At 40.2% G+C, this 288,358-nt stretch overlaps 5 protein-coding genes across 5 annotated transcripts; 2 read left to right on the top strand and 3 right to left on the bottom strand.

The window, feature by feature from the left end:
* Positions 1 to 18,152: 18,152 nt before the first annotated feature.
* PSPC1 (paraspeckle component 1) lies at positions 18,153 to 55,564 on the top strand (the record flags this gene model as incomplete). Its single annotated transcript, XM_079540217.1, has 9 exons — positions 18,153 to 18,524; positions 20,315 to 20,616; positions 23,018 to 23,113; positions 24,754 to 24,950; positions 28,889 to 28,973; positions 30,467 to 30,575; positions 47,973 to 48,030; positions 52,005 to 52,174; positions 55,379 to 55,564. 9 exons carry the CDS (start codon positions 18,153 to 18,155, stop codon positions 55,562 to 55,564), a joined length of 1,575 nt encoding a protein of 524 aa, XP_079396343.1.
* Positions 55,565 to 80,554: 24,990 nt separating this feature from the next.
* On the bottom strand, positions 80,555 to 97,996 carry MPHOSPH8 (M-phase phosphoprotein 8; the record flags this gene model as incomplete). The annotated part of the gene is made up of 14 exons (XM_079549120.1): positions 80,555 to 80,596; positions 80,884 to 80,967; positions 81,672 to 81,799; positions 82,566 to 82,720; positions 83,990 to 84,144; positions 85,870 to 85,956; positions 86,735 to 86,875; positions 87,619 to 87,707; positions 87,788 to 87,913; positions 88,358 to 88,603; positions 89,621 to 89,717; positions 92,331 to 93,185; positions 94,058 to 94,213; positions 97,718 to 97,996. 14 exons carry the CDS (start codon positions 97,994 to 97,996, stop codon positions 80,555 to 80,557), a joined length of 2,640 nt encoding a protein of 879 aa, XP_079405246.1.
* A 785-nt stretch (positions 97,997 to 98,781) lies between these two features.
* Positions 98,782 to 140,238, bottom strand: PARP4 (poly(ADP-ribose) polymerase family member 4; the record flags this gene model as incomplete). Its single annotated transcript, XM_079536006.1, has 34 exons — positions 98,782 to 98,932; positions 100,201 to 100,333; positions 101,220 to 101,322; positions 103,156 to 103,257; positions 103,769 to 104,374; positions 105,377 to 105,529; positions 106,343 to 106,438; positions 107,403 to 107,483; positions 109,299 to 109,379; positions 109,764 to 109,934; positions 111,188 to 111,287; positions 113,724 to 113,911; positions 115,538 to 115,608; positions 115,836 to 116,031; positions 116,609 to 116,746; positions 117,159 to 117,237; positions 119,929 to 119,975; positions 120,825 to 120,989; positions 121,468 to 121,554; positions 121,773 to 121,904; positions 123,857 to 123,981; positions 124,526 to 124,688; positions 125,089 to 125,272; positions 125,496 to 125,594; positions 127,432 to 127,569; positions 127,934 to 128,094; positions 130,804 to 130,977; positions 132,965 to 133,102; positions 135,013 to 135,162; positions 135,791 to 135,904; positions 136,488 to 136,557; positions 137,260 to 137,383; positions 138,337 to 138,532; positions 140,113 to 140,238. The coding sequence occupies 34 exons, from the start codon at positions 140,236 to 140,238 to the stop codon at positions 98,782 to 98,784; spliced, it is 4,842 nt and encodes a 1,613-aa protein (XP_079392132.1).
* Positions 140,239 to 143,991: 3,753 nt separating this feature from the next.
* On the top strand, positions 143,992 to 159,880 carry CPAP (centrosome assembly and centriole elongation protein; the record flags this gene model as incomplete). Its single annotated transcript, XM_079537581.1, has 15 exons — positions 143,992 to 144,426; positions 145,414 to 145,537; positions 147,859 to 147,991; positions 149,414 to 149,519; positions 149,861 to 151,472; positions 152,795 to 152,927; positions 155,043 to 155,208; positions 156,146 to 156,388; positions 157,116 to 157,215; positions 157,591 to 157,685; positions 158,330 to 158,434; positions 158,536 to 158,676; positions 158,775 to 158,859; positions 158,980 to 159,100; positions 159,688 to 159,880. 15 exons carry the CDS (start codon positions 143,992 to 143,994, stop codon positions 159,878 to 159,880), a joined length of 3,792 nt encoding a protein of 1,263 aa, XP_079393707.1.
* Positions 159,881 to 163,409: 3,529 nt separating this feature from the next.
* On the bottom strand, positions 163,410 to 208,063 carry RNF17 (ring finger protein 17; the record flags this gene model as incomplete). The annotated part of the gene is made up of 37 exons (XM_079537040.1): positions 163,410 to 163,508; positions 163,871 to 164,060; positions 164,952 to 165,087; positions 165,810 to 165,966; positions 167,530 to 167,640; positions 170,468 to 170,488; positions 170,604 to 170,729; positions 171,391 to 171,471; positions 172,486 to 172,605; positions 173,365 to 173,528; positions 174,651 to 174,940; positions 175,231 to 175,346; positions 175,824 to 175,914; positions 176,838 to 176,956; positions 178,738 to 178,888; positions 179,296 to 179,517; positions 181,130 to 181,244; positions 181,998 to 182,118; positions 184,304 to 184,419; positions 185,141 to 185,294; positions 185,723 to 185,861; positions 186,436 to 186,626; positions 187,817 to 187,973; positions 188,442 to 188,631; positions 189,779 to 189,940; positions 192,154 to 192,231; positions 194,890 to 195,158; positions 196,125 to 196,199; positions 196,856 to 196,932; positions 198,168 to 198,339; positions 199,092 to 199,192; positions 200,302 to 200,382; positions 202,305 to 202,404; positions 203,728 to 203,783; positions 205,289 to 205,347; positions 207,309 to 207,397; positions 207,984 to 208,063. 37 exons carry the CDS (start codon positions 208,061 to 208,063, stop codon positions 163,410 to 163,412), a joined length of 4,776 nt encoding a protein of 1,591 aa, XP_079393166.1.
* Between the last annotated feature and the right edge of the window lie 80,295 nt (positions 208,064 to 288,358).

The following is a 288,358-nucleotide window of genomic DNA, read 5'->3' as shown; positions in this document are numbered from 1 at the left end:
GAGACCGCACTGCCTGAGGACAGCCTGTGCCAGTGCTCTGCAGAAAGAAGCTCTGCTGGGGCAGAATCCACTCATTAATCTGCATCCAACCACCACTCTTTGATTCAATTCACTAACTCAGCAGTAGTTGATTATGCAGAAAATTTCTGTCGGTTAGTGAGCTAAATAGATGAATCTGCCAAACATGAGCCAGCATGAGCCAGCAGTATGGCCAAGGATGAGAGGAAGGCAGGGAAGAGAGTAGCAGTACAGGAGGGAAAGGATTGTTTACTCACTCTTTGCTTTGCTTATTCCTATGATGATGAACTATATCAGATCAGATCCTCTGGTTGTGGAAATGTATCTTAAGCATGGTGTGAGCATTATCACTCGATCACCTTCTTCCTTGCTTCACCAAGGGCAGATCATTCCTGACCAATCTGGTGGCCTTCTATGATGGAGTGACAGATAGGGTGGAGGGGGGAAGGGCGGTGGATGTCATCTACCCGGACTCTGCAAGGCCTTTGACATGGTCCCTCACCACATCCTTCTCTCTAAATTAGAGAGGTGTGGATTTGAAGGGTGGACTGTTTGATGGATTAGGAATTGGCTGGCTGGATGCAGCCAAAGGGTTGTGATCAATGGTTCTGTGTCAGGGTGGAGGCCGGTCACAAGTGGTGTCCCTCAGGGGTCGGTCCTGAGACCGGTGCTCTTCAACATCTTCATCAGTGACATAGACGATGGCATCGAGTGCATCCTCAGCAAATTTATGGATGACACCAAGCTGAGCGGTGCAGTCGGTACATTGGGAGGAAGGGAAGCCACCCAGAGGGACCCGGACAGGCTGGAGAAGTGGGCCCATGTGAACTCAATGAGGTTCAACAAGGCCAAGTGCAGGGTGCTGCCCTTGGGTCAGGGCAACCCCAGGTATTTGTACAAACTGGGGCAAGATCTCCTGGAGAGCAGCTCTGTGGACCCCAAGTTCTAGTAGATGAGAAAATGGACATGAGCCAGCAGTGTGCGCTTGCAGCTCGGAAGGTCAACTGTGTTCTGGGCTGCATTAAAAAAGGGGTGGGCAGCAGGGAGAAGGAGGTGATTGTCCCCCTCTACTCAGCTCTTGTGAGGCCCCATCTGCAGCACTGCGTCCAGGGGCACCCTAGCTCAAGTAAGACATGGAGCTCTTGGAGCGTGTCCAGAGGAGGGCACTGAGATGATCAGAGGGCTGGAGCACCTCTCCTATGAAGAAAGGTTGAGGGAACTGGGCTTGTTTAGCTTGGAGAAGAGAGGGCTCTGGGGAGACCTCATTGTGGCCTTCCAATGTTTGAAGGGAGTGTATAAACAGGAGAGAGAACGGTTGTTCATGAGGGTGGATAGTGATAGGACAAGGGGGAATGATTTAAAACTGAGATAGGAGGTTTAGGTTAGATATTAGGAGGAAGTTTTTTACTCAGAGGTTGGTGATGCACTGGAACAGGTTGTTCCAGAGAGGTTGTAGATGCCCCATCCCTGGAGGCATTCAAGGCCAGGCTGGATGTGGCTCTGGGCAGCCTGGTCTGGTGAGTGGTGACCCTGCACATAGCAGGGGCAGTGAAATTAGATGATCTTTGATGTCCTTTTCAACCCAGGCCATTCTATGATTCTATCATCAACATATTGTGCAGACTGGGAATCCATCCTTTTAATTAAAGAAACAGAACATAGACAGCTCTTTCAAAGCCCATCATACTTCTTGCCTGCTAATGCAGTGAAATCTTATTCAAAATCACTGGGGCAAGAGAGAAGGCCCTGAAAAGAATTGCACACTCTCCCCGTAAATCTTCACAGTAACAAACTGCGATAATCTATTTTTGGAACAACATTACTTTAACATCAACAGTGCAATCACCAGCTATGTCTTATGCTTAGCTATCATTTGAGCATTAATTGTCACTAACATCTCCAGCCTTCCTTCTCCATTTCCAGCCACGCTGTTTCACGCATTTGCCATGATACTCCTCATCATGTTTTGGACCAAAGGGTATTTCTCACAGTCTCTCAGTGCAATGCCACAGCCCTCTCCTACTTGTGCTCCAGAGGGAGTGAGTCAACACTTCTCTACGCCCTTCATCTAAATACATCATGGAGCAAAAGAGCCATGTTAGCTCTGCATCAAGGTCTATGCTGCATTTACAAGGCTCATCCTCGGTGGCTGGTAGCAAAATCCTCATCTTCTGCCCACTGCCCTTCCTTTACTTACACGATGCCAGTGACAAATTCTTCCTGCATCATAAATGTTGTCACAAGTACTGAAATACCCAATGGGTGATGGAGTTAGTATTTCTAAGTGTGGTACCAATGGCAATTTTGAGCAATTATTCCACTGCAGAGATCACTGTAGCAGGTTTCCATCACCATAGCTTGTGATTATTCTGATGGCAGCTGTTCTGCAGAGGTCATAACCACAGGCAGACTGGTGCTGGGTGCTTTCCATACTGTGCAAAACACATAATGAAGAACAGAAGGGAGTTTGGGGATTTGGAGCAGCTCATATCAGGGTTAAAGAGTCAGTCTGTTTAAAGTTTGCCCATGTCACGTGATTGAGGAGGACTTAAGAGATGGGCTTTGGGACCAGAGGAATGCAAATTTGCACAGTAGGAAGAAGAAAGGAGAAAGCCTCGGTGGCCTGCAGGTTATTTTGATCAGGTCAAGTGCCCAGATTTGCAGCAAATTGCAACTGCTTGAGTTTGCCTCAAGTTCTTTTGACGAAAACCACCTGAATAAAGCATGGGTGTGGTGTGGTTTTCTTTCAGCATTCACAGCCCTCTTCTTACCTACAAACTGCTCCTACTGACTGATCCCAGAGCCTGTTAGGAATCTCTGATGTGCTGACAATGACTGCTTAGAGAGAAATTTAAGGCTGACTGTATTTGGGGAATGCTTCCTAAGGCTTTAACTTCTCACTTTTATTAGTGAGAAGTTCTAGGGAACAGGTAAAGGCTGTATGCTGAAAAATAATAAAAAATTATTGCATTGTATGCACTGATTATAAATAGTGAATAGTTTTGGAAAATCAGAAAATTTTGTCAGCCTAAATGTCAGTCTGACATAGATTTCACAGACAAAGATATTTACATATCTTTTCAGTCCTTGTTTTCCTGAGACTTTTAAGGAGTAAGACTGATTTTCAGATTCAGATAATTCTGAAATACTGGATTGTCATTCATTAATATAGCTATATATATAAGCTGTATGCCGGCAGGTAGCTACTGACTGTTATGTTGTACAGATTATTTTAGAAATGTGATTCATACATTTTTCTCTTCGTGTCAACACAACAAATCTATCTTGTTGAAATATGCTTGTATTGAGGAGAAGAGAGAAAGGAGGCCTGCCTACCTGGTTTAAAAATAGAAAATCCAAGTCATCCTGTCCATCTGGGACCAGAGAGATAATTCTATGGTAGGCTTTCAATCTTTATTTTCATTTGATGTATTCCATTAAAGTTCTTGTTGATAATTCCGCTGTTTGTCGCCAGATGGCAATGCAATGACGTTATCTTGTAACCACTCTTGAGTCCGAGCAGCAGCCGGGCATTCATCAGGTAACACAGTATTGCTCACTGTCAGATCGCATTAGGCATTATTTCTCAATACAGTCATGCTTATACCTTCAGAGTTGCTGGCACTGCTGTGACAGCTAGTGTTTTTAACATTTGTAATGCAACTTCGTAAGAATAATTAAATAATTTAGACCAAGACCTACACCAGGCTTAATTTGTCCATGTATTGCCATGAGGGATATTGCAGACAATCACTGTCTAATTGCAAGAGATGAACAGTAGCAGCAGCTCCTGCCTGTGCCAGGTCTTGCACACACCTGAAAGAGGTGTGCCTCAATTCCCTTGCCCACCCTTCTGAATGGGTTCCCAGCTTCTGGCCATCAGCCACTGCCTATAGCATTTCCTACTCTTTCAGTGCACAGCTTCATGGCTCTCCTTGTTTCTCTCTCCCTATCAGCTCTCAGCTCTAGAGCTCTACTGCTTCCTGGTATATTCTGTCAGACCTTCTGCTACAGCTTGACTTACAAGTATAAATCCAAACCACAATGTAACGCAGGAAGTAAAAAGAAGAAACCTGGGAAGTAATAAATGTGTTGAACAGTAACCTACTACTTGCCGCCTGATCCAGGGCAATCGCCTCTGATGAGAAGCTGACTACGGCAGTAACACTGCTATCAGTGCTGTTATCTGAGCAATCAATCACTTTGAAGTTGTTTCAAGGGTAAATAGATCTAGTTTGCAATTTTTATTGCAGATCAATGTCTGTGTCTCCTTGATTTCCAGCAGACTCATGCATTTGGTAGGGAACTAATGCTGTGATACAGGAAATGAAAAGACAGAACAGTTGCCTCTGACTGTCTCATATGGCACAAAGCTGGATGGAGTGTGTCTTGGACATGCAACAGAATCTCTGGTTAGTGTTAACACTTCAGCATAGACTGTGCAAACAAAATGATAAATACTGGTGAATTTCACATTTTTACATTTGTTTTCTACTACTAAAATGATCTTGTTCTCATGTGAATAGTGATTGCGTTGTGGACAGCTGTGCATATGTGGAAGATTGTATGTCAAGAAAATAACAAACAGAACTATCTGCTAGATCATAAATCAAAGCTATACATACTGCAGAAAAGGGAGTCCAGTACCTCATGGAAGCGTGGTATATTCCTAATGCAAAAAGTTGCAACCTTTTTCTGGTCTTAAAATAAATTCTGTGCCCAAATCAGTTTTGTTAGTACACAAGTAGAGATTTCTACTCCGGCCTTTTGAATGTCAAGTTGAATAAAATTAGACTTAAAAGGAAAAAAAACAAAAACCAAAAACCAAAAAACAAAAACAACTCTCTTGAGAATTAGAGGAAAAACAAATTGCTGTGTGATCATAACTGTCATTCCTTCATTCTTCTGAAATGACTTCCTTGCAGTTCGTCTGCATACAAAGTATCAAACGCAATACCAAACTTATGGGGTGGGTGGAACAGTTTGGCAGTGCTCCTCACATTATACAAGTTGCAACTAGTAAGCTGTAAAAATTGTTATGGATGCTCATAACAGAAGGAAATCATTGTAATGAGGGATCCATTCTGTCCCCTTTCAAAATGTTTTTTGTTTTTCTAACTGGTGTTACACCTTGCCACAAAGACTCTGGGCAGTTAGGCGCCAGGTGAGCTCTGCAGTTGTTCATATGAATGAGCAAAGCTTTAAATAATACAGCGTAAAGGAAGGTGAAGAAGTGTTTAAATATAGCAAAAATGAGGCTATTTTTGTATATCATCCTAGAATGTTGACTGCAGTGCACTTACAATGGACATGAGACTGCAGAGTGTACTTGCAGCCCAGCAGGGGCATCCATGTCAGCAGCTCTGTCTGTGCCCAGTGGGCTGAGAGCAGAGGGGTGATGAGAGGGAGTGGGTTGGCTCTGCAAAGGGCCCTGAACTGGCTCTGTGCTCGGGGCTGGATCTCCCTGCCAGGAAGCAGCTGCGTGACACAGAATTGTGGCAGGGACAGCTGGGAATGAGGGTGTGGGGAAAACCTGCCTGCCCACAGAGAGCGAGCCCATCTCCTTCTGGACATGGGGCTATGGGGAATGGGAAGGGGAAGGGAAAGAGAAAGACCTCTCTGTAGGAAGGGCAGACCTTCACTCTTTGATGCTGGGCCACTGCCATCCATCTCCAGGACAAACAGGCCGTCCTCGAGGCTGTGACTGCCATGATGGCTGTCCTCCTGCAAGAGGAGCTGCACCGAGAGCACATCTGGGAGCAGCTCCTCTGGCTCGTGCACCCACGTCAGGAGGTCCAAGACACCTGCAGGATGGCCAAGGTGAGATGTTGCACAGGGCTCAGTGTGGAACCTGTGCAAGTGCCATGAGGGATCAGGGGGATGCGGGAGGAGGCAGAGAGCAGTTGGAGAAAGAAGGAACAGGTGTTCAAGAGAGGTCTGAGGCTTTCTGAGTTCTTCAGTAAGGAAGGAAACGCGTGGACAGAAGCCAGGAGGGAGCCAAGAGTCACTGGGCTCATCTCCTGGGGATGGGAGGCTTCACCAACACCACTGTGGGGCTCTGAGTGCCTGAGGAGGAGGAGCTCTGTGCTAACAACTGGGAGGACCACATCCAGTTGCATGTGGTGGGGGAGAAGAGGGCTGCTGGGTGAGAAATGCCTGCAAACAATGCCCAAGCACGGCTCAGTTGAGAGCATAGAGACTCTCTTGGTGCTGCTGGGAGGGGGCACAAACAAGAACACCTGTGCAGGAGCTTCTCCCAGCAGACAAACCACTGGGAAACAGTTTTCCGCTCCCAGGTGGCTAGATGTGGCTCTCCTGGTCTCTTGCAGAGCCTCACTATCTTCCTGGAGGCCTTAGAGGGAGTTGAGTCCGTCATCCCAAAGGACAAGTTTCTGGACATCACCACTGCTGTGTTCTACCAGGTAAGGGGAGCCTATCCTTGCACCTACAGCTGTTTCTCTCTTGGCTAAATCTCAGGAGGACTGTAAAACTCAGAGCCTCTGATGGCTGCTCAGCCTTAGCTCTTGCTTGCCCAAGGCTGCACCAGAGCCATGCGTGTGCCCCTAGGAATGCTGTGGGGCAGACTGGGTTTTGTGTGTGTGTCCTCTTCCCGAGAGTGCCAAGGGAGATGAGAGCTGGCAGCACAGTGTGTTTTCCATCCTTAGTTCTGATGTGATTTTCTTAAATGGACCTTGTTCCCACAGCTCTCTGATGACACCAAGCAGCACAGCGAGGCTGATAGCAGAGAGCTGACCCGCTGCGTGCTGCTGCAGGGTAAGGAGAGGAGCTTTGGCGATGCTTGCCGGAGCCCTGGCCAAAACCTCTCTCTCAAACCTCACAAGTGGACATGAGTTGCTCGCTAACATAGTGTGGGATTTCCTTCCTGCAGCCCGAATCTGCCCAGAGGAAACACTCCGGTTTCTGCAGTCACAGCTGGGCGATGAGTGGGAGGCTGGACGTGTGGCAGCCCTGGGTCTGCTCAGTGCTCTGGTTTGCTCTGATGGTCAGTACCACGGGTTGGTACTTCCAGGGATCCCTTTGCCATCTGGGTTGTGCCTCCACGCATGTTTCTGTGCATCTCTTGCAGAGCCTGTGATGACAGAGATGCTGCCCCAGGTTGCAGAGGCTGTGCAGCGTGTGTGCAATGACTGTAGGACCCAGGTGAGCTTTTGGGAAAGGAAAGTGCTTTTGGGGTGGTGATGCTCCTACTGACATGGGCAGGGCAGGGGTGACCAGGGAGGTTGCTGGGGCATTGACCACATGGTCACTATGGCTCCTGTGGGAAGAGCAGGCAGAGAGGAGAGGACGGGTCCCTGTGCTGTGCATGGACCTCTGCTCTTGCTGTCTCTGCTCATGCCCAAAGGGCTGCCCCGATGAGCAGGTGGCTTCCCTTTGCCTTCTGACCAGGAAAATCACACCCACAATTGACCCCTGCAGGTGAGGAGGGCTGTTCTGTATTTCATCAAGGATCTGCTCAGCTTGGGATCTGGTGGGGCACATCTTCAATGAGTTCAGCCGCGCAACTGGAAGAAGGGTAAGGACAGTAGGCAGCACCTTCTTTTGGAAGACCCCGTGCTGTCAGAGGCTGGCACAGAAGCTCCGGTGGGGCCACACCTGAGCCTCCTGAGAGGCTCCTGAGAACTGAGAGTAACCGGTGTTTCAACACCACTGTTGTGCAGGCAGCCAGAGACCTTTCTGCCCAGGAAGCCAAGGAAGAAGGAGCTCTCCAGGAGCTGTGCATGGGCATCCTGGAGTCACTGGATGTCTCTGTGAGAGGGATGTCCAAAGTAAGTCACATTTGGCCCTCGTGATGCTCCTTGCCTTCGCATCACATGTTCCTCATCCCATTCCAACACCCCAGGTCTCTCCTCTCCTCCGACATGCTCTGAAGCACACAAGACTCAGGGTAACTCACTGGGTCCTCTTCACCTTTGAGCAGAGGCAGGAATGCTGACATGCTCAACTGCCTCATTCCCTACAGCTCCTGTGGCCGCAGCTGTTGCAGTTTGTGGTGCCAGCCCAGTACACAGGCATGCTGATTCCAGTCTCCCGTTGTGTCCAAGCCCTGGCTGAGAGAGAGGACCTGACAGGACAGCAGATAGCAGATCTGGATCCTCATTTTGTCAGCTCCATGTTTCAAGGTAGGAGCAGAAACTCTCCCATTGAACTCTGCTGACCTGTGTTAGCACCCAGAAGGGACAGAGGAGCTGATTGTGGCAGGGCATGGAGTGTCTTGGAGTCTTACTCAGCACTTCTTTCTCCTCGCAGGCCCACTGCTGACTCCCCAGACACTGCTGGCACGCCTGTTGGTGAGTAGATGCTCCAGAGGCCAGTGCCATGAGCCCCCCCCCCCCCCCCCAGGAGGAAGCAGCATGGCCATGGGCAAAGCTGTTGGCTGCTCCTTGCCTGCCAGGGCAGAGCCAAGCTGCTTCCCTCTGCTCTTGCTGCAGAAGTGACCCTGCTTCTCCTTGCTCTCGCTCAGGTGGTGGCAGGGAGCCCTGTTGCAGGCAACGAACTCCAAGTCGCTGCCTTGCTGCTGATGCAAAACCTCCACAAGAGGTTCCACAGAGCTGTGGGGGCCATGTGGGCTGCTGAGATCCCCCTGCTGCTGCAGTGTCTCCAAGGTAAAAAGTGCTGGTGGGGAGGGAGAGGCCAAGGCAGGGAAGGAGGGGGGAGTGAAAATGCAGCTCTATAGCATGGCAGAGGGGAAGCATTTCCTGCAGCCCGGTGCTTGCTCTGCTGCTGTTCCCATTCCAGGGAGACAGCGCTGAGGCCCAGGGACCTTTCCCCCCAGGGATCTGCCCGTTCCAGAACACGGATGGGCCCTTCATGTCCCTTCAGACAGCAGTCTGAGCAGTTAGTTCTGCGTTCCTGTGGGGACAGTGTTTGAGGACAGGGACACTGTGGAGGGAGTGTGGGTCCCAGCTTGGCAGCGTTGAGTGCCCTGGCCAAGCCAAGTTTGCAGCAGCTCTTTCTTTGTGATCTGATCCCAAGTAAAGGTCTTTTGCTTCCTATTGCTGTGCAGGGAAAGATGAGAGCTTCCCGGACCCTGCAGAGTGGGAGTGCCATCTGCTAAAGGTACAGCAGTGCTGGGAGGCGCGGTGCAGAGAAGTGCTTGCCTGCCTCAAGGAGCCCTGCTCCCATATGAGCCACTGCGGGACAGGAACAGCCTCTCAAATGCTGCAGCGGAGCAGCTGCATGCCTTGTGGTGCTGCCTGTTCCTCTCTGTCCCAAGCCCGGGGGGGGGGCTTAGGAGAAGAGAGGCAGGCAGCTTTAATGGAGGGAATGCTGGGGCAGCTGGGAGGGAGACTGTTCTTGCAGACACTCTCCCCAGAAGTCTGCAGCAACTTGGGAGCGAGGGAAGAGGCAGAGGGCAAGGGAACATTGGCTTCTCCTGTTCTCCAACAGTTCCTGAGGGCGTCGCTGGACACCATCAATGATGAGGCCTGGATGGAGGCCCTGAGCTGCGAGCTGAGCTGGTGGCTGAGCAGTTCTCCCAGCAGCTCTGGAAAAAAGGTGGGTTCCCCCTGCCTCTACCCAGCAGTTCAGCTGCAGGTGCCCTACTGGGGCTGGAGCTGCAGCTGGTGCTCTGCCCACGCGGGCTGCTCATGCTGCTTCCCTGGTCCGTGCCCCCCAGAGGGCCTTTCCCTGCAGTCTGCCTGGAGGCTGCTAAAGCTCAGCCCTGCAGCTGCTCTCAGTGACTCCCAGGAAGTGGGTCCTTCCCACCTGGCCCTCTCCCAGCAGGTCAGGCTGCTGCCACATCTCAGCTTCTTCCTTCCCTTCCCATCAGGCTTTCCTGTACAAGGCTCTGGGGACAGCACTGGGAGCTTGTAAGGGAGTCCTCCACGTCCAAGAGAAGCTGCTGCAGCACTTGGAGGAAGCAAATGCGGAGGAGCCATCGGAGGCCCAGGTGAGCTCTTCTCTCCTCCAGCTTCTGTGAGCATCCCTGCTCCATCCCTGGGGCAGAGGGCTTCTCCTGGCCCTGCTCCAGGCCTTTTGATCTCCTCACTGCTGCCATTTCCCTCAGGCAAGGACCGGCCCGGTCACCGTGGTTGGCTGCACCAGTAGGTTCGGGCCTGCGCCAACTGCTCCTTGTTCTTTTGTGCAGGGAATAATCTCTCTTCTCAGCCATGCTGCTGAGGGCAACTTCCACCCAGTCCTGGACACACTCACCGTGTTTGCATCCAGGCTGTGCAAAGGCCAGAATGCGAGGATTTCCAGGCGCAAGAAGGTAAAGTGTTACGGGTTTCTATCTTGGCATTCTTCTGCCTTATTTTCACAGCAGCTCCTGCCTTGGGAGCACAGGTGCACTGCGGGGCACTGGGGGCCGTGGAGCAAGTGTCTCAAGGCATTTCTCCCCACACAGATGGAGCTGGACAGCACGAGAGCTCATGCCACACGCAGCGCTCTCATGCTCGCTCATGGCAGCTTGGCACTGCGTGCCTCCAAGGAACAGCTGCTTGCCCACCTGGAGGGAGACATTGTGGGCAACGTCCTGATGCTCTACAGCTGCAGCTGCCGGGTGAGAACTTGAAGCGTGCCAGGGTGTCTGACCACCCGATGCAGCCCCTCCAAATGGGGGGATGCTGAGATGGGCCTTCTCTTTTCAAAGGTCCCTTGGGGGACCATCTGTGCCCAGATGAAGATCCAAGCTTTCCCTTAGCATTGCCCACATGTGTCCCCCTTGCAGCCTTCGGCCCTTCCCGCAATTCAAAGAATGTTCTTCTCTCTTGGGCCTCAGGACTTGCAGAACAACCTTGCACTGGTGCAGAGCATCACTGACTTCAGCTCAGCCTTGCAAGCTGTGGATGACTCTGCCTGCTTTAACCTTTCCTTGAAGGGCAAGCTTCTGGAGATCCTGATGGTGAGTGCTAGAGACAGGGCTGTCTGCAGTAGAGTTCCAGGCTGTGCCACGGGGCTCGCTTCTCTGGAGGCATAAAGGTCTCCTTCAGCCACGTCTCCAGCTGGTGGGGACCTTGGGTGCTGGCAGGCAGCAGCTGGGCAGCAGGCGAGGTCCACCAGCCGTGGAGATGCTGCATCCTGCAGTGCCACCGTGGGAAATGTGGGAGTGATGGGGCTGGTGTGTGGCAGTTGTGTCTGTCTCTGGGCCAGACAGAACAGCTCTTGTGGGCCTCTTGCCCACTTTGACACTGTCTCTCTAGGACTTGCAGGACTTGCTGAAGAAGTACTACTCAGGCATCCCTGTCTCCCCAGTGCCCCTCAAGTTGGTTCTGGCCCTGGAGCAGTTGAGGTAAGGTCTGGGGTTGCAAGGCAGGATGGTGGTCCCCATTTTGGATAGCTGCCAAAGGCCTGGAGGGGGTGGGGGTGAGGAGCTGCATCTACAGGAGAGATAGCTGGGCTGTTGTGCCCAGAGAAGCTGAGATTCTGGGCAGGGAGAAAGGCCCTGGTGCTTCTGTTCCCTGGCAGGGAAGAGAAGCGAGACCTGGGGTCTCCTTCCCTTCAGAGCAGGAAGTAGTTCACTGCTTTCTCCTTTTTTCCTCCTGTCAGCAAGCTGAAGCCCTCTTTAGAAAGCAAGGATATGCGTGAAATATTGGTTCTGTGCTGCAAGAACATTGTGACACACCCTTCAGCGGAGATGATGCTGAAGATCAGAAAGTCACAGCAAGCAGCTCAGTACCTGCAGATAACCTATCATAACTTCCTCGGCCACGTCTTGGTCAGAGCCCTATCTCAGCACACACAACCTATGCTCTGGCAGCAGCCATGATGCCACACCTCAATCCCCTCTTCTGCTTTCAGCTTCAGCAAACATCATTGAAATCTTTGGGCCAGCTTATGGCAGTTCTGCTCAAGACAGAGCCCACCCGTGGTTTTTCCAGAACATAGTCCATGTGAGTATGTGCGGGGTAAAGGAGAAAGCATGGTAACTGTCAATAGCAGGGACAGAGATCTGGGGACTGAGAGGACAGTCAGAGGGGAAGAAATCTCCTGCTGACATGCAGCCCACTGCAAGCTCAAAAATGGGCAGGGAAATGGGCCCTGCAGGGGGAAAGGCAGAAGCCCATGCCTGGGGCAAGCCACAGCCAAGGAAAAGCTCCTGGGTTAGGAGGCAGGAGTGTCTGCAGAGAGCGGGAGCACTCTCACTCTCACTCCTCACTCAGTGAGGCGGGGGGCCCTGAGGAAAAGCGCCAGGAAAGGAGGAACAGGGAGACAGGTGGCAGGAAGGGAAAGAAAAGACGTCCTCAGTGAGACAGATGCTCTGCCACAGGTCCTGCAGAGATCTATGACATCAGACAACATGTGGGAGCACAAGAGGCCCTGCAGACCTGCTCCCAGCTGCTGCCTGTTTGTGAAGAGTTGCAAGTGAGTAAAGAGCCCCACCACATGCCCTCTGCTCCCTCCCCTGTGCCCCTGAGCTGGAAGGCGAGCTCAGCTCAGCTGTGCATGCTGTGTCACAGTGTGGGGAAGGCACAGGCAGGAGAAGCTGGGGCCACCTACAGCTTTATTCCTGCCTCTCACCCCTGCAGAGAGGAAATGCCTAGGAGCACTTTGCTCCTTGGTGGGATTGCTGGCACCTCTGACATGTGACCCCATGCCCACATCCCACCACTTGGCTGTCACCTGTCTCAGCTCCCTTCTCCAAATCCAAGGTGAGTAGAGCAGGTGTGCGCCAGCCCTCTGCCCTCCTCCGCAGCACTACCAGAGCCACACAAGCTGGGTCCTGTTTACAGGAGGGAGGAGCTGTGCACAGCTCTCTTCTTGTCCCCACCCTGTCCTCTGTCTTTCTTCCCCTTGGAAAGCAGTTCCACTTCCAGAAGCATGACTTCCCTTTTCTCCCTCTGCTCTTTCCAGCCAAAGCAACCAACAGAGACATTGAGACAGGAGACAGCGGCAGCCTGTGTGAGGGGCTGCAAGCCTGCAGCACCATCTGTCAGCTCCAGACCTCGTCCAAAATGGCAAGGGTAAGCAGACCCAAAAAAGGCTGGTGGGATCTCAGTGCATGGGCTTCTGCACAACCCTGCACTGACGACAGCAGAATGAGCTGTCACCCTGAGACTGCTTTTCTCAGCAAGTAGCAGAAGGCTCTGAGCTATGCCTGGCCTTCAGGTGCCCAGTGCAAGGAGCTGACTCCATGTGTGTTTGTGTGTGTGACTGTGGCTGCTGGGAGGTAGGCTTTGCGTGTAAGCAAACACCATGGGTGGAGAAGCTGAGAGAAGGCTCAACCGCCTTCTATATAAATAGCAGGGTACAGACAGCAGGAGCATTGTGATTGCTGCTGAATGACTGGCAAGCTGCTGAATTAAGAATGCCCTCAAGACTGCTTTATGTTTTGAAGAGCTGCCGCAGAGCAGTGATAGGATCTCTCTTGCTTCTCATTTCTCTGCAGATCATTTGCAGAAACTTCCCTCTAGAACGCACTGTTGATTTCATGATGGCCATCAAGGAGACCTTCAGGAGAGCCAAAGGAGTGCGTGTGCGTGCTGCTGGGAAGTGGATGACCACCTTTCTGCAGATGTACAGAAAAGACATCTGTTGGGATGTAAGAGACTTTCTTCCACGTGTCTTGCACTTTTGCTAGCTGTTGTGCTATGCCTTGTGCTGCTTTCCTCTTGTGCTGAAGAAGCACAGCCTGAACGCAGAGCCAGGGCATGGACAGGGTGGCTGGCATGAAATTTAGGCTTAGGCCTTGGCAGCATGTCAAGGGAGCAGGCACCACTCATGCACTGAATGTCCATGGTTACTCCCTGCAGAGTGAAGGATGCAGCAAGTCATTCTTTCTCCCCTTCTTCTTTCAGGTGTCTCCAATCCTCTACATCCTGCACAGCTGCACATCATCTGTGCAGCAGAGCACATCCATGCTCTTCCTGTGCCAGGCAGTGGTCATCCTCACAAGCTGTCACACAGAGGTCATGATCGACAACTTCTCCCAGCTGCTTGGGCCCACAGACAGGTACTGGCACTCCTGCTTTAGCTGTAGCTGCGGTCACAGTTGTAGCTTGACTCTGCCAGAGAGATCCCGGGAGAAAGAAGCACTTCTTTCTGTCTCTCAAAGTCGGCTTGAGAAGAAAATTACTCAAGTTGTGACTCTCCTATTTCTAGTGAGACATGGAGGAGAATAAGAGTTTTCTCTTCAACAGTGGAGCAGGTAGAAGCAAGGCAAGGCGGACAGGCAAAGCAAGGCAAGGCAGAAAATTGGGAGGGAACAAAAAAGGGAACAAAGAGGGAAATTTAAAAGGAGGAAAGGGGAGAGAAGAGAGAATGAGCTAAAAAAAAACTGTATTATTTATTAAAAACTATATAAATGCCAGAATCTTGGCCAAGATATGAAGAGTATTTTTTTTATCAAGTCTTCATTTTAATAGCTGCTTTATCTTCTCCATACCATTTACAGAATCACAGAAAATGTATAATCAATTAATATTACAATGTTATAATTACAAAATAAACAATAGAGTTTGGTAAATCAGATAATGATAACAAAAAGGATAGAAAGCTTACCCACATCCGAGGCTCACTTACAAAACTCTAGCAGAGCAGACCTCCAGAAAAGATCCTTCCCTCCTTGTAGCCAGCTCTTCAATAGGTCTAGGAGAGGTGGAGACTGGCTCCACCCCTTCTGGCAGCACAGGTGAATTGCCTTCACCTGTGCTCCTCTGGCTGACTCATTGCTTGCCTCGGGTGATCAATCAGAGGTTCAGGCTGTAACTCAGCACTTCCCATACAGAAGGAACCTCTAAAACTCATCTAGTGCAATCCCCTCGCCTTAGCAGGAACACCTGGATTAGGTCATAGAGGAATGTGTCCAGGCAAATTTTGAGTGCCATCAGAGAAGGAGACCTCACAACCTCTCTGGGCAGCCTGCTCCAGTGTTCTGTTGCCCTCACCATGAAGAAGTTTTTTCTCATATTCGTGTGGAACTTCCTATGTTACTGCTTGTACCCATTGCCCTTGTCCTGTCACTGGATGTCACTGAGAAGACTCTGGCTCCATCCTACTGACACACACCCTTTACATATTTATAAACGTTAACGAGGTTACCTCTCAATCTCCTCCAAGCTAAGGAGACCCAGGTCCCTCAGCCTTTCCTCATAAGGGAGATGTTCCAGTCCCTTCATCATCTTTGTGGCTCTGCGCTGGACTCTCAAGCTCTCTCAAGCAGTTCCCTGTCCTTCTTCAACAGAGGGGCCCAGAACTGGACTCAATACTCCAGATGCGGTCTCACCAGGGCAGAGTAGAAGAGGAGGAGAACCTCTTCCATCTACTAACCATGCCCCTTCTAGGATGCCCCAGGATGCCATTGGCCTTCTTGGCCACAAGGGCACAGTGCTGGCTCGTGGTCACCCTGCTGTTCACCAGGACTGCCAGGCCCCTTTCCCCTGTGCTGCCCTCCAACAGGTCAGTCTCCAATCTATACTGGTACCTGGGGTTGATACAAGTCTCTACGCTTGCCCTTGTTATAGTTCATTCAGTTTCTCCCCACCCAACTCTCCAGCCTGTCCAGGTCTCGCTGAGTGGCAGCACTCAGGCGTGTCAGCCACTCCTCCCAGTTTTGTGTCATCAGTAAGCTTGCTAACAGCGCTCTCTGCTCCCTCATCCAAGTCACTGATGAATATATTGAATAGCACTGGTCCCAGTATTGACCCTTGATGGACTCTTTTAGATACAGGCCTCCAACTAGACTCACTCCGTCCCATTGACCACAACTCTCTGTCTTCTTTCCTTCAGCCAGTCCACCTCACTACTCAATCAATCATCCAGATCACACTTCCTCAGTTTAGCTGTGAGGATGCTGTGGGAGAAGTGCCAAATGTTCTACTAAAATAAAGACACGCCAAATCCACTGTTTTGCCATCATCTACCCACCTGGTTACGTCTTCATAAAAGGCTATCAGGTTGGTCAAGCATGACTTCCTCTTGGTGAAGCCATGCTGTCTGCTCTTATTGACCTCTTATCCTCTTATCCTTGATATGCTTAGAGGCAGCGCCAAGGTAAGTTTTTCCATCACCTTTCCAGGGATGGAGGTGATGCTGATCAGTCTATAATTACCCAGGTCCCCCTTCTTGCCCTTTTTGAAGACTGGAATGACATTTGTTTTCCTCCAGTCTTCATGCATCTCTCTCGTTCCCCACAATTTACCAAAGACAATAGAGGGTGGCCGTGGCCCAGCAATGACTTCAACCAGCTCCCTCAGCACCCATAGTGCATCCCATCAGGACCCATGGATTTATGGATGTCCAGATTGCTTAACTGATCTTTAGCCCAGTCCTCATTAACTGAGGCAAACTCCTCCTTGATCCTGACTTCCTCTGGGGCCTCAGGGGGTACGTAACTCCTCAGGACAGCCTCCATCTGCATAGGCAGAGACAAGAGAACGCATTCAGTAACACTGCCTTCTCTATATCTTCTATCACCAGGGCAGTCGTGTGTGTGTGTGTGTGTGTGCCTGCGTGCATGCACGTGTGCACACCTGTTTGTGTGTGCTAGTGCACAGTGGCAGCAAGGCTCAGACTAGCTCCTAGCTGCTCAGGGCCACGCAGCCCCTTAATGCCAGCATCTATGCCATCCAGATACAGGCTGTCAGATTTTTGGAAAGAATCATAGAATCACCAAGGTTGGAAAAGACCCACAAGATCATCCAGTCCAACCATCCACCTATCACCAATAGCTCTCACTAAACCACATCCCTCAACACAATGTCCAAATGTTCCTTGAACACCTGCAGGGCCAGTGACTCCACCACCTTCCTGGGCAGCCCATTCCACTGCTTGACCACTCTTTCAGAGAAGTAGCATTTCCTAACGTCCAGCCTAAATCTCCCCCGGTGCAACTTGAGGCCACTCCCTCTAGTACAATCACACAAGAGGCCGACCCCCAGCTCACTGCAGCTTCCCTTCTGGTAGTTACAGAGAGTGATTAGCTGTCTCCTGAGCCTCCAGACTGAACAACACCGTCTCCTTCTGGATAATGCTCTCAGACATACAGTCTGATTCTTGGCTGGTGCTGTGTGGAGCCAGGAGTAGGACTCGATGATCGTTACAGGTCCCTTCCAACACAGGACATTCTGATTCCGCGAAATTGCTCAGGAAAGCGCTCACGCCTGTTGCGGAGCTAACTTCTTCAGGATCACGCTTATTGCTACTTTGAAAAAGAACAGCCCACGTCATGGATTAGCTAAATAAATACTAATCACAGAAGGTTCTCAACAGGTGCTTTTTTTTTTTTTTTTTAATTGTTATAGCTGTATAAATAAAAAAGTTATTTTCTTCCGAGGTCTTGCTCAGGCTACAGTGGGAATCGGAAGCAAGAACAATTTCTTTTATCAGGTCCCTCCGAGGCCGCAGGCAGAGCACAGCGCTTTGTCTGAATGAAAGCCGCCCCCTCACAGGGCGGCAGCGGCCGCGCAGGACAGCGCCGTGCCGGCATCCCGCGCAGTAAGGCCTGCCCCCGCAGCCGTGCCGCCCGCACCCAACAGTGGGCGCGTTCCCGCAGCCCGGGGCCCTCCCTCTGCCTCCACAGCGCTCGGCTCTTCGTCTGCCTGCGCCGTTCCCTGCAGTCTCCTCGGCGTCGAGCGCGGGTACCGCCGCCCTCCGCCCTCCGTTCGGCGCAGAGCCCCGCAGGGCGTTCTCCCGCCTCGGTACGGACCGCAGCGGAGCGCGCGCGATCGGAACGCGCCTCAGAGCACCGATCCGCCGAGCACGGCCGGATTCGCGGCGGGCGGGTAAGGCCCGAGGGAGCCGCGCTGGCTGAAAGCGGCGGGGAAGCTCCCGGCTGGGCTGAGCCCCAGGGCCCCGAAGATGCGAAGGCCGTTCTCCCGCGGTCCGACGCGGGCTCGCCCGGCTCCCAGAGCCGAACGGTGACGACGGCGCCCGAAGGAGACCGGCCCGCCACAGGCGGCCCCGGCGCCTCCGCAGCCCCACCGTGCCGCGCGGCGAGGCGCGTGCGCAGCCCACTCCCCCCTCCCTTCGAGGAGCCGCGGGGAGCGCGGCACGCAGGCGTAGCGGCCGGCGAGAGAGAGCGGCCGCCGGTGGGCGGGGCCGGCCGCGGGGACGTTGCAACTCGTCGGGGGCGGCTGCGGCGCCATTTTGAATCGGCTGCGGATCGGAGGCAGTGGCTGCCGAGCGCGGCTCCGCACCCCCCGAGAAAAGCGGGGAGAAGGGAGCGAGGGCTGAGCATGGCGGCGAATCGGAACTTGAAGCAAGTGCGGATCGAGAACAGCTCCCCAGCGGCGCCGCTGGGGATGGTGGGGGGCGGTGGCGGCGGCCTGAAGGGGCTGCGGGGCCTGGAGACGGAGAACGAGGCGGCGGCCATGGCGCTGGTGCCGGGCAAGGAGGGCGGGGATGAGGAGCAGGAGGGCGGGTTCACAATCGACATCAAAAGCTTTCTCAAACCCGGCGAGAAGAGCTACACGCAGCGCTGCCGTCTGTTCGTGGGCAACCTGCCCACCGACATCACCGAGGAAGATTTCAAGCGCCTCTTCGAGCGCTATGGGGAGCCCAGCGAGGTCTTCATCAACCGGGACCGCGGCTTCGGCTTCATCCGCCTGGTGAGCTTCTCGCGGGGCTCTGCGGCCTGGCCCGCCCTGCCCTGCCCGGCCCTGCCCCACCCCGCCCCGCTCTCCCCGCGGGGCGGCCGTGAAGCGCGGCTGCTGCCCCGCGTTCCCTTTTTGTCCTTCGCTGCTCGCGCTGCTCTCCGCCCCTCCCGCCCCCTCGCCCCGCGCTCCCCAGCCGGAGCCGCGCTGTAAGCCCTTGGCGTTCCCCCCTCGGGGCCGTGCGGGTTTCGGGTTCCTCCCCCGGCCCCGTTGACGTGCTGCTCGCCCTGTTCCTGCAGCTCGGCCAGTGGGAGTTCTTGTGCGATTTGCTCCATTCGTTGAATACACTTACAACGATTTTTCTTTCGTTAACTGGGAGCGTTTTATTGTACTTTAGGACTCTCGGTGCCGAAGCAAATTTCGATCTGCGCGGTTCTTTATGAGTATTTCCTCATGCAGTTAAAGATTGCACGGATCTGTTTTGAAATACCATTGCTCACACGTATTGAAAGCTCAGAGCATGTAATTCACGCTTGTACCGAATTGGAAACTTAGAATTGTCTGAATTTAACGATTCTCGGGCTCATACAATTTAACCAGTATTATTTCAAATCAAGTGTTCAAAAAAGAAATCATCCTCAAAGCGTGTCATGCTGCATTTACATTTTTCAGTTCCATGTGCAGGATTAGTTTTCCAGACTGCCACGTCTAGGATGCTCTGATTTACTGAGTTCAGAGAAAAGCTTTAAAGTGCTTTCTGTGCCAACTGTACTTAAGATTTTTCTGCACGTTTTGCTGGTTAGACTTTTTTTTTTTTTTTTTTTTTTTACATCTTTTGCTTGTCACAGGTAAATGTGGCATCCTGCTATCTGTTTTTTACTGTGACAGAGTTCTCGCAACCTGAATTAACAGTTTCCTGTAGGCAGCGCAATATATTTGCGTACATTACTCAGTTCTGCACGTAGTAGAGATCAGTATCTACCCAAATGTCCCTTTTGCACTATATTAAGAGAGTAATATTTTTAAACCATTTATGTGGTTGGTCAAGGTGTGGAGAAAATGGCTGCCACTTTGAGAATTATTTGTTTAAATGTTTGGGATTGCAGGTATAAAACTAGTTGAGGATTTCTGAGGTGAGAAAAAGACAGTTATTGAGATGGACTTGTCTGATGGATGTGGGTGCAGAAAACCTGTAAGTGTGTGAGGAATTAATACAGCAGTTGCAATGTAATTTTGTCAAGAAATGATGAGAATTAGACACACATGGAGAGTTTATCCAATGGTAGCAACAAGCAAGTTGTTTTCAAAGAATATTTTCATCGATTTAAAAAAAAAATAAATAATCCCAGGAAGCAACCAGAAGCACCGGCCTTTAGGTATTGTAGTGCGGTCTCTGAAGATACTGTTCCTGTAAGGAACAGCTCCTGTGTGAATCTAAGCATTTTAGTAGGTAAATATAAAAAGGCGTCAAATTCTCAACTCTGCAGAAAGCCTGTGCAGTGCAGTGCAGGCGTATTTGTGATGATGGGAATGCTGTGTCCTCTAATGTGTAAGAAAAATGTGCATCTAAGTAACTTTTTTTAGACTAAATCGTATGAGATGAAAAGTGCATATTATGGCAGTCAGTGGATAGGAACTTTCGGAGGGCAAAAATGAGTGCTAAATGACCCTAATGAAAATGAGCTCCTATTAAAGGAAGAAAAAATGCTACTTTTCTGGGGTTTGAGGGGAGGAACAACAGCACAAAAGCTATGTCTGTTGTCTTTGTAAATAAAACATATACAATATTTTGTATCTTGAAAAAGGAATCTAGGACACTGGCCGAAATAGCAAAAGCAGAACTTGATGGTACTATTTTGAAGAGCAGACCACTTCGAATTCGATTTGCTACGCATGGAGCTGCCCTAACAGTCAAGAATCTTTCACCCGTGGTTTCTAATGAGCTGCTGGAACAAGCATTCTCTCAGTTTGGACCCGTGGAGAGAGCTGTAGTTGTAGTAGATGATCGCGGCAGAGCTACAGGAAAAGGTTTCGTAGAGTTTGCGGCAAAACCTCCGGCACGGAAAGCTCTAGAAAGATGCAGTGATGGTGCATTCTTGCTAACAACGTAAGTCCACGGGATTTTGTTTGCGTTTGTGTCAAGTATGCATTTCTCATGTGAAAGAAAAAAGCATTTGTGGGCATTCCATAGTTCTTATTTTCAAATCATGAAAGCCGTGAGGTCAGAAATTAAAGGTGCTTTACGTGACTGCCTGAAATACATCGTTCTCCACACTGGAGAATAAAAAATAAAGCCGCTCGTTTGCTTACAAGTCTTGTAATTTTGGATTCCAACCTGTTTAATAGGGCTCTTCTTAATGAGGCTTTATTTTCACTGATTGAGCTCTTCCTGATCCCAGTATTGATACTGTGTTAAGGATGTGCTTCTTGGCTAAGGGGGGCGCGACTTTGCTGATATTTCTTTAAACTTGGGAAAATGTTATTTGGCTTTTTGTCTTCAAGAAAGCTTTATTTATATCTTTCAAAGCTGTAGGATTTTTCTTTCTAATGTGAACTTGTTTTGCACAAGTTGATGGCAGACATTTCTGGAAAAATTTCAAGGTCAAGCAAGCTTGTGGATTACGGTACTTTGCTCTACCATCTCTTATTTTGGTACCCAATGAAAAGAGTTGTTAACTGCTGTGCTTTTTTGTATGGTAGCTAGGGACAGCTTCCAGTATTTTCATAAAGGCTGAGTGAAATGGTAGATGTTCAGGAATGTATTTGTTTCTTTTTTTTTTTTTTTTTTTCTTTTTTTTTTTCTTTTACCCCGTATAATTTGGGAAAAAAGGGCTGCAGTTTCACAGCGTCAAGTCTTGCTGCCATACTGTTGGGAAGCTGCAGTTCTGATTCAGGCTGCTTTTACCTTCAGAGCTGTTTGATACTTCCAATAGCCACCTGTGCTTAGTGAAACAAAGGAAAGGTATGTGGCTGCTTTTGTTACGTTCATTTTTGGCTGTTTTAGAAAGTGAAGGTGCTTGCTCACCTGGGTATTAAGAGCACCAGGTCCAGCTGAGGATAAGGCAGGAAAATATGTTGCTCTGATGAGATGGCAGGTGGAAAAAGGATTTGGAACTCCTCTTGCTGATAATAATGTCATAAATCGTATGTGTGACTGGACTGAATTCTGGTGGATACATAGTAAATTCAGTCTAAGTCTATGTTATTATCAGTAGGCAATGGAAGTTTGTTCTTATTTGTTGTGGATTTTCTTGGCATTAGTGTTTGAGTGGAGTCACGGTGAGCCAAACCAGGCAACTGATCTAGTTCAGTGAATGCTATAGTGTTACATGAGTACTATTCTTGGCATGAGAGATGTGGCAGGGGGAAAAAGAAGCTGGATACGAGGGAGGATATTCTTGTTTTAGTAGTTGCTGGCTAGCTTTGTTTGATGGAAGTGATCATCTAACCATGACTTAGTGAATAAAAAGCACTTGATCTTTGTCTTTCAGCTGCACATTAGGAAACACATCAGACACCTAAGCTAATGTAATTAATATGAATCTCCTGCTATGATAGTTTTTGTGCTGTGATGGTTTTTGTTTTGCTTCAAAATTAGAAACTTGATATTTTAAAGGAGATCTAAAATTTCTCCTTTCTATTCAGAGAGGAGAAATACTTGAAATGCTGTACGCTACGATTCCAGGCTGTTTCCCCCCCCCCCCCCCCCCCCCCCTTGATGCCTAACGATTTTTTCCAGCTGTCCATGTTCTTCAAATACAAACATTTTGTTTTCTGTGATCTGCAAAGTTTTTTTTTTTGGTTTTTTTTTAAAGTGTGTAACAAAACCAAAGTGCTGGCCTTTTGACAATAGGAGCTTTGTAGCTCATAAAATTTTAAGGTATTATTTAGATGCTCCCAAAACTGGTGTAGTTCTTATATACAATTGAAGATTTTATTTTTATCCATCATTAGCTAATACTTGACTCTGATTACTTCAAATACTGCAAACTCCAAGAATGCACTCCACATTATGTAGAAGTTATTCTAGAAATAGAAAAATCATTGCAAAAATATCAGGCTGTTTTTAGTTGTGGACTAACCATAATTAGAATCTGTTCATATTCTGTGGAAATATGAGCAGAGTGAATATTGCTACCTTTTGGCTTTGTTTGGTGCTGTACTGTTATAGTGATGGTTCCCACACTGTCTGAATAATTTGTAACGTTTTTGAGATTTTTTTTTAGCTTCAAATATTCCTATACTTCACGGCAGTCAAAACTACATGAAGTTGTATTTTCTATGCAGAATTGCACAGCTGGTTTTGGGTGTAGAACCAGTTGTTAACTTTCAAAGATGATTTTTGAAATTAGGATTAATTGGAATTTTGTTATTTCAGAAGAATTTGCGGAACAGGACGGTGAGATAATATGTATGTTAGTTTCCAAAGGTGCTGCTTCAAAATACCGAAGCAGCTTATTTTACTGTTTCTTTCATTATTCAGTTATTCAATTGAAATTCTCTTCCAGAACACCTCGACCAGTTGTTGTAGAGCCAATGGAGCAATTTGATGATGAGGATGGGCTCCCAGAGAAGCTAATGCAAAAAACACAACAGTACCACAAGTAAGTTCAGTTTGACTTTTAACTTTATAAAATGAAGATACTAAGTAAGTATTTAGTAAGGTAATATTTTTATTTCAGGTTGGTGTATGTTTATTTTGTACAGCCAAGAGGAAGCCAGATGTTAGGTCAGTTAACTTTTTCCCACAGAAAAGCAATGTGTCATTTCTGTATTCAGAATTGGCATTAGAATAGTTCAGTTGGAAGTGGCCTTCAAAGATCGTTGAGTCCACTGCCTGAGCACTTGAGGCTGACCAAAAGTTACAGCATTATCCAGCTGCCTCTTGACCACCAACAAGCGCAGGGTGTGAACCACCCTCATGGTAAAGAATTTTTTTCCTTGTCTCCCATTAGTCATTGGTTACTAGAGAGAAGAGCCTGGTACCTCTGTCTGCACTTCCCTTCCTTTTCTCTAAACTAGATAAACCGTGTGTTCTGCCACCCATAGGATGTACCCTGCAGTCCTGCCAGCTTTATTGCCTGCCTCTGAATGCTTTTGGGTACTTTTGCATCTTTTTTATACTTTAGAGCCAAGAGCTATATGCAGTGCTTAAGGCTGGGCTGCACCAGTGCTAAATACAGTGGGAGAATTGCCTCATGGGACTGGCTGGCCATGTTGTGTTTAATGCTCCCCAAAAGGTGGTTTGTCCCTTGGCTGCCGGGGCACTGCTGGCTGGTGCTGAGCTGCTGTCACCAGCACCCCCAGGTCCCAGCTGTTGAACCTTAGGATCTTTTAGGCTCCTTCCAACCTAACTATTGTACTGTTCCACTGATTTCTAAAGATTAACAAGCAACTTTTTTCGTTTTCCTAATCATAGTAAAATGGAGTCTTGTCGGTTTAGCATTCTGTGATTTTACTGAGGTAGAAATTCCTGGTCTTGGCTGAAATCAGCTGGAGCTTACTGCCAGTCACTGATAGTCTTTTGTGAGCTTGGGCTGTGGTCTGATCCTGCAGAGATGTGTACACCCACAGAATTTTATCCTCTTGACTAGCACCACCTTTTCTGTAGAGTCACTGGGGTGTAAATCTTGGCAGCTTCTGTGATTTGGATGTAATTTTGAGCAAAAAAGTCTCTAGCATGAGGTGAAAGAGGGTTTTCCTTCATTAGAGAATATTACTTGTAACATTCAGATCTGATTGCTATTTAGAAATCTTGCAGCTTGAAACTAAAATTCTTACTCTGGTAAGCAGTTAAACCTGTAGAGTAATACTTGGAAAAAAAAATCGTTGTTCTTTAAAACATTAGTGTTAGAATGTGAATAAAGTATTGGCTCATTTAAATATTCTTACTAACAGTCTGAACTGTTTAGTAAGCTTTAATATGCATTTAATTTCTTATATGATGTGACCACTTTAGATTAGCTGGGTTCACCCTTCTAATGTCACAGCTAAATGTTTTGTACCATGGCAATTAAACGTTTTTATGTTGATTATATAAATGGTGTAGATATTGCAAGATTTCTCTGATCAGATTACTTACCACATTAACAGCTGAATTAAACTGACAAACTGGTTTGCAACACTGATCTGACTTTGCATCAGATTACTACATTTGAAGTGATTGTTTGTGAATTCTTTGGCTGTTACGGCTGTTGATCTTAATGTGTCCTTCTGTACATTTTAACTGCAAAATTTTTATTAGGGAAAGAGAGCAGCCTCCACGTTTTGCTCAACCTGGAACATTTGAGTTTGAGTATGCTTCACGTTGGAAGGCTCTTGATGAGATGGAAAAGCAACAGCGTGAACAGGTTGACAGGAACATTAGAGAAGCCAAAGAGAAACTAGAGGCAGAAATGGAAGCAGCTAGACATGAGCATCAGCTAATGTTGATGAGGCAAGGTAAAAAACCAGATAATGTATTAGCATTAATTCTTTCCTTTTCACAAATTTTCTGTCTGTAGCATATTGAGCTGTATGTTAAATGCAGAGATTTCTGGTAGATGCTATTTAATTAAATGTGTTGAACCAAGGCAAAGGAAGTAGTATTTTTCTGTTTGTGTAGTCTTTGAGGGTTTGCAGTAATGGATTAAGAAGTTGAGAAAGGAGAGGTTACCTAGGTGTATTTTTTCACTTAAGTTTTTGTGCTGTGAATAGTTTATATCACAAGAATGAATGGTAGCCTCAAATTCATCTGTAAAATTATGTTTTTGTTGATGTTGTTTATGGTACTAGATGGGACAAAGCACTGTTTGTGTGTCTTGGGCAGGAAAAAAAATGTAAAATGATGGTTCGTAGTTACAGCTGATCGTGCCTCTCCAATACAATCCAAAATAATTTTACTCTTTTTTTTTTTTTTTTTAAACATTTGAAACCCAACTGAGAAATCTGTATGCACAATTATTGTAGGCAACTCAAAGTAAGTGGCAGTTGTCATTAACCTACATTATTCTTGAAAGTATAAAATGGTGCATCACTCTTATTTAACTTTGTGGGTATGTTCCCTTTTGTAGTTTTGGGGGAAAGAAAGTCCTTTAGAAACTGTTTTCAAGCCCTACCCTTGGGAATGGAGCTGAGTTGAGCTTGTATTTCTGTGGCAAAGCAGAAACAGGGCAAGTAGCTGATATTTTCTGCCTGTTAGTCTTTTCCCAAAAAGCTGGTAGCCCATAATTACTGCTGTTTGCATTGCTTTCAGTTGAGAACTGCAGAACACCATTTGATCTTAGTTTTTAAAGTTATTAGTTTTGCTACAACTGGAAGTTGTCATTAGGAAGAAGTTCACCTGTCCTCTTGTTTCTCAGTGAGCGTGCTTGCGCTAAGTGAGAAGCTGTGTTTATATAAGATCTGGTGCTGCAATACAGAGCATAATAAAATAATAAGAAAAAACAACAAATTTCAAATGCCGAATAGTTACTGTAGCTCCTTTTATGGATGCTGAAGGAAAAAGTTCTCATTTTTTGGGGTTTCTTTTAAGATCCACTTTTACACAGAAAGAAAAAGACTATTTCTTCTGCTGAAGAGCCACTGGAATAAGGATGTTTCTGGTGTCAATATTCCATTGAGAAGATTGGCTTTTTGTTGCTGTGGGAAGAGGGTTTGTCATTCCTCTTTGATTATAATGGAGCACTTCTCTTTGGTACCAAACAACCTGGAATTTTGTGCAGGTGCTCAGATTTGAGCTTACTGATATGCAGGAATTTGAATAGCTCAGCTGTCAGCATGTTTCGTGTTTTTTGTTTTTTTTTCCTCTTACCAACTCTTCAGCTTCAGCGTATATGAAAGTAACCTGATGAGATTGAATTGTGTGCTTTTTAAGAAAGATGCAGTGAAACATAAAACATCAGAATCAGGAATGACTGTTTTTGCATACCCGATGCACAAACGAAACGACTGGTTGCAAAAGTTGTTGAAATAGTTATTCTGAAACATGGAATGTAAAACTATTGCATAGTGGTTAGCAGGAGCTAAAAAGATGAGAAGAATGAGTTTCCTACAATCCATATACTTCAGCAGACAAAGGAGAACGAGTTTTAATGAAATTGCTTTATCAGAGGTGTTGGGACTTGCACTGGAACATGCTGGTTGAAGTACCTGAATTTTCATGGCATGGTATTAACACTGAAGATAAAGACTTCATTCTTTCAACATGTGTGATTTCTCACTTTTAAGTGTCACGTTTTGACAGATTGAGTCAGAAGTAATTTGTAAAGCAGAATACATGCTTCCATGTGTAAGTAAATTGGCATGATATTTCTGATCTGCATATTGCTGGTATGCTTTAGAGTTGTGTAAATATTTGTTCATGATGACAGTGAAATAGTTTGACAAAGTACTAGAAGATTTGACTAGATTTAGTCAGAAACTTCATTCTTCTGCATGGAAAGTGGCCATTTGCTTTCTGTTTTTAGAACCTGAAAAATTAGCAGCTGAAACAATGCAGCTTTTTGGTCTTGGTATGGCTGTGTGTAGGATTAACCCCTGAGATGAGGGGTCACTTTCACCTTCAGTCCTTGAATCTGCAAGGATTTGAATATTGAAACATCTGTCTTTTTTCTTTAGGCATGAGAAGATGAGGAAGCCAATAGTCATGCTTTCCATCTGTTTCACAGCTATCAGCTTCAGTGCAGTTTTTTTTTCTCTTCAGAGAAAGGACCCGTGTCCAATAAATGTCAGCCCAGAATCAGCAGTATTGCAAATCCTCTAATACGAGAGGCTCTGTGCACAGCCCAAACATCGAGATCTTTATTTTTGTCTAGCTAATGAAGCTTTGTGTCAAGATTCTGCCACTGTCGGGTGGTACCAAACCTAATTGTTATGCTGAGCTTTTAAGATCTAACAGTTTCAGGAAGGACAGTAATCAGAAACAGGCCTTGAAAATTTTTAGAAATGTGTGAAATTAGGGCTGTAGAGCTTAGATGGGAGAAAATGATAAATTCATAGCAGTTAGCAGTAGAGAGAAGGTAGAAACTGTTGCATTGCATTAATGTAAGGAAAAAGGGGATGATAGGTAAGTGGGAAATAGAATGAAGACAGATACCTTTTCCCACAGTGACCAATGCTGAATGCACAATGGGTTCATTCGTGATCTCATGACTACTCTGAACCAATCTAAATGTTACTTTAAGGAGTCTGGCAGAGTATGAAGATAGCATTGGCTAAGCCTGCTACAGTATGCACTGTTGTAAGGAAATGGTCCTGTGACTTTATGATTTGAATGAATCTTTGCTTTAATCATTAGTCCATGTAAATACATTGACTTTGCAAAGTGGGTAAAGGCAGGCCTGCAAAGCTTGAGAGAAGACTTATGCTGTCTGTAAGGATGTTATCTGGTAAACTTTATTAAATATATGGTAAAATTCTGGTGATCTGTGTTAAAAGAAAACAAATGCATGATATTTTGGTAAATGTAGCAGTGTAAAAGTTTATAATAATATGTGCTGCTGCAAGCTTGAGTTTTTTGCAGAGTAAATAAAATTATTTAATTGATGTGGTGAAAAAAAATGCGTGTAAAAATGTGTGGAGTAGTTGAACTCGAGCATAAAACACATCTAATGGTGTCTGTAAATAACGTGGCCAATGTTAAGAAGATGGAATATGTAAACAGCTGCTTTTATTGTGGCAAGAGGTGGAATTAATATTCACTGAAGAATGTGTGAGTTTCCAGACAGAAATCAGTGGTCTGACTGGGCAGCATTGAATAGTGCTAAAGTAATTATTATTAGTTCTGGCTTGCTTTTTAAGAGCGTTTTAAAGTGTTTTTTAAGGAAGAATGTGGCTTTTCTTTCTGGTAGTGTTAACAGTTATAGTTATTTCTAAGTGACTGTAAGACCAGTCATGATTAATCACTCCAGAGGTTCAGATCACGTGCACCTCAAGTTCATTTCACTTGTTTCTGGTGTGTTGTGCAATTGTCTGCAATAGATGATGGAGAATATGAATTGCACTAGTTTCCTTGCTAAAGGGACTTCAGCAGTATGCAGCACTGCGAGAAAATGGATACCTTGCCAAAGCTGCAAAACCAGGACATGATTAAAGTGATTGCGACTTTTTCTTAAGCTCCCTTTCTCCTTGTTTGAGGGCTTCAAATTTCTGTGTCCGTCACCTTCTTTGGAGGGCATAGCCAGTGTAGTGCCTTAGCGTGTGAGCCTTGGGTCCTTGTGGTTTTTCATATGGCAAGCTTGGCTGAATGGGAGGGAGCTGCTTAGACGTGTTGAGAAATGGCTTTAATTTTAAAATTAATTATTGTTAGAATGGTAATCTGATAGTGATGTTGTTGTTGTTGTTGTTACTGTGTTGTTAATTGAGAGCTTTTATATTCATTATGTTTTGAATCCTGGTAGATCTCATGCGGCGTCAGGAAGAATTGAGACGTTTGGAAGAACTTCGGAATCAAGAACTTCAGAAACGCAAGCAGATACAGTTGAGGTATTTTTGTCTTGTACTGTATGAAGTTGTGGCAGTAATTTAAAGCGTGCATCTGCTGTCAGCCTGCACAAGTTTACATACTTTGGTGTGCAGAGCTTTTAATACAAAATATGAATGTCTACCATTTAAAAACTGTTTTTCAAAATCATAACAGGAAACGTTTCTGTTAACATTCTTGCAGAGAAGAATGGTCACTTATGCTAATACAAAAGACTAGTTGCAAGTATTTCTAGTATTTTTTTCATTTATTTCAGCTCAGTTGTTTTGTAAATATCTGAGTTTTCTAACAAGCTTAGAAATGTTGTAATGTGAATGAAAAATAAGTCATCATATGAAACAATGTGATGGAAGCGTAGTTGTAATGGAGCTGTAGTACAACACACTTGGAAGATTGGGGGGTATTCATCTACTGCGTGTAGAAGTGTAGCATTGCAGATTTATTGTCAAGAGTTTTGGGAGTGTTTTCTCGTCTTACTGTAGTGGTTTGTGGCACTTTGTTTTCTGATGTATTGCTTTTCTCTTTAAGAGATGATTCTTATGAATACATGGGCTGCTCAGAATGTAATTCCTCCTATCTTATGATGTTGGCCCATGATGTCTGAGGCGGATGTTGGTGGTAAAGCAGTAGAGGTTGAACCTTTGCACCAATATTCTGTAACATCTGTGGCCGTGTGAGAGTTCGAGCAGAGGGGTTGTCTGATGAAATGATGTCTGACATGGAAGTATGTATGAAGCTGAGTTGTCATTGAATAACTCTGTACAGAAAAAATGGCACCCAATGACATTCCTTGATGCTTGCTGGACAATTTTGGGGACCAAATAGTGGATGTGAGCATACTGAGGTGCTGGGTGATTCATTTCAGCAGTGGTGACAGTGGGTCACTTCTTCTGATGCAGATTTTTACAAGTGTGTCATGCAGGCTTTTGTTTATCACTGACAGAAATGCAGAGCTGGTGGTGGTGATTGTTGAAAAGTAGTGTTTTGTAGCTGAAGATTTTCTCTATCAAGTGGTATTACTGTGCTTTTTGTATCGGTTGTAGTTTCTGTGGGAGTAAATAGGAGGCATTGCTTTTGAAGCAATATATGTACTACTTATAACTACTTATATTAAATATCTCAAGAAACGGAGAGGACACAAAAGAACAATAAACTGTATAGAGTTAGCAGTTTGGCTGTAGGCAGTGTTGAAATATTGTAATCCATAGTGTTTTTTTTTTTTTTTTTTTTAAAGCTTTTGAACCTGCTTACTTGTTTGTACAGATTAACTGTAGGCAGAAGAACAAGAATATTAGTATTGTGGATACCTGAATACTCGTTAAACAAAAACACTTTGGTAGTGTTCAAGCCCATCAGGTTGAGTAGATTAGTGCCTTACCCTGTATTAAAAGCTAGTAGGTTGTTATCTTACGTGCTGATGTTATCTCCTGAGACTGGTTATGAGCCCGAACAGATCATGAGTCTTAATTTATGTAATTCTTGAAAAATATCCTAGACATGAAGAAGAACATAGACGGCGTGAAGAGGAGATGCTACGCCAGAGGGAACAGGAGGAATTGAGACGGCAGCAGGAGGGAGGATTTAAGCCAAATTTCATGGACAATGTAAGTAGAACTTTGACTAAAGTTGAAATAGTAAATATTTTACTGTAGTTTTCAGGGTTTTTTAATACTTTGTCTTATTGAACTGACATCTCATGTGCTGTTTTTCCTTCAGAACTCCATTATTCTCATGAGTGGAGTGGCACAAATTTAGTAGTGTAATTTTTTTGAACTATGACATCACTATCTTGTAGGAAAATAAGTAATTCAACATTTCGGCTAATTGAAGGTGTTCAAATTATCATTTTCCTTTTTCAGGAAATTAAGTTTTCCAAGAAAATCATTTAGTTTTTTTAAGTGGAAGGTTAGAGACTGGATAGTTATGGGCATGAAGAGGTGCCTTAGTTGAGCTGAAAAATTTAATTTTTAAGTGATTCATACTGCAAAGCTTCTTCGGTTGCTTATTATGTGTTATGCTTAATTTATTATTAATAATATACTTTAGAAACAGCCAGTGGAGCTTCACATGAAGCCTAAAATCCCTTTCTTTGAGACCTTTCTGTTAGACTAGATGAGGAAAATCTCCAGATCTGTACTGAAGATGACCAAAATGTTCAAAGGAAGAAAAAGATCTTTGTCACAGTTGCTACATTAAATAATGTAGCAGTAATGTATTTAGGTCTATTCAGCCTTTGAAGCCTTGTCTGGAGGGAACAGCAAAATGGAGATATCAGAGGAATCAGCTTCCTAAATTTTCAGGATGATCTCTTTTGGTCATGGGTATGGTTTCTGCCAACCAGAACAGTGAAGTGAGCACAAAGCAGTGAAGTGCTTTAATGTTATGTAGTAAAATACTGCTAAAACAGATTTTAGTGGGAAAGCAGTAAGTAATGCACATAGTGATCCTCTGTACAGGTTCAACTTGATGCATAAAATGGAAACAAATTGCTGGTTTCTTAGCTGCTTTCTGATTTGTACTTTGTGGAAGTAATGTTTATTTTACATGCTATACAATACCTCTGCCTGTAGAACACTCTGAAGAGTGTACTGAATATGTTCTGAGACCTCCCAAGAGAAGATAGAACAGGAATCTTTTATTTTTCCTGTTGGATTTAGGATTCTTAGTAAGGATAGAGAGGAAGCAAAATAGTTCCTTTGTGATGTTACCAACTGCTGTCAGTTGATTTTGCTGATTGTGTTTGAGAAACTCGCAGCTGGAAATAGGTGGTAATTTATTTCCCTGCGTGCTCTCACTGTAAGGAAAACTGTGTTCAGGCATACATTTTTGGGGGGATGATGATCTAGAACTGAAAACTTAAAATATCCTTTAGTGCATTCCTGTTATTAAACTGGTAAGTCATATTTTGCAAAACAGGATGTAGCAATCATCTGATGTAATCTAGAAGTGATACTGAAGTGATTCTGACTTCTCTAGAGCCAAGTATGTAATTTCATTTCATGTTAATGTCATAACATCTTTTGGGGGCAGTTTGACTTTGTGATTGTGTAAGTTATGTGTCAAAATAATCCCGTGGCTGAGCTACAAGATCCCTGTTGCTCACTGCTGAGAGCTGCAGGAAAGAGATGGCAGCAGCTTCCTTCAGTTCCTTTTGCTGTTGGGTAGCAGTGTTCCTGCAGCTCAAGGTTGAGGGAGTGCTGGATAATGCTGGTCACAGCAGCCTCTATTTAATTGCTTTTTGCAGCTCTTTGAGGTAAGGTTACTTAGTCTATGAGCTTGAATTGCTTGCCATCCTCATACTGTTCTGCATATTTAAATTTGGAAGCTCTTTAGAAGCTCTTCAGATTGTGTGCTGGACATAGGAAAATGTCATAGCGTAAGGAAGAAAGAGGAATAGTTCAGGTGGAAAGCATTTCAATCACTGTAATTTATGTGATTTTACACACTGAAATTTTGTGGGAAAAAGAGTTGGAAGGAATGTTCTAGAGTGTGTGGAGCTCTCCTACTGAGTTTCGTTTGTGGGGATTTTATTCATTCATCTGGAATAACATACGGTGTGAGATTATATAGATGTAGTTGTGCAGTGAGAAGCCTGCCAAAAGAGATACAGGTCGACTGAAGGAATATGAAGCATAGCCATCTTCTTTTTATATCATGTGAACTCAAAGTGATGTATACAATAATTAATCAGTTTTCCCATGTTTTGAGGAGTGTTACAGTCATGTGATGACTACTTTGCTTCCAGTTTTAATTTTTCCTCTTTAAGGGCATTGAGAGTGATTTATTGTTTACTTACTTTAACACCTTTCTAATAAGGGCAGCTATGAAACGAAGCATGACATATCATTTCACAAGCATTTGTTACAACATGTCTTTAGATCTGTGTTGAGGTTGTGATGTATGAATGGAGGTTTGAAAAAGCCTTTGCATTTTGGAGCCAATAAGAATTAAAACCTTATCTGAAGGTAGCAAAATGATGCATCTTTTACTCTATTTAATAGAACTTCTTATATAGCTGAAGTTTTTTTGATTTATTCTTAATTTGTTTACTGTAAACAGACTCCATGTGGTAGTTTCATCTAGTCCTAGATTACCATTGTGCATATGTTGAAAAAAGCTAATTTCAGTTTTGAGAGTATAAAGTTGCTTCTTTGTTAGCACAACATCTTATGGTACTGGGGTGTAGTTTTTAATCATATCTGGTCTTGATGAACTCTTTTGGCTTAAAGTATGTAACACGTTGAAGTCTTCTGCCTACCGTGTACTTAGAAGGCAACCGATAATTTTCTAATGCTTGTTTTTGTTTCTTAAAAGCCTTGAAAAGTAAGCTTCCTTCACTTATATCCTATTCCTTATTACTGTTCAGTATAAAAGGAGGACATAAATGGTAAGTGCGATGGCAACCGGAGTTGGAACTTGTCATACAAGCTGCTGTATCAATCTTTCCTGTTTAAAGCTTCTTTCTGTGTCTTTATCCTAACTTGTTAAACTTTTATTTTTCAGTGTGACCTCTTTTAAAAATTTACTGTAATGGAACTTCATGCAATTAGCAGTTTGGTTTAGTTGCAGTTGGTAAATGTTTTCTGTATGAGCATTGTCATTGCTGTAGCATCCATGGTGATGTTGTATGTATATAAAAAAAATCTGATTGCGTTGACTGCTAATCCAGTGGGCTTCCTAGTGATGTCCAGACAATTTATCAAACTAGTTGTGCAATCTATAGTAGGTAAGCTGTTATTTACATTTCCACATCATTTAGAGTTTTCTACGGTGCTACATAAAGGATGTTTAGTTGAAATCTGCTATTATACCTGACCATATTTATGCATTCTAATAAATGATACGATATCTTTTTCCTATAATTTTTATTTTGCATATGTCTTTTCTTGTGAAAGGAGAGCTTGGAGATAGTGATTATAAATAAACAGTGTTTTTCAGCAGCACAAATATACTTTAAATTAAAAATATTTATTCTATTTCTAAGTGCTTTTAATATATTATTTGCTGTGCAGTGGTTAGTATCCAATTGTGAATGGCTTATGCAGATACGCATTTATTCTGAATCGGTCTTTTTGCTAAATAATTTCTAAGTAATTGCTAGGGAGTATTTTTTTTTTAACTGCTGTCATTGATGTAGAAGAGTGAGAAGAGAATAATTTACATCTTGTGTATTGAAATAGTTCTCAAGTGTTTACAGAAGAGCCCCAGATTTGTGGAAATACTGTTCTTCTTTTTTGTGGAACACATGTTTATTTCCAAAATAATATTGTGAAATATTAGGTAGATATTGTACTTAATGAAACAGTAGCTACAGTACTGTCCTTCAGCAGCTCTTCTTACTGATGGTTTAAAGATAGAATTGAGATTTTTTAGATGCCTCTCTCCTCTTTTTTTCCCATTCCTGCATGGGGACCTTCCCCTTTTCAAGTGTAGCTTCACAAATAAGGAATTGTTTTTTGACAATCAGTTTCAAGTTCTGAAAGCTTACTGCTCCTTTTGTGGGAGACTTTTTATTCATACTTAATTTTTTACACTTCTTATTTCTGTAAATGAACTCTAAGTTTCCTGTCCTTTTATTTTCTTAGACAAAAGCTCCACTGCTGAGTATGTAGCGTTAATAGCAGAATGAAGAGGCAGGCACTCGAGCAGTGGCGGTTGCTTCAACAGCGCAGATATAATGGACTTGAAAGGTGTAACACAGTGGAGGGTTAAAAAAAAAAAAAAAGCCATCAGGAAAGAAAATGTCGGAACAACAGCAAAGTTTGTAGTTTGAGGAATGCCAGAAAGGTGGTTAATGCAATTTGATGTCTTTGTCCTAAGAACTCTCTCCCTTTAGAGCAGTTTTTAAATGAAGCTTCTTCCTCGCTCCTATCAACTATTTCAAGCCTGCTGTGGTGTATCTGAGGAATGGCTCATTTCTACATTCCCATACAACTTAAGTGGTAGATTACTTTGAGAGAAGAATGTTAATTGGATTTTCTTACACCTCTGTAATTCAGCAGTCTGTTTTTGGACATCTAGACTCTGCAGTGAACAGAACTGAACTGATTTTGTTCCACCTTCTAATCCATTACCAAAGCACCAGTTAGACAAGAAGTTTGCATTCACACTGTATGCACAATTCTTTCTTACCTTGTTCAGGAGAAAACTAAGTTAAGTCAGTTTTCCAGTAATAAATTCATTAACAAAAATTTCCAGAGATACATCTTATTCCATAAATTGCTTTGGTATTTTGGAGGTTTAATTAGCATTAATTCTGTGACCATTTTTAGCATGATTCATAATTGACTTTCTAAATTGATGTGCATCAAGGAGGTGATTTTTCAGTAATGGAGCAAATTATCATTGGAATGTTAGATTTTATTAGCAATTTCATATTTCAGTATGTGCAAACTATGAATATTTTAGATACATTATCTTTTTTCCCTATGTTAAGCTTTATTATGAATATCTAACACTGTAAAATTTGGATCTTCTACCTGGTGCAGTAATGCTTGCACAGAATGTTTAGAACATACTCATATTTACCTCCTGTAAACTTGTAGAAAGAACAAGTGACCATTCAGAAGTCATTTTTGTTCATTAATGTGCTATATCAAATACGCATAGATGTCCAGTATGAATTTACTTGTAGGCATTCCTGAGATTGTTCTCATCTACAGTTACTGATACAGATCTTTGTCCCTGGTTTTTTTTTTTTTTTTTTTTTTTTAGGTTGTTTCTGTTTATGAATTAATTTTCAGTAAGAACTGATGGACCAGGAAACTTAAAAGAACATTTTTCTGAAGATGGTTCTTATACAATGGCAAATGGCCATCAGCCTTTGTCAGTCATAGTTTTTCATGAGGCCTTAGAGGAAACAGATGCTTTTTTTTTTTTTTTTTTGAATTATTAATGGAAAGAGTTCAGCTGCCATCTAGTGCTTGTTTATAAAATACTACACTTGCTTGCTTAGTTTCTCCTTGCTTAATGGATTTTGCAGGTGCAATTTAAAAAGCTCCATTAGAAAGCAAATCTGAGGACTACAGTCCATATATTTAATGTAGTTTATGAAACTTATTACTGCTCACAAGTTTTAATAAATCTACCTAACAGAGTTCCACAAATACTGCTATCTAACAAAGTTCCACAAATACTGAGTTTCCTTGAGTTTTCTGCCTTCTGACATACAAGAACGAAGCATTTGTAGAATAGAAAAAAAATCTCGTATTAATGTAATTGTTTTGTTAAATGCTGTACATATTTAAGAGACTAAAACTAACATTTGCCTTAATCATTTTCATTTTCTTTTCCTCAGCTACTGGACTTAAGTTTAACTTGGAGTTTTTTACATGTGTTTATCCAGACTAAGAAGAGATAACGTTCAGTTTCAGTTGTCTACTCAGTACCTATTTTGGACTTACCCCCTTGTGTGAATCCTGAGATCCTACTTGAATTGAAACTTGCAGCCAAATAAGTTCCTGTACTTAGCTAAGTTTATCTGTATTCAAAGGGTCTGCATTGAAGGAAGAATGAAACACCTGAAGAATGATAAGTGAGTCCATAGAATTCTAGAGGAACTGCTGGATGTGAGGAGAGCTTCTTTACACTCCTAGTTTCTCTCTCTTGGGATGCAGTGCCTTTTGCTTTTTTCTCAGTGCGAGCAGTAAGACCTGACCTTCTGCTTAGCCTCTGCTTTGCTTCAGTAGCTGGCAGAATGGAAGACTTCGACAGTGATAACACAGTGCACTGCAACCTAGAAAGGAGCTTTTTTCAGTGAGGCTACCTCTCCATTCATATCAAGCTGAACACTGCTTAATATTCTAAAATACATTTTTTTTAATGAGCCTTAGACAAGTCTAATTGCTGCAGTGTAGGCATCGAGCAGATTTACCTCATTAATTAATGCTTGTTTTGGATGACTAATTCTTCTGTGAACAATACAAAATACAAGTAATATTTTTATTTTCTGTCATATTTTTCTTAAGGTTCCTCTACATCTTTCTAGAGATCTGCTGGTATTCTTAGGTACATTGATGTTTTTAATTAGTGTTTTTTCTGGAAAACACCAGATATGTGCATCTTCAACTGGCGAGTTTAATTAATTTTTTGATTAATAGAAACTCAGGTAGTTTTAAACGGATCAATTATTTTCTTTACGGTTTCTCATTAAATAAGTTTTTCTCAGACATGACTTCTGCAGCAGCTACTGACTTGTTAACTTAGCTTTACTGTTGAGTAAGATGGAAGAATATTTGTATTAGTTTTGTTGTGTACAAGACAGGAAGTATGCTGCTTTCCTAATGGTGCTGAAGGCAGTTCTCTTGATAGTTAAACTTGTGGCAGGTTAGCTCTTGTCACTTCTAAATATATTCTTGCCCAGGATCTGGCAAGGATAGTCTAAGGTCAAAATTATGTTGCTGGTTCTCTTCTGCATATGTGTTAGAGCTTTTGTGGTCTTTTTTTCACTTGGTTTTGCTTGGTGTGTTTTTTCCCCCCCGCGCCCGTGTTCTGAATTACTAAGCATCTATTTATCCTCATGGAAACTTGTATATTCTATTAAAAAAAGCTGTCTGTTTTCTTCTTTGTTCTTATTACGTTGGGATTCCCATTGTCTCTTTTCAACTTTGTGTTCTGTATTGCATATAAATGTAATAGTTGTTTAAATATCTGTTGATGAAGGCAGACACTATAATTCTCGAGTTACTGTATATATACTTGAGTCAGGAAACTTAACTACAGAGTAGTGCTTTTATAATCCATTCAGATTTGTTCAAATGATCAGTTTCTTAAAGTTCTTAATGAAAGTTCTAGAGCTGTTTAGTTCCATATATATTGAGTTCTTTATTCGGAACTGTTTAATCAAAATATTAGTGTACCTCATCTTCCTCCTATTTCACAGTAAATGGCTTCCAGGTTGTATTAAAATGTTCACTGGGAAGCTTTGCAGAGATATGGGGCCTGATGTTGTGCCAGGATGCTTTTTTTGTTTGTTTTGGATGCATTAAGTGCTGTTTGTGGACTGGTCAGAACTTTCCTGATGAACTCTTAAATAGTGAACGATCCTGCCTGTTAAGAGCATTATAACATGACATAACATATATAACATATATAACATTATTTCTAGAGGTAGTTCATGTGTTTATTGAAAGTTTTTCGTATAATACTGAGGAGAACACGCTTTGGTCCTGGATTAAAACATCCACTTTCAGCGTTTGTTTTGTAAATGCTTGTGTGTAGTAATCACCTGTTGCCTCTGAACAGCTACTGAATGGCATCAGCAATTGGACTTTTAGTTACAGTTCAGTTGATAAATACCATATTTACTAAGGGGAGAAGAAACAGAAATACAGAACTCAAAAAAGAATCTTTCTCAGAAAGATCACTGTGGCTGTAATTAGTGCTGCCGTAAAAGTTACTTTTAGGTGATTTTAAGGTGACTTTAAGGTGATTTTGCAGTGTTTTATTTGACATTCAAATTCAAAAACATGTTTTTACATAAATACGCACTTCATGATACAGCTGTATTCTTGGCTGGTTAATTTGTCTTCTAAGTAGTTATTGACCACTTTCACTTAATCTCATAATTAATCTTGTAATTCTTGAGAATTGTAATTTTGATACATTCAAAAACATTTTGAGACATTCACTGTGATAATTTGCGTAGGGTTTTTAGATGTTCCGTAACAACTGAAATGTAGCATTGTCTTAGAACACAATTTTCAGTTAAATGTTTAGTTTATTTCTACATGATGCTACAGTTAATCTGGACTGGGCTACTGGTTAGACAGCCCTTTAACTCTCCATCTGCCAGGATGAATTGTGGAGTACTTAAGTGGAACTTGCTCTGTGAAAGTAAGGTTTGTTTCCTGTTTCCATGGATGTGTCCTAATCTATGTTGATATTTACCTACTCTCGTGCAATTTCTTTTGTTAAAATAACGATATAAGGCCAACCATACATAAAATTATCTAATATGCCCTGACTATATTGTGAAGTAAAGTGGTCTAGAATTAGATGTGGAGGTTGGCAGCACGGCCTGTGGCTCAGTGGTTGGACCTTGATAATGCTTGAGGTGCCTTCCAACCCATTCTATGATTCTGTGATTACTCATAGCATTTGTGAACTGGGACGTGTGGTAAATATTACTTTATGTTTTACAGGTAAGTGAGCAAGTAAGTGCCTTAAATTATTTATAAATGAAAAAAAAAAAAAAAAGGATAATGTTCAGAAGTTGAAATGTATTTCTTGTATTCATTTCGTTATCATTTAAAAAATGAAGATACTAGAAATAGGAGTGTATTTAGATACCAGTTCAATGGATCCAAAGTGGTTCATAACTCCTCTGGATCCGAGTTAATTGGCAGAATGTTGTACTGAGGAAGTTACAGTCAAGAGTTAATATATGGATATATGCCTTTTGCGTAGAGGATTTCCAAAGCTGTTAGTGGTTACATTCTTTACGCATGTTTGTCTTACGAAAACTATTTCTAAATTTTACACTTAATTATTGGAGAAGCACAAGTTTACCTTCCTTGTGAGTGTTAGTTGTTGGATCAAGGACAAGTTCTGACAGAACACTTCTGTTCCTGTTGCTCTCAAATTGTTCCCAGTGATGGCATCTGAAAAAAATCTGTCTTGCGGTTATGTCTCCTGTGCTTTATCGGTATAACTGCAGACAGTAAAGGGGCTTGGTAATATATACCCTTTTCCTTTAGTGGAATAGCTGGAGGTGATGGTGATTGACTGAAGCACGTAATTAAGCGGATTTTATTCCTAGTCATTCTGGATTATATGTTGTTTGTTTGGTGCCATGTTTTGCCATTTGTTTATATCATTTTGTCTGATGAGTAACATTTTCTACAGGTTTTGAAAACATGAGGAACTACAGTTAACATGCCTTTTTTTTCCTGTGTTGTTGCATATGCAGTGTTTTGTTGTATAACAAATAGTGGTGAATGGGGTGGGAATGTGGGAAAGGACTATACATCATTGCATTGTTTTTAAGCATAACAATAGCATGCAGAGAAGCAGCAAATAACTGTAAGATGAGCAGAAAAGACCTGAGTATGGACCGTTTTTGAATTTTGGGCGTATAATACATCAGTCTGAAGGAATGAACAAAGTTCCAGTAGCTTAGGTGATAAAATATTGTAACAAAAAACCACAGAATTTTCAATGAACATGTGTTTATATTAGTGCTTTTATTCAAATTATTGTTTTTTTGCTAATTATAGCATTCCTCAAGATCAGTATGTAAGGTCACTAGATAAAGATGCTCGAAAATTATCTGCTATAGGAATGCAGACAACTTCTTTAATAGTAATGACCGGTTTTTAATGCTAAAGATGGGTGAATGTCTTTGATCAGAATTGGAATCTGAATTATCAGTTGTCTTCACAGTAATTCAGATTCATCTCTTCATAAATGTCTTGAGTAAAAACAAAGACTTTTTGCTACCTTTTCTGTCTCAGAGGATGCCTTTAAAAAAAAAAAAAAAAAAAGAAGTGGTTTTTTCTACTTTGAAGTTTGCTTCTACTTCATTTGCCTTATTCCATGTAGTTCAGCACAGTGGTTATTTTCTGCTTCTCTTGACAGCAGTGAGAAAATTTCTCCTACCTTTTCACAATTGCAAATATTTTGGTTTGTTTTCCTAATCTATTTTTTAACTTTTTTTTTTTTTAAATCAGATTTTTGACATTATTTGAACTAATAATTCACTGGCAGTTACTCTACTGCACACACATTCCACTCTATGGTATTTGATGTTTTCAGCTGCTTTCTTGAAAGCTGCTTTCTTGAAAGAACCTCAGCTCTTAACGTTGCCTTCTTCCATCAGTATTTTTTCTACAAGTTTTCCTTTCACTAACTGTGAAATATAAGCTGAAAAACACACTCCTAGTTTGGAAAACGTAGTGTGCAAAATGGAAATTGATGAGTAGTGGAGTGTTTGGGAGTTCTTGGTTGTGGTTAAAAAAAAAAAAAAAATTACTGTTTTTTGTCATAATATTTTCATCCATATTTTATAAAATGTGTTTTATTTTTAATTTCGATTAAACGAATGCTCGTGTTTTGCAAGATGTCACAGGTTTACTCTCTTAGAGATGGAATTAACTAGAAAATTTTGGATTTAAAAAGAATCAAATGAGAGAATGAGAGACACACCTGAAATGTAAGTAAAATCTAGAAGATAAAATATTTGCTCCTCTGCATTATAAATAAAAGAACAACAGAAAAAAAATATTGGCTAATGTGTAATAACAGTAAGTATTAATATGATTGGGTGTGCTTTAGGTTAGATTGTGAGGTAAATCTTACAAGTCATTTTGAAACTAGTCTTAGAATTGCTTGCAGCAAATAAATTTGAGATTTGATAGAATGTGATGAAAATACACAAGAAAGCAATATTAATGCTTAACAGATTTCACTAATAAGACTGATGTTGCTGTAGGTGACAATCTTCGAGTGTTAATGTGAAAAATGTGATTGTCAGAATAGTGTTTAGTAGAAATGTTATAGGATTTCTCATTGTTCCTTGGTGCTTACACATTTGAGGGAATCATTAAATGAATCATTAAGGTTGGAGAAGACTACTAAGACCATGTAGTCCAACCATCTACCCATCACCACCATGCCCACTAACCGTCTGCACTCTTATATCAGTATTGAACACATTCAGTAGATAAATTGACAGCATGACTTGCATTGTACAGCTAGTCAAAGACTGTCAGTTTAAAAAAATTACTAAAATCATATAGTTATATAATTACTGAATTATTAAGGTTGGAAGAAACCTCTTAAGATCATCCTGTCCGACTATCAACTCATCGCCACCAGGCCCAATAAACTATGTCCTTCAGTGCCTCATCTACTCATTTCTTCAACTTCTTGGCCAAGATATTGACTCCTCCACCTCCCTAGATAACACATTCTGATACATAACTACTCCTGCAGAGGAGAAATTTTTCTTAATATCCAAACTGAACCTCATGTAGCACAGCTGGAGGTTGTTTCATCCAGTTGCTGTTATCTGGAGGAGAGGCCAACCCACAACCTCGTTTCACGGAGTTGAGGAAAGCAGTAAGGTCTCTCTGAGCTTGTTTTCCAGACTAAACAATCCCAGCTCCCTCAGCTGCTCCCATAAGCCTTGTGCTCCACCAGTTGGATTTAGCTTCATTCACCATTGCTCTCTGGGCCCAGCTGTCCAGCGAGGTCTTTACCTAGTGAAGAATGTGACTATCAAATTCATGGGCTACCAGCTTCTCCAGGAGAATACTGTGGGTGACAGGATCAAAAGCTTTGCTAAAGTCTAGATTGGTTACGTTCACAGCCTTTCCTCATCTAAAAGGTGGAAGGATTAGTTGATGGCTGTGTCCTCTGTATTAAATAGTGGTTTATTTCAGGGAACTCCTAAATATAATTTTTTAAGGAGTGAGTTGTCCCCTAAATGCCTTGATAAAGTGGAGGATAGTGCGATTAAACTGTTTTATTTTCTGAAGCTGGCAGTATAGACCTGACTTAAACATCACTCAGCAATGTATATTGAAATTAGAGTCAGATTCTACATTGAATCTAGCTGTAGGCGAATGACTTAGCAAAACAAAGCACACTGGGAGGGTCAGAGTTATTCAACACTGTGTGCTCTGCCAAAAAAAAAAACAAACATTGCATGCTTTGGTAAGTAGAAACTAAGCAAAGTGAAGACCTTAACTTGCTACTCAGATAAAGGAAGACTTTAAATTGTCTCCCATCTTGGAAAGATCAGAAATAACTGGTATTAAATTAAAATGAATTTACAATAATGTAACTTCTTTAAAACAATTTCTTATGAGTCTGTAGTAGAGGTGTGTGATCTCTCCCTCCTGCCATTTCTGTCTACAGTCTATCAGCCTGCACCAACGTGTGTTAAATGATACTAGCATTAGTTCACTGGTGCCTAGTAAGTTCTGTGATAAAGTGCTGTCCTCTTTGCTTGTTTATTCTGTATGAAATGTTTATGTTAAGACTGATGATGCTGTCTTGCATGTTTAGTAGTAAATCTAGTATTCAGTACATCTGACTAATGTTTAGATGGGAAGTGATTTTAAAATGTTGCTTAAAATGTGTGTTTCTTAGAGAACAGTTTCGTCTTAAGTAGCAGAAAATATTTTTGACTTCAAGTACTTTTTTATTCTGTGGTGTTCAGGTGCTGAGAACTGTCTTCAGTGAACTGAGTGTGCTGGACTAATCATGCGTCTTTTTTTCATAAGGGAAATATGTTTTTTTTTTTTTTTTTTTTTTGTGAACAGCCAAATAATTTTTGCTTTAATTAGGAATATTTTTCCAACATTTGCACATATTTCATGTAATGTTTTTTACTGTTTTTTTTTTTTTTTTGCTGACATGATTCTTTAATCATTTAGCTTAGTGAGTCATTTCTGTCAACTTGTCATTACTTAAATCACTGAGGAAGAAACTGCCTGCTCTAGGCTTGATGCAGTGTTGTGTTTTTTGTTTTTTGTTTTTTTTTGCATTGACCCAGTCCAATTTGTAACTTATGAAACCTGATTTTATTAAACCATTCACATATAATGTATGTTTTAAGGCTACGTTTACTTTATCTAGTTTAATGCATTTGTACGCATAATTTTACATAATGTAAGGGATCTTTTTAAAACTCTCCTGAGCTGTCATTCACAGAATTATTGTTTGGCTGAACAAGATCCTTGGAGGAATGAGTAGCTCTGGATTTAACGTTGGTCAGGAGTATAAGAAGATCTTGCATTTTGAAATAAAACTGGTATTTTCATGTGACAGAATAAAGTGAAATATTTTGTAATATTATAACTTTCAGGATCTTATGTGTAGGTTTTGATGGAGAAAATTAAGAGGGAAAGGCTGTCAGAAGTGGGTAGGCAGAAGGCTTTTCTTCAGCTCTTCACTGGCAGCATAGCTTCTAGTGAGTTGAAAATTGGAAACGCTGGATTGAAATGGTAGAATATTGTGAGGCGAACAATTAGTAGTCAGAAGTATCCCATGTACTCTTATTTTTGAGTGCCTAATCAGTGATGTTAACTGCTTAAGTAGTCTCTATTTAAAATATAGATGGCTTTGTATAAATGATCTTGTGTGAGGATGCAGGAAGATTACACCAAAATTACTTCCTGTACAGGCTTCCTGTAGAGACCAATGGAATTTTTTTTAAAAACTAGGCAGAATTTAATGAAAGAAAAAGAAACTTTTGAAGAAAGTAATGATTTACACTGAGGCTGAGAAATGTCTTACCCAATTTGTCTACTGTAAAGTAAGGGAGTTGAGTTCATTGAAAACAGTATGAATATGTATAAGTATGAACATTGCGTGAGTCATATTTTGTTTTATATGTAGAACTCAGTTAACTGTTAATATTTCTTAATGCTCAAACTTGAGTTGATAGGGTATTTTTTTATAAGGTATTGTTTTGTTGCTGTGTCCTGTTGCTTTGGTGACTGTTCTGTAGCTGAAAGGTGAGTAGTTCTATGTGAATTGTGAAGCTTCTGGCCACTGATACTTGAAGAAAACAGTATGATCTACTTTCGTGATATTTATGTTGGTGTATATCTGGTATGGTCTCCTCTGTCTCTTCTGAACTATCTGTTCAAAACTGTTAATTTCATGGTTTCATAGAGTGCTTAAGAACATACTAATATCTTTTAAAAACCTGAAAATTATCTTGGCAATTTTCTATATGCTTAAGACTACTATCAGTGGAGATGAGGGTGCAAGAACATGGTATGTGATAACGGTACAGTGCTCGAGAAATATTGATTGTAGTATTTGAAGCAGGGGGAACCTGTACTGTACTATAAACACAATATATATGCAATTTGAAAACACTATTCAATTTTTTTTATATATTTGATTTCTACAGCTAACATTAGAAGGAGTTGAAAATGTGAGGAAATAAAATTTTTAATGCTCGCACCTGGAGTGATTAGCAAGCATAGTGCTATTGTTAGTCGTCATCATAGGTTTTTCTGAAAGCAAAATGTTTGGATAAATCAGGCCCTTTAGATTTATTTGTATTAGTGAGTTGTGAAATATCTTATGAAAGTCATTCAACAGGATTGGAAGTCTTTTGACTTGTAGGAAGAATTGTAATTTGAAAATAGGATATTATTCATTGTTTGCATCCTTTCTTTTTTTGAAAAAGGAGCTTCTCAAATTGTTGTTCATTACTACTCAACTGTTGCCTTAGAGATTTTTTTTTTTGTCTCCCCTGTAACTGCACGTCATCATTTTTTCTTGTTCTCTTGCAGTTTAAGTTGTTTTTTCCAGGTACCAACTGACTTCGGAGCTTCTTAGCAGCTTGCCTGTGTATTTCACTAGCAAAAATCCTCTTGCTGCTGAATTTTACCTCCCTCTAATAGGTGGTTAGGGGTGGCTTCAGGGAGGGCCTGAAGCAGGCTGCTGCTCAACAGGACAGTGGGTAGTCACATAGTGAGGAAGAGAAGCCCTTAAAAGGCAACCTCATTACCACTGTGTTCAACAGAATCAGCCAGCAGCGATTCAGCTGCTCTATCAGAACTGTCTGCTGATATTCCTTTCTTAGCAGTGTTTCAAATAAATGATGTGGGATAGTCAGTCAGATTTACCTGTACTCTTTTTTCATACTTGCATAGTAAAAATCTGTTGGTTTACAATTTTTGTGGGGTGGGACTGTATCTGGATTCCTTTGAGTAAAAGCTGTGGTAAATTAAGTAGAAGTTTTTATATTTAATATGTCAAGCATTTAATCACTTTCATGATATACACTGTCAGTTAACGCTGAGTATTTCTTGATAGGGGATTTACTTTAACTGTTTTAAATTTGTGTTAGCTGTATAATTCATGTCCCCGTTATGAAAACACACAAGAATGCCACAAATTGTAAGCATAAAACAATAGGAATAATATTTCTTTGAAGTACATAGATCAGCAGATAGAGATTCTAAGTTCATGGGTCTGAAGTCTACACCAGAAACATTTTTATATAGTAGAAATTCATTGCTAAAGCTGCAAAATGGTAAATAACTTTATTGTAAACATTAGCAACAGACTTAAATACAAAACAAAATTAAATATGGGTATCAGTCCTACCCTTCCTTCCTCTTCTGTTATACTGACTGTTAACTAAAGACTTGTACAATTTAAAGCTGAGAAAAAAAGTAGTTTATTGGGTTGAAGAAGTGTAGTGTGTATTATGTAGTTTGCCCTCTGCCTTTCTCAGGAAAAAAAACCTGCTTATTTCTAGGAAGCAGTAATTTTGTAGCTCTGTACTTGAAAGTTCTCATGTAATTGCTTTTGTATTTGGCTCTGCACTGTATGACACATTTCAAGTTACAAATAAGCAAAAAAACCCTTACAGCTTGCAAAGGCATCGCTCCTGATTTGATACTGCAAGAGTTGGAAGCCTCCCAAATTAGATTACGTGCAGTAATTCAAAATCCTGTGCATTTGTAGCTGTTTATAGTTTTTAAAACTACATAGAAGCAAAGTTTTTATTCATAAGGAGACATCTGGGCATGCATTTATGGCATGCATGGTCTGATTCACAGAAACCTTAGCCGTGATATCTACTATGCTGGGTGAGGGATTGATAGGATGGAATATGCTGCTTTGTTTCTCAGAGCTGAGGTGTAGTAGTATGCTCATATCAACAAGATGGTATGCTCATTTTGCAACTACATACATTGATCCAAATTGAACGGATGGTGATATATTAAAATGTTGGTTAACATTACTCTGAAAGATCTGACAAAATAGTTGCATGTTCTTCTATAACAGAAATGTAATGTGGGTTCTAGAGTCAAAAGAAATCTTGCTCATCAAACAGTCTTTTGTAGCAGGGCCTGGAAACCTGGCTTTATCTTTTAGTTACAAGGCCTTATTTTCTTCATCACCACTCAAAGTCTTATTCCTTTCAAAATTGTCATTTTATATTAAAAATGCTATCATGAATGCATTTTGAAATCGCAAATATTCAGTTAAAAATGGCTTTTAGCAAGCTGGCTCAATCACTTAGGATAATAAAGTTATTTACAGAGTGTCTAAACTTGTAAATCCTAAGAGGAATGATTTTCAGAATCAGGTAAATTTTTTGTATTTATTCTCAAGATGCATGTATATTCACTTGAGGGCGGAATATATTTTAATGTTTCTTCCAGAACATTCATGAGAATGTATTTCTTTGGTGTAAGTTTATTGTTTTTCATGAACTGTGAAATTTCCTTCTTTGTCTTTTTGATATGAACCATGATACCAGCATCTCTTGCAATCTGTGATAGGTGAACTTTTTCTCGAAGTAATGATTTTTGCATGTTGTTTCACAGCAGGACATGGTCCATGATCAGTAGTGTCAGAACTTCTTAGATGTTGGATGGCTGAACATCGATTGAATCAGAATCAATTTCACTTATTTCTCTGTTTAGTTTAAATGCATGTTATACTGTTTACATTAATACTACATTTCTGTGCTAGTTTCTGAGCTGAGGCAAAAAAGTTGTACCATCGCTTAATTAAGTCAAAACTGTTTGAGCAAAGTAGGATTGGCAGGTTGAATTTGCTTACCATAATGTAACACATCAGACCTTGGTTTCCACTACAGCAGTTGGTTTAAGTTGTAAAGACAGATTTAATTGTATTATTGAACAATGGCCTTTAGGCAACAATGTAATGAGACCTTCATTGACAGTTTGTATCGCTAGTTAATGAGGAACATCAACTGAAGTTGGAGTCATTTGCAGTTGATTATTTAACTTTTTGGGAGCTGAAGATTGCATTTAATAAGAGAAACTTGTTTATAAGACTAAAGGTTAAATATCACAATTATTCTGTATTGTGAAGTTGAACTTCTACATTTGATTTTATACAAGTAGAGGAATATATTTAACTTTATCCCATGTACATTTTCATAATTAATGGAAACTGTAAAACCGTGACATTTTTCATTTTTACTGAATAAATGGGAATGTTTTCAATTCTAATAATGATAGGTTGATCATGAAAATTATGTTTACTTACAGAGAGAACAGGAAATGAGAATGGGTGATATGGGTCCTCGTGGAGCAATTAACATGGGAGGTAGGGATCTGAAGGAAAAAGGCTTCTGTAATGTAAAATTTCTTTTTCTTTGGGACTGTACATGTTACTCAAGTGTAATTCATTAGTGGCAACTACTGGTAAAATGGAGTAAACAGTATTGGGAAATAGGAAACAAAAAATTGATTTCCTTACAAACAGCTTTTTTATTTCCAGTTGATGTGTTTTAAATACCCCTGGGAGAAAAAAGCTGTGTGCAAGGTGTGAGAAACCAAGAGGCAAGGAAAGATAATACTCTAGAAATTATGCAATGCAAGACAGGAATTTTCTGTTTCAAAAGTGTCCGGTGCTCTTCTAGAGGGATGAGAACAATTGGAACTGTAACTGCGCAGTGAAATGATGCAGTACTTAAAGTAGGTCAGTTCTTGACAAAAGTTTAATAATTGTGCCCTGTAAATTTATTGCGAATCTGTATTTGCAAGTAATTCTCCCTATGCTTTTGTGACTTAAACTATTGTCACTGCTAAAAGCTTTGAAATTCACAAGAGTACTGGCTTAAGAATGAGTGTTTGCCTTGTACGCTCAGACTTGAAACAGCTTGGAATATTACTCAACTGGAATATCTGCTTTTAAACAAGACTGAAATATAGAATATTAATTTTAAAATATCTTTAGGAAGCTTCTTGACTAACATTAACTTAAAAAACACTTAAGTTATCATTTTTCCTGTATTTCTATATTAAATTTGAATGCGTGTACAAAACTTACGAAATGCTGTGGTTTAACTCAGAGTAATGTGAATTGGTTAATAGACGAATGTACTTGCTCAGTCTCCATTTTAAAATACATTATTCACCACTTGCATTCACTGAAACATTCATTTCAGTGGCTTATTCATTTGCAGAAGATGAACTTTAGAATTAATTCCAAAGGAAGACAATGTCAAGATCAAGTTTCTTTGAAGTAGTAACCTGAAGCATAAACTGATGACTTTCTAATTTCGTAGTTAAAATTTTGCTTATTGGTTTAGCGGATTCTTGAAAATCTCAAAGAGGCATTCTGAGTATTGATATTGTGCATCTTGCCCACCAGCATTAGCAGTTTCCACAAGATACACTTGTAGAAAGGAAAAAAAAATTCTAGAAATAAGTGTGTGGTTTCAAAATAAGCTATTGTAGCAGCTAACCCCAATTTTAGAAAGGGAAAAGTATTCTGAATAGGTAAAAATAGTGCTTCTCTCCACAGTATCTGAATTTTAGGTTAACTCCTGGTAGAGGTTTTTTTTCCCTGGCCGTGAACAACATTACCACCACTCAAAAAAATAACCCAAAAATCCCAGGAACCTCCATAAAATTAACAAGAAAGGGGGAAAAAACAAAACAAAACAGAATTTAAACCTTTAAATAGTAGACCTTTAATTATTGATGCTGGCATACTTTCTCACAACATTTCTACTGGACTTGTAATTTTAAACTGGTTTTTACATGTGCCACTTGTGACTTTTCATGATGTGGGGAGCTGAAGTATCTTCAGTAATGGGAAACCTATATGACAGGAGTATTTGAAAGCTAGACACCTCTGAGATGGATTTAATTAGTGATAGACTGACACTTGCTAACCAGTCATTTTTATATTATCTTTAGCAAGTCTGAGAGACTCCATAATACCATATCATAGCACTTAGCTGTAACTGTGATGCCACAGGTAGCTAATAAATATTCATCTAAGCTGGGAAAAATTGATTTCAGGAACTACCTCTGGATTGATGAGAGTTACTGATTTATTTCCTACTGTGCCAGACCTTGGCATGTACATTTTGGACACATAAAATACATTTTTTCAGCCCTGCTCAGAGATATGCGTTAGTCTCTGCTGTGGCATGAGCTCGATAGACTGCTTTCTATCTGTTTCTATACTTCGTCCAGTGAACAAACTGCCAACATTAATGTGCCTCTGAAAAGAATTAGCAGTTAAGCGATTGGCTCTTAAGATTTGTTAGAGAGCTTTTCTGAGATACAGAGAAGAAGCTTTTGTGGCCTCTTACAGAAGCTGTGCAGGACTCCAGTTTATATTACACTCCCCAGCTGCCTTCCTTCTATCATAGCTGGCTGAAATTGGCTTACTAGTACAGAGAGGCTTCCTAGCATGGGTTACTTTAGAGGAAGCGTGCATGCATTTGTATGGTAAAGAATCATAGCATCATAAGGTTGGAAAAGACCACTAAGATTATCTATTCCAACTTCCAGCCAATCACCCATGCTCACTAAACCATGTCCCTCAGTGCCATGTCTACATGGTTCTTGAAAATCTAGGGGACAGTGGCTATGTAGGGTAAGAACTCATTGCTGTTGAAGAATGACTGAACAATATCTGCATGTGTGGCAGTCTGGCTGAGCTTAATGAGCATACTGGTAAACAGGCTTTAACAGGTCATTGAGCATTGACTGGTTTGAGTTGTGCTGAGCAATGCCATCATTACAGTCATATAGGATATGATTAGCCTTTAAAAATAGAGGTTTGTCCTTATTTTGTCAATTTAAATTCCTCCTTTTCCTTCTACATTTAATTCTTGAATGATTAACATTGAAGAACAACTTCATGAGATTTTCAGCTATAATTTTTTCTTGGATTATAGCACAATCTTTTACTTGCGAAATGATAAGTTTGTGGGTTGATAAGAAGTATCCAAATTATACATGCCTTTATTTTGGCTTCTTGCTGTAGGGAGAAGTCTTGGAGTGTCAGCACTAAGCTTAGGAAAGTACTGCTTTTAAAATTACAAGGTTTTTCTCTCTAGCTTTTGATAACCTTCATATGCACTGCTGCATAGCTTAGATTGTTTTTCCTAAGCAGCTTGCAGTTGACTAAGTCTTAAGTTTTAGCAACAATATCTTGATGTGGTGATTTCTGTGACTGCTGAGATGGGATGGGTGCTCAATACTGATAATAAATATGCAATTTTAATACATGCAGAAAATCAGAGTACTATATTTGCACTGAATGAACTGTGTATAATGATGAACGTGTATATTACTAAAATTATGAGAGGTGAGAGATTGGTATGCTGGAATAAAAATGATGTATTTTAGTCTGGCAACATGTCTTAATTTCTTGACAGTTTTTTTTTTCTCCTTGTGTATTGCCAGGACTTGAAACATATGCTAGACTCCAAAGACGTGTTTTCTTTCTTTGTGAAATGTTGGATGCAGGCTTCTGGTTGAATAGTGTGTGTTATTGTGGGGGGGAAAAAGTTGCATCACCATGAGTCTTAGAGTTGATGACATGTCGTAATAGCAGATATAAATGATTTATATAATCTGATCTTTCTTATAACAAAAGCTGATGCTGGCAGAGTGGTGTCTTGTAACTCAATATTATAGCTAAATAATCTCTTTGAAAGAAGTTCTTAAGCGATGTGAATCACAGTTTTGGAGAAATTTTCATCTATAACTTTTAACACCAAGAAATTTTTTGTATTTTTACTATATTTCTTCATGTTTTGTTGCTGATAACTCATTATAAAGTTGAGTATCATCATTGCTATTGCTTTTATATGATGTTACAGTATATTATTTTAACAGCTACCAGTAACATTAGTGCAACATTAATGCTGACAGAACAGTTTTTGTGAATCTGTATTTAATACAGTAATCCTTGAAGAGCCAAGTTGCCTATTGTTGTCAGTTACTGCAAAATCACTGGATTTTTTTCTAAATGTAGAGTGCACAGTGCATATATACGCTATGTGAGCACTTCATGTTCTGCATGGAAACAGTACAGCTATATTTAGCTGCAAAGTTTAGGCTTCTCAGCCACAGAAGGCAGATGATGTAATACAAAATTAATCTGTTTAAAAGCAGATGATTGAGATAAATGTACAGTCCCAAAGAATACATATTTTTTTATATTTCACTTATTGGAAGTCTGGTACGTTTGGGTTTTAAAATATTATAAATTGTTTGTTTATTTTGTAAAATTCAGATAGGACAGCTCTAAGTGTAGATTGTTTTGCATAGATGCGTTTAGCCCAGCACCTGCTGGTAACCAAGGCCCTCCTCCAATGATGGGTATGAATATGAACAACAGAGGAACTTTGCCTGGCCCTGCAATGGGTCCTGGTCCTTCCATGGGACCAGAAGGAGCTGCAAATATGGGAACACCAATGATGCCAGATAATGGAACAGTGGTAATGTATCACAAATTTAATTACTTTGAATAGCTGTCATGTCTCATGACACGTTTTTATTACCAAAGATATTTTCACACTGAATAAGACCGCGTTAAAAGCTTTGACTTTGTTAAAAGTAATTGATAAGACTTGTTCACTGAAATACATTGCAGAAGGAAAATATTTAGTATTAAAATAGAATTAGGAAAATTCCTCTTTTTTCAGGTGAGGAGGAAATTAATTGATCAGTAAGCAGTAAAATCGAGGTTAGATTGCACAGTATTTGTGGTAAAACTTAGTGTGCATAACCTGCCCTCAAAAAGCATGATAAAGGGAAATTAGATGTGAAGATGCATCCGTATACCTGAGTAATCTGTAAAATTAAGCTTCTGCTGTTTTTTTTTTTTTTCTTTTATAAAACAAGATTGCATTACCAGCTTTTTTTTTTTTTTTTTTTTTTTTAATAAATGCTGGAAGCTGTGTATAGTGTGAAGATATCTTTGTGTAAACTGCTCAATTTTTTAATGTGACCTTAGTATTTTCTACTGTCTTCCTAGTGGTGTTGAAAGCATAAGTTTGACAGTAATCACTTGGAAAATAAGTATGCCAATAGCTGCTAGGCATAACTGTCAGGTCAGTGCAGGAAAGTAGGATTGACCAGTTGCTGAAGATGCTATGAGTGTAGGACAGGCATCTGGATTTCTTTTATCAAGAGCAGATATGCCATTGGGCTGCAATTAGAGCACTAGTTATTTTTGCTCTGGTCTTGTAGCCAGTCACTTTTCCTAGCTGTAATGTCTTATGTAGAGAAACAACCGTGTCATTTTAGATCTCACATTTAAGTATTTTTCTGTAAATGGAGACTTGAGATGTTCTAGTGGTGGTGTGTTATAAAGAAGTATGAAGTACAGCAGTGATTCCATTATAATTTCATTGGAACACTGAAGCATTTGGTGACTGTAGTTTATGTATGCCTTCTAAACGGTATCAGTCTGTGACTGAGGTATCCATATAATGAAGTTGTGACAAAATCCTTTGTTCCTTAAGGGAAAATGATATTTTGCATACAGAATGTATGGTAAGTCTGTTCTTTCCCAGTGAGAGGAGTTGGTTGTGCTTCATATCATATGATGGGCTCGTTTTATCAGTTCCATAACTTCTCACAGGGATGGGGGACAGGTCGCACTCTTCAAAGAATACTATTAGCAGAGATGCTTTTACTGGAAACTCCTGTGTTACTGACCAGTCACCTCTGGAACATTATTTTGTGGTTATATAGATGCTGAAAAGAGGTGTGAGGGGAAAAAAACTGGAGTTACAAATCATGTTATCTATCTGAAATTGTTGTTTTTCTACAAGGTCATTCCAGTTACGAAAATGAAGGGAAGGGCATTTATCGGCTTTACAAAATACAGACTAAATATGAAGCAGTTAGTTTTCATTTTCTTCTACGTGTTACTGAAGGACAAATGAGATGCCCTTTCATTTTGGACTTTAAGGGCTTTTAGTCTGGGTGACAGATGCCTGCAGCAGGGTATGTCCTTCTTCTGTTGGCACTGGAAAGACGCTTCAGAGATTGAGCTCTGTCCCCTGAGGCACTGTGAGTTGTTTTCCATTTCTCTGGAGAGAAACAGAGAATACGATTTATAGACCAGAAGTGTAATTTTCATTTTTAAATTTGACTTTGAATTTTGTTAAGTAGAATTTTTTTCTTGTTGTTCTACTGCCATCCTTTAAAATATCTTTGAACATAATGATTATAAATAGCTTTTTCCCTTATACTTTATTGTAGGTAGGTAATTAGTGTAGTTTTCTCTTTAGCTGGTTTGAGTTCTCCTTGTTAGAAAGAGTTGTTTTTGTCCAACAATGAAATGGTAAATATGACCATGAGTATGTGATAAGCATGTGTTGAATTTCATAACTGTTGCTACCAAGCTGTATTCATTTAAGATACTTTTCTAAACAAATTCCAAATAGTGCTGTAGATTTTAGGCTAATTTGGGACGTTAGCAGATCTTTATGCAGCTATTGAAATAATTTTTGATGAGCTTTTAAGTAATGCATATATATATATATGTGCACAACCATGATCTAAGTTATGTAAGATTTCTTTAATATAGATACCAATCCGTGTTTATCATTTAAGTGCCTTTGAAACTCTTGAGCCCTACTATTACTACTGGAGTTAGACTTTCAGAAGAATTATTCTGTTTCAGGCATATAAATAGAGTGGTAGTTATTAAAGCTCTTTTTGAACTCTCATTCCCGGGCTGTTGTATGGCTCTCTGTTTAGAGGAATTTCTTCTGAAAGTGTAACTGTCCTCTGTGGCTGAAGAGTTATTTCAAAATCTGTTTGTACCACACATCTATGCATTTAATGGTTTGTCTTATGCTGAGGTAATGTTTTATACTTCATTATGTAGAATTCTGTTTTTAAACACTTAAATGGTGAACTATAAGTATTCAGATGCATGTTTTCTGTTTCAGGCCTTTATTGCTATAGCCGAATAAACCTAAGTACGTGTATCTTTATTAATGTTGGATAAGGAGCTAAGGAACACATGGAACATTAACTGGATTTTCATCTTTTATTCATATTTCAGATGATACTTTATTTTTGAATGAAGCATAGTCTATGCATTTTATAACTAGTGTATTTGATTTGGGCTTTAAAAGTCCATTTAAAGATTACTAAGGTTCATTATGAAAGGCTAACTCCAGGTCATGTGGACTGAAACTACAAATGGGTGGATATGTAAGTTCTAAGATTGTTTCACTATTAGAAGAATGAAACTGTAGTCTCTAGAAATTTAAAAAAAAAAAAAAAAAAAAGTTGAACTTTTTCTAGTTTATCGATGTTTATTTGCTTAACTTCTTTGATAGAGAAGTACTGTGATTAGTGTATAAGGCAAAAGAAGACTAGGGTATAAAATTACTGTTCACTCTCTTCTGTTACATAGAATATATTACTGCTTTGTGTTGAGCACCGGAGTTGGTCTTAATTAAAAACTTAAGAATTTACAAAGTCAGAGCATAACATTAGCAGTCTCTGATTTCCACATCCTTTTTGATAATAACTAATTGAATTGCTCCTTTCTTCCCTCTATGTGTGATCCTGATTCTGCTGGACTATCTGCTGAACTTCCTGACAACATCACTTGTGTAACTTACATCACTTTTGTTTAACTTACATTTGGCATGTTCCAAATGGACTTGTTTTAGCATAATGAGAGATTCCCTCAAGGAGGTCCATCACAGATGGGCTCACCTCTGGTTAGTAGAACGGGCTCCGAAACTCCTCAGCCGCCCATGAGTGGTGTAGGTACCGTGAGTGGTGGACCTGGTGGCTTTGGTAGAGGAAACCCAGGGGGCAACTTTGAAGGACCTAACAAGCGTCGCAGATACTAAAACTTACTTCATTCCTTGCTGTTAAGAAATTCCAGTAAACATATACAGTGATATGCCTTTATAATTTTAGCTGTTATCTGGAAACGGTTTTATTGTTACTGTAGTCTTTAAAACAGTTTCTTTTGTAAAACTTTTTTGTATTCAGTCATAGGCTTTGTAGTATAGAGCAGAAATTATGCAGATCATTATGTAAGGCAATGTGTTTGTGACTAGCAAAATACAGTGTGTGACTATGCTGTAAAACATGCGGTTATCTGATGACAATAAAATATAAAATTCACTTGAAAGGATTTTGGGAATGTTATTACAAATACTGAGTGAGAATAATTTTATGCTTGGTTATAAGTGGCATCGTTTTCATTCTTCGTATGCAGTTCCTACTTGTGTGTCGAAAATTCCGTTCGTAGTGAATCTGTTCAGCTTGAAGTGCATGTAGCAGTACATACTATGAACAATTTACATTGCAACTGCTTAAGTTTGCTTCAACTTCTGAAGAGCGTAAAGTTTTATACAAATTGTTCTTATGAGGATACTGTGTCTTTTTATCTCAGCTTCCCTCTGCAAACTTAGATCTGACAGTGTCTGTCCTTTCAATCACTGGAAAAATTTGAGAGAAAAATAACCTCTGGAAAAGAAACATGTATGTTTACTTTGTTCACGATGGAATGAATGAATTTATCTAAGAAACATTGTTGTGATGTGTTCTAATGATTGTTAAAGTATCCTGGCATTGCAAGGGAAGGGAGCATTTGTGCAAGCTTGTTTAAAGCCTTCTGATGTATGATGTATTACTGTAGGTATACATGAGTACTTACTTCTCCCAGTGGTTGACATGAAACAAATCTGTTATAACAACTGTTAATTCAAAGACAAGTGTTCTCTGCTGAAATGATTGTTCACTCATAGGTAGAGCATTCATATGCTTCTAGAAGGACTGCACATTAGTATATGATTCTATGATTCTTGACATGGTTTTACTGAACAATGAATTTGGAAAACACTCATTTTCAACGTTTCAGGCTAGCTTTGCTGGTCAGGTCTTAAGATGGAACTAATGATAAAACTGCTAGGAAGCTTATATTCAAACTTCATCAGTCGTGGAAGGTGATGGAAAAGGCCTGTTGGTTCTATTCCCATAATGGCAAGAAAGCTGGGATGTTTTTTGGTTATACTGCTTTTTTTTTTTTCCTGTGAAAGTATTAGTGTTCTGTTTTTATCTGTTCGCTTCATGTTTTCACAAGTAGAAAAGATGAATATTATTTGCATGAGTAGTGGTATTGATTCAAAACTAATTTGAGGTAATGTTGTTCCCTAATAATATAAAGATGTTATGTATGTAGCTCAAAGCATGAGATGCAAGCAGCAGAGAGCATGCATGTATTATGTTCTAATATAGCAGTGATGGTCTTGGTGAACTGTGAGTAAACAGTAATGGAAAAGATGCATTACTGACATCTTGGAAGCACACTGTTTAAATTGTCAATGTTGTATGGCCAAGGATAGAGGTTGTTTTCATGGAATTTAAATATTACCATATTCTTTAGATACTCACTTGTTTTCCTCTCAATCATCTCCAGTGTTGTCTTTTTTTCTGCTCTCATTTAGATGCATGCCACATCTTTATAGTTTGTATTGCAATAGTAAGATAGATTCAAATTCTGAAATACTGCTCCCTCCTTGATACATGTATCATATTATAGTGCTCATTCTTTACAAACAAACAAAAACCTTATAACCAGTTTTATTAAGTATACTGTTCCTAAAACTGAACGTTTGGGAAAACTGCTACTATTCATTAGGTGTGCACAAGTATTGGTAGCAAATGCTTAAGCTTTCTGCTTTCATGTTCTGCATTCAGTTGAAAATACAGTTTACTAGTGTGTGTAAGTATTAGATTACTTACATCCTATCTCATTAGGCCTTGTTTTGAACATGATGTTTTTAATGGGGGTTGAGAAAGATAGTATTGGTCTGAGTTATTTGGTAATTCTAAACTGCAAAAACCCTAAAAGGGAACTTGGCTTTAATAAGGTAACCTGTACCATGTTTATGAGTTTTGTTCTGATTTTTTTTTTTTTTTTTTTTTTTCCAAAGAAGAAAACAGTCATTCAGAACTTTTAACTGACTCCTGTATATTTCAGGTGTGTAAACCACCATCTCTGTAGTGTCTGAACATGTTTCAGGAGCCCAGAAAGCATACCAAACCTGCAGAAGTGGTTCGTAATTTCCTAGCCAGCCACAGACTATTTTAAGTGCATGTACTTGTGCTGCATTTTTTTTGTTTGCAAGCCAAGATAATTTGAAGATTACTGTAGGTTTCAATTGATACTGGTGGTTTTCATTCTGTAGTTGAGAGCCATTGTCAGTGTAAAACTGTGGTCTGCTAGTGTAAAACTGCTGCATGCTAGTGAGTTTGTCTGCTGCCCTTATTGCAGAAAATCGTCTAATCCATGAACCAAGCCTTTAAGTTCAGAACAATACAGAAATGCTGAATTCGGATGCGTCTAATGATTTAATGAATCACACAGAATGGCCCAGGTTAGAAGGGACCTCAAGAAGCTCCAACCCCCCTGCCACATGCAGGGCCACCAACCTCCCCATTTAATACTAGACCAGGCTGCCCAGGGCCCCATCCAACCTGGCCTTGAACACCTCCAGGGACGGGGCATCCACAACCTCTCTGGGCAGCCTGTTGCAGCACCTCACCATTCTCTCTGGAAAGAATTTCCCCCGACATCCAACCTCAATCTTCCCTCCTTGAACTTCAGACCATTTCCCCCTGTCCTGCTGTTATCAACCCTTTCAAAGAGTTGATTCCCCTCCTGTTTGTAGGCTCCCTTTAGGTTCTGAAAGGCTGCAATGAGGTTACCTCACAGCTTTCTTTTCTCCAGGCTGAACAAGCCCAGCTCCCTCAGCCTGTCTTCATAGGAGAGGTGCTCCAGTCCCCCGATCATCTTTGTGGCTCTCCTCTGGACCCTCTGGATTTAATGAATTCCATCTGTAGCTAATGACAGGCTCCCCTGTCTCTAAGATGAGTTTTCTTAGCATTATCTGGCCATAGAATCAACATGATTGTATACTGCTCAGCAGCAAAGGCAGTGTTTTTCATCTTGCCATATGTGGTAGTGAATGTAGCTGTACAATGAGTATATAATTTCCTCAGAAATTACAGAATTAGAATTTTTTGCTTGAAGATAATGCCCATGCGCTCAAAGCGATTCATTGAGATTAAAAGGAGTTAATCAGTTTTTCTGTGCAAAGTTGTGCTTGGATTTTGAACTCCTTGGTATGTTAGACTGGAAAGAACAGTGAGGTCCTGACTGCTGTGATCTGTGACAGTGTGAATAAGCTTGGAAGATGTGTGAGACTGATGAGAAGATTATTTCTTTTCTTTGTATTTGAGTTCTTAAGTTATTTATGAATTCAGTGTAAAATGTGATATATGATTTCAGTACATGCAGGCAGTAAAGCTTTAATATTCCATATAAATAAAACCAAATAAAACCAAACAAAACTAATAATGCAATTCCTCATAGAACACTACTGTGTATTCTGTTTTTATTGGAACAAAATGGAGCACATTTGGGAATAATGAAAATCGCTCTTTGCTCGTTTATTAGCTTGTCGTCCATGAGCTCTTGGTGTTTACAGTGTGACAGCAGTAGGTGGCTGCCCAGATTGGGGTGAAAAAAATTATTCCTGGTTAAATGTTGACAAACATTCAGAGTTGTCTGACGTGGCTCAGTGCATTTTTCCTCTCTAAATATTATGTGGGCAATTGATTTAAAATATTTGAGGAACACTTCTCTTGAATACTCTTTAGAAAATTGTTAGGAATTTTTTTGGTTTTGGTTTGGTTTTCTTTGCTAGTGGGTATGGGCATTCATTCCTGGGATGAAAGGAAAGCAATGAGAGCTACTGAAAAACTGTGAGAAGCTGTTACTGCAGTTTAGCAGCATTTTCAAATGGTCCAGCTTGTTAATTGCATTTGCGTTTATTGCCATGGTCACTTGAAGAACAGCAAAAAAGTTGATTTGTTTATAGCTCTTCATTCCAGTGTGCTCATTACATAGAGCACGTGGATACCTTGGGAAGCTCAGTGGTGTTTCATATACTTGAACTGCATTTATTTTGTAAGAAGAACATTAAAATTGCTGTGAATTATCTAACTGTTCTTTATTGTGCGCTCCTGTATTCTACGCAGTCGAACCTAAAGGCACAGTAGAGTGAGGACCTTCATGAGGATGGGGGTTGTAACAAATGGCAAGGACTCAGTGGGAAACTAAATACTGCATGGACTTAATTTTAACCATTATCTAATAGAAGTTTATAGCACAGACTCGTTGAGTGGTGTTCTGATCTGAAGTACATTCTCATATTTTCAAATTTATACCTAGCTAATTTTCCCTTTGTTTTTTTTCTTTATTACTTTAAAAACAGAACAGTAATTAGCGGTTCTTTTAATAAAGGAACTACATTAAAGATGTACGAACTTCTAGGAAGTGCTGATTATTAACCTGTAACAATCTGCCTATAGACAATTGCTCAGTAATGCTCAAGTAACTGACCTGAGGGACATTCTCATGTTATTTAAAAAAAAAAAAAAAGTCCACACAGCAACCTCACATGTTTTTGGTTTAGATATTCAGCAAAGAAATAGTGTGCTCTGATGCTGTGAGGCTCAATGTTTTTATTTTTTTTTTAAGTTGTGAGAACTAGTTTATTGGCATATATCTTAATAAACATATTTTAACAAGTTACATGATAATTCCTTCTCATTTAAGATGACAGGTATTAATATACAGCAAGAGAGCTGTTGAAATAGAAGGGTTGGCCAAGTGGTGACTGATGAAGTCACTTTACATTGAGCCGTAGGTGTGAGTGGATTCCGAGTTCCATTCCTGAGGTTTGGAATGGTGCATTGCCATGCATCTTCTGACACAGTCTGCAGCCGTGATGCCTTGTTAGCTCATGCCTCACACCGAGACTGTGGGACTTGAGAGAGCATTTGAAATAAGTGTTATTTCATTGTGTTCTTTGGGATTTGGTGCTTTCTTTGGTGCGTAGGCTTCTGGCACAGTGCGGTATCACTCCAACTTCCAGATGTGTCAGTAGTGAGGAGGGAATGAGTGTGGCCTTTGGAAATCAGGAGCTGGACATTGCTCTGTGAAATTATTGGTTTATATGAGACTGTACCATCCCCAGAGCATTTGTTCTCATTAAAATCAATTTGATGAAGCATGAGAACTTAATAGCAGGAGCGATTAAGAACGTGTAATGCTGAGTCATACATAATTTTTCCCATAGGACTGGCAGTTTGTTGCCTTTTGGAATATGCTGTAAAATAGACATAGGTCGTCTCCCGCTTTGTCCTTCCTCTGCTGTGAAGAAATCTGTTGTGTTGTTTGTTTGTTTCCCGAAGAACATTTTGAAAACTGTAGTTAAAGGCATTTCAGGTTTGTTTTGTTTTCATAGTCATCTGCAAAATACTGAAATTTATTTAAAAAAAAAAAAAAAAAAGGTTATGTCTAAATGTAATTGTAGGATCAACAAAATAAACTGTTAATTTTTTGTGAAAACAATGTTCTTGGTTTTTAAAGCATGTGAAAGCCAGCCTTGTGTGTGCTCATTCTCAGTGGGATAGATTTAATGGGTCTTTTCCATCTTGAACTTCCTTAAACTGTGTTTAATGTAATTGAAGTTTGGTATTTATTTGAATGACCATCCTGATTTCTAAAACTGGTAATAGGTGGGTGTCTTCACCACAGAAAAGTAATTAAGGGCAGGTCATTGAAGGAAACGTTTGGAACAGTTTTAAGTTTAACGATGAATAGAGGTTATGTAAGTGAATAGAGGTAGAATCATTTGTAAAGCTTTTCACAGTTTTTATATACAAACCACAGTATCAGAAAAACAGCTCTGTAAATGTGAGTAAACACTTACTGATTTGTGTGTAATGCCTGAAATAGGAGACAAAATGCTCACAGTAAGGTATGAGATTCGAAAGGAATTTAGCTGTGTTATTGCATACAAGTGTTGGTAAGATTTATTGCTTTGTGTCAGAAATCGGTTTGTCTACAGCTCTGTTTGTAGTTTCACTGGCGTGCTTTTATGTCTCCTCTCTTTAGAGTAAAGAATAGCTGTATAATATGATGGAATTGACATGCTAAATGTACGTGGGGCTTGGAAGAAGCGCAGTCAGAATAAAGATGTCGTTCTTGCCATTGGTTTCTCAGTTTAAAAAAAATCACACAAATTTGAACAGGAGTAAATGTGAAGTCTTGTATGTAAATGGAAAATGGGGTGGGGGAATAAAGAAACATTAAAAACGGGAGAATTGTGGTTTAATTCTATGTCTACATAAGATGTACAAAAGTAACTTGAATCCTTTTTTTCTGTGAAACCCACAAACTCATTTTTAACAGGAAAGACAGAAATTTCTTGGATTTTTTTAAACTAGGAGCTAAGTCTTCTGCCAATGAAAATCGTAACTGGAATGAACAGACAATTGGGTTCTTTTTAATATTCGTGAGTTGTAGGAAGGTCGTAGCAATTGGATACATTTCTTCTTCTTTAGAAGAACTCCAGGAACTTCTGTAGGACGTGAATTTTGTGGCTGGTTACAGCAGCTAGATACAATGTACAAGCCTCGCATTTCTCTCTTCTCCGACCAGTGGAAATCCAAACTTAAGCTTGTGTATCATTGCCAGATAAGCAGCAAGCAGAAAGTATGAAGGAAAGTAAAATAGTATTTACTGTGAAATGTGGAACAGGGCAAGGATATTTTCATTAGATTCTTTTGCTTTTATTTCACTGTAATCATTCATTTATGTGGAAGAGAAAGTAATTTTATTCTCAGTGAATACTTGAAAAGGAGAAAACCAAATGGTTTTCCCTCTTCAGATGACCATATATACTTAAGCAAGTGGAAAGAGGAAATGTGATAAATTTTGAAAGATGGCAGAAAGCACAGACATAATTTTTGCAGCTGGTTGCTCTTGGTGTCACAGACATTCTAATATGCTTTTTTTTTTTTTAAGCTCTATTATTATAGATTCTGCTTTGCCTTCATTATTTACTGTAAAAGGATTTATTCTGCCGTGCTGTTGCTAAGCTTAAAATATTTGATCTGGCATGAAATCACAGAAAGAAGAACATGCACAGTTACTGTGATGTTGGAGAACACAATTACTCTGAACTCAGAGCTGAAGTCTTTTTTTTTTTTTTATTTTTATTTTTATCTTTTAAGCTGCTTACAGATGTTTTAAATGTTTGTATGAGAAATCTTGAACAAATTTGAAGTCTTTATGTACATATAAAAAGAATAAACACAGTGCCTGCAGACAGGAAGAGCCTTTTGCTACTTGCCTGCTTTGTGCCACCCTTACATCTCTGTGCCCATGCTCACTGCTCTGAGCAGGGTAAGGGAGCCTCATAATGTTATTGATTGTGCTCATTACATGGTGGAGGAAGGAAGAGCAATGGGAGGGCAGTGAGACAGCATGATAGGACTGTGCGCTTGGGTTAGTTTGCCCTGTATCTACTTACTGCAAAGAGAATGTGATTTTATGTATGTTCTCATCAAGTGAAACTGCCTATCTGTTCAGTACTTCAGTACTGTGGTACTTTGAGCAATAACTTAGCTTAGAAACAGATGAGAAATGTATTTCAAGGCTCAGATCTCTGAATAATGTGGTTCCATTTTGCATTGTTAAATACTTGATCTAGGAGGGCAGCTATTCAGAATAATGAGGAATTGGTTTATGCTAAAATGTTGGGCCAAAGTCTATACAAGCTTAGCCTGTCCACTTTCTATGGTTTTTATGGTTGTATGCTAGTCAGTAAAACATGGAAAATAGTGTTCTTCATGCTTTCTCCAAGAAAGATAATACATACAGTTGCTTTATGGAAGCAAACCTATTCATATGTATTTTTTTTCTTTGAAGAAAACTTGAATTGCAGTTACAAAGATGGGAAATCTTGTCTTTAGAAAGCTGACGTTCTTCATTCTTTGATACAGTAGCACTGCATTGTTGCAGATATTCTTGTAAGCACTTCTAAGGGGCGGAGCATATGAAAGGTAAGCTGCATCTCCAGTTTTAAGCAACTTGAATCAAAACCTTTTCCAGAAAGCACAGAAGGAAAAGTGCAGCAATGAAATGGTAGCTCCTCTTCTGTTTCGTTCCGGCGTGGAGCGTTGTGCTTCTGGGACTCACAGCATTGTGCTGGTTGTAGGTCCACATCTGAAATGTTGAGAACCAGAGCTGTACCAAATGATACAGATGTTGCTTCTGACTTAGCATGTGACAAATACAGTGATTACATTTCAACAGTGGAAAGTTCAGAATTTTGAAATAAAATCTATGGAGTAATTGTCATATGTTACGTGACTGGTCTGTAAGTGAAAATTGTCAACTTGGCAGTTGAAATTAGAGCTGCTTCGTATATGTGCTGGTTGATTGTTGTCATGTTATGCTTTGTTCATAGTTTTTGCATTAATGCATGTTCAGTTTTGTTAATTCTTGCATCACACTTGTGTACAATCTCACTTTGTATTACAGTGCTGAATGCAAAAATGCAGGAGGTGGGAACTAGAGCGTTTGTTTACTCTTGTGTAACTGTTGTTTAGAAGTGTTTTTCCTTGCTAAGCTTGCTTTATTTTGTGTTCACTTTGCTTGTTCTGTGCAAAATACGCTTTTCCTGTTGCATGTGGGGAAAAAGTATCAAGTCATTTGAAGTGTGTTTATTAGGAGAGCGAGCTGGAATTCTGAGGGTGCTTCTTACTGTTTTTAAAATGAAAGCTTAGAATAAAATCATTTGGAATACTTTTCTGCATGTCTACACGTGATTTTTTTTCCTGCTTAGGGACTATTTCAGTATTAATAATAAGAGGGCTGCATTTGCAAATACCTGTTTTTAATCACAAGCACACGTGCAAGACAGTAATGGAATCACGAATGACTTGATGTTTGCTCCGAACAGTGCTGTAACTCCTTGACTTATACTAAATGTAACAAAAATAATTCTATCATTTTTAAATTGAAACGTCAAAAAATTGTACTTGAGAGTACAACTGTCCGCTGTGGGAAAAACAGTACAAACTTGTGGAGAAATTATCTTATTTGAGTTGTGTTTTGTTACTGGCCTGCATTTTTCCTCTTTGCACAGAACTGTTTGTTATAAAGACTTAAGAAAAATAACGTTTATCTGATTTTATTTTGTCTCAGTCATTAGGATTAACTCGCTGTAGTGGCATCTGGAAAATAGAATTGGTTGGATTAGGCACATGTACCTGAGTGTAGGTGAAGCCATGTGGTATGATAGCATAAATTATCATAAATAGGATAATAGAAATGATGGTAGTTACTGAAGAGTTCTGCTGTGTTTTACTTTTAGGTTGGACAAAAATTGGTCTTAAGCATTAGTGTTACTGTACCTTTGAAATAAAGCCACGTATCTTGTAGTTAACCATAGAAGTGAATTTTTTAGGTGTCTGATATTGCTGGGAAATGAACACTGATTAAACAACCGCTTACAGTGGTGGTGCTCCATCTGCACTTCTCCTTTATTGCTGTAGTCACGGAAGTGCTCACAAGTTTGAAAGTGTTCATCTGTAGGTGTTCTTATGGGAAAGTATGGGATTCTTTCAATGCGTGCTGCTTAATTATTGAGGCCTTAAACTGGGAAAACTTGTAATGCAGAGAATTCTTACTATTACTGTAAAAAGAAAAAAGTGATCTTCAAAACTGCAGTGTCAAGGCAAGCTAATGGTTTGCTTTTCAAGGTGAGAAAACGTTTGTTTTTTTTACTAGAGATTGTAAACGTTTGTGAAGTGTTAGAGCTCTGAGTTTTCCACTGGTCTGACACAAGGCATTAAGGAGCCCAAATCTTTGGTTACTTTTTGGAGAATTTTGTGGTTTTTTTTTTTTTTTTTTTTTTTTTTTTTCTTCCCCTGCTGCAATCCATAGAGCACTGGAAGAAGAGATGTGTGGAGTGATGTAATATACAGACTTCAGCGTCAAGCTGAACCATGCATCTTTGAAGGCTGTCACCAGCTTCCTTCAGGTGTCCTTATCCATTACGTTTAGGACTTTGTTCCCTGTTCAGGTTTTATTTATTGTGAAAGGCTTAACTTTTCCTGATGATGTGAGCTGTGTAAAACTATTTGGGTCCCACAATACTAAACTTGATAGAAATAGGTTAGAGTAAAAAGCATTGGCAAGTTACATGGCAAGTCATTACACCCTATGTGTTTTATTGCTATATCATGACCTGATGTATGGTTGAAAGGAGGTTTAACAACGCTTCCTGAGGGGAAAAACGTAGTTCTTCTAAATTTGTTTTGAAATCTCTCTGTCTAAATCAATACACAGAGTTAAGTGACAAAATGCAGGAGAACTTAAAAAATAGATAGCTACCCTTCCTTGACTCCTTAGTGCGTGCAGATGGTGATATGGAGAAGTCAGAAGAGATGATTCCTCTGTCTGGGATTTACACATGGAGGGAGATGGCAGTGTGGAAAAGCAAGATGATATCTTCTAGTTCCTTACATCTAAAATTCTGAGGCCATCATAAAAGTAGAACCACCAAATATGATTCCTGATAACCTTCATCTGAATTTCTTGAATGTTATTTTAGAGTTCTACAATAGATGGAACTAGTTCCATGTACATATGTAAATGAAATACACACATTAATGGACAGAATAAGTCCTTAAAACTCACGTTTCATGAAGATACAAAGACTGATGTCAGTGGCGAGTTGTTCACGTTTTCTCCTGACTTTTTGTCTATATGTCATGGTTTCATGGGCTGAACCATGACAATATATAATGTAAAGGAGGAGAAATTGAAATTTATGAATGGAATATAAGGAAAGACTGCACATGCAAACCGAAATCATGCTGGAGGGGAAAAAAAAAAATGCAGAAATAGGTAAAACTTAATTTTCCACTTACTGTAGTAGGTAACTTCTGTCATGAGTTTTGATGAGTTCTTCAAAACACAGATGCAAGACCTACGTTCTGCTGATTTGTCTTGGTTGTGACCAAACAACCAGAATGGGACTATCAGGATTTCCAGTTACAATTCACATAATTATCTTGCCACAGTGATACATCTGAGGAATAGATAATTGAGGGCCAGTGCCTGAGGTGGTTTGTCAGCTGATTGGATATGTATGCTACTGCACAGCTGTTACTCTGCCAATCTGGTAGAGCCCTTGCATACTTCAGCAGTTGCTTTACCCACCTCAGGTAATGAAGTTTCTTCATGGCCGTATGGATGCTTTTAAAAGTTTTCTGCCTCTTTGGCTTAATGAATTTAATCTGCACAGTGGCAGCTGCTGCAGTTTGGGTGTTGAGAGTGGTATGATCATGGTGTACTTTGCCCCAGCTGCAATCCATTTGGCTTTCACCTCTTCAGTCACTGCAGTTCACTTCCAAATAGTGCTTTTTATGGATTACAGATGTGAGTTCTCAAGGAGGTGTAATACAAAGCTGTTACATTTGTACTGTCAACAGCATAAATTCCTACAGTAGCTTCAGACGCGCTAGAGTAAACGAACCTGGGTGATTATTGTAGTCCAGTTCTCTATATAATTAAAATATGAACTGGTTCTAATTCTGTGTCCAAGTGCCGTTTCATCTTCAAACTATTTGGATATCTGCATTCATTCTAGATTACACACTCTGATGCAAACTAGAATTACTCAAGTGTATGTACAAGCATACCATGAGGCACAGTCAGGTGCTGATCAGATGAAAGATTTTGTAGATCTTGAAATTGAAGTTAACTGAAATAAATCTTAAATAACAGGGAAACAAAGCTTTGAGAAGGCCAGAATAAAGAGGAGCAAAAGAGAAAAGCTAAATATGAGCTCTTTTGTTGCTGATCCATAAAAAGCAATAGGTGAGTCTGATGTTCTGTTAACACAGTTGACTCGTCAGATGGTGCACTGAGGTTTGGCTTGAAGTACGGACTTTGGAGAAACTTCTGCTTGCTTGTATGGAGATTCTTTTCAAAACAGCAAATGAAATTTGCAGCACTAGATGGATTGTTTTTTATTTTATATATTAAAATTGGAAAACAAGTAATGAAGTAACTTCAGTTTTAGGCTACGTTCATACACTTTTTTATTAATGTGTTGATATGTTTGAATTTCTCACTTCTCATACTTTTGATAACTGATTTTAAACATGTGAAAATTACAGTATAAGCTTACATGCTGAAATCAGAATCAACTCCAGTGAAAAATAAGTCAGTTTGTCTTGGATTCAAAACATTTTCATGTTGAATACGATGCCATCTGACCTACCTTTGTATGTAAGTTGATAACAAAAGGAAATTCCCTTTTTCTTGTGTGTTCTTGGCTTAGCTCTGATCAAACATGGTTTTATTATTAAGGTTTTTAGGCTTCATTGTTTTCAAACGAAGGAAGTTGTAGCTAACTGGATTGTCATTTTAAGGGATGATGGGAGAGGAAGGGTTAATTTAAATACTACTCCTAAAAAGTACCGAAGTGTGTTTGATAGTTAAATCTGTCACTCGGAATTACTATTAATATCGTGCTCTTCTCTTCACTAGGTGTAACAGATGCTTCCTAGCTCTGTACGAGACATGAGACATAATGCTTTTTTTTTTCTTTTTCATTTACCTGTCCTAATTTGAGTAGGCTCAATAGCTTTATCCTACAGGTGGAAACCACCCTATTAAAATAGGGCAAATAAAGAAGCAGTAGAAAGTTGAGAAATTTAGCACAGCGTCCAGTAAAGTACGTCTGATTGTGCGATTAAGGACCAGCTTACCAGATGATAAAGATTGCTTAGCAGTCACAAGTTGAGAATCTCTGCTCATTGGTTTTGTATGGTGGAGTTCACCATAGTACATTTGCTGCATTAAATTTTTTCACAGATTCCTTATTCTGACTATGCACAGCTCTCAGCCCAGGTCTGAACAGTAATCTGTTTGGACTGGAGAAGTACTGGCAAGGACCAGTAGTATTGTATTGAAGCAGATAAGTAATGCCCTCATCTCCACAAAACACAATTTTCATGAAAAACGTTACCTTTATATTCAGCACTGGTTTGTGTTTTCCTAAGTCTTCATCTCTAAGGTAAGTCTTCAGTGGACTAGCAGGACATTTGCAAGATACCTTGAAATTTGTTAATGCTGCTTCATCGTCTTCATCTTGAAGTACAGATTCCATTTTCTGTGTAGTACAAATCTAGTGTTTTTCTAACAAGTATGGCTATATTGCAATGGAAGATAGAAGTAGCTAGTCTTTCTTTGTCATGATGAAGCAAATGGAAATAAAAATGGTCACCTGGCAGATTTAAAAACACAGGGAGGAAATTTCTTAATTGCACAAGGTTTTTTAATAGATCAGCAGCATTGGGCACAAACTGGAGCACAGGAGGTTCCCTCTGAACACCAGGAGCACTGGCACAGGCTGCCCAGAGGCTGTGGGGTCTCCTCCTTGGGGATCTTCCCAAGTCACCTGGACATGGCCCTGGGCACCCTGCTCTGGCTGTCCCTGCTGGAGCAGGGCTTGGGCCAGAGGGACCCAGAGGGTCCCTGCCAGCCTTAAGTCTTTGATGTAAATAAAGCTTTGCTGTTCTTGGTTTGTATGAATCAATGTAACAGGCTTTTAATGTTAAGTACTTACTTACTTTTAATACAAAAGCGTAAATCACTTACTATTGCTATATTACATTCTCAAGTGGAATGCTTCAAAGATGAAAGTTCTTTGAGTTCTTTGAGAAACTTGAATTGCAGCTCTAGAAAGACTGTACAACTGCAGCCTTGCCCCCAACGCAGTCTTATGGCTTCAGAAGTTGTAACCCCACAGAGATCACTAATTCTTCTCTCGTTGTTTTGGAAGAGGAAGTTAGGACTCGAGCCTAACTTGGCACCTGCTGCAAAAATGTCAGGTAAGGAATCTTGAGGGAAGGGGGGACATTGTGTAAAGGTATATTATGCAGCATTGCTAACATTTCAGAAGTGCTCTGTTTATCAGTTTCATAATTCCTTAGTAGTGCTGTCTGTTTGTTTTAATATTGAAGTTGGATTATGCAAAATCCTGGAAGCTTCCCTTTAAAAGAGATTCCCTCCCCCTAGTTTTCTGAAGATCTAAAATATCCTGAAACTATCAGATGATCACGTCCCAGCTACGTGTAAATATGCAAAGCTTATGCTGTTGTTCAGTTGTGTTAAAATGTAAAATCTGAGAACAAGCTTGTAGGCTTTGACTGTACACATCCTTTGTTACTTCAAACATTTTTACATGGTTTGTAAGCCAGGCTTAGTGAGCTTTGATAAAACTATGCATATTTTCTTCTCTAGATTTTTAAATGACTGTTTCATCTCAGTGTTATTGCAATCCTGTTTGGGCAGTGCATAGTACAGTGTTGACCTTTGTTGGAGCAGTAGGGTGATGCTGATTGTACTCAAATACATGCTACATGCTGATCTAACTGTATTACTTTACAGCAGACATAATTTGTTCTAAGCTCTGTACATTATCGTGATTGGCTGAAGTTGCTCAGAGTTTCTAGAACTTAACACGAGTTCATGAAATTTTAACAGTATCTTCAGTGCTGACAGAACTATTTTTGATCAGTCGGATTTCTTGTCTATATCTCTTACTAGGTGAAAGATATGGTAAGAGTTAAAGGTTTTTCCCTTGTTCCTTCCAGCAGCTTTGTACTTCTTAGCTGCTTGTGATAAGGTAAAGTATGGTAAAGTGCTCAGGAACTTTGCATTTGTTTTAAAAGTCATGGGAGTTCTGAATGAAGAGAATTGTGCTATTGCTTGGACTCTGCTCCAAACACCTCCACGTGAGCACTGGCATTGGTAGTAGAAATCTGGACATCTGAAGACATTGTTGCTGAATTAATGATGGTGTGCGTAGAATGGGTAATTGTGAAAAACAGGAACCAGATATTCAGGTACTTCAGGTACCAGAGGTGTTAGTGAGCCACTCAGGGGGTGGGCCAGCAAGACAAAGTGTGGGATGGAGTTGCTGTTTCATATAAGATTATTTTAGTGAATGTATGACTACAGTTCACTAGATTTCATAGAAACAGAATGAAGTAGAATAACTTTGTGCAGTAAAAGTTTGTGATGTTAAGAACTGAAGGACTTAGTAAACATGGAGTTCTTTGCAACTGTAAATCTTTAAATTTTACCAAAACCTGGATTTGCCTTTCTTGTTAATTGCTTAGTCTTGCATTTAGGGATGAAATGACTCTTTAAGAAGATTACAGTGCACTTTTGTTTTCAAATTTGGGCTTTGTTTGAGCAGTGCATATGAAATCTTTGTCCTTTTTAAATACTTTCAGACATTTGTAACTTTCCAAATACAGAAGAAATACCTCTAATTTACATGTGAGTGAAGTTTTGTTACATAGGCCAAACAGGAAAATAAATATCCCTTGATTATCATGCTGTCACTGATACTGCTATATTTTCTGTTACCTAAATAGTAGTGGTAACTATGCTAGTAATTGCCACCACCTTTTCTTTTTGGGAATCTTATTCCAAAGAACTTTCTTTTCTCTGTGTAAGATATAACTGCAGATACACTGTAGTTCATAAATAAGAAATAGTGAAGTAGATATAAAGTGCTTTTAATAGTCAAGGCAAATGAATGGCTTGATGGCTTGGTTCAAGTAGCATTTTCTTTCTAGGAACTAAGTCTTCCTCCTGAGCCTTAGTTTGGTAGTACTCAGTTACTTGTTTCTAGTTGTATGCAAGGATATGTTCTGAAGCAGCATTTTGGGAACATGAGATTAGAAAAGATGACATTGGGTTCATCTCCTGTGATTGCTGGCAGCCATGCAATGAAGCCCAGTTAACAACTGGTTTACTCTCCAGTGTGTTGTTGTAGTAAATGCATGCTTTTGTGCACAGCAGTGGCTGTTTATGAGTAAGGTGAGCAAGGCTTGGTCAGACTTGATTAAAAACTGAGGGAATGAAGAGAAGATGATTTCTTGAGCGTTTGAAAATGTCTAGCACTGTCTTCCATTAGTATATCAGCCAATGTTGTTACCTGTTACCTTTTGGTAGGAAAACCTGAACGCAGCTCTGTGGATCACCTGTCTCAGGTTCCCTTTGGTAGCCCCACATAAATGACCACAAGGGATCGCATGTTATCCTGAGAAGAGCTCGGAGTGGGAGTTGTTGTTTCTGTGCTGTGATGGATGGTGGCTGTGCTGCTCTCAGAAGGATGCCTCTTCCTGCTGGGGCAGAATGTCATGTGCAAGTCAGAGTTTACCTATGCTGCTGCTCTGTTTTGCTAGGTAATTCTTTAAAGTAGACATAAAACAAATGGAGAAACATAGGGGGGGAGCTTTTTGTTATAATAGCCACAAAAGATCCTGTTAATTTAAAGCAAAGAACCAAAAACAACACACACACAAAAGAACTTGTTCTGCTAGGGAAGATAGCGAGGCTGTACAGCTAATATATGCCTTGGAAGGACTGTAACAGTTTTAGTACATAAGAAAAATGTGAAAGTTCCTTCAGCGTTGTAGGTTGTCATGGCTGTTTCTGCCTGGCAGTGTGGAGCTTGTCTCCAGAGCAAATTTGTATGAAGAAAACAGTAGTGGAGAGTGTGTTGTTAAACTGATTATGTATAGCTCATATTAGATTGTACTGAGGAGCTGGTTTTCCATGGCAGTGACAGTATGCACAGTATTGATTTAGTTTATGCTTGTTGCATTGTGCACTTAACCATGTTACATTCATTTTGCTTGGCACCATCCCCACTTACTGAACTTAAAGAAATGCTGCATCATACAGTGGAAGATGATTTGAGTCTGTTAACTTGAAAATAACCATTTGCTGTGTCTCTGTTAGCTCTGACACATCTGACACATCAGCATTAGCTGCCAGGATGTGCTCAGGACTAGGAGTAGTGACTGTAGGCAGTAGGACATTAGGCAGTATAGAGACATGTAGGCAGTAGGACATAGGCAGTAGTGACATTAGGCAGTATAGAGAGCTTGGAGCGGTCTTTTTTTTTCTAGAAAGGATACACTTCTGAAGCAGTAGTGAGGAGCCAGGTGACTTGCATTAAAACAAAAAGCAACCACAGACAGAAAAACCTCCAAGTACTGTGTAATCGCCTTGAAAGTACGCCTTGTGATAAAGGAGTTAATTGGGAGCACTACCCGATGGTCTTGCTTGCTGACTTTAGGGTTGGTCTTCAAAAACACAGCATTTACTTAGGAGTTTGGCTGCAGCTTTGTCACTAACATCTATGTTGTGGCTGCAAGGAATCTGTCTTCACAGATTTCAGTAAATCTTAAGCGATCAAAAGGAAAACGTGTGCCCTGGCAGCTGCAGAATCTGGAGACTGCAAGGCCTTTGGAGTTTTAGGATTTTTGTTTGTACATGGGGGGAAAAAAAGAAAAGAAAGCCTAATTGTTAGTGCTTTTTTTCGTAATATTAAAATATAATCTGAAAGAATGGCAGTCTGCAGTTACAGTTTCCGTTTAAGATGTACTTACTTATTTTTGAGTAGCTGAATTAGCTTCACCATTTGAAGGCACTGGATGCTGTTTGTTACCATTATTTCTCTAGATGGCTGTTCTAGCCTGACAGCCGTAGCTGTGGCAATTACTTATATTTGACCAGTTAAGGATTTTAGTATGAGAACTTGCAGAATGGCAGCTTTAGTTAGCAAGGGTTAGTAGTACAGGCTGTGCACCACCTGCTTTGTTAAGAAGATACTCATCTGTCTGTTATGGAACAGGTAACAGCTTTTAAAGTTGGGCATGTAGGAAACTGCACTGTGTATATGGGGGGAGGTGGGTAGATGAAAAGGAAATGAGAGAATTGATGAAGTTGTCAGCACTTTAAATAGGACTGAAGGATTACATTTTGTCAGCTGTGCTTAATCTGAGATTCCAGCATCTGCCATTCTTGAGCTGTATCTGATAAGGTAATGTTACCTTCACTATAATGTTCATGGTTGTGTTGCAGTTTGCACCTAAGTCAATTCTGAGTTGCTCTTGGAAACTATCCCGTAAGTGAAGCCAGCCTAATAGGTACGCCTTGTGTGTGGCTCTCCAGAGTCCTTCTTTGTCTAACATGTATTTTACATGTGTGCCAGGTTTTCTGGTTGTCAAGCAAGACCTCAAGATGGTGGTAAACTGCTCTAAGGAGCCTTTATCTGAGAGATACAGAGCTCTTCATCCTGTTGTGCTGCTGTAATCAGGACCTTTCCCATTAGTCTTCCTCTGTATGAAGGCTCTGTCGTGCTCCTTAGCCTTGCAGCACGCTTCCAGGTCTGTTTCCCCAGCCTGAGCAATTCACTGTATAACTCATCCAGCACAGCAGCTGGATCTTAAATCTGTGGCATCTGGGGGGTTGTTTTGAAACTTTGAAACCTGAATGTGTGGCACAGGGAAGTACTGTATTTTAAACACTGAGAGCTTTTTCATGTGGACTGCAGAAGAAGCAATGCAGAGTTCAAGGTGAATATCCTCATTAACATTTTGGGTTCTTACCTACACAATTCTGATTTATTTCTAATAGGTTGTAATTATTAATTAATAGGAATAAAGGTACATTCTGGTTTGCTCCTTCTCGTGTCTGTGCACTTAGTGCAAACACAAGCAGATCTATACTAGAAGCTGTGAAATAACAAGTCTTAAACTTTTGCATCTATTTCCAAAATCAGTGTAGAAATACATTTTCATCAGACTTGTGCACAGCTCTGCTCCGAGTTGTTAAAGCAGGACGTTTTACTCCAATTGAATTTTCACGTATAGCTCTGTTCCTGTTACGTATCAGTACTACAGCTGTCTGAGGAACATGGAGGAGGCTGCCTTTCTGCTTATATACCCTCACCACAACCAGGCTGAAAGTAGAGATGTCAGTTATCATTAATAGCAGTGGGCTGTGTGTGTGGATCCTAGTTATCTTAGTGGCAATAATATGATAAAGATGAAGCCTGGATTTGGCAGGCCTAGCAGAAGAATGTGCTTTGTTTGAAGATGTGTCTTTTAAAACCATACAAAGAGGTGACAGGACTGTGGAGCAGAGCTGCATTTACTCAGAGCTGAAGTATGATAATTAGGAACTTATGTTCTTGAACCAACTGGTTTTTAACTGCGAGGCAGTAAAATTCCATTTAAAATCTTAAAGCCGAAGAAGTGTCTAGGAGCAACTAAGGGTAAGAACGAGTACAGAATAAATGGCTTTTTCTGGTGGTGTGAAGTATTACTGATGTTTATATCCTCATTTTATACACGTGGGTATGTGAAAAGAGAAAACTGTTTTTTCTAGTTTGTGTCACTGCTGTCTCTTTATTTTTTAGGTTACTGTTAACATTTTAAAATGCTGATGAAGACAGCCTTCTGTAGAATCCTTCTGCTGCCTTATGAATACAAAAGGGAATTCTAAACCAAGCTTTAGTACAAGGTATGTACTGTAAAATATTGGGATTTAGTGATTATTGAAATTGGGAGCTGGCTTTGTGTTCACACCTGCAATTTGATGTAGTTCTGCTGTACTGTACTTGGCAGTTCCCTGTTGAACGTCATGAGGTTCATGTCAGCCATTTTCCCAGGCTGTCAAGGTCATCTTGGGATGACCCTCTGGTGTACCTGATGCCTGTCCCCTCATCTAGGTCATTAATAAAGATTTTGAGAATGACTGGCCCCAATGCTGACCTGGTGGCATACGCTGCTCATTGCTGGGATCCAAGTAGTCTTTATGCCACTGATCACAACCTTCTGGGCCTGCTCGGCCACTGCTCAGCCCGTGTCGCTGCTTACCCAGCCTGTGCTTCAGCTTGTCAGTGAGGGTGTTACAGCAGATAGCATCAAACCTTCCTCAAGTCACGGTAGGCAATATCCACTGCTTGCCCTGTATCCACTGAGCTGGTCACTCATCACAGAGGGCATCCCAGTCATCTTGTCTGTTCTGAGTGGCGTTTCATCTCTTTCTCAAGGCTTTTCCCAGTTCCCTGTAGCCCCCCCCTACTGAAACCAGGAGCGGTTTGCCCCAGGAGCCTCTCTGGCTGCAGCCTGGCAGTGGCACCAGCCCTCTCCCTTGTTCTGTGGTGTTGCTGTGCCCTTTGCTAAGAGGTTCCCTGTTACTTTCTAGGTGCTGCAAAATCAGTCTCATGTACACCAGGCTAAGGAAAAAAGTGAAAAGCATTTAATTAGAAAATCTAAAAAGTAAAAAAGAAGAGAGTTTTCAGAAAAAGCGAAAACAGGAAAAGGTGAAGAAAACCACTTGATATATTTCTGTGAGGTCTAAGCCATCATTTTTTTTCTCTGTCCAGCTGCCTTCTTGTCATGATGAAGTATCTGTTGGGAACTCAGTTGCCTTCCTTTCCCTCACACATGGGACTACCCTTGAGCAAAAAGGTTGTTTGAGAGCCTCAGTGCTGGGCACGTTTCCCAGGCACTTCAGCATCTTTCTGTGCTCAGCTTACGCTTCCTTCCTGCTAGGGGAAGAGAGGAAGGCCAGGGCTCCCTGGAGACAGATGTTTCTTTGGCTGAATAGTGACTCCTTGTCTCAGGGCAGTGATGAAGCCCTTTCCTTCTCTTTCTCCCACTATTCATTTGTGTGGGTACCCTTCAGATGGCAGTATGAACCTAGCTGGCAAAGCGTAGTGGTACAGTTAAATGGCATTAAGAACTCAGACAAGATTAGATTAAAATGTGAGTGATCACATGATATTTGAGGCATTGTGTGCAACAACAAACTTAAAGCAGTTGCTGAGACCATGAGTCGGCCAGATCTTAAACGCTTAATACAACTTACACCTGGTCAGTGAAAGATTTCATTCGGTTCTGCCATACCAGGAGGGGTGCCTGGCTCCGATTTAATTCCCAGGGAGGTCAGAATGCTGTCAGTGTGCCTTGTAATCCACATAACCTCAGCAGTGCTAGCTGGGATGAGCATTTCCAAGTCCTTTATCCAGCTGTATTTGCCAATGTGTTGCTCTGTAGCTTGCTATTTGAGTCCTGCTGGTTGCTGTACTTTGTTCGCAAAAGTGCTTTTTCAGGATTTTTTTTCTATAATTTCGGTATCTAATGCCTCAGGCTGAGCTACTTATTTACTAACAGTGTTCTTTATTGCATTAGGGTTGAAGGAAATCTTGTGGTGGCCGTACAGCCTTATCCTTGAAGAAGGCTGCATTGAATCCGTACAAGTTCATCTCTTCAAGTTACAACTTAAAAGGTCATCTGAGGTGAGAAAAAAGTGATTTTCAGAATAATTGGAACAAACAACAGCAAGCTTGTGAGCTGTGATGATGACATCTCTTCCCCTTATGCTGGACCATCTGTCTCTTTAGTGTTCTTCCCCCTAGTCCTTGCTCTGTGTGCTCTTGGGCACAAGAACAATGCTGCTATCCAATAAAATAGCAATTAGAGCAGTGGCTCTTTGATCACTTTAGCTATCTCTGCTATTTAGCTTTCTCCTTTGGGCTGCATTCTTTGTGTTTGCAGACAGGACCAGTAGCCCTGCAAAACCAGCAGGCAGCAATGGGAAGTTTACCAGCACAGGACTGGGCAGAAGATACATCAGAAAAACAGCTGCTGGCAGCTCCTTGCACCTCCTTGCACAGGAAAGTCCAAACTGCTGGTACTGGGATGTTCAGTCTCTAGTATTCAGCTTTTAATGCTCTGTATAGCAGAGATGATGGCTGACAACTCAGATGTGTACCTGAGGTCTTGCCTTTCTTTTTACTGAGTGTACTGGGAACACTTTGTTTCTGGCCCTCCAATGCAAGTACTGCAAAAGGGTACTCATAAAGGCTTCACAGCTGTACGTTCTGGAACAGGAACCACAGTAAGTCATATATTAAAGTATCATTTACATGACTGCATTTGAATTTAAAAACACTGATTCTGCTTAACTCCAAGAAGGATGATAACATTATTAAAGACTAAAATGTGCCAAAACAGAAATAACCATACTTTGCCATATGTGAAGGAAAAACAGTGAATTTGTGTTGAAGTTGCAGCATTCACACAGCACTGAAGCATTAGTTACCTGGAAAACTCTGAGCCTGCAGCAACAGCCTGGAGTGAGCAACTGTTACCAGGAAGATCTGAAGTAGTTCTAAGGTTTCACCATCTATGCAGTTGAGTTGGATGATTAAAAAAAAAAACTGTACTAACAGTTCATTAGAAGGAAAAACAATGAATAAAACAAAATGAAAAACGTGTTTTTTTTGATGCCATGAGGTTCCAACACCGCATTGTAATATAGCAGTGCTGTAGCTCTCCTTTTTTCAGAGTTTCTAATGAAACTCTTTCAAATCAACTTCCTGTTACTTGTGTATTAATTTTGTTTCCTGAACTCAAAGACAGTGAATGTGAACTGAGCAGCTGATGGGAACCTCTTAAGAGATAAAGCAAAGTCTTGTGGGCATAGAATAACTTAATGCAGTAGTGCAGCAACATCATGGAAACAAACTGAGGGTCATGATGGCCACAGGGTAAGGATGGAGACCACCAAAGACCCTGCAGAAAGACACCATGTTACCCACTAAGCTCCAGCACCTGTGAGAAGCCAGAGTGCAGCAGTGAGAGCAAATGAGTTCGTACCTTCAGAGCCCTGTATTTGTACTGCAGAGAGTAATCCCTGCTGCTCTGCTTTGCTAATACATAGCAAGAGAAGAAAAAAACAAACAAGTATGTCAAAAGTACTTCTGCCCAGTGCCTAAGGTGATTTTTATGTAGCTGTCTCTTTACCCTTTGTCCACCAAAACTTCTCCCTTAGCAGCTGGATAAAAAGGATGTAGTAAAATCATACAGAAGCCAGCATTGAACATTTTTCATATCTCTTCAGTAGGAACCTAAAACTTGAATCACCATCAGAAGAGGAAGATGGCTGCAAAATCCATCCCTCAGTAACAGTGTTATGAATGCAGGTTTTCTTCCTCTTTTCTGTAAGCCTCCCTTCTGCACCTTGAGCTTGTCAAGACAGGAAGAAGTATTAAACCCAACAACAGCCCTAACAAACCAACACCACCCACCACCCTCAGTACCACCTCTGACAACTTAACTTGCTATGTCAACCCTTGGAGCAACATTTTGGTTAGACTGTACAGCAGTTCTGCACTGCTTTGAGATAATTACCCAGACACCTCTTCAGAACCTTTTTGGGCCCACCTGCACAGTCCTTCAGAGCTCAGCCCCCTCCCAGAGGCACACTGTACACATGTACTCCTAAGCACACAATGCAGGGACAGCCAAGGAAACAGTAACTACAGGAAAGCTGTCACTCCACCCTAAGGAAATGCTGAAGAACATCTCCTATCCACATTCATCTTGAATGACCATTTCCTAATACCTACACTTTGAAATTCAGAAGAAAACCAGCAGCTGCTGGTAGGGACGGTCCTGATTCTCAGCCAGTGCTTTCTGTGCACTGCAGTGTTTATGCATAGGAGAGGGAGGTATCACAGGTTTCAGAGAGACAAAAATCTATTCTAAATTCAGACTTGTTAACACATCCATCAATCTGCTTGATTGACTACCTTGAATGACACCAGAAATGAGCATATCATGGTGCTGGTGTAGTTTTACACAGAAAATGTAACGTTCCACAGAACTGAGATAGATGATAGTGTGCTTCATTACTAAGATTCGGCATCTCTTAGTATCAAAGTTTTAAACTTGCAAGAACCAGAACTTAAAAGTGGTAAGCTGAACGTTTTAATATAAAGTCACAGTTCTTAAAAGGGTACAACTGAGTGCTCACCATCAAAATGGTGCAAATACATTATTTATCCCCAATAGTTTCTTAAGCAATATAGGCACATAGTGTCATGTAAACTACTTGTGGCAACCAGAAGAGCAAAGGCACAATCTTTCTTTCCTTTACTTTTCAAGATGTTGTTTAATTTACAAAGAAAAATACTCTACTTCAGGCAGAAGTATTACATTTGTATGTTACAGCACAGAACCATTGCAGAACTGCTGTCATCTGATAAAATGGTCACTTACTTAGAGAAATAAAAAGATAGATAGGTAGCAGCTCTTTGCACACAGGATCTGACTTCTGAATGAGGGCAGCACCTGTTCTCAGCAGTCAGGATGAGAACATCTGAACTCCTCTGTACCTTTTAGCCACCTAGGAAAGCACTGCCCACAGTTAAGGTAGCAGTTAACACATCTTCTGGTTTGCTAGTTCCAGCTATTTGTTTTCTCACATGCCACTTGACTAACAACTCCAAAGTTAAGATGCCTGTATAACTATCAGTTGCTTCTCTAGCACAAGATTAGTTTTAAAGCACTGATGTAACTAGGAATCCGACCACAGTGCTCTACTCATTGAGCCTATCTGGACGTCCCTGTTCACTCCTGCAGACCTAACTGTCTGTTCAAAGGGAATCACGCAGGGCTTTCACACAGGCAATTGCTCCTGCTCTCCCACCAGGAAGCAACTGCAGGAAGAGCTTCAAACCAGAATGTGATCCCCAGCAGTTCATGCTTAAGTGATGCAGTGGCTTTCAGGTGTAATTCCTGCCCACTGCTCTGAGAATACAACAGTCCTGCATTTTACACTGAAACATTTCAGTTATTTGAGTAAGTAGAAAACTGTAGTTTACAAATGAAAAAGATCCTTCTATTTAAAAAAAAACAAGACATTTCATTTAGTTACCTTAAATAGTTCTTGTGTGCACCATTCCACATTGTGGAAAAGCTGAAATATGCAGTCTGGACTCAACAAGTTAAAGAAAGACAGCATTGTATGTATTGGCACAAATACTTACATCTATGTCTGTACAAATCAAAAAAGAGCTGACAACCCTGTCCCAACCAGCACAGCGTATTCAGCTGCTCTCCAACACGTACTTTCCTGTATGACTGCCAACGAACAACATGAAGATGGGAACTTGGGACTAAGAGTGTGGTGCCAAAAAGTTCCAAACTGCTTTGTCAGTCTCTAAACAGAGGACTCAGAAGTACATCCCAGAGGTGTCAGGCCGCTCAACAGGCTCGCAACTGTGAGGTCACTGCAGCTGTACTCTGTATGCTCCTATTAGCAGCTTCACCTGTAAAAGCAAACACAGGTTTGACATGAAGATGGGAGCATCCAACAAAGCACATGGCATGTTTAACTGCAAGCACACAGATTACAGGAGGTATAGCACAGCAGATCACAGAATCATAGAATGGTCTGCGTGAAAAGGACCCCAATGATCATCGAGTTTCAACCCCCTGCTACGTGCAGGGTCACCAACCACCAGACCAGGCTGCCCAGAGCCACATCCAGCCTGGCCTTGAATGCCTCCAGGGATGGGGCATCAGATCAGCATACACAAGTGAAAGCATTTTGTACCTTGGCTGTAGGAGCTTCTGTTAGCCGGATAAAAAGCTTGTTAAGGCCTGCAGTTGGGCTGAAGGAATAAATAAAGTGACTGTCCTAAAAGAGAATTGATAAAGTTAATGGCAGGATATGGTCCAAAGTGCCGTGTGAGTCAAAGAATATGACAAACTACAGTTGCTTTTGGGCAAATTTAAATAAATATATATATATATTTTATACAAATTTAAATACATATATATATTTAAAAGTTGTGTACATTGCATAGAACTTTTAGTGCAATCTGAATCACAGAGAAAACAAGAGGACTTCAGTGTGTGGACAGTGATACATTTAATAGAAAAAACCAATAAATTTACATGACTCATAAATGAGAAAGGTCATTGAAATTATTACACTAAAGAATTTGTGTTAAAAGGCAGAGAAGCAAGATGAGCTGGGGAAAGGATACTCCTTCAGGTGCTGAATTGTCATCTCTCTGCCCAAAGCCTCAGCTCTGGCATCACACAGTCACAGGATAGCAAGGCCCTCTGCCTCCCCCTCGCCCAACCTGGGCTCCAGCATAGACACACAGAGCAGGGGGCCCACAGCTGCAGCCCTGCCTTTTATTTAACTCTATGGAATCTACTGCCTACAGGCTGTGCACTCCTCTCCATGTAAAATATATATATATTAAGTTTCATTTCAAAATTAAAAGACACCACTGTAGTACTCAGAATCCAACTCTAACATCTGGCTCTAATATCTGCCAGGCTGTTCTGCAGACAGTTTTACAGCCAATTAGTCATATGAAAAATGCTTACCAAAAATACAGGGAGCTGGAATTTGTCATTTAAAACCACAGCTTGTACACTGCATGGTCCACAGAGCCGAGCAACGACTTCTTTACCGAAGAAATTTGCATGGAAAATAAAGAGAAGAATTCCAGATCCTAGAAGGGAAGGCAGTTCAGTCACACAAAGCTGAAACGGGATCCATGATTTAGAACAATTGCAAACACCAAACTTCTGAATGCAAGCAGCGAGGTACCTTTAGTGCCTGCGTAAATATTAAGCTCCAAAGGAGCATCAAAGCAATATGTAGAAAGAAATCCAATCTCCCAAGCCAGTGAGCCCAAGCAGAGAACACAACTGAGCTGCTCACAAGGCTGAGGGGTTTTGGCAGCAAAATAAACCTTATGCAGGGATCAGAAAGGAAAGCAAAACAGATGCATCTGTAGTTTGGGAACATTGTGTACTTTGGCTTATCTTTTCTCTTGGTAGGGAGTGCTAAGCTCAGTCAAGTATGGGTGTTTATGAACTGCGCTGAAATTTAGGAAGCAACAGTATTCAATAGATACAAGTACCCCATTTTAGTATGTAAATTTATATAATGCTTCCTAATTCAGTAAAGTGTATCATAAAAAAATGAGAAGATGTTTACATCTCTGAATAAACTGAATAAACCAAATAAAAACTGGACAAACACCTCAAAATCCCAGTTTAAGCAGTATTTCACCCACACTGCATGAAAATATTACTCCTGCACTCCACAGCCTGAATATAGGGAGCACCATTAATATCACGTACTGTATTACAACATGTCATGCATTTCATACAGCAGATAATTAAAAGGGCAGATTCTTAACGCACTATTTTCTATTTTGCTTTTTTTTTTTTTTAAAGTACAGACAAGCAGAACCAACACAAGATCCCTACCTTCTGGCACGTTCTGTGGGGGTTTATAGTTGAAGTCTGTGGAGAAGTCTGGCCCTTCACAGAGACGGTGACAAGCAATTGGGAAGACTGGCTCCAGCAAAACAAGGCGAGCTTCAAAATAGTCCCTGATGGTATCTTCTGCTACTCTTGAGAGTCTACATGAGGAAACAAGCGAGGCCTGTACTTCACACAGAACCATTACTTCAGCAGACAGTCTTGAAGAGAGATTACACAAAGAACGATTCCGGATCTCCTTTCTGCATTCCCAGTTGTCAGGACTTTATCACCTACATTTATGCACAGATGAGCCCCAGGTCCAGACATTTTGTTAATAAAACATTTTCTCAGAGACCTGTTTGTGAAATTCCATCTGTCAGACCTCAGCGTTTTACTTTTGTGGACAAGGACACTACAGCAGACACCAGAAGTCTCAGTAACCACATACTTCCTTATGTAGAAAGGTGTTGCTGGAACACCAGTAGGCACCGCTGGCTGAATGGGAACAGGCGACTGCTTCCCCCCAGTAAAATGACTGCAAGTACAGGGTAGAACAAATCACTCTTTTTACTGGTTGTACTATTAGTGTAATGCAATTCCCAAATTAAGCTTTATTAAAACCACAGATCAATAAGGTTGGAAAAGACCAAGATCATCTAGTGCAATTGTCAGCCTATCACCACCATGCTCACTAACCACATCCCTAAAAAAAGCAACATTTCCATCATTCAGATAGTTTGGGATGTGGAGGCTATTTGGCAGGGTAGGGGGGCTGCCTGTGTAAGCAGCCGACATTTCACTGGTAAAGTTATACGTTCAAGATCTTACAAAACACATTTGGTGGCAGATTTTAAATAGCAGATGAACTGGAGAAACCATCAGTGAATGAAAGAAAGATTAAGTTCACTGAACAGCACGTGCCAAACTTTATCTGCATACTTCCTGTTGCCTTCAAAAACCTAACTGAACACATGTTACAGCTGATGTTACAGCTACAAAGATTATCGTGGTGAAAATGGGAAAAGAAACAAACAGGGAAGGAACACTCAGCCGTATCCACAGATCTAGGTTTGTAGGAAAGACCCCACAGAGGAGGGATATGCAGAGAGATCTTTCCCCAGTGGCAGTCAGCCCTTAAATGGGGTATAGGAGAGGTGCAGCCAGGCTCCACCGCTTCCTTCACCTGTGCTCCCATGGCTGACCCGCTCCTTTCCTCCGGTCATCAATCAGTGGTTCAGGCCGTGACTCAACAGCTCCCATACAACATACCGTGATTTCCTTCTTAGAAGGTAGGGAAGAACTGGCATACTTCATACTTTCCATACTTTCTCCCCCAAACCTCTGCCCTTCCCCAGCTTAACCCAAGATGATTACACGCAGTTAATTCACATTTCCCCAGGCCAAACTTCCAAGTAGAGTTTACTCACGTTTCCAAATGACTCTTGAGCTGTTCGTACACCAGGACATTGTTAGACTGCTTAGCAAAATGCAGTGCACTGTTCTGATGCTTTGACAAGATGTTACAGTCCGCTCCGCTTTCAATCATAAGTCGCACAATGTCCGAATTTCCTCTTTTACATGCCTGTGCCAAGCAACAAGGGAGAATGGACAACACCACAAATCCCATTGAAGAAGAGCATGACACTGAAGAAAGCAGAACTGCGGAAACACACTTCAATCCAAAGTTAAGTTACAACTCAGAAAACAAGTGTAAGCAATCGCCAGGTGAATGCTAACAAATCACAATGCACCTGATCCCACAGAAGCAACACTGGGGTGACCAAATGGACTTAGTTTAAAAGAAAACTGAGTTCTTTGGAAAGATCTAATCTGCAAGATTACACTACCTATAAGCTGGTCTGAATAAATGGATTTCTGTAGAAGCATTCAGAATGACTGAAGGAACACTTCCAAGTGTCTGTTTCTAGGAATTTCAGTATAAATGTTACTTCAGAAAAGGAATGGAATTTGCCTCACATTGTCACTTTGTTAGACAGTCACTGTATCAACTGCACGCATGCCCAAAGCTGTCAGCATTACCTACAGCAAGAATGCCCAGGTGTTTAGGTGAACACTTGAAAAAGGCACTGGAAAATCTACAGAAAGCTTTGTTTTGAAGAATGCAGGCATGCTCTTTACTGCTTTCCAAGTACCTCAATACAGAATATCCTTATTAAGCCTTTCCGAAGTCATCAACTGCCATTTGTTTGAGACCTGAACTTTCATATGCACTCTTTCAATCCATAATCTGCCATCAACAAACAAAACCAAAACCAACATTCGCCCTTAACAGATAAAACAAGAAGAAAAAAAGAGGAACTGTTGAGACTTTTCCCCCTCTTTTTAGAGGTAAGAACCAACTCCTACAGTTAAGTAAGAGTGTCCCGATAAATGCAATGGTACGTTTATTGAGACACAGCTAAACCTGTTCTAGTAACTTACTGGAAACGAAGACGCTACTCTTCATATCTGCACGGCAAAACAAATAAGTGCAGTAAGGCTCCATGGGCTCCAATTAGAGGGCATCAAACACTAAGAAAATACCCTTGAAAAACTATGAAGGTCAAAACTGAGGTTCATGGAGGTGGTCAAATAATGGAGAGATTTTGGACGTCAGTGACAGAGGAAACCACAAGTGCGTCACTGTTTTCTGACAGAAGACGTGAATTCCCTCAGCCTTGGGCAGGTTAACAGAGAAATAACACCACAATGTCTGGAACAGAAGAGTTCTTGTAATCTCTGCTGTAAACAAACTGCCTTAAACAGCCTTCAAAAAACACAGCAAGTTCACCAGGAACACCAAACTTTGGCGGAATTAATGGATATAAACCAAAAACCTATTAAGAAGGGCACAGACTGCTTTAAGGGTCTTAGAATTTTCCCATTACAATAAAATAAAAAGCAACCATGACAACCAACCAAACGACAATGACAGAACACCATTCTCCTGCGAAGACAGAGGCCAATCACAGTATATTCCAGTGGGTTTTGTCTCTGCAGTTTTTATTTTCCTGCTGACAGGCATTATTTCACTTTCAGGACCATCTCCACATTTCTTTGACCCAAGCAGCAGAAGAAACCAAACCACACTTAACCCTGCATTGCACTGTTGAGATACAACAGTAAGTTAGAAAAAAACAAACTACTAGAACACTGCCTCATGTAAGTGAGAGCAGTACTTGTATTTCAAATGCAGTACATCTCCCAGCTAAATCAATTCTGAAAATAAACTTCTGTCTTCTATACACTATTAATAATCAACATAACTGGCAAACTAAATCACATGAGGATAAATAACTGAGTTTACCTTCATTAACGCAGTTTCACCGCTGCTCTGCTGCATGTTCACAAATGCTCCAGCCTCCAGAAGAATAGCTACTGTTGTTAGAAAATTCTTTAAGAAAAAAAAAACAAAAACAAAACCACAAGATAAGCAGGTATAACATATTTAGTTTTCATTTTAAAATACAAGCACGATGCATGTCAGAATTGATGCTGTTCTCTTTCATTGCTCATAAAGATCAATTCAGACTGGGGCAAATGCCACATGCATTTACAATTCTTACTTTTTACTTAACCTTGTAATAACACCCCAGGGGAAAAGACCCAAACCCAAACAGTATGTTTGCATTAATCGCCAAACAGGAATCAAGTTCCCTTTTGGCCACAAAGCTCCTCTACCTGGGAAAGTAAGTGAACCGACTTGAAACCACCAAACATCCTTTAACGTAGCAGTCAAGTCAAGCCGACCTTAGACTGAGCAGAGAGTGTCACTACCTCTATTCCCCTGCTCTCAATTAGCAAACTCTGCTTAATCAGAGAGTTGGTCTCCAAGTTTCACAAGTCTGGATCCTGCCTATCCAAAGAAAACAAGCAATTCTACTGCAAGAACTTCAGCCCCATGAAAGAGAAATTTAGAGATAGCTCTTGCATCAGCTTTCCTTCCAAGTTGCCCTGTGACATTCCTTACGTAGACAGGCTTTACTATCACCTACAGAATTTATTTAGCCTACAGTAACCACAGCCACCAATACTATGCAGAGATGGTCATCATCCTGCTGTATCCTGCTAATTATTTAAGGATTGCCCACAGGAGGTGGAAAAAACAGGATACCACTTTTAATTTAAACAAAAGAGTCAAGAACTACAAATACGACAGTGACCGAGCCAACCTTTTCAGCTGCGTGTATCAATGCAGTTGTTCCATTTTTCTGCCTGCCATTAACTTTAGCTCCCTTCCTGATTAGGACCCGGAGGAGATCGTCATGCCCACCAGCAGCAGCAAGCATTACTAGAGTCATTCCACTGGAATCCTGCAACAACATCAATCATCACCATAAAAATCAAATATCTGAAGATAGATCACAGCTGCAAAGAATGCAAACACAGCAACAGGTTTCACAAGATTCTCCTCCCCTCTTCACACACGCACAGCTGCCAGACACTGACAAACTGTCATCACCACAGACTCCTCTTACTCACAAACATCACACTGAGCTCCAGAAATACAAAGGAAATCAGAATGAGCCAGAATAAGAGGCAGCAAGGTATGCGGCAGCAGGGAAAAGAGCGAGACAGTGGAGAAAGAAACTGGCAAATGCTGGAGAAAAAGCCCAAGGGCCCGAGCCAGCTGCTAGCACAACACTGCTTTTGGATTATACCTGAGTGAAAATATGAAGAGATTTCTGTGAGCAGCCACTCTCCCCTCACTCGCTTTTACATTTCCACCACACACTACAATTCAAAAAGCACATGCTTGCCTCAACACTTCACTCAGCATCTTCTGTTCTACCATGCAATAGAAGTTCTAGCATGATGAACAGTCCTTAAAGTCTTCAGTTCTCAAAAATGGGCAAATTTGGTGCAAGGTGCTTCTATGAAAATTCACTTCTTTCAAGGAAATAGGGAACAAATACTGATGCCTTTTCTTTTGTGCTCCTCTTTCACCCACTGTGCTTTTTGCATTAAATCTGCTACTGGTCAGCAAGAGAGAACTTCTCAAACAGTCCAAATCTGTACACTCCCCCACTCACTAACTCTATTATGGAAAAGTTACCTCTTGATCCAGATTATATTCCTCGCTTGAAGAAAGTGCCATCTTTACTGTCATATAATCTCCACTTTTGACAGCATCCCTCAGGAGTGCTAGAAAATAAATTTAATGCAGGTGAAGCACATCTCACTTTGAGATGCTGGAAAGTCCAGTCCTCCCAACAACTACTTACTACTGGATACTGGTTCTGCTGAGATGTGATTCTCATCTTCTCCATCGAGATGCTTCTGAAAGTCTTCTAGTGTTAGCCATTCTAACTGCATATCCATACCCAAACTCAAAACTTGTTGCTTGCCATCTATCATATTTATAAAAGAAAACAATAAAATAAGTAACAACTTACAAATTACAAAATCATTCACTGCTTGCCATTACTTCAGCAGTCAGCAGCACAACATACTATTTTTCATTCAAACAGACTTTGGAACCCAACATGAAATGATTCCAAACAATGAAAGCTGTGTTGCAAGCACAAAAAAGGCTTTTACTTGAAAGAAGCCACTTGTTTGTTCCACGACATTAGGCTAAAGCGATCAGAGATGGCAAACACTGCATAACTGTAACAGCAGAAATATACCGGGAACACGCTGATAGGCTCAAAAATCAGCAAGAGTTTCAAAAGAAAATACTGGTTCAGCCTCTTGGTAAGTAAGAACTGGAGCATTAAAAGATGCAAGCAGGAATGGAGTTAGTATTAAATGCAAGCGCTCATCTTTCTCCTAGGTTTGGTTCTGCAGCTCACCAGAGTTCTCCATTTGACACACATCCACTGCTTCTCGACCACCTCCTGCAGCAACGTAATTCCATGTTTCTGCTTCATCTTTTATCCTCCTCTCCTTGTGCACTTTGCTGTCTTTTAATTTTAATTCTTCTATGAATTTACATTCTAGTGAGGGTTCTTCTTTTTTGCAGTTATTCTCAGAGCATTCCTTTTTTTCTTCTGAAGCTACATTACACATGTCAAGTGCACTTTTGATGTCCTTATAGCCTAGAACATTAAGACAGTTACCAAGAATGACTTCTTGAGCCACTAAAGGCTTTTACATAAGAAAGTTTAAATAAGTGACCAGAGTCCATTTAGTAAAGATCTATTCTCTCTTCCTAAGTTAATCACATCACTGCTGAAGCACAGGAGCAAGCTTAAAAAAAAGCCAAAATCGGGGACAGCTAGTTCACCTTCAGTGACCCTGGTAAGTCTGGGCTCTGACTGCTTTCTACTTAGTATTACCTTCTTAAGAAATTTAATTTAGAATTATGCATTACCTCTTTGAAAAAATGTTTCAGTACCGGTGACAACCACGTGCTCTATACAGAGCAGGAATTAATCATCTGCTGGCTACTTTTCTTGAGCTGTTAGCATCTACCGTCCTTTAAGTGAAAGCTGTTTCTCTGCCAATAGCTTTTGAAGCACCATGGCTCTTCCTATGCCCATTCAGAATGCCAAAAGGAGAAAATTCACTCAGAATTCTCCTGAGATCAAGAGTGCTAACATTAATACCCCATCACACAACTAACAACAGAAGTCCAACCCAGACCTTTCATGTTTCAAGTCACCTTGTGTTTTTTTAAGGTTTGTACAGTATCCCATTACAGCAGCTAAAGCAAGAGGCATAAAGTTTGCCTGAAGTGAACCTCTACCAGCTAACTCCAGAAATACAAAGTGTGTATTTATAATGATATCAAAATGCTTCTGGAAATAGACAATAGTTGGATGAATTCACCCCCAAAAGACCATTGTCACTGGTGTGATAAAGCGACGTAGTTAACAATACTAAATGAAAAAGGGCAAAATCTTGACTTGTCTATAAAAACATTACAGGCATTACAAACTTTCATGCCTCAGGCAGCCTTCTCGCAAAGTCATAAAAAAGCTGGCTTTCATTTCTTAAAAGAAACTGCTTTTCTAGCATGTATTAGAAATGCTGCTCTGTATCTGCCCTTATAGGAATAAGAGGAGAATGCCTTGAAAGGTGCTCCCTTTCTCTTTTCAGCAACTAACACTTACTTTTTAGGACCTTCTGTTCTTTTCTGCTCTTTTCTTCTTTTTCAGACTCTTTTTTTACAGATTTTTCTTTCATTTCAGTTTTCTTTATTTCTTTCTCCTGTTATTAAGAAAAAGGATCAAATGAGAGCGGTATGGAGAAAGTGGAAAATAACACTACTGAAATCTTACAGACAACAGACTCACAGACACAATCCTAAGAAAAGAATTAAATGGGTGAGACAGGAGCTGCTCTGGGAAAGCTTCTTCACTAAGAGGAAAAGATCTTCCAAATTAGGGAACTTCAGTTTGAGCTCTGTAGCATGCCAGCCACGTGAGGCACTCACACATATCAAAACCAGCATACATTTACAATTAGGCTGTGTTACCATTTCCTAAAATGACACATAGCAAAGACAAAACACACCAGGAAACCACTGTATTTAATATTCCGAGTCTGAAATGTTAGCTGGTGTGTCATTCACATCCAAAGCAAGCAGAAACCAGAACCCTCCCTTAGAAGTGTTCTCTCTACTAAAACTGAGATACGACAGCTGAAATCCCAAGCTACCGAATAAGGAGACTACAACTCAAAGAGGCACAAATAAACACTCAAGTCCTTAAGTGATCACAGAATCACTAATGGCACCATTTCTTAGAAAGGTAAAAAACTAAATGAATTCAGCACCTCATGAAGCCTTCCTTCTCTCCCCTCAAAACTCTGCCTTTGGGTGACAGACATCATTCCAGGCAGGTGCCCATAGTAGGAGCAAACAACTGACAAGATTACCAGATACTGCTAAGCACAAGGGCTGTTAAAAAACGTGAGTTCTGTTCCAGATTTCCTGATGTTGATGAGATGCACAGTGTACCTGCACGTTTATTTTTAGAAGGTAAATCACAGGGAAGAAAGGGTTCATCATACAAAATGACTCCAAACAGAGAATACTGTTCCACAGATTGACATGACAGTGTTCTGTAATCAGAGAAGAGTCAGGCAGCTGAAACAAAGGCTGTGCCTTATTTTCAAAAGAACGATATGCTGGGCCCGCAACTTCATGACACACAGCAAACCCCAAAGCTGTGCACTGAGCCCACACACGCAGAGTCCCACAGGTGCTGTGGCCAGATGCAGGCACCACCACTTCAGCATGCAGGAGATGGACAGCAAAAAGCAGAATGCCTTCCAAGCTACACCTAGTGAGGGTGTTGGCTGAAGAGCAGTAAGAAAATCAACCTTCCCCCTGCTGCTGATCTCTTCATATTTGTGGTGACGGGGTTTGTACACTGTTGGTAATAAACAGAATTCTGAGGATGTATGTGATTATCTGATGCTGCTCTCTTATGAATGCTATGGCCTCAAACTATGAGAAAATACTTGGAGTAATGAAGAGCCATGCCATTTCAGTTAGTTACAACTGCAAAGAAAATGAGCTAAATAGCTGTGTGAAACCAGCTATGCCCCACAGCTATTGCTTAACCTTGTTTAGAAGAGCTTTCACCACTAAGCTCCCACAAAGAGTACTTTGTGTAGCTCAGCTCTGAGGTTACTCCATGCAGTATTGCTATTCTCTGTCCAAAACAAATCAACGTGCTTATGTTAAGGTGCCTACCCCATACAGACAACAGTCTCAGAGGACTGCAGCTGAACCTAGAAAAAAAGACACTTGTCACCACAGAATTATGGCCTCAGAAGCAGTGGGACATAATCCAATAAGCACCAGGGTACCGTGGCTGCAGCCCAGTTACAAATCAGGAAGGAGTTTCTCCGGGCAGCCAATAATTCTTCTTTACAAACTACAAACTGTATCAGAATAGTCTAAAGAAGCTGAAAAATATATTCTCCAAAAGCAGATTTTCCTCATAAACATTCTAGAGATACTCCTTTATTCTTCACATACACAATTACATTTAAAAAAAATTATTTTATCTTCTTGTTTTCCTTAAAATATTATTGCATTTAATAGCAGAAATTAAATAGTATATGAGTATTTCATCAGCTCATCTGTTAGAAGGGACACAGCATTTGTAATTAATGTGTCACCAAGTTGGGCAACTCAGAATCTCCTGAAAGCAGCACAGGAATTCCAACAAGACAAGACAAGCTGGGCAATTATCTGGGAGATCACAGAAAGGCTTGGGTTGGAAGGACCTCAAGGATCATCAAGCTCCAGCTCCCTGCCGCAGGCAGGGCCACCAATTTGGGCTCAGGAGCAATTTCAGCATTCCAGTTCTTCTGAAGCCACTAACACACCCAGTCTAACCAAGAGGCTGGCTTCTGAGAGAAATCAAGTGCAGAAGTATACTCCACTGTGCAGTTGGATAGCTTCTAGAAGACTGAATGCCTTACTATGCAAGCAGACAAAAGCCAAACTGAGGCAGCTGTCAAGGGTGGGATAAAGAAGAGGCTAAAAAGGACAACATGCATCTGTGGAACAGAAGTTTTCATTTTAAGTACATACACATAGCAAAGGAGAGATTCACACTTTCATACCTAAAAGACACTCCCCTGTCCCAAAGCACTCCCCTCTTTCTAGTGTTCGAAATCCAGTTCTTCCATCCTGCCTGTAGACCCTGCAGTGCACCTTTCATTTGCTTTATCCATCCATTAACCTTCAGACTGTTATGTTTCCATTTGCCATCATAAACAGCAGCCTTTTCAGGCACCTCTGCCTGAGCTGTGTTTGATCTGAACCCCCTCCCCAGCGCTCCCCAATGTCCTCATACTGCTCACCTCCTCTCCTGCCTCCATGGATCTGCGCCCTGTCTCCTCAGCGCTCACCTTTACAGCCTTCTGTGCCAACAGGGGCGCAGCTGACACTTTCTCCAACTCTGCAGCCACCACTTTCACTTTTTCTTGACTTTTCTGCTTTTTGAGAATGCTTTTCTTCTCCAAACCCGTATCTTTGATTTCCACTTTTCTACCCTCCTCTTTGTAATCTTCCATTTTCTGATTTTTTTTCTTCTTTCTTTTAGCCTTAACCTCCACACTATCATCTTCATTACTTGCTGATCCATCAAGCTGTCTGTCAGCAATGCAATCTTTTTCAGCAATTTCTTCTTCCGACCTCTCTTTTTCACACTTTACTTGTTGTTCCTCCTCTTTATTTTCAGAGCGTAAGCGTGGATTTTCATTATCAACCTCCTGAAAAAGTGCATCGTCTGAAGTGCTCGGCTCTGTGTCAAACTGAGCATCTCCTTGCTTCTCCTTCCGTGATTTTTTACTTTCTTTAGAATCTTCTTTAGTTTTTATTTTTACATCTTTAACTTCCCCCTTCTTTTTCTTTACTTCTTTAGTATCTTCTTTCCTTTGCTTCTTTGGATCCTTTGAATCTTCCTTTGTTTCTGAAGTCCTTTTTTTGGGTTTTGAATCCAACCCCAAAGTATCTGAGGAACGTTCACATTCTATCCTGGGTTTCTCTTTGACTTTTGCAGACTTTGACTTTTTCTTCTTCAGGTCATCCGCACTTCTATCTTCTCCTTCTCTTGACTTTTTCTTTTTCTTCTTTGGTGAAACATCCTCTTTTGTTTCGCTTTGCTCATCACTATCAGATTCTGCTTCAAACACATCATCATCTAGAGAAAATTTCTAAAATGTAGGGGGGGGAAAAAAAAGAAAATATTTACTTCCCCATTAAACTGTATCACTTGAATGCCTGAATGCAAGCCGTACAAAAACAGCAGTGCTTGTGTGTGGGAAAAGAGAACTGTTTCTAAACATCCCCTGCAGCCAAAACAAAGTTTGTAAGCACAATTCTAACTCACTTTCTTACATTACATCACATTACTAGCTACCTGAAAGAGAATCAACATCCAAAGAAGCAAAGCAAACCAACTGGATGCCCAGCAGCTCGATTCCGGAACCAAACTAAATTCCAACTCTTTTACACCAAAACCAGTTGCCTTGATTTTGCAAAATTTATGTATGGATTTCTCACAAACAAGGTACCAGCTTTCAAAAATGGTTCTCACATAGGATTTTGAAAATGACTGAGCAGTTAAACAGAAACAAACAAGGGAAAATTGCCTTCCTTCAATAGAGTTGTCTGTTTTTTTCTTATCTGATGAATTACTGCTTTTTAACCATTAAGTTAATCTGCTTCAAGGAGGATGAAAAGAGCAGATCCAGCTTCAGTGCTAATAAGCCTGTGAGCAGGAAAAGGAGCTTGCTTTTGTTGTCAAAAAATAACTAAAATAACCATACATCTAATGAAGCCATATTAAATTTGCCATATTAAATGGATTCAGACTCTATGATTTTGAATTGTCAATTCGAAAAAGCTCCTTAACCACACAACAGCAATAATAGCTGAGGTCTGCTGGAAGAAAAAGCTCTCAGATCAAAGATCATCCAAGTCATCACTTCCATATCCCAAACATCCTGCACTCCCATGCCCGCCATTAGAAAAGCCCAGGCAGGCAGTTTGTCTTCTACCGAGGACGACAGCAGGAGAAACACACCTGAAAGTCCTTTTTCAAAGGCTTTGGCTTGGTGTCCACCAGCTTTCTTCTGAATTCAAACAGCACCTCTTCGCAGTCTTCCAAATGAACCTCTGGTTCCCAGGTATCGTCATCAGAGGTATAGCCCTTCCACCGGACTTTGTACAGAATTACACCCTGTAAGAAAAGAACCAAACGCTGAACGTGTTACAGCACAGCATTACTCCGTCCACTCAATTCCTGTGCCTTCTCTTTGGTGAAGAGGAGGATTTCAAACCTTAAAATTTGTAATACAGCAGCACTGCTCACTCTCACTCAGCTCTAAATTGGAATTTATAATCTATTAGATTCACAATCAATGCCACTTTTGATAAACTGCAGTACCAACAGTGAGAAATGAGAGCCCTTCAATGAGATCAAGTCAAATGTAGATTTAGACAAAACTTGAGTACTTGCATCGCTGAGTTACAAACTTATTGGTACAAGACTGTAATTGCAGCCCCAGATCAATTCTTTCAACAGTATCTGAACTGTCATCGTGGTTTCATCCTAAGTAATTTCACCAGAATAGAAGTCTGTTAGCATTACGGAGGAGAAAAAAGGGAAAAAAAGGAGAAAAAAAAAAAAGGTGGGGGTAATGAGGAAAGCTTTTCACTAAGCTATCTCTTGATTTTCTCCTAAATAAATTGAACGGCCCAAATCTCTCGTTCCTCAGGGTGAACTCCTTCCTCTGCTGAGATGCCAGCCTTTAGGCCTGCTGGGCGCACAGCCTGCCGCAGCCAGGCATCAGCGCTCTGTGCCTTCTGCAGCAGCCTTCACTGAATGGCAGAGATGCACCTTATGGAGTCAGTGTGGTCACCTTCCTGCACTGACCATGAGCCTCGTTAAACAGAGGTATGACAGTGACCAGCAGCAAAGTTCAGAAGATAAATCTGTTTTCCATTAAACACGTAATAGTAAACACAAGGTAGCAAAACCATCCCAGAACTTATTTTCTAAAAAGAAATTATCCTAAGCGTTAACCAGAATGCCTCTGGAGAAGCATAATAACAGTGCCTTTGGCTCACTAAAGAACAGAGTCAACGTTCCCCAAATCCAGGGGGAATGTCACCCTGTGCCTTGCAGCCTGTCACTTCAGTGGGATTTTAATGCAATACAGCAGCTTTTGAAACACTTGGAATTTCTGTTGCCATTTTCCTGGATCAGGACAAGCCCATGTTCACCTGCCAGCAGGCAGCTCCCCAGCACAGACTCATCCCCAGAGCACTGTCTCTCCCACCCACCCATCACTGCCAGGACAGAGTATCAGCAGGGGAACTGACAGGAGCTTCTCTATGCAGCACCCTTCAGTTCCCACAGCTGCAGATGTAGCATGGGAGCCCAGAGCCTGTCTTGACAGCTCTGTGCATCTGTTCCAGCTTTGAAAAGCACCTGAAAAGCATCAGCCTAAAGCTGACTGCACATACTACACCCCATCAAATGCAGCATACAGCTTTTTCCATTCCTTTCAGGCTTGAATGATTACCTGCTATGCCCTGCATGTCTGTAGCACAGGAGCACAGTGAGAGCCCCATTTGAGAGCCACAGAAAGGGTCTGGAGCAACCACAGCCCCCAGGACCAACACACGTTGGGCAAATAAATGTCCTGTGTGGCCACGTGCTCCAACCTCGTGTGCACAGAGCAGCTGCTGCTGGCCTGTACACAGCACAGATTGATCTAGGAGATGTTACTCAGTATATACACAGAATCACAGAATTGTTTGAGTTGGAGGGGACCCTCTAAAGGCCATCTAACCCAATCCCCCTGCAACAAACAGGGACACCTACAGCTCCATCAGGCTGCTCAGAGCCCTGTCCAGCCCAACCCTGAACATCTCCATGGATCCACCACCTCTCTGGGCAACCTGTGCCTGCGCCTCACCACCCTTATTGTAGAAAACTTCTTCCTTTTATCTAATCTACATCTCCTCTCTTTTAGTTTGAAACCATTTCCCCATGTCCTATCACTATAGACCCTGCTAAAGTCTGTCCTGTTTTTTACTGTATCTTCCCTTTAGATACTGAAAGGCTCCTCTCAGGTCACCCGGGAGACTTCTCCAGGCTGAACAGCCCCAGCTCTCTCAGCCCGTTCTCATAGGGAGGTGTTCCATCCCATGGATCATTTTTTGGCCCTCCTCTGGATGTGCCCCAACAGGTCCATGTCTCTCCTGTACTGAGGACTCCACTTCTGGGCGCAGTACTGCAGGTGAGGCCTCATCAGCACAGAGCAGAGGGGCAGGATCAGCTCCCTGAGATATTCTAGTGCTCTTCATAAGTGTGTGCAGAGCATGATCCTCCTCCCCAAGGAGACTGATTTTCAGATCCCAACTGTAAGAAAAGTGCTTGTGCTTTCAGGACAGATTAACTACTTTGGCTAACACCTCATACCTCCACAGCATAATACTCTCAAGCCACAGACATTTCAGCCAAGATACAACTAAGCCACTCCAGCATCATAAATACATAAAGCAATTCTTCATTTGAAGACTCCTCAACATCAGTGCCTTGTATCTCTGATGCTCCACAGGGAGCAGGTGGACTTCCACACCCGTGTGATTCTGACTGAAGCCTAGCACCAAAATATGAGCTACTTAAAATAAACAAGTAGAAAAAACAAAAATTGTTTTTAAAAAGCTGTGTTTGTTATTTTTTTGCTTGTGAAATTTAGAGAATTTCTGAAAGACACTGAGGCCCTGGAGCACATCCAGAGAAGGGCAACAGAGCTGTGAGGGGTCTGGAGCACAAGGCTTATGGGGAGCAGCTGAGGGAACTGGGATTGTTCAGCCTGGAAGAGGCTCAGGGGAGACCTTACTGCCCTCTGCAACTGCCTGAAAGGAGGCTGTGGTGAGATGGGAGGAATCTCAGCCAATCGGCCACTGGATAACAGCGACAGCACCAGAAGGAATGGCATTAAGCTGCACCAGGGGAGGTTCGGGTTGTATGTTAGGAACTTCTCAGGAGGAGCAGTGAGGCAGTGGCACAGGCGGCCCAGGGAGGTGCCGTGCAGTCTCCATTCTGGAGGTGCTCCAGAAACGTGTGGATGCAGCACTGAGGGATGCGGTCGGCGGGCACGGGCTGACGGTTGGACAGGGTGATCTTAGAGATCTTTGCCAACCTCAGTGATTCGGTGAAGGACTCGTATGAAAACATGCAGGCTGCTCTCAGCGGAACGAGAGAAGGCAAGAGAGTTCTGCCTAACAGAGCCTGGAGGCCACCGCAGCCTTATTTCAGCCGGAGAAGGTCCGCCTGCTCGGAGCGGCCCTTCCACAGCCGCACTGCCCAGCCCGGCACCGCCGCAGCTCGGGCACAGCGCAGCGCACAGCTTCGCGCCGCCGACAAAAAGAAGTTTGAGAAGAGACGCGGGGTTCGACCGCTCTTTCGGCCGAGGCGGGAAGACGCGCCGCGGAGCCAGCCGCCCGAGCAGGGCCGAGTAACGCCCGAGCTCTGCACGGCGGCGCCCGGCGATCCCGCACGCGGCACGGGGGCGTAGCCGAGGTCGGAACCCGAACCCGCGCCGGGGCCGCCGCTTTCCGCGGCCCGGTGCCGCCCTCCCGCCGCCGGAGGGCCCAGCAGCCGTTCCCGGTGCCGCCGCGGCCCCCGGAGGGCGGCGAGCGGTGACGGGAGACGGCGCCGCGCGCTCACCCCCTCGGTCTTCATGTCGAGGATCTTCTCCACTTCGAACACGTCCTCGTCCTCGTTTTCGTCGTCGTCGTCGTCGTCGTCCTCGTCGTCGTCGTCGCCGTCGTCCTCCTCCTCTTCCTCCTCGCTCTCACCGCCGGCGGCCGCCGCCCCGCCCGCAGCGCCGCCGCCATCCACCACCTCGTTTTCCCCGGCCGCCGCCGCCGTCTCCGTCTCCTCCTCTTCCCCCGCCCCCTCCAGCCTGGCCGCCGCCGCCTCAGCCCCGCTCCTCGCCGCAGCCATTTTGGGGCGAGTTTCAAACGGCGACGGGGAAAAGCGGCTGCGACACCCACGGCAGCCAATGGGCGCCCGGCCGCCGTGACGTCACGGGAGGGGCGGGGCTACCCGTCCTCGGCGCGCTGCGGGCGGCTGCGCCTTTGGGCAGCGGGCCTCGACGGGTGGATGAGGTCTTCGTGTGGGAAGAAGTGGTGAATCTTTTGTTGCTGCGCTTAGCGCTTCTGCCGGTGCCAGAGTGCTAATAGAGCTGTCCTGGGAACAGCTATCAAGGAACACTGTCACTCGTGCTGTCCAGCCCGCGTGAAAACTGGCGCTGTTGGCACGGTTGGAACAGAAGCGAGAACTGCCGTCAGAAAACCTGCTGACAAGGCGGCCGCAAAGGGACGTTGAGCGACTGGGAAACGGCCGGAGAAAAGCAGTGTTCTGCTCCTCCGGGGCGCGCTGCAGGAAGTACAAAGGCATCCAACTGAGGGCACCGGTAGGTTGCATCGTGAAGGTGTTTATTAGCGCTTTGCTAAGCACAGCGGTAGCCATCAAGACACACTGCGTTGCACCTCACGGTGCTGTTACAGAGAAGGTAGGACTTTGGAAGAAATAAAACAACAGAGATACTGTAACAGTACTTGTCTGTACAGAGATACAGTAACAGTATTTGTCTGTGGCTATGAAAATCACTCAAGAGTAACTCAAGGTGAAAATTACTCAAAATATGTAAAGCAGCAAGAAAAGCTAACGTTGCTATTGTCTTAAACAATCACAATCATGGAATGATTTAAGTAGGAGAGCTGCTGTCAGTTGCACTCGATCCCCAGTATCTTCTTGGTGGCAGAATCCCAGTCTTTCCCAAGTTCAAGTCGATAGCAAATAGATGCAAATTGTCCCTCAACTCTTTTTACCCACTCTGTTGCTTTCTTGATGGACTCAAACGCCCAGTGAACACCGCTGTGTGTAGAAATGGAGATTTATTAGAATAAATTCTATCATTTGAAAGAGAAAGTAAGCAAACACGGCCTACATAAAATACCATTTGTCAGAGAAAACGACATAATTTTCTCTGCCCCATCTTTTCAGAGTGTCCATATGGGAAATATGCCTATACATAATCATAATTTGCATTCATTTACACCATTCCAGTCCCCACATGAAGTTCTATGTATTTCATAATGGCAAACTTGACTCTTTTGTACAACTGCATGTTAGAATTCTTTCACTTTTGTGGTCTGCCCCACTTGCTTTCATCCCGCAGTCAATGTGATTTTATTTGTGTTCAGCCCAAATTTTACAATCATTTTTCCCTCTGTCAGGGAGTTTCAGGAGAGGTAGGAAGACTCTGCAGGGCTTTCCTGGGTTCTTTATCCTCTTGTTAAATTCCCTGGTAAAGCATTAAGGATATTAGCTTCTCATTTTGGCACCACAATCAGCTGGTGTCTGGGGCAATGCAGACTCACTGAAGGCCTATTCCTTCAGGCCTTTTCTTTTCAGACCTTTGCCTTTCCTCTGTAACAAAAAACTTCCCACCTGACAATTATTTGCTTCACTGAGAATGAAAGGAAATTTCCAGATGCAGCAACCCTATGTTCAAAAGCTAATGGAGAACTGGGACATACGGAAGTAAGTGGGAGTTGTTAGAATGAGCTAACATCAGTATTCCCCAGGGGAAGTGGAAAGTGTGGAAGCTGTGCTGTGATGAATCATCTGCCCTAACAACTTCAGAAGTATTGTATTTTGTGGCGTACACCTGGGAAAATCAACAATGCATAAAGAAAATGTTAAAAAGGGATGAAGGCCAAGAGCCAAAAGTGACATGAAGGGAAAGTTTAAAATGATTGATGTCTGGAAAAAGTTGAAATGGTGGAATCTCCATCCTTAAAAATCAGCTGGGCAGGATTTTGAGCAATTTATCTGAGTTAGCTCTGCTTTAAGGAACAGATGACCTGAAGAGGTCATGAATTGTTCAATGATTCTGATAAGAGGTACAAACCTTTTCCTACTTTAAATACTTCTCAATTTTTGTATTATAATTTTCAAAATATTCTTTCTTCCAACTCACCCTCCTAAAAGAAGCTGTGTGCCACCAGTATCAACATTTCCCATTCCCTTTTCTGCAGCTGCATTCTGTAGCATAGTCATTTACTCTCTATAATGAGATTAATTGTTGTTAAGAAGGGTTATATTGCAATATTAAATTACAAGATTTTGTAAAAGCACACCTTGAAGTTGTTAAATTATCCAGTTTCATCAGTGATTTGAAGACTATCCCTTGCAGTTCCTTTGCACAGCGTATGAACTGTAGCACAAGAAGAGTAGCAATCAATTTCAGTAGCTTTTCTTTTCCATTTGTGCCTAAGAAGAAATGGGAAATCATTGGAATGATTTCTTGCCAGCAGAAAAGAGACTTCCTGCAAAGTGTGTCCCCACATAGCTTTAAAAGTTTTTAAGTTCTGATGCTACCCAGTTGTTTCATGATACAGTCAGAACTATCAAGAATATTCACATTAGTGATCCAGAAAATGTAGTGCTCACTTTCAGACTCTAAGCCTGGTAATACTTTTTTTAGGATGTCTGCAATTTGTGTTTGCTTGGCTTCTAATCAACTTTGATTTGAATGCATGCAGGAATGGTAAATGTGAGATTTTTGTGCTCTGATGAAGCACTGCACCCTCTAATAATTTACAGAGAATGAGTTGCCTTTTCATCCCCAAGTTTTCTGGTCCGCTGCCAGCAAAGAGCACCAACTGACAGAACCAAGCAGCAGACAAAGTGTGTATAGGCAGAATGCCTACCGAATGAGCTGCAAACAGCATGTAGGGAAAAAAATTATATATTATTCATCTTATTTGAAATGTGAAAAACAGAAGCGGTCTCAGTCTCTCTCCTAGGAGAATTTCTGACTTTCCTTCCAACTTTTTTTTTTTTTTTTAAAGTAGGTATTAATACAGCAGAAATAATAACTGAAAGAAAAGAATCTGTATTGATATTCCAGCTATTTCACATCCTCCATGTACTTCTCTAGGAGATGTACTTAGCAAGCACGACATTATATTGCAAGAGAAGTTGAGATGAATATGTGTAATTAAAATCAGATGCTTCTGAAAACACAGCTAGGAGATCCACGAAAATGCTGAGCATATCTTATGGAAAGTTCCACCAGGCACACAAAGTAATCATACAGAAGGATAGGAAATGTAATACAATGCACTGCTGTTTTAATAACTGAAAAAGTATTTACCGAGTGACTGAATGCCTTTGCTAATAAGGAAATGATTAACTAAATAATCAACATCAAATTTCAAGATTTTTCCCAACTGTGGACTGAGATTCCAAGAGCCATCCTGTGGAATAAACAAAGATATGGATAAGCAAAGACTGAGAAGACCGAAAATATATTTGTAAGGAACAACCTAAAACAAAGGACAAGTATTTAAAAATGTTTTTTAAAGCTTTCACAAACACAAATCACCTCTCAGTCAGCTCGCTGTGATCAATTAGGTGATTCAAATATTGAACTTCAAAAATCTTTGATGTAACACCCCATGTTTCTACTTGACCTGAAAAATTGTAGTTAAGCTATGAAAAAAATCAAACAGAGCTAATTTTGAACTCACTTGCATACAAACCACGCACAATGACAACACGGCCGCATCAGATTTATTTCAAACAAATTCCTTCAGAAAACTATTTTCAGTGTGCTCAAAAATAAGCATTTGTCTTACCCTAAAGAAGCAATAATGGATCTCTCTCCTCTAGAGGGATTGCAAAGTCTCTGTAAAGTTAGATTACTGTTTATGTTAAATATAGTATTAACAAAACCAATCCTATTTCATCTGCCTTTTCCTGCCAAAAATTAAAGAACTGATTAAAACTAGCTGTCAGTTTGCTACTCTCAGATGAGATGGAAGACAGGCTTTCGAGAGGATATTCAACCACTTATTCTTCAATGTCACTTTCAAAACTTTTATCTGCCCTTGCAGTATGATGTCACAGATTACTATGACTGTAGACAAATTGATAACAATTTATAGATTCATTTAAGATAATTTAGAAAACGATACATGATTTTTAATGAATCTTTAAATATTAAACATCCAATTTATGTAAAAGGTGAGATTCTGTTAGATACTAAACTTACTCAGTGCAAAAACCTGTGAGGAACTGTTTTTCTTTCTAAAATTCAGCACTTGCAATTTTGCTTAAAAACGGAAGAAATCTTGAAGCTCACTTTGTGAGTTAAGTCAATCACAAGTCTGTTCCCCCTTGTATCCCCACGTGTGGCATTTGGTAATCGTTCAACATGCAGAAATAATTTGATAAAAGTAACCCATCAAAAATATAGGAAAATGTGTACCTCCTGTTGATGCTTCACTTAGTTATACTTCCCTACTTTTGCATACAAATTGACATACTGGATCAGAGCAAAAGGGAGTAGAACAAATCACCAATCTGAATGGCCAGTCCCTGTGGACACATGACAGGAGTTTCCACTGAGGGAACACCACAGTGGTTTCTTCACTTGGATCATATAATGCACCTGGAGACCTTGATCATCACATCACCCTCTGGTTTAGTCAGCTCACCAAACTGGTGATGGTTAAGGTGGAACAGGGACTTGTCCCACTGCAGGGGGAATATTCAACGAGGCAAAACGTTACCTGCTTTGACTCCTACTTGCAGGATTCCTGGACAGCATTGGTTCAATTCTGCTTGCTTTAAATCCACCAGCCATTCAGCTGGTTTAACTATCCTGCAGAAGTTCCCACTGCACTCACTCCAATTCTCCAAACCTCAATTCGTTTTTTTTTTTTTTTTGCTTAATGAGCATTATTTGCATCTACTACTTCTGCCTGTCTTCCCCTACGTGTTTTCATACACATTTTAGGAAGTCCCCAATCTGCAAACTGATGGGGGCTCTAAATCAGAGGTATATCACTACTTTTGGCTCTAATTTTACAGTTTCTTAGGCACCCATTAATGAGCTGCCTGTGACAGCAATATAACATAACGTGACCTTGAGGTCATTATATACTTCTTAAGACCAATTTGTAAGGGAAAAAAAGCAGATACATTTACAAAATGCTTATCTCAGGACAGGTATAAAGTAAAAATACTTTTTTCTTCAACATGTATTTTACTTTAAGTAATGCACAAAAAGACTGTTGGTACTGTACCTGATTTTGGAGATCAAAAATTTCTTCCCAGATTACAGGAGTAAACTCAAGTTTCTGTTGGCTTCTTTCTTTCTCTGTTGTTATAAAACACCTTGGTTGTACCTGAAGAAGATAATTTTCACTCAGAATCAGAATCTTATTCTACCACCATTACCCATGCAGCTACTACATCATGGTAAAAAGTAATTGCATTAAAAAGTTTTAAAACAAACTTCTTTATAAAACAAACTTCTTTTTTTTTAAGTTGAAATTTGAAGATTTTAAGTTCATTCTTTTCCACTTAGGAAAGTATTTGCAATTCCACAGTTAATGAGGCGTTTTTTCTCCATTTAAAAGTTACCTATTAGAGCAGTGAGGAACAAGTGACAGAATTCAGACTATAACATATTTCCCTTTAAACAGCAGTAACAGAAAAACAAACAAAAATAACGCGGTTCAGGTCTCTTGAAAGAAGTTTCATTACCACCCTTACCATGCTCTTGTTCTGCTGCACAGCCATGAACCTTGAAACAAAGGTATTTTTATGGCAGTTTTCATTAGGTGAATGCAGCTTGGATTTCAACATGACGCTCATAGCATCCTGTGTATAGAAGACTCCTGACAGAAGACTTACCAGAAGTTCAGCACTCTCAGCAAATTTTTGTTCGGAAGCTGTAGCATCGTGCAGACCTATTACCATTTTCTTCCTATACTTTGGCTTTAATTTTTTTTTTTTACAATGTTGGGGAGCAGGAGAATTGGGAGTAACTTGTCTCTCAGTATTAGTCTTATGAGAAGAGTGTGTGCTTGTACGTGAACTTAACACAGTTATATTCGGAATGTGATCAACAGAAGAATTATCATATTTCATTCCTCCAAAAAGACTTTGAGAAGAACAATACATGGGAAGTTCACAAAATCTCAGATGGGCACCTGAATCTGGAACTGCAGGTGTTGGAAGTAAATTTTTTTGAGTTATATAAGCTTCTCCTCCTGCTTCTAGTCCAGAGCCAAAAAATAAAGCAGTCACAGAAGATTTACATGGTAAAGATGACATTGTTCTTGAACATTTCATCATTGTGATGTCACCATCGTGAAATCCATAGTCCTGTGGTGTGACTTCTTGTGAGGTGCTTTCTTGATTAACAGAAAGTTCTTCAAGTCGAAATTGAAAGCCTTCAGTTTCATACCTCTCAGTTGTGAAATAATCTGACCAAGCTTCAGAATCTTGCAGAGCTGCCTGGTTAGTAAAATTACAGGGAAATAACATAATAACAGAATTAGTAAGATATTTTTCTCTTCTTAATCAATGCAGTATTTCTTATGTTGTGCATATCATTATATCCTCATTCTTACATTCAAGATGAAAGTAGTATATCAAACTAAAATTCCTACCTTATTCTACCTTACTAAGGTGAAGTTTGCCTGACAAAATACGAAGTGTTGTGCGTTACTAAGATAAAAACAATGACTATAATGATAGTTTGGATCCAAGGAAGTTCTACCATTCCATATTATTTTACATACACAGAAGATGGATTTATACAAACTGAAATGTGAATCCTGCTTGTGCTGTCTCAAGCTGGGAAGCTCACAAGATGCACTGCTATTGCTTCTAGTCCTGGCACTAGGCATCACTCAAAAGAGCCTGGCTCCCTCTTCTTTGCACCTTTGCTTCATGTTTTTATACCCATTGATAAGTTGCCTTCTTTTGAGCTTAGTTACAGTACAAACAACAGACACAATTCTAAATAATCCACAATCTCAATACTTACATTACAGACTACAGGTTAAGGTGATGTTTCTCAGTTGTTTTAAATGCACATCATGGTCACGTACAAGATAATTTAATAGACAAATAATGATTTAAATGATTCCCCTATGAAATGTGGAGAAAGCTTTTACCTGTTAAGACTTTAAGAACTAATAGAATGACACCTGCTGGCTAGTTTTCAAAGGCAAGAGCTACCATAACTAGCAAACATGCTATTTCACTAGTTCAAGATTTTCTCATCTCGTCAAAACCTTGATCTTCCTAGATGGACCCACCCTCCCCACGCACCTCTATCCAACGACCTGCTAGCAGGAGGAAAAAAAGAAAGAAGCATCCAGTGTGGAACTAATGTCTTTCTAGATAATTCAAAAATTGAAGAAATGTCATAAACAATAACTGTATATTATCACATACAATACAGCACCACAACTGGATAATACACCAGAAATGTTAGTGACAAGAACATACATCACATGGAGGCATCCCGTAAGGTTCTGAAAATAAGACGCTGGATCCCACTGGCTTTTGTTCCCAGTTCATGTAAGGTAAAAAATCAACATCTTCTTGAGCTATAATTTCCAGGATGTTTGGAACATTAGCAGAACAAATTTCACTAGTATCCTAAAATAAAATTCATCACAGTTATAAACTTGAGAATTCTCTTCAGTCTTTGTTTAATTCTTAGTTATGATGGCTGTTAGACAAAAAAATCTGCCATAACAGAGAGTGAGTTTTTTATTTGTGCATTCAAAACATACTGAAAACAGAACAAGCAGATACAGTAGAACGTTAAAAATACTCAGTGTATACCAATAAGCAGTAAATCTAACTTCTGACTTTTGACTATACTGAGGAACAATGTATTCCCAGTAAAGGAATTCCTAATACTATAGGAATACTGATACTAATAATAATTCTTAATACAATCAAGTTGTGGTTTCCTTCTGTGATTACCACCCAACACAGACTCTCCTCAAATGACTTTTGCCATACAAAACCCATTTCTTCAGTAATTCATAACCAAGGCGGCCTACAGTTTGGCATTGTGACTTCCTTATAAAACTGTTCTGTGGTTATGCATGAAGAAGGATTAATAAGTGCACTTCATATGGTCTTGCTCTTTGAACAATTTGGCTTCCACAGTTCTAGCACAAACTGCAAACCCTTGTGGCAATTCCCAGCAGGAACACGCTGACTGACAAGGTTTTGTTGTAAACTGAAGATGAGCAATATATGAGAAAGATAACAAAAATAACTCACTGTATTGCAGAAGAAATAAAAATATTTTCAAAAATCATAGCTTTGTCTCTATTTCTAAACTAATAAACATTGTTCAGCTAAATGAAGATTGGTTTTGATATGTGTAAGGTTAAATAATTTAGAGTCTTCTGACAGATAAGATAGAGGGAGCAAGACATTTAATAGAAAACGTACCCTCTTCTCAACCGCAATGAAGCTTGTAAACTGGGTTATAATCGAGTTCTCCAAACTGAGACGTATAATCATGTTCTTCAAGATTTGCTTCTTCATCTAGATTGTTCACGATTAAATGCAGGATGTAGAAAAAACATAATCAGGTAAAATCAACAGATGTAAGAACTGAATATAGAAACACACCAATGTACTCAAAATAGGGATATGTAAAAGGAAGAGCTTGTGAATATACTGGCCTGCCTAACTGTCTATGCCTTTTAACTTTCTCTACTCTTACCTCTGGACAGGGGCATGCATTTTCTTTAGTGAGACAACCATTCTAGGCAGCCTATTCGAGTGCTCTGTCACCCTCAAAGTAAAGATGTTTTTTCTCATGTCCAGATGGAACTTCCTGTGTTCCAGTTTTTGCCCACTGCCTTTTATCGTGTTGCTGGGCACCACTGAAAAGAGCCTGGCCCCATCCACTTGGCTCCTACCCATTAAATGTTTATAGGTGCTGATAAGATCCCCTCTCAGTCTTATCTTCTCCAGGCTGAACAGTCCCAGTCTCTCAGCCTTTCCTCCTAAGGGAGATACTTCAGGGCCCTCATCATCTCTGTGGCCCTCCACTGAACTCTGTCCAGTAGTTCTCTGTCTTTCTTGAACTGGGGAGCCCAGAACTGGACACAGAGGAGTGTCATTGTATTCCACCCTATCCTATACAAAAGATAAGGACTTTTCCTGTACTAGTATGAGCTACAGGAAACAAAAATGTTATATGCCACAGGGAAAGAAGAACCACCAACAGCCTGCCATGACAAGTATAGGTTAGGAAAAATGTACACACATTATGCTCAGAGAAGATATTCTTATAATGGGGAAGAACACAAGACGGTCTCAAAATTCTTCAAAATCTCATTTAGTGGGAAAATGTATTACTACATGGTAACCTTAACCATAAAGTGACACTGGAACTGCAACAAAAAAAGTCACATGGCAAAAAAATCTCTATTTGATTGAAACGTTTGCTATTTGACATTTAAATACACATTTTAAATTTTTTGCTTTTAGATTATCAAACCTCATGCTCTGTTTCATTCTCATGAAGAATACCATCTTCATAGTCCCTAATGAAAGCTCTTGCTGTGAGTTTGTGTAGCACCTAGAAAAGAAAACAAAGGTGATAATAATAATAATAAATATATATATATTTAAAATTCTTCCTTTTATTTACAAAATCCCCCATCAGGCAAATAGCTTCCATATGTACACAGAATCCAGTTTTCTAGGGGCAAGGTAATTCTGCATTTAACAAGCAACCATAACTTGCACCTAAGGTGTATTTTTATTTTACTTAATGTTATCAAGCTAAAAGATAATCAGGTCTTCACTTGTTGCACACATTCTCACCAGTCAAGGATGAGAAAAAGCAAATAAATGAATGCAGAAAATTCAGGTAATTAATCTAATTTTGAAACATCCACCTAAAACAAGTAGGGAGAATTCCCTTTGTGGAAGAAAAAAAATCTCTCTCCAGTAACTGCAAATGGAACCTGGGCAATCACCTCAGACTTAAGCAGGAATATCTAGATAGCTGGGGGTAAATGAGTCCTGTGCATAAAACTACACAATTCCAGGGAAAAGTACGTTGAGTTTAACTTTTAAAGAATCATTAGGTCTACCGCAATCAAGTCAGTTTTGACCTGAGGGTTTGTATGCAGAAAAGGGAAGTACTGAACTCTATTAATCAGATATTGCTTTTTAAAATGGAACCACTCTTTCATAGGAAAGAAAAATGTTTTTTTTTTTTTGGCTTGATATATTAAAGGTAACAAAGAGAAAGAGCACCATGGAGGTGACATGGCAAAGTACTTTGTATTCCAGGTTTAATTGCTCAACATTCCTAGTGGCTCATTTCGGAAGAAAACAATAGATGCTGAAGGGAGCCACTTCTTAAGATAACCTCATAAGCAAGTAGTTACTTCTGATCTTAGGTGAACTGGCAAAAGAAACAGGTAGGAATGCTCAGGGTTCATCTAAAACATCAAGAATTATTAGAAATAATGGTTTCTAATTTGGTCCTGTTTTTCAACATTTTGTCATATCACCTGACACCTTTCAAAGCTGTGTTTTTTAAACTACATCTGGAATTTGTACTACAGAATTTTTTTAAAAAACAAAAATCCTTCGTGTTAAGCAAACACATTGCTTCTACTTGCCAGTCCCACTTGCCAGTCCCACTTCTGTATTAGAACATGTCCTGGGAAACTAACTGTTCTAATACTGCAACCCACAGTATTAGTTTTCAAAGTGGACTACACTAAATAGGGAGCAAAATCTTTTCAATTTGAAAACAAATCAGCTCTTCAGTGGGGAAAGGATGACAGCCTTATCAGAATCAATACTGAAGGCTGACTATTCAGTTGGTTTTTAAAGCGTAGACACCCATTAGATTAATAAATGGTTCTTTTTAGCTTGTTTGCCTTTTCAAGATTGGTGCTGTGCTTTTCTCTATATAAATTCTCTCCAGTTATTTATTTCACTGTTACTGAAGCAACTGAAAGGCTAGTAACACTTTAATGTTTTGACATTTTAAAAGATTAAAAACTAGTAAGCAGATTGTCCACATGGAAAAAATTTACAACTCGAGAGAGAATGAGGCAGCATGCAGAATTCACCTGAAGAGCTGCCAATGCAAGGGTAAAACTGGAGCCCAAATAAATTATCAGAATAAGAAGTAGAATCTCCTGTTTTGAAAAGCTGAAGTTTTGAGTTAGAAACCTGACATTTGTATGTAAAACAGTTTCCCTTTAAAAGCCTGAAGACTGCTGGTCTGTGCCAAAACATCAGAAGCAAAAATAAAAAAGTTACTGAAAACAGAAGTTTCAGTTCACTCAAAGAAGCACAGTGCAGCATGTTGTTGCTTAAAGCAGCTTCGCTCACTGTTGTATGCACAGACAGTGTTGCACAAACTCACCGTTCCTGTTGTCTTCTGTAATTCAGTAGTTGACACCACAGTTTGTAGTTCTTGGTCATTTATTATCGCCCTTAAGGTGGCCTATAATGAATAAAAACAAACAAGTTTCCTTCTCTTGTTATGTTGTGCTACCAGAACGCATGAATGCTATCCTGATTCCTGAATGTAACTCAAGTTTGTCTCTCTGCATGGCTATACTTAAAAACATTTCCCCTTACGACAAGGGGACAGTTGCAAAGAAAGGAATCGTGTATTTATCGCAGTCCAGTGACTTGAACATTAAATAAGGTATCCTTTTCCTCTCTGCATTTCACTAGGAAGACTAATAATTTAAATATTGAATTATATTTAGCAGTGAAGAAGCTAAAAGCGTGCTGGATAAAGCATGACATAATATAACACAGTACATCTTGCAATCTCTTCAGCTGTGGATTTCCATCCAGCAGTATGTATCCCAGTCTTTACCTGAGTACAGTGAGGGACAAATCCATAGACGAGAAGCCTCTCATTGGTAAACAAAGACTGTATTTGAGCAGGAGCCTGCATTGGCTTCGGTGCATTTATATCAAACTGTTGCCATTTAATAGAAACAGAACTGCATCCTGGAGAAAATATTCTAGATACTTGGCTCTGTATCTGTGTAAAGATTGAAAACAAATTAGCTCTGTTTGCTTCTAGGCTTTTAAGAGAAAATATAATCTCTTGATACAAGAATAACATATTTCCTTTTTCCTTTTTCTTTCAATTTTTATTTTTGGTACAACTAAGGGCATGTACTTGTAAAATTGTTACCACATATTGGTAAAAGAGTCTAATGCTTCGAGGTAGTGAGGATAATCACTAAGCCGTTATTGCACTGGCTTTTAAGTGAGATATGAGACTGAACTTTCTTCAGGTTGGCAAAAAATTTAGAGAATGTGGTCTGCTACACCCAGCACCTCCTGTGTGGGAACTCTGAAATGTGTGAACAGTTCTGCACATCTCTGTGTTCTGCACATCTCCATGGTCTGCTTTGGATAATTTTGCATGTATCATTCAAATGGCAGCCAGACTAGGAAAAGAATAAACTTACATTTTCAGTCCTTTCCCCTGCCAAAAACATGCCAGATACTAGCCATGCTGCAGTCCCTTCTATACTGTCACTGTCTGAGGGACCAGATTCAAGGCACGGGACAGAGCTGTAGGCACAGAACTATACTGGGAAACTGAGAAGCACTGCACATGGAGTCCTAGATTGCCTGTATCTTCCAGATGTACCAACAGTCAAAAGTTATGGTATGCAGTTGCTACAACCCTCCACATTACAGCAAGGACGATGCTGTAGATGGACTGTGAGCTGTGACAGAAGTGAAACTATATTCTTTCATGCAGGGAGAGTTACTTACAAAGTTTGAAATTTCATCATCTTTTTTCCAAGTTGGGGTTATTGCACTTACTCACGAAAAGCACAGACCTCTTTCAAAGGCGCTAGAAAAATGAACTCATGGCTTTCTTGTTTTCCTTTAACATTCAGTGACCAGTAGGAATAGGAAAGTGGGGCAAGTACAGTGACAAATTCCTTCCCTTATCAAAGAACTTATCAATATTCCGCTGTAGCACATGTTCCTGCTGAAAACAAGGCATGCTCCTGAAACCTTTGGAACACTCAAACCAAATACTTCCCTTTCTAAATATCTATGCATTTCTATTTAAAATAAGAGAAGACTTGATAGACAAGCATTTCTCCCTCCATATTCTATCAACGGCCTCTCTTATTGTAATAAGCCCCATTAACCATGAAATGAAGAATTAGTAACTCCCATTTTGAGATATTGAAAATGTTCAGTATGAGATATTGATATATCAGACAACGATCACATATGGAATACATTCAGCATTTGTAAGTGTACCTTTGCCTCCCAGTTATACTTTGATTTCGAGTCAAAGTATTCAAACACTCCAGCACCATACTGGGACAAAGATCTCAGCATGTGTCGATTTGCTGCGGAACTAAAGAGAAAAACAAATCTTATGTAATGTAATTACTGAATCAAATCATTAAGTCATACGATCTCTTTTCTACTTCTCATACCATTTAAGATATCTTGGTTTTAATTTTTACTGCACGTTTTTTAAATTTAAATACTTTTAATTCCATACTTTTTTCAGGATATGGACCAACTGACAGTGACTGAGCCAATGAAGGTGCTGCTGAATTACAGATTTCCCAATAATATTTGAGGAAATTACAAGGCATATGAGTATCTCCATATCCTAATGCAAGGATGTGAAGAGAAATTAACTAATGTCCAACACTAATAAGGATCATTAAAATGACGTTAACTAATTGATTCATCTAATTAACCTCAGTCTCAGCAGAACTGTTTAGTATGGGGACAATCATCTTACAGCTAAATCCAGAATCAATTAGGGAATCTTACTTTCTGGAAAACATAATCGATACGATAATACTTATCAGCTCTGCTCCCCAGCTCTGACTGCTATAAAGCTATAGACAAAGAGAGCTTTAGGGAGTATTACAGGAGAACAATTAAGCAGATGAAAGTTATTGTGAGTGAGAAACAGAACATTACGTGTTGATTCTTTGTCAGACAGGTAGATTCAGTCCTGACAGCATTATAGCATTGTTTTAGAGAAACCTACTGAACTGTCACCAAATCTCCTTGAGAAAAAATTGTACAAATAGTAAGGCTATGTTTTATAACAGGAACACATACCATCTAGTGGAAGCTGTGTCTGCCCATGGCAGGGGGTTGGAACTGCATAGTCTTTGAGATCCTTTCCACCACAAATTATTTTATGATTCTATGATTTTTTTCATTCACTTGAATTGTCACAGACAGAACTGTGATAATGATGACTATTCCGTACTAATACAGCCTTCTCAACAACTCTGTTGACACAGAAGTACCAACCATAGAGCCAACTTCTCTTTCACAACTCTTTCCCTATTCATTCTTTAACAATGTAACACATTAAACACAGATCCCACCTCCTGAAAGCAGACTGCTGCACATTAGCACCATCATATTTGTGTTACAGGTCTTGAGGAACTATTAAAAGCCATGTCTCCTTAGCCTATCAGCACTGAGACAATCCATCCCCAGGCCTAATTCTGTCATTACAAGAATATGGAGGTAAATATGCTGAAAATTAACACAATATGACTGTAAGTACTTTAAAAAGGATGTTAGCATGTAAGGAGGCACACACCATCTGCTCTTTATTGTGAGTTGATGCAAATTCTGTTATAGTTAAAACGTGTGATTACACTGGAAGAGTACTGGGATGCTTGGCCCATGGGCTGAGGGGTGCTTGTGCAGTGTTGTTAGAGCTCATGGCTGTGAGAACTGGGGAATGTTGGCAGAGCCATGCAGAAGGTAAAAGATGTTCTAGAAGAACAGGACCCTACCATTGGTGTCCATTGGTCTCTATTTTGATGCATTCCCTCCCAAGGAATAGTAAGAAGCTAATACTATCTGACTCCTTCCCACTTAGCCTGGCAATGTGAAATACCTAGCTGTAAGCCTTTTTTTTCCAAAGTAATTTCAGGTGTGTACATACCTTGCCATTAAAAAAAACAAAACAAAACAAAACGGAACAATTGAAGTACATTACAATGAATTTCAATGAGGTTTTACTTGTTCCTGTGATTGCAAAGAGGTCTCTAACACAGATAGCTCATAACAAATGTTCCCACACTTCATTCTCTCTAATATTGCCATCATTGTAGAATATCTGAGCTAAGTTACAGTGATAGCAGTTGCTCTTGCTCCCCTCCTCTGGACTGGGAGCACACATGTAATAGAGAAATCATGTCTCCTTTCTCCTGTCTCCATCTGGGAGGAGGAAGTGTGAATTTGGATGTTTAGCAAAAAAAGTTGACACAGTCACTCCCTGATTTGCTCTGAAAGACAGAAACTGGTTTGGAGTGGAGGAGGTTCATTTTCACATCATTTTGAAGTAGCTTGCATTCCAGCAGTGAAATGTACCACAGGTTTGGAAACCTAATGCTTACACTGTCTTTACAAAAGAAATGAAAATGAAATAATGAAATTGTACAACTATTAATGTTACATTGAAATTCCACTACCGAAATCACACTAAACCAAAACATGAAATGCAATGTTTTAAAGTATTAACTCTCATACTTTCTGATTTTACCTTTAAAAAGTAAAGTTGTTATAATGCAGAAAGATATGAATAGGTAAGGCTATCTGAACATAGAATTAACTTTACTGTAGGTATTTTACTCTACATATTTTTCTTTTTGGTTATTAAAGATATGCAAACATTTCTGCATTTAATCTAAATATATATAGATCTTTAAGATAGCACCCAAGCATCTGGCACTTCCCAGCTTACTAATCTCTCACTTCAAATAAAATACCAGTGCTTTAAAAGAAAATCCAACACGGTGCTTACCCAACACCACATGTGAATAACCTCGTATGGTGGACATTATCTTTCACAAGCTGGAAGGTCACACTCTCATTCTGAATGTGTCCATCAGATATAAGAAGAATGTTACGATGTCCTTGAGAAGGAAATAGCAAACTTAAGTAACGCAAGCTCTTCCATAAATCAGTGTTTCCCATTGTTGCTGTAGCAGACTGAAAAGTAAAGTATTAAAATGTTAGTTTGAACTTGATTTATCTTTTCTAAAATAACACCTAATACATAATTGATTTGTTTCTTACTATATATTTATTTAACTATGAACTATTAATTATTAACTTTTATTTTGTTTCTGCTCTTCCGTAATTATTAGAGGTGGAGCTTGAGGTTGATGGCATTCGGTATCTTCTCTGGTTTAAGCAATAAACATTTTTCATAGCCAAAATGCATAACAGCAATTATAAATCCTCCCAAAATTCTCAGAAATTTCAGTAATCCGTGCTTTGGGAATTTCTGGAGTTTTTATCCATGTTACTGCATCCACGAGCTGTTTACAGCTCTATCTTTTAATCTGCCTATCTCACTTCTGAACTGAAGGATAATTTGCCCTCAAGTGTGACAAGAACGCTTTAGTTTTTCTTTGAAATCTGCTGATGGATCATTTGCTGGGTGTGCTATGACCATCAGAGGTGAGGAACTGCAAATAACCATTCCTATTCTCCTCTTCCTCTCTGTTTATCCTGGAAGAGATGACTGTGTAAGGATGCAACTGAAACTAAAAAAAATCAGGAAAAGTCTTTTCCTCATACAGCATGTCTTCCATATACCTGGCTATCTTTGCTTTCTCTATCTCCAGCCCTTTGTTTTGAGACGGAGTGACCAGAAGTATCTACAGTATTCAAGACACCAGAGCAACACAGATTTATACAGCTACCTAAGTGTTTGCCTGTTTGCCTGCTGCTGAATGGTGGGCCCTGGTTTAAAAAGGGCTATTTAATGTGGCTCCAGCATCTCTCTACTGCAGGAAGCCCAACATCATACAGGTACAGTTAGCACCTTTTTCCCTTCTGTGTTACTTTGCATCAATCATTTGCACCTTATCATGCATTATGTTAGTATCTCAAGTATTATGCTAGCATCAAGAAGCTTTATTTACAGATGAAGAGCATACTAGAACATAGAACAAACCAAACCTGTTCATCCTAAATAGTTTACATCTGATCTTCTGATGACAAAAGCATTTTTTTTTCTCAATAAAAGTCCTCTGGCCCATCTAAATGCTGCCTTCTTTTACAAACGATAAAGCTTAACATCAGGAAGCACTTCTTTACTGTGCAGGTAACAAAGTACTGGAACAGACTAAGAAACTGTAAACTCTCCCTCCTTGGAGATCTTCAAAAGCCACCTAGACATGGTGCTGGGCAACCTGATTTAGGTGTCCCAGCTCAAGCAGAGGTTGGAGCAGATGACTTTCTTCCAGCCTCAGCCATTCTGTGATTATATGAAGTAAATAATTTCCCCTCTTCTGCTGTGGGCAGGCAACAAGAAGCATGAGCTCCAAAGGATTATTTTAGCGGGAAACATTGTAATTCTTTCCTAACACAGATACCTACTTACTTTCAAAATAACAATTTAAGCAATTACTTTAAACCGTAGTGGAATTAATATTTAGATGTGGTTGTGCTTGTTACTAGGGTAAATAATTATAAAAATTATAACATTATTTTAAAAAATCCTTAGAAGCTAGCCTAAAGAAAAGAAAAAGTTGGGTAACTTTTGTAATGATAACCATTCCTTTCCAAGAAGTGTTCTATAGAATACAACCAAATTGATTTACTTACTGTAATAAACTCAGTTAGTGATGCCAAGTCCTTGAAGGTATTCTTTGAAAACGAAGAAAATTCTGAGAAATCTGTAAACAAAGATAGATGTTAAGAGCACTGAAATATTAATATTTATCAACGCTTGGTAACACAAGTTTAAGTTTCATGACTAGAATATCAGAATAGAAATGCATCACACTACTACATGTTCCAAGTTGCAGTGTATTAAGTTGGTTTGATAATAATGATGCACATAAAATTGAGTCATGGCAAGTAAAAGGTGGCTTACAGTTAGGAAAGAAACAAAGAAACTCACTTGTGCCAAATTTGATTACGTTTACATTTTGTCTGGAACTAAGCAGTTTTAAGGCATGTAAAGCAATCTGCTTTGCTTGCAGTAGAGCTGAACCTGCCATAGAATTTGAGCAATCTAGTAAAATAATAATTTCACTGGATAGCTGCTCTTCATCAAATGCTGCTTCGAACTCTGGTTGGAATACAAGCATGCAAGCCTACAAAGAGAGAAACAAAATCAGTGCAGTGAACAAATACTTTTTCACTGGAAATGTACCCACGCATCTTCATTTTCCTCATTACGAATGAGAGCAGAATAAAGTAATATTTGAAAATTTTACCAAATATATTTCATTTACTTTAAATTCTTGAAAAGTGCAATTTTCCTGTGCTTTACCTATACCTCAAGTTCCACATGAAAAATTGAAAACAGAATATTTTTTGTTTAATTTTACAATCCAATTCACTCGTTGGCAAACAGCATTCAGTTCTTTACTCCAATTTAAAAACAATTTACAGGTATTGTCTTCTGTTGTCATAACTGCCATCATCCACTTAAGCAGTACGGTCACATTTCTGAGAAGTACAAGCAGCAGCACAACAGTTTGTTAGAAAAACGTGTTTCAACTGAAATGTGAATGGACACTGTTGAAAATGCACCTCAACCTTCACTCCATTCCAAGGCAAAGGATAAAAGAAAATCACCAAGATTCTGTTGAACACTGCCTATGGTGTCCATCTGTTTATTATGTTTTAACATATTACCTCATAAATTCTATGACAGGTGTGCCATACCTCACTATTTTTGTTGGGATGCTTCTCTACCCACATTCGGGGTGCATAGGCATGAGAAATCCATATATCTAGACCAAAGCCACTGCTGTCCAAAGAACTGTTGTCTACGGTCTTAATTACAGCCTTGCATTCTGTTTTCTGGAAGAGATGAAAAAACAGGCATAATCTCAGTTTAATAACTGTACAGTGAATATGTTTTACTTGTACAAAATAAAATTGTGATTCGTGAGGATAGGGAATGAAAACAGAACATTTAATAGGGGTAGTAACAGATCTTTTCCAGAAAGATTATATTAATCTTTAAAGGTATAGTTGCTATTTACATATTATATTCTTTCAAATATAATTCACTTGAAGACAAACAAAACAAAAAGGATTCAAAAACAACAGAACTATTCATCTGGGAAAAACAGAACCTATCAGGTTGAGGGATGAATACTGCATAGAGTCACACAAATCTTGCACACATATTTCCTAGGATTAAAGTTCCTTTTAAAACGCATGGCAGAACTTCTAAGGCAGAGGAACAGCTATAGAGAAATTAATTTACCTTTATCTTAAGTTTATGTGTCCAACTGTGTAGGCTTTCAATGCTATATGGCATCTCAATAGACATATCCAAGGAGAATCTGCTAAGTAAGGAGAGTAGAAGTAAATGGTGGTCATTTGAATTACAGAATCACAAAATGCAGGGCTGGAAGGAACCTCTGGAGATCCTTCAATCCAACCCTCTCCTAAATTAGGTTTCCCTATAGCAGGAAAGCATCCAGGTTGGTTTTGAGTATCTCCAGAGATGGAAACTCCACAATCTCTCTGAGCAGCCTGTTCCAGTGTTCTGTCACTCTGACAGTAAAGCAGTTCCTTCTTGTGTTAGTATGGAACTTGCTGTGTTCCACTGTATACCTGTTGCCTCTTGTCCTGTCACCAGGCACCACTGAAAGAGCTTGGCCTCATCCACCGAGCTCCCACTCATTAGATATTTATGAGCGTTGACGAGATGCCCTCTCAGTCTTTTCTGTAGGCTGAACAGAGGTGCTCCAGGCCCCTAATCATCTTTGCAGCCCTCTGCTGGACTCTCCTGTGGTTCTCTGTCTTTCTTGAACCTGGGAACCCAGAATTGGACAGAGGACTCCAGTTGTGGCCTCATCAGGGCAGAGTAGAGGGGAAGGATCCCCTCCCTAGACCTGCTGGTCACGCTCTTTTTAACGTACTCCTGTATTGATGTGTGTGGTTATTCCTTCCCAGATGGAGAGGACTCTACACTTGCCCTTGCTGAAGCTCATAAGGTTCCTCTCCACCCAAATAATGATTAATCTGCATGCCAGGATGTCACTACGAGAATGAGCTATGTTTCCTGTCCTATTTAACTGTCTGGATGGAATGAAGAATTCTGAACTACTTCGACAAATTTCTATCCGAAAGAGTTACCATGCTGATTCCCAATGGGCATTCACAGGCTAAAAGGTCAGAATGGAGAAGACGTCATTTGACATGATCGTCTGTATAATATGTTATGTAATGCAACCAACTATCTCTTTATTTTACCCAATGTTTTTATTTATCTAAAGCGAAACTTCTTAAAAGGCTATTAAACTAGCTTTCAGAGAAGGCAAGTTCATCATATTTCCCTGTGTAACTGTTTCAACAATCTTCACTGCTAAAACTATTTAAATTTTTAATTCAGCTTGAACTTTCAGTCTTATCTTCTTCGTTTATTTCTGTAATGACATCAAAAGCAACTGGATAGGTGGTATCACAGAAAACAAGAAATAAGATGCATACAAAACACAAGATAGCATATAATGTTTCATGGAAACACTTCCCAGATTGTAGCTGGAGCTCAATGTGTGTGGCCTACAGGCTGTTTTCGTTGGAGGTGATGGGTTTTTTTCTTCGTTGTTTTTTTTAATTTCAGCCAGTCTGGCCTCATAAGTTTATTTTCTCTCTTCACTACTTCTTTGTTAGCACATTTTGGGATTGCATTAGCTACTTTTGCCATATTATCACAATGGTTGTGCATTCCAGGTTGTTTACTTACCACAATGCTGGGTTACAGATAGTCACTATATTCCAGGATATAATCTCCCAAGATGTAGGTCTGTAGGGCTACAACTATTTCCTCAGTATGTAGTTTTGCATTAGCCAGCCTTACAACACTTTTGTCGAATGAGTCCCCTTTAAAAAATCCTCTTGACTATTTGGAGTCCTAACCTTGGTATTATTGAATGTACGATGAATTTGTGCATCCTTTGCAACGTGTACGAGCAATTATTTTCTACCTATAGTCACACCTGCATTATCCTTAAGATGTTTGTGGATAAAATGTACAGTGGGTATGCACAGTCCCAGAGCAGCTGCAGAACCAGACTGAAGCCAGAAAATATATATCATTAAGCATTATATAAATGTTTGCAGCTAACTTGAATGTCTTTGTATTGCTGATTCTTTGACCTGATTCTGGAAAGAGTGAAGTAGTGATACCTGAGCTCAGTCCTCACACAATAACTGTTCTTAAGTGTTTCCCCACTTATTATATTTTCTAGCTGAATTATCCTTTCACATCAAAATTAAATTAAATCATTATTTTAAATACCTTTTGTACAATAGGATGTGTTTTGTAAGAACTTGTAAATTTGTTCTTGATGTATTTATGCCAGAAATGGCACCAGATCTTTAGCAAGTCAGTACAGTATTTCTACTAACCAACAGTAATTGTACTGAACAAAAGCAAGGTAATAATAGGGAGCATTATTTCAGGATTAAATACAAGTTGAGAAAATTGCAATGGATGTGGCTTTGTGCCAGCTTTGCAGACAGAGCAGAGAAGAAACAAGTAAGGAAAATTCAATTCCCTGAAAAACATAAGTTTTAACATATTTACTGCTACCTGCATTCCTTGTGATTCTGATGGAGGATGGCCTTATGCAGAAACATTTCTGGGAATATTTTTTTTACGAGAAGTCTTACTTTGACAACAGCATTATAGTTTCAGATAATTGTATTTTTAATTTAAAATGCAAGTGCAAAGGCTAAAATGTTAAGTGCAGTGATACTGAAAATATGAAGATCATGTAGGCTCATTAAGCTTTGTGACTTGGGAATTTATGTATAATCCTTAGTAACGGAAATGTTTCTGAAACAAAGGGAAGTATTTGTGATATTACCAATCTAAGGATAACAACAGATAAGAAAGAAAGATGAAATTAAACTAGTCTCTCAATGCAAATTTCAGAATAAATAGAACAAGGTTAAACACACACATTTTAAGTGAATGATCTAAAGGTATAATAAGTAAAATAACATTAATGAAAGCAACTTACTTTTTCAGTGTTTCTACTTGTTTAACACAAATCTTTTTTATTGTATCCTACAAAAAAAAAAAAAATCTTATATTGCACCAGTTACGAAATCTTGGCATGTAATTCCTGATACTTCTGATACTTCAGCTGGAGCTCCTTCTGTCACTAAAATGGGATTGCCTGCAACCTTCTTTACGTCATTCATTCATACAGCCTTATTATCCAAGTATCAGTGCAGCTAAAATTCAGCTGAATTTGCATGTGCTTGTCTCCCAAAGACACAGTGAACTTCAGAACTCCCAGTAATACAGCTCTGAAGCAGAAAGCATGACTAGTCAGACATATGACACAGCTATATGATCTCATGAGGACTAGGACCACAAGGACCACCTGTGGCTCCTTGCCAGCATTTAAACAGAGATGACCTCCCCTCCCACCTGTACAATTCATGAGCCATCAGGGACATCGAAAGAAACAGATGGGAAACCTTGTCAGAGAAATAAGATGGATAAAAGAGAGTGTTCAGCAGATGCTTAGCTGCTGTTTAATGATGGAGATTCACAATGCCTAATTTCCTAAAGCGCTTTAAAGGAGGAACAGAAGCACAGATACAGCAGATAACTCAAAATACAAAATTTAGTTTAACCATGTTCCAACTCAAGTCAACTTCTGAAGTTCTGCCTGAGTAAATAAATCCTTAGACATCCTACAGGCTTTCCACCAATCACACCACTCCTAAGTTTGTGTTCACAATGCTTTGTCATAACAAGAGTGACACAAACGATTATCTTTTAATAAAAAGAGAAGAAACTAAAAGGCAATCATGAACTTACTCTTGTGTAACTGCAATCCCCTAAGCACAATTTTTTTTTTTGCTTCAAAAGAAGATGCTATTTCAAGATTGTATTCCAACAAACCTGTGTGTTTTCATTCAGTGCTTTGTCCTGTTGCCATGGGGACACAGAGGCAGGCATATGAAAGGTGATACAACCATTCTGGCAACTCAGTTCAGTGATATAGGTGACTTTGATCAGTACTGTAGAGTTTGGACATATATTTCCAACAGTTATTACAAAAATATCCTAAAAAAAAAGAAAGACTATCTTTAATGAAATTATTAAAGCCCAGGTTGTCCAAAACAATAATTTAATTGATGGTTAAGCACACTTAAACCAAAGGCTAACAAAGAAAATACCACTTGGTTTTGCAGAAGTGTAATGAAAAATGATAGTAAGACAAGAAATGTTAAGCTTTCAATAGCTCTTTGAGATTTCGGGGCAAAACTAATCAAAAATAACTGAATTTAAAAGTCTGTTATTAAAATAAAAAAAGTTATGATTTACAAAGTTACAAAGGTAAGCTCCAAGGAGAGAAAATATCTCTTTTATATAAGGTGTGGTGCATATTTAAAGAAAGAGCAATAGTGTTTTACAAGGACCAAATGCATAGTCCAAAGAAATTGCAGCTTCCCAACAAAAACATGACTCACAATCAGAAAAGATTTATCTCTAACGTGAGAAATGCAAAATCTTCAAATGATTTCCATGATTTCCAACATACCGGTGCATCCTGGTCCAGTAGATAAGCTCCATCACCTTCACTGATAGCTTTGCGATATTCTCTATGCGCTTGTTGCTTTTCTTTAACCTATGAAATATTTTCCAAAATGAGTGCTTTCATCCCTATATGCAGAACACTTAGCCAATATTCTCTTACATGACATGACTACCTTGCAATCCAGCTAACAACAAAGAACTTGAGAGAAAACAAAACGTTGGTATCGCACATCTTCACTCCTAAACAAGTGCTTTCAAGTCCTGAAACTGAAGGAGCTGCATCAAGCTTAATGTACAGTAACATTTTACCTGCCCAATGATGTGTGTTCCATTGACAAAAGCTTCAAATCCACAAACAGCAGCTTTATCATCCAAAGGAAAAACATACTTAGCTTCAATTGGACTACTGTTTTGATTGGTGTAGGTCTGAAACATCACTACCTGAAATGAATATTTTTTTTTTCACAATTCTGCAATTCTAAAACATCAGTATCATCAGTTAGACATCAGTTTAACAGAATAATTGCACTGCAAGATACCAACATGTGTGCCACAATCTAAAGATCTATTTATACATTAGAAACTAAGGTATAACATTCACCAGTGCTTGACAAATAGATATCTCCTGAACATGCAAGGAGCTGCAGGATTTTTACTCTCTAAATCTTTAATTAAATCTCCTCTAGAAGAAGAGTAAACCATGACCTTATAAAAGTTATCTGATGTACTAGCAGAGCTGGAGCTGCCAAGGTATTGCCTGTCAATAAGTAGTCACTACTGCCACATGCCTGTAATAGTTTCAAAGCTAGTAACATCTAAACAAGAAGGAAGAAGAAACCAAACTGCAAAGATCTATTTTTAAGATACTAAAGGGGATGTTTGTGAAAGCCTGTGTTAATTCTGCATGTGTAGCATCTGTCCTCCAGTGACAGAATTTTTGTCTCTGAGGTAGCAGATTGCATCTGACTTTCTTTTCATATCTGCTCTTCTCTTTACTTCTTTTGTGTCCTAACAAAACCCCAGGAATTCCTCATTCCCACTTGCTGCCATTCTTATTGCCCTTTATTATATCATCATTTCTGGTTTATGCTTTGTACCTCAGCTTTATAGGTTGCTTTTTGCTCTGGTGGACTGGGCGATAGAACAGATGATAATGTAAAGTAATTAATTCCATAGGAAGCAAGACAAAAAAATAAATATAATGCCCCTTGAGAAAAACAGAATCAGACCACAGTTGTGAGTGTCAGAATAATTTAAGTAATAACTCATGCAACAACAATTCTTTAAACTCTTTTCTCTCCTTTTTTTTCCTCTGCTTTCCTTTTTGAGGCTTCAGGAAAAATGAAAACACGATTTGCTCTTATAAATCTACTTTAGCTCTGGAAACCCCTGAACAGAGATTCCTGTGCGGAAAGACAGAAACGGCAGAAGTCGGTGGAGCTATAGCTTTAGCATGATGAAGACTTAACCAGGCAGAACTCAGTTACAGGGGTAGATTGTGGAATTATGCCTCGGGATAGAAAAAGGCAGGTGACTTGATGGAATGTGTCCTTAGGGCATACATAGTGGGAAAAAAAAAAAGAAACACAAATAAAACCAATCCACAACACCACAGGCTCTTACTTTTAGCCTGCCAGGTTAACGTTTATTAGCTAACTTTAAAACTAGATAGCAAGATTGTTTTGTATTAATTGCTATTTTACTTGCAACAGCTATTTTAGGTTTTCCAACTGCAGGTAAAACCAAAACACATAAATATATTTCCATGCTAGGTATTTCTCACCAGTGTCAGGTGGCAAACTCATCAAAATCTTTAAAAGGGAACAGAATACATATACTGCAGTGGAAAGTTTATCTGCAGTTGCAGGAGACAGAAAACTTACAAAAAAAAAAGAAAAGCCAAGACTTTCACTGAGCAAGGAGCTTTTGGCACCTGTATGACAATACATCTCTGAGAATTTCAGTGGTGAGTGAAGACAGGACAAGGGGAAACGGCCGGAAACTGCAGCACAGGAAGTTCCGCACAAATGTGCGCAAGAACTTCTTTACAGTGAGGTGACGGAGCACTGGAACAGGCTGCCCAGGGAGGTGGTGGAGTCTCCTTCTCTGGCGATGTTCAAGACCTGCCTGGATGCCTACCTGTGCGACCTGCTGTAGGGAACCTGCTTTGGCAGGGGGGTTGGACTCGATGATCTCTGGAGGTCCCTTCCAACCCCTACAATTCTGTGATTCTGTGATAAAAACAGTTTCCACTCAGCTTCAGGACTTCCCTTTATTTAAAGACTGAATTGCCTCTTTTTTTTTTTTTTTTTTTAATGGTTAAAACACTTTTTAAGAACTGAAATAATTTTTCAGGTCTGACATGGAAGAAGACAATACACAGCATACTTTACCTGTGCTACAAAGTCTATTATCCTTGCCTTGATATGAACACTTTCCAGAGGAACAGGATTTCCCAGTCTGTCTTGAAGACCAATTTTCACTGTATTTGAAATATTTGCACTGGGTAATTCATAGCCTAAAAAAAAGAGTGTGTGAAATGTTATAATTTTTTTTTTTAAATGTACATTTGGGAAGTGAGTTTGATAGTAATCCTATATTAATGGCCTGTGTTCATTTATGCAATTCAGAACATGTAAATTGAAAATAACACTCCTTTTCTGTCATGAATGCTTGCACTGCATTGTTGAGCTGTAGGCTGTCTAAGGGATCAAGAGCTCACAATAGGTCTTTAAGGTCTTACAAGGTCTTTGTTTAAAACCTTGCATTTGAATTATTAAAAGACCATTTGAAGATTCATGCAGAAGTGCTTCCTGTGCTTCTCTTGAAACATGCAGTGACAGGAGGAGCTGCAACAACTGCTGGGAAATCGACCTATAAGGAAATCTGCTAAATAGATGCTATACAGATGCTACCTTGTAATGACTAATTTAGTAACACCCACAAATAAACTGCAAGTTATCTTTTAATAAGTTGGCTGGATGCAAGAATTCTAAAAATTGTGACATATTTATAGGGAATGCAGGTAGCAAGTCAGTATGCAAACAGAAAACATTTCTTACTCTCATTTTGTGAATGACACTGTGACTCCAACTCAGTGTTATCTTGCTCAGTTTGCACCCCAATTTCAGGCTGGAATTGTTTTATTTGATCTTCAGCAAGGCAAAACTTAACAACGTATCTAATTTTAACCTGTGTAGTTTTGTACACAACAAATTCATCATCCTGGTAGAAACAAAGAAAGCTATTTTACAATAAGAACAAAGCTCTAGATAACATTTTAAAAAATGTCTATCTATTATGAGGTAAACCTAAATGACATCATTTTTATAAGTAATAAGTAATAATTTCAATATCACAGATTGGATACTTACAGGATAATTAAGTAACAATAAATAAAGAATACTAACATATTAAATATTACTTTCCAGCAAGAACTTCCAATCTCTTCATGACTAACAACTTACAGCCTTACCTGTAAACCTGACAAAAATGATTTTACGTTTTATTGTCTAGTGATTTAGTGTCTGAACTGAGACATACAGGTTATACTACGTCTATTATCTATCAATGGTATAAAAAAATCCCAAAGTTGGTGTCTTCTCAACTACTGTAGGATCAGTACCTCAAAGTCTGAAGAGATGCCTGCTGTTGTGCGGACTCCGTGCACGCTGCTGTAACCTGATGGGGCAGCAGTTAATGAAAAATCTCGTTTGTACAAATCTAAGCAGGATCCAAGTGCCACATCACAAACCGCCAGGAGTCGGCTTCCATCCATTTCACTGGGTGAAGAATACTTAATGCTGGCACTGTACGTAAGGAAAGATCATGCATCTGTTATTACAATTGATACTGATGTAAACACCATCAGAATTTCTGCTTACACAAGTACTTCTGAACAGATGAGGAGGAAAAATTAAATTACTTATAATTAAATACCTGTGAGATTTATTAAACATTACATCTACTTCATTTGCAAAGTAAAAAAAATACACAAAGGATAAAGTAAAAAGATACTGTCATTATTCAGACCTGACAGAATCACTGAAGTAAATGCCGCTTCCCAGATTCCCAGTGTCAGTTCTTTCCACACCATGATCTTCAACAACCACTTTTGGCATTAGGAGTCCTCTGAAGAGAAAAAAATCATTCACACGATGAATGATGTTCAAGATACTTATGCATAAAGTATGTGGGCAGGTACATACTGTGCAGTTATGAACCACAGAGGACTAAATCAAAATACACCTTAGAGAAACAACAGGAAAATAAAGTATATAACAAAAAATAAATCCCAAAGCCATATGAATCACCAAGACACTGATTATATAAGCAAGTAAAGACTGCTTTTTTCATTTAGCAGAAAACAATACATTTCCTGGAGTCACTGCCAAATATTCAAAATAATTTTTCAGATGTGTTATTAGATGAGTAGTTCATAGCATCATAGAATCATGGAATCACCAAGGCAGAAAAAGACCTCCAAGATTATCTAGCCCAGCCATTCACCTACCACCAATATTTCCCAACTAAACCATGTCCTTTGTCCCACACCTGTATGTTTCCTGAATACAAGTTCTACATTCCTAGCAGCTGTGCTGTATTAAATTTCAAACAACCTGCATGAAATTTCTATATCAAACCAAAAGAAGATTTTAAGGTAGTAGGGGATGGATGCTTAGAAACTTCTCCAGTGTTTGATCTGCAAATCTGTTAGTGTAGTGATACCATTCTTAGACTCCTCAAGAGACATTTGATTTGCTGCTGATTGATCCTCACACAAAGCCTTTTAATACAAAGTATGCAAGAAGACAAAACATTTATCTAAGTTGAACTGTTTTGTCACTTAAAAAATTTGCAATATAAGGAAAACAATGCTAATATGACTTTTGAGATTATTTCAACTTTGATAGCACTGTGTCACACATTTTTTCCAACATTCTTAAATTTTCAGTGGCTGGCATTCATTGCATAAGATGCTGATGAGGATGATAAGATGATGAGGATTTAAAAATGTTAGGCAACTTGTATTAGATTTTAGCTATGAATATTATAACCAGGCCTGAGGGAATTCACAGAATTCAGTAATTAAACCAGATGTTGTTATAACAGAAAATTATCATAATCTAAAAATTTGTCATTTAAAGTGGTCACAGGCAAATCATGGAATCAAATCATCTGTGTTGGAAGGGACACTTAAAGATCATCTAGTCCAACTCCAGCTGCAGTGAAGGGACACCTACAGCTCAGTAAGTTGTTCAGAGCCCCATCCAGCCTGACCTGGAATATCTCCACCACATCTCCAGTGCCTCATCAAACTTCTGTCAAAATCCTTTTTCCTTATGTCCATTGTAAACCTTCCCTCTTTCAGTTTGAAACCATTTCCCCTTACCCTACCACAACAGACCCTACTAAAAAGTCTGTCCCCTTTCTTCTTAGAGCCCCCCTTCAGACACTGAAATGCTGCTCTCAGATCTCCCTGCAGCCTTCACTTCCGCACTCTGAACAGCCCCAGCTCTATCAGCCTGTCCTCTATCATCTCTGGGTCATTTCTGTGGCCCTACTCTTGTGCTCTAAAAAATAATGTATAGAAGTAGGAGGACACCATCAATGGACTTATTTCCTAAAAGAAAATAAATTATCCACATGGCCATTATTCTCCTACTCTCTCAATTTTGTCATCTTTCATCTGGATTTAAACTTCACTCCTCTTCGTCTTACTCAAACAGCTGCATCTCAATGCTAATCCAGCTGTAAGGTAATTACAAAAGGTTGGTTTTCCTTCCTGCAGAAGTGTTTAAGTATTCATATAAATGTTGACAGTAAAAATTAATTTAAACATAATGCAAAAGAGCTTCAAAAAAAGCATTTTTAAAGATGAAAATATACAATTAAAACATATCCAATGTCACACATACACACACACACATACAAAAAAAAAAAAAAAAAAGGGAATGTATATTTTTACCTGGAAAGAATTCCCATGAAATTCCTTACAGATGATGCATGGAATAAAGACCGAACATTTCCAAGACTGCCCACAAATTCTGCTGTTTCACTTACTCTGCCAATCCTGTATACTTGTAAAATTCTCACTGAACAGCCACTGCAAAAAATTTGAGAAGATCTTTGATTTAGAAAATGTGTACCTGAAGCCCTATTCATTACTTTCCAAATATTTTGTAAAACACTTGGAAATAAATATTGAGAAGGAAAGTGAGCAAAACTAAAAGACAAATATCTTATTCTCCTATAAATAGACATGAAAAACTGAATATGAGCATTTTCAGTTTTTTCAACTTCCATTTGACTCTAGCTTTGAGTTGATTTGAATCTGCTTGTTCTGCAATCCTGTTAGCTAATCAGTACTACGAAGTAGCAGAACCTGATAATTCAGTGCTACCTAGAAGTATTTTGTGCATGACAACTTGCATGCTACTGGAATCACTGTATAACTGTTAAACACTCACTTGTAATTGTTTTTTAACACTTGTCGTTCAACACTGAGAAATTCATCACTCATTGGATCAATGGCATCAATCTTGCACCTCAGGGCCTGGTATTTGGCCAGAGATGATGGGTTTGGGCACGACATACTTGTTTCACGTATATTCAGCATGTCTCGCATGAGCTAGGAAATGAAGACAGAAATTTATGAATATTTGATACATTTTAATTAAGAAAACACACAAAACAGAATAAAATTATATGCAGTGACAGTGTAGTAACAGTGAAAAGAGCATGCAAAAGAACATTTCCACTTACTAGATAAAAAAGTGGAACCAAATCCCATGAAAACAAATCGGAATTAAAAAGGTGTATGAATAACAGTGATAAATGACTTCTGTACAACTCCAAAGTCTGGATGGAGGCTGTGCATGACAGCTCCGCTAAACAGTATTTGTGCTCGGATATCATTCTGCTTTTGTTTCTGAGGCAATTTTTATTTAAATTGCAAACTTGTCATATTGTCCCTGATGCCACCATCCAGTTAGGGCAGTAGCATTATGGCATGCATATAATTTTCTCACATCAGGAGAAAGAAGGGCATTGAACAAATAAACAAAGCAAAGAAGGTTATAGTTCACTGAGTCGTGGCAAAGCTTTATGAGACATAGTCATTTTTTTTATATCAGAAGTATCAAAAGGTTTTCATTATCAAAAGGTTTCCGAGGTTAAAAGCACTATTAATATTTATTCTTTTAGAACAAAGAGCCTCCTCTCTTCCTCTTTTCCCCTTAATTTCTTGTAACTTAAAGAAGATTAGCTTGTGAGTGTCTTTTGCCAAAACCAAGAGCTATGGCTGCCATAATCTATGGAACTTACATCATAACTGAATCACAAGGAAGAACATTCCATTTTGCTCTATAGTTACAACTGTGAGATCAGTGTCAGAGCCCTGAGTGTCCCCCTCCCCTCCCAAGGCTTTGGCTGCTGGGGCGCAGGGCCAGTTTTGATGGTGCAGCTGCAAGGCCTGGAAGAGAGCAGTGGGAAGACTCAGTAGAAGCCTTCTCCTTCTCCATTCGAGAGATATCTTTAAGCTGAGGCTTTTGCCCTTGGTCTCTTTGCTGAGCTATACTGCAGATATGTTCAGACCCAGTTCCTGTGGACTTGAGTTCCTTGTCTGACTGCAGACAAGACAGACAAGCCCATAGTGAGGCTCGTCTGACCCTGTCTAATGTCACCAGCAGTCACTGTCATCTGCTCTGCTCATCCTAATTGGGTGCTGTGGGACTGTGCCCCTGCCACTGAAGTGACTGCCCTAGCCTTGCTCTCTTTCACTCCAGCCCTGGCTCTCTGCCCTCATAGCCACCGGGTGCAAGGGCTGCATTTGTGTGCACACTCAGCACACCTCACTGTCAGTCCCCCAGGCAGGCTGAGAATTTCCCAGCTACTTTCTGCAAATGGACTGATTTGCAGCAGAGTAGCTGAACACCCAATTGACTGAACGACTGAGCAGCTTACAAATGAAGTGACAAATTAACACAGGAGCAGTGGAGCTGTGGGAGAGATCCCTAGAGATGCCCCTAGGCAGAGCAGCTGTGCTTAGGCCTACTGATAGATGCTGCTTGCAGTCCAGGGAACTCCCCTAGGTTGTTTGTGTTGTAAATGTAGGAACAGACCAAACTGTACAGAGATAATTAACTTCAAATTATCTCTAGAAACTGTTTCTGCACAGACATATAACTACCAGAGGGAGTCCAGTGGAAGGCTACAAAGATGATTAGGGGCTTGGAGCTTCTCCCTTAGGATGAAAGGCTGAGAGATCTGGGGCTGTTCATCCTGGAGAAGACTGAAGGGGGATCTCATCAGTACCTATGAATATCTTGTGTGTGGGTGTCAAGAAAATGGGACCATGCTTTTCTCATGGTGCCCAGCAACAAGACAGCAGACAATGGGCACTACGTGGAACACAGGAAGTTCAATTTGTATATAGTTTATAACAGCCAATAGAAACTGATTGTGTGTGCTGGATGGTTGCCAGCATCAGCAGGATGATATACATCAGTTCTGCGAGTCTCATTTAATCCAGCTTCAGATGTCATTCATAACGAATGCAGTGGAATCTATCACCATCTAGATGGCAACTGTCCTTCCTCTTCAATGTATTCAGTTCAGTTCCCCCTGTGAATGTTACTCTATTTGTAAGATTCCCCATGGGAGTTGATTGTACCCCTGTACTCAGCACTGGCGAGGTTGCACCTTGAGTACTGTGTTCAATTTTGGGCCCCTCACTATGCAAAAGACACTGATGTCTTGGAGCATGCCCAGAGAAGGCCCAAATGAAGCTGGTAAAGGATGGGGAGCACAGATCTTACAGGGAACAGCTGAAGGAACTGGGATTGTTTAGTCTGGAGGAGACTCAGAGGAGACCCATCTGTTCTCTACAATTGCCTGAAAGGAGCTTATGGTGAGATAGGTGTTGGCCTCTTCTCCCAGGTGACTAGCAATGGCACAAGGCGGAGTGGCCTCAAACTGCACCAGGGGAGGTTCAGGCTGGATATTAGGGAAAATTTCTTCTCAGAAGAAAAAGTGAAGTACTGGAACAAGCAGCCCAGGGAAGTGCTGGGCTTACTGCCCTTGAGGTTTTCAAGATAAGAGTGGATGTGGCACTGAGGGACACAGTTAGTGGCATGGTAGGGATGGGTTGATGGTTGCACTGGATTATCTTAGTGGATCTTTTCCAACCTTAACGATTCTATGATTTCAGTAAATTATTTTTTAAACCCACAGTCTGACTTGTGCAGTGCAAAATATCCTGTTAATTTATCAACTGACTGTGTTCAATACTGGTGTAACAGGGCAGACTGGGGGTGTAACAGCAGTCTGGAAAAGTTACCTGGCACAGGTCCTGTTTTCTAGATAACAACCTTTTGGAAACTTCATAGTCTATTTCAGTTTTGTGACGTATAAGTTGATAGAATTCCATCATCATCTCTTGCAGTGCTGCCTCATCAGCTCCCTCATTGAGGGCATTCTTTACCTGAAGCAAAATACCTTCTGCTTTGCTCACCTTTAAAAGAAGAGATTACTGAACTGAAAAACTTTACAAAATTAATGAAAGAGCACAAAGCAATAAATACTGAATGTGAGTGAATTAATTCCATGCTGAAACAAAACTTTAACTCTTTGTTAGTGAAACAAAGTGCACAAAAATTTACTTGCATCTCAGTGTGAAACGAGTTTTAAAATGTTGGATATTATTCAGCCCTCATACTGGACAAAGTACCCCAGAAGAGCTAAGAGCCAGTATCATAATTCCTCAGAAGTAAAGCAGAGTTTGAATCATGTTGAAAGACAATGACCCTTGACATTATTTCAATTCACATCGTTAGCTTTAATGTATCATTGAAATAACTGCAGAAATAACATGATAATAAATTTCTTGATAAATTTCTAAGTGCATTGGTTTATTCTAAATACATAAAGCTGAGCAAAGTACCATTTATAAAACGCAACCTAGTGATCAAAAATAATCTTATGAATCATTTTAGACAGTTTGTATAGACAGGTAGGATATAGACTTGCTTGTGTCTCTGTATATTCATTCTCAATTGGAAATTTTTCACAGAGTACTCTGTTATTTCATGTTATTATGACCACTGGCAACAGCTTGTAAGATGCTGTCACTAGAGGAAGCATAGTAGTCTTACTGCAGTTCAATACTGACCTAAGGCTGGACTCGGTCTCACAAAAGCCTTTAGAGGAAATTGGACAGTTCATCTAACTGAACAGCAATCCACTTCCTTGTTTCAATAACCCAGAGATTTTTTTCTTTCTACACAAATGCTATTTCTCTTGCCAACTCATTATAAGTAAGAAAAGGTAGTGCAAACAGTTTGAGTACATTGTTACAGACTGATCCATTGGGCTGCAGTTCTGTGATTCAGCTTTTTCAAAAGCTATCAGTGATTGGGCATTTTTTATGAAATTATCAAATATTTATCAAATTTCACCTATTTGAAATAGGTGGGATCTTGATAACCAAACCAAATGCACCTCATAAAAAGCATCTACCACAAGCAGAATTTCCTTTCTATTTTTACTGTTTTATAAAATGCACTTGCTACTGTCTCTGAGCAAATGTATAAAACAGTACTAATGTATTACTTCTGATGAGTACTACTTACCCATCAGAACCTACATAAATGTATATTTCCACATCAAAAAGTGAAAGGATTATTTTCCTATGTAAGACAATCGAAGAGAATCAAGAGCCTTCTGTCTGAGGGCAAAATCATTCTATGTTTAGGCAACTTCTACTGGCAAAATTTTTCCAGTTTAAAATCAACCTAATTTCCAGGTTATTTTTTCCTTCAGTAGTAACAGAAATTAACAAAGCTGCAGTCTTATGCAGTTATAACTTAGATTATATTATATTATAAGTTAAGTTAAATGAATAAACATTAGACTCCTAAATGTCTAGGAAGGAAAGCAAAACCACCAAAGTGGAAAAATAGGATTAAATAAACCATAGAGTTAAAGAGGGATGGATAACCAATTACTCTCATTAACAGTTGTACTATATGAAGAACTTAACAACAGTTAATTAAATGCTAATTATGTGTTGTCTGGTAATACACAAATGCACTATAATTAAAATGATTTTTCTAATACTAGAGAGTGGCTGACTGAAATATGGTTGAAATATATTGGCAGGAGACAACAAACTGCTATTATGCACTATTTTCTGTAACTATCTTCTTAGGGAACTTGATTTATTATGCAGAAGGGATCCCACAATAAACATTGTATTTTAAATTTCTATAAAATGGAAAAGACAGCCATCTGCTCTAGGGAGTACAGGATGTTTTTAGTGTCATAATTCTAGAGCAACATTTGAGGTTAAAATTTCTGAAGCATGAATATGTTGTCATATAGGAATACTCAGTGTAATTACCAATTCCAATGTGAAACACAACATTCCTGTTTGCTGGGGAAAAATTACTTATAGTAGCATTCACGTACGTGTTCTCATGGAGTAAAAAGAATTAACTTACATCATTTAGGCTGATGTTGTTTACTGATTCAAGCAGTAGATTGTCCAGGTGGCCAAGAGCTTCTGCCCAGATCAACTCCACAAAATCACTAACTTCTTGACATACAGCACTAGAATTGATGGATTCTTCTAAAAGTAACTGCAGTAAAACAAACACAAATCAGTGTACGGCAAAGATGCAATGTGAGAACCTTCTTGTTCGTATAAACTGTACGGTTTGCAATACACATTAACGCTTAATTTAATTGCTTCAGTCCCATCAACTTGAAGGGAAAGTTTGTCTTCATAAATTCTTCCAAGTGAAGACCACGGCAGGCAAGCGGCCATGATTTGTCTTTCTGAAATTTCAGATATAACATGCTACAGAATTCAGAAGTTGATTTGCTTGATATCTTTATCATTACACAGTACTATCAGCCCTAAGGGCCTGTTTACACAGCTGATAAAAGAACAGATATGAACACTGGAGATAATGTAACTGTAGAAAAAAATTGGAGCAGTAAACTAAAAGGAGAATAGAAGGGCCATGAATATAATTGCAATTCATACATCCAGAAAGAAAACAGATTTTGTGATCTAGGGAGCACTGTTAAAATATTTACAGAATCACAGAATCACAGAATCACAGAATTGTGGGGGTTGGAAGGGACCTCCAGAGATCATCGAGTCCAACCCCCCTGCCAAAGCAGGTTCCCTACACCAGGTCGCACAGGTAGGCATCCAGGCAGGTCTTGAACATCTCCAGAGAAGGAGACTCCACCACCTCCCTGGCAGCCTGTTCCAGTGCTCCGTCACCTCACTGTAAAGAAGTTCTTGCACATGTTTGTGCGGAACTTCCTATGCTGCAGTTTCCGGCCGTTTCCCCTTGTCCTGTCTCCACTCACCACTGAAAACAGTCTGGCCTCGCCATTCTGCCCCCCACACCTCAGATATTTATAGACCTGGATCAGGTCCCCTCTCAGTCTTCTTTTCTCAAGGCTGAACAGGCCCAGTTCACTCAGCCTTTCCTCATAGGAGAGATGCTCCAGGCCCTTCACCATCTTCGTGGCCCTCCGCTGGACTCTTTCCAAGACATCCCTGTCTTTGATTTGATAAATATTTGACAAAGTACTGGGGAGCCCAGAACTGGACGCAGTACTCCAGATGAGGTCTTACCAGGGCAGAGTAGAGGGGGAGGATCACCTCCCCAGACCTGCTGGCCACGCTCTTTTTAATGCACCCCAGGATGCCATTGGCCTTTTTGGCCACAAGGGCACACTGCTGGCTCATGGCCAACCTGTCGTCCACCAGGACACCCAGGTCCCTACTTGAGCATTTTGTCATGTCATTCTTTAACTCCAGTAACTGCTATTAAAGTTGATGTCGTCAAACAATTCTCATACATTCAGATACAATACTTTACTTGTTTATATAATACTTTACTTGTTTATAAACCATATGGCCCTGCAGTCAGTAGGTGACACGGATGTGGGACTGATCTATTCTCCAGCTGTGTTCTAAAACATAAGTTAGCCATGACAGGAGAGAGGAGCAGATGAATTATAGTGAGAAAGTAAATGGAAAAAAAATTTGGTCAGACTGCAACCATTCTAAACAGCAGTAAACACTGAATGAAAGCTACTTTAGAGAGCAGAATTCTGCAGCTACTGCCACTGGGGGGACTTCTGTTACAGATTTTAATGACATCTACACCAAGCCTATGATATCTGTATAGTTTGCAAAACAATTATGACAAAGTCATACAGGACACAAGAATTCTGGTTGCTATATTAGTACATCCTTTTTTTTTTTTTTTCAGTAGGTAATGGACCTACTGAGAATTAAAAGTATGATGAATATGGTTGTATTTGCTTTTAGCGTGTTTAACAACTTGCAACATTCAGTCAATATTCCTAAAAAAAAAAAAAAAATCAGAACATTTGCATATGAACAATTTCCTTTAACATATGACTGTATGACTGTACAAACAATGTTTACCACATTCAGAAAACTGGAAAGTGAAACAAATAACAAAGGACGGAAAAGTGTAAACACACAAACTGTACAAGCCTTTTGTAATTTTGTAGAAGCCAAACATTCTGCTTCTGGTGGAAAAGTTTCTCTGAGCAGGAAATCCTGGCTCTTCAGGTTTGCAACAAGAATATCATAATTTTCTCTTATTTCTTCAGCAGTCTTATTTATTATGAATTGTTTATTTTTCTGAAAATGGAAAGAATAAAGTTAGATGGAGAAACAAACATACAGATTTGCTGGAACAATTCACCAGACACTACAGTAAGAACTGACAAATTCACACAGCTTTTGGGATGTGATTTAACATGCTGCAGCAAGGCACTACTACCATGAGGGCTCATGGAACAAACAGGGAGCTCCACATGCAAACCCCACAGTGAGAAGAGAGTTTCATCTAAGCGTGTACTGGAAAACTTGTTCTATCATTTGAGCTATTTCAAATGCATCCTCCTTTGACTCTCAAGAGAATGTCCAGTCTATCATTCTTTGCAGCATTTTAGCAGTTAAACATGCCATTCTAGTTTAGTCATTATCAGGCACTTGTATATTAGTATATGAGGCAGGTGCATCCAAGACTATGCTGTGTTGCTGTCAAGTACCAAACAGTTCTTCTGACAGATTTGCAGGCAAGCAGTGTAAAAGGGGCCAAGTATGAACCAGACCTCTTACTTCAAAGCTAAGAGAATGACCTCCTACTATGTAAATGTGAGAATCAGCCTGCAAGTAAAAATGAAGAACACCTAGTGCTCTCCAGGACAGGAGTGCTCAAGGCATACAAAGAAACAAGCAGGAAATGTCAATAAGTGACTCGTACCTTCGTTCCATTTGAAGCACTGAAGTGTGCATATAATCGAAACAGAAACTCAAACTGTTCTTGAGAACAATGTAATTCAATAACTACAAAATCCTTGCTTCCCTTGGAGTTAATCTGAATGGAGAGAGAAATGAAGACCTCAGCCCCCAATGTAATACATAGGCATGTTTCATTCACATGATATATTCACATGATATTGCAACACATACTTTCCCCATCCTACTTAATTTTTCAACCCACTTGGAACCATACACTGGCTAAGAAAACAAGCAGAATTATTACTATTAGTTTTTATATCATAGTAATATGCAGAAATTCCTCTCAGGGCTTCACTGTATTGACTGATGTACAATCCCATCATTGTTGTGTTTCAAAAGATTTTTAATAAAAAAAGATTAATGCTTCAATTAGATTTAAAACATAACAGCCATGAGAAAATGTATCTAGCCAGAAGCATGTATGTATTTTTCTACTGCAACAACTAGGTGAGAACACTACAGTGATAACAGAGAAGTTTCATGTTGGTAGAATTAGGCCGCACTGAAAGACAGAAAGCACTGAAGTTCTTTTCAATACAGCTCCTTGCATTGCAGGACATGGTAACATTAAAGAGTTATTGCTGATGTGTGTGAAATCATAAAACTTTTACTCATCCACTGATCCTCCTACACTGTCTCACAGTAAGGGACAAGCTTACTTTTTCAAGGACGTTGTATTTTGCAACTTCAAAATCTTGAGGAAAAAAAGGAGCATTTTCACTGTAAAATCTGGAATAGAATCAGAACAATTAAAACCACACGTACCCAGTAAATACTGTGCTATTACAGGCTGCAACATCACATCCTACGGTAAGAATTAATATAAGAACATGACATTATTTTTAAGCCACAAAATAACAACAAAAAAGTTTTGAGAAATAAAATCCCATACTGCCAAGCTGCTGACCCACACAAGGAGGCACAAGTGTCTGGTGTGAACCTGAAGATAATCTCGATTTCAGACCTCATTCTTTAGAAACACTTTGGAATCAACAAAGTAAATGGATTTCCACTAATTGATTGCATGTTAATTTTTTCAACAGCTTGGTCAGCCCTCCCTCATTCTTAACTTTCACATTAGGATACGTGATGTAATCTTATCATTCAGCATCAGAACATTTAGATCAAACACAAATTCTAGTACATTCCTGGAGAGTAGCTAAATACCTTCTTTAAAAGTTGAACAGCAGCCTCTGAAAGTGAAAGCTGCATTTTATTAACAGATTTAAAAACAGGAGTGTTGGAGCTGGCTCTGTTCTTTTATTTCTACATAGGTATAGAAAATGAAAAAAGCTTTTTCCTCCCCTGCACTTTTTTTAAGGTAATGAATCATCTCTGATGCTGAAACAGAATGGAAAGTGTATTTTTTTCTTTTATATCATTATCTACATAGCTGTATCAATATACATCTTTAATTTTGTATTATTTTACCTGAGAGTTCCCACTTTGAATTCAATTCTCTTGTCACTTTCTCCTATAACAGCAAGATTGGTATCATTGCTTTCATTTTGATTTGTGGCAATTTTATTTTCAGAAGGTGACAAGTCTTCCAAACCTGCAATCAAAACCTTTATTTACTTCATATAATATGGCTTCACTAATTTAACATAACCTATGATCACCTGCCTTGATCTGCTGGTGATACTTTGCCTAATGCAGCCAAGAATGCTGTCAGCCTTCTTGGCAGCAAGGGCATACTGATGGCTCGCATTCAACTTGTTGTGTACCAGGACCCTGGGTTCTGTTCTGTAAAGCTGTTTTCCAGCTGGGCGACCCCCAGCATGTACTGGTGCACAGGGTTCTTCCTCCTCAGGTGCAGACTTATTGAACCTGAGCTTCCTGTCAGCCTGTTTCTCCAATCTGATCAGGTCTCTCTGATGACAGCACAACTCTGGTCTATCAGCTGCTCCCCTCAGTTTTGTGTAACCAGCAAACTTGCTGAGGATACATTCTGCCCCATCATCCAGATCAGTAATGAAGGTGCTGAAGAGGACTGGCCAACATACTGACCCCTGAGGCACTCTGCTCCTTACTGGCCTCCAACAAGACTTTGCACAACAGGTCCTCCAGGCCTGGTCATTCAGTTTTTGATTCACCTCACTATCCAGACCATAATTCAACAGCTACTCTATGAGAACATTATAGGAAGAAGTGTCAAAGGCCTTACTGAAGTCCAAGCAGACAACACAAACTGCCCATCTTTCATTTATGAGACCAATCATTTCATTTCAGAAGCTTATCAAACGGGTTAGGCACGACATCCCCGTGACGAATCCATGCGAATAACCCGATGGCTTTCTTGTCCTTCCAGCATTCAGGAATGGTTTCTAGGATTAATTCCTCCAACACATTTCCACCTTTGTTTTCAGAAAAAATCGTATTTATGTCACCTTTATTTCCAGTGTTTATGGCTGCTGATTTCCTAAAAGTTTATTTGAAATACTGACTTTCTAAAACATTATTTCCCAAACTAACAGGTAAATAGATAAACCATGCAAACACACCTACCATGTCCACCTGGCCATTGGTTAGAAATGTTGCCTTGTGATGTGTTAACCTCAAATGCATCAGTTATTAAAAGCTTCCCATTTTCAACTGATTTCCAGACAAAATCTGCATATAAAACAGGCAGCTGATATTTCTGAGTAATTTTTAGATCGTGACGACTGAGGACACTGGCATTATCCACAAGAACATGTGTACACTGAAAGACAAGTTACAATTAGAATCGTTATGCACACAAACTTAGTGTTAATCCAAATATTGTTTATTTGCAATTCATGCTGGTAAAATCCTACAGTTTAAAGGAAACATTTAAAAACACAACATTCTTGGACAGGATTTTAATTGAAACATCTAATTTAGAGACACAATACCTCTGCATTTCCTCCACAGTCAGCAGAGAGGATTCTTTCAGATGACAGCTCAGGTGAGCTAAAATATATGTAAGTTGCCTTGAAAGTATTGCCTCCTATTTATTTTCATGGAAACTACAGCAGACACCAAAAGCACAATAATACTATTTGATAGAGCAAATTCTCAGCTACAAAACATTATTTTTCAACATAGTCACCATCATGAGATACGCATTTTTGTCAGTGAGGACAAGAGCTTACATGCTGCTCTTGTAAAAATCTGCACCAGCAGAGGCAGCCCACTGCTGCTGTCACCACTGCTGAAATGTACCACCCACCACCTCACTGTACTCACATCAACTGTTTGCTCTCCAGAAACATTCAGCAAGCATCAATTAATTGAATGGCCCACCTTTGCACTTCCATGTCAGATGCCATTCTGACAGACGGCCCCCTGCTGCCATCTGTCACATGGCAACAAATGCAATGGAATACTGGTGGGAAGGTTCAGCCTCTACTGCCGTACTACCAGCATCAGTCTCTGATGTTGTGGGCCAGCATAATACAGGAGACATTACTTCCAGAGCAGCTCTTGTATGTAACTTCCATCACTGTGCAGTAACTACAGAGACTGAGGGTGACCAGGTGTCTAACGTTCTGCAGAGCTTTTAGAGCACACAGGAGGTCCAATAACGGGGCAAGCTCTATAGCAGCTGACTAGTTACAAACCAAAAGCTCTTTGGGAGAATGGTAAAAAAGCTGGTTAGGGTCCTTTAGAATCACAACATGCTTTGATAGCTTTGTAAGGGTCCTTACAGTGCTTTATTGGAATCATACATATGCTGAAAGTTAAAACTATCCACATAATTTCAACAGTAGAATCATGTCCTGGTAGGAGAAACTGAGGACACCTGGGTTTTGTCCAGCATGGAGGAGGCCAAGATGTGACCTCATTTGTCTCTGTAGCTCCCTGAGGAGGGGATGCAGAGGGAGATAGGTGCTGGGCTCTGCTCCTGGAAGCAGCACAAAGCTGTACCAAGGGAGGGTCAGACTGGGCATTATGAGACATTTCTGCACTGTGAGGGTGGACAGACACTGGAAGAAGCTTCCTAGAGAGATGGGTGATGCTCTGTGGCTGCCAGTGTTCGAGGTGCATTTGGATAATAGTCTCAATTATACGCTCTATTTCCTGGTTACACAGGAAAAAACCCTTCCTGGTTCTTTTGGAGAGAGAGAATATTGCTTTTATTTTTTATTTATTTTTAAGGAGACATTTCAGTACTATAGAGATAGATGAATTGGAAGCATAAGCAGAATATTTCCAGTGAAATATTGAACAGAGAAATATTTCTCTACATGAAGAACTCCATAATACTTTCAACATTTGGTATTTTCCTTCAGAGATCTCAGAAATAAATCTGGAACTTACTTTGTTATTAAGCACAAAATTAATTACTCCACCATTTTCTGTTATGCATGCTTTCAGGCTGTTCCTCTTCTGAATGGGCAAGTACTTCACTTTAATAAAGAACACACAGTTTGCAAAGATTGTCATTGCTCTCCTGTTAAAACAGAGAAGGGTTTGTTTTTTCCTTTTGTCTAAGAAATCTTTATTTCCTACTACCCACCTAAGATGTTACTTATGGAGAGAGAACAACATAATTCATTTGAATTTGGGATTCCAAGAAAACCTAGAAAATCATTGCTATCAGATGCATTTTTATATATGCCTGTGTAATCTGAACTATAGGAAAGGCCAAATCAAGTACTGCCCTATGCATCTGAGAGAACCAGCAATGTGCTGGTTGAGGTGAGGCATACAGCAGCTCGAGGATCAAAGAGCACATTAAATTGTTATATACTTGTATTTTGTGCCTCTTGTGTTTTACTGTCTGGCATTAGCAGTACATGTGTCATAAAGTACTCTCGGCTCATGCACAGAATAAACCCTGTAACTCTTTTTTTCCATAAGGAGGAGGTTTTCACAAGATACTACATTATCTGAGATGCTAACAATCTTATGAGATGCAGACTTATAACTTGGCTCAAGTAGATTAATTTGAGTCACATACAAAAGAAAATGTGCCACTGCCAAAAGCTTCCAATATTAAAAGCGTAGAAGGCACTGCCTCCTTTTGCACCGACCTCTGCATGCACTGACTTCACTGCAAATTCTCTACAGCAGACTCTGGACACTGCTGAAATTTCAGCAGAAGTCACCTCCTCAGGAAATAATGGATTCCATTTGCACAGCCTAATCCAAAAGATTATTAGGAGGTTATTGAAATACATACAAGCTGTCACAAGCCCTGCCAACACAGTCCTGGAAACTCAAGAAGCAACTGAATTGTTTGTGGTGCAAAACTCCACAAAAATATTTTATATGACATTTCCTTATGAAAGTTATACTGCTAAGGACTAGGAACAAATACTGAGAGAACTGATCTGTAAGTAAACTTTAAATGAGCCAGTAAGAGGAAAGGAAAGCTTGAGGGAAGGGCAGATTCACTTCCTCAAAGTTTGCCTGCAAAGTGAAGTTCCCCCCACCTAGCAAACAAAGCTTGTTTCTGCTCCCAGCATGACAGCTGTCCAATGACTCCTGATCCCACTTCTCTCTGTATGTTTTAGGTGAAAGATGGCTTACACTCACCTGCTCAGGCAGTTCCCTGCCTGAAGGACCTTCTGCTTCCCCAGTAGAGCGAGGTGCAAGTGAAGAGCCTCAGTGGTGGGAGGGAGGATGGGCTAAGGCAGCTCACACCCACCTGAACATCGTCCGAGGGGACAGCAGCAACAGTTGTGACCCTGACAAATAAACAAACCGAGTGACCAAGTGACGTGCAGCCGTCTGCGGAATAAGGAACACTAACACTTCCGGGGCTTGAGGGAGGAGGAAACTCACTGTTAAAGTGCAAGTGAACTTTGAAAGACGCTCCAGACAGCAGGAAGTAAAGCTGGAACCTCTTTAGTCTGTACCCAGCAGCTTTTCTTTCTGCTGAGTGACATAGGCTTTATTCCCTCTCATTGCTGATGAATGCTGCCACCCAATATTAGCCTCTCTTCTTTAGCCAATTTCCCCTGAGGATCAAACTTATCAAGGAATTTTAGCAGTGTTTGTCTTTACTCTTCTTGAACTGCAGAGTTTCCAGAATTCAAAATCAGAATAGAAAACGACAATATTTAATGTGAGAGTGAAGAATGGTGAACAGTTTTATAACTGGAATAAGGCACTGATGCAGCACTAAGTAAGAAGTTGTGCAATGGAGAGTTGCTGACAACTGTCACTGGTTTAATTCTTGCAGTTTTAATTTATCTCAGTGGAGATCCATAAGGCCTCAGTGACCTCAGAAGAATTTCACACAAGTACATGAGCTTGTAATTATGATTGGTTTGCAAGTTTGGGATCATCATTAGAGATAGATCATGCTTTTGACAGAGGAGAGCACCAAAGACAATTTTGTCCTCATTCAAAAATAGACGAAGAATAACCTGGAACTCAATGTGGGCCTTCAGTGTGCAGGGATACTGAATTTTCATGAGGATGTTAATGCATTAAAGGTGACACTGTGCTTGAAAAGGAAGGGGTAGAAATCCTTGCTTTTTTTTTTTGTTTTTGTTTGTTTTTGTTTTTGTTTTTAATATGTATTTCCAGCACTGTAGCTTCCCACTCTTAATGCAGAACTCAGCTTCAGGAAACCTGTGCAGGTGATATATTCATAATTGGCTTAAGTGCAGGAAAGGTGATGGGAAGTTTGGAAAGAGCCACAGCTGATGTGAGATTTAGCAGTTGGCAGCTGAAAGAGCTGCCCTGGTTTTACGCAGCCAGGAGCTCGGTCCTGTACCAACGTGCAAAGAGGAGCAAAACCCGGCTCCAGCTGGCAATGTCAACAGGTTTTGGAGTGAGATTCTCCACTGTTTGCTGTGGAGCTCTGAGGAAAGTGTTTTGCTCAGTAAGAGAATTCCTAAAGAGCAAAATGTCAAAAACTCTCTGGTGATGGTGACAGAATGTGAGGGAATGGCACAGAGCTGTGTTGGGGTGAGGGGCGGGTCAGGTTGGGAGTCTGGAAAAGGTTTTTCAACATAGATTAATGGAATATCCTGAATTGAGAGGAGTCCGTAAGGATCACTGAGCCTAACTCCTGGATCTGCACAGGAACAGCCTGCCCAGGGCAGTGGGCACAGCTCTGAGCTGCCAGAGCTCAGGGAGCGTTCGGACAGTGCTTCCAGACATTGGGACTGGCTTCTGGGTGGTCCTCTGTGGAGCCAGGGGTTGGACTCAGTGATCCTTATGGGCCCCTTCCCATTGGGAAGGATGGAAAGAAGCCCAGGTGGTTCAATGACTCTGTAGGCTTTCTGCCACTTATCCTTCCACTCCACCCTTACTGCAGCTATTTAAAGATTAAAAGGGCAGAGGCAGCTACAAGGAAAGCACGCTGAAAGCGCACAGCTCCGCCCGCCCAGCAAAGGCACGGCGAGCGGAGGTTGCGGGTTCGTTCCGCGGTCACCTCCTCACTGCCGCCCCCACAGGTCAGGAAGGCGGGGAGCGGCCCCTCCCCCAGCAACGGGGCGGGGCAGGCATCACCGCCTTCGTGCGCCTGCCCCCGCCCCTCGGAAGCCTAGGCAGGGCTGGAGGGTTTGCGGTGTCAACCTATTAACGGCATTCTCGCCGCTGAGCATTTTGGGAGCTGTAGTCGAGCGCAGAGAGATCGCTACGGGGCTGCAGGAGGCGGGCGGCGGCTGGGGACTACAAATCCCGGCGTGCCCCGCGCCGCGCGGCGTCCAGCCTGTGGCGGCGGGAGGCTGTGCTATGGCGGCGCGTTTGTAACTGCGAGCGGCGGGAGGTCGCGGCGCTGGCCTCGGCTTCGGCCATTTGGAATATTACGCTCTGGGGAAGCTTTGAGCGTATCGAAATCTGCTCGTACGGAGTTCTGTAGGAGTTCCGGAAGGGTTCCTGTGGGGATCCCGGAGTGCCGCCGGGCGGTGATGGTGGTGGGAAGAGGAGTGAGAAGCGAACGCGCAGCTGTTCGTGGAGTTACCGCAGGAAGGTTAAGTGCGAGTTGAAATATGCACAGTAAAGCGATCGTGTTCACTTGGGCATCTCTGCAGCGTTGCATTAGTACGAGGATTTGTGGCTGGACTGCGTCTTATGAACACGATCGGCTGGTTTTAAGAGTGACTTCCTGATGCTGGGAGTCTCTTCCCGTAGATTTTTTTCTTTTATCTGCTTAATTTCTCGGAGCTAAAAACAAGTGAGCATCCACGCCTGATACTTGTGACTGCACCTTTTACTCCCCTGGCGCTACACTATGTTATGTTAATGCTGCATCGGCAATTGCGTTGGAATGTAATTTACAGGATGCCAACTGTTGAAGAGCTGAGTAGTGAACAAAACTTCATTGCACACTGGATGTCCAGTAATTCCCGTGCTGGTGTCTTATTAGATCCTCATTTTACTGGATTAAAAATCACCACAGAAAGTCTGTTACCTGGACCTGAAAACATCACGGCTTTCCCCAGTGAAGTGCAGAATCTCTTAGACAGCTGTTCTGTAAGTGAGGACTCCTTGAGTGAAGAGCAATTGCTTGAGTCTGGCAGCTCCTGTGCACTTCAGCAAAATAGCACTGAAATGTCTTTTCCAGCAACAGCATATAATGTAGGAAGCTCTAAAGCAGACTTCGGCCACAGTGAAAAGGATGCTCAGAATAAATCTGATTGCAATGATCCTCTCTTACAAAAGCTTGAACAGGTAATAAATTTTAAAAATTCTAGAATTTCTTGATATTCATAAATTAAGGTATATTTTGTTCCTGTGCATCCATGGAATGGAACACCTCTCCTATGAGAACAGGCTGAGAGAGCTGGGGCTGTTCAGCCTGGAGAAGAGAAGGCTGTGAGGTGACCTGAGAGCAGCCTTTCAGTATCTAAAGAGGAGCTACAGGAAGGAAGGGGACAGATTCTTTAGCGGGGTATGTAAAATTAGAACAAGGAGAAATGGCTTCAAGCTTAAAGAGGGGAGATATAGGTTGGATTTAAGGAAAAAGGCTTTAACAGTGGGGGTGGTGAGGCACTGGCACAGGTTGCCCAGAGATGTTGTTGATGCCCCATCCCTGGAGACTTTCAGGGTAAGGCTGGATCAGGCCCTGGGCAATCTGATCGAGCTGTGCATGTCTCTGTTTGTTGCAGGGGAGCTGGACAGATAAAAGAAACTTTAAAGGGCCTTTCCAACTCTAAGTAGATTCTAGTATTCTATAATTTTTCATACCTGAAAGTATTTGTAGAGCATAAGCTTAAAGAGCAAGCCCTGAGTCAGTTACGTGTCAGTTGCGTAAAGATTAGTGTCCTCCTCATAACATGCTGTTATTGAGAGCCTAGTTGGTTTTCATAGGCGCAGATTTCAGTTCAAAATGAAATTATGTTTAGTGCCAGCATATTTGCTCTTAGAATCTTCTTACCTCAAAAGGTGAACATTTCCCAAATTGCAGAAATGAGAGTTCTGTTATCTACTATTTGCGGATTGGTCGATTAAAAACTAGTGGCTTGGAGTGCACTAGAAACAGCATGAATTTCATTCATCAAAGCACTTTGTATGCAGCGTGTCATGTTACAGTTAGATAATGGGATGTCTTTAAAACTTGTTGTCTTGATGATGCTTATGTTTTGGTGCATTCTAAGTATACTTACCCTATAGTACGTTGATTTTTTTTTTTTTTTTTTTTTTAAATTCCTTAAAAAGCTGAAGGAATTGCAACAACAGAAACAGGAACAGCTAAAGAAACAACAGATGGAGCAACTTCAAAGGCTAATGGAAGAACAACAGAAGTTACTTAGCATGGTATCTGGTCAGACAGCAGTTCTTGGTAAGTTGAGAAATAAAGCATAGGATCACAGAATCATAGAATGGCCTGGGTTGAAAAGGATCACAATGATCATCGAGTTTCAACCCCCTGCTATGTGCAGGGCTGCCAACCATCAGACCAGGCTGCCCAGAGCCACATCCAGCCTGGCCTTGAATGCCTCCAGGGATGGGGCATCCACAGCCTCCTTGGGCAACCTGTTCCACTGCATCACCACCCTCTGAGTGGAAAAAATATGTACTTTATTAAACTGAAGAATGTGATCTATTGTTCTTGTTTAAGTTAGAAAGTATATTCAGTGTTCATCTTAAGACTACTTGATTAGTCAAAGATAAATGCATCATTTTAATGACTGCTGTGTGGTACTGCTAAAGGAATGCTATCCTTTTGCCAACTTTAATTGTAATTAATGATGGGAGCCCTTGTTTTGAAGAAAATATCGTAAATATAAAAGACAAAATAGGCAGTTGCATTTCTTTCAATACTTCTGATTGCTTTAAGCCATCACTGTATCCAAATGAGGTGGTGCCTCCTTGTTTGTGCTCACAGTACATGTTTTCCCATGTGATGAACTTAATGAGACTGGGGAGCTCATTTGTACTGAGAAACAAACATCTGTAACCTGGATCAGTGTTCCAGTCCAATTTAGCTTGTGCACAGGGAGAGGACAGTCCTGGACTGGAAAAAGCCCCCAGAGTTGAGAGAGGGGCATCTTCTCTTGCAGGTAGTATCAGACCCACCTGATTTAAATGATTATATTTCTTTTACGTAGCCTATCTGAGAAACTGAAGTTAGGCTTTGAACAAAAACTAAATTGCCTAATGATTTTTTCTGAGTTGGGAACATGAGGATGGAGGCTGGCTCTTGCCCTCGTGTGTATGTTTATTTTTGTTCCTGTGAAACACTGGTTTGTTTGAAGGCTGTACTCTAATGGCTGAAAGTAAAAAGCTAAGCTAAGACCTGGGCATTCATTGGGCTTGACAAGTTTTTTTGTTTGTTTGTTTTTTACAAATCAGTCATCTGAGTAACAGAATCACAAGGACAACAAAGCTCATGCTCTGAGTAATTGGTCTCCACATACACAGAACAGTGAAATTATAATGAAAGTTAAACAATGCAGAATGCATCTCATCTTTGGACAATGGTTGTTCAGTACTGTCTGCCTGTAAAAAGCAAGGCCCCTGAAAATGCAGAACTGCTTGAAAGGCAGTGAAGACGACAACTATATTGGTTAGGCATTTGGAGAAAAATAATTGGGAGTGTGTGTTCCCTTCCCATACTCCCCCCCAGTTACTGAGCATAACTCACTGCTTGTAGTGATGCTTGTATACAAATTTTGGTTTCCTTTGCTCAATATGGTCAGCTCAGAAGCCTCAGTGTTCCTGTGAGTGTTGTTAAAAGCAGCAGGAGGAAAAATCAAGTTCTTCCATCAGCATGATATGTTTGTCTGTTCTAGTAGGGAAAAAAATGGCTACTACTAAAACTTATGTATGATAAAGACTGGGAAAATGGTAAAATAATGACAGATCCTGGATGGCTGTATTATTTGGTAAGTTAGAATGAACTGAAACCGTATTTTCAAGTAGCAATTAGAAAATAATCCATACGGGGATATAGAAAGTCTCCAGACCAACTGTGTTGTGAGGATAAATAACTGAATTGGAATTAGGAATCAAGATGGATTGGCAAAGAGATGCTATGGCACAGTCATAACGTCCTTAGAGTTGGAAGGCTGATTAAGAATTGTTTATACAACAGAAGAAATGCACCAGAATTCTTCACCTTTTCCTGTTTCTTAGCTGTACCACTGGCACTGCGTTACCATTTATGCTGTTATGACTGGAATAGCATTTTTGGTTTTAAATTTAATAAGGAGTTTGTAAATCTGTACAGGTTTCAGAGAAAAGAAATGAGAGTGAGTTACAAGCATGAAGTATGATGACAAGCTTTTAATCTTGGTCTAAGGCGATGTGAAAGGATGAATTGATCTTAATTTTTAAGTATAGCAGACATCCAAGCTTCTGTTATTTTACCTTTAAGCCATAAGTTAGCAAAGATGATGAACCAGAATAGAGTGCCAAGGTGTGTGTCTGGGAGAGAAAACTTATACGTGGTTGGATATTACTTTCAAAAGAGTGCTCAAATTCAAACAAGAGTTAATTTGGGAAAATCATAGGACTTCTTTTGTGTGGGAATTCAGACTACGTGACCATAAAGCTGTTTTAATCTGGTCTGAATGCCACTTAAATGTAAGCTGAGCTGACTGTTTGTTTGCATGCTTTTGGGAGGAAAAAAAACAAATTTGTATTCTGTTGATTTCATAGGAAAAAGCATGAGGTGTCCAGAACAAAAGATGGAAAAATTGATGGAGACTGAAGATCCACCCGTGGATCCTTTTAGTGCGGAACTCCCTGAGAACAGAGGAAAACAGTTATGGGTGACTAATGCAGAGGAAAGGTAATTCAGAACGTGATTTGGTAAAAAGTGTAAGTAATTTATATACTGCAAGTTTGAATGAATTCTGAATCCCAATTCAGAGTCTGATATTCTCAATTTGTATAGCTTTCTTAAGCAGGGATTACGTTTCACTAGTACAATGGAGAGCAATAGTAGGAGAGGCTCTGGCTTGAGATTGTGACAGATGTGCTGTGCTGGCTGAAGAGGTGTGTGCAGCGTGGGGTGATGATAGTGTAGAAGCACATTCTGGTATAGGCTTAGTATATCAGCAGTCACAATTACCGCACTCAATCTGATTTATTACAATCTCCTCTCCACTGTTACACAGCAAAAGTAGTGATGTTGAAGAGGAGTATAAGGCCACAACTTTTTAGTTTGTTACCAGGAGTTATGTTTGTTTAAGCATCTATGTGTGGCTAAGAAATAATAGTGCTTGTGGGAGAAGCCTTCTCATGGATGTTAGAAGCTTTTTGTTGTTGCTGTTGTTGATGGAATAAAAGTAGTGGTTGGCATTGTTTTGAAGCTCTGCCTTGTCTGCCTTGCCTGTCGTAACAGGAAATACTTGTTCCAGGCAGTACTGGGTTGACCCCAGGCAGCCACTTGGTCACCCCACCTCAGAATTCAATGGAGGTGAATTAGAAGAAGTAAAATGACATTTGTGGGTTGAGATAAAGACACTTTATTGTCACAACAAGTGAAGAAAAGAGGGGAAGAGACCCCAGCATTAAGAAGGCGGCCATCTCCCACAACCAAACTGATGCACAGTTGGTCCTGTCTAGTTTTAGAAAACCAAGTCTGCAGTTCTCATTGCTGAACATGATGTTGTGTGGCATGAAACTCTTGGTCACTTTGGATCAACTCTTCTGGCTCTGCCCTCTCTCTCTTGCTCATCCCCAGCCTATTTGATGGGGTGAACAGAGTGAGCAGCAGAGAAACCAGAGAAAACTTGGATGCTCTGCAAGAAGTGTTCAACAACAGCGCAAAAACGTTGGATGTTACCATCATTGTTTTGGTCACAAATCCAAAGCAGCACCATATGGACTGCTGTAGAGAAAGTTTACTCCATCCTAGCCAGACACAGAATGCAGGCTGATCTTGTAGGATTTCTGTGAACCAATGTGAAGGACATACCATAGAAATTATCAGTATGACTACAATCTGAGTGTGAGTCTGATGGCTCGGGCAGAAGAATGGCTGGTTGCAATGGCAATTTTTTTTAGCTATGTATGAATAATTTTGTCAAAAGATAATCAACTATTACTACAATGCATTTTTCAGATTAGCTTTGCCACTCAGTGACTAAAGTTCTTCGTAATTGTCATCGTTTAGGTAATTGTATCCCAGGTCTTTGATTAGCAGTGATGTTAAATGCAATTAAATTATACGGAAATGTTAATTCTTTATTTTTTTTAATTACTACAGACCTATTAAAGCTGCGATTCAGGAGAAGAAACAGACCTTTGAGGAATTTGTGGAAGAACAGATGCAAATAGAAGAGCAGCGTCTGAAGCAAAAACAGGAGTTACAGGTTTTCTATTCTTTCTAACTTGTTTTTTAAATATTATACCATGGTGTGATGGGTGCTTTAAGAACTTAGACAGCAGGTTCTGGCATCAAAAGCTAACGCTGCAATATTCACATCTTAATAATTCATCTTCAAAATAAAACAATAAGTCCTAACTATTTTGTTTAAGATGCTTTCAGAAATCCAGTAGAAGTAAATGCACTTTATAAATTCCTACTAACATGTGGGGTTTATTTGGAAAACAAGCAAAAAAAACCCAAGCAAATTCAAAAACCCAGCAACTTAAAACTGCACGAGGGATTTAATGTTGTGTGTGTGTGTTAATTTTCCTTATCCCCTTTCAGGAGACATATGGATCAGCCATTCAAAAACCTGTGATCAAACGACCCTTCCTAAAAAGAGGAGAAGGCTTAACAAGGTTTACTAATGCCAGATCTAAGGTAGTAAAGTTTCGGGAAAACATGCTGAAGCCTCCACAGAGGGCTTCAGATGACAGAAATGTGAGAGTGGACAGATCACAAATGCAAAAGAAAAATCTGCCTTCTGGCAAAGAACTGGTTTCTGAGAGCTCTCTTACACCATGTAAAAAAAATAACCAGCCTGACAAAGCCAAATGTCCTCTTCAGAAGACCCTGGTACTCAGAAATCACAATGGAAAAAATTCCTTGCCACTAGAAACAAGAATGCAACCAGGAAAAAATCTTAATGGACAGATTAAGGTTTCTTTTTTGCCAGAAGTCAACAATAAAATAGAAAATAAAGAGAATGTAGTGGAATTTACTAAGTCTAGCACTGGCAGCAAAATCAGAAACAAATTACCTTACACAGAAAAGCCTCCATTATCTTGTGAGATGGCTGATGCCTTTTCTAATTCTAACTGTTCTGTGACTCACTCTGTAAAGGATTCAGAACTGTCTTTTGAAGTTTCATTTCAGAATAAGTTGGAAAACTGGGAAAAAGAAAAGGAAAAAGAAAACCTGGAATTAGATGAATTTTTGTTTCTAGAACAGGCTGCAGATGAAATATCTTTCTCAAGTAATTCTTCATTTGTGCAAAGGATCTTGGATCGAGATCAGCAAACTTCACAAGGACGCAGAATGTCCTCTACCCCTATCAAGGCAAAACAGCAGCAAGTAAAGGAATTTGCAGTTAAACTCATTAATAAGAAAAAGGCAGAATGTGTGGCTGTGGGAAATAAAATTGATAAAGCAGTTAATCGTGCGATGTCAAATTCAGAAACAGCTTCTAGACTAAAGGATCCACTGAATAAAGCAGATACTGTAATGTTTTCAGCTTCTTTCATGACAGCAGCTCCTGCTTTAAAAAGTACTCAGTGGATTGTGAATGAAAACAAAGATGAAGAAAATGGTAATAGTACTACAGATTCTGAGCAAGAATTTGAGACCACTTTAAAATATGAAAATGAAGATGTTAAGACATCCTTTATGAGCCATAGAGAAAGCGATCTAGAATTGTTAGATTATGGAAGTTCTGCTACAGATATCCGCAAAGAAAGCAAAAATGGAAGTGCCAACCTTGACTCGTCAGACAAAGATGCACAGTCAAACCAAAAGGTTGGAAAAGCTTCAGACCACCAAAGAAGCATGTCTTGTGTAAACAGGAATAAGTTTGAGTTTGATGATGAGAGAACATGGAGTGATCTTGATGAAAATTATGTTCATGATGAACATAATGAAAATGAAAAATACACTACAATGCCCTCACAGACTGACTTTTTCAGTAAGAATGATACACCTTTCCCAGATAGAGCATTAAAGAGAAAAGTTGCCTCAAAGAGGGGGGAAGAACTGTCTAAACAGCCTGCAGTGGACAGCGATTCAAACGGACCTCCATCAGACCTGATGGTGAAACTGTTTCCCTCACTGAGACCAAAACAGAAGACAGGCTGTCATCCAGAGCATGAAATCAAATCAAATGTGGAACAGGAGTCAGGAGGTGAGAGAACAGCAACTGGTAGGAAATGTTGAAGAATACATGTTTTGCAAGTCTTTCCTTCTAAGGCTTAAGCTGCAACTTGACGCTACACCAAAAGGTACAGACTTCTACTGTAGGCACCCTTCATCTCTTCTGGTTGTGTCTGGTGCCAGATGCAGTCATTGCACAGCCTGCAGAATGATAAGTTCAGTGAAACCTTTCATTTATTTCACCCTGAAGGCTAGTTTTTGTCTCATCGCCTCATTCAACTAACTTAATCCGAAGGCGCTTGACCACTGTTTCAAACTCAAGCAAAGAGGCAAAAGCATGCTGAAAATGAAGCAGTGCCTCCCTTTCCAGTGAGTGCATCTACACCGCATTTGGGTAGTGCCATGCACTCCTAGGTTACATTGTTCCTGTAGTAAAACTGGATGCATCAGCAATGTCTGTTTTCTGTCTGCAGTACAGTATGTAGAGAATTCACCTGGAATATAGAAAACAAGTTAATTTTTCTGCTCGTCCGTCCCAAGTTGATTTCAACCATTTCAGCTGTACGGCTATGGTATGCAGAAGGCTTACAATCTCTACAATCTCCTGTAAAAGCTGTTGTGTTTGTGCTAGAACAGACAACGTGATGGTGCAGCCTTGCATGTCTTCTCTGTAAGACGGTGAGGTGTCAGTTTCAAACTCTGCACCAATAAATGTTTAGGATTTTTTCTGGTTTTTTTTGAAGATCATATGAAGCAGAAGTGGCAGGTTTAGTGTTTTATGGAGAACTGTTTTATTGGCTTTTGAAAGAAATCTGCTGGGTCTTGTTGCTGGGAGTAATGGCTAGCAGCATTTACGAGTGATGGAGGCAACTAACTACACTACAGCATCAGTACTTAGGCTCTTTTTGCATGCTCAGAAGCAGACTATGAAAGCCTTAGGAGTGTTAAGCAGTGACTGAACAGGAAACTGGAATGGCAGAGAGGCCCACAAATACTCTGGGCCTCTACAATCCATTTCAGGTCAGTGATGACTTCAAGCAGGCTGTGCTGTGAGTAAACTTACAGCTGGAAAAACTTACATTTCTAACTCTCCTCTTTGATGCTTTGCTCTTACCATATCTTCATTTGTCTACAGGTCCTTCACATTCTGATTTCTGTTATATGTTTAGTTCTACAAATATTATAGATGAACTTGATGAGGAACTTGAGTATATAGTGCAGGGTACTTCAAAATGTCACTTCAGTACTAGAGTTTTCTTGCAATGCTACTGCTATCTATAAAATAGTATATATATTTTTTAAAATTAGTGTTAGTAATTTTTCAGTCTAATGGATCTGGTTGTTGTATGGCAGGAGCCACTGTTCCATCCCAGACACTGAGAGAGAAACTCATTGAATTGGAAATGGAAATTGAGCGATTCAGAGCTGAAAACACAATTCTAACTAAACTCCGTGAAGAAAGAGAGCATGCCTTGGCAAGCATCAGGTAATCCTGAATTGAAAACCCATAGTTTGGTGCGTTCACTAAAATGGTGTGCTCCTGGCTATCACACTGTGCAGTTCTTACTTAGGTACTGTTAAGTAATTGATGTATTTTAGTAACAGTGGAGACATAGATCAAGAAACTGGCTGTTTCTGTATGTATGTATGAAATGTTGTCGTAAAAACAGATTGCCAATCTAGGAAGAATGTTGAGCACTCCTGCTGCTTCAATATGATATCCTTAAAGGCTAAGCCAGTGAGAATTTTCTCATGTATACTTTTATTCTGAGCAATAACACAGTCCTAAACTGGTCTCATAAAACGGATTTCACCTGAATGTGATCGATGCTGTCCATTTGGATTGGATGTACAAACGGAACATTAGTATTTACTTCAGCTAGGGGAATTATAAGCAGTAAATACAGCAGAATAATTCTGCGGAGATTTGAAAGTGGCATACCTGTTTCTGCCAAAGTTAATTTTGTTTTGTTTGGATACAGCATCATGTTGCTGGCTAATGTTTGATTTGTGACCTGCTATTAGTCACCGGTTCTTTTACAAGCAGCTTTTGGTGGAATGGTGTTCCACTGCTCTAAGGAATATTGGCAAGCTTTCATAGAATCTAGAATCATAGAATGGCTTAGGTTAGAAGGGACCTCACAGATCATCCAGTTCCAATCTGGCCTTGAATGCCACCAGGGATAGGGCATCCACAGCTTCTCTGGGCAGCTGTGCCAGTCCTCACCACCCTCTGAGAAAATAATTTCTTCCTGACACTTAGTCTAGATTTCCCCCCCTCTTAGTTTAAAGCCATTCACCCTTGTTCTGTCACTAGTAGACTGTGTACAGTTGGTCTCCTTCCTGCTTATAGGCTCCCCTTAAGTAACGGAAGGTTGCAATGAGGCCTCCCTGAAGCCTTCTCCAGGCTGAACAAGCCCAACTCCCTAAACATTTCTTCACAGGAGATTGCTCCATCCCTCTCATCATCTTTGTGGCCCTCCTCTGGACCTGCTCCAACAGCTCCACAACGTTCTTGTGCTGGGGCCCCAGGCCTGGATGAACAAGATGGAGCCTCACAAGGGCAGAGCAGTGGGGGACAATCCCTTCCCTCTCCCTGCTGCCACTCTGTTTTGATGAAGCCCAGGATACTGTTGGCCTTCTGGGCTGCAATTACACACAAAGCTTTACTGAATCATAAAATGGCCTGGGTTGAAAAGGACCTCAAAGATCACTTAGTTTCAACCCTCCTGCCATGGGCTACTAGACCAAGCTGCCCAGAGCCACATCCAGCCTGGCTTTTAATGCCTTCAGGAATGGGGCATCCACAACCTCTCTGGAACAACCTGTTCTAGTGTGTCACCACCCTCTGTATGAAAAACTTCCTCCTAATATCTAACCTAAACCTCCTCTGTCTCTGCTTAAGACCATTCCCCCTTGTCCTATCACTGTCCACCCTCGTAAACAGCCGTTCCCCCTCCTGTTTATAAGCTCCCTTCAAGTACTGGAAGGCCACAATGAGGTCTCCCCGGGGCCTTCTCTTCCCCAAGCTAAACAAGCCCAGTTCCCTCAACCTTTCCTTATAGGAGAGGTGCTCCAGCCCTCTGATCATCTTAGTGCCCTCCTCTGGACACACTCCAAGAGCTCCATGTCCCTCCTGTACTGAGGGCCCTAGGCCTGGACGCAGTGCTGCAGCTGGGGCCTCACAAAGCTGAGTAGAGGAGGACAATCGCCTCCCTCTCCTGCTGGCCACCCCTTTTTTAATGCAGCCCAGAACACAGTCGGCCTTCCAGGCTGCAAGCGCACACTGCTGGCTCATGTCCAGCTTCTCATCCACCAGGATCCCCAAGTCCTCCACAGGAAGTTTTGCTAGGTTCTGGATAACTTTTGTGATTAAAGATACAGATCCAGAAATACCTGGACATCAAACACTAGCTGTATGACAACTGTTGGACTCGATCTTTGAGGTCTCCCAACCTAAACGATTCTATGAAATACTGCTTATAAGCCAATCTTCCAAGGGTGCCAGATGCTGGGTTTGACTACAGAATTTAGAGTCTGTTTTCTCACTCCACGTTTGTATAGTTTTAGGCTAAAACAATGCTTTGTTTTATAACTGCAGGAAAGAAATTGCAGACTTTCAACAGCAGAAATCCCAAGAACTTGCTGAAATAGAGGAATATAGAAAAAAAGAAATGAAAAAACTGCAAAAGGAACGTAAAGTTTTTGAAAAGTATACCATAGAAGCTAGAGCAATTCCAGACAAAAAAGAACGTGATGAAATTCAGGTATGAAAATAACAGTCACTATTATTATTTACACAGGAAAACTGAAATTCATTTAAAGGCAATTGAGAACTAACTTGAAACTAATTATAACTTAGGCCAATCATGTGAAGGGTTGCAATTGGCTTAATTGGGAAAACAGTTGCAGTCTTCATAACATTGTCTGGTACTTTCAAGGAAAAAACAAAAAAACAACAAAACCAACCTTACAAATATTTTTGTCATGTTTCCATGCATAAAAACTGCATGAGACTATGGTAGCGTGATCTTCAACTTTGATATAAAATTACTATAGCTCATATAACATTACAAGTTTTGATTTGCGTAGTGAATGAAAATACAAACTAGAACTGTGCTTAAATTTTATTTGTAAGTGTTCCACAGTAAACATAGTTATCATCTATAATTTTCAAAGTTATGTTTTCTGATTATTTACTCGTAAGTCTTTAAATGCCAGTGATAAAGAAACAAGATCTGTTTGTTCCTTCACTGTCAAGATTCATCAGGTACACAGCTAAGTTGTATCAAGCTTCACTTGTGGATATCACTTCTTGATGCTACCTCAACAGACTGAAGTAACGTTTGAAAAATGAGTTACATGGATTCAAGAGTATTTTATGTGACTTTGTTCTCGCTGTTTTCTCATGCCAAGATTTGTTAAGGGTCCTTTTGAGGGTAGCCTTAAAGATAGCACATTTCTGCCTCAAGTGTGTTTGTGCTGGCCTGACTATGAAGTGTAAAGGAGGCTGAAAGTGTGATGATCACAGGGGCTCCTGTGACTGAAGTTGAGATATTCAAGTTGGTAGTCCAAAGTTAATGCTACTCTTTTCACAGAAGAAAACCTCCCTTCTCTTAATCTTTTCTTATATTATTTTCCTAGAAAATTTGAAATCTTTTAATATTTAAAAAAAATGAAACATTTTATAAACATTCTTCTAAGGCTTTAAAACAGCAGATTGCAGAGTTACAGGAAGATTTCAAACGGAAAGAAGCAAAATGGTCAACCACCCATCGACGCCTGAAGGATCAAATAGATGCTTTAGTAAATGAGAACATGGAGCTGAAAGAAGAAGTCAAAATCATGGAGAGGTTTCGGTTAGAAGCCTGGAAAAAAGTAGAAGCTGTTGGAAGCAAGAAGAAAGTGGAAAATTCTGGGATGACTTTAAAAAGAACAGAATCTGTAGTAAGTTATTCATCTCAGCATTTAGGTCTGTGTGAACATTGTGTTTTGGATCGTGAAATTAGAATCTAATAGGCACAGCCAGACTTTTAATTCACTGATCTCGGGGTTCTGCAGATGGTGCCAGACAGAACTGTTTTTAGTGGCACCTTCTCTCCAAATATAAATGTTCACAGAACGGGTTAAGGTGAAAGGGGCTCTCTGGGTGCACGCAGCCCAGCCCCTGCTCAAGTAGGGACCCTCAGAGCAGGGTGCCCAGGACCATGTCCAAGCAGCTTCTGAACATCTCCAAGGCTGCATCACCGTGGGCAGTGTCCTTTGTTGAGGAATTCAACTTCTCAGAAATTCAAACAATGCAATTGTAAGCAGAAAAAATACGTAGGCGAGATCTGAGAACCTCTGCACCTCAAGGATCAGCCAGGCAAACCAGGCAGTTCACCAGTGCTTCAAGTAGTTACATTTAATCTTGAAATGTAATTTATTTTGGATTGCTTGCACCAAATAAACATTCTATAGTTTTTGGTCATGAGGCAGCAGACAATTCCAAAATACAGCTTTTGGGCTACATCACACAAGCTCTTCTGATGACTAAATCTCAAAAACGTACAGCTTATGAAGAAAGCTTGCAGTGAATTTCCTCTCAAATGGTGTACGAATTTTATTGCAACTGCATGAGGAGTTGGGAATAAATGTCACATATAAACCACAAGTGTAACTTCCTTACTTCCAGTGTCCGCAAAATAGAGGCCTGAAAAGTGAAACTGGATCTCTGCTTCCTCCAGCTCAGAAGTGTGGCAAGATAAATGGCAGAGGTTATTCAGAGGCAAAAGGTACACATTTGTCTAGTTGGTTAATTCTTCAACTGAGAAAATAAATGTGGATTTTTTGCATGTGTTTAAAGGACCATCTGAAAATAGGAAATAGCTGTAATGAACTTGAGTGCACAGATAGACATGTCCCAGGGCAAGATTTTGGAGCAAGCTGTTAGGAGCCCATTCTCAGTGAAAGTGCTTCTGGTTGGTGGCAGATGACTTACCTCAGACAGCTGACATATGTTGATTTTTTTTTTCATAGACGTACTATTTTCAGTTTCTGCTTCACTTAAAAAATATGGGTGTCCTGTACAGATTGACCTCATTATATGATTTTAACATTTAATCTGTACTTTACTGGCCAAATTAACTTCACTACATTTATCTGAGTAGGAAAGCTTTCTAGAGGACCTGCATCAGCACCTGCTAAGGACAACAGCAAGTCAGAGACAGTGAAGACACTAGAAGATTCTTCTAAAACTGCTATGGTAGTAAGTCCTGTATCCTGATTTGTTTTTTAAGGGAGTAGCTTTCAGTACTTAATATTTGGAAGGTGACTTGGAAAGCTGTTGACTCCATCTTTTTATATTCTTGAATTGCAATGCTGTTATTGTCATGAAAATGGCTGTGTGATAGTCAGTGCAGAGCGCTCTACCTGTGGCTGTAGCTGAGGTAAGGCAATAAAATAATAATCTCTTACCCTCTAGAATTTTGCAAAGTTTTCCATTTTAAGAGGCTGGCTATTTGTATGCTCCACGTAGGGAAACCATGCAAGAATCCTTCATGTAGCTGAATTAATTCTGGAATACTGTAGGTAGCATTTGGTGTTCTAAAACTTTTATCAGTTGTTTCACACTGTGATATGGATAACTTCAGCCAGTTGGCACGAAGCCATAGCAGTGAATTTCATTTTAGTCTGGACAAAAGCTGATCACACTCTGATTACTGCAGGCCTGAATGCATCACTGTAGTTATACTGGGAGTTGCATAAAACCCACACTGGTTTTATGACTTCCTATATTTGTCTTCCTACTGTCATACTCGTTTCTTAAAATACCTGAAAGCCTATGAAATGAAAGATGTATGAGAACAGAGCTTGATTTTTATGCTTATATTATTGCTATTGTTTCAGGACACTTCTCCTGCTGAAGCTGTCGTGTCCGTGTCAGTGCCATCTGGACCTGTGCATACAGACAGTGAAGAGATACAGAGAGAAATTGCTTATCCTGATGGAAGGGTAAAATGAAAGTGTGGAATCTGAAATTCCACGAGAAGTGAAAGATCAATGGATACTTGAATGTGATGTCTTAATACTGACCTCTGTAACCTATTCGTTAGGTTGAAAAGGTTTTGAAAAACGGCTGTCACCTCATATTTCTTCCCAATGGGACGTGGAAAAAAGTGGGTTCTGATGGGAAAACTGTAACAATAACCTTCTTTAACGGAGATGTAAAGCAGATTATGCCTGATCAAACGGTGGTATGTATCCTGCATCTTCTGCTTTCTCTATAAATACTTACATGTGTGTACACACACAATTTCTGGCTAGATAAGTTAATTTCAACTGTTTTCTTCAGATTTACTATTATGCTGATGCGAAGACTACACATACTACGTACCCTGACGGCTTAGAGATTTTGCAATTTTCAAATGGACAAATAGGTAAAGAAATCATCCAGCCCAACCAACCCCCAACACTACTGGTGTGTGTGTGTGTGTGTGTGATGCACACAAACGCATCTGTGTTTATATAATAGTAACTTGTCACAAAATACATTCTAGAGAAACATTATCCTGATGGCAAGAAAGAAATTACGTTCCCTGATCAAACTATCAAAAGTTTATTTACGGATGGACAAGAAGAAAGCATCTTTCCAGATGGCACAATTGTTCGCATTCAGCGGTAAGTTTTGTATTTTCAGGTACCCTGGCCTGTCGATGGGGATGCAGTAGGTAAGAGCTCACTGACAGAGGCAGTATATAGAGATACATTCTTTAAAACTTACATTTGAATAGACTGTACTGTGAAGATGTGCTTGCTGTTTGACATTTATTTTCTGTAGTGTGAAGGAGATAAAGAAAATGCAGACAACAACAATGCAGTCTAACACGCTAGCCTAAATGACTTTTCTGACTTGTATGTAATACTAGAGAACATGTGAGTACTCAGCTTTACCTCATGCAGGGCTCAGATCCAAACTGATGGTACTCAAAATATTAAGCTTCTGAACTGTTGTAGCAACAGGATTAGACCAGAGAATGTGTGGTGGAGGCTTTCAAGAATGAAGAAGTTTCCTGAGTTTTGCAGAAATGTGCTTTTGCGTATCAACAAAATGGCACGGTATTTACCAAAACATATTAGATTTTTTTTTTCATTTGTTCCTTTAGGCTTATGTCTGTACTGTTTGTTCTGTGAATAAGCTTAAGCCTGTTTACAGTCCTTATAATGGTTTTTACAAAATACATCTTACATATGTGTCTTTAATGCAGAGATGGAAGCAAGACTATAGAGTTCAATAATGGTCAGAGAGAACTACACACATCGCAGTTTAAGAGACGGGAGTATCCAGATGGGACTGTTAAGACGGTGTACTCAAATGGACACCAGGAAACAAAGTATGTCTCTGGGAGAATAAGAGTAAAGGATAAGGATGGTAATATCCTCATGGACACGAAGTTGTAATTAGCACTGACTCTGTTAGTGCAACAGAAATAATGTATATTCCTGTAAATAAGATGACAAATGCCTTTAATTGTATGCTGTGTATATACTTATAGTTTTCTTTGAAATAAACTTATTTTTCATTGGTGCTACTACAACAGCTTTCTCTTTGTTTTTTACTTTTCAGAAGGATTTTATCAATTCACTACTGTCTTGTGTTTAATGGGTATTTTTCAGATCCTTGGCTACCAGTGAAAATGTGTCAAACAGCTGCAGCAGACCTTATTTTAAAGATACAAGAGAAGATTTTTCAGTTTAAGATAAAAGGTTGTGCTGTTGGAAACACTGTGTGGCCTAATATAGCAGAATGCTGATTTTATTCACTGTCAAGAGCTTAAGGCCATCTGTGTCCTGAGGTGCACCAGGCCCAGCACCCTCATCCAGGTGAAGGTTGTTCCACTCTGCTCCATGCAGCTTCACCTTTTGGATACCACAATATAAGGATGTAAAGCTGTTAGCATCCAAAAGAGGGCTACAAGCTTGGTGAAGGGCTGGAGGGCCAGCTGTGTGAGGAGGGGCTGAAGCCCCCCGTATGCTCAGAGCAGAGCAGGCTGAGGGAAGGCCTGATGGCAGCTGCAGCTCCTCACAGGGAGCAGAGGGGCAGCGCCGAGCTCTGCTCTGTGTGACAGCGACAGGGAACAGCATGGAGCTGCGTCAGGGGAGGGCGGCTGGGGGTGAGGGAAAGGGGCTGCGCCAGAGGGCAGTTAGCCGCTGAAACAGGTTTTCCAGAGCAGCACTCACAGCCTTAAGCTGCCCACATTTAAGGAGTGTCTGGACAACACTTCAATCACAGGGCTTGGTTTTGCAAGGTCCCGTGCGGATCAGGAGTTGGACTCGGTGACTCTTGTAGCCTCTTCCAGCTCAAGATCCTTTGATTTTATGTGAATGGCACTACTGCTTTTCAGTGCATCACCAAAGGAAATATGTAATCACTTGTAAGCTGACTTGTACTTAAAACCTTCTCAGTACTTCTAAGCAAAATATTGCTACTGCTGTAGTGTCTGCTGCAATCCTCTACTGCAGTAGATATTGACATTTAACTCACTTTCTTTTGTACAATAGAACATAAGATAGATGCCTGCTTCCCCTTGTACTGTGTTTGTCCCATTCCCCCTTTTCCTCAGGGAAAGCAAGCTCCAGTTACGGTGTGTGCAGTGGTTACTGAAGAGGTAAGTCAAACTGGACTAGGACCTATGCTTACTCAACTAGGAGCTGCATGGTTGTCTGCACAGGCCAGCACTCTTTTCTGGCAGTTTCAGATGGCAGTTCTTCCTGAACTCTTATGTTCTCATGTCACTTAATTATAAACAGCTGTCTTGAACTAAGGAAATTACATTCTGAAGGTGACAACAGCTTTGTATGGTATTTTCAAAAGCACACAGGGCACTTCAATACCAGAATACAGACAAAGACCATGAAATGACCTTTCCCCTGCTAGTAGAAACATGATGTAAATGTACTGTGCAACAGTGAGCAAGATGCTGGCTTCGAGCTCTACAGATAAATTTTGTGCATGTGTGTTCTATGTGGACATCTGGAAAAGCTGTTTTGCCATGCAAGGCAACATGTGAATCAGTGACAAAAGCAACAGCCTAAAAACAGACAATGTTGTCTTTCCTCCATTTTGGTTCATCTTGTTAAACTCGCAGAAAGCCAAGAAATAAAAGCAGCTTGTGCATACCGAGTTCCTGTTCATGAAACAAAAAAAAGGGGGGAGTTAAGGACACCCTGTGACAGCAAACACCTCTACAGAGGGCATCTTCCCAAAGTGATCTTCCAGTTGCAGTAACAGTTATTTTTGCTACCACCCAAACAGGGGCTGTACTTTCAAGGTTTTCTTAACCGTTACTTAGATGTATGAATGAAATGATCTGCATAAACACTCCAGATAAAGGTTAAAAATAACACCACAGGACAGGATTAGCAGCAGCCAATGAATGCACAGTGTGGTGCATGCACTGAGGAAGCCTGTACTGAATGCAGGATTATGTGACAGTTACAGTGAAGAAGAGTGGGCATCTTTAAGTACTATGATTACAGTAAGAAAACAAACAGCAGACAGCCACCTTGCTCAAGAACTGAAGGAGGATCAAATTAGCAAATCTGAAGCAAGAGACTCGGACTGAAACCACTCAATTTTTAGAAAACGTAAAGGACTCAGCTGATTTTAGTGAGATTCAAGCCTTGTCTTGTGTTAGATGGAAGCTAGGGAGGTGGATATGTGGATATGTACACTTAGGTACTGGTGAAGGAATGCATTTCAGAGAGATCTCTGAGAAAGTAAAATAACTTTGTTTTGGTAGAAGGCGGCTCTCACCTTCTCCATGTTTAAGATTTCAAGATCTGATTTTTGTCAGCTCTATGAGCTGAGCCCTGAACATTAAGGGTATTTAGGAGTGTATGCTACATTAGTAAGATCTAAGTGCTTTTATATAGAGAAGAAACCATCATTTATGCTGAGCAAGCTCCTCTTTATTCTAACACTTTCAACTGAATGCTGCAGACAGGGGAGGAGGAAGAAGTGCAACAACAAACAAAACCCATCCATCTTGTACTGAAACCAAAACACAACAATGCAAACGTGTTTCACAACAACAGCAGTAACATCGCCCTCTCCCACCTGTTCATTCCTAGTTCCAGTACTGTCACCAAATATGCCTGAAATATAAACTAGTTACACCACAGTATCATCATCCCTTCACCTATTACAATGAACAGTGGTGCCCAACATTACTTCTGTATTTATTTCTTCACTACTTCACACTCATTCTATCTGCTCTCACAAAAACATTTGACAGAACAATACTAAAGGCTTTAAGGTCAAAAGTGGTTTAGAATAATTTCACTTATTTCAAGATTCAGAACTAGAGAAAACAAACATAGATAAAAGGAGTGCTCAATAAATGGGAGGGAAAAGCAATAATGAGTTGGTTAAAAATAAAAATCAACCACCCCTCCAAAAACCAGAACAAAGCAGTCCTTCAGCATCTCTGTAGGCAACGCATACTGTAAAGCTTCTCTTTGCTGTGTTTCATGTTTGACTGGATGGACATTCATAAACAATCACAGATGAGAACACAGTCTGAGAACCACTGGCACAGACATTGAGAACAAATGCTGAAAATGAAGAATAATTAAAATTACTTGGGAAGAGGATACTGCTGCTCACCTGCAAGTTACCTTCTTCATTGAGTAGCAGGAGGAGTTCTTCCTGTTATATTAACACTTCAACTAACTGTTGTTTCTTACAGCTATTATGTGGGCTTCAATAATATTTAAGTAATTCCCACTTTTAAACAGCTTTTCATTAGGGAAGTGGGGACAGAAGAGTTGTTTTTTTTTTTTTTTTTTTTTTTTTTTTTTTAAATACGTGTAATTTGCTTGTGGTCAATTCACATTAGATGGCAATTTAGACCTTGGCTTAAAGTTTTTGAAATAATGCCCTTCATGATGGCACAAATCTGTAGTTCTTATTCACTGTACTTACATTTCATTCGTCCAAATCTGCAAGTCCCATTTCTATCAGTTTCATATGAACCAGTTTTTGTTCTTCGCCATACAGGAAAATTGTGACCTCTGGTGAAAGTGACTGAAAATCAGAAGGTGACATTATTCAGTACTGTCATAATAAGCCCTTCACATCTCCAAGCTAATCAATACTAACAATGACTTCACTGGCTCTATTCACAGTTCCATGCATGCATGGAGTATTTCTGTTTTTAAGGAAAGGAAACTGCTTTTTAAAGAAAAGGGATGCTCAGAAGCATCTTGATTCTAAGAAAAAGGAAAGAGCCACATGATTTTCTCTCCTCAACAGCAATTCCTTCATAGTAAATGGTTCACAATTTTAAACAACGAGGGTCCGCAGCAGAACAAACCGAAATTATGCTGAGATTGCTAGAAAGAATTTCAGGCTGAACAAGTGTGCAGAGAAATAACAATGCTTCTCACAAGAATGGAAGCAGAGAGCTGTTTTCCTTCTGCAGAGTCCATCATAGTCCACAATGCTTTCACACTCCATTCTGGGCAGTAAGGAATTCTTTCTATACTTGTATCACATAATGAAGGCTTAAAGCCAGCCAACATGGCGTGTACTGCCTGAACAGGATACTTCAGCAAATGAAGAGGTATCTGACGCAACCTGCAACAGAGAAAGAAAAATGTTTTCCTGCAATAATCTACCTGTCAATCAAAACCATTATTAAGGACAGAAAGACAGCTCAGTAGTGCAAAAGATTTAAGGTGAGGAGGCTGGGATCAGGGTCACTGCTCTACAATAAACTGATGGTGTTGCACCAAATTCATCCATCTGGAGGGCTAGGCTCTCAAAGGACTTCAGCACGGCTGAATCAAGAAGCAGGGCCAGTTCCACACAGAGCCCTCAACCTGCTGAGCACACTGGTTTCATTACTGCACCTGAGGGGAGGCTGAGGCACCCAATGCAGATCTCCAAAGCTGGTGCATGTGGACTTCTGTGATGCTTCACTCTGAAGTACCCGAATCAGAATACCTGACAGAGCACTTCAGATTTATAATATCATCTCTCCATTCATCACAGTCCTTTTATGTCAGAAAGAGTAGAAACTGATCAAGAAGTCTCTCCCCAAGACCTTAACTAGTTTGAGAAGCAGTGCAGCTGTTCAAATCCCCATTTTTCTTGTGCTACCTTAAGCGAGGAATTATAGTTACTGCATGAGCTCAAGAGCATGTCAGTATGACTGAGCAGTATTTATATGAAGAGAAAATACTTAAAGAGAGAAAATTCAAATAAGTTTAGGCGACCCTAAAAGTCTTGAGTGTTTGCAATATCCAGCTGACACCAGCGCATGGGCTGGTGCTTGAAAGGCTCTTCCTGGACTGGCTCAGCACCAGTCAGAACAGGCATCTAGTGATAAGCTATCACTTACGTATCTGTATGTTTAGAGTACTGGTATAAATAAATGCTTATAGTAAGTACATACACATGTACACACACACACACACACACGCACACCCACGTTATACATGCATTTGTTTTTTCTTATATATTTACTTGCTTGTTGGGACAACTGAAAAATTGCCATAGTCAACAAACTGAACCAGGATCTTAACGGTGTCAGCTTCTTCAACAGACTGGAGCTTTGCTCTATACCATAAACTATCTTCATATTCTACGAGGCAAGGCATTTCTGTAAAAACAACACAAGAAGTTCAGGTTTTCTTCTATTTCTAACTCATGCTATTACTTTTTCTACATGTCTTCCAACTCCCTCTGAACTCGAATTCACTATCACTGGTATGCAATTATAGTCCGGTTTCTTTACCAGAAGAAAGACTCAGAGTGCTCAGCACTGGAACTTTACAACTTCGATTCATGTTCTTTAACACAGAAGACAGAGTCTAAAACGTACAAGGCAGATACTGCATCAAGCCCCAAGAAGAATTTTACTAGTTAGAGAAATCCAGTGCCAGCACTGACTGGTTTCTTCACAAAGTCTGTCTTTTGCCTAAACTGAGAAATTCAGATAAAGTGAAGTGACACTCTCTATGGCCAACATCACTTCAACTCTTGGCTATGTAATCTTTAGGTATCTTATTTCTTTCGAGTATTTGACAGAAAGACTCCCACGGTTACAGCTTCAGGGAAGAGCTTTATTACTGTCACATGCAATCTAAACTCCGTTCTCATCAGCTTCAGCAGAAATCTGAGTTCTTTCCATCATTTTCTAGTGGAAAAATATGACAAAGAAGTCTCCATTTAGTGTATCACAATCATCATACAGTTATGCACTCTGATAGACTTTTATTTAAAGCTACACTGAAATAGAATTATTTCTATTACTGAAAAATAATTTCAGGTTTTTGAACATCCACATGGAACGAGAAGGGAAAAATGAACACACTGACGTACCTGTTCTGAAGTCTGTGAGAAGGGGAAGACTATCCACGTATTTATTGCACCATTTCAGGGCTTCATCAAGGGTCTTCAACTCTGAGAAACAGCTGATATCTCCCTCTGTGGCAGACTGCTTGGTAAGGTTCTCAGAAGGATTAAGGCAGATATATACCTATTCAAGAAGAGGCCTTCTTATGAACTTTGCAGGCTTCTTTTAACCTTCAAATTTCAGTGATCGAGGATTACTGGAAGTGTATTTATTCCCATCTTGGAAAGGTTTCTGCACACAACTCTCTTCTCTTTCTTCTTTCAAATAATTTTGTGTTCATGTAATTTTTTCCCCCAAATTAGAAGCAAGTAACCATTGATCAAAACCACATTTCAATACGAAAAAGAGTGAAAGGAACACATGTACTAGAAAACATATCTATGTAAGCTTTCCTAGCTGTACCTCATTAGGATTCCTCCCTCCCGCTACTTGATAAACAATCTCACTTCGTAATGGCAAACCAAAGATTGATTTTAAAACTACTGAAAGAAGAACTTTTGAAACAGTGCTGTATTTGCTATCATCAGCATAATGCTGTGGGTCCAGAGAAGAAAAAACAACTGAAGAAATCCACCTGAGCTATCTCTGAACATCATATTCTACAGATCGTCCTAATAATTAATGAGTAAGTTACTAGTATTTCTGAGCCAGGAAGAAAATCAATTTTCTAATTTGTGCCAAACATACAGTCAAACCACAACCCCATCCTGTAATGGTGCTTAAATAAATGAGTCCAGAGCAGAGCGTAGTGTTTATGATTATATGCTGTGATCAGAAGCAAGAGTTCAAATAATGTGCACAAAATGAACAAAAAAAAATACTCATTATAATGTTGCTCCCATAGGAGAGGAAGCAGACCAGACAACCAAACTTCCAGATACTTCCATCCTGCATTTAGTCCTAACAATGGACTATGTAGAATACATATTTCTGGTGAAGATGCTTTATGTTTATGTAAATTGGATGTGGTGAATTTACAACAAAACATAATGCTGAATTTAAAACAATCACTTTAAGAATGCCAAACTTGTTCTTTTGGTTTACCAAAATGATGCATACAAGTGCTTGTACACAGATCAACATGCTCAAAAAACATTAGATTTTGTACAACAATCAGCTTCTCACTGCTTCCCAGTTTTGTATTTCATCCAACATTTGAAGCCCACACAGGCATCTTTTATTTAATCAATCAGTATTCAGCCTTTTGCCCTGGGAGACTAGAGAGGGCAGCTATGTATGGATCACATGAAAACCAATGACCAATCATAAAACAAAGAAAAGGTTCACAGCGTACAAAATCCCAGCAATTTCATTTTTGGAGAATAAAGAGAAAAATCCTTTGTGTTCTGTAAAACTGAAACCCAATGACCTAGTTTCTTACTACTCAGGGCTAATACGTACCACACTACAGTCTTCTATTTCCTAAAATTCCGTTTTTTTTTCTCCCCCCCAGGTCAACAGGCAATATTTATTTCTCTGTCTGCCCCACCCCCTAAGAGTATTCCTAGTAAGAGATCATTCAGATAGCTGAACTACTTGACCACCTGGATCAGTAAAATAAGTGGCATTCTGCAACACTGCTTTTGGTATTTTCTGAAATTCAAAGCTTTTGATATCTTCTTCACCAGCAGATGAGACAGCAGTGTTTCCTGTGTGCAATGCATGTGAGATGTTCACAAATCGTACCTCCTTAGGGGTCACAAAATGGGTTACCCTGACAGGAAAGATATCTCCTTGAACAGGTAGCGGTGGCAACTTGTATGAAGGCAAAACAGGAGTGTGTCCTTCAACCAGCACCTACACCAAGACAAAACTTCAGTCAAGCATTGTATTTTGTAACAAAAACGCAAACTGGCATCTGTACGATTTCTCATTCAAATACTGCTGTGGTAACATCATTATAACAATGTAAACAGTGTGCTGCTGATAAACATACACAAAGATCAAGAACACTGTGACAGGCAACCTGATTACACCTAGCTCTGAAGATTCAGCTTACATTTCAGCTTGTTCCCTGATGAAGCAGAGGTCTGGCCAGATGGACCCAGAGGTCCCTGCCAACCTCAGCCATTCTGTGGTGTCCAAAGACCTGGATTCACTTTTTTGTTTTTAAAGGTCTTTTCTTACTGTCAGTAGACTGAATTTAACTACCACATCAGCTGCAGTTTGCATCTCATCTCCTGGCCTAAAACGGACAGACTTTCCCCAGTTTTGCCTCCTAAACCAACAACAAAAAACCAACCCCCAAACCAACAACTAAAAACAACCTGTCAATCCCAGGAGCAGCTTAAGACAGAACAGAATGAGCAAACTTTTGCTCAGATTAAGAGCTTAAATATGCAGATTTTAAGAGCCTCACAGCAAAGGGGCAATAGGACCCAAGGAAATGGCCACAAGTTGTACCAGAGGAGGTTTAGGTTAGACATAAGAACTTTTTCTCTCAGAGAATGGTCAGGCACTGGAATGGCTGCCCAGGGAGGTGGTGGAATCACCATCCCTGGCAGTGTTCAAGAGGCACCTGGATGAGGAGCTACAAGATATGGTTTAGTGCTTGTGGTAGCAGTGGTAGTGAGAGGACAGCTGGACTTGATGGTCTTGTAGGTCCTTTCCAACCTTGTGATTCTATGGTTCTAGTATGTGTTGGAACATACAAATCCAAAAGAAATACATCAATAAATACAGAAATGGTCGGTTTAAGGAATTTTGAGCTGACTTTGTTTCAAAAGAGTTTATATATAGTTAAATACTATTAAGGAAAAAGATAGCATTTCTAGAAGCCTGGTGTGAGCTCAGAACAAACACATTAAAAACCTGTCTGTTGAATGAAGCAAGATCACCGCTCCCCATGTCTGAATACATGAGCACAAGGCAGCACCTAGCAGCATGGCTCCACAGTGGCATCCAAACAAAACCTGCAGCCCCCCAATAGGATATACATACATATACATGTAGGTGTGTATATACATACACACACATTACACACACATGCATGTGATCATATACACTCATGAACTACTTATGTATGTAAAACCTACAGTAAGAATCACTGCTCTAAGCTTCCCCAGGACACTTGGGGTGCACTCCCTGCTCCTTACAAGGAAGGACAAGTTTGTAGTCTTAGCAGCTCCTAAAATCAACTTCTGCAGCTCTAGAGAAAACTATCTTAAAGACAAGAACACACTGTACCAGGACACGGGTGTAGTGGACTCTACATAACCAGCTTATTACCATTACTAACAGAACTAGAACAAAGAAATACAGCACAGTGCCTGTCAGTATGCTTACAGATTAGAAGCAATGAAATAAGATTACAAAACCCTATAGAACAGTAAAATCTATAATGGATATGCTTTATATACTAATGATATCCTTTAGTCAGTCTATCACCAGGCTTGTGATGATGGCTGTTCAGTCTCTACAGATAAACCCAGAGCTGCAAGATTCATCTACCTGTTATTCCAAACAGCTTCTGGAAGCAGCCTGAGCTGCAGGTGCCTTGCTCCTCTTGCTCAGGAGATGGTACATTTTCCTATAAATTGTTCAGAACAACTTATTCCGGAAAAGGATCTGCTTGAAGAAAGTACTCCAGGCTTTCTGAATTCTGCTCTTTGCTCACAGCTTCCTTCTGAAATTTTGTTTTGCACGTTTCATTTTCATGGTACAATCTCAAGGTTCCTATTTAGCTCAATGACAGCTGTGTGTCATGTGCTGACATCATGAAAACACTGAGACTACTTTTCACTATGTTTTCTGTGGTTTTTCAGTCCTAATACACACAGACATTCTCTGAACTGCATCATACATTCCAAGACTTGTATAGTGCTCTCAGTCTCTGCTAATGCATCACATTGCAGAATTATTTTCTGAAGTAGAGACTCACTTTGGAAAGAAAAATAGTTATCCTTCAACTACTCTTCACATTCTACTTCCTCAAGCACTTCATAAAATTCATTGTAGATATTAATAAGCTTCTTGGAAAATAAATACATGGACGTAGTTATCACTTGAATTAAGGCCTTGAAGACTTGAAATGGACAATCTAATTAATTCTAAAGATTGTTAGGTTTATGTGGAGAGCCCTCACTTGTCACTTGATTTACCTTGCTGGTGACATACTCAACTTTTGCTCCCAGAAAGAAATGAGAGCATTCAATTTCCTATCAGTTTTCCCCTCCTCCTCCAGAGCCAGTATGATTGTCTTGGGACACAGTGAGATGGAAGGAAGTGAATAGTAGGAATTATATGGAGTTAGGAGTGGGGGAAGAGAAAATACTTTCCACATCACTCTCCTCCCACCTGAAGAGAGTCCCTCTCTAGGTGAAGTCAGTTATACAGGTCGACTTTAAGACATGTATCTGACCTGGAGCAGCCAACTCAAATATGTTACATGAGACAATGAACAACCTTGCCACGAATTTGTGTTTAGATGCTTTTCTAGGATTGACTAATCCCTTCAAAGTGACAGGAGTTTCATACTATTCCTATCCTTTTAAAATTAAGTTTTAGAGGATCATACAAATTGAACAGAAATGCAGACTAAAAATCCATTTTCAGCACCAGGTTCAGGGAACAAACTTTTGGCCACTCACTGTTCCATGCAATTTTAGCAGTGTATCACACCTACATTTGTTATGCTCAGGAGCTGCTATACTCGGTCTTGCTGCAAAACTATATGGAAGTGTAAGAAAATAAAAACATCAACATTCACAGTAAGTAACCAGGTATTCCTTCCAACAGCTGCAAGAGACAAAAAACCTCACCTGCTTTGCTATTTCCTGACAGTCATCAACAACACAGTACTTCTTGTCTGCCATGAAGGAAGAAACTGACATTCCACTGAAATACAGGCAGATGGACAATTTTCCCCAGGGACTATCAGGGAGCTCCTAATTACAAGAGGCAGAGTAAGATTACAACAGTAATAACAGCAGTCAGGTTTTAGAAATAGTGGCTAGGAAATTCTAATCTAACGACACCATGCACATACATTCAAAGGTACAAACACGAGGATGGTTAACAGCAACTACAACAAAGTGGAGCATGACAGTCTCCCTGTGGAATGGTAGCAGTGACTATTCAGTGTTACACTGAAACATTACCTCATATTTCTCATTCAATAATAACTACCTTTCACAACTAGAAGCTATGTGAAATTTCAGGTTTTTTGGACAAAATAGCTATTTGTTTATTTGTAATGCTAATATACTAATGTAGACATGCCCATGCTTAGCTATGTCAAAATTTCATCACTTAAAAGCTGTATTTAGAAGAATTTACCACATCAGAATGACAATGGAAGACAAACATCAACAAAAAAATCATTTACATCACAAGGATATATTTTAAGGCCTAAAAACCATTAGAAAGCAATTTTAGTTTTGGATTCTCCTTCCTTCTCACACATAACAAAGACTGAGGATGAAAAAAATGTTTGATTTAAGAAACACACTTCTTGCTACCTTCTTTCAGCTAGTGTTCATAATGCAGGTTTAGAAGTACAAACAAAGAAGATAAGCCTCGTTCCACACAATGATGAAATTATGCTACCTGAACACGTATTTCAACCTCCTCATTTCTAAGAAGCTTTTGAAGGAGATCCACTGCATCCTGCTGCCAAGAACTTCCAATCTATGTGATAAGAAAGAAGAAACTTTTGAACTTTCACGTGCTGACAAACAGCATGCTTGTATTATTCTTAAAATACTACCACAAAAAGACGCGCCTATCATTGAGCAGCTTCTCTGAAAACACACACTCTGTTAGCCTGGTTTGTCTAGAACAACGTAACATTTTCTGCTATTTGGTGCACTAAAGCTTACAGGGTGACAATGCTGTGCTGATGCAGCAATTTTCAAATCCTGAAGTGGCTCAGAAAGAGGTGGTACCATGTGAGTTACCATGTACATGTGTAAGTTCTGTGAAACATAATCCAAAGACATAGAAGTACGCTTGAATATACCAGAGAGCAGAAGACAGAATACTTCAAATATTAAGCAGTATCTATTTTCTTCCTGACCCACGCACCTGTAAGCTTACCTTTACTAATCTATCAACTGAACTGCTGAAGTCTTGTAGCAATTTAAGTTTTCTTAGGAGTCAGCTATGTATTTCAGTAGTCTACACTTAAATGCACCTCTTAAAAAATGGGTAACATACGCAAACAGCTTCACATGTTTACCATGTGAACTATTTCCTGAGTCTAACAAAAAAGCCTTAAAACTATTTCTATTAGCAAAACAAATTGTTTCCCATGCAGCTGTGCTCAAATTGACAGAATCATTTTCCGGAGAACTGGAAATCTACAAGTTTCTGATCTGCAGTATGAAAGCCAGGACTTGCTTCTTCTTGCTGCTACTGTAGAACAAACTGTCACTTTGGAGCAGCAAACCACCAGCCACTGCAGTGTCCTGTCTCACAATGACTTCGTTCCAATGATGGCTGCTTTTGAAGCATGGTCACTTCTGAAAGCAATCGAGCACTTTCTGATTGAGAACTGCCCTGATGAAATGATCTTTTCAGCTGCTTTGAATTCTCAGAGGCAAGCAAAAATACAAGCAAACGACTCAACTTTTCTATGACAAAACAGTACTACCAGTTTGAATAACTGCCTACTAAGAAGCCTCAAAATTTAGCATTACTCACTGGGGTTGTCTTGTAGAGTTGACATGGTATGCAAAACGGAGGAATAGAGGTATACAATGTAGTTGGGTGCAGGTGGCACTGAGGGACCCTCTCTATGCAACCACTGTCTACATACTGTACCTGTATGAAAAAGTTTTTCCAAAATCATTCCTGTTTATAAGGACAAGTTTAATAAAAGGAAGAGTTCATTTACAGCATCCACTCTTCTGGAAGAAAAAAACAACCATTTGCTGATTTGCGTGTAATGTGACAAAGTAGAAATGAGAGAAAAGATTAAAGAACCACCATGGTAGATCAGAATCTACTCTTACACAAAATTTACCTCTTGTGTGATAATCTGCAACAGTTTAACTAAAAATACATTATGAACTAGGGAAGCGTCGACTTGCTATATAAGAAAGCACATGCAGACTGAAGAGACTACTTAATAGTAGCAGTTAAGTAGAAAAAGGAGCTCTACACCACAGCAACAGAAAGATTTCAAACAGACAACCACTACTGGCTGGTCAGATGGAAACTAAAGAAGCATTTTCAATGCATTCTGCTTATGTTCATAACAAAAATGTTAAGAACGCAAACACAGGAAATCAAATAAGATTACTTGCAGCTAATCAAGGGACTGAAGACAGCTTTTACTTAAGAGCATTTATCATTAATAGGAAAACTACAGGAAAAAGTTGAAAACTGAAATAAGCAGACAGAATTCATCTTCAAGATAAATACAAAATCAGAACACTGATCAGCTTTAAACAGAATGAGCATCTGGATAGTGAAGTCAGCTGAACAGAAAGAGTTAGAAATTTGAAGCACTGAAATATATTACTTGAGAGCACATAAAATAAACACGTGTTTACACACACACGAGACATACAAACTTACCTGCAGAGTACCACCACCGTGCTCTACAACTTTACCTCGATACCAAAGGCTATCCGACCCTCTTACAACACAAGCTTCTTCCTTTTTCCAAGAATAGGGTTCCAAAAGACCAAGGCACTTAAAGTTACTTTGTATTTCAACCATCAATTTCTTTAGTTCACTTTCTGGAAAATAAAAGAAAAAAGCAGCACAGTATGAAATTCAAAATCTGTACAAATTATTCTGATTGCTAAGACAGACCTAAAAGAGACAGCACATTCAAAGACATGTATAAGCATTAAGTACACCTGCCATTCCAAAATGATGTTTTGCAAGACTGTTACAGTAGGTATGTTCAATTTGTATCATAAGCAAATCAGCTACCACTTCAACAAGAAGGAAATCGCTGTTCTCATATTAAGCCCATTAGTAATTGAGGGTTCTAATCCCTGAAAAGATGGGTCTGTAAACTTTGCAGTTGACACCTTGACAAGAGGAATACGAGAATCTCTGCATGAAAACACCAGCAGATTCTCAGACACAAAAGGACAAAAGCCACCACAGAACAGCCACCCAAAAAATCTTGTTCAGCACTGGACATGCTCTACAGGAACAACTGTAAGAACACAGCGCTGGACCAGTGGGGTCACTGTATTTGCTTTTCATACAGTTAAATATATTTGTAGAGTGACAAAAGGAATTTTCCCTTGGCAAAATTCTTTTTCCTCAACACAGCAGATTATCACGGTACCGAAAACTAACGTTGCACCTGCCAGATTAAACTGCACCTTTCAATGGGTTCCAGCAGAAAATAAAATACAGAATCTAACATACCAAAATTACTAAAAAAACCAAAACCCTGTGTACTGGGCTCAAATTGAAGAAAAAAAAAGTCCAGCAATATAAGAGCTCCACACATTAAAAAAAAAATTAAAATAAAACGCGTGCTGCTTTAGCCAACACGGAGTAGAGAAGACAGGCAGCCTGCCTGTTCCCATGGCGGGGCTCCCGACCTACGGGGCGATGAAGGACAGGACAGCTGATCTGGGTCTGTTTAAGGGCGTCGCGCCACCTGGTGGGGATGTGGGCTTTTTAGTCTGAAAGCAGCAAAGCTGCCACGGTCGGCACAGCCCTCACTCTCAAGACTAAAATCTTACCGTATCTAAAGCACAGCATTCCCTAAGAGGAAACTTTCTGAACTACGTTTCCATACAGAACACATACAGTAGAACACATCTGGCATTTTCTGATACACAAACACGATCGGATTCATAGACATACATGGGTTTCCTTCCACGTAAACTTACCAGATGATTTTGGTATTATATAAAGAGTTCCATCACTTCCAACGCAACTTACTACAGCCTGAAAGTTTCTTTCTTCAGGTATAATGGGGGGTTTGTATGTTTTATTCATTTCCAAAGGCAGTCTGGACTTCTGTTCATTCTTTGAAACATTAATGTCTTCCTGTTCATCAGAGCTGCTTCTTGTACATGCAGGTTCTGAGTTACAAGTGCTCAGCTGTAAGTTCTCTTGCTCTAAATGTACTTTGGGATGTTTCACAGGGACTGTATAAGCCACAGCAGCTTTATCAGTTCTAGCACAACCAAATCATATAAATATATTAACTGATAAACAATGGAAAGCAAAAAAGAAAAACACACCCACAAAGTCAGCAAATCCTTGTTCACATACCACCAAATCTCACATCTACCAGCTTAAACAAATGTGGAACATATAAAATTCTTAAGTTATGTAAGTTACTTAAGATGGTGTTTCGTTGCTACATACAATGCAGAAGATAATAAGTAAAACAGAAAGTTGAATTATTTCACCGCAACGTAGATTTACAAGTCTGAAAGGATATAGAAAAGAAAGTATCCAAACCTTGTGTTTCTAAAAGCCAAACCCTTTTCAATAAGGTGTTCTGAAAAATCAATCAGTTGTCCTGCCTCATCCTTCCAAAGGATTTTCACAGGCAATGTGTTCCCCTCAATGGTTTCCTGCAAGAAGTTATGAGAGCTGTAAAACACGATTACATGCATTTCTGCTCAACTTCTGGCACTTCTTTCACTTCATCAGGGCAGACTGCCAATGAGACTCTGAATGTCTGTGCCCCAGTCAGAACATGTAAAGTTTACTTAACCCATATCACTATCCTCATCATTTTTACACACTGTTCCAAACGTGGCATTGAAAGAAGTAACAGTAAAACTGCGCTTTAAAGTTCAGCTGTTTGCTGGATTTGCTGAAGCCCAGAGATCATGAAGATGTAAATACTATTCTTCAGTAACTAAGTATACCTAAAATGTTTTTTTCCCTTTATTCTGAGTACATGAATGCTCCAGTGAAAAACAAAAGTAAAACAAACAGACAATAAAAAGCCTTAGAGCAAGCAACAACCTAAGCATGTTCCTCTCACGACTCCTAGATGAGTGAAAACACTCAAAAAAGAAGTGAGAAGCATCTGGATTACAAACCTGTATCACTACTTTTGCTTCCGCCCCAGTTAGGCAGTAGGAGATACATTCACACACTGTTGCTGTCCACTGCATGCTTCCACCTGTTGGTCTAAGGAAACAGTAATCTCCTTTACTGAAAGAGAAGGCAGTACACCCAAACTTTATCCACAAAATCCACCCTCTGCTGGCATTTTGATGTTCTTTTTAGACTGCCTGTACTGCCAGGGGAAAAACAAACCAACAAATCTCTATTAAGAGATTTTATATCTCTATTGAGAGATATAAGAGATATATCTATCAACAAAACTCTATTACAGTCAACCTTTAAAAAAAAAAAAGTTACTTTGCCTCTCAATCCATAAGACAGGATTCAAATCTAGACATCCCATATGTTAAACTGAGAACCGTGCACTCTGAAAGTGTGACACCTGTCTTAAAGAATCAAGGAAAATGCATGCTTCACCTGCAAACAGCCTTTTATACCCATTCATGGAATAAGTATTACAAATACTTCTTTACAGTGTTATTAAAAAAAAAAAAAAAAGAATGGAGGGCGGAATACACCCCAGTCCTCTTCCTTGTCTGTAGTCTATAGAAGAAAGATATATATATACTATATATATCCTAGTATATCCTATATACTTTCAATGAGATCTAACTCATCTCAAATTCCATGTCAAGAAAAACAAGTCCTCGGAGAAATAAGGAAACCTGTAGCATCTCCCCAGCATTTTATAATTCACCCTATAAAACATTCTTTCTTTGTGTATCATATTTTGTGTCACTGTTATCTACCATAACCCTTAAAAAAAAAAAACCCAACAAAACAACAACAAACCCTTTACAACAAAAAAAATGACAGGAGGCTCCCACCTTGTCTCTTCTTTATCCAACCCCTCTCTCCTCTCTCTCCCCAACCAAAACCATCATATTCAAATCACAGATCATCAGTACTAATACAGGAAAAAATTAAGTTATATCATTATCAGGTTTCTGATGTTGTTACTTCAGCATAAAGGTAAGGAAGGCTACCTTATGTCTGCTAAGGCACACTCTATTGCTAATGTTTCAGTTCTCTTCATGTCTTCCTGAAGTTCTCTCAGACAACTGATATCCACTGTTTTTTCTGCTCCAGAATCATAGAGTAGTACCTGTTACCAACAAGAAATACAATGAAACAAACAAACAAACACACACACTCCTGGTGTTACCTGTAACACCTGGTAAGCTAAAGCATTCCTGAACAGGTAAGCAAGACTGAGATGAATATTACCAAGATTCCTAACAGACAACACAAGAACAACAGTGCTGGCCATTTGTGCAGATGTCTATCATAGTGCTGAGATGACAAATCACACTGATGTCCTCATAAAGGGTTAAACAACTTTACAAAGATTGTCACCTGCTTCATTTCTTTCCTGCTGTCTCAATCATGCTGGTAAATTTAAGTGTGTAAATCCAGAAATGCTGAAATAACCTTGCTAAAGTCAAAACAACATCCCTGCTCTCCTCTCTTCCGTAAGGCCACGCTGATGAACCTGTCTTGAGCTTGGAGATATCTTTGAAATTAAACAGCTCTTGGACCCCCGTTCACTGCAGCTGTTCCCTACTGGTACCATTCAAGCAGATTCCCAAAGGAAGCCAAAGTTGACTCTCCTGAAGTCCCGGGCTGTGATTCTGCTCTTTGCCTTGCTTCTTCCTCTCAGGATCCCAAATTCCATTGCCTTCTGATCGCTGCAGCCAAGGCTGCCTGCCACCCGCTTGTCCCAGACCAGCTCTCACATCAAAAGCATCAATTTTAAAAGAACCTTCCCATGTCAGCTCCTTGATCAGTCATCTATGTCATAAAATTAACAACACACTGCAGAATAAATTCCTCGATTGCTTGTGCTTTGCTGTGTTGCCCTTCTAACATATAAAAGCCCCTAAGGACCACAGCCTTAGAGCATGTGGCTTTTCCCAGTTGCATGCTGGTCTCTTCTGCTTCCTCCTAGTTGATCTGTAGCAGACAACCACCAAATTGTCCATACTGGTTTGCCACTAATCTCAAGCCATAAACTCTAAGCCATGTCATTCCTCATCCCTAGGTAAAGCTCTGCATGCTCTAGCAGCGAACTCACATGAAGGATGACTGCCCCTTTGTCATTTCATATAACAACAAGAATTGTTAGCCACTGAATTTGTGCTATGAAAGTGACAGAATAGTGCATTTCCAGCATTTCCAACTGGTATTTTAAAATTGTTTTTTTGAGGGTTCTTAGCCTCAGAAAGCAGATTATCTACTGTAAAACGAGCAGATGAAGTCATGCTTTTGTTCCTTCTAGCAAGTCCTGTGTACATAACATGGTGAAGCTTGAAAGAACCAGCTGTAAACTAGACCTGGATGCCCTGCACGATTGCAAGACTACTCTTACTTTTGATCCAAGTTGTTACCTATTAATGACCAGTCTCCCCCAGCACTCCTTGTTCTTGACAAAGAAATGCAACCAAACACGTTTGAAACAGAATTATGTGAGAAGGCAGATATTAGACTCACATGGAACAGGACATCACCACCAGCTTAGAGTTCAAGGAACATGATTACATTTCTTCCTGTGGTGCAGCACTCAGTCCAATCGGCCCCCATTTTTTTAAGCAAAGATCATTAAGTTTGACTTACAAAGATCAGGTTCACATTCCCATTGGAATCTAAGGTAATCTGCTAGGCTATAGCTTGAGAATCTATGCCGTGTTGCAAAGCAAAGCGTAAACACACAAAGTCAACCTCAACCTGTTTCATTTATCACGTTGCCTGCAAAGAGCATCTGAGCTTTGATGGAGCAGTAATTTTATTTGCAGCTTGACAAAAATCAGAAGGCTGCATGAGAAAGTATTAATGCAGATGATGCAGACTTTAATCAATGAATGCTTACAAATAAGAATGAGAGATTACCTCAGCAGTTGTTTCAGAGACAATTCTGCTTATCTGTCCTCTACACCACTGCTTCAAATCACGCACATAAACAGCACAGTGCATATTATTTTCCCACTTCACAGACTGCGGCTGGGATTCTGTGTAGAAGGCATCCATCTTCTCCTGTAAACTAATATTCAAAAACACATTTTTCCAGTGGTAGCATTTTCTCAAACGAGCAATGGGTGTTATTCAGCCAATGACTGGTTAACTAGCATACTGTAAAATTTTATTAGCTGTTTAACAGAAGCATAAGGTTGTAGCTTTTCTTTATGGCACGTTAGAAATAAATGAAATGAAGCTGTGAAACAGACACTGTCCAAATAAAGCCCTTCAACAGCTGAACTATTCAGAGAGATCATGGACATTCTTACCCCATTATTTGAAAAAACAGACTCCTTTCTCTTGACAACATTAAAGGGTGTGGTATTCATTTAATGCCATGACTAATTCAATGGCAGAGTTTACTCTAATTACACTTCAAAAGTAAGTAACACAAATGCTTTAACTCTAGAAAATTTATTTGAATTTTAGTACCTTTTCAGTTTGCTTTCTGATGACAGCCACTGGATAAAAATTTTACTAGGAGACACAACGTGACTAATTATCACCTGTAACTCTTTCTTAGAATATGATCTGAAATCCTGACTCTCCAGGGCTTTCATGTTTACGGGATTTAAAGCTCTCAGTTTTTCAGGAATTTCTTCCAGAGAATTGTCCCACGTTTCCTTGGAACTTGCAGGAGTACCTTTAATGTACCTAAATGGAGTGTAAATTAATCAGGATCCACATATCAAACACTTTTCAGTCAAATATTGCTCAATAGTCAACAGCACAGATATCTATCTATATTCTATCAAGAATACCTCAATAGAAACTTGTTGTAATGGTGTGAACAGAATAAAGCCATCAGAAGTTGGTCAGTATTTGCCCATTTATGTGAGAAACAGCCTGGCCTAGTAAATGACTGGAACAGCGTCAACGAAAGACATGTAAAGAGTTGGAAAATCATCTCTAAATGCAGAACTGACTTCTTCTAAGTAACAAAGGCCCAAGGAAACAGCAAGCATAAGCTTCAACTGCACTTCTGGGCTTCCAAGAAGAAACTTTTTCAGAGATCCAGCACCTATCTTGTCCTTCCCGGGTAGCAAACTGCTTTATCAGAGAGCGTTCCTTACTGTTCCAGTACTTAAAGACTGGGGGCAGGTGTTTGAAATGAAGTGACACTGGGAGTGAGGCTGAACAGGGGAGGACAGGCATTACATCTGCCAACACCTGAATCTGTAACAAGATATTTATTCTAATCAGCAAGAAATCAAGTCAAATTCCCCAAGCTGAGTCTGTTTGCTAGCAACAGTACAAATACAAACACTTTTCCTGTCTTTCATTCTGACTCCATGAGGTCTCTTACTCCTGCTTCTATTTTACCCACAGTACAAATATGGAGAAGAGAGTGAAAACAAAAACAAAATTAGTGAAGTTACACAGAAACTTGTATTTAATTAAGGCTAGTAAGGCTTTTAATTATAGCTGAACAGCAATACAAGAAAATACAGTGGTGACAACAATCCTGCTGTTAAGGTTCCAATAAAACCACCTAACTTTACCAAGACTTATTAAAAATTGTCACCAACTCAAAACAAGGATTCCTAGCATTTATTTCTGAACTAAGGTGAAAATCCACTTACTTGCCATCTCCTGAAACAAAGAAAGAAAACAAAAACAACAAACTCGGGAATTTTCATTTTTGAAATTAAATTCCACATTTAAGAATCTTTTAATTCTCATCAGGTCAGTAGTTTAAAAAAAAAAAAAAACAAAAAAACAACAAATCAACTAAAGAGTAATTGATTTTCATAGCTATAACTCATGGATTGTCTTTTCCAAACACAAACTGTATGTGGCAGTGTAATCTCTTTATCAGCCTCATCCCTCCCATGAGACTTCCCAATTCTTCTCTGTCCATAGCTGGCATATGAGAGTTTCTCGTCTAATAACTGAGATTCCAAAGAGATGAGGTACTTGAGGTGCAGCTCAAACAAAGGTGGTATTTCTTTTCTTAGTGTAAAGGAAAGTGAACCATAGTAACCAGTCAGGAAAGATTTGGCACATCACAAGCACATCAGAAACACAATGCAAACACTTTATCTGCTACTTCTGATTCCATCACACTTTAGCAAAGTATCTATTAAGCAGATGTGGTTTGAGAATTCAGTTATACAGCAGCAGAACCACAACTTATTTCAGTTGATGACTGTGATGAATGTTTCACAAATGTGGTAAATTCCAATCACTGAAGATGATACACTGAAGCCAAACATTATAGAAACCCAGTATTTCCAAAAACTTTTAAACTATGCAGTGTATTTACCCAGGTATGTAGGATGCAAGGTCTTCTCTGACTAGCTGGCAGTTAATACTTGAGCCTCGTCCACAAGCAGCACGGGAGTCAAAAAGTTCAACAGACAAAATATTATCTAACGTCTCTGTGAATTAATAACATAATTAACAAATAACAATATTAGCACCAAAGATCCATTAAAGACTATTGGTTCAGAGACATGCCAGATAATATGAAGAAAGATAATTTTCTGGAATTAACCTGACTGATGATTGCGAAAATCAACAACATGAAGAGCCATAGCTCTGCACATAACTGTAAGATCAACTTAAAAAGACACCAATAATTACTGGAAACCACCTGCTGCATGTAATTTCATTTACTATATGGACTCCAAACCACCTTGTATAGATGTTGAAAAATAATTACCTATTAACAATAAATGGCATCCAAGAAAAAAATATATTATGGCATATCCATAAATTATATAGCACTATATACATACACATACACACACACAGCAATCCATTCCTGAGGCATACAGGGAGGATGTTTTAGAGCAGCAGTGATCACACCCACAGCCGCCAATAAAGTCAGAAACTGCCAAGAACAGCTAGGAGGTTTGGAAACAAGCTGATCTTAATAAACCAGATTACTGAAATCCCCTAATACTGGTGTGGCCCTAAATAAAAACAAAGAGAACTTTCATCACAGGTACGTCTGTTAGCTCTGCTTCAATTAGTTCCTGCCTGAAATCTCTCACACTCTGCTACCTGTCCCACTTCGGAGTATAAGCATTTCAAACAAATGCTGCTTTTTAGCTATGAAATCCATATTTCTATAGGTGAGAAAACTTAACAATATTGGAGCAGAAATGGATACACTCTTGGTAACTTACCAACAACTGAGCACAAAACAGATTTATCTTCAGTCATTTCTTTGAACCTTCCTGTGGTTGCTTTGCTCCACTCACCTGCTGCTTCACAAGGTTCAATGTAAGCCAGCCTGCACTTGATCATCTGAAGAATAACTTTCATTAATTCTCTGCTAGCACATAAATCATTTCATCCTATTGCAGTAAAATCACAGCCATCTAAGACAGCAAAGACAACACGACCCAGGCTTCTGGCTCCACACTATTTGTATTTAAGACCCATGTGATCCTACACCCCTACAGCTGGATGTGAATCTTGCTTGAAACGAGATTAACCCTCCTTGCCTCCTATTTTAGGTCTGACTGTAAAGACCATAAATGGACTGCAGACAATGAAAAAGACTAACACAGAGAATGCAGTGACATGCACTTAATGCATTTAAGCTTAATGGCTGTACCACTGTGAAAGTCTGAAGGACTGCATACATAGACATCACAGTACCACAGAAACTGTTAGAACTGCCAGATTTTGGAAAGCTGTTAGGAAGACAAAAACAAAATACAAAACCAAACCAACAAACAAAACAACACACAAACAGGGAAACTGATGAAGTACTTGGATCAAAATAATTATTCCTTAGCATCCTTATTTCAAACATCAGTGGCCACACTAAGGTTCAATTTTAAGTTAACTGTGGATGGCATTGTTCCTTCCTTCTTGTTTATCACACTAAAAGAAAGAACAGTAATGCAGGCAGAGGAAAGAAGGAAAAAAAAAAGTAATGGAAATAAGAATATCATGTGAAGGTATACTTAGGATACAGGCAGTCAGGAATAAAACTGGAGATTTTAAATAACATTAAAAGAAAAGGGCTGTGCATGCCAAACTCAACACTACATTAAGCACTGCTCATTTCAGGGTCAGCAACATTTCTGCAGCAGAAAAGTTCATTAAAATGCCTGCAAACTGTATTAATGGGTTGAAAGAAGTCCAGCTTTTCCTGTAGCAGCACAATTCAAATCTCTCCTGTAACAACCAACACCAGACCTGCGCAAGCAGCCTCGCTGCTGGCACTCCTGCCTTCTGAACGTCTGATTTTGCGATGTTGCGTTCATTCATGTTCAAAGAATTTCAAATCCTTTCTTTTAAATTGGAAAGATTTGAAATCATAGCAACACATAAGCAGGCCTGCAGATCTTTTTACTATCTGTGCTGGAAGTAATAGTGGGAGCAAGTTATTATTTCTTATGCAAACTTCTGACTTATGGATCTTGCCAGACTGTAACCTATGGATGGTACGAAGAATGCTGAGAATAATTAGTTTCCTTAGTGCTCATGTTCCATTCTGTATCAGTATCTTCATGGCCCACTCTCCCTCACGATCAAAGTGACATGACCCAGTAGTAGGTATTCAGTAGTTGAAAAACACCTCACAGATTTTTCTAAAGATTTGTATTTCTTACCTTACAGATATTATTAACCTTAGAAATAAGAAACTAACTGGGATGATGAGATAAAGCCTATCAAAATCCCAGCACCTTTATTCATTAATCACTCAGACCTGCAGTATTAAGACATTGCAACAAAGAACATTTGGCAGTTTTCACTGTTTCTCTTTCCTTGCTGTCGTAAGAACTGAATTATTTTTGCTGAAACTTTTCCCAGAAACATTCTGTTCAACATGTGAACAACCAAACCTGTTTTCACTAATAGAAGCTGGACAACCATCATAGCAGCAATCACTAGTTCTGCTGCCTATGACAGATAATGAAAGACTACCAACATGCAAAGTTTTAAAGTTCAGCATCAGAAGTATGAGCAACCAGAGCAGTGGAAGAAAAATAACTATTCTCTGCTTATGTGCATTTTTTAATGAACACTTTCTCATTTCTTTTTCCACTATGTTTTTCTCTTGTTAAAGAAGGAGAAACTCCTACAAGATGCAGAAGTTAGGAAGGAAGTCAAATGCCTTGAAGCAAACAAAAATGCAATTAGATTAGCTTATTATTTGGAAATGGGAGAATGTAAAAATTATCCTTTTTACGGTGTAATAAAAGTTATTTGAATAAATACATACAAAGGCCACCTACCCCAAGGTAATACTAGATTTTAGTTGAAACCCCAATCATCTTATTTTTTTAATTACCAAAGTAAAAAGTTATAAATCTACGCCCAAAAAACATTTAAAATGTTGTATCACAAACCCATCCGTCAAGGAACTTGCTTCACATTTTATTTACTGCATGACTGCAACAGTTCTGTAATTCCCTTTCTATCCCTTGGGATTCTATTTATTTTCAGTATTTAATTTGGGCAATCACTAGCTTACCTTTCCTGGAAAGCTCAGAAACTCATCTGCTGTGTCACGTATGTCTTTAAGAGGTACGTTAGCAACGCTGCCGAAGTCAATGTACTTTACCACAACTGCTCCAGGATGTGGCAACCCTTCAAGAAAAAAAAAAAACCCACAGACAAAATCAAATTATTAACACCAAGGACTATGAAGTCTTAGCTTAAGCATTAGAATCCTAAAGTAATTTCCACCCCAATGAAAACACAGTATTTTCAAGTACTCCAAAAGCTAATGTAAAAACTGTATTATTTTTAACAGCCAGCTCTTTCCAATTTCTGAAACAATAAGATTTAGCATTCTGAACTCAACACATCATTTCCAAAGATGCTGCCACATTAACTACAAGTAGATACATATGCAAGTTTGCATACAGGCAAGTTAAATTTGAGATCACCACAAATAAATGCACTATTCTCCCCTCGCCTCTCACGTCTTGGAGACTAACTGTGGGAAATTATCAACCCACACCAACTGCAATTCCAGATTGCATATAACAGACAAACCTGAAGATGAAACTGTAATGCTCAGTGAAACAATGTTTAACTATATGACAGAATTTCAGCAAGATTCTGACAATGAAACGTACTGTTATTTATTTAAATTAGACTATATAAAACATTTCATTAAGTGAAAAAAAAAAAAACAACAAACAAACACACATCAGTGCTCCTGAATTGACAGACACAGCTACAAGCACAAGACTATCCAGTGGAAAACAGTATCTGTTCCTTCTCATATCTGGAGGGCAATTCTGCTCTAGTATCACATCTGATTCTGAAACTCAGCATTACAGGGAAAGAATCAATACTTCACCTATGATCTGTGCTCTGTACCAGTTGCCACTTTTGTGTCTTGCAATGCAAGCTTGGCCTTCAACTGGGCAAGCAACTGTCTTGTCTTTGCTATTCCGATGTTCTTGTATTTCCTCAGCTTTCACTGGAAATGCTAAATCCACCTGATTACCTGCCTAAAATAAGAACAATTAAACATTCTGTGATGTGTCAAACATTTCTTGATTCTTATAATTCTATTTTTGCTCTTTTAAGGGATACTTTTTTTTCTGGCACTCAGTCACATCATCTGGGAAGGTAGTTAATGACGTGTAAAATGAACTAAAGAGCCTAAGAATTATTCACTACTGCCCTGTTCAACCACCACTCCAAGGAAAGAAACACTACGTACCTACACACAAATTAATGCTATTAAAAAAGAAAGAAAAAAGACCTTTGTGGAATTCTAGAAATTCCTGGTTCTAATCTAGGATTCTAGGAATTAATCTGTTAATTCCAGGAATTCTAAACTGATAACAGAAATTAACCAGATATCATATCTCATTTGAAGCTCATAATTAGCTCAATATAAAAATATCTGTACAGACCTCATTTCTAAGCTTACCAATTGCAGATAAAAATCACTTGGACTATTAATACGACAAACTGTGACAGAGAACACTTCTCTTTCTTGTGGCATCTTAGGCGCACTACACTGCAACACCATATTATTCTCTAAGTGGTTGGGAAGATGTGATTTAAACCTAAGGTGAAAAAGATGATTTTAAATAAGTTATGCGAAAACTAACTGAGAAGGAAGACTTTTAGACTCGTGTTGATTTCACTGCAAAGAAACAAATATGATCTCAAAAAAAACTTGTTCCACAGTCACATGAATAGCTTGAACTCTCTTCAGTCTGTGCCATCAAGTCTAATGCTTTTCCTGCCACAAATGCAACATAGCAATAATGATGTATGGCAGCTGATTCCTAAGAATATTGTTATTTGGGAAGCAGCACTGTACATTTAAACCGTACTAAAAAACACCACCATCCACTGAATTCCACACTGGCAAAACCATTTAAAAATCTTCTTTCCCACACTTAGTGCAGAAGCCCTAAAAGTCATCGCCCACTACTATCACCACAGCTAGTTACATTCAAATATACACACTTCTCTGTCTGCAGTGGAACTTCCTGAAGATTTGCAGACTGCTGTACCCAAACACCAAACCAACTCCCGCTCTCTTAACCCTCCAAAACAACTTTCTTAGTAAACTTTGCAAGTATGCCATTTTCATCTATGACAGAAGAGCAAAGACCCAAAGACACCACATACCTTGCCACGTCTAAAAAAACTAACGTATCCTTGAGAGACGTGGGCATGTCACTGCATATTTTATTACATGGAGGTTTTCTTAAGTCCACAAAGAGAACGCCATCCTCTTCTCTAAATACCGTCATTAAAACAGCTTTATTATTTACCATTCCTAGAAATATCTTCTTTGCTTCTTCTCCCCAGCCTTCACTCTATGTTAAAAAGAACAAAGAGTTACTGAAGAGGTCTAAGACTGTCAAACAAAGCATAAAAAAAATAAGCAAGGAAGTAAGCACAGAAGCACACGAACAGAAGTGTTCAGTATTTCATACAAGCACTGATCTGATAGCACAAGACAGTATTTTATGAGGACTTCGAAAATATTTTTAACTGTAAAACTGAGTCAAATCTCGGGGATGCAATTTCTGCAATGCTTCTTTTAAACTCAAACCTCAAGATTTCATTCCCCCTGATTTTTTTTGATAGATAAACTTGAACAGTCGTATGCTGTTTCATCTCATGATTTGCATTCCTAGTCTCCTGACTTGTCTGAAAGTTCGTTCTTTTCTTTTTCTATCTTCATACCAACGCACAACCCAATTTGGTCAGTTTGAACATTCCTTCTCTCCACAACACCCTTTTTGATGTTTTATCTACCTTGGAGCAGCCCCTCTAAGTTTACTTCCCTTGGATGAAACTAAAGCATTTCTCATTTGACACTTCACATCTCTCTTTTTTGGATCTTAGGATCCAAGCACATGCACAACCTCTTATCCAGACCTGTGAAAACTGTTCCTGATCTGTCCTACTTGAAAGCATTTCAGAAAATATCAGGTTAAAAAAAGAAAAACAGACAACCAAGCAAAGAACCTTGAAGAAATGATAAAACAACCCTGGGGTTATACCGTCAGAAACGCACAACTGCATCACACGTAAATCGTGGCACAAAATTTGAAGTAACAGAAGGAAAACCTCTGAACAAATTATCTTAAAAATCCTGAGTCAGTTCTCTCTGTTTGGATGATTTTTCAAAGTTATCATTCACATAGCTGTCAGCCAGCCATGAAATAAGTTCTATAATTTGTCTTTCAATTTGATTGAAATCTTTGGCCTAGAGCCAAAGAAGAGAGACTGAAGTCTGACATATATCCATAAATCCAGAGGCTTTTAAAGGCAGACTGCTGTATGTTTGCTTCCAAATAAACCAGTGTAACCAATCTTTTCAAATACATATATACATATAAATGCATACATATAAAAACACACACACTGTTAGGAGTTTTCTTTCTTAGGAGTTTACACTGGAATAAGATAATTATATACCTTTCACTGAAATTCTTTAATATGAATCTTAAAAAAAAATATCTATCATTATCCAGTTGTAGAAACAGCTTTTACTTACTGCATTTTTAGGAACAATATCTTTCAATGAACACAGTACTGCTAAGGGAGGAATGGCTGCAAGTTCAGCCTCAATACATTGATCAGGCTTCCTCATAAGCAAGCAAATGTCATCTGTTTGCATAGTTTGTAGAGCAGCGAGATCAGCAGGAGCATATCTAAAGCCAGTGAAAACAAAAATAGTACCAACTTGAAAGAAATGCGAAGAGAACCCTCAAAAAACACCCCCCCCCCTTCAAAAAAACAACCCAAACAAAATTATAAACTTGAGAAAAAGGTCATTATTGTAGTAATTGGCATAACACTGTAATACTGAAACTTCTGTAACATCTAGTGCTTGAATAAATGCATTTCTCCACTTTTAAGCATTAAGGACTTCCATCTCTGCAACAGATGTCCAAGTTACACGTGTTAATATGTGAACATTCGTACACTTGTCTACTCACACAACCTCCCATTTTTCTTCTGTGGGCAACAGCTACGTACAGAACACCAGTGTCACGTGCATATCCCCAGCAGCCTGTGCCAAGAGTATTGGCTGGCTGAAGATTTGTTTCTTCACAGAGATCCTCTTGAGTACCAACAGCCAAAGGACACTCATTGCAGATGAGCAACCCCCACTTTACCTTGAGAAATTAAATACTTCAGAACTCCCAAAATCGATCAGAAATATTTCAATCACTGCGATATCACAAACTCTGCATCTCATTGGACCACCCGTCTTCTGCTTGTTTTTAGCTTTTATGGGAATTAGTTTAGTGACAGTTCCACGGCACCACATTCCGGTTTCCTTCCTCTTTATAAAAGCTCTGATGCCTTTATGGAAACAAATAATAAAAAATGTAAATTAAGGATTTACAGCTATATTGCTCTTTAAGTATTACTACACATCTTCAAAACGTTCCACTGCTTTCTACCTTCAATGCAAGAGGTGCTGTTAAAATGAAGACATAAAGACATTAATAACCTTGCCTTGGTATCTGTCAGAAGCTCTCCCCACATTCATTTACATGGTGTCTGCACAGCTTACAGGTGGCTGGCTTGTATTCAGAAATCATTTCTGGCAAGTGTTCCGTATCTTCTACTGAAATGCCAGAACCAATTAAAGTCTAGTTCATTTGCAAATAATACAGTCAAAACTTATATAAAACCCAACTGTTTTAAGAAAGTCTAAACCACTTCCTCATAACATCAAAAGGTTCCAAAATTTACATCTTCCTACAAGTTCCTATTTCTGCATAAAACCAAGAGTTTGAGTGTGCTATCTCCAAAATTCACAAAGAAAATCTCTTCAATAAAATTATTCATACTTTCCAAGGTAATTTTCAGTGAAACTCCCAACTCAGGATTATAACATACTTGTCACTTCTCTGAACACCTTCTAGAAATACCAACATGTGAGGCAGAGAACAGCTGTAATGATTTAGCAATGTATTATTCTACTGTTCTTCATTTTTACTTCCACAAGCGTTTCTCTTCTGTTAGTGAACTGTAAACAAAACCATCTATCCCCCAGAAAGGAAAACAGCTTGCATTAAGACAAAGCAGACTTACTGAAGTATTCAAAGAACTAATCTGGTCTAGTCATTAAAATCTGTATATTGAAAAAGACCTTAGTAGTTAAGAAGTACCACCCAACGCTGGAAAATTTCAGCAGTGGAAACCTGTCTGTCACAATTTTAGTTACTTTAAGCACTGAAATTATTGAAGAACTGAAGATGCATTTTTTTGTTCCATAATTTTCTTTTGTATGATTTAAATCCACCTTACAGAACAGTAAAGAATAACGCTGCCTTCCACTCCCCCCTTAATTGCAGATTTTTGAACATCCTACACTGGTTTCCTAGGCAAATGAATAAAAAACAGGAAGATATAAGGAACAAATATTTTACTAAAGATGACATTATGCAAGGTAGTATTTTAAGCTCAGGCTTTACAAAAATGTTTGAAACATTCAATTTACCTGGTTCCAAAACATCCGAAGCCAAGAAATACGAACTTTTATTACAACAGAAATTATTCAATTTCATCTCCAAAAAAGCACCTTCTCTCCTCTGTGAGTATCGCTGAATATAGAAGTGGCACGGATTTACAACATGACTTACAAACACCAGTTCTGTTGAACCTGAGCAGGACAAAGAGCACATGAAACACCATTCAAGTAGTTCTAATAGATATTACTACACACGTGACGAGGCTTACATTGCAATCATGACATCTTATAACCACACTTTTCAACCCAAACCAGTTTGCTCCTACTGGTTTCAAATGAGTTATGTACTTCCAGCCTGACTAAATCTGCTCTTTTGATCACTAAGATTTATCTCCCTTAAACCGCTCCACAAAACTAAATGCTGTGTCACTTCTTACAAAATGGCCTCTTGATCTTAAGTAGGTAATTCAGATCTTTTATCCCGTTTATTTAACAGAAGTCTAAGAGGCTTCTAGAAAGTAGATTAGAGAGCCTAATACACCCATCTGTAAGAGCAGGAATCATAAGGACTTTCATACAGCTGCTGTGCCACTGTATGAAGATCAAAGAATATTCCAAAGAACATCCTGAGCTGGAAATGACCTACAAGGATCATTGAGTCAAACTTCTGGCTTTGCATTGATGAAACTGCGTGTCTGAAAGCACTGTGAAAATGCTCCTTGAACTCTGGCAGTCATGGTTGTCCTACAACTATTTTAGAGATTCTCTTCTGTACAACACTACTTCTGACTCAGCATCCTGATCCTATGTGTTGCAGTTAACTCCTTTCGATTTGAGATCCAAAATACTGAGTTATCCTTTTAAAGCTAGTCACCAAAGGGAGTGGATAGGAATGATCGGTTTAGAAGCCCAGCATCTCAGTTCCTGCAAGGGTATTTTACAACACAATACTTGCAAAGACTGGAAGTGTCATTACTACAAACAGCTGCCATCTCTACTGCATCCAGTGTCACCTGTGCAATTGGCTTGGGTGCAGGTAACTGGCAAATCTGAAGAACCCAGTGAGCCACGACCAACCACAGCCAAAAGTGATACAAAGAATTCAACATTCAAAACCAGAGAAAGTACACTGAACTGTACTTTTGAAGCTTAGGAAATGCAGCATCCAGAACAGACCCAGGATTATTCTTGGACATCTCCAATAGTGAAGAACAATATGTAAGTTGAAGTCCAAATGAGTCAGAACATTTAACTTACAGGTACACTAACTCTTCCATATTACCCATGCTGGAAGACACCATCTCCAAACCATTCTGTCCAGTCTTCTTATAGAGCAGTCAGTGGATTTACAAGTTACTTGAGATTAAATGGATAGGTTAGGAGTGCTTTTACATGACTGTGAGGTTAAAATGCAGAAACAATGCTGCAGTTTCTTAGTATCTCTTCTTTGCTAGTACTGTGACCGAGATCTGCTTCCTCCTCTATCAACTTTTTGTGTCAGTTTCCTTCTTCCTTAACACTGGGATCTCTACTCAACCTTTATCACTATTTCTTATATTCAATGATGCCTACAGAATTTGTGAATCAAGTAATCAAATAATCAGTCTGGTGCACGTTCACTCGTAATTCAGAATACTAAACATACATGGAAAGAAGCAACAGTTCAAAACCTCAATAAATTACTGATTTAAGAAGTGGGTCCAACTGCCCACAAGATGCACTGATACACTGAGTGTCTACCATGTGCTGAGAACACTGCCAATGCTGAGCTTCCAAGAGTTGCTTGGGAGCTGGCGTATTACGTCTTCCAATTAAGTACAAGGTTTAGGTCAGATACTAGGAGGAAGTTTTTCCATTCGGAGGGTGGTGAGGCACTGGAACAGGTTGCCCAAGGAGGCTGTGGATGCCCCATCCCTGGAGGCATTCAAGGCCAGACTGGATGTGGCTCTGGGCAGCCTGGCGTGGTGGTTGGTGACCGTGCACATAGCAGGGGGTTGAAACTAGATGGTTATTTTGGTCCTTCTCAATCCAGGCCATTCTATGATCTTGAAAGATAATATAGTTTGGAAGTGAGACAATCAGAGAGCACCTTTGCAGAGTAAAAGAATGACATCAGCAAGATAAGCAATGCCCAAACTGGTTTAACTGGAAGTAATTCACGTGACCCACTGATCTTACATGTGAGCAAATACATGTTAACAGGCCAAAATCAGAATCTGTTTCTTAGTACATTCCCGATCTCAACTAGAATGCTGATGTGTATGTCTAATTCTGTAAGTAGTTCCACAGCTCTGCCTCACTGCTTAGAGGGTGCTTTTTTTTTTTTTTTTTTAAAAAAAAAAAAAAAAAAAGCATCTATCTGTTCACCTGACAGGAAAAAAAAAACCAAAACAAAACCAACTGACCAGCTCTGTGCTCAGAGTATGCTTGCTTCTTGAAAAGTTGCTTCCTCTGTTTGTCATGATGATTTCCTGGGGGAAATCCTGTTTCATTGTTTTAGGAAAAAAAAAAGTTTAATGTTAGTTTTTATACACACAGAGTAAGTCAGCCAACAAAATAAAGAGAAGTGATGCATATGACAGCAATAAGCTACAAAACCATCAAAATTTCCTAACAGTTGTATCCATGCTACTACACTGCATCTGCTTGTTCCATCAAAAATTGTTTTCTGCCTTTGCAGCATGCTAATGATACACACTTACTCTACAAAAGTCTCAAAAAACAAAAAAACAACAAAAAAAAAACCTCATTGATCTATCCCAAAGCAGGCATCCTTTCAACCACATCCTTTCAACTAACTACAGTTAGTCCATTTTGAGTTTCAAGAAAGGCATACAGTGTTTGTACAGATGTGCATGGAGCTCCAAGGACACTTGTATCCATGACTACAAGCAGCTGTTAAGGCCACCAATGTCACCTAACATCTTCTGTTCTCTCATCAGCCTCTGCTGTTGGCTTTTCACCAGTTTCTTAATGTTTTACAGCTTTTGGCTATTTACTTTGCCTTTAAGTACAGATACTCTGTATTCCAGACTTCCATACATCACTGGAGATTTCCTTGAAGGCTGCAAGAAGGATTTCCTGTCACCTAAATTGCCTGTAGAAGTAACCTTAACATTCAGCTCTGGGAGAAGCTTGTCATTCCTGTGGGCAACGCAACAGAAGAAGTGTCCCTGGAGTGCACACTTTTGGAAGGCACTCTGAAGCATGAACGACTGCATTTATCTGCAGTACAGCACTCAGCAGCTGACGCAGAAGTTTTCATCTACCACATCATGAACCCTTGCAAGGACATCATTTGAGTGACAACAGGCAGCTAAAATCTTCAGCGTTCAGTGACAGGAATAGCTAGTTTCTGGTAACCTCCATTTACCTGTAGTTCAATGCAAGGTGAATAGAAAAAAGTGTATTCTCTGAATTCTACTGTTTCAGAGAGAGCGCAGAAGCTGCCAACATAGGCAGTAATCCCTCTGCTCTCAGGAAACAGACATACTGGAAGCTGAAGAAATTAATACTCCCTTATGAACATAGGGGGAAACAAGATCGCTGAACAGAAACCTAAGGGTGTATCATCATCATCAGACTTCTCTATCACATTCTTTAAGCTCTGAACAGAGACTGAGAATACACACATTTAGGCCCTGTAGAAAGGCTAAATTATTCACTGATGGAGCACACATGCAAGATCTTTGACAGGTATCAACATCTGTAATGCACAAATGCCTCAATTTACAATTGAGTGCCAAAGGGCAATGAAAAAGACTACTATCAATCAGTACTGTTCAGAAAAGCTTGAGGAAAGAAAAGCTTTTGGAAAGGACGAGACCCAACCCCAAATATAAAACTTACCTGTTTAGCTAGATTGGCTTCTAGAAATAAACCCTTTCCTGCTCTAAGAATTTTCTTTTAGGTCAGTGAGTCATGCAATACCCTTATTACAAGATGGCAAGCAATCTCATCTACCATTATTGCTATTTTCCTGTTCATAAAAAGGCCTCTGGCAGCCACAGGCTATGATTCACTACAAACACTAATCAAATCTCCTGAAGATTTGATGTCACAATAACCATTTTCCAATTTGAGTACAGGTAACATCTTCTGCCTGACTGAAACACACTGGATTCAACAGTATCAAATTATAATCTATTTTTCCATAAGCATTCCCCGAGATCACTTGTAACCCTAATCCTAACTTTTTCTTAACAGCCTCTTGTCACTAAATCAGTACTAACCTGGCTGTTACTGAAGGCAACAGATCAGTATCATTCAAAGTTCACAGAATTTCAGTCCCCTGCCACTTCAACAGCAAACTATCCAAAAATACTCCCTGGGCATTCCACAAATTCTGCAGCCACTCCATTAATCTCAAAGGACAGTCACTCCTGATTATCAAACTGCTCCACCCACCTCAGTAACATCAGTGGCTTATACTGCCTGAGAATATTCATCTTCCTTGTGACTTCTGATATATATTTTTAAATCCAAATGAGAACTGCTCTTCTCATTATCATCAGCCATGCTAGTTACTGCTCACCCCTGTAATATTTCTATTCCTGTTATCTAAGTGGAATTTTTCATGTTCCAAGTTGCTCTCAGTACCTTCTGCTCTGCTACTGTGCACCTCAAGACTCCAGCTTGGTAGGCTCTGCTGGGCTCACTCAAGTATGCCAGAGACTTGCAGGGTCCAAAACTGTGTGCTGCACTCCATATTCAGTCTCAGAAGTGCCCATTGGAGGAAGGGTCACTTCCCAGCCGTTTTGTAAATAACAGAGTCCAGAAAAAACCTTACAAACTGAAGAACTTAACTGTACTTGCCAGTTATGACAATGCCTTAGATTCAGAAGCCCAGAAAACTGCCAGAAATGCACCCTCCAAGAACCAGCGACAGAAAGTCTGAGAGGGCCTAAATGACTGAGGAAGGCAAGAAACCGTTCAGGGGGAGGTCAATCATGACTCCTGCTCAGGAGAACTGGGAGTTTTTGTTTAGCTAAGCTAAAGGACACCAAAAAAAAGTACTGGAGTATATCACTGTCTTTGAATAACAAGCATCATAAAGGCTTTGCTCTGAGCTAGCAACAAGCACAACTAATAAAAACGCTTGACATCTGAAAACTAAAAGCATCACGTATTAAAAAGCTTACTTTCTAGATTATCTTCATATATTTCTTCTATTATTACGTCAGGACTGGATGGAGACTTGGATACAGCATGAATATTCTGATGAGGTACCACAGGAAGTGATTCCTTAACCTTTTTCACTCCTTCACAAATACCAAGTTTATTAGCCAGAGCCTTTTCTTTACTTTCTCTTTTATGTACTGGAACCATATTTTCTACAGGTAACCGGTTATCTGAGCGTGGCATTTTTTCTCTGTCATCAAAGGCAAGAGCACGCTGTCCATTACCTTCACTGCATTTAGGAAAATGAGATAAATTAATCCAGTCTGTTTACAGAGAAATACAGGAGTCAAAGTGCAGGTTTTATTAAGACAACATCCCCTAAAAACTCTACTCTAAAAACACTTCATAAATGCTGGCTGAAATAAACTCTATTGTATAGTGCTTGAATATCAAGACAGCAGAACAGCAACACAATTTCTGAAATCTAAAAAAAGATTAGCACCTATTAGGTACATATTCTTGGGCCCAGCTGAGTACACACAACATGAAGTATTTGGAAAACACTGGCAGCACGACAGACAGACAGTTCATGTTAAAGTCAAAAGGCCTGCTAGATGTCCTGCTACTGGCAGTTACAGCATGTAGTAACACTTTTTAATATAACCAGAGCTAACTGGAGGAGCCCTCACAGCAAGTCCATTTCATTTTCTCAAGTTTTTGTCTAAGGCTGCAGGAAAAAGTAAATCCAAGAGACAAATAACATAAAAGCAATTGTAATCTTGAAAGTATTTTTCTTCTTATTCATCTCAGGTCACTTATTTGGGTCTGTGACAACCCGGAGTTTAGATTACAAAGCAAAAACATTACAAATTTTAGTATTTGCCACTGATTTGAGAGATTTATTTACAGTACTGTGAGCCAATTTCCATATGCTGAAGTGATAAACCTTTCTATTGTTATCAATAAATACCAAATCTGAAAAGCACACAGCATAAGAAAAAATACTGAAAGCTTAATTGCTTTAGGGAGATAATAGCTGTACTTCTTTTTTTCACACAACAGAAGCATCGAAACTGAAATGCTAAGTGGATTAATGAAGTGTTGACTGAAACATAACTCAGATTTCAGTTTGGTTCATTATATATTTACAAAGCATTAGCTTTTTTCCATTCACTCTCTCTACAGCCACAGAAAGATTAAATAACTGTACTTATTAAATTATTGTACCTATTGCTCTTCATTAAGAAATACTTACTATACCGATGTTTCCCATTCAATCTTCCCCATATTTTGTAAGAATGAAATAATCTCATCTGTGCTCAGGAACAATCTCGAGAGAAAAACCATCACAGCCATCACCACAATTATATCACTAGCAGTTTGATACACGTGATGCTTTTTGGCACAAAATTGTCATGGACAGGCAAAAGGAGAGACTATTACCCCAGGGTCATTCTTTCACTCCTGTGAACTTTGAGCTCATTTGTTTTCACACGCATAACAGCAATTCTCCTGCTCTCCCTTGCTTTTTATTTCTCATGCACAGGGCACTCCAACATTTCCTTGCTCAGTTTTTGCATCTACTTCACGCATCACCACGGATTTCTTCTCAGACACCAAGAAGCACTCATCTTTGCAGCAGGTTAGCACGGATATCAAGTATAATAATTCAACATTCACCCCTCACACTTCTAGTTGCAAGGGAAGGGGACGAAGTTTAGAAGTGGCAGATTTCTGTTAAGGGTGTTTTCAATACATACGTATTTCTCTACACATCAGTACATTTCACGTGCTTTCTCCTGATGCCTCAGATGAAGGCAACTGTGCCTTTCCAGCATTTGTGTATGTCTGAACTAGTATTTCTTACAACTGTGCAAATGAATCAGCTTGGTTTCTGCTGCTTTACTATTAACAGAAAAGCTTTTACAATTGAAAGAACAGTGTGTCCATTTTGCTCTCAATATACCACCCACTTCAGTCCTTTACCTTGGAACTGTTTTTTCCTTCAAACTCTTCACTTTTGAGAGCTCAGTATCAACTGGAAACGTCAAATCACGAATAACCTGAAATTAGCAAGTGCAGTTTTGGTTGGTATTATACAAAAAAGCAAATCATGCAAGAACCTGTATTTACAATTTGATAAAGTCAGAATGAAATGCCTTTAATTCTACAAAAAAACCACCCAGAAACATACTCATTAGAAGGCCGTAGCCAGCTCTTAGGTAGGTCTTCCTGGATTACTAACACTCAGTCGGGGATTTTGTAACCACAGCGTGTAACTGGAAGCAAGAGTTGGATTATTCTTTTGCACTGACAGCAACTCGGAAGGCAACACTAAACAAAAAGGTGGGCCTATGGGAGGAGAACTGTGGGTGCCAGGTCCCAGAGTTTAGGTTGAACAAAGTTAAGAACAAATGCCAAAAAAAAGGTGCAAGGGGTAAGATTTCCTTCTTGGGTCAGATGTGGGACACCAAGCTTCTGCGCATGGGAAGTGGCATTGGATGCAGAAAATATGACAGTCTAAAAATCAAACTGCATGGAAAAATATCTAATGAATAACAAATAACGATTCCACGACTTTGCTTAACACAAGGATTAAAAAGCTCCAAATGCAATAATAAGGTGATCAATTTAGAATAACAGAGGAAGTTCTTCAGTATCCATTCCATTTTAAGAATTAAAACATGGAACAAAGTGTCACTACATATGCAAACATACACATAATATACACATGAAGGCCCACGCACTACAGAAATCAACCTTTCAACGCCCAAATTCACAGATAATCCCCCCACACATCTTTCCCCCTCTGTTGGCAAAGAGAGGTGACCTCACTGTATGGAGCTTTGGTCTGATACAGTACTGCAGGTACCATGCATTTCTGTAACTAACAGTTCTAATGTAGAGGAATTGTGGAAGTGAAGGCCTAGCATCAGGAGGATCTGCAGAGCATACTGAATTTTGGCATATTTCAGTGAGGAGGCTGGAGACCTCCAGATAGGACAATGAATGTGAAATCATGACAACGCTTCCCTTTCACTGAAAAGCTCTTAGTTTCCTCTCATTCTCCTCCAGCAGCCATTAAAGGAAGCACTGTAAAGCACAGATCATCTTTTTTGTTTCATGTCAATAGCAAGATTCAAATTCGTGGCCAAGATCGACCTTGAACTGGCAGGGTGCATGCAGAGATGTACAGAACACGTTACTGCAAAAACCTCATTATTTAAGTTAACAAAACAAAAAACAGATGATGAAAACTTTCACGTTCAGATTTGTATTGTTACCAAATTTTCCCTACCTGAGACAGGTCACAATATGTTCTTACAGAAGGTGTAATTTTTAGTTCCTTTGCGATCCTAATGGCACCAATCAAGCATTTTTTCTTCTCTTCTATGTATTGCTTAGCCGTCGCAATACCAGCACTGTAGTTGTCCATGCTCTTCACTAATTCTGCATGCAGTTTCCTTTTCCTGCATTAAAAACATTACTTTCAGAAATTTATTAAGCACTCATCACATCAGATTCAAACTCCTGACTATGAAATACAATTACTGGTTATACTATCTGGATGCAACTCACAAACACTGTTTTCTGCACACAACAGCGTAGAAACCCAATACAGAAATCATAGAAAGCAAAGAACTTCAAGAGAATTTATAAAGAAAAGCTGTTTCCTTTGGATAAATCATTTTTTTCTTTCCGTATTTAAAATCACAATGCCACTCAAGCCTACAGAATATTCCATAACATCCAGTAGATAACTAAACTGTTGGATTTTACAACTCAAGAGTTTTAAGATCTGCCTTTTAGACGTTTTACTAAGCTTTAGTACAAAGGCACACAGCACTTTAAGTATCTATATATAAACCTGAAATACAAATATTCTTAAAGATGAGGAAATAAGAATCCTTGGGTTTGTCCTTGTCAACATTTGTAGAAAACAGTTTATTTTATTTTATTTATTTTATTTTTTTTTAAGCTTTCCCTGCTGTTAAACTGATCATTAATACCAGAGATTTTTTTTTTTTTCTTTTTCTGAAAAACAGAGGCTGCATGTGCTGGTGTTTTCCAACTATGCAAACCAGCTCCAGGAACTAAGATACAATTATGAACAAGTAAAAATACTGCAGAAAAACTAAAGCTGAGATTTATGAAATTGTTTTGAAGAACATTGAAAAGCTCTTGGAACAACATGCACATCCTATTCAGAAGGGAACACTACCTTGACAGGATACAAGTAGTAAGTTCATCAAGTTTTCTATCCAGAGTTTCTGAAACTTTGCCTCCTTCTTGCTTCACCTCCAATTCCAAGCGTTTCAGTACCTATTTCATTCAGCATGGAATAAACATGTATTTATTTGTTCATTATTCACGTTATTTTTTTCCAATTTTAAATTCAGAACAAAACAGAACAGAATCAATTAACAGAAAGACAGTGAGAAGCAGCAGAGGTACACGGAAGTGTACAGTGGTTTCTATAAAAGAAATCAGAAGATGATTACATAAATAATATACAACAATAGTTAGGAGCCTAGTAACCCTTTTTGTTTTCTCTAACTTCTAATTTCAAACAAAAACAGGAACTGGCACACAGGAGGTTTCTTCTGAACACAAGAAGCCCTTCTGTGCTGTGTGGGTGACAGAACCCAGGCGCAGGCTGCCCAGGGGCTGTGCATTCTCCTCCTCAGAGGTCTTCCAGAGCTGCCTGGATGTGGCCCTGGGCAGGTCCTAAGGACACTTCAATGCCATGATTACTAGAATGAGTCTGGCTTTAAGCTTTTGGATCACTGAACATTTCTATGCCTGTCTATCTTATAGTACACATAAAATATAAGTAAATAGCAGACACAGAAATGCAAGCTTTTCCATGGCACATTTACTAAGAATTAGAAGTACAAAGGAAATAGTGATGGTTAATGACAACTAGTAAAATCTCTTAACAGCACTATCCAGTATTTCAGAATTCTTTATTACACTGTAAATAAAAATGCATGCATTTTTGTATCACGTCTGTTCTAGGAAAGTACTACTTTCTGTTGTCCACAGATAATTTCCACCTTCATATTCAAAATGAACCAAAAGAAAAGAGAGTTAAGTCAGTTGCCAGAGCATAAGTGAATGCTGATTTTCAGCCTGATCCAAGGAAAAGAATGCGTTAACGCTCAAAGATTAGCTTATATACGGCTCTGTTTGATGTACAGACTGACCCAATAACTTCAACTTATGCAAGGGGTCAAGTGCTCCATTCAGCCTCAAGCTTAATGCAGTACACCCACAGTAGTAGTGTTAACACCTAAGTACAGGAGATGCTGAAACAAAGCCACTAAGAGCATATCTGAACAATGTTTTTGTGTGCAAGTACTCAAAACAAAAAGCTTTTACCTTGGCTAATATTATATTAAGCAAATCCCAAAATGTTTGTTTTCACCCACCTCATGTGCATCTTGTAAGCAGCTGAGATTACAAACACCTGCCCACAAAGCTTCATCAATATCTTCTACAGTTTCATTTTCCTAGGGAAAGATTGGCCGATGAATGAGTTGCTTACGCGACTAGAAGATAACATGGGCTAAGCCTATTTGCAGCTTTGACAGACGAGCACTTGAGTTGGCTGCCACCGATCTTCCAAAGGAGCTGCATCTACATCACATTCTGCTGAATACATAGAGTTTATCTGCATGCATGCACACAGAAAAATAAAGAAGCAAATACAGCGCATGAAGGAAAACCAAAGCAAAATTACTAACACAAAGCAAAGAAAGTGTGCCAAACTGAAGAAAGAAAAAAAATACAGCAGTCCTCTCAAAGTGCAGCATTTATGGATGTTTTTTTTTGGGGGGGAGAATGGGGGTAAAACCAAGAACAACAACAGCAAGAAAATTAACAAGTTCCCAGTGCAATGCTGATGCAAGAAAAACAAGTATTTGAATTATTGATTGAAATAGAAGCAAATACACACATACAGAAGTGCATTCTTCTGCCACGAGCAATACTGAAGTTTATGTTAAGGGGGTCTGTTAGAGCTCTGCCACTTTGCTTAGAACAAAACACCTGCTTAGGATGTCCCAAAAGAGTCAAGCACCAGTAAGTCTGACACTATTAGAAAACAAAATTATTCTGCCAAAATCCAACTTAATATGCAAATATCTTCAATCTCTGAAGAATTTTATCCTTAGCAATTAAGGAGAACAAACACAAACTAGACAGAGGTTAAAACTTGAGTCTGAAAACCTGGAACAGTTCTGCTTCTAACCAAATGGGTTAGAAGGGTAGGAGGAAGGAAGCACCACCTTTGCAGCATGATCAGGGAGAGACAAACATTCACACTGACATGTACTTAACAGAGGACGTTTGTTTATACCTTCATCTCTGGAAGTTATTTTCAACTACCTATATCCCAACAGCTCAAATCAATTATGTGTCCTTTTTAAGAGCAGAGAACTGGCAGAATCATAGAATCACAAGGTTGCAAAGTACCCACAAGATCATCCAGTCCAACCCTCCTCCTGTCACCATTACTACTCACTAAGCTACTAAACTGTATCTCATATTCAGAAAACCCTCCAAGTCACACTTCCCTATGCCAACCAACGCCACTCTTCTTTTGAAGACATAAGGAGATTAACAGGTAAAAATACCATGGAATTACTTAAGATCTGTGACTGAAGGTATTCCAAAGATGACCTAAGGCTATCTGCTTTAGTATTTTGTCAACATTAACATATCGAAGTTTAAGGTTTACGTGGAACAGACGCATTCCAGAGATGTTCAGAAAAAAATTCAAACTTTAATGTGCACTGCTACAAAAACTACATAAGAAACCAAAACAGACACTTTCAACTTAACATGCTTTCAAAGTAACCTTAAAGGATGATTTCCATACAAAAAATAGGACTGGCAGAAGCTATACCGCTAATTCCTATTTAATTGTCAATTTAAAATACATATAAAATTTTTTCACCCTGCCTGAAACTTTACAAATTTCGTTCAGCTGCTTAGAGAACTTACAGATCTCTCTTAAAACACTGTTTTATTCAAACACTGTTTTGCCTGTCTTTTTGCCATGAGAAACTACTAGATTCCTTTAAGAATGTGCTGCACATGCCCTGCAGCAACCTTGAGTTTGAAAAGAAAGAAAAAGACCCCAACCAAATAATATAAAGCCTCAAGAGTGTGTAGGTTTTTAATTTTTTCTCCAAATTAGATTCAAAATACGTAACAGCACAGCCAGCTGAACACATTAACCCTCTTCAGCTACGATCTTGTTAGGTGCACGCAGAATTCACTGTTACCTCATTAACTAACAGTTGCACTTGAAATCCACATCAAGTCAGAACTACTGAAGTTGCAAACTTCTGTATTTTAAGTAATGCAGTATTAACCATGCACACAAAAACATTAAGTGCAAACATAAGGAAATGGAACATCAACACACCGTGTCTCCTGGTGGAACAAGAAGTAGTTCAGACTTCTGCCCATTGCTTGAGGAAACCAAGCGCTGCACATTTTTCTCTCCAGTGACTGACCTGAAGGGCCTGCAAAACAAGACTTCAAGGAAAAACCTACACATTCTCAATAAAATAACAAACTTCCCCCCAAAATTTTAATGCTCAGTTGGGTCTTTCCAAACATTTAATTAAGCACACGTACACAGAGTTGAATTTACATGGTGATACACCAGACATACTTCATTTTGAAGTTTCCTTCCTACCTGTATCATCTTAAAATTGATCTGTAGCATCTACTATTTTATAGAACAATTTTGGCAAGGCAAAATAAAAGCTTTCAAGGTAGTAATGATTCTTCACTCTAGATGAAAGTAACATGTATGGCTACTAAAATTCCAGCATTTATTTTTCATTTGTTGCCCTAACATTTTCTTTTAGATATCCCATCAAATATCGATGAAGGGGTTAAAAATCTAATAGATGACAGATTATCTCAAAACAATCTATTGACATTGTAGAAAAGCTCTTCAGTGATATCATAGTGACATATCCCAGCTCTCCTCCAAGACTCTCACAAAAGCAACCTACGAAAACCAACCAAACTGCAGAGGAAGGACCAGTTGTTCTTGCACTCAGCTTGTTTCTAATGATCTGCAAAAGATCTTGGAGAACCTTACTGCAAAGGCAGCCATAAGTAAGTGCAGAGTAAGTGCACCTTACTCTGAAGTTCAGCAATATATCTTACATGCACTTATATCTTAGATACTTTTAAAGGGACTTTAAGGATCATCTCTGGCTATTTTTATTTCTATCAACATGAACCTCCATGGCAATGGCACTACGGGAAACACACCATCTCTTTAACATTCTCTTGAAGTTCACATATAGGTAAGCTATGGACATTAATGTAATTTAAGTGTGACCTTAAGAGAACCTTGCTGTCATCTGACCTTCACAGCTGGAACTGGTCACCTAAGCAGAAGATGCAGAGGCACAGGAGGGGCTGGAGGACACACGTCAGTGATGCAGTGCTTGTGGGGTTTCAGCACTTCTCCACTCTCCCTCAGAGCCCTTACCATGGAGTTACCCTTAATAACGTACAAAACCTTCAGATCTAAGTATTTTTGAGCCAAACCAGACTTATTCTTTTTGCCTTTCAGTGAAATATGACTTGCATTTGAAGGTGAGAAATGCAGGAGGCCCTCAGTGCTTGTCTGATGCCCTCAGTTGTTTTTTAGCAGCACTGAAGAGCCATACTGGGAACACATTAGTACAAACATGCTTAAATTTTTAATTAAAATCATAGATCCAAAAAGTCAGTCAACAAAAAGCTGCTGAAAACACTCAAGTCATTCCTAACCACCCCCTCCCACCCCTCATGGCATCTAACCACATGAAAAAAAGGTTTACCTCGCTACCCTTTCTGAGGTGCCATCATACAGTCCAAGTTTAACATCTGCTTTGGTCTACAGTTAGAAGGAAAAAGCAGAACAAGTTCAAATACAGATATAAATCCCAGTAAAAAAACCCAAACATAAAACACACTACAAGCCTGCTTCTACCTTCAGTAAATCACCCCCTGTACACGTTTCTATGAGACCAAGATTCACAGCAATCACTGCTCACAGGAGCAACCAGTGGTGCAAGAAAACAGATCTCAAGCTGAAGTTCTGTAGCCATCATTCTCCTTGTGATAAGTAATGTTCCTAGTAGAAGTCAAATGCTCCTTTCCTGTTTACTAAGTACTTTTCCTTACTACGCAAAACTAATAAATGCTCCTGACAAACTGCATTAGTAAACTTGTTTTTCAATAACTTCACTAAAATAACTTCAATAAAATTGAATAAAAAAGGCTTAATGTATTTGTGTTTTGCAATTTGGCCAAACCTGAGTTTCACAATGGAAATACCACGATGGCCACATCCTATCTTTCAGATACATTAAAAACACCTAAGAAATATTCTGAGTTTTTGTCCAAAACATGCGTTTCTTCCAAAATGCTATCAGAATGTTGAGAATCTTTTCTGCATTACAAGTACAGCATTTTCTTAAAAAAGCTAGAAGAGAGATATTTGTAAGGCACACACTACTGTTTTAAGTGTTTGGTTTTTTTTTTTTAAAATAATTTTTTTCCCACACAATCATAGAATGGTTGGAAGTGACCTTTATGATCATCTAGCTCCAACCCCCTGCTGTAGGCAGGGTCACCTCTTTGTAGACCAGGTTGCTCACAGCCCCATCTAGCCTGGCCCTGAATGTCTCCAGCGAGGGGGCATCCACAACCTCACCAGGCAACCTGTTCCAGTGTCTCACCACCCTCACAAGAATGAATTTCTAATTGTTGCTTCATCTAAATCTACCCCCTTCCAGTTAAAAGCCATTTCCCCTCATCCTGTTGCTACCTGCCTTTACGAAGAATCCCTCCCCAGCTTTCCTGTATGCCCCCTTCAGGTACTGGAAAGCCACAACAAAGTTCCCTTGGAGCCTTCTCCAGGCTGAAGAGCCCAAGCTCTCTCAGTCTGTTCTCATATGGGAGGTGCTCCAGCCCTCTGATCATCCCTGAGCCCTCCGCTGGACCCACTCCAACAGCTCGTTTTATTTGGAATTGACAGAAAAGGGAGAACTATTATCTATTTTAAACACACACACATCAGTTCCTTTCTTGCAGTTATGAGCAAAATGAAGAAGTGGAACGGAGCTGGCAATAATTAACAGTGACAACAACTGTAAAGAGCAGGTTTTCCTAAAACCAGGCTTTGAACTTTGCCAGGTGCTAATTGCATACCTATGCTGCATTTACAGATGTGCTAGCAAAGACTCGGTTGGAGAGCTGGAGGCCACAGCACACATTTATCTCTGTCAGGAGCTGAACTTACTGTAACCACATTCCACAACAACCTAGAAGATCTTGTAATACCACTATTCAGAGCATCACAATGACTTCTGAACAGAAAGCTTTAGATCAACCTACTTTTGTAGAAGAGGAACCCCGGAAATCAGTCTCTTCACTGTTCACAACATCATACATCTCTGCAAAAGCAAGCACAGACAGCACTTGACTGTGAGGATTTAAATTGGAGGGCATCTTAACTACTTAGACAATCAGGAATACATAATCACTACAACAGCTTTGCACATAAACTTAGTGAAGTCAACAGGAATTTGAACACTCACATTTGTGATTGCATATTATGAAAACTTTAAGTCTGGCACATCCGACACGCAGCCTGGCACGGCTCAAGATGCCACCCAAACCCCTGTGAAGTGGCAGCTGTTCTACACCACGCAGCAGCACTGGGCAAACACCCATCGCTCAGCAACAACCAAACAGTCAGCGTGCTATTAACACAGTGCTGACTGAAACCACCGCACAGGGAGGGCAGTGCTGGCTTGAGAGATGGCAAATAGTTGTTTGCATTTTGCGACACTGGCTAAACACAGCGCTCTGAACAGAGAAGATACACAGCCGTGCTTCCTGTTTTAATGAAGGAACATGAAAAAAGGTTTGAAGATCACACACACAAAAAAATTATGTTTCTGACACTGTTTCCAATTGATATGAATACCTGCACATTTTCATCTGGAACATTTAGAGCTGCAGTTAGACATTCTACTCAGTAATCCAATCATGTCTCTTTATCAAACTTCAGTTATCTCTTAGAAGAGAGCATCTTGCGCATTTTGTTAACTACAAGCATCCTTTGCTTCACCACCACATCTTATTCATGCCATGGCCTTTTGGCAGTACACACATACGTGAAGAATAATTTTCACGGATTAAATAATACACAGATGAGTAAAAAGTCAAAAATCTCCGATGAGCAGCTTATGAATTAGAATTGCAGCTACTTCTTTTGGACCAGCCTGACTCATTAGCTTCAAAAAACAAGGTCAAATATCCCACTTATTTTACATTTTTTATTTTTTTTTAATTTAAAGAAGAAAAGCAAAGATTAAAATAAGTTTTGTTACCCATATACATGAGCTACATTTTATATTTTGTGAGAACTGCTTCAAAACTAACGTCTCCTACTTTATGTTGTTGGCCCACAACATTAGAGGCACACGGTGGTGCTATGGCAGTAGAGGCTGATCCTTCTCATCAATACTGTTACATCTGTGGCCATGTGACAGATGGCAGCAGAGAGGTGATCTGACAAAATGGCATCTGACATGGAAGTGTGTATGAAGCAAGGATGTATCGGTGAATTCCTCCATGCTAAAAAAATGGCACCCACTGACATTCACTGACGCTTGCTGAACGGAGACCAAACACTGCATGTGAGCATGGTGAGGCAGTGGGTGACGCATTTCAGCAGTGGTTACAATGGGTCACCTCCACTGGTGCAGACTGTTACAAGCAAAGCACGCAGGCTCTTGTTCGTGGCTAGGGAAAATGCCTAGCTCATTGTCGTGACTTCACTGAAAGACAGAGCTCTGCAGCTGAGAATTTGCTCTGTCAAGCATTGTTATCGTGCTCTTCGTAGCTATTCTAATTTCCATAGAAATAAATAGGAAACATTACTTTCAGAGCACGTTTATCCAGCCCAAGACAATTCCTCTTCACCCAATGTGGCCCAGCCAAGCCTGAAGGTTGGACATACATTCTGTAAATGCACACATAAATACGCACAAAAATTATATGGAAACTACAGAAAACTTACTTGTATTTAATGACTAGGGTATTATCTGTATGATTAACTGCATAATATTACTGCTACTAATACAAAAGTATGAAAGTGGAAATAAAAAAAGCAAAAGAAAACACATATTCAAAATATGCTGCTATATTAAGAAAAAATCATGTTTTACGAAGTATCTACACATGCACATACTCAACAGAATTTACTACTCTTAAGAGAAGGCATCAAAGTAAGTTTAATCACATTTTGCAGCCTACCTACTGTCACTGGGAGACCATAGGGCTGGTGAATGAATAATAAACACTGCACCATGCAAAACTGCTGGAAATAAGAGAGCCAAAAATTTACCTTTCATATTCATACCTTTTGAGATACAACTCAAGTCACTCCTGCAACTTGGTCCTGCGCAGTCCTCTTCTAGAATCTTAAGGCATTGCCTTCAGAAATACAGGTTTAAAGCCATTAGGGACACCAACATAACACAAATACTGGTGATTTCCAGCCCTCTTAGAACACAGCTTGCCCAGTTTTACCAAATGGCATTACACAGGAGGAAGGAAGGTTCAATACGTGAGCCACAAACCACAAACTAACAGTTCGTCACCCACAAAGGCAGCACTGGAGGTTTTAAGGAACAAGATCACTACAACCACCACTAGGAAACTGACTGTGTAACAGTACGAATCACATTCATCTTGTATAACTAATTTAACTAATTTTAACTAATGATATACTGAACCTACCAACATAGCTATCTACTTGCAGGATACATTCAGATCGATGTAAAATACTCATATCCCAATACATCAGTACTTGAAAACATCCCAAGACATTCACAACGTTTTCCCTCAAGTCTCCTAAATGCTAAGTGCTCAAGTATACTGGACTGCTAATGTTACAAAGGAAAGTACTCTCACAGCCCAGCACAAACATTATTATCCACATTCCCTCAGTACTGTTTCCCAATAATTACACTATCAGAACTTCGGTCACACTGATTTCACCAGCCTCCAAGGCACACACCTGACAGCATTCAGCTTTCTCCTCTTCTGTTCCTCCACATTACTGCCATCCACAGGGCTCTCCTGCTTTCCTCGCAGCATGTCGTCACACTTTCACCAAGAAAAAAGAAAAAAAATGACAAACGCGCACAACGCACACACTTCTCATCCAACACTGCTGGCTACATCCCGTGGCAAGGCTTAAAGGGAAGAGACGCAGTTCTAGAAAACACCTGTTTTATCCTTGAAAATAAAGCCTTCTGAATGTAAGAGGAGCGGGGAGAGGCGGTCACTCCTCTCAGCCGGCGCCCCACCGCTACCGCAGGGCTGCCCAGCGTCCACCCGCGCCTCCACAGCGCTCGTCACGGTGACGCCTACACCCACACGCCTCGCACCGCCGATCGCGCACCAAAGCACTGACGGCGCCACCAATCACCGAGCGCCTCGTCCGTCCTTGCTCGCGGCGCAGCCAATCCCAGCGAGGCGGGAAGGCGGTTGCTGTGGGCCGCGCGGGAAGAGTGCGCCGCGGCGCTGTGAGGTGCTGCCCGGCCTCGCCTCCTCTTCCCCCCTTTCCCCACCGCAGGTCGGCTGCAAAGGCTGAGGCTCTTCAGTGAAAACGAGGCGTTGCCAAGGCTAAGAGCCGTCAAGTCATACTTTGGGGTTACTATTTTCCATACACGTTCTCATTTCTTTCAGAACAGGAATCACAGAGTCATTAGGGTTAGAATAGACCACTGAGATCCCTTAGTCCATCCACCAGTCCATTCCCACTGTGCTCATTAACCATGGCCCTCAGTGCCACATCTCCATGGTTTTTGAACACCTCCAGGTACAGTGACTGCACCAGCTCCCTGGGCAGCCTGTGCCACTGCCTCACCGTGCTTTCTGAGAAGAAATATCCAACCTGAACCTCCTCTGGCACAACTTCCAGTGTTTTACCATTCCTGTTTTGGCTATCATAAAATTAGCATGCTTCCACATTTCTATTTAATTCACAAACATGAAAACACAGCTAGCACCACTTATATCCCCTTTCAATTTTAGAAGCTTTTCTTGCCAAATCATAAGCCGAGCCAGATTTCCAAGAGAATGACAGAATCATAGCATTCACAAGGTTGGCAATGACCTGCAAGATCGTCTAGTCCAGCCATCCTCCAATTTCCGTTGCTACCACAAGCCTCTAAACCAAGAGGCAGGTTACCTAACAAGACCTTGATTATCTGTGTCTTTCCACTGTTCACACGGTAAAAGTTTTCTTCTGAAGCTCTTAAGTGTACCAAATGTTTCTTAGACTGGAGCTTTGACGAAGAAAATAAAGCAGAATTGAAAACATCACATGATGTCTTCTTAGGTTTCTTTTTTCACTACAGAATCATTTGAGTTGGAAGAAACCTTTAGAGGCCACCTAGTCCAACTCCCCTGCCACGAACAGGGACACCTACAATTCCGTGAGGTGCTCAGAGCCCCATCCAGCCTGACTTTGAGTGTCTCCAGGGATGGAGCATCCACCACGTCTCTGGGCAACCTATGCCAGTGCCTCACCACCCTTACTGTGAAAAGCTTTTTCCAATTGAATCCAATCTAAATCTCCTCTCTTTTAGTTGGAAACCATTTCCCCTTGTCTTATAGCAACAGACCTTGCTAAAGAATGTCTCCCTTATACCCCCATTTAGACACTGAAAGGTTGCTCTCAGGTCTCCCTGGAGCCTTCTCTTCTGTGGGCTGAACAGCCACATCTCTTTCAGCCTGTCCTCATAGAGTTGTTCCATTCCTTGAGTACTTCAATGGAAAAAAAAATACTTAAAAAGAGCAGCAAAGTTCCAGATCAAACAATCCTATGGAACTACATTCTCACCTGCGTTTTGTAAAATAAGACCAGGTGAGCATGAATGTTACAGTTGCACCTGAATGTGCTTTCCACATGATTTGTTTGTGAAGAATGGAAATTTCTAGGAGTTATCCTAAGCTGATTCAGCAATTTATGCAAGAAGCCCTCTTTGTTAACCAGGACATGATTAAACTCAAGAAAAACTGGTCTATGCATTTAAATGATCTAGTATTAAATGGGGAGATTGGTGGCCCTGCCTGTGGCAGGGGGGTTGGAGATTCATGATCCTAAAGGTCCCTTTCAACCTGGGCTATTCTGTGTTTCCATGAAAACACCAGATTATACTCCGGTTTTGAAGAGAGATTCCCAAATACCTTCCCTTTCCAGATAGCTCCAGCAATTTCACAAGCCGCTGTCTTTTAGTTCTGCGTTTCTGTCAGCATACAGATGGCATCTTCAACATCTAGACTCAGAAAGTGGCCTACTTTTAACTTTCCACCTTGATTTGGAGCTACCATCTTTTCAATGAGATGTTTCTACACAGAGGTAGCTGGCAAACTGCAATGTAAAAATAAAAGTACATCACTGCAAAATCAAACCCACCCATAGTACATCGAAAATGTACTAGAGACTTCTGTAAAATATTTTCAAAAGACATGGGTGAGAACTGAAGTATATATTGGCATCAAAATTCATAGACTCAACTTAGATACAAATTCTATGGCACATTATCATTTCCACATCTTTGGTTAGCTCGTGTTTGACTACTCCCATAGGAGTTTATCCCCCTTTTTCACTATAAATCCCAGTTGTCTTTTCCTTTAGATTGTCCAACCAGTTATCACAATGAAGTTAGTATCTAAGGAGTTTTCTCACCTTCTCTTTAGCTTTAAAAATTGCTTCCTCTAGTTCAAACTTGAGAAATGAATTGTGAACATGAAATTTGCCCTCATATTCTATACTCTGAGCTAATTTCTTGTAAAAAAAAAAAAAAACAACAACCAACCAAAAACGTCTAATAAATGGTACTTAATAACGTGGTGAATACTGGACGATGGGTTAAATGTAGGGCAGATAATGTCAGATTGGTTTGGCATGTACCTGAGATAGTGAAATGATGGGAAAGATTTTCTGTGTTCAAGGTCTGAATGCAATCTAAAACTGAGAGTGCCTAAAATTGTCTAGAAAGCAGCCCAGCTGGCTCATTGACGAGAAGTCTAATTTGGCCTACTTAGCTCTTTGATTAAATGATAGCTCATCCTTGCTTTTCTTTTAACTTTAGTTGCATTTAAAAAATGAATGAACAACAGGAAAAAGTGTTTGTATTATTTAAAAGTTTATGCTAACTGTTTTTAGTATATCATCATTATATTTTTAATTGCTAGTTAAAATTCATAAAAATATAGCTATGCTTATCTCCCATAAATTGGAAGGAATTATAGAATACATACATATACATCATTCTATCATGTGTATCTTGTTTGTATGTATGTCAACATGTACCTAAAATAATAAACATGTAGTTCATCTCTTCCTTCAGTTTTGTGTCCATGCCATTCTGAGAATATGAAGACAACATGGTGGCAACATGGTTTAATGTTTTAGAACAGACAACAGTAATTATAGACTGTTTAGATTATAGATTCTGCTATAGATTATAGCAGAATAGAATGAACATTTTCTAATTGTGAAATTAGCTGTTGAGCGAACATTACCATGAATTCCTGATTTTACACTCCCAATACTTAAAATGCTATATAAAAGGTCAGTCTATTTGGGAGCCACAAGATGGCAGCATGGATTAACTGCGGGTGGACTCACTTGAGGGTGATCTCATCCACCTCTGTAGCTTTGTCTACAGTAGCAATTACAATACAGTATAATGGTAACACTGAACAGACTATTTTCTTTGGTATAAACAGCATGGTTATATATAAAGATCGTAGTAAAATCTAGATTGAAAACATATATCTATTCTGTAGGTCATCTTTCCAGCCAGGAACATATAGCACCCTTTTTTCCCATCCTCTACATCTTGTCCTTTCTCAGAATAAAATTTGCTTTCTAAACTTAACCACAGAATGCACAAATGGACAGTTTTTTTTTCTTTTTTCCTTTTGTTATTTTTTTTTTTCTTTTTGTCAGATTCTGCAAATACAAGTCTTTCTTATTTGGTATGTAATCACTATGGAAAGCAGAAAAAGTTTTCCCCTGAATGTTGTGGGAAGGGCTACATGTGTTTAAAGAATGGAGACTAAAAGCAATGTTTAGAAATGTCTGTGCACAGGGGATGTGCAGGTTTATAATTTAATCAGTGATTGCAGAGGATTAACATTTGAATTGTCCACTTTCTTCTGAGGCTTACACAGTCTAGAGAAGTAATCTCAGGACATTATGGTGCCTAATAGAAAGAAGCTGATACCTGAGGGAGCACACTGTACTTGGTCACAACTCATCACTCACAGTTTCTGGTTCATGCTATTTTTAATTTCCTTTCTGAAGTATCCCAGAAAGTGTCCTACAAAAGAGATCTTGCAAAGAGACTTGCAAAGAATGTCAAGGGTTTTTTTGTTTTGTTTTGTTTTGTTTGTTTGTTTTTTAGTTAACCAGTATCTGCATATTAGTGATTTCTAAAATGACCCAATTTGCCTAATTTCTTCTGTGCACCTTCTGTGAAGTTTCTATCACCATAAGTAGCTGACTTATACAACAGTATTAGCTGCCTACTGTCATTCAAACAAACATTCATGTGTACTCATCTTCAGCCAAAATGTTACTCTCACCACTGTGCCCAAACAGACTTTTCAGGATCAGTTAAGTTTGATATATACCTGTGTTGTTTCTGAAAAGGAAAGTATTGCCTTTTTCTGGTCCCAGATGTATATTTACCCTTCCTTGTGTTACACTACATTTCTAGGCCAAGTGCCAGATCCGACACTTTGGCCACAACAACCCCATGCAGTGCTACAGGCTTGGGGATGAGTGGCTGGATGACTGTGAAGAGCAAAGGGACCTGGGGCTGTTGGTTGATGCATAGCTGAACATGAGTCAGCAGTGTGCCCAGGTGGCCAAGAGGGCCAACGGCATCCTGGCCTGCATTAGAGTGTGGCCAGCAGGAGCAGGGAGGTGATCATCCCCCTCTACTCAGCACTGGTGAGGCCGCACCTCGAGTATTGTGTTCATTTTTTGGGCACCTCACAAGACATTGAGGCCCTGGAACGTTTGCAGAGAAGGGCAATGAATCTGGTGAGGAGTCTGGACCACAGGCCTTATGAGGAGTGGCTGAGGGAGCTGGGAGGATTGTATAGTCTGGAGAAGAGGAGGCTCAGGCGAGACCTCATTGCATTCTACAACTGCATGAAGGGAGGTTGTGATGAGGAGGGGTTTGGCCTCTTCTCCCAGGCAACAAACAGGACCTGAGGAGGTGGCCACAAGTTGTACCAGAGGAGGTTTAGGTTAGACATAAGGAAGAACCTTTTCTCTCAGAGAATGGTCAGGCACTGGAATGGCTGCCCAGGGAGGTGGTGGAGTTGCTGTCCCTGGCAGTGTTCAAGAGGCATCTGGATGAGGAGCTACGAGATATGGCTTAGTGCTTGTGGTAGCAAGGGCGGTGGGAGGACAGTTGGACTAGATGATCTTGAAGGTTCTTTCCAACCTTGTGATTCCATGATTCTATGATTCTATGATTCTATGATTCTATGATTCTGGAACTGTGCAGTGAGCTGGATCCATATGTTGCAGTTATGTAACTGTTTAGATCTCCCACAATTCTTGCACATTCTTTCCTTCCATTTGACAATGCAGTCTGTGACTGTTCTCAGTGGGCATTTCCTCATACTAACAGTTACTTATTGCTTATATTGAGTAGCTGTTATGTATCTAATTTTCTACTAATGAAATTAATAATACGCCAGGTATCCTTTTCTCACCCACCCTGACAGTTAAAACAAACCATCTGTAAGTGTAATGAAGGACAGTTTGGTCCTTCAGTGCTGATCATAGACTGCTTTCATTACACGCATTTTTTTTCCTGACTTAAGCAGAGTGTAAGAAATTTGGTAAATCTTTCTCCAGATGTATTAACAAGAAATATGGCATGAAAACTCATGGTTATAAAAGCTTTTGATTAAAAATATTACTGTGATTTTTATAAGATGCCTTTCACATTTGAATCAAGCTTCGATCCCTTAACATTCCTCTTACAAGCTTTTTATTGTGACTGTGACATAGTACTTTTTGTTGAACTTCCAGCTGGTTTTCCATGTAGGAAAATGGCAGCCAGAGGTTGGCTTGTGACTTAGCTTTGTCTGTTGTGCTCAGCTGCCAAATCTGGGAGCCCAGCAGAGGTAAGATTTCATCTCCATGTCTCCAAGTCTATCCAATAGCAAGGCTGAGCATGTATTCCCAATTTGATTTACTATTCAAAAGACTATGACCACACCATATGAATAGGGGAAAGACATCTGGAAAGAAAGAGTATTTAAACAAGAAGAAAACCTTTTTCTATCTTCATCATTCAACTTCTAAAACTTATTTGTTTAGCAAGACACAAATTTGGGTCCAGATATAGAAAGGATATCAGAGAGATTGCAGGGCCCTGTGGGGTCTAATTGAAGGCTTTGTGTAGTCACTGAAGTTTGTCTGGCATTTTGTGGATTATATTTATGTGTGTAAAAGATCTTGACATCTTTCTGAAATGCAGGTTGTATACAGCCACAGGAGATAAAATTGCATCCCAAATTGTGAACCAAGCTTTACCTTTGGTCTTTAAAATGTTTAAGAAACTTGGTTTCACATTAAAAATCCATCTGAGATTCTTCTTCATGAAATATTCTTTTTTTCCCCCTCCAAATCTTTGGAGTGTAAATTACTGTTTAGTTAGTACAGCAGACAAAAAAAAGTGTGTGTTCTTTGGTTCTAAACACATAACTGAGAGGAACATGCTGGTGAGTAGGCTTGTAATTTGTTTTCACTCAATCATACAGGGTAACTTTAAGCTTCTCCTTTATTGTTCAGATCATTTTAAAACGTAGCTCTAAAATGCTTAAAGTACACAGAGTCTTCAGGAAACTTTACTAGAGCCTAAAGAATAGCAGTATGTGAATAGTATGTGAACCCAAAACAGAAAAATGCCAAGCAACACTTTTTGGAAATAAATATTTCAACTGCTTACGTGTGTGTGTGTTCCAAAAGGACTATAAACTCTTCAGGAAAAAGAAAACTAGAGCATGGCACCATGCAACTGCTTTCACAAATCAAGTATGTTGATGGATGACATTAATAATGATTTTATTATCTGTGGAATAGAATGTTGCAGAAAATATTATAATACACAATGCTGTAAAGACTGCATGTAGTTTTGACTGCCTTATTTCTGCACATGCGTGGAGGAACAACTCCAGCTGTGTTTTACATAATTTGTTTGCCAAACAGTGAAGAAATGGTAATCCAGGCAGCCAGGTGCCCTGGTAACCTTTTCAGTCCACAATGAAGCTTGCAGTTTTTTCATGTATTACTGTCCAAACTAACTGGATCAAAGGTAGTTATACACATATTGCAACCACATGCCACAAGTGTGATTGTTTTTCAAAGATGAAAATTATTAGCCAGTCAAAATCAGTGGTCTTGGAGCCAAAGGCTTAAGAAAAACATAAGCACTCTGAGAAACAGATGTAGTCTCTTCTTGAATCCTCAGAAATTATGTGTGAAAAATATGAGAGATTTAGCTTAAACCTTCACTGCAACTTTTTGTGTAGAGGTAACCAGAATGCCTCACCTGCAGAGAAACTATTTCTCCTCTCCGTTCTCTTTCGGTGTCTTTCTGAGTCAACATCTGTGCACCGTATACCATGATGGATGCTGAGATGAATGCATGATATGGCCCTATGAATAAAATAACTTCCAACAGTCACTAAGCAAGATAGTAATACTGTTTTTATTTGCTAAAATAGAATGTGAGGTTAGAAAGCTGGACCAGGAGTGGTTCAGATTGTGTATTAGGAAAAATGTGTCTACTGTTTAAACACTGCAACTGACTCTCATCTAGGGTGAGATCACACGGCATGTGTGTGGAGTCCAGGGGATCAGACCCAGCCAGCACGGGTTCATGAAAGGCAGGTCATGCTCAACCAACCTCATGTCCTTCTATGACTGGGTGACCAGACTGGTAGACGAGGGAAAGGCTGTTGATGTAGTCTACCTAGCCTTCAGCAAAGCCTTTGACATGGTTTCTCACAGTATTGTTCTGGAGAAACTGGCTGCCTGTGGCCTGGACAGGTACACCCTTCCTTGGGTAAGGAACTGGCTAGAGGGCTGTGCCCAACAGGTAGTGGTTAATGGAGTTAGGTCCAGCTGGCAATCTGTTACAAGTGGTATCCCCTTGGGGTCGGTGCTACAATATCTTTATTGATGACCTAAATGAAGGGATTGAGCGCACCCTCAGTAAGTTTGCAGTAAGATTGCAGATGACACCAATTTTGGAGGTGGTGTCGATCTGCCTGAGGGTAGGGAGGCTCTTCATAGGTATCTAGATAAGCTGGATCACTGGGCTGAGGTGAATGGGATGAGGTTCAACAAGGCCAAGTGCCAGGTCCTGCACTTTAGCCACAATAACCCCATGCAGTTTGATGCATGGCTGAACATGAGTCAGCAGTGTGCCCAGGTGGCCAAGAGGGCCAACGGCATCCTGGCCTGCATTAGAAATACTGTGGCCAGCAGCAGCAGGGAGGCGATCATCCCCCTCTACTCAGCTCTGGTGAGCTCACACCTTGAGTACTGTGTTCATTTTTGGGCCCCTCACTACAAGAAAGACATTGAGGCCCTGGAGTGTTTACAGAGAAGGGCAATGAATCTGGTGAGGAGTCTGGACCACAGGCCTTATGAGGAGTGGCTGAGGGAGCTGGGAGGATTGTATAGTCTGGAGAAGAGGAGGCTCAGGCGAGACCTCATTGCATTCTACAACTGCATGAAGGGAGGTTGTGATGAGGAGGGGTTTGGCCTCTTCTCCCAGGCAACAAACAGGACCTGAGGAGGTGGCCACAAGTTGTACCAGAGGAGGTTTAGGTTAGACATAAGGAAGAACCTTTTCTCTCAGAGAATGGTCAGGCACTGGAATGGCTGCCCAGGGAGGTGGTGGAGTTGCTGTCCCTGGCAGTGTTCAAGAGGCATCTGGATGAGGAGCTACGAGATATGGCTTAGTGCTTGTGGTAGCAAGGGCAGTGGGAGGACAGTTGGACTAGATGATCTTGAAGGTTCTTTCCAACCTTGTGATTCCATGATTCTGTTAATTCCTAGAGAATTGGTTGATGCTCCACACCTGACAGGGTTCAAAAGACATTTGAGCAATGCCCTCAATATTCTTTAACATTTTGTTAGCTCTGAGGTGATCAGGCAATTGGACTACAGAGGTGGTTGTTCCTCAGTACTTGGCACAGGTTAAGCCTGCATCTTGAATACTGCAGTCAGTTTTGAGCTTCTCAACAAGAAGGAAATTGAGCATCTGGAATGCATTCAAAGTAGAGTAACAAATGTGGTGAAAGGACTGGAAACAAAGATTTATAAAGATTTATAAGGAGAATCTGGGGAACTGGGGCTGTTTAGGATAAGAGGAGTTTGAGGGAAGACCTCATTGCTCTACAATGATCTGAAATGAGTTGTAGTGAGGTAGATGTCGGTTTCTTTTTTTCATGTGAGGAGTGACAGGCATCAAGTTGCACCGAGGGAGGTTTAGATTAGACATCAGGAAGATTTTCTTCATGGAGAAGGTGGTTATGCATTGGAATGTGCTGCCCAGAAATGGAGTAGAGTTGCCATCCTCCAAGGATTTTAAGAGATGTGCGCATATAGCACCTAGGGACATGATTTAGTGGTGTATTTGTAGTGTTGAGTGATGGTTGGATTTGATGATCTCAAGCATTTTTACAACTTAAATCATTTTGTGATTCTATAATCAATATGATTTATTGATTTTCTAAATAAATATGATGGCGTAAAGAATGCAGAATCTGAATCATCATGAATGATGATTGAAATATGCAGCTAATTTTTCTTGGTTAAAGAGCTATCGTTAATACATTCGTATGATGCTGAACATGAAATTGAGGTTAATAACTGCAATATGGAATATGGAACACTTAAGAAAATATGGCTCCAAATCACTCTCAGGAGCATTTGTTCTTTGTTGAAGGTAGAGATAAAGGTCACTGTGAATGGTTAGAAGTATACAGAAATTTCCATAGGAAGACTGCAGCTTAGGATAAATATTGCGGAAGGAATAGAGTATATTATACCTTTCTATGAGATTGTAGGTAAGCATATTCATTCATTTCTTCTAACATGAGAACCAGAAAGCATCTGATGAAACGATTAAGTGGTAGCCTTAAATTAAGCAAGAAGCACTTTTGAAAACAATCCATAATTTAACAATAAAAATTACTTCCTACAAAAGTGTAACTGTGTTAAAATTTTATCAGTCAATTTATGGTCCATGAATTGAACTGTTAGGATGATGCAGACATGACCTGCTGTAGCTTTTATAGTCTGTAAGTGTTGATAGCTATCAAGTTCGCTAAAAGATGCATCATGCCACCCTTGTCCATTTTGATGTATTTGCTCTAAAGAGCCACTTGTGGCCAATGTCAGAGATAAGGCCACATTCTCAAACTGTCTTTTGATACGGAACAGTATATTTTTTAGTTAGTATTTCCATACTAACATAATCTGAACACAAGAATCCAAAGAAGGCCTACTATGTAAGTTAATATTTTAGAATTATAACAACACACAGTGCCTGCATTTCTGGAGAATTAAATTCAACTATGGCACATGATGGTTCACCATACATACCATAAAATTTCTACACACACACCTATTTCGCATATGTCATTAGTTTTTCACCGATGCCCAGCTCACCCCCTGAGCAGTGGAACAGAGCCAGATCAACTCCCATTCCTTTCAAAACTCCTGCATCATGCCATATGGCATGGAATATCCCTTTGGCCAGTGTAAGTCAGCTGTCCTAATTCTGTTCTCTCCCAGCTGCAAAAGAACTTGGCTCTGTACAGCACTGCTTATCAGCAACTATAAGCATTGCTGCATTACCAATACTGTTTTTTCTCCTAGAACCAAAACTTATCCTTATATCAGACACTCTGAAGAAAGCAATTCCGTTGCAGCTGAAACTGAAACAGCTAACAAGGACATGAGACCCAGTAGAGTACAGAATGCCACCTCTCTGCTATTTGTGATGAAAAGCTACCATGTCTGCAACGGTAACAGGCATTCAGTACCTCGAGAGTTGGTTTTAAGTGGATGGATATATAACTGTTTGCAACCTAGACCTGATTCATCCTCTTGTAACAACTGAAGAGGAGCAGTCACTTTTAGAATACCAGTCTGCATTCTCAAGATGTTCAGAGCAAAACTGCTGAATGACACTACCTATTCTTCTCTGTTATCACAACAGGAAATCGGAGACTAGCTGAGATAGAGACATCTATGTTACAAACTTTAGCTGAGGGGTATCCCACCCATTTGGTTCTGTGGCTAGAAACTTGTTCTGTTCTATCCAGCCTGCAGAAACTGTCAGACATTCTGTCCATGCACATCAGCCATGTACTAGGTTTGGGATTTACTGATGTCTGTGAGCAAGACTAAGAGAAGACTGAAGTGTAGTAGTTTATTATGAGTGAAAGTTTGAACAAGCGTGCAGAAGTGTCCGTGGTGCCTGAAAACTCCATCCTCAGGAAAAAACAAAGGTTTCATTTTATGTTCAACCAGCAACTGACTTTTCAAAATCAAATTAATTCAATGCACTTGACAAAAAAAAAGTCTGACCACAGGGAATATGCTTGTTAGAATATTTGTGTTTTACCTGAGTGACTAAGAGTGCTTTTTCATGCTACTGTGTTGACCATTCCCACACTCCTAAAGTTGTATGTTTTAATCCACTCTGATGGCAGCCTTCAGAATTGTTGATCTTGTTGATTGTTGAAATTGTTGAAAATTGTTGAAAATGTACTAAATGCTGTAGGAATGGAATGTTATTTCTGCATTAGGTATTGAAAAGGGGGAACTGATCTGAAGAAGTGGAGCACAATGTGTTTGTATTTCATAACTTGTCCTTAGAAATAGCTGATGTGAAAAAGTAGAAATACCATATATGTTAGTAGCATATTTTAGAAATACAGTCATTGAATTATGTGATTAATTCTTGCTTGCAAAACTGCAATAATTTTTAAATATTGCAAACAGTTTGGTATAGTATTATGGACTAGAAAGCATACTGTAAGGCTATTCTGTTTGGATAAGAGATTCTCAGCAAAAGAAAAACAGACTTAACAAACATTAAAGAAGCCAAGGTCTCCACACAAGGCTGGATTGTCTTGCTCTGTGGGTAGATTGGGATGCAACGGCCTGGCACCAAGATATTCCCCTCCATCCTCCTTCCAAACTTATCTCTATTCAAGGATGAGCCGATGTCCAGAAATAATGACCAAGTGTTGAGTGAGCAAATGGTAGAAGTTAAATAATTAGTAATTTATGCTTAGCTAGCAAAAATTTATGTTTATCCAGTATCCATATGTACAGTTGAGGGAAGATTGTGAACTTCAAATACTCAGCCAATGAGGAACCAGGGGAGGAAGAGATAACCATCAAGTAATAGAGCATAAGAGATGTAACGCTGTTTTCTCCATGTGCTCCTGTTTGCAGGACACCGGCCATTGCAATTGTGAATAAAATCTGCTTTATCAGAGATACCATCCTGATAAATTACTGGGATATTTCCAACAATACCATCTTTTGCAACATTCATATCATTTTGTTTTGTTTTGTTTTTTCCCCACAAACAAAGAGGATTGTGCTGCCACACTACTAGTTTATCTTCATTCTTCATCCACGTAAACAGCTAAGGCCTACATGGTAACATTTAATCACAGATTTCTGTGAACTGAGTTAGTATACCTGAAATTCTACAAGCATTCAATTAAGCTAATAACACTACTCAGCCTTTAGCTGAGTTTGAAAAGACAATAAAGATTAGTCCAGTCAGCTTGGCTATTACTCATTTGTTTCATTTCATTTCATTTTCTGTTTGTAATTAATGCTATAATTACTTGATAAAGGTTTCAGACAAACAATAACAATTAAAAGCTGGTGATAAAAAAAACTTGTTCATATTTTCCTAATAAAATTTAGTATTATACCTCTGATTGCTCAAGTGGCAGGTTACCTAAACAATATTCTCTGGTCCTTTTAAGGCTTTTTTCTTTGCCTATTAAATATTTTCTAGAGGAAAACATGATCATCAAGTCAGCAATCTGCCCAGGATTTCAAAATGGCAAGAAAATAAATAATTACACACGATGAAAACATTTAGGGTATTACAGTGCAATCATTTCATATCACTGGCAGATGTATTTCAGGAAGAAAAACAACATTACATAAAGTCTAGTGGCACAGTAAACAAGGGGATTTAAGGACTGATGGATATTGCTGCCTGTCCTTTCCCTAGGATAAAGTATCAACAGTAATACTTTAAAATTAAGTTTTCTTCTTTTTTTTTTTCCTTCTCAACAGAAAAATCTGCAGTTGGCTGATAAGAAACAATAAGACTTTGGCAATCCATAGTAGATGTTGTTGAAAAATGTAAACTAGAGGGAACTGGGCTGCTAGTTTGCATAAGGATTTCCAAGATCACCTGCATTTGTAAACACATTACCTTGGACACCTACATAATTATTGAGAGGAGGAGAGCTACTTAGTCCCAGGCTTGAATCATATGATGTCTTTGTGTAATATATGCAATTTCCATCAAAATCCAGATGCAGCTTTTGTCATCCCTTTATTTCTTTATTTTATCCTCACTGGCTACAATGCTAATAGTGGTTGAGTTGTATGCAGCATCAAAGAAGGAAGTGAAAATAACCATTTGACTTCAACAAGACCTCATTTAATGTAATTAATAGACTATGTTAACAATGGCTTAGACATTTCTGATCTTCAGAAGTGCTATGCTTCCACAAGACTGGCAGAAAACTGTGGCCCTAGCATTTTCACAAAGCAATTCTCATGCCCATGCATACATGGGAACACAAGCTTCTGACAGGTCATATAGAAGTTTACTTGTCTCAGTGCTTTTAAATATTTAACTCACTCTGTGATCTCAGAAGCTGGATCTGCTCAATAAACAAAGCAACATGAAGACCTTTTTAAACAAAACTCAGGAGAAGTTGTTACAGCCTTGGTTTCTGCCAGCTCTTGAGCATGAAACTCTTGAGGTAAGCAGTACCACTTGAGTGGCTATTTTTCTAGTACAAACCTGCTGTTGTGCCAGAGGCGTTCCTTTGGCTTCTCCCTTTTGGAAAGCAGCGTGATCATTGCGTGATATTGAATGAGTGATACAAGATCTGTGATTCACGTTGATCTTAGCCTGGATCACGGAATATTTGGGATGTGGAAAGTAGAGTGACACTGAACACATTTTGTCCTTCAGGAATACCAGTGCTTCATCACTAAGGAGTCATGCAAGAAGCGAGTAATTCATAATGAGAAGGTGTTTGCAGTAATTTGAAACAAAGATAAAGATGTTATTTAACAGGGTAGCTCTAACAAATGTTGTCTTCAACAAAAACATAGAAGATAATAGATTATTATCCTGCACTATGTTTGTGCAAGGTTATAGAGTTAAACTCACTTCAAAGAAGGGGAAGAAGTCTTCGGTGGGGGACTCTTAATTGTGCTACACACTTCTGGAAAAGAAAAATGTTTTACTGCATGGAAGCAGCACTTACTCTGCCATGTCTCCTCTGTGGCTGCTATTGCACCTGTTGTCTCTAGGGGCAGTCTTTTTCAAATGTTGTTGAGTGATAAAGTTTTGTGCTAAGACCATTGGGCTCAGGGGTCCTCACCAGTGTGTATAAATACCTGATAGGAATGTGTAAAGATGGAGCCAGAGACTTCTCAGTGGTATCAGTGGACACAACCAGAGGCAGTGGGCACATCTAAAATAACAGGGAATTCCTTTTGAACATAATAAGAATCTTTCTTACTGTAGAGGTAGTCAAACACTGGAACAGTTTGCCCAGAGAGGTTGTGGAATCTCTCCCCTTGAAGATATTCAAAACCTGATTGAACATGGCTGCGAACAGCCTATACCAGGTGATCCTGCTTTGAGCAAGGCTGTTGGAGTAGATTATCTCCAGAGGTCCCTTTCCATCTTAAGGAATATCTGATATACAGCGGATGCAGAAAGAAGTACAGGTACATATTGCTCCTTCCCCTGGTTTGTCTTATTTTCTGGAGTCAGTAAGCTAAATATTAATTAAAATAACACAGAAAATCCCAAAGCACAAAGCTCTTAACCATTGATATCAGTAGAAAGAATGCACAGGGATCAGAGGCTGAATGTGAACACTTCACAGAATCACAGAATCACAGAACTGTAGGGGTTGGAAGGGACCTCCTGAGATCATCGAGTCCAACCCCCCTGCCAAAGCAGGTTCCCTACACCAGGTAGCACAGGTAGGCATCCAGGCAGGTCTTGAACATCTCCAGAGAAGGAGACTCCACCACCTCCCTGGGCAGCCTGTTCCAGTGCTCCGTCACCCTCACTGTAAAGAAGTTCTTGCGCATGTTTGTGTGGAACTTCCTATGCTCCAGTTTCTGGCCATTTCCCCTTGTCCTGTCTCCACTCACTGCTGAAAAGAGTCCGGCCTCGCCATTCTGCCCCCCGCACCTTAGATACTTATAGACCTGGATCAGGTCCCCTCTCAGTCTCCTTTTCTCAAGGCTGAACAGACCCAGTTCACTCAGCCTTTCCTCATAGGGGAGATGCTCCAGGCCCTTCACCATCTTTGTGGCCCTCCGCTGGACTCTTTCCAAGAGATCCCTGTCTTTTTTGTACTGGGGAGCCCAGAACTGGACGCAGTACTCCAGATGAGGTCTTACCAGGGCAGAGTAGAGGGGGAGGATCACCTCCTTTGACCTGCTGGCCACGCTCTTTTTAATGCACCCCAGTAAGCCATTGGCCTTTTTGGCCACAAGGGCACACTGCTGGCTCATGGCCAACCTGTCGTCCACCAGGACACCCAGGTCCCTTTCCGCAGAGCTCCCCTCCAGCAGCTCATCCCCCAACCTGTACTGGTGCATGGAATTATTCCTCCCCAGATGCAAGACTCTACACTTGCTTTTGTTAAACCTCATCCGGTTTTTTTCTGCCCAGCTCTCCAGCCTATCCAGGTCTTGCTGAATGGCAACACAGCCTTCAGGTGTGTCAGCCAATCCTCCCAACTTCGTATCATCGGCAAACTTGCTGAGGGTGGCCATTATCCCCTCATCAAGGTCATTGATGAAGATGTTGAACAAGACCGGACCCAGCACAGACCCCTGAGGAACACCGCTAGTTACAGGCCTCCAACCGGAGGTTGGACACTTAGGTCCTTACAATTTAGGTGTTCAGTATCTTTTGTTTACATTTGCAGTTCACTAAGAAAAACTGCTTTGCTCTAGACTGTATTGAATTTAGTTCAGTTTTACTTCTCTTCTCTTTCTTTCCCTTTCTTTGAAAGGCTTCTCTCTCTTTTTCATAACATTTCCCTCCACGATCCAACTCTTAAACCCTAATACAGTTATGTAGGTTGCTCCAAAAGTAATGCCTCCATTTCCATGGAAACAGCAATAGATACAAAAAGCATAATAGCACTGTTTGACAGAGACAAGTCTCAGCTACAAAACACTATTTTTCAACATAGCCACCACCATGAGCTCTGCATTTTTGCCACTCACGAACAACAGCCTGCATGTCATGCTCATAAAAATTGCACCATTAGAGGTGACCTGCTGCTGCTGTCACCACTGCTGAAACACACCGCCCATGGCTTCACTATGCTCCCATCTACTGTTTTTGGTCTCCATAAACATTCAGCAAGCATCAATGAATGTCAGTGGGTGTCCTTCTTTTCCTGCATGGAGGAACTCAATGACGCACTTCACATGCACTTCCATGTCGGATGCCAATTTGTCAGACTGTCCCACTGCTAACGCCTATCACACAGCAATAAAATGTAACAGAATATTTGTGGTAAGGTTCAACCTCTACTACCATACTGCCAACATCTGCCTCTGACATCTCAGGTCAATGTGACAAAATAGGAGGCATTACTTTCAGAGTAACCCTCATAGTTTCACTATGGTGTCTATTACTCCACCTAAGCCAGTAACATGGTTGATTCTTGATTAGACAGCTTTGATTCCAGATGGCTTTTATGTTCTTTAAAGCAGGTAGTCCAGCAAAAGAGAATTTATGACAGTGTACTTAGGTAGATATTATTGAATGCCTTGCTTCATGCTTGCAAGGGGCAAACATTAGAGAGGCCAACATGAAAAAAAAAAGGTGATAGACGGATTTCTAGAGAACTTTACATATATTTATCAATGGATATGTAAAAGTGCTATTCCATCTCACACCTTTGAAAGGCTTACTGTAGCAAAGACTAGGATTAGAATATTTTTTGTAGTTTGAGTACTCTAAGTTGTACATACTAAGTCACACAGGCCATTAGACAGCACCTAACATACAGGATAAGGGAATTCAAGTTGGTAAATCAGCCATAGTGGGAGCTCAACTCAAATGTCTGCATACTAATGCATCAAGCAAGGGGAACAAGCAAGAGGAGTTGCAGGCATGCATATACCTACAGGGCTATGATGTCATTAGCATCACTGAGACATGATGGGATGGCTCTCAGGACTGGACTGTAGGAATAGACTCCTCAGGGTATCATAGGTTATCAGCTCTTCTGGAAGGACAGGTATGGGAGAAGGGGGAGGGGGTGCTGCCCTCCACATCAATGACTGGAGTCCATGGAGCGCCACCCAGGGTGGAGGATCTGACAGAGCTTATGATTAAGGTTAAAGGGAAGGTGGGGAAGGAGACATTATTAGGGGGTCTGCTGCAAGCTGCTTGATGAGGAAGACTGAGTGGGTGAGGCTCTCTATAAACAGACGGGAGCAGCTTCACAAAATGTGGCCCTCATGGAGGACTTCAACCACCTCGATATCTTTTGAAAGGGCAATGCAGCAGAGCACCAGAAATCAAAGAGGTTCCTGGAATGCATTGATGATAACTTGCTGAAACACCAAAATGTTCCTCTAAATACTCACAGTACTTGCAAAGATTATTCAAACATGATAGTATCACTTTGGGCTCTGACTTTGCTAGTCTCGAGGCATATTTGGGCCATATGGCAGCTCCATCCCAAATATCACACTAGTGATACCAGATCAAGGGCACGTGCCATACATATACACACGCTGAAAGGTCAGAATGAGCGCATTTCGGATCTGATGTTCCAAGTAAACATCTCTTGATGTTGTCAAGTATACTCCCAGAGTAAGGCAGTAGGGATGCTTGACGATGAGCCCATGGAAGCACATAACCAGTGTGGTTAGTGGACAACAGATCTCCTTCTTGTCATCATTTTTATTTTTTTACTCTTTGCCAGTTTTATTTTCAAAAAATACCAATCTCCAGCAATCCTACTTCTCTCAAAATAGGTAACTAAAACATAAAGCTACAGCAATAGTTGTTACTCAGAGAAATTAGGAGCAGATTCCACATTGTTTGAAATCCCTTGTGCAGTTCTTTGTTCTTTACTTTGGGTGTTTGTTTCCATTATAGACTGCAATTCTGTCAATGGGGGTTTGACAGGTAGTCCATATTTTTGGTGTGTGTCAATAGCAACATTTATTTAATTAGAACATTATGCACGTGCCACACTGGCAACAAATTCAGAGTATCACAACTAATTTGAAAAATAATAATTACACCTTTCCTCACTGAACAAAGAGATCGCTAGCAATATCTCCAGCCTCAAATAATTACCAAGTCCACTCCTGAGCCTAAATTCTATCTAAAACTAACCTCTTACAGGAAAGGTCTGTGTGACTGCATGGCCTTGTATTGCTGAAGAGCTACCAAAACAACTCTGCAGTGAGGTAAGAGATGAAATAGAATAGAATGAAATTGAATAGAATTCGCTACTAAGAATCTCAGATTCCCTTTTCAAAAACAGAATCAAATGTCTTTTAACAAAAGCAGTGTGGCTGAGTTCAGCCTTTTCACATGTTCATGTAGTTGGAATAAATGGCCTATTCAGTGCTTCACAGATTAATATTTACTTTATTTATCTATTTCTATGATACCAATGGGATTTATGATGCACATAATGTAATTTGGTATGATTATTATGTATGATAATCATGTATGATTATGCCAGAGTGTGTTTTCTTAATTTACTATCTTACATTTTGGTCCTTCTCAAACCTCACATGTCCCAATGGCATGTTTAATGCAGCCTGAGGAGGATTCTTTTTGTATACAATATATACAGTACTACTGCTATTACTTCTAAGTCCTACCAAAGTACATATTGTCTCCCACATTCCTATGGGAACTTCCACGACTTACTTTTTTTTCCCCCTGGAAAGCACTGTTTCTAGAAGAAGAGTGGCTTCCTTGCTAGGTTAGGATGGAGTCAATATTCTGTTTCAGTAAAATGCAGTACAAATTAGCAGATCATTAACAGGATATTTCAATGAAAATTCATTATTTGTGGCTCTGCTAAAATAGGAGAGAACTCTGGAGGACATTCAGTATGGCATTACCCTTCATTCTCACAGAAGACTCAATAACCTACTGAACATGTCTCATCTGCATCCGTCTTCGGCACCTGTTAACTCACAGGCTATGTAGAAAAGTGTCTAGCATCATTTTGAAAAGCATGATACGCTTGAAAACATGGATTTACTTGGATATTAATGAGATTGTAGAGTTCTTATCTATTATTCCAGCCCATACCTCCAAGATAAATGGGTGTGTAGCAGTTCAGTCATCCAGAAGAGATGATTAAGGATAGTGACTAATTATATCTGCCTCACACCCGTTGTACAAGTTCTGTTCCCTATGCTTTATTAATGAATGCACCATTGAAAAATCCACAATCAATGTTCTTATTATGCAAAGGTCACAGATTGCATTAGCATTTGCAGTACAGCAGTTTTTCTAGCCATTGTGCAAATCAGTCACTTGCCAGAAAAAGCCACCATATGAAGAGCCTGTAATCTCTCTCACATTCAATCTGGCCTAGGCTCAATGCATAATCTACCAGAAATCAAGAATTTCCTACGAACCAAGAAGGCAGTATTTTCAGTTTTGCTCAGATGCCCTCCAAGATACCTGTTTTCTGCAAAACATCTGCCTACGGAGACCTTCAAAACTAGCATAGGTTGAAGCATCTAGCTACCAGCATGCCTCAACAAGTTTCTGTATGTTTGTTTCAAGGATACGTTTTGTGGCTACCCTCAGGTAAATGTCAGTGCAGTTCCTGAAACAGCAGTAGTCTTCTGCTCGGAAGACAAACAGAAAAGGAAAACACAACAACTTTTTTGGAGTTACCAATCCCTACAGAGGTCAAAGGATGTTGACATTCAGATCTTGATAATGAACATGGCATTTTCACAGCTACGTTATCTTCTCTAAATGTCAGAACAGGGTACTCCAGTCACAACACATTATTGCAAAACAATCAGGGCGCTCAGAGGGGATCTGATGTTCCATTCCCTCACACCAGCTTTCTGTCAGTTTGACTTCACTTACATTAATGAAATTGTAAAACAAAAAGGAAAAGGAATGCGGCAGAGGACTGAACCCAGTAATGATTTCTGAATTTCTGTGGGAAACATTTCCCTACGTAATATATCTTAAGTATTAGAAGAGCTGTAAATATGATTATGTTTTAGTAAGGAATGTACTCAGCCACTCTATTTTTTAGACAGGACAATAGCTGGGACTTTTCTGACATCTAAACCAAAACTGACATTTTCCCTGGTGATTGGCACCTCTTTACATGACCCTGAAAATTTGAAGTAGACTTGAAAAAAGACATTTGCAAACTGGCGGAAAAATGCAAGCAGAAAATAAAGAATCAAACCCCAAAATATTGTTGTGTGCATCAGCACAATCATCACCTCAGAAACCATAGCCTTTTTGGTAAAAATGCTTGGCAGAAAATATGAAACAGACATGAGCATATGAGCAATTAGAGGAGCTATATTAATAATACCATCCCCATCCACCATATCACTTTTTGCAGGGCATCTTAATGAACCTAAAATAATCTCTGGCTCCTTATCTCTATTTGTTTGTCTGGCAAATCAAATCATTAGACTCAGAACTTGTACTACAAGAAGAAGGGATGATAAAGGAGCATTTAATTTTTAAATCTCTACTCATGCTTTCCATAATCTCATAATGAATTTCATACTCTTATAATGAAAATTTTCCTCTCCGTTCATTTTCAAAGCTATAATTGAATAAATACCTACATATAGCATTGATAATTCACATGTTTGCAAACTTGAGTTAAAAATACATATATGGAATTTAGCAAATGAGAAACTATGTTGAAAGCAGACGAAATGACAAGGGTGTGATAACATAATGAACTGAACATGAGCTGAGAGTGATTCAGCTCTAGGTGAGAACTGAAATGCAACCTTGCAGTGCATTAACAGGCACTATTCATTAATAGTGGTGAAGTGGTGATTATCCTGTACATGGTCTTTTGCCCAGCCCTCACATCACTTTGACAAAGGGTCAGAAAGTTCAAACAATTGTAGCATATCCAGAAAGAGCTTTGATATCGAAGAATTAAAAGCTTGATCTATGCAATTTATCTAATGGAAGGTGAATAGAGTTTGGTCAGTCTGTAGATCTCTATACAGCAGAGAAATTTCTAATAAGTATATGGATCTTTAAGTTAGCAGATGAGAAACGTTATGTGATTCAACATGTAGATACTGGAGACTTTGTCCTAAAAATAGGTGGAAAGAGCTAACAGCAAATTTAACAACCTGCTGAGGAACATGAGGGGTTTTCTATAATTTACAGTTTTTAAAGCAAAGCTAGATGCAGTTCTAAAGGCTGTATACATGGCAATTAACAGCTAACATGGAGTATAGTGAATAATAATAATGATACTTGTTATTAATAACTATTTTCTCTAATTTAGGGCATATCTGAACCATAGATGTCATAACTAACAAAAGTTACAAGACAAAATTTATTGCAAGAACTTTCAAAATCAAAGTATTACGGTTAAATGCATTGACCTAGAGCATACTTGGACAGTTTCAGTTGTAGTCAGCTTGTCACCATTTAAAGAACATCACACATTGCAAATGAATATGTCACACTGTACTGTTCAAAAGTGTTTTCTTTGTTGATGTTATCCACCAGTGATAGAACTTAAGAAATGACACTACGTGTAGAAAACAAGTAAGAAGGTGGCCATTCACAGAGGAGTCAAATGAACAAATAAAAAGAGGAAGTAACAACAACCAAATAATTCTTTTCTGATGTAAATATTACACCTATCCAGCAGCTGAACACAGCTCAGCAGGATGCACAGAAAGCAAGAACAGTGGGAAGTAGCTTCTCCTTATTTCCTTTCTCTTGTACAATGAATCTAATCTGCTTTTCTGTGTGGAACACTTGCTCTGATAAATGATACTTTATAGTAGCATATTATCAAGATTTAAGCATCACCTGTTCTTTATCATGTGTAATATCGCAATCTTTGACCTACAAATTACTTTCTTTCAAAAGATAATTACTGAAATCTGCAATTCAATATACAGCAATGGACACAGAAATAGTAATGCAAAGAACTAGTAAGCATCATATTTATAAAAATCTCTTAATAAATCATTTCCTGACATAGCAGCCATTTGTTGAAGCATTTAGATCCCCAGTAGGTGGTATGTAACCTTACACACTTCTAGCATTCTCCTTGGAAACCCCTTCTTCATCACTTGTTAGCAAAAGGAGACAGGAATATATATTATGTTACAAGCACAGTTTTTAAAATATTTTAAATAATGAAGTGAATAACTCTGTATAAAGAAAATTATTTCCTTTATTATTTCCTCACTGGTGTATTTTTCACACTGTTGTTCTCTCATCATTTTTGAGATATCCATTCTACCACCAGCTCTCATACTGAGTGGCAAAACTGCAGATCCGGTGTATTGTTTGACCACTGCACAATCAACGGTGAGATCTTACTAATGTGATTACATATCATTGCTTAGATTTGTGTAGTTGTGCATGTATTAGTAAAGCTTATTTGTTAGACTTTTTGTTTGTTTTTGGTATTGGAAGCAGACACTCAACAAACTCATCACCAGATGTACCAGTTTGATAAAATAAAGTTTTGTTCTAAATTCTCAACTTACGGAGATCACTTTGGAAGTTCTAAATACTGAGATTGCAAGAGTTCTGAGACCACAAACAAGGCCCCCGAGAAGGGTGCTGTAAGATACCAAAATAAGTGCATGAATCCAGATCTCTTCAGAAACCTGCAGGCTTGCAAAGAGGCACTTTTATGTCAGTAGTGTGAGTCCAGGAGTCTGCTCCCAGTGGACTGACCTCTGTACAGCCTTGATTTGACAGTATTTTGTATACCTTTTTGCTATATGCACGTTTCTGAAGGCAGTTGTTAGCTCCTGAGTGGCTGGGAGCCTCTGGCAAACCCAATGCTTTGAGAACTTTTTCGTACAGCAAAAAGCAAGATATATCATTTGGAATTAATTGATTTATGCTGCTACAGTTATCACTTCATGTTGCCTGCCTGACATTAGAAGAATTTATACTGAAACTTCTGTTTATTTTTGTTTCTGAACCTTTTCTCTCTCAGTGTTCCTTTTTTTTTAAATCATGAATAAAACAATGTCACATGAGTTGTGTAAAATAACTGAAGATATTATAGAGAATAAAACATAGGAAATCACTTAGCAGAACAAGCTAAGTTAGCCCAGTTATTTTGACAATAATGACATCTTCCTTACTCAGTCCATCACTGAATGCTTGATATCGTCCCAGTAAAGGTACTTTTCTTCTCATTTCTTAGTTGGAACATTCTTGTTAAAGATCAGGTTAGACTGGATTAGATTCGGTTTTCCTAGCACATTATATGTATTTGTAAGTGAGAGAATGCATTTACGAGAGTTTGTCTTGTGTGTTTTTTCCCTCTCCTACAATGAGCTGTGCATGCCTAAAGTACTCTGCAGTAGTAGACACAGCAGAGGTTAAACCAGCTTCCAGAGCAAAGACGGTCAAAGAGACAACCATCCAAAAGCCTCTGACTTTTTTCTACACAAAAACATTGTGGAATGTCTTTTTTTACACGGTTGTATATAATGCAGGTTTTTGAGAAAAAACAGTGTGTTCTCAATTCTGATACCTCCCACCCTACTCTACATCCCAATTAGCCTGAAAACTCTGTTCTTCACAGCTGTTTTCACTGGAGCCTGGGGCACAGTAGTGTTCTTAGGGCATGCACTGCATCTTTCTGAACTACAAGATTATGACAAGTACCTCCTAGGAAGCCTTAGCAGCTTTGATACAAGAGCTTGCATGTTTTCTGACATGTGCACTTGCTCTCCTTCTTGCCATCACTAGAGGCCAGCCTTTGTGCTCTGTACAAGCAGCAGAGCTCCCAAAGGGATGCTTTGCATGGAGGTGCTGTGGGATGCTTTCTGACCTCAGCACAGACACAACGGGTCTGTTACTGCAGCCCTCATGTTCCTCTTGATGGAAAGCTCCAACTGCTTGGGCCAACACTGTCTTATCAGCTCCATGCCTGCTTTTCGTAATTGTGTGTGTACCTCACTGAATTGTCAATGCAATGAAGGGAGAGCTTTCCTTGGGAACCATTTCTAATTCCAGTTCCTCTGATTTTGTGATTTATGCTAGCTAAACCTCCTTCTCCACTGATGCTACGAATACACAAGCCTTCCCACCTTTCTTACCATTGGCTTCAAGGAGAGTAGAATTATCAGATCTGGATGTAATGAGGGATGTGAAGCAGGTCAGGTATCACACCTGCAGCCCAGCCTGTGAGGTTGCCTGATCAGGAGGAGGAAGTTGATGAGACATTCCACGGACAGCTGATCACAGGCATTAGTTCTTATGGGTACTTCAATCACCCTGATACTTGCTGGAAAAGCAACACTGCCAGGCACATGCGGACCAGAAGGATTCTGCAGTATGTGAAGGATAATCTTGTGGCGTGGGTGGTGGAGGAGCTAACAGGGAGAAGTGTACTTTTGAGACTTGTTCTTATAAATAAACAAGGACTGGTTGGGAATGCAAAGATTGGGGGTAGCCTTGGATTCAGTGACCATAAGATAGTGGAATTCAAGACCTAACATGAAAAAGGACAGTAAGTAGGATTGCAACCCTGCACTTCAGGAAAGCCAGTTTTGACCTCATCATGGACTGACTTGTAGGTATCCTATGAGTTAGAGCACTGGAAAGTAAGGGGGTCCTAGAGCACCATTTCTTCCAAACTCAAAATCAATGCATCCCTAAGAGTAAGAAATCGGGAAAAGGCGGCTGAGAGCTGCAAGGATGAGCAAAGAGCTCATGGAAAAACTTAAATGGAAGAAGGAATTCTACAGAATGTGGAAAAGAGGTCTGGCCGCTTGGTGGGAATGTAGGAGCATTTTCATGGCGTGCAGGGATGAAACAAGGAAGGCTAAAGGCACACTTGGAATTAAATCTGGTGAGAGTGATCAAGGACAACAAGAAAGACTTCTTCACACGTTAATAGGAAAAGGTAGAGTTAGGGAAAATGTGGGGCCACTGAAGAATGAGTTGGGTCCCCTGGTAATGGAGGGCACTGAGAAGGAGGAGTTACTGGACACCTTCTTTGCTTCAGTCTTTGCTGCAAACTCTGCCCCTCAGAAATCAGGTGATAAGCTCCTCAGGTGATAAGCAAGAGAGTCTGAGGAAAGGAAGGGCTTACTTTTTTAGAAGAGGATCTGGCCAGAGATGGTCTAGGCAAAATCAGCATGCTCAAATACATGAGCCCTGATGGGATACACCCAGAAGTGCTGAGGGAGCTGGCACATGTGATTGCCAGACCTCTCTTCGTTATCTTTGAAAGGTCTTGGGGAATGAGGGAGGTGCCTGAGGACTGGAGAAAAGGCAGTGTTTTTCCAGTCTTCAAAAATTGTGAGAAGGAAGAACTGGGAAACTGCACGCCAGTCAGACTCATCTCTCTCTGGGAAAGTGATGGAGCAGCTTATTTTCATTTCCAAGCGAGTGAAAGAAAAAAAAGTTAGGAGTAGTCAAGGTGGATTCACCAAAGGGAAGTCATGCTTGATCGATCCGTTAGCCTTCTATCATGAGGGAAGGTAGTAAACATTATGTACCTTGACTTCAGCAAGGCTTTTGACACCGTCTCCCATAACATCCTCATAAGTAAGCTTAGGAATTGTGGAATAGATGAGTAAATGAGGTGAACTGAGAACTGACTGGCAGAGCTGAGATGGTTGAGATGGAAGCACAGTCTCTTGGAGGCCTGTAACTAGCAGTATTCCCCAGGGGATGGTACTGGGTCTGGCCTTGTTCAACATCTTCATCAGTGACCTGGATGATGAGATAGAGTCCATGCTCAGGAAATTTGCTGATGATGTGAAGCTGAGAAGAGTGGCTGAGATACTGGAAAGCATTCAGTGAGAGCTGGACAGGCTGGAGAGATGAGTGTGGAGGAACCTTATAAGATTTAACATAGATGAATGCAGAGTACTGTGCCTAGGGAGGAATAACTGCACACATCAGCACAGGTTAGGTAGGAGCTGACCTACTAGAGAGGAGATGTGTAGAGAAGGACCCGGGTGTCTTGGTGGACAACAGGATGGCCATGAGCCATGAGTCCTCCAGTGCAACTTTCAGATTACAGCATTTTTCAAATATGTCTCCTGATACGTATGCAGCACCTGCTGGTTCTTCTGCATCTCTTACATGAAGACCAATACCTTTCATGAACTGTTTAGGGAAATTCAAGCTAGAAGGCTTTCCCTGGGGAGGTCAATTGCTATTAACTTCATCAGAAAGCACTCTGCAGTTTCTCTTGCAGTGTTTAGCTATCTGTTCCTATGCTTCTTTGAAACAGTGAGGTATGGTGTTGGGAACATCTATTGACATCTTATTTTTCAGTTAATGTCCTGAAGGCCTATACAACGTATATATGAGACAGATTTTTGCGTGCTTATTTGGTGGTAAAGGGGAGATGTATTTAGTTACTGCCTTACGTCTTTCCATTTAGTTTTACTTGAGACATCGCTAAGTGTCAAACTACAGTACTGCTTTGCTATAAACAAAGCAGAAAGAAACAAGAAAAAATCATGCAGTTCATTTTGAAACAGTCCAACTGTATTTAAGAGAAATCATACTGCTCAGAATGAGGCCACCTGATTATATGTGAAATAATAGAATATTCTGTGTTGGAAGGGGGCAGGGTGGATGCAATGATCAGATTGCAGTCCTAGTACAAAGTGTGCTGAAAAACACTTCCTCTTACTTCATTATTTCTAAAGCAATTTGAATTCTTCCTGTGCTTACAGCTACAGGCCTCTGGCTTTTTTTCAAGAGTTGCCATTCACATTATTCAAAAGGAAATTTTGCCTAAGTTAAGATCGCAATTTCAGAGTGGGTGTTTAAAATTCTCACAGATGTCTTTACCACATATAGGGTTTGAATATTACAGTGACACAACCTCTGGGAAAGGACATGAGATATATAAGCTGTGGAAAAACTTAGGAAATATGGAAAAGATTGAGAAACTTACAGACAGAAATGAATGTGAACTGGCATAAGCACAAAGTGTCATGCATCTTCCTTTCTAAATTCTACCATTTTGGTGTTTTTTTTTTTCAAACTCTTATATGCACAGAAAGTTTTAGTAGGTTAAAAGGGCTTGTAAATCCTGAAATTACTGCCTTACCACTTGCTAGGACTGGAAGTGTTCCTGGTACACTAGTCAGTGGATTTGAAGCATTATATTACAGTAATAGAACAGTTTTTCTTAGATGGATAAACTGTAAGATATTAAAGAAAAAAATTTTATTCATTAGACTGTAGGAGGCCTGTGAAGCCCTGCTAATAAGAAAGGCCAATTCTGGGTAAGAACATAAAAACGAGCATCATTTAGTTATGCTATTTTTCTATTATTTTGATATGGAGGCGTAAGAATTTCCTGCAGTAATGAAGATGTGGTGATTGTGCTGTAACCTGTGATACTTTGTCTTCCAGTACTTCTAAAACAATAGTCTTTATTTTTATGAGGTCATTGAGTTACTTCATGGAATTACTTAATGGCCTTGTTCCTGAGTGGCAACTACCATCTCAGAGACTGGCATCATAAACATATAACTAAGGTTTTCTGCCTCTGTGTCACTGAAGATGTACCTGCCCTGAATTTGATCTTCCTCTGTTTCTCAGTGGTAAGGCCCATCTGCGTTTCTGCAGTCAGATGGCATTTCTGTTACCTTGTGAAATCTGGGGTTGTTTAACAAATGTTGACAACCTTTTTGCATATCATCTACCTATTTATAGATATGGGGAATAATGTGGCCTGAGGCAGAGACTTATGATGATTTCCCACAACATCAAAATCAACTAAATATGCTTAGTCTTTGTTTTCAAGTCATTAGCTATGTGAAGATCTTTCCTTTTGTCTATGTTAGTTTGTTTCTTTAACAGCATTTTGGAGTGGAAAATAGGTTACATAAAATACATTTCCTTTGTCAGTATTTTTATTGGAAGTGTAACCAGAGAATTCAAGTAGATTCACAAGACTCTTTCTGAAGGCTGTGTTGCTATTTCCCACTAGTGATTTTAGCTTTCTACCTACCTTCATGTCTGGTTGTTCCTGTTCTTTCTTATTTCATCCCATAACCACTTCTATAGGCACTCTGAATTGAGACAGATCTTCCATGTACTTACCAAGTGTTCTCATTATTATTTTTTTATTTTTATTTTTTTCCCAAAGCAAATGCAGTTAGGAAACACATTTTGTTTTTTCTGCTATGCCTTCAAATCTTTTTTTTTTTTTTTTTTTTTTTTTTTTTTTTTTTTTCTGAGTTTTTCTTTTGAAGCCTCATCATCTATCATCTCTGTTGGTCTCTGATCTATTTCTTGCTCGTACAGTGCTTGAAAATTTATGATGGTTTCTTTACTACCCCATTTCAGTTCCAGGTATTTGTATTCTTTTCTTTGCTTACCTGAACTCTTACAAAGTTTGGCAGCTGTCAGCAAAGAACTATTATTTGTGGAAATAACTAGGTTTGATTCTTTTCTTCTTTATAACACATTGAACTAAGGACAACATTAGGATCACTGGAGTTAGTGATACTTCTGAAGGAGAAGAATTTGCCAAAGCATTTCTGTGATCTCTAAATCAGAAAACCCCACATCTGTTGGCCCAGCAACACCAGGACACGGTCTTACATGGGTCTCAATAAAGAAATAATGTAAATACATAAAAATTCAGCTTAATGTACTTTTTTATCCCCATCAGACCATAATAAATGTCTACCACGTGTTCAAGGCTATAGTGTAAGTCTTGTGTCTCTCAGGGTTTAAACCCAAATGCTTGGGCCTCATGCCCAAGCCAAGATGGGAGACCATGCACCCTTTGGCAAAGAGTCTCACTTGTCCTAAACAGACTTTGGTCATGTCTGTTATTTGAGACACACAGTTTCAGGAAAAACATTAGCATTCTTTAGCTTTTGAGGTTCTTGTTTTTCTCTAAGTTTGTCCAGATGATTTCCAAAATATGGGATAGAAAATTATCTGCAACACTCAAAAATTTAGTTTTCTAATTCTTGCTTTCCATTAGAAGAATACTGAAAGAGAGCAGTGTTGCTGAAAGCAGTATGAGCATACCTGGATACATCTCATACTGTAGGTAGCAAGATGCCTTCCCCTTCTTCAGGCAGCACTAGCATTTCAGGCATTCACTTTTCACGGCCTGTCCATGAACATGACAGTGATCTGGCTAACCAAGTTTGAAAGCCTGAGGCACCTGTCCTTTGCTTATATGTTTTTATTGCAAGCCCAGACATTGGACAGAATGTGTTACATTTAAAATGACAGAACTGAAGGATTTGAGGTGCATGATATAAAACCTTTTTGCTCTCTATCTCAACATTTCATATCTCAAGCACTATTCCATCTATTTTGGAACACATATGAAACTGTTTAAATGAGGAAGAAGTGATAATATATGCTGTGTGAATATAAACAGACTTCAGAAATCAAATTTATGAAACTTCTGCAAATCTAATTTATCACTTGCAACATTTGCAATTAATAAGTCTAAACGAGCAAAATTCTATCTCTTTTCCTAAGAATGAAAGGAGACTGCTCTTGAACAGACTGATTTCCCATATTGTCTTGAATGATTGACAGTGATGTTGAGTGAGCATTGATGTTTGATCTACAGTGAGAGAAATCAAAAGAAATCTTCCCCATCCACTACCCAGCAACTATTTTGTTTTTAAGCTAATATGGGAAAAGCTTCTGCCTGCATTTTACAGAAAGTAGATGTAAGCAGGAGATAAGCAGAGGATACTCACGATAAGAATTTATTAAAATATGAAATAGTATCAATTTGTAGGAACAGTGATTGTCATACATAATTGTACTAGTGCTATATCTGCTTATAAGATATACTGCTTTTGATTAAATTCTTCAGAACTACCTGCCTATGAAAGATGCATAAAATGATGTGTATCTTTTTACATCCCAAGGAAATGGCTGCATCTTTGCCTTTTTGCATGAGTGCTTTGGAGATGCATTACCTCGGCTGTGTATCTGAGAGTTTTGCATCTTTGCTGCTTCTTTATCAAAATGTGAATGAGACCATTCCTATTTCCATTATGTATTGAACAAATATGGAATTACCTCCTTTGCCAAAAATATCTGGTTGTGACCTGGGGCCATGTAGGTTGCTGAGGCCTTATTCTTTACACAGCAGAAGTCCCATTACATTTTCTCACTTTCTTAAGAACTTCTTAAATCATAATTACTTAATAACAGCTGGGATGCTATTCCTGACAGGTTAGTAGAGAAAAAACATTCCATTTTTTTGTAGCTCCATCCCAGAACCTTGCTTAGAAAAGCCAGAGATGTAACTGCAGAGCCACAGTGCCTTCCTATCTTTGGCAAAGAGAGAAGAGCCGGAGCCAAAAGCAGGATGGATACATACAACAGTGCTCATCCTAAATGGTCATGATATGACAAAATGCTTTGTGGTAATATGCACTGTTATATTACAGAGTCAATTCTAACAAGAACCAGGAGGAACATGGAGGTCTGCAACACTGACAACTGATGTTCTATAAAATATTCTGAAACTGTAAAAAAAGTGTATCTAAATACAAGTGTGTAAGGAGGCAGAATTTTTGTCCGTTTAGTGTTCTTCCTCTCTGACTTCAGCGATTCTTGCTTAAGTTGTTATTCTTCCTGTTACTCATTACCTAAGGATTGGCTCAGAAAATGAAAATAGGTCACACACATCAAGACAGATGATGAGAAGAAATTGATGGCAATATGGGGACAAGATTTTTATTTAAAAAAATGGGTAAAGCTAGTTCCAATCTTATTTGACCATTAACAGATGGGAAGGCTCTCTCTTTCCTGGCAAATTATTTTAGCAGGCTCTCTGAGCAAATGCATACGGGGGCGGAAGTTATGATGCAGTTCTAAAGTAGAAAAATCACTTAGAACTCAAGCTTTATATATCTTAAGCTATTATGAGCAGCTGTGAAAACATGTATTTATTTTGACTATTTGCCTTTACTTCAAAATTTGTAACTAGAATGAGAAATCACAGGGTGTTCCCTGTCTATTTCGTTTTTTAAGGATTTGTACACAGAGCTTCTCTACACCTGTGGATTCCAGAACTAGAAGTAATGCAATTAAAACCTGATCTAAATTTCACAGAAATCAGCAAGTGGTTTTATGGGACTTTCTGGTGAGCCTTTTCTAGCTTTGGTTCAAACAAGATGCTGCACTGTTTTTACATCTGTGTAAAAAACTTTGCCTATTTTGAGGGTCTTGCTTAGAATCTGGGGCAAGAGGCTGTAATATGCCTGAGAGAAAATTCCACATCTGATGCCTTGCAGAGTTGCAACTCTGTCTACTGAAGAAAAAGCACAGCATGATGTGCCTAAAATTTGGACTGCAAGGGGCTGTAGGAAGATAGCCAGATGCTTAGCCAGCATGGGTTCATGAGGGCAGGTCCTGTTTGACCAACCTGATCTCCTTCTATGATCTAGTGACCCATCTGGTGGATGAAGGAAAGGCTGTTGATGTGGTCTACCTAGACTTCAGCAAAGCCTTTGACACTGTCTCCCACAGCATTCTCCTGCAGAAGCTGGCAGTCAGAGGCTTGGATGGGTACACTCTTGGCTGGGTGAGGAGCTGGCTGGAGGGCCGGGCGCAGAGAGTGGTGGTGAATGGAGTCAAATCCAGCTGGCGACCGGTCGTGAGTGGTGTTCCGCAGGGGTCGGTGCTGAGGCCTGTCCTCTTCAATATCTTTATCGATGACCTTGATGAGGGCATCGAGTGCACCCTCAGTAAATTCGCAGATGACACCAAATTGGCTGGAAGCGTGGATCTGCCTGGGGGTAGCGAGGCCCTACAGAGGGATCTGGACAGGCTGGAGAGCTGGGCTGGAGCCAATGGGATGAGTTTCAACAAGGCCAAATGCCGGGTCCTGCACTTCGGCCACAACCCCAGGCGACGCTACAGGCTTGGGGCGGTGTGGCTGGAGGACTGCGTAGAGGAAATGGACCTGGGGGTATTGATTGATGCTCGGCTGAACATGAGCCGACAGTGTGCCCAGGTGGCCAAGAAGGCCAATGGCATCCTGGCTTGCATCAGAAACAGTGTTGCAAGCAGGAGCAGAGAGGTGATTGTTCCCCTATATTCAGCACTCGTCAGGCCGCACCTCGAGTACTGTGTCCAGTTTTGGGCCCCTCACTGCAAGAAAGATATTGAGGCCCTGGAACGTGTTCAAAGAAGGGCAACGAAGCTGGTGAGGGGTCTGGAACACAGGCCATATGAGGAGAGGCTGAAGGAGCTGGGAATGTTCAGCCTGGAGAAGAGGAGGCTCAGGGGAGACCTTATTGCTCTCTATAACTTCCTGAAGGGAGGTTGTAGTGAGCTGGGGGTCGGCCTCTTCTCTCGTGTCATTAGTGATAGGACCAGAGGGAATGGCTTCAAGCTACGCCAGGGGAAATTCAGGCTGGACATGAGGAAGTATTACTTTTCAGAAAGGGTGGTCAGGCACTGGAATGGACTGCCCAGGGAGGTGGTGGAATCACCGACCCTGGGGGTGTTCAAGGAAAGACTGGATGTTGCGTTGAGGGACATGGTTTAGTAGGAGCTATTGGGAATAGGTGAACGGTTGGACTGGGTGATCTTTTAGGTCTTTTCCAACCTTAGTGATTCTATGATTCTATGATTCTATGATTCTAAGATGCTGAGCTCTTGGACTATGCTACTCTGAGCATGCACCCAAACTCAGGGTGTCAAGAGAGCTTGCCGTACAACCTGTTCAGCTAGAGAGTTTGGACAGTGACAGACCAGAGCTTTCTGACTTCTCTCTTGGATTTGAAAACGTAAGCTTCCTCCATGATCCCAGTGTGAGCACTTCTGCATCTTGTTAATTTTATATTTCCCTCAGTTATTCTACCTATTCTACCATCTGTTTGAGCCCTTTTGCTTAGCAAAGGAAAGTGCATTTAAAAAAAAATATATCTGAAGTGGGACTGCTGAATAGTTCCATGTAACTGTCTCCATTGCTTACAAATCGAAAGGGGAAAGTTGTCTTCTGCCAGTATTGCCTGGAACAATTCAGGCACCTCCATGGGCTGAAAGTCAGTACATGGGGCTGCTGGGAGACACTTGCTGTTGCAGAAGTGATTGACTCTTTGTGGTGCTATGGGGTTTCCTCTTAAGTGCTCAACAACTGTAGGCTTTACTCTGTTTTTCTGATCCCTTTCATGGGAAAGGAAATCTATTTTTCAAAGAAATATGCTTTGTAGTTATCTGTAGCTATAAGATGCTAATCTCTCTGCTTATGAACCACTGTGAATCACTACACATTTTGCCACTCAATAGAAAAGATTTCATATTTCTTAGTTATGGCTGCTGAGATTACATCTCCAGTCAGTGTCTCCAAGCAACTCCAAGGAGAACTGATTGTATCCACAAGAATTTAATCTCATTAATTTACAACTAAAATTGTATCTATAAAGTTTGTGAAAATCTAAGTTGCTTTTAAGGTTGCTATGGGCTATTTTGAAATAACAAATTTTGCTTTCTAGGATACAGTATCTAGTTTGAAGAAACCGTATATTTAAACTACTGAAATCTGCACAGTAACAGACAATGCAGTTTTTTTTCCTTTGGCAAGAATGAAATAACTTCAGATATATCGGAAAGAATTTTTTTTTGTGCTTATATTAAATTGTGAACTACTCTGTTCGCAACTACTAACTGTAACCGTAACTACTCTGTTACATCAGTTTTATTCCCAAGGAGGTCTAGATTGAGAGAATCACCCTTTCATGAAAAAATTCATTTTTTCCAGCATGATTTGTGATGTACTAAATCTCTACCAGGTCTGATTTTGCCTGATATTGAAGGTTCAAGCTCAAGTTTTCCTTGAGGCCTTGTAAGAGGTGTTTGATGGATCAGAATTAGTTTGAATCTTCTTAGCAATAAACTAGGCAAAACAAGTGGAGAAAAGCTTAGGCTGCAAAAGCACCGAACTTTTTTAGTCCCAAAATATTGGAATTACATCTTATTGTCTTTAAAACTCTTCAAGTTATAAAGTAGATGCAAAATCAATTGTATTAATGTGGACTGTACTCTCTAAATCCTGAAATATCCTTTCAGTTTTAATTTAGTCCACAACTTCAGGTACCTTGATATCTGAGGATGGTGTGGTGAGGCTGAGAGGGGTGAGGCAGGAGCCAAAGGGCGCCTCTCACAGAGAAGTGCCTCAGCCTTCTTTTTCTTCAGCCGTGCTCTTATTTTTTCATCTATTTCTTAAAATAAACCTCACAATCTCGTGATTTTCTTTTATTTTTCATCCCTAATTCTCTTCATTGTTCTCCTCTCCTTATCAATGTCTATTCACAAATGCAGGTGCTGGAGAGTACCTCATGAGAGGCAACTTGTATTGGGAAGGCCACGGAGAAGACTCAGGTTTGGTGCCAATGCTGACACATGTCCATATGCCTGACCTTTGGCATGAACAGCTCCTGCTCTCTTCATGTTTGGGGTTTGGGAAGGCCAAGCTGTGCAGAGTACTATTTTATCAATGGTAAAATGCAATGCCTCTCGTTACTGCCTGCAGTCTCCCATAAAATATGTCTCAACCTCTCCATTTACTGTATGAAAAGCCTTACCCAATTGTCTGCAATGTTTTGGGGATATGAAGACAAGCTTAGTAAAAAATCAAATTACCAGTGAGTAGTGGTGCTGGTATGAGTAGCAGGTAATACAGAAACTTAATGCAGTGTCTACTGCAGAAGATCTGCAGGAAGCAGATCTACACCTCACCATTATGAAGCCAACCAACTTAGCGATGGCCACAGCGTAAGTATTTTACACTCGACACTCCGTCATGTTTTTTTATTCACTTTGTACTGAATTAATTAATTTACCTTCCAAGAATTTAAATAATAAAAACAATTATTTTGAGGGATTCAAGCTGATTGCTTCTAAAACGTATGCAAGTGAGGTTCAGCACTTACAGGTGTGCAGAAATTGCCTCAGAGTTATGTGGTTACATCAGAGGGCTCATTCCTTCCCTTCACAAAGCTTGCATGCAGGGAGGCTTTATATGGGTGTGTTAGAAAATAAATCCTTTCATAATAAGAAGTGCTGCAGATATTATTATTGGTACCCACCCAAATCCCTTTCCATGCCAACAGTGCTGCTGTTTCATCTCCTGCAGAGGGTGAGCACTGGGGTTTTGTAGCACTGAAGTGAGGTTCCTGGAGTAGGAGTACAGAAGCTGCCCTCCAGATTCTCTCCAGATTCTTCCACTTCTATCTGTCTCATTCACTATGGCTCTTTTAGTACTTGCTTTCCATTTAACTCTGGTGTTGTTCATCCCATCTTTCAATCACTTCTTATCTCTATACCACATTAAATGTCATTCTATTTCTATAGTCATTCAATTGTCTTTCTCGAAATAAACTTCTCAGGTCATTTAAGTAAGACATTGCTCAATTCCATTGTATTTTCTTATTGTTCATCTCAACAAACTGAAGTCTTCAAGAAAATATGAAAAGATCAATTGGGATGCATATAAATACATTCAGTAAGTGCCAGTTCTTGGAACTGAGTATATGGCACTGAGTTTGCAAATAATCCTCCTACAAGTCTTTGAAGCATTTCATCGGTGTAATTCTAACTCAGTTCCCCAATATGAATTAGTGACTGATCTAAATTTAAGTAACCAGCACCAGGAATTGCTCAGAGCTGACGTCAGCAAAGGGCTTTTCATTTCGGAATGGGGATATTTGTAAGCTGAAAAAACAATTTCAGTATGTTTATTGTTAGGATTAAAATAAGTATGCTAAAAGCCTTTTTAAAAATGCAGCTGCAAAGTGTTAATAGACAAAACTGATGAAGACTTCTGTGAAACAACAGAAACTCCAAATGCATTCCTGTCTCAAACCAAATGTGACTTTGATACGTAAAACACATCTCCCTTGGACTGTTGTCAGTGACAGCAGAAGAAGGTCTTTCTTACATCTTGAGGTACACAGATGGCAGGTGTCAGTGCAATCACCTTTTTTGCTTAACAGATGACAGAAATTCAATCTGAAATGGGAAAGTGCTGTGCAAGAAAGTGCAGTAAGGATCTGTTCTCTCTCCTCTGGGTCTGCCACAGCTGCAGCGTGTGAGATGTGGGTGCCCATGGAATGGCAAGGTGTGATGGCTGCAGGCAGTGGGGTTATGCTAGAGCAAACTGAGGGCACGGACTTCCCTGAAAGAACAGGACCATCTTCAGAACTGCAGAAGTAGAAATGGGGGAAAAAATGGGCAACAGTGCAGTTAGAAAGTAATAGAAGAACATCTGCAGCAATGTAAGAATTCATCACTAAAAGAGATCTGACTGAAAAAACAGAGCCATGTTTTTAAGAGCTGGATGTAATTAGCGGCAATCATGGGTTCACTATGAGCAACAACTGTGTTATGGCCATGAAATACACAAACATGTTCCCATGATGAACAAGGCAAGATGTTTCCACTGGGTATAATGTTGTCAACAAGTGCTCCCTTGGAGTGTTGTGCAAGTGCAGGAGGAATTCAGTCACAGAGGAGTGGGCACAGGGGAGGGCTTTCATGATGGAGGAAGCAGAAGAGATATCTTCTGAGAGAATATAAAAAAGAGCTAGATTCGTCTTAGAGAGCTGAATTTAACAAGTGGACATTATTGTTCTCTCTAATTTAACTGGGGCTGGCAGAAAAGGGGGGAGAAGTGAAAATGAAAGGGCAGTATGAATGCTGGAGAAGGAATTAGGATTAGTTAAACACTATTGACAACTTTGGTGGGAGGCTCAGTGATGGGTTACAGTGAGGCTAGGCAAATGGAGGGGCCTGGCAACTTCTTGTGGGGCTAGAAGTTTTAGAGGAAGCTTTGAGCAGTGCCTGTCTGGGAGACACAGGTTAAATTGAGAGACTGGGAGGGATAATTATGGCTATACAGGGAACTTTGGATTAAGATGATGGAGACATCAATTTCTGTAAGTTCTGGAAAGCTTTGCATGTTGGTTGGGAGTTTTTCAATGCTCTGTGCTCTCCATGAGAAAGGCAGATCTTTGCCCACTTCACTCCCAAGCATTCACAGACTTGCTCCTCTCTCTTCAGCCACCTAACTGCTCCCTTCCATACTGTGAGAGTAAATTTGAGTGGGAAGAGAACAGTTTTTGCCAACATAGAAAGGAACAACATACAGACAAAATACCTAACAAATTTTGAGAGAAAACTTATTTACTTCATAAAAGTCTTTATGAAACATTTAATGTACAGTAAGGCAAAACTCAGTTATCTTGGATATCTTTTCAAGTTTTGTATTTCCACAAAAAATAACAAGAAGTTTAGCATTATAGAATTGCTCAGGTTGGAAAAGACCTTTAAGATCATCGAGTCCAGCCACAGCCTAACTATACTACCGTAACTCTAACAACCCTCTGCTAAATCATGTCCCTGAGCACAACATCCAAATGGTTTTAAACACATCCAGGGATGGTGACTCAACCACCCCCCTGGGGAGCCTATTCCAGTGCTTCACAACCCTTTCTGTAAAGAAGCTTATAGAATCATGGAATTGTTTTATTTTCTATTTTTAGAAGTTTTATGCTCAAAAAAAGCAAGACTATGAAAATACTGCTGATGTCAATACGTATCAGTTCTTTCTACAGAGGCACCACTACGTATTGGCAGCCAGAGAGGTGCCCTGGAAACTGAAGCACTTTTCTGAGAAGATCTGACCATCCCTGTGGTTTTCTGTCTCGCTTTACTATAGATCTGACTTACAGCATCTTAGGCTCCTTCTGTGTAAGTCTGAGCCAGAATAGAGTAGCAAAGTTGAATAAAATGGTGCTACCTTAGCCAGGTCTCCTCTTCACATTGCAACAAAGGAATGAAGGACTGGCTCCATTCCAAGACTCACCAATTCACTGCAAAATATTTCTATGATTTGTATTCCTTTTCAGAAGAAGAGATAAGAAAAAATTCTTTAAATTCACATTCTTGTAATCTTAATTACCCCAGAATTATGATGCGCTGAAAATGCAGGGTGATTTTGTCCATGAAGGTGAATACTAAAGGCATGAAGCTGAACAACAGTTATCAGTCAAGTCTGTCATCTTTATCTACATCATTAAATATTTTTTTTATTTTCATCAGCAAGGAAGCTTTGGTTGACTGGCTATGATTAAAGCTTTTGACATCTATTCTGATGAATGGCTACCCTGAATTTTTGATGGGCGACTCTTCTATCCTGTCAGACTTAATTCTTCCAGAAACAACAAATGTGCCTTGGGTATATACTTGGAGTATGTACCATGGTGAGAGGTCAGCTGTGATGTGAAATAGGAAACTGTGCTGACGCTGGACTTGTCTTCCCTTTGCCATGCCAGAAATAGAGGTTTATCATCTGCAGCCTTGAGAAAAGACTCTTTGAAGGAGGCTTTCAGGCGGTTTTCATAAAGAAGCCTTCTTCTGTCCCCAAGGAAGATCTCCCACCTCATTTAGAGTACCTGCCCAAATGTAGATTACACATCTTTGAGGACAGAAGAGCAAAAGCTGCAATGGGTGTTGAAGCATTTAGTCCTTCCTAAGCCAGAAAACTTTCTGCAAGGCAATTGGTGTTGGCAAAAAGTACAGCCTCCACCCCAAAGATATTCCTTGCACAGTTAAACAAGCTGTTGGACTCTTTTCCAGGCAGCATATACAGTTTCACTTGGAAAGAGAAAATCAAGGTCAATCCATCAAGACTGTGATCCATCAATAGTGGGTTTTCAGGCAGGGAGATGGGCTGGTGGTTACAGTGCAGTACCCCAATCCATAAACTTCATCCAGATGGGGTCAAAAGATTTGTTTTATTTTGATTTTTTTTTTAAATGAAGGGGGAGGATAAAGGTCATGCAGAAATTCCAGCTCTTCCTTCTTGTTTATGAATGCAATCAATGGATCTGCTTTAAATTAAGGAGCCAGTCCTTCCCGTCTGCTGTCAAGGATTAATGTCAACATTAATGAGGCCAAGATTCTCTGGGAAATCTCTCTGTGATCAACAACTGCGAAGGGAGTCAAACTCATGAGTGCTTTGGACTCCAGTGACAATTTTTACCTTTCGTTCTTTGAGCACTGCAGAAAAACAATGTGATTACGTGCCACACATCGAGGAACACATATTCAGATGCAAACAGAGATGTTTAGTTGCCAGTATGGGACTGGCTTGAAAAAGAGTGAAACATCCATATTCCAGATTGTGTTATTCTGGAACAATGATGTTCAACCCCACTGAAGAAACCAAATCCAAGAAACTTTAAACCAAGCACCAATCTGAGTAAAGTTTATGAAAACTGTGTATGCCAGTGCTTTTCCCACATGCAGATTGAAGCTAATAAAGTATTTGGAATGCCAGAAGAAATTTAGTCAGTCTAGGTAGGAGCGTAGCTGGTTCTTTCTTTAACCAGTCAATACCATGATGGATATGTGAACATCGGGGTATTTCCATGAGGGTATCTTTTCAAGGTGTTTTTGTTTTTATTAGCAGGAGCTGTACTATACAGGAGATACAACGTCTGCAGTTCTGTGAAGGATTTTTCTGCTAAACATTGGAGTTTAGATTTATGTTACACAAGCAAGCATTTGTTCTCACATCATTCTTTGTGGACTTTTTAACTGGGGCAGAATGTTCCAGTGCTCATTTTGCATTAGCTTGCACCACACTCCGTCAATCAGCAGCACACAAGACAAAGAAACGTATGGGTTTCACTGTTGTCGTTGCTGTAATGATGATTACCCAGGGAAAAGGGGAAGATAGTTAAGAGCAAAATCAAAATGGCGAGATTATTATATTAACATGCTATTTTAATCAAGTAGCCTGCTTGAAGTAATTACACTGTGATTACTCAACAGGTATTCATTTTAAAATCCAGGAATCTAAAAACGTAGGGCCAAAACCCCATAGCATCTCTGCTGTTACTGCAACGCCTATCCCACGATCAATGGACAATGATGGGAAGTTTTCTTTCTGCAGTATTTGCTTTGCAGTAAACATAGGTTTCTTCACCATGTTTAAATAACGTAAATCAGACCCTTCTTCCAAGGGAATTTGGAAGTTTCTTTACTTCCTTTTAAGTTACAAAGAAAGGTGTATTTAACTGTTCATGCTAAATTTCCCCAGTTTCTTCTGTGTGAAAAGGAAGATGGGCTTTCAGGAGCAACTTCTATGCAAATGTGCAGCAATTAATGTTCATCAGTATTTTGCCTAATATACCAATTTCTTGTAAGTCATAAAGATTAATGGAAAGTTTCCTTTTATGCTTCCATGATACATAATGTGACATTCCACAACAAATCTAATTTAGTGTTGCTCTGCTGTTTTTGAAATACCTCTTTACCAGCAGTTTGTCATATATGTCTAATAGGACAGTCATAGTGAATTTAGACTGTTTTGTTCCATTACTATTTCATCTAATTTGTTTAAGCATGTGGCAGAGAACAGCATCCACAGACAGCAGTAGAATCAAAACATGCTTTCTGGGTTCACAGCTGCATGCTTAATTTATTGTAGAAAAATGTTTGTCTGGTTCATCTGCCTCTTTATGTCAGATAAATTATTTGGAAATTCCTTTTAATTTTACTCTGCTTCATTTGAAACCTCATCCTCAGGTATGGCCAGTCAGCTTGGTGTGCTGAGTACTCCAGGGCTGCCCTCATTCCCAGAAAATACCTTGCAAGAAGAGCTTGGTACACAAGAAGGTCCAGCCGTGGGTTTGGCGCTTCTACTGAGCTGACATGAACATTTTCCCTGGCTTTGTGCAGAGGCTCTTCCCTCTGCATCCTTCTGGCTGTGATCCTCTGCTGTGGCTGCCTGCAAGAATACCTGTGGCTCTCTGCATCTTTAATCCGCAAGACTCTGCTGTTTCGTTTTTGTTTTTTTTCCTCTTAGGCTGCTATTTTTCCCTGTCGCTGCATATTTACTTCTGTAAAAACATTTGGTCACAGTTTACATATAACATACTGGGCAAAATAAGGCTGTACTGCAAGAAGTTTGGGCTTGCTTTTGCATCCACAGCTGGTAGTAATAGAAAAGCTGAAACATTATCAAGTTTATTGTGATATGGCTTGAATAAAGAGCTGTGATTTCAAATAGAGTCTCCATGTTTTTTTAATAGAAAGCTCTAACATATCTTTCTGTGCAATTTCATTAAAAAATCACATGCTTCAGTTTTGTTTGGCAGGAAACAATGGGCACTAACAGCCCAGTGACCAGCATTTGGCAAGTGCTGTGTCCAGAACACGTATTTGCTGGGTAAACATGCTGCATGGAGTTAGGAAACTGCTGATTCGGTGATGAAAATGCTGTGAATATCTTCTCATGCAGAAAGCATGTGGTGCCTTTCTAATAAACCTACAGGTAGAGGATATGTCATTCTTTAATGCTGCTATGGAAAAAATTGCAAAATGGAAAAAATACTAATAAGCTTTTCCAGACGGCAGTATAAAAATATTACTGCTTCTGCTACCATGCCTGCTATTTATTATAGCTGCTGTTAGGCAAGCATGGCCTAACTGTATCATAAGTGTCTCTCAGTTCTGCTGGAAATGCCTCAGATGGAAACATGGAGAAGATCTTCACCTACATCTAGGTTGAGAGTATGCTTCATTTTCCTCATTTTGTGTTAAAGTGCTGGGATTTTTTGAGGCAGGAAAGCAAAGGCAGAGACACAAAACACACCACACACAAAACAGAGGCAAAGACACAGTTTTAAAATCTGGTTTGGTTAAATTGTTAGGCTCACTTCTATTGGCATGACAAGTGATGCCATCATGTATGCTGTGGACCACCAACGTGTAAGTGCTCTGGAGAACAATTTCTCTATACTCAGTTAAGTTAGGGAGTGCAGAGGAAAAGGCACTTTCCTTGGGTAGTCAGATTGAAAACCATTGCAGAAGAGGGACTGATGCCCAAATGATGCCCAGGAAGGGTTTCAAGAGGAAGCAGGGGACTGCAGGCAGTCTTTATGATGAACCCAGCCTTTCATTATTAGTTACATCTAAATGGGCTCTTCATCAGGAAGAAAGTGTTGGAAAGGCCCTGAGGGCTCAGAGACCATTGTACTGTATGTCCCCAGTAGGGATGAAGTTGCTTGCACAAAGAACCAGAGCTAATGGCCCCTCTCAAAGTGAAAAGGATTGTAGAACCATAGGATCATAGAATCATTTGAGTTGGAAGGGACCCTTAAATGTCATCTGGTCCAACTCCCCTGCCATGAGGAGGGACACCTACAGCTCCGTCAGGTGCTCAGAGCCCCATCCAGCCTGACCTTGAGTCTCCAGGGATGGGCATCCACCACCTCTCTGGGCGACTTGTGCCATCTGTAAAAGACTTCTCCCTTACATTCAATCTAAACTTCCCCTTTTTTAGTTATAAACTACTTCCCTTTGTCCTACCATAACAGATTCTTCCAAAGAGACTGTCCCCTTCTTTCTTCTTTCTTATGGCCCCTCTTTTGGTATTGGAAGGCTGCTCTCAGGTCTTCCCGTTTCCTGGATCACTAAGGAGGGGTTTCAGGCTGGCGAAAAGAACTTTGCTAGTAGATGTAGTTTTGTAATCAAGTTTCCACATTGGTTGAAACTGTGAATGCAATCCACCTGTTCTAGAGTATCTCTGTGAGTCTGTAATAAGAACAATATTCTGAGCAGGTTTGTTCATTTTTGCCCTCTGGTATTGGTGAATACATGGTACTACAAAAAGTGTCTGGGTTCTTTTTCCCAGATTATGAGGCTTTGGTTTTCCCAAGGATATGCTGATGTTATATGTATTTGGTGTTAATGGCTTTGAGTTGAGTCATTACTGAATCTGAGAGCTGGTTCATCTGCATGCTGCTGGCTTGCTTGCTCTTATGTATTATTTATTCCTGGGCTGCATTTCTGGGAGAATTTCTAGACAAACAGCTTCTGGGAATCTAGTCCTTTCTCTGTATCAGGGCAGATGAGTGTATGGCACTTCTAACTAATTTCTAATTTCCTTGATGTCTTGCAATCTGTGCACTCCCAGGCCAGCCAGTTACCTCCCGCTGTATATTCTCCCTGTGATTCAGTCCTGTGATTTCCTGGGATTGCAATCAGATGATGTAGTGATGGCATGACTAATAGAAATGAAGTAGATACTGATATCCAGCAATCTATTAATTGAAGAGTTAGGGCAGAAAAGAAAGATAGCTTTTATTTGTTGAGGGAAAAGGAAATTAAACTGTGAGCTGTGTGTGGCATTAGAATTTGTGCACATAAAGGAAACTGGAAGCAAGTGATGACCTACTGCTGAGCTGTCTGAGTTAGTCCTGCTTCAGCTAACATGGTAAGACGCTTCAAAGAGACTGTCAAAATTGCAGGGGAAAATGTCCTCTTTCCTCCTAATTCTCAGCAGGAGAACCTGGGTTAGAGATGGAGCTGAGTGAGGCAGGTTGTTTCTATGAAGCCCAGACAATGTTTGCATCACACCTTGGAGCTGTGGGTCACAATCTGCTTTGGGAACTTTGGCAGTGTTGTGTGGATCCTGCCATTGTCTTACTTTGTTTGCTCAGAACAATTAAGCATAATTAAACAAATTTTCTTTCCCACACTGTGCAGCCTATCCAACTAAATTACTGAGGAATTTTCTCTTAATCTACACAAGAACCATCAGAAAACCCTAACACTTCAGAAATGCAACAAGAAAGAACCTTGATAGACTGTTTTGCACATCTGTCTTCCCTAGGAGCTGTATAATTTTGTTAGCAAATTTTCTGACATTTTTCTAAGAGCTCAACTTGTGGACATCCCATAGCCTCTCTGCTGTACTCTTCCAGTATACATCTATGTTCATATATGCAAACAAAATAATTCTGCCATATTCCCCATGATATTCCCCACATGTACAATACCTGAATCTGATGATGGTACTCCACTCAGAGTCTCACCAAAGCTCTTGATATTTTCCAAGTTATAATTCTTCTGACTTGCCAGATACACTCTTGCTTTGACTTGCTAGTAGGATTTGTAGCCTTTACATAGCAACATGGAACAAGAAGGGGCAAGTGATTTTGTAGAAATAAACACATAACAAGATTTCAGAAAAAGCAATAGTAAAACATTTAAATAATCAAAACCTTCCTTTAAATGGGCAATTTCTTGGTGATGTTTCTCTCTTAAAATATTACATGGGATATTTTTAGGATGTGGTTGTGAAGGGCTCACTTTTATAAGCTGTCCTGCCTTTCTGATGAATGACTTCTGTGCTGTTGTGTAACATAGCACTTGTGATAAGTTTCTTTAGGGAGCCAGAGGTCATTGCCTGGGAAGCTCAAGGGCTGTGGCAGGCCTTGTGGGAGTGCTTTGCTTTCCTTGTTTTCCATTAAACTAGAGCTGTGTATCTTGTCTTCATTGGAAAAATTTTCCTACAGTAAGAATGCAAGACACCCTTGTTCTTATTTTGCCCACCCTTTCCAAGCGTGGGTACCCAATACCACACATCTACAAAGAGATAGTCCTAGCACACACTGGGAGGCCTGTCCAAATTGCTCTATGTATATTTTCACACAGTGCTCCTATAAGTGTAGAAGAAAGTGGTGATGCTAAATTTCTATTGCTATAAAAGTGTATCAAATTTCCTTCTCTCTAAGATTCGGAACTCCTGTGTTTACACATTAAGGACTTTGCAATCATGTATATACTAAGAGCCTCATTTAAGCTCCTGACAGCTACTAGAGTTCTGGGAGCTGGAATAGGATTTACAAAGATAACATGAAGGATGTGTGCTTTAGGATCTTTATGGAGTTGCAGATACAAATTACATGAGTCCTTATGGGAAATTTACTGATTTTCCCCCTTCAAAACTGTTTTAAGTAGGAGATACTTTCACATGGGGACAGATTATAACAGAATATATGGACAATGATCACTTTCTCTGTTACTTTGCAATGTGTAATTTCATTTAGCATTGCAAAGACATTACTTGAAAGACAGATGAAGTTTTGGCCCAGTATTTGTCATATTAGGAAGAGAATAAGAGGAGATGCATAAATGACTAACAGTTGTCAGCCTGTGTTAAATTGGCCAGGTTTGCCATCCTTGCCTTCATGAGACACTGGGAAATTGCTAATGCAGTTTCTGCCAGTGAGCTGATACATTTGTTCTGGTAAAAACTTCATTTAAAGTTATAATTAGAATACATAAAGTACTCATATGTCTTAATCCAAAAAGGAATTCATTTAAATACAGTGTTGCTAAGTTGGAGCCAAGTAGTTTGAAGTTGTATCCTCAGTACTGCAAAGTCACTATTAGTGCAGCACTGTTTGTGGAAGGTGGGGTCCTGCCATCTTCTTGCATACAAGGAGAATCACAGAATCATAGAATTATCGAGGCTGGAAAAGACCTCTAAGATTGTCTAGTCCAACTGTCCAGCTATCATCAATATTGCCCACTAAACCATGTCCCTAAGTGCCACATCTCCACATTTCTTGAACACCTCTAGGGATAATGACTTCAGCACCTCCCTGGGCAGCCTGTTCCAATGCATTACCACTTTTTCAGGGAATAAATTTTTCCTAACATCCAACCTGAACCTCCCTGGCACAACTTTGAGGTCATTAGCTGCTGCTGTTATATGAGAGAAGAGGCTGACCCCCACCTCACCACCACCTCCCTTCAGGCAGAAGGCAGCAAGGTCTCCCCTGAGCCTCCTCTTCTCCAGACTGAACAATCCCAGTCCCCTCAGCCACTCCCCATAAGTCTTGTGCTCCAGACCCCTCACAGCTTTGTTGCCTTTCTCTGCAAACGTTCCAGGGCCTCAGTGTCTTTCTCGTAGTGAGGGGCCCAAGACTGAACACAGTAGTGGAGGTGTGGGCTCACCAGAGCTGAGTGCAGAGGGACGAGCCCCCCCCTGCTGCTGCCGGCTGCACTATTGCTGATGCAAGCCAGGATGCTGGTGGCCTTCCTGGCCACCTGGGCACACTGCCAGATGGGACATTTCCTCCTAACTTGGTGTCATCTGCAAACTTATTGAGGGTAAGCTGTACTCAGTTCTCTCATCCAGATCATCAGTAAAGATATTAAAGATCAGGCTCAGCCACACACATAAAAAAAAAGATTTTTCTGCTTCTGTAATCCTTCCTCCTTATTTAGCTATTGAGGTCATTGCAGATGAATGGCTGTGCTATGACCCTCAACAGAAAGAAATGCTTCTATCCAAAATAGACAAAAAGTAAAATAAAAAGTAAAAATAGTATAGAATATTGGCAATTAAAGGGACATTTATCCAGTTTTAATCTCCCTCCTACATTAAATGAGCCATTTCTTTTGTTTTCTGCCACATTTTTGAGGCAAAATTTTCAGAACAAAAATTAAGAGATTTGGAAAGCTTTACAACTGAGCAACATGCTGTGAGTGACGTGTTTTCCTTTGTCCACACAGCTGCCTAGAAAGCAGCACAGAGAACAGTGTGTGAAGCACAGAGACAAAGAAAAACAGTATGGCTTTGGAAGAGTGGGAGCCAGCTTCCCTGTGGACTTTGAAGATGCAAACTCCAATCATATCAGTGTGGGTAGATTTCTGCCTGCTCCCGGTGCTTTGCAAGTATGACCGAGGAGAAGGAAGCGCTTGAGAGTGGCTGTCATGCAGTGGTCCTGCCAGCTGCTGGATGCTGCTCTTTGCCATGGCAACAGTTGTGTTGCCTTTATTGCTTTCAACCTTTTCACGTTCTTGCTGTGCTTCCTCTTGATTTGCTGACACAGGCTGTCATTTTAGCAGTAATAAAGCTGTCAATGGTATCAGCGACTGATCTTTTAATATGGTATCAGGAAGTCTGGCAAGAGCAAAGGAGTGCCAGATTTCCAATGACAAGTTAATTTATTCAAAGCACTCTGAGCATTATTTCCATTCCTATGGCACACAGATGATGCCCAGCGAGGCCAGTGTCTGCTGGATGGGATGCAGACGGCGAAGAATTTGGCATGCAGTGATCCTGTAGGTAAGAGATTTAGCAAAGAGCCAAGCTAATAGCTAGAAGCTGTTCACTAAATGACCCAAGACAGAGCCTATAGGAATAAGTGTAATTACTGTTTGATTAAATAGGCTATGAATTAAACTTTCAGTTCTCAGCACACAGATGAGCTGTGGCAGAAGCCCTGGCCCAGCAGCAAGCTGTCCTGGAAGCATTCATGGCCAGAGCGTCCTGGGAACAGGTTGGTGTTGAAGCATCCAACACAGTTCCTGATCTCAAGTATTTCTTAAAGAGGGCCTATAAACAAAAAGGGGACAAAAATAGGACAAAGGGAAATGTGTTCAAACTTAAATAGGGGAGATTTAGACTGAATATAAGGAAGAAGTATTTTATGATAAGGGTGGTGTGGCACTGACGCAGGCTAGCCAGAGAGGTGGTGGATGCTCCATCCCTGGAGACACTCAAGATCAGGCTGGATGGGGCTCTGAGCACCTCATGGAACTGTAGGTGTCCCTGTTCTAGGGACACCTAGAGTTGGACTAGGTGGCCTCTGAGGGTCCCTTAGAATCCAAGTAATTTTCCGTATCAGAGACTGACAGCAAGTGGACTTGCTAGGTAGTTTATTGAAAGACAGACTGAAGAAGCAGTTTTTACATGGACCCTTCAAGGCCTTCAGAAATGGTCCTCAGCTCTGCCAGAAGTGGATCTGTAATAAATAATCCCCTGGTATCTGTTCACAGGAGAGAAATTTTGCTTCACCACATAAGAATCGTGGCTGCAAATTTAGTTATACATTATTCTTAATTATCAGCAAATTTGTTTATTTATTTCTATCTTTGAAAAGTGCATAAATCAACCTGTACACAGAAAAAAACTAAGTATCTCCAAAATGAGGCGTTCAGACCCACTACTCACTTAAAATAGACCCACTAATCACTAGACAAACATACAAGATGACACAGAATTTGGAAAGCTTTTATATGTCACATGAAGATTGTTGAGGGATTTTTCCTGAGATTGGGTTGCAATCACTAGAAAAATCAAGTCATTATCCGTAAATTTCAGGGAAGGGCAGGCGACCATTGCTGATATTTTAACACTCTTTGCTGCATTTTCTTAGTCACTTGAGTGAGCAAATGCAGTGGACAGAAATGCCTTCCAAGTGAAGTGAAAGGCAAAGTATAGATTGCATTTTTAAACAGAGTATATTTTCTTTTTGTAACATTTTTTGTAATCAAGAGGGTACTAGGGCAAGAATAATATGGAAAATGAGGGCACCCACAAGGAAATAAAGTGGATGTTTAAGAGAACAACCATTATAATCCTTATGTTTCAATATATAGGCCAGTCACGGGGTGTAGTATGACTGAATATTTCATCGTGTATTTTCCTCTGAAGCATAAGCTAATTAATTAAATTGGACTGATTTGTTCCACTGTGTCAATCTCTATGTCCATGTGACGGATGAAGATTGTGCATCGCAAATCATGCATTTAAAAATCAACTTGAGGATTTGAAATAAATTCTTTTCACCCTTTTTTTTTTCCCCACTCTCATTAAATGCCATGTAACCAATGCCCCGAGGTTCTCCCCGTGACCCAGTCCTTCCTGCTGCTTTGGTGCCATGGCTAAGGTCACTGAGGGATGTGCAGCATCTCAGGAGTGTGGCTGCAGATGAGGCAGAACTGGTGAATCTGGCTTTGGCATCCTGACCTTTCCTTATGATATATCTTAACAAGGCAGAATTACTGTCTGTTTCCTACTCCTCTTAGTAGATTTTGACGTTCAGAGGCGGTGGGTGGAATGTGCAAAGCATGGCTCAGGCTGTGCTGTCTGAACCTGTACATTTTGCAGTCTGCTTTTCCCGTCTACCCACCATACTGTTACATGTGTCCTAACTCTCATCCTACCAAATCCCTGCTGACATCTTTTTGCATGCCTGCTGACAGAGGCATTGCTATTTTTGTTCTGTTTACAGCAATGAAGAAGTCTGGCTTCAATTATGTTGGTTTCTGAGGATAGTCACAATTAGTTTCCCTTTTCACTGTAGGTATTCCATGGACTGAAAGCAGAATTAACTCACTAGTGCAAGGGAAAGATGCAGATCCATGCCCTTGTTTCCTCTCAGAAGTCTCCCCTCTTGCCAGAGAAAAAGCTCCAGCTGTAGTGCAGAGGCCTGGAATCACTTTACCTCTTGGAGCACATTAGTTTGTGTGAGAGGATCAGCATTGCTTCTGATAGGACAAACCGTTTATTTCATAAATAAATATTTCAAGCTCAAAGAGCGTAGATTTTGCTTAGATATAAGGAAAAAATCTTCTGCAGGGAGGGTGGTGAGGCACTGGAGCAGGTTGCCCAGAGATGTGGTTGATGCCTTGCCCCTGGAGACTTTCAAGGTGAAGCTGGATCAGGCCCTAGGCAACCTGATCTAGCTGTGGTATCCCTGCACATCGCAGGAGAGTTGGAGTAGATAGCCTTCAGAGGTCCCTTCCAACTCCAAGGATTCTGTGATTCTATAAATCCTCTAACTTACGGCTAGTCACAGTGAGGTATTGCAGGCTGACAGATTCCTCTCTGCATCCTTTCCCCTTCCGTTGTCAAAACCCACTGTGTGCAATTCATAGGATAATGCCAATATTTTTTTTCTGTGAAAAACAGAGTTGCAGAAAATTTAAAAAAAAAGAGCTTGAATTTTCAAAGGTGATTTAGAAGCATGTAACTTCAGTCTTCCTGCAAGGCTAATAAAGGTCTAGGCTTTCTAAAGGTCTGGGTCTTTGGCATTTGTCTGTTTGATCCTGCTGAAAATGGTGCACTTCGTAACTACAAGGGACCACAACCTGATAGGTCTCTTGCTGATAGCAATATATCCATTCTTAGCTGTGCCCTTCTTTTAAGAACTGATGGACAGCAGAGGCTGAGCATGAGCTCCTCTGAGCAAATACAAAGAAGAGAACTGAAATCCTACTGTGATAATCAAGGAAGGTAATCATATTGGTCAGTTAAATAAGGTGCTGAAGGGTTTGAATTCATAGATGCCCTAAACTTAACATCAGTACTGCATTGTACCATTATGTGATTTTTGATTGTACAGATTACACACTCATTCAAATTGCCAACATTCAGCAAAAATTCCCAAAGTCACAAAATGAAAGAAAGGAGCTTATCATGAAGTTGTGGTGAAAGCTTTGAGTTCTCCTGATGAAATCCAGAGACTAGAACAAGACTAGACTTTCAGCAGTGGTGGGCCTTCTGGGAACTGCTATTTAATTTGCTTCTTCATTATCAGACTGCTGTGCTATATATGAGCAAAGTACTGTTTAAAAGACTTTTCTAATTAAAGTAACTTCTGAAACTTTAATGAAAAATTAGGCTTTATTTAACTGCTCCCATGAAATTTATACAGCATTCATGCCGGGTAATTTTCCTGTTGTCTTCTTGATCTGGGAAAAAATCTCTCCCAGACTGCAGGACAGTTATTTTGAAAGAGAAGAGATCAAAGCATTCCTTTTAATTACTTTAAATGGACTCGAGAAAACAATGAAGACTGTTCCTCCTCTTCCTTATTCTTTTGATCTGTCTTATTAAGATTTTTTTGAAGGCTGTTTTCCAATTGATATACATCCTTAAATCTAATTCTTAATTAGAAAGATTGCTGGCATTCATTATGAGGAGAATACACCTCTGTGTCGCACATACACTGCTGGGTTCATCTCAGCTATCATCGAGCTGTCTGAAAGACATGAATCTGGTTTAAGGCAGTAATCAAAGCTTTCTCACTCTGTCTTCTGGAAAGAGATAGGCATCGCCAAGGCATGAAACAACCATTGTAAGATCTGACCTGGTCATATTCACTTCAGTTTGCTAGAAAAGGTAGCGGCACTTCAGCAGATTTTTCAGATTCGAGAGAGTTCCTATCAGAAACTGCCTTTGGAGCAATAAGGATAAAGCGCTGGGAAAGGAAACATTTCTAGATGGTTTCTGCTGGAACAGAACTGAAAATCACCGTCTTTGGGGATGTTTTCCCTCCAGCAAACTGACAAGATCTGAAGAAAAGTTGTACCATCAGGGCTCTTTTTACATGTTGCTTTAATGACATGAATGGATTGGAATTCGGGAGATTTGCATTCAGTTTCCAGCTTTGTGGCTGTGAGATTGGATGAGTGACTTCATCTCTGTTTTCTTGATCCTCCTTTTCTTTTTGTATGTTGTCAGAGTATTTGGTGAATTCCTCTGCTGTGCTCTCATGAGTAGAGTGCCATCATAGTAAAAACAATGATAATATTCACTTATTAAGGCAGTCTGCTGCTGCATTGTATCATATGCTATGGGGCTGATAAGTACTTCTCCATTTCACACCTGATCAAGTACTCATTGGAAACAAACCTCAGTGTAATTCAATACATTATTTCTTAGTTTTAAAAAAGCTATATTTTTATCCTATCATCATTATTGTTATCTGAATACTTAGTGTAAACTTGCTTTTCCTAAAATGATGTGTGCGTTTGCATGAGCAAGATTACAATACCCAATGGTAACTATGCACGTAGACTGAAAATTCAACCGAACCCTAACACCATGTAAGTCAGTAGGTGTGAGTAAGATTAAGTGGAATGTATGCATGTATTAGCTGCACTCTAAGAGTCAATCTGGTGGTCAGCTGGATGGCAAACAGCTTAGTAGAGAAGGATGTGGGGATCCTGGCAGACACCAAGGTGACCACGAGCCAGCAGTGTGCCTTTGCAACCCAGCAACCTCAGCTGCATTGCACAGTGTTGGTAGGGAGTTGAGGGAGGTGAACTTTCACCACCTTTCCCCTCTGCTTAGCCCCGGTGAGTCGTCTGGACTTCTGTGCCCAGTGCTGGGCTCCTCAGACTATAACTGTCCCTTGGAGAGATATGGACTGAAGGAGAGTCTACAAAACAGTGACTAAGGGGTGATTGAGTGTCTCTCATATGAGGAGAGGCTGAGAGAGCTGAGACTGTTCAGCCTGGAGAAGAGGCTCAGTACATCCTTAACCATGACCACGAGGGTATTCAAGCACTGAATGAGGCTGCTCAGAGAGGCTTTGGGTTCACCATCCTGAAGCTATTCAGTACCCAACTGGTCACAGCCCCAAGCAACCTGCTGTAAGTGGCTCTGCTTGAAGAGGATTGGACTTGGTGATCTCCAGAGCTGTACTGTGATTTTGCCATTATTAGCAATGCAGTCACTATAAATACAGTAGAAAAATGATATTTAAGCATTATTATATGGTTGTTACGTTCACCTCTGAGGTTTTTACCTAAATCCAAGCATAAGAATCCTGTTGTAACTGCCAACCTTCTTTTTTGTTTGGTAACAACCATAACAAAATTCTCTTTGGGAATTGAAAGAAGTTTTTTTTGGAGTTTTTATTCAAGGCTGAGGCTCAATAACAGACTAAAAGAGACATGCAGAAGAGATGAAGCCTAATTACTTATAAGCAGTTAATATTATCTGCTCACAATCAGGTTGTGAAGAGCCCTATTAGAGATGGACTTTTGGTGCTACAGAGGAAGCCCATTAAACATAACCTCTAACTGTAAGAGCTGATGCCAGTGTTAGCACCATGCCTTGGAGATAATAATTACTATGAACATTCTGAATTTCATTTGCTTTGTGTATAATTACTTCACTAAAATTGGCTAATTCTATCTTCTCATGTGTGGGTCTCACCATTTTCTTCCACTATTTTGCACTGGAATAATTAACTGTGTGGATTCATTCTGACTTTGCTCTACGTGTACAAAAGGAAAGATAAGCCCTCTTTCAAGCAAAGCCCATGAAACTGTTATTCTCTTAAACTTCAAGACATGAATAATTCCTATTTAGGAACAAAAACCTGTGCTTCGTTCCTTTGTTCCCTTCAGTGAGAGGGACTTTCAGTCAGACAGCACACAGCCCAAGGTGCATTTTGCTGCTAGGTGGTGATGTGCCTTTTCATTTTCACAATAAAATGCAGCCAGCTGCAAGATGAAATACTTCTGAGACCTGTTTTTGAATGAAACAAGGATTTATTCCGGGTTCTCTTCAGCAGTGGATGCATGCAATTCTAAGAGTAGTTAATAGTAGTAGTAGTAATAGTAGATACACAATCACGTGCTTCTTCTTGTCTCCACTGAAGCCAGAACCCAAACTCATTTTCAGATCAACAGTTATTTCCTTGTCTGTGTTTTAGCCTGTGAACCCAGGTATACTGTGTGGGTTTAGCCAGGCAAATGCTCTAACAAATGCAATTCAGAAATTGTAGGGCCCGAAGGGGCCGTCCTCTTGTCTCACCTTTTCACACTGCTAGTCACAGGATTTTGCTGACTTCATGTACAAATGATCTACAAAACTGTCTCTGAAAAGGTAATCAATCCCAATTTTCAAGTATATATAGGAGAGAACTCTACTGTAATGCCTAGAGAGCCCTTCCTACGGCTAATTGCTCGTCCATTTAACTTTAGGCTTCTATCTACTGGGTCTCATTAGTTGTGATTTTTTCCACTAAAATGAAAAAAGTAGAAGAAACTGCCAAAGAATCCTTCTATGAAATTTCTGGAAGTATTAAAAAAAGATAATCAAATCTAAAATGTCTTTGATAAATTGAGGGATTATGTTTTCTATCAGTTTGGCAGCCTTTAGTCTGCATAATATCTGCCATGTTGATATTGTATGGTTCTATTTTGTTTAAAATGTCAGAGAGTCTCAAGTCAACTTGCTTACATACGTCTGCTGTTATTACATCAACACTATTCTTTTTATCAACCAAATGAGTAATCCCATGAAAAAAATTGCTTTGGCTGTTTCTCCAAATCTGTTTAAATCAATACTGATTTTCAGAGGTTGTGTGAACTTCTGTCATTCTGTACAAACTGACTATATGTCACGTGCTTTTTATATTTTTCTGGGGATCAACATCAAGCTTGTCAGTGCACAGGTAGTATTGGCACAGCTCTATTTCTCTGAATGTCAAGACCTTATAAAAAAAAGCCTTGGGCCTTTTAATGCCCACATTCCTTAAGGACTGAACTAAATACTTCAGTGTAAATGAGCCAGAAAACAATTATGTTGGCTCCTTCAAATTCTCATGTGTTATTTATGCAGATATACTTAAATAAATGGTGATTGACATTGTCCCCTGTTGTTCTTGAAATTAAATTGCTTTGTTGTCATTTGATGTCAATAGTCATTTTGTCTTTCCTGATGAAGAACAATATTTACTGAACACTTCTTAGGTTTTGTAATTACCGAGGATTAACATTTATAAACAGTATAGGACTTCAATTATTTTAAAACCTTCTCTTTTTCTTAGGATACATAAAACTCAGCAGATTATCCATAAGACTGAAGCCCTGTCTTTGTGGCTTTGCTTTCTTTTTTTAATTTTCTTACATTTCTAGCTTAAAATGTGAATATTCTTATTTGCAATACTCCAATTATCCCAGTTTAATTTCTTTAAGCTAGCCTGATGTGCTAACCAGCCAAATCCCACTCTTACTCAGTGCATTGTGGCCTGTTGTGCATTTAAGGAAGTGTTCTGAACTCCTTTCAGTTCTCTATTAGGACTTAATTTGCTTTTATAAGCCAGCTTAGTGCATAGCAGCTTTTGGCTCTGTGAAACCAGGTCTTTCAAGATGCCACGTTTAGTGATCAAGACGAAGAACTGCAGCCAGTGCACAAGCACTTTTTCTGGAGCAGCCACTCCAATTGGAGCAATCTTTTCTATAATCAGCTTTATTTTCTGTGTCAAGACAAAACCTAATATAGAATTTTTCCATATTTTCCATGAGTTAGAAAACTGAACTACATATTTTTAGAAACCCTAGGCATTTCTTAGTACTGGCAGCATAAAAAATCGAGCATATGTCTCTCAAATCAGATGCACTTTTATTCAGAACACTTTTATTCCAAATGTATGAATTATAATGGTATTTTTGGAGCTGGTTTGTAGCAGATATCAGCTGCTGTCCTCTTACGAATGGCTTTCTATAGAAGGTTATGAATTTCTAATTGAAATTTACAGAACTACAGGGACAGTCAGTGCCATCTTTTGTCACGCAGGGTGGAATTTATGTGACCAAACATAATAGTGATCCCATAGATGTTTGCATCTGCCTTGCCTCCTTTTGTAGCCAGCAGACAGGCACACTCGGTTGACAGTCTTTTCATCTTAAACCTGGAGTAATTCAGAGGAACTGGGCCTATAAACGGAGCTGAGCTGGCAACAAGGAATCTTACCCAGAATCTCATCCAGGTTGTCATTCAATGCTTGGAGAGCTCGGTCCACACCATCTAGGCCATTTTTGTTTATAATGCAGATGCCTACAGTACCAAATCATACCACATTATTATGTTGGTATAGCTGAGCCATATCAGGAGAGACTTGTGCAACTTTAACCTTACCAACCTAATTCAACCACATGTACTTGGGTACACGTTGAATTCCAGTCATCTCCCTACTGTAGCTAGCTATGTCAGCATGGACATCAGCTCGTCCTGGTCTTGGAGTACCAGTTACTACATATTTAGGCTATGTCATCATGCTAATACGATGAATTTTTGCTTTAGAAGATGTTAATTAATGAAGACAATCCACCATCATGAAGGCAAATCCTAAGCCCTTACTCTTCTTTCAGGCCATAGATAGGCCGTAGCTGATTTCCAGGGCTCTGTAGTCAGCAGCTTGCTGTATGGTTTGACCCAGGCCCAAAATCTGCATCTTGGCTTATGGTTATTAAGACCTTTTGAGTGAAGTTCTCTTCTCCTTATCTGAATAAATCCACTAATTCTGTAGAGAGGCACATAGTGCTATTACACAAAGCATCATTTGGTGCAGTTATAAACTGAGCTTGTTTTCATTCCCATTACATTTATTGCTCTCCTGTTCAGATTTGCTGTCCAGAGGCACAAGGCTGTGATTTTACTTCCCAAGTCACTCCAGCCTTCTCTTTGCTCAAAGGGCATTTTCTTTCCCTAATCCTTTTGTGCCTGGTGCTTTTCAGTGCATTATGTGATTATGCGCAGTGTTTTGCTCTTCAAGGCACACAATTCTACAGAAAAAGCCCTGCTGTTAATTGTTACAGAAAACAAAATTACTGTTAGTCTGAATATTCCGGTTTTCCATATTGGCAGCTATTAGACAATGAAATACCCTTGTTCCTTTCACCTAAGTTGACAAAGCGGACTTTCATGTAGCTCTCTGAGTGGTAAGGGGTTACACTTGCCTTCCAAAACCCCAGTCCTGTAGGTGGATTTTTTCTAAAAGCGTTGATCTTTGTGGAGCAGCACTGTGAGATGGCACAGCCCCTTCCTTAAGGAGCATTTGAGATGATAAATAATTCAAGGAATGTTCAGGGCCAACAGCTATGCTCACTTTCCCAATCCCACTGAATCCAGTAAGGTTGTTGTCTGGAGGAACATCTCCTTCCCCTGGTTGGGTGCGGTGGCTTTAAGTCTGAGAAATTTTGCCTCCTCTGGAGTAAATTTCTCCTCACTCCTCTGCCATGTTTCTCATCTCCATTTGCAGCTGACTTCTCTCAATCTAGATCCTTGCATTGTGCTCCTCATACCCTGCTCATCACTATTTCCTTATTCCTGTTTCCTTTTCTCCAGCTCCTTCCTCCATTAGTTGAATTCTGAAGATGGAGCCTCGGTTGGACAGTCAGCCAGATGCTGCCTTGCTGTGCCCTGTGCAAGGAGAGGAGTGGGAACATCCTGACTGCTCATGGGACTGGGAGAACTGTGGTGTGTGAGCACATATTTACTTCCCTTGTAAAGCTGGACTCAGCACGAAAACATTATTTGTGGCAGCTCAGTGTGTGCCCTGAAGAAAAGTGAGGCACCACATCATGCAGGAGGAGGTGGAGAGCAGAGCTTTTATCTCTGCTTGTTCTCACCAGCTGGGTTGTACTGCAGAGAAACGTAGCAGAGTGTGATGGACAGAAATTAATAATTGTGGTGTTCCTGAAACAAGACCTGTATGGCCAATCCAGCCATACTATTGATGAGGAAAAGCTGCCTTTACTAGCTTCCATTGTCAGTTCAGCAGCAACTGCTCAAGAAGGCTATGAAGATTAAATTACAAATTTCTGTGAATGACCTAGAGGTCTACCTCTTCTATCACTTTGCTTTTCTGTACACTGAAATTCCTTACAGGAGTGGTTACTTAAATCCATTTACAGAGAAAAAAAAATTGAAGACACTGGGAAGTATTGTTTTTGCCCAGAGAGGTTGTGGATGCCCCATCACTGGAGGCGTTCAAGACCAGGTTGGATGGGGCCCTGGACAGCCTGGTCTACTATTAAATGGGGAGGTTGGTGGCCTTGCCTGCAGCAGGGGATTTGGAGATTCATGATCCTCGAGGTCCCTTCCAACCCAAGCCATTCTATGATTCTTTGAAGTGACTTATGCTGAGCCACCCAACAAGGAAACCCATATCTCTGGGGTCTCAGCCCAACAACCTGCATGCATTGTGCTCCCTTACAGTGCATCTTCTTCATTTATTTGGCAATCTGAGAGCTTCTTACATTTTCTTTTGCAATTACCATAAATACTGAGATTTTTACTACCTTTATTATTTCCTGTACTGCTTTGGAGTCCAATAAAAACAGAGTTGAAAGTGACTTCTTGTGTCTTTCTGGATCACTGTCATCACCTCCCTGCTTTCCCAAAGGGGGACCTGAAGGAAATGGCTTTAGAAGTCCTATTCTTAGCAGCTATCGAAAAATGTCAGGAACACCACAGAGCTGTCTGTGATAACAGGCTTCTTACAACAGCCCACACAGAGAGAAATTTTTAGCACTATGATTTCTCTGAGAGTATACTTGTTTAAAGCAATATCTCAGCTGGTATGAAACTAACCTGGTCTGTACAAAATGGCATTTAATAAAGGTAATAGCTGCAGCTGTAACTGTGGTAATGTTACAGCTGAAAGCCTTCATTTTCCTAGAATTCAAAACTGATTCAGCTGGACAAATAGATTGATAACTTTTTTTCATATAAACAATGATCTTATTATTAATGCAGGTGTATTTGTATTTTATCAGTACTTTGATTTCAAAAATTTGACAGTACTTCAGAAAAATAATATTAAAACTCCTGCTAATGCTTCAGGCATAGGCAAGGCGTAGAAAGAAAATCAATTATTTATTTCCTGTTTCTGTGATAGAGCTTTCCTGTTGTAGCAGAATCACCAAAGTTTAAGATAGGAAGTGAAAATAAGGATATTATAGGTATCTGTAGGCAGGCATCTGGATAATTACACTGATTTAAGCTTGAAATCAAGCAAACAACATTACATTCTCCTCTTTCTTCTTCCCTTCCCTTCCCTTCCCTTCCCTTCCCTTCCCTTCCCTTCCTCTTCTTCCTTTTTCCTCTTCCTCTTGCCTCCTCTCCTCTAGGCTAGGTAAGCTAGGCTATTCTTCTTAGGAGCACTGTAACTTCTAGAGTGAATTCTTTGTTGACTAATAAGCAGTATGGTATGTCTGTCCTTTCAGGTGATGGTTTAATTTTGGACATTTGAGAAGGTATGTATACATGGCTGTGGCTCTTTTTGGAGGAGGGAGGGCCAAGGAAATGTTCTCTGCCCTCAGAGAAGCAGGTAGAGAGGGCTTGAATTACAATGTGAGTGCACTTCATCATCTCCTGAGGAAGTTTTTACTTCCTGTACAAAGAAGATTTTCCTCTTAATTTGGTGAGGTTTATTGGGCTATAGAAATGAAGTCTCAGCCAGAGACTTCATGTAGAAGTAGGTGCAAGCTGCAGTGTGCCTTAGAGACCTACCTTGGATCTCATTTCAGATTTATTACTCAGGGGAAGCCTAAGAGGAGGTGTGGGAGGGTGAGGATGGTTTGATTTGCTTGTTAGCCTTAGCATGCCTGAGGACACCTCAGATGTGAAGGCTGTGTGCTAACTGGCACCTCCCAAGTCCTGGAAGATTCATGTCCAAAATATTGCTTAGTTAACACAGCTCATTAACAGTGCTGTTCATGTTGTTACAAAAGGTGTATTGTAATCCTAGAAGGAGGTAACAAAGCTGTAGAAGCCAATGGCCAGACCATAATTTGTGGGAATGGAGTCTTCTGAATGAGCTCAGTAACTTAAGTGGCTTAGGGCCTCTAGAGCTTTCTTGTTTTCAGGAAATCAAGTTTTCATTTCTTACAGCACTATATGACCATACTGAGTTTCTGGAAAACTGAGAGTGGAATATAATTTAACTATAGCAAGGAATTTGCTATTGATATCACATGGTTTTCACCATAGGAACTAGAAAAATGTGACTGGATGGGACAAAAAATGAACAATCATCCTTATATTTCATCTCAGAACTACTTTGCATGTGTCAAATAACTTTGCTACTTGGATAGAGGTAAACTACTACTTAAGAAATTAAGTTCGCAGAAACCACAAATCCAGAATAGCAGCGTTGCCATTCTTCCCAGTGCAGTGCAACATTTGCAGTGCATGGTAGGACTGGAGAGCTTGGCATAGCCTCTGTCTATCTGGAAGAGCATATGTGAGAACGGTGCAGAGTGTGGTGTCAAGCAGCACATTTCATTTCTCCTTAGAGACTTCGCATCTCCAATTACTGCTGTGAGTTTCAAATCTCAGAGCTGAAAACATTGCTCACATTCTGCTTGGGTTCATCTCCTCTGAAAGATGAAATGCAATATTCAGGTTTGGGAAATATCTTGAATTACTTTAAATAGCTTTGAAAACTGAAATAATGAAACTGCAGAGGGCTCTGCAGCAGTTGGGTCAAATACAATTTTTTAAATAAAAATCAGCATTTAATTTTCACTAGAAGGATAGACAGTAGAAATAGAACTGTTTTGTCACGATGAATTAATCTGACCGATTGTCTTCTTGTCCTGCAGCAGAGTCTTCTGACCACTTTGATCAATCGTAAAGTCAGCACTGCAAAGAAAGATCTTCAATAAGTTTCTCTGACATGCTATTCTAGTGTCATGAGCTTTCCAATTAGTTAATACTTGCTAATATTCAGGCTCCATTTTTCTTTCCAAATCTGTATGGTGATAATCCTAGCTCTGTGAGTTACAGCCCAAGCTTACTCAGAATGTCAGGGCTATTAGTTGAGTTGGTCGAAATGCAGAATTCCCATCTGTGAAGTTTTTACTTGCTGCTGCATTTGTCTTTGTTCTGAGCTTGGAACTGTGGGGATTCTGCATGTGCTTCTTTGTAGATAATACAAAATAAAATATAAAATTAATTGTATGTTGTATTGAAACATTTTTTATCTACAAATCAAATATTTCCCCTTCATATTTGAATGAATATTGTCACGCTCTGTGTCAAAGGATAATCACTGCATACTACTGAAGAATGCAATTGTTTTCACTATTGCTGTGTCTGCCTAGGAGCATTTTCCTCTGTACTGAAAGCATATGATTCCAGCGTGGGGTACACTACTAAAAGAAAGACATTTCATGTTTCTTCAGAACAATGTTTTCTGGGAGAAGGCTCTAATCAGGACTTGTCCCCACCAGAGTTAGGATTCAGATCTCTCCAAGAAGCAAAGCAAATTAAAGCTGGTCAGCTAGAGAAATGCTGTCCAGGTTTCCTCATCACAAATAGCAAATCTGAAGGCGCTTCAGAATCAGTTTCTGCACACGTTTTACTATCTGCAGCTCTCAGTCAAATCATAGCACACAACTGTGTGATAGCTCTAACTGCCCTCTGACTTTCACTGCTGCCAATTAGAGACAGCTTCACTGAAATCCATGCAGTTACAATTGTGCTGAATGGAAGTCTGGGTCCATAATGTTGGAAGCTAAATTCGCTTCAAGGATGCCATAATATTCTGAGCAATGAATTAGTGAAAAAGGCAGATGGTGGCTTGGAGTGATGAAGGACATGCAGCTCTGATATCACCCAGTGCTGAAGGTTGCTGGGGGTGATTGAGATATGCATCTCACCTGAACTGAAAATTCCATTGCACTGAATTCCTATACTTATAGATTCTAGAATGTGTATATAAATGTATTATTTTCTCTTTTCAGATATGTCACATTGAAAGCAGAGTGTATCCCCTTCTAGTAAATTCCAGTAGGTTAAATATTCTGCTAAGATTGTCTGCCTGCAATAAACCCTGTTTGGTTCAGATGGGTGATCGAAGGGATAATAATTTCCAGTTCAGCAGCTAACACATTAGTCAGCATTTTATAAACCAAGATGAAATGTAGGTTGTGCAGAATTAATACTACATATCTCTCATCTTTGCTTTCTGCTCTCTAAAAGATGCCTACTCAGTGCACTAGCTCAGGAGCTGTATAAACCACCTGTGAAGTGAAAGAATTAGCATCAGTGTTCAAATACTAATGCATGGTATTAAGCAGTTAAAAATTGCACAGACAATTATCATTCTGTAGAGACTTCCTCACTGACCTAATAATACTTCTGTAGTTATGTTTCTATTAGAGGGAGAAAGGAATACTCACAGTCATTGCTTTGTGAAGAGAAACGAATCTACCTCCAAACACATTCAATGACTTTCTTTCAGCCACTGATGTCAGTAAGATCAGGATTAGCACTCGTGCTCATTTACACAGAAAATATCTACCTGTGAGGCCAGACTGGTATGATGTGTTATAAATTCCCTAAGTCCCCTTTTAATTAATGAGGAGTCCAGCATTCATATGGAGATAATTGTGTGTAACACGTTATTTGTATTTCATTAAATTAGACCGAACCCATTTGAGAACAGGTTCCAAACATCTGCTTCTAGAAAGCATTATTGCTGCTTGTTTGCACAGGGCTAACGGTGTGCCAGATGCTTTGCCAGCAGAGGAGCCAGATCCAGGTTCCAAGAAGTTTGCCAACTCAGAGGACCAGGGGGGATAAAGAGGGATGAAGAACAGCAGTGCCATTTATACAGAACTTCCTGTGAACCCATCTAGTCTCTGATTTTTGCAGTGATAGTGAAAAATGTCATTTGTTGAATATGTACTGTCTGTACACAGACTAAAAAATGCCAGAAGTATCCTTATCCAAATCCAGGTCTTCCTTAAAGGGATACATTTCCTTCACAGCTGACAAGAGACATCTCCATAAGCTGAAGGCTCAGACCCCTTTGCCAATTTCTTTGTCAGTGCTTCCCTTCCCTAGAAAGTGGTCCCAGATGCCTAACTTTACTGCCCACTGGCTGGCTGTTCAGGCTGCTGGCTCCGTTCTCCAGCTTCATCTCACCCACGATGGATATTTTCTCCTTTATCAGTTCTTTGTCTTCCTCCTCCCATTCCTGTGATGGCTCAGCTTTGTTCTCATCCTCTTCTTCCATCTCCATTTTAGAAGGAGTTTCTAACCGTACTAAACAAGCAGACTTTCACTGCAATTTTTTTGTTTTGTGTATAGGGGTGATGCATACTGGCACGGATGTGTTCTCTGGTTGAGCTACATGGCCTGTCACAGGCACAGAAGCAATCACAGGGCCTGTCACAAGCACAGGACACATCGTGAGGGCTGAAGCAGTCACAGGGCTGGTCACAGGGGTTAGAGAAACTGCAGCATCCATCACAAGGGCTGAAGCAACGTCAGGGCCCATCACAGGGCTTGGAGGAGCCGCAGGGCCTCTCACAACTGCAGGGCCTTTCAGGAGCCACTGCATGTTCTTTCATAGGGGTTGGAGGGCCTGCTGAACGTTCATCAGATCCAGAGATCTCTTCCCCATGAGGGTGTGTTGAGCAGGGCTCGGTAGGCATGGGCCAGGCCCCAGCAGTGATGTGTGTCTCTCTGGAATTGCCAGGTACAGCAGACCTTTTCCAAATGTTTTACTAGTTTTTATGGATTCCGTAGTTCAGCTTCTAGAATAGTGTAAGCATGTTGTTTGGTCTCTTCCTCTATTGGAGGGAGATGGGCACTTCCAGAGGATGAGTCATCATACCCCAAACTATTTCAGGAGGAATGATGAGTTCAGGATTCTTCTCTTGTCAGCCTAGTGCTTCTCTCTCCATTATCACAGCAGAATCCTGATGCTGGCCCGATGCCTCTAGTGTGACACTAGAGGCTTAACATTTGCATGACTGAAGTTGGAGGAAGCCAGTCCTACCCTGAAGCCTCACCCCATGAGCAGTCCTCCTGTTCCTCTAGAAGCCGAAGCAACAAGATGGGCCCAAACTTCAGGAATTTAACCTACTTGGAACACAATAAGGAGGAATATAAAAGTTGGGAGGAGACCTGTTCTGTTAGAGATTTATTTTAGCCTCTAACAGGATGGGAATTGCTGTGATTCAACAGCCCCGCACAGGTGTGGGAGTTTATTTCCTAAAGAGGGCACAGATGCAGTCTCTGCTGCCAAATGTGGTTGAGATGACTCTGCTCCTCCAAATCAGAGGCTGGAAGAGAGCCTGTGGGAAAACACCAGCAGATCCTTTGTCCTGTCACTCCCCACGTGTACCACTGAGACTCTGCTCACTGGTTGGCCATGTGCTCAGCATGCTGCTACTGCACTCAGCATGGTAGGAGAGAGAAGCTGTGAAGTGGATTTCAGCTTGCATTGTGCTTCCAGCAGTATGGGTTTCAGGAGCATCCTATTTCTTTATGGGCAGCTCCCTTTGGTATATTTAGCATGTGAGCTTCTCCTCGAGCAGAACATGGAGTTGTGCCTCTGGCACCCACACAGAAGAAGCACAGTTCTCATATTACTGCAGCATATGGTAGAGAATATCTTGCATCAAGAATGTTAAAATAAACATACTTGGGACAAAACAGGTAGGAAAGAAATGTGGGAGTACGGCCATAGTACAGTGTGAAAGAGGATTTTGGAAGTAGTGCAAAAGAGGCACCCAAATAAAAATCATATCTAATGCACAGACTGAGAAGGCAGATAGCCTCTGCTGTGGGGGTGAGTCTGAGAAGAGCTCTTCCTAGTGCACCTTACTGCTGTGTTGGGAGTGGGCAATGAGAAATACTGCCCACATGATTGGACTCAGGTGCTGATGGTGTGTGTTTTTGCCTAGTGATCAGATGACAGCAGCCTGGAGGACCTGTTGATATGCTGGCAGCTACAGGTATAATTCAGAGGAACCTGGCCAAGCTGAAGGAATGGGTTGATAGAAACAACATGAAATTAAGAAGAAAAAAAAAAAGAAAGCCAGATCCTGCTCCTGGGATGAAAGAGTTCAGAGTAAAGTTCAGAGGAGGCTCCTGAGATGGTGGGGGCTGCAGCACCTTCCCTGTGAGGAGAGGGCTTGTTCAGCCCATCCCCTATGTCAGCTTACCACCTGCAGGCTGCCCATGCTGCACCAGGAGAGCTGCCTGAGAACCAGAGGCCTGTGTGAGACTTCAGGGACTGTGGTCAGTGTGCACTGCAGGTATCTTCCTGTAAAGGACAAGTTCCTAAGCAGAATCATATTTGAAGCAACATGGAGTAAGACCAGATGTCATTAAGGGCAGCTGTTCTTCTCCTTGGAGAGACTTGGAGAGAAAAGAGCATTCATACTTAAGAGGACTTTGAGTTCATCTATAACTTTGAGTAAGTGACTAAAGCCACTCTTTTCAGCAAGAAAAAAATGTGTTTGAGGTATTGTATGTACTTAAGTGGTGTTTATTGCCTGAAGGCCTAATTCTTTGTAAACATCTCAGCTTTTTTCCCTGTGAAGCTGCAGTGACCTGTTGAGGTTCGTTCCTGGTTAACATCACGGTTAGTGAGAGGAAGTCAAACATTTCATATGAAGTCATGCTGATCCTGCATTTCTAAATATGCTGATCACCACATTAGGGAAGCACAGAGACATGACCCAGATGAAGAGCAATCATAAAAATCTGCTGTGACAAATCCATGAACACATCCCAACCGTGGCTGCCTGGAGCTACTCTTGTTCTGTAGATTGTCAAAGGACATGCAGCCAGGGCAATGCTCTTGTGCACTTGTTTAACTGCTTCCTGTGTTAACCTTTCCATCTGATCATCTTTCTGCTGGGAAGGCAATTTTGCTCTTTGTCATCACTCTCTGTATCCGCGTCTGTAGGAAGTCTAAGGAAGGAGACTGGCCTTTAAGGCTATCTGTGCAAGAAATGTATGCACTTTCTTGGGTAAAACATGAAGAACCACAGGAGCTTCGAGTTCATTTTTTGGAAAAAATCAGCAATATCTTTTTTTTTTCAAATGCAAAAGACCACTTTCCTCATATCTTGACTAATACATGCCTTAACAGTATATTTGTACAAGTATCTGTGAAATAGGAGCAGCAGAGGGCTGGCATATAGTTTTTCAAAGTCTAGTTTTCAGCCAAGGATCAGTAACAGTAATGCTACAGCCTAGAATCAGTGGTTCCAGGACTGAAATAAGAAGAGGCTGCACATATAGGAAGAGAGGCAAGACTTTATCTGCATCAGGGGATGTTCACTTTAGATTTTAGGAGAAAATTCTTCTCAGAAAGAGTGGTGAAGCATTGGCACAGGCTGCCCAGGGGGGTGGTACAGTCACCATCCCTGGAGAAGTCATGAAAAGTGGAGATGTGGCACTGAGGGACATGGTTAGTGGGCATGGTGGGGATGGGTTGAGAACTAACTGGATTAGATGATCTTAGTGGCCTTTTTCAACCTTAATGATTTCAGTGTTTTTATGATTCTGATTCTATGTATGCAGAAAGCATTTTGGAGTTGAAGCTCAAAACCTGGCTGCAGTTCAGTGTAGCATCCAGAGAGAGGCTATAGATCTGGTTGACAAAGACCCTTAATTCTCAGGCTGATTTAGCCCTTACTTGGAACACAACATCTAGATATTTCTTATCTCTGGAAGTAATACCTGGAGGTGGTTAGAGTCAAGGCTCATTTGAGAGGGTTCAGCAGCTGTGCTTTGCCACTGTGTCATGTGGCAGGAACATAAGCCAGACCAGGCAGTGCTAAGGGAGAAGAGAAATTTGCATACTTCACAGTGAAGAATTTTGGTTCTTTACAAAGTCTTCATCCTGAGTACTTAACACATGTTGGAAATCCATGCTGTAACTTTGGTACAAAATAATGCAAACCCAGTGCATTCTGAAGAGTAGCTATGACAACTGTTAGGTTGATAGTGAGCAAAAGCATTTCTCCCATCCTGCTGAATGAGATTATGTAATTATTTTTGTACACCATGTCTCTAACATTACTATTTTTTCTACTTGGATTCTAATATTTTTGGCTTTTTTGTCTGCCTGTCTTTGTATTTCGTTTTCAGTAGAGCCCAGTCCACTACATAAATTGTTCCAAGATCCCAGGATGAACTAATGATTACTATTTTGGCTGCTGTTACTTGCAATATCATCTCATATATCACCTCCTCTGAAATGAAAATTTGCCAGAATTTCTATTCAGGGACTATAAAAATATTTTATTTCAGGAGTATCCCTTTGATTCATTTTGTTTTGCCTTTAATATTGCCATTCAATATTAAACACCATGCAGCTTATTTATCATTAAATGCTCTGTACAGTATAACCCATTATTAGGTCACTGTTTTATTACAGTAAATAAGCAAACTGAAATGCACCAAAACAACTCACTTGGAAGAAAAAAAAATGAATTACAGTCACAGTGGAGCTCTTGCTTTTGCTTAAATAAAATCTATGGCCATTTTTTCTGTTGAAAGTCTTCATGGGAATTGACATATTTCATTGAAAAGCCCAACTTCCAGGTGCAGCTTTCAGCAGAAAGCAATCTAAAAGCAATTATGAATACTCTGAGAAACTCCATATGAAATGTTAGAACTCACTGACAAGTACAGAAGCATCCTAGGTTAGAAGAGAGGTGCTACTCACTACTGAAAAGGTCAAGCCTGGTACAGAAATAAGAGACCACAAGCACTCTCCTAACAGCAATGGCTTTGTCAAGTCCTGAGATGGGAGGTAGTCTTCTTGAGTCAGGCAATGAAATGCCAACAAAGCATTGTGCACAGTCGTAAAGAATGGATTCATACTCGGATAGTTTCTCATTTCACAGAATCATAGAATCACAAGGTTAGAAAGGACCTACAAGGTCATCTAGTCCAACCGTCCTCCCACTACCATTGCTACCACAAAGTACTTCATACTCAGATGGGTAGTTTCTCATTATGATGTCTGCAAATCTTGTGTGCGTATAGGGAGGCGTTGGTGATCCCAGCAGGTCATGCTCACATACTGAAAAGATGAGTTAGGCCAGTGATATGATGCTGCAGCCCTCAGGGCCACAAAGATGGTGAAGGGCCTGGAGCATCTCTCCTATGGAGAAAGGCTGAGTGAGCTGGGTCTGTTCAGCCTTGAGAAAAGAAGACTGAGAGGGGACCTGATCCAGGTCTATAAGTATCTAAGGTGCGGGGGGCAGAATGGCGAGGCCGGACTCTTTTCAGCAGTGAGTGGAGACAGGACAAGGGGGAACGGCCAGAAACTGCAGCATAGGAAGTTCCGCACAAATGTGCGCAAAAACTTCTTTACAGTGAGGTGACGGAGCACTGGAACAGGCTGCCAGGGAGGTGGTGGAGTCTCCTTCTCTGGAGATGTTCAAGACCTGCCTGGATGCCTACCTGTGCGACCTGCTGTAGGGAACCTGCTTTGGCAGGGGGGTAGGACTCGATGATCTTTGGAGGTCCCTTCCAACCCCTATAATTCTGTAATTCTGTAATTTATGCCCACTGTTATGGGCTTTGGGTACAGCCACAGCCCATTCCTGTCCCCAGTGATGCCAATGCTCAGTGTGGGAGCTGTCTCGGATGCTCCTCATCCTGCTGGGATCCCTGGTTGGTGGGGTGGGACTACAGCCATCCCAAGGAGCCCTCACCACTCCTGAGGCCCTACAAGGAGCCCGTATCTGGTTACAAGGATTTTGTGATCAGATCCACTTCCTGACACGTGCACCTGAAATTCATCTTCTTTGTTCTGCTCTGTCCCTGAGGAAAATTCAAGCCCACCCTGGACTGGCACAGAAATTAAATAAGAAGAGCTATTTGAAAAGATTCCAGCCTGGACTTCAGTAAAATGTAAGGCATCAAGTGGAATAAAGAGAGCTGGAGAAATCGAATGGGACTTCTGCTGCAAGGCAGAGCACGTCTGCCAGCTGGGGCTGGGCTGGGATTTTCTCCCTGTGATGCAGCTCTGCACAGCAGTCCAGGTGCATTACACGGTGTGCTTATGACTCCTCTGAATGGCAGAAGCCAGCCGGCAGCTGAAGCAGATGAACCCCCGGTCTTTTTTTTGCACGGCAATTTCCATGAAAGCATGTAATCTGAAAAACAATGCATTATCTCTTTAGGGCTCTCTAGTAAATAAAATCAATTGCTATTCAATGTGTACTTCTTTCTGTATTTAGATGAAACGGAATTTTTCTGCAAAAAATAAAAGTGGAAATGCTAGCAACTCTGTCTTCATGACAGTTTCTGCTATAATGGATGTATGATTAAGAGGTTGCTAAATTATTTTAACATTTATTTGTGCTTTCTGGTCTGCACCTTCGGTACATTCTTTTCTACATTAAAGACACTCCCAGATTACCTAATTTACACACACAGACTGAGTTATCACCTCTGCTTTGGTCATGCACAATAGCCTTTCTATGGCTACATAAATTGAATTTTATGCCTCTGTAAATAATTGCTTGCTTCAGAAGTTTCTTGCTGAAATTCTGAATGAAAATTTTATTTCTGGCCTTAAAATCTGTGAAACACCTCATGTGTAGCTGGCATTTCATCCTTCCATTGGGTATTGCTGACCTTCCATCCTCTGCTTTGGTTGCTATAACTGCTGCTCTGCTGAATTATTCTGAATTCCCCTTAACACTCAAATGTAGGCTTAAAATTGAATTCCTGTGTTTCTCTCTCAGACGTCTTTACTTATACCCTGTAATGGAGCACCAGGTCAGCCAAGGCTCTCAGGTGAATATGCATATGCATTTTTCATAAGCTAAGCACCTCATAGGACAGCACAGGACTTACCAACTCGAATGACCGGCTGACCTCCCCACATGAGGGCTTCTTTTCACTTTCTTCTGCTTACATATTTGTCTCTCTCTTCATTGTTCCTCCCTTGACTCTTAAGTTTACCAGATGCTATGAGCCTAGTGCTGTCTCCTCCCACCTGCAGCCTGGCCAGAGCCAGGCTCTTACCCTGAAAAAACCATGGGATTCTGCTTATGTGCAGGCTGACAGGAAGACTCTCAAAGAACAGTCCTTTGTGTGTAAAGCACCATATAAATACTACAGGTTTGCAGTTGAGATTGTAATGATTTAATCATGCTGAATTTTGAATCAGCCTCCAATCTCGCCTACCCATTTTGGCACATTTATGTTCTTGGTCTGGTTCCAGAGATCTTTGAAAATAAGATTTTTGAAGGAATATAGGCCATGATTTAACTATTGGGTTTCTAAATGACATTAAAAGGTGTTAACTCTCTTTGTCTTATCAGAGTGGAACAGAGGAAACATTATCTTTGTAAGGTTTGATACCTAGAGATGAGCTCCCTAAAAATGTTTCTACACCACCAATATGAAGCCTAGCAGCATTTATTGTGAACTTGCGTGATGTCAGGAACAGATGTTATATTTTTCTGCTTTCTTGGTAATTTTGGAACAACCCTCTTCAGTTTTCCAACTACACAACTTTTAGATGCCATAAAATGTATTATAAAGCCAACTGATTCTGGCACCTTTTTCATTCAGCTCTTACAAGTGGAAAGGTTACATTTACATGAAAGTACATTTGCATTTTCCTATTTACAGAATAAATGTAACTATATGTAAAGCAGAAGTGAAAATGCCTTGTTGGTTATTTACCTCTTCCATATGTGATATGTAAGGCTTTAAGTGCTTTCTAATGGGACTCTTAGCATTAAAGCTGTGTAGAATGCTTGAAGCTAGACATGTAGAAACATGAGCTGGAACATATCCAGCAAAGTAAGAATGAGAAGACTCCTCTTTTTCATGTTTTGTTGTTGCCGTTCTTTTTTTTTTTTTTTAATTAATATTATTTACCTTTCTGTCTGCAGGATTCTAGATGTGACCTTTTCACCTCAGCACAGCAAAGCCATGGAATCAGGGTATGAGACAGCTCCTGAAGCTAGATGCTCACGCCAGGTGAGCCTTGAGCATCTACCATCATTTACCCTCAAGACCTTAGACATATGGACATGGTTGATGTTCCTGTCGCACTAATATGCTTGCTCAGCTTCACAGGCTACCAGCAAGTACAGATTTGGGCCCACATGTAGGAAACTATAATGTTTTTGCACTGGCTCACAGCTCAAGATAATGGACCACTGGCACCTATGAGAAGATATGTCTTCTCATATCTGCATGCGTCTGTCTCAAGTCTGCATGCGTGCTGTGTATCCAAGCTCTATCATAATCACTAGAGATCTGGGAAGAAATTCAGTTCCCTACATTGAGGCGCCTGTTACTGATTTAGGTGCCCTAAAGTATTCAAGAAAGCTGCATAGGGATTTCAGACATTACAGAACAGCTATAAACAACTGTTCTCCTGAGATATGTGCTGGAGGTGGGATATAAGAGCAGCTCAATATGTTTTTCTCTAGGCCACGTCAAGCCCCTGGTGAATCCAGCCTGTGAAGTCCAGACAAGGATGTAGGTATTATCTGTTTTATAGTAAGCTGAGTCTCTGCCTGGGCTCCTTGACTGACTTGATTGCATCTCCTCTGACAACAATGGGAGCAGAGGTATCCAGAGTGCTCACACCTACATGTAGCCAAGCCAGTTTGGGAGCTGGAGAGTTCAAAATGTAGCTGTGCCAAAATTGATTTTCCAAAATCTCCACAGTCAAATTTCACAAGCCAGGGATGAAGCATCTTTCTCTGAAGGATGATTTTAACCAGAGCAACAGGTGAAATGTGCACTGTAAGTCTATAATAACTGCTGTTAATTCCTCCTTATTTCTCAGCTGAGATGTAGGGAGCTGATACTACGAAATGTTTCTTCTCAGAAAGAATGGTGAGGTATTGAAACAGGCTGCCCAGGGTAGTGGTGGAGTCACTGTCCCTGTAAGTGTTTAAGAAACGTGGAGATGTGGCACTGAGGGCATGGTTAGTGGTCACAATGATGGCAATGGGCTGGAGGTTGGACTAGATGATCTTATAGGTCTTTTCCAACCTTAATGACTCTATAATTCTGTAGCTGTTGCTTCTCATTCTTTATTCTGAGAATTCACAGATAACTGTTTTTGTTCTTTCTCTCTACACCAATACACTGAGGTCCCTTTCTCCAAATGTTTTCATCTCTTTGGCTGTATTATTCCTTCTTTCTTATTCATATACATACATGAGTGGTATTTGTTTAATGTGACACATTATATACTAATAATTCCCAAGTGTTCATATTGATTTGGCTATTGCTTGCCACTCCTAGCAAAGTGGCATCCAGCATTCTAAGGTACAGCTGGACTGACATGGGAATGCCAGCTAACAAAGAGCACATTTGCAAAAGAAGAGTGCATTGCAACGTCTGACTGAAATCTGCAGAGGCCATTAATCCACAGTCATTTTATGCTAAGCTTCTTAGTTCAAAATACACACTAGGACAGATGGAGAAGAAAGGCTAGGAAATAAAAAAGCCTGGGGTATTGACTGTGGTGCTGTAGACACAGCCTCCTACCTGGTGATATTGCTGTCTCACTAAATGTATTTTTCAGCTTAGTGTTTGTTAAACAAAAACAGAGGCCCTTTTATTTAGCAGCTCATTCCACTGAGCTTTGTGTTCACAAGGCCTAAGGATGCTGTTGATGTCCTGGGCAGCATTTTCTCTGCCTCAGAGGAAATTGCTCTAATGTAAAAGGTTGGGTATATGCTATTCCAGAGCTCATAATAGCTGTCGTGCTGGCTCACACAGGCACAGCACTATCACTGAAATGGTCTTGAAACCTTAATAGGTAATGGAGACTACACTCAAATGTGTTAGATACTCCTGCATTACCATTGCAGAATTTTGGTTTCAACAAGTGAGAATGCAATTGAAATTTTCCCGTTCTGGGCATTTATACTCCTGCAGGTTTATTTTCCTTTATACTTAATAATTCCCCTTTGTACGTCACCTAGGCACATGAATATTATGGATTTAGTGCAGTTTTATGAAGGCTTGATTCATTTCTGTACAACTTAATTTCTTCCCAGCTGCTGTTGTGAGGAGGGCCGTGCATTTGTTCACGCACTACTCAGCAGATGGTCCCAGCCTGCAGCAGGTAACACCTCCCAGCTGTTGTGTCCTCCAACACTGCTCCCAGGGATCATTCGATCTCTTCAGAGGCTATTTGTCACAATGTTCACCCACAGAGGAATGAAAAACCTGTCTGATTGCAACAGACGCAATGGTAGATAGCAAATTCTAAAACAAAATCTCTACTGTATTCTACAAGCAGTTGCTAGCTGGTACCCTCAGTTATGCTAGTGTGAATTGCAGAAACTGTTGACTTCCATAGTATCTATTTTATCCTTACTTCTATCTGAGGATGGAAGAAAGAATGGTGTGTTTGGCACTGGATTTGTAACTTGAAATATAGGATCCTTTGTTCACCTTGAGCAGGAGTAAGTTACCTCATTCCTCCCCTTCTGGTGTATGTAATCCACTTTTAACATCTGTGAAATGTGAGAGCATAGCTCAGTTTTCCCACTACTTTTCCAGTATCTTCCTCTTTTCCCAGTTCACAATAACAGCTAGCAATGACCAAGATGGCAGCTGCTCTGCTGCTCAATGGTAGCAGCTAAAAAACAAAGTGAAGCCATGATGTTTCTCACTGCTGCTGCCTGGTTGTGCATCACAGCGGGCTGCAGTCACAACTGGTCAGATTCAGAACAGTGCTTTCCTCTCCAGTATCTTCCTCCCAAGACCTAGCATGTGGTCTTATGCATCATTTACAGCTTCAGCAAAACAAGTTTGCCCTTCTAATTTCTAACACTTCCAATGGTCCCCAGGGATGTGGTAAGCTCCCTGGCATCCCGTGTTCTGCAGCTGCCTATTATGACTAACTCAATTTTGATATGGCTTTTGCTGGCTTCTTTCGTGCATTACTTTGTTGAAGGTGGAGAGTTATATTACTTCTTACTGGCATGAGTTTACATCTTCAGAGCCCCATACGTTGTCTTAGACTAATCCAACTTATTCCTTGCTGACAAGAATATGGGAGGGATTGTCACTTGCCAGTCTCAGTATAAGATGTGATTTCATGCAGTCTCTCGTAAAAAATGCAAAGCCAAGCGAAAGTATTACAGAGTGCAGATATTTTAAAGATTGTGGCTGTTGGGAAAGCTTTGCATCATAGCATGAAATCTCCTTCAACATCAGAGTACAGGAAAAAAAATGAAACTTCCTTGGAAGGGGACTTTCTAGATGACATCTCTTATGTGGTCCAGGGTGTCCTTGCTTCTCTTGGATGCTGTTTGCATCATGAAATGGGAAAAGAGGATTTGAGGAGGTTCTTCAGACCAGATCAGAAATAAAATGTAGATACAGATTACTGAACTGATTTCTTATGGAAGCAAGAAATACTTTCTTATCTGGTACCAAGAAAATCATTCTAAAATTTAGTGTTTTACAAAACAAAACAAAACAAAAACAGCAGAGTAAAAGGTAGCTTTAGTTTGTGAATTACTTAAATATTTGTCAAGCATTCAAATAAGCTAACATACATTTAAAATACATACTTGCAGTACTTAAGAAGAAATATATAGGTAACTTTATATTTTCAGTAGCTATCTTTGCCAAATTCCCAAGTATGCTATTCCACTTTTTGTAACACATACATTTTCAAGATTATATTTACACTATTATTGGTCTCATGCTAATTACTGTAACATTGTTTTATCCCATCATTAGTTATCTGAAAATCCTATGGGTGTGACATACTATAGGCCTTACCTATACTAAGTAAACACTTGGATTATGCTGTCTACTTCAGTGTCTGGTTAAGTGAGATAGCAGTGTTACTTGTACACCACATCACATTTGTTCTTTTGCTACAACTATTTTATTTTTTTTTTTTTTGCCATGATAACTCCCAAAGAAGTATTTAACTGATATAGAAAACTTATTAAAACTTCACTTGTGTGAGGAGATGAGAAGGCTGTACTCTTTCACTACGTAGAAGATGTTCCTCACAACATGTGGGCAGAAGACCTAGAGGCACCTGAGGTATCCCTGCCTTGAGGAAGTGCTGATATCAACAAACTTTCACATCAAGTGCAAGTTTCACAGTGCATAAAACTGGTATAAAAGCAGCATTTCCCCTCTCTTAGCTGCTGGAGCACGTTTGTGTGTGGGGATCTGAGTGGCTGTGTCCCATGTGTTGTTGCCTTTGGTTTGCATCAAGCATGACATTGATTTCATTAAGCAGAGCAAGTGTTTAATGCATCACAACACCTAAAAGCATATATTGGAAAGGAATGCTTTGGATGAAATGCTCTCTCAGATAACAAAATGCTGTTTTCTACCATATGAAAACCACATTTATTTGACAGTTGAGAAGAGAATCTCTGTCTCTAGGTAGAGAGAGGATGTTTAGCACTTAGTAACTGTGCAGCCAGCAGTCACCTGAAACTGACAGGGGAAAAGTAGGAGTGCAGGTTGGTCTATGTGAACACCTCTGTGTGGGCAACTCTCTGCTTTCTGTGTAATCAGAACACTCACACCGACATTTCTGAGACTTTCTGAAAGCCTGAACTAAAGATCTGATGTGTACAAGGTGTCTCTCTGCCTTGCACCTGGTTTGCAATGGAGGCGTGATGGGAGCCAGATGCTCTCCTACTACAGACACAGAAAGCTCTGCTTCAGCACAGAAGAAACTCTGATATGCAAAACAGATGATCAAATATCTTTAGTAACCTTATATGTATTCCTCATTTATTTATAGTCCAAGGTGCAGAGGTCACTCTGTTGGGCCCTGCTGAACTTTGTGCTGTATTTCATATAAATTAATTTTCACTACACCTACACTGTCTGTCGGCTTGCTTTCTGCCTCTCTTCAGAGCTTTGGCACTCCATTTGTCCAAAGTGCCTCCATGCTAACTCATGCCTGGAGTGACACAATTATTCTCTGTGAGAGGAAATCAACACACTAGCAGGAGAGCAGAGTTGGGAAGGCACCTCTCGAGGTCACCTGGTCCAGCAGAATCACCTATATCAAGTTGTACAGAACCATGTCCAGATGGGTTTTGAATGGAACAGTATGGAGACTCTACAACCTCTCTGGGCATCCCGTGCCAGTGTTTGATCATCCTCACATAAAATAAAACAAAGGTTTTCTTGTCTTTACACAGAATTTTCTGCATAAGTTTATTCTGCTCTAGTTTACGTTCTGTCCCGCTAATGGGCACTGCTGAGGAGATTCTAATTCAGTCTTCTTTGCACCCCCGCACCAGATAGTTACACAGACTTCTTCTCCAGAATGAACAGTCCCTCACTGCCCACAGCAAGGCGAACATCTCCTTGTTCACCCAGATTCCAAAGGAACCAAGCTGCCTTTCAGTTAGTGGATCCTCAGTGCATACTGGTGCATGGAGTTACTGCTCTCTGGTGAAGAACTTTGCACCTCTTTGTTGAGTATCATGAGATCCCTGCTCCTTCTGAATGGCAGCACACTCATCTGATGTATGAAACACTTCCCCCAGTTTCATATCATCTGCAAACTTGCTGAGGGTGTACTCTCAGCATCATCTAGGTCATTAACAAAGACAAACAACGTTGGTGTTGGCCCCAGTATCAGTCCCTGGGGTATACTAATACTTACTGGCCTCCAGTTGAACTTCATGCTGCTGATTAGCGTCCAGGAGGATAGCCAGTTTTCAGTGAATTTCATAGTCTACTTGTGTTGACCATAATTTATCTACTTATTGACAAGGATGCTGTGGGAGACAGCATAAATGCCTTGCTTATATCTAGAACAACATCCACCCTTCTCCTTCTCTACTCTGAGAAAGCTTACTTCTTGTAGAAGGTATACATGGAGGCAATGTTACCTGTTGCTTAGGTGTAGGTCTGCTTGGTGTTCTCTGAAAGTGCTGTGGGATGTGGATAGAGGCAGGTCAGTTGAGAGGGAATTAGTCCCCAGTAGTGTGAATGTTCTCACAGAGACACCAAAATCAGCATAGACTTAGCCTAAGAGTGAGAAGCTCTGAATCTCCATTGGATGTTTCTTGATCTCTTCCTTGGCATGAAGAGATTTATCTGTAAAATGGAGGTACCGGAATTCTGTGGAGCAAGATTCCCTCTTTATGTTCCAGACTTATGTTTTCACAATTCCTCAACAACTGATAAGGTAAAAATTGCCTGTGTTTTCCTTTGAATAAAGTTGAAGCTTTTCAAATGTACATCCCCTACATTCTACATAATAGAGATAAGTAAAAACAGATTCAAATTATCTCTCAAACCTTGGAGGACAACTGAGTTCTCTACACAAAAGTAAGAAGTTGGCCTTTATTTTCCACATTTCTATTCATTTTCTGGGTGCTGTTGGAATAGACAAAAAAGGCTCCCTTGCCTCCTTACTTTTTTCCACCGTGGCATATTGTAAAAACAGAACTGAAGTTCAGTTTTGTATAATGAGACAGAACAGGTTTTTGTCTCCTGTATTTTCAGTCACACTAAGAGCAGAAATTACAAGAATGCTCATGGGATGAGCTATTGGTTTCTGGGATAACACTGACAACAAATAAAGCCAGAAGTGCTTAGGAGAAGATTTGCAATTTATTTTTTTCTTTTTTTCATATTTCAGCCTAATAATCTTTCTATTTTTATTTATCTATTTATTTAATGCCCAGGTATAGGCAGGATAAATTGTTTTCCACCCAGAATTACATGTTATGGTAAAAAATGATGCAACGGTTCCTCTCACCTTCCAGCATTTTAAACCATTGTAAAACCACATCTAAATCGAAAGAATATCTCAGTTTATGAAAGAGGAAATGTTTGCAACTGCCAATTTTTAATCCACTGGTGCGGGAAGCCAACAAAAGCTGTGCAAAAGAATTCTTCTTGTGTTTACATTTATTGAATTGATACATTCAGCCACCAACATACCAACTAGAAGTCTGCATGAGAGGAAATCAATTTAATTGTATTAGAACCAGGCTGGATTTGCCATATGAAGAGCTTGGGTACCTGGGGACTAATTTTTCTGTAAACAGTTAATTTCACAATCATTTTTGAGATTCCATTTTGCATGTGGTTTGAGAGAGTATGTTAGAGTTCCTCGGAGCTCAGAGAGCAATTACTTTTGACATGTTGCAGAATGAATAGTGTACCCATTGGAACAGAAAATTATGCTGTTTGGAAGCACACTCAACCCATGATTCATAAAAATACCAATAAGTTGTCATGTGTTATGTGAGGTTGGAAATTACTGTTATATTGCCCCTACTGTTTAAAGAACGTCTCTTGATTTTAAAGTACAAATAAGAATTGTGGATCTTTGAAGCAACAATTTTAGTAGCCTTGACAGTAGCCTCAGGAAGGTGCAGTGACAAAGGTCGGAGTCTCTTGACCTTTATTTTTGACCAGTATTTTTGATTCAGAGGATGCTGTCAGTTCATGAACTCCCCTCTGACTCGTGGATATTTCATGTGCACAAGCAAACCATGGCCTGACAGTGCTTACAGTGTAAAGCTACATCTGCATGGTATTGTACAATGATCGTGACTCTGTTTTGTACATTAAAAGTTTCGAAATTACTTTTCTATAAAATGTAGAAACTACTGCAATTGATGTGTAATTGTTTCCTGAAGTACTGCCAAAGACCACTTAAAAGTGGACAAAATTCTGAAATCTCCTATCCCTTATTTTCAACAAATTCAGTGTTGTTTTTTTTTTACCCTTTATTCTTTTATTTATGTCTTAAATTATTTATTTATTGATTTATTTATTTCAGTGGGGTTTGAAACTTAGATTTGAATTTGCCAAAAATATAGAAATACAGTGCATTCATTCATGGAAAGGACTCATGAAACCAGACCGATATTTCAAAGAAATTATGAAGTTAGAATCTCGGTTGTTTTAACCACCAAAATGGAAAAACTATAACAAAGTACTTGGGAAAAAAAGGTGAAAGAGGATTAAATTGAAAGTACTATTTTGGTAAACCCTGAGTGTTTCATGCCATGCGGTTGGGATTGATGAAGTGTGAGACTTAAGCAAAGAAATCTAAGTAGCTCAGGATCTGACATATGGATTAAGAAAAACATGAGGCTGGATGTGGACACAATAAGAAATTTACAGCACTGGGTACAGATAGAGGCAGTCTCAGATAACATAGTGTCGAAAACTTGGCTCTTCCAGGTTCTAGAATCATGTTTGCCTGGGAATTAAACCAACTTGTGCTGCCAGAGGACCTTGTCCTCGTGGTAGGCGTTGTTGGAAGTCATCAGGAATTTTGAGCAATGTTTTCAGTAAGTAGACACCAAATATTATTCAGCAGAAATTTACAGACGGTACATAGGACACGGGCAGGATTTAACCTGCTGCAGATAAGTGCTTGCACTGCCATAATGCTGCAACCACTCTCTAGTTATCTCTTCTCCCTGCAGACACACCAATATATTGCACAGTCACCAGGAGTGGGATCCCACATCTTCCTTCTGTAATGGTGCCTCTAACAAATGAGGGGAAGAGGAATGCCTATGGTGCAAAGCTGAGCAGTTCTGACCTCATCCCGCAGACAGTGATGGCACACTCCAGATTACTGAGACACTGCAGGTCATGTGAGACTACCTATATCTGCCCTTAAGGGGTTCTCAAAGGGATCTGGTGAAGGTGAGTGCTATTGCTCCTGTGTGGTGAACAGAACTGAGCTGTGAGGGAGAATGCAATAGCAAGTAGTTGTTCTGAAAGTGTATCCCCTTGGCTATCCGATCATCTCTGAAGACCTCAGGGATTGGATTTGAGAAAGCATTGCTTAATTAGCTCATCAGACTCACTGAACCTGGAAGTAATTGGGTTTTAATTCAATTTTCAGAATATGCTTTGCTTTTATGAACCTTATGTGAAGCACTCTGTAAATAAATTATATTTGCTTTCTTCTTTCTTATTCTCCCCACACTGGTCCCATTTAGTACTCACTTGAGTTGCATTTGAGAAGTGAATAATCACAAACAGGAAAGACTAAAGCTCTTTAGTTTAAACCAACCTCATTCTGGAGCAGCAATTTCAATTTCATCTCAACAACACAACAAGACAAAGCAGTCTTTGGAGGCATCCTTATTAATGTAGGAAAAAGGTTATTGAATCATTACTTTCTGTCTGCCTTAGTATCTACGGACTATCCAAAGATACAAGGTTAACTCGGTGATATATCAGTCAGATATCTGCAGCTGGGACTTAAGTGGAATTCAAGGTGCCTCTCCAGGGAGCAGTGAAATACTGTGCAGAGATGTCTCTGCTTATGATGGTTGAGAGAGTTTGGTTGTTGGAAGCAAAGCAGAAAAACAAGCATGGCCATGATACTGTATGATGAATCTGCCTAGCAGCAAGGGATTGCTCTCTGCAGTTAGCCTCAGTCCTGGTAAGGGCTGTGCCCATCAGGGAAACTTGTGATGCTGGAGTACATTCTCTGAGACATCTGTTATTGCCAGCATAACTCTTTCATAGCTGTAATTCACCACCATTCTGTTGGATTTAGGCATTAGACTGTCATACCCTTGCCAGCAGAGGGGTGCCCAGACTACACGCTGCTGAATTCTTTCCAGTAGCAGATGGAACCAACGCAGGTATTGAAAGGACATCCAGTCTCCTAGCACCAGCCACCCAAGGGGGGCTGCTTGCTAGGCTTGAGCTTGAGGGAGTGACTGAAATGTCCTTCTTCTGGAGCTGGGATTTCATAGAATCTTAGAATTATTAAGATTGGAAAAGACCTCTAAAATCAGCTAGTCCAACCATCAAATCAGTGACCACAGCATTTCTAAAAAAGTACTGAAATCTCTAGGCTACTGGACAAAGCTATGATATTGAAAGTTTACT

This window comes from Tetrao urogallus (genome assembly GCF_951394365.1).
Source record: "Tetrao urogallus genome assembly, chromosome: 1".
NCBI classification, from domain to species: Eukaryota; Metazoa; Chordata; class Aves; order Galliformes; family Phasianidae; genus Tetrao; species Tetrao urogallus.
The sequence above is the reverse complement of the archived record's forward strand: the minus strand, read 5'-3'. Positions and strand labels throughout refer to the sequence as shown.